We start from the raw sequence: 236,495 nt of genomic DNA on the forward strand, positions 1-236,495 counted from the left end.
CATTTTGGGTAAATAGCCATTTTATTAGTCAGGAAACACACTAAAATAATTATAAAATAAAATTCTACACATAAATTATCATTTAATTACATCAATCATCATAATATCATTCATATCACACCAAATTGCATCGCACAGGCATGTATTTTAAAATGTAAATATTCCTTGAGGAAAGTAGCCCCGCTCCGTATGCCACTTTTTACTATTCAAGCAAATTTGTTGTTTCTGTTTTTCTCACTAAACTAGTCGACCCGCCACGCCAGGCTTACAGGCTAGAGCCCTGTCAGACCCCCTTTGTGAGGGCATGGGTAGAATAATAAGGTGTTTTTATAAAGAATTAGAAAAATAGTCAAATTGAATCATGACCAATGAATTATCAGCGGACCAGGCGATAAATTGACATACTTTACTGATATACCTACATTGATTTTATTGATTTATCCCATTCGGCGCTAGTTTATGTTCAATATTTTTTTTGAAATACCTGTGCATTGCGTATAATATAGTTGTGGTCATAATTATTATAGTCCGTCTAGGGCTGATGTCGATTTAAATGTAGAATAAAACTATGTTTTTTTCTCGCCATTATCCTCATGAGTTACATTATTATTATTTATAATAATATATTTTAATAAATAACCTATCAATCGTATGTAACGGAACACGTAAATTATTTTTATGTATTGTTAGGTTGACGTATTAATTTGTGTACGTTAAATTGCCTACATCAGGCGTAAAAATATTCTTGCATCAATTTCAGCCCAAAATAAAGAATTCGACGTACCTACCTATATTAATGCGAGCTAATCCTGAACAATCTGTAGATTTTCTAAGAAGGATGTATATGTCATTATGTAACCTCTTGTTTTCTCATCTTATAATTTCATATTTGATGACCACAAAATATAATTTGAAAAAGTGCTATAACCACGGACATCTGATTTACCAAATATTATTTATTCTTCATTTTAACATAACTATGTTTACAACAATAGTTCTTTATGTTTAGAATAATAAATATTAATGCCAACAGACAGCGCCATCTCTAGTATTGCACTAGAGATGGACTAGCAATAGGTGATAGCCCTCATAGTCCAGTGCGTAAGGCACTGGCTTTTATATCAGAGGTTTCGATTTCCGGTGAGGTCATACATTTATGTGATTTACTCAAATTCTGCATGTTTATGATTGTTACACTCCTATTACTAACTACACTACTGTCATTCGTTTATAGTCTTAGTTCAATGTAAACAAATACGTATGACAGACAAAGTTTATTATGCACTATTTATGTTAGATCTTAACAACCTACATCCACCCTTCGCTATTGCCGACTCCAAATGTAGACGCCCTTACAAACAGCTCCCAAAGCATGCTGTCGAAGTGCTTCTGATGTTGAGTCTATTAAATAACTTCAGAATTAGAAATAATATGCCTTGTATCAACCATGGACCATCTATGGACGATACTAGGTTAAACCCTGTGTACAAACTTGTCCACTGTATCTTGATCTCGGAGTGAAGGATAGGAGGTTGGCTTGAACAATACCCACTATATATTATAAACATAATAATATGTAAAAAATATATTATTGTTTCACTTCAACTACAATATTGAATTAGCAGTTAACAGGTATAATTATTATAAAATAATAGATATAATTTAGAATTTTTATTACTAACATTGATTTTCCAAAGAAATCAAATTAATTGAAAATAAACAGTATTGTATTTTAGCACAATAAATTACTACTTACATATTTATGAACATAAACTTGCTTGGTATAATATTATATTATAAGTAATTGGAAAAACAGCTATTCCTAGAAATAAAACTTTGAATCAATAAAACTATTCACAATCCCATACATAGCTGATAATATTATAATAATTAAAATTTATTATTCCATTGTTAGCTGATGTTTTAACAACCTTTTCATTCATAAATAATGTAATGAATCTTAAGTTATCTGTATAATGACAGGTCATATAGAGCAGTAGTCCCTAAACTTTTTCAAACCACGGCCCCCGAAATCTAAAAAAAAATTATCCTAAAAGTATTAACTGTACACAATTTGTAATACCAGTATATTCATCGAGCTGATTTGCAAAGAAGGCGCTCTGTTTAATCTGAAACATTAATTGGCTTTTCATATTGTCTCCCATGCATTCAATTCTTCTTTTGATAGTATTATCTTCGGTCAACATAAATTATTATTTTAATGAAAATTTTGTACAGCGTGTTCTTATCTGACCAATTTAAATGTATGGATAGATTTTTTTTCCAAAATACATAGCTATACATATGGTGCATTCTGGAGTATAGATTATATAAAAACAATAAACACCCTTATTATTTGCTCTAAATAAATCGGTCACTGACTCCTCAATCATCAGTCATACACCCCAGTCATCCTCAGATATCAATGTTAGAAACAGCGTATTGATTGAAATCTCATGATCTTCTGGAGTCTGACAGCATCCATTCTAACTCCATTTATGCAAAAAAAAAAATGAGAAATTTTAACTTTAAGAGGGGGCTGAAGAGCTGATGTTCAATTATAATTTAGTATAAAAAGGACCTCGGCGTCATTAGCACGTTAATTTAAATCTATCTTTTCGCAAAAATCACTAATCATCGGAGATTTTTTTTCAAGAAACATTATTATTATTATTGATATTGTCGGCCGCCGAACATTATTATTTTGATAAACACCTGCACGTTGTCCGCCGATCAGAAAACAGGGCTGTCAAAATAATATATGTATTATTTTTTAAATGTTAATTTCATCATAGTTTTTAATCAAATCTGTGCAAGTACATACTGATAACTTGCGTGGATTTCGTAGCAAACATACTATTGATATATCTACGAGTATATTATTATTATAACCAAATTCAAATTGAACATAGGTTGATACTCAAGTACTATTAATTATAGTATGTTTATGATTTCGAGAAAATAATACAGTGGTATATAATCCATATCAATTATTTGAAAAGAATACATTCGCATGTACATATTTTAGTGTAAAGAACAGATAACTGTTTACTTTGCAAGATAACATCAAAATGTGTATTTACTTATCTAAATGACAAATGACATTCATGAGTGAGCACGGCTGAAAGCTTGGAAATGTGTTTTTTTCTATTTCAAAATCTTTTAATTGTGTATTATTTTATTTAAGATTCAAGGTCAACTTCATATAACTAGTAGAAAATACTGTTTGTTTCTACGAATAAAAAAAGACAGGAAGGAAGATGTGTACAAATCACGGCAATCAGAAAGGCCGGCAAATATGGCCAAAAATGCGTGATACACAAACATAAAATACACAAAATTACAAACACATTCGAAGTTTGCCGCACACGTACAGACCACGTGATATTTGTTAACGCAAAATCGTCGCTTTTCAAAATGGCGAATTTGATTGCCAGATTTTACTGCGATGAATCAGTATGTTCCTTCTTGTATTTTTTTATTCGTAGGTTTGTTTACTATGTACACCGAGAAATTTCCATTTACAAAATCGGAAAGGATTTTTACAGAAGAGTTTCGGAATATAATGCAACCAAAACTGGAAAAAAATCTATCATAGGTGTTGACTTCCTGAATTAGTTAACCCCAGATCCATGCCACTACGTGAACCACAATGGATATTATGCCATTTCCACACTGGTAACAAGTTGCTGGCAACCTCATTAAATTTTACGATACTTACCATAATTGCTTAAGAAATTTTACGATAATCTCCTATATACTAGCTGAGCCAGCTGGCTCTCGCCAGTCTGTCTGGCTAGGTCTTGCAGACAGCTTTTCGTCATAGTGACTTGGTGTTGGATTTTAATATAATAATTGTTCGGGATGGATTTTCATTCACGTCAGACAGTTGAAAATTTAGCTGATTTGTCAGTTTTACGATCTGCATGTCGTCACTGCCAATACAAATTTGGAGTCATGTGCGTGTTCTGTTCTGGAGTCTGGCCTTCTCAATATCGTCTGACACCATTTCAGGCTGCTAGGTTTAGCAGAACAGCTGGCAATCGCCGATTGCTACCACTGTTATTTTAATTTTAATACAATATATGTGTAGGTATGTGCATTTAAATATGATAAATAATTATACATCTCAATTGTGATTATCATAAATAGCGATCCAATATAACGCGAATATTAATCTCTTACGGGTCCCATGTACATAATAAAAAAAGGTTAGCAGCATAAAAAATAAATTTAAACATTATTTTGTTTCATTGTCTATAAAAAATAAATGCTTGGAGTCATAGAATAATATTTTAAAAATCATATTTTTATTTAAAAATTAACCTTAAACAATATAGTTTCCCGGTGCGGGACATTCATATCGACATAAATGTTGATAAACAATGAAGCAATACATATTATATCTGATAAGAATAGGAATTTATAAGACCTAAAGATGTGGAATCAGCTTAAAGAGGCCTTCATCCAGCAGTGGATTGATACAGGTTGATGACGATAATGACGATATAAATGGGTAGGTATATAAAATCACAAATTAAAAAAAATATTGCAGTTTATATGACCATGAAGAGTAGAATTAGGTTGGGATAACCTTCATCCAGCAGTGGATTAATCTCGGTTGATGATGATAATGACGATATTATGAATGGGTAAATATATTATCAGTAATTTTGATAAATATAGCAATTCATATGACCGACAGAAATTCAAACAACTTAAGAGAGGCCTTCATCCACAGATGGATTGATTCAGGCTCATAATGATAATGGAAATATAAATAGATATAATATAATATCACTGATTTTGATAAATACAGCAATTCAAATGACAGAAAGGAGTAGAATCAGGCATGGGAGGCCTTTATCCAGCAGTAGATGGGTTCAGGTCAATGATGATAAGGAAGATAGAAATAGGTATAATATAGTAGTAGAATCAGGTTGCGGAACCCTCCATCCAGCAGTGGATTGATTCTGGTTGATGATGATGACGATATGAATATGTAGATAAATGTAATATCACCGATTTTGATAAATACAGAAATTCATATCACAGAAAGGAGTAGAATCAGGCTAAGGAGGTCTTTATTAAGCAGTAAATTGGTTCAGGTCGATGATGATGATGATGACGATATGAATATGTAAATAAATATAATATCACCGATTTTGATAAATACAGAAATTCATATGACAGAAAGGAGTAGAATCAGGCTAGCGAGGTCTTTATTAAGCAGTGGATTGGTTCAGGTCGATGATGATGATGATGACGATATGAATATGTAGATAAATATAATATCACCGATTTTGATAAATACAGAAATTCATTTGACAGAAAGGAGTAGAATCAGGCTAGGGAGGTCTTTATTAAGCAGTGGATTAATCCTGGTTGATGATGATGATGATGTTATGAATATGCTGATAAATATAATATCACCGATTTTTATAAATACAGGGATTCATATGACAGAACGGAGTAAAATCAGGCTAGGGAGGTCTTTATTAAGCAGTGTATTGGTTCAGGTCGGTGTGATGATGATGATGATGATGACGATATGAATATGTAGATAAATATAATTTAACTGATACAGAAATTCATATGACAAAAAGGAGTAGAATCAGTCTATGGAGGTCTTTATTAAGCAGAGGATTGATCCTGGTTGATGATGATAACAATATGAATTTGTAGATAAATATAGTATCACTGATTTTGATAAATACAGCAATTCATATGACAGAAAGGAGTAGATTCGGGCTAGGGAGGCCATTATCCAGCAGTGGATTGGTTCAAGTCGATGATGATAAGATGGATAGAAATATGTATAATATCACAAATTCGTTAAACCAATAGTAGTAGAATCAGGTTGCGGAACTCTTCATCCAGCAGTGGATTGATCCTGGTTGATGATGATGATGATTATGATGACGATATGAATATGTAGATAAATAGCATTAGAAATTCAATACTGTCAAGAATACAATCAACGTAGAGAGGCCTTCATCCAGCAGTGGATTTATTGAGGCTCGTGATAATAATGGCATTATATATAGGTAGGTAGATAATAATATAATATCACTGATTTTGATAAATATAAATATTCATGTGTAAGTAAGGAGTAGAATAAGGCTGAGGAGGCCTTCATCCAGCAATAGATAGGTCAAGATTGATGATGATAGGGACGATAAAAATAGGTAGATATTATACAATATCACACATTTTGATGACTATAACAATTCGTATTAATTTCTTTTATTGTTTGCAATGGCAACTTTGTTAGTTTAATATGACTATCTGATCTATGGAAATTAGTAGCCTAGGTAATTATTCAATAAAAAAAAATTGAGTGAACAGCCACAAAGTATTTTAAAAAAATCAAATTTGGAATATCACGTTATCTATGAAATGGCCGTCAGTGGCGTACCCCGCTGTCAAAAGATATTATACGTAGTAAATTGTACCAAGAGTATGGCTTTTTCACCGGAAAAAAGTGCGCCAATGCCTACATTACGATATTTGAATAAAAATAATCGAATCCGTTTGTCAAATAAAGGATTAGAAGGTCTTAATCGACAAAGACGTCATTCTGTGAGGCGTAAACAGTAAATATGGCGATTGTATACGGTGTGTAAGAAAATATTGGATATAAACGTCACGTACATGTAAAATCATGGAAAATTTCTGAAATGTTTTCAATTCAATTGGTAGATGCATCGGTAGCGCACATTTCGAAGTGAAGATGTAAAAATAACAATAAAATGTCGCTTAAATGAGCTGTTGGTGTATTTTCCAAAATCTCTTAGGATAATAATATATAGGAGATGCTAATGTTATTTATCTACATATTCATATTGTCATCATAATCATCATCATCATCATCATCATCATCAACCAGGATCAATCCACTGCTGGATGAAGGGTTTCACAACCTGATTCTACTACTAACGGTTAAACGATTGCTATGTTTATCAAAATTGTTGATATTATATTTACCCATTCATAATATCGTTTTTATCATCATCAACCAGAATCAATCCACTGCTGGATGAAGGTTATCCCAACCTAATTCTACTCTACTTGGTCATATAAATTGCTATATTTTTTTTAATTTGTGATTTTATATACCTACCTATTTATAATACCCAAACCCCACCCAAAATAAATTTTGTTTCGATATGAATGTCCCGCACCGGAAGACTATGTTATTTAAGGTTAAATTTTAATTCAAAATTTGATTTTTTAAATACTATTCAACGGCTGCAAGCATTTATTATTTATATACTGCTAACCTTTTATTATCTAAATGGGTCCCGTGGCAGATTAATATTCATGTTATATTGGATCGCCATTTATAATAATCACATACATTGCTTTATATTCGAATTTATGAGATGTATAATTATTTATCATATTTAAATGCACGTGTTTTAATGAAACATTTATATAACTACACATATTTTATTCTATTAAAATGTCAGTGGTCGCAATCGGCGATTGCAAGCTGTTCTATTTGGCCTATTAGCCTGAGGTGGTGTCGGACGATATTGTGAAGGCCAGACTCCAGAATAGACTATGCATATGACCCCAAATTTATATTGACAGTGACGACTTGAAAATCGTAAAACTGACAAATCAGCAAAATGTCAAACTGTCTTGAGGTGAATGAAAATCAATTCCGAAGGGAAAACTCTATGCATACTTCACAATTATATTAAAATCCAACACCGCCAAGCCGTCTGCAAGACCTAGCGAGACAGACTGGCGACCGCCAGCTGGCTCAGCTAGTTATCATAATTATCGTAAAATCTAACGAGGTTGCCAGTGTGGACCCTGAATTAGATGCACAAAACTTAAATAATATATATTATAAATAAAATTTTAAAAGTATAAATATTAATGATTTATGTCTTCGACAGCCCTGACGAAATAAATATGAAGTATGAGTTGATCGAGTCATGGAGCAAATTTATTGACACAAACAAAAATTTATTGACACAAACAACTTTGACGCGACCTTTTTATATTAACTAGTAGACCAGATATTATGGACCACATGTAAAAAAATCAAATTTTCAATTCTCAAGGCCAATTCTGTAGAATGTCCCCTTAATTGTTTTTTTATCAGGAACTTTAATTTTTTCCTTTATACTGCATTTATTTTTTGATTCATTTTGTCCCTTCAAAAATGACAGATCAAGAATTCATTTTATTCGCTTTACCCAGACATCTCCTAATACTATTCATAGACATATCTTTCAAAATGAATCATATTTTTATTAATCATTCCCTACAAAAACAATGCTCATGAAATTCTGCGATTTTTTTCCCTTCTACTATAGCTTTCTCTAAAACGGGTTGTCCAATGCGGCATCACGGGATAGATTGTTCGATCACACCATGGGTTCATAAGAATTGAGTCATGAAAATGTAAAAAGCATGTACCTAGATAAGTTCAGGTGTAATATAATATGATTTCATTGAGATTTTGATGGGGAAGTATTAACAGTTACTGTCGAACAAGAACTTCTTGTACACATGTTAAAACTGTGAACTAACAGTCCCGTCCAGTGCAGCTAATTGCACTTCCGTTTTCAAATGAGGAACGCCCCCAAATTTATCATTTCATTTTATGCTCCCGTGGTGTACGGATCCATCAATTTACATATTTTGAAGTTTTTTATAATAAAAATATATCTAAAATGATTAGGAGTGATGTTAGATATATTATTAATAATTTTTTTTGTTAAGAAGAAAATGAGTCGCACCTAAAAATAGAGCCGATACATTATTTAAACATGCATCTAGCACGTGTTGCCGCCATGACAGGTATGTCACTGAGAAGTCTTCTATATGCGACTAAGCGACTTCCTGTTATCGCCGATTTCTTGTTGTCGGACAGTAGTTACACAGATGTAAACAATATTCCCTCTTCAGTGGGATTAAAAAGTTACATTGATAGCAACTAATCGTGACATAGTAGGTACGCCTAATATAGGAATGAGTGATATTTTTACTTACTACTACTACTTCACCACGTTTGGGCTCGCACATCACAACTCGCCTTGTGTGCCTGACGGCCATAAATCAAAACTTCCGAGACCCGCCGGTCAGTGTTGCATGATACAACCTCGCACATCTACCTAGCGACATCGACATTCGGGCGTTATCTCCCGAAACGTCAAAATATACTCTAGCTAGAAGACGCCATTGTGCAAATATGTCATCAGACGCGGAAACAGCGATCATTATGTATTGGTACCGCAGACATTTAAAAAGAAGGCTCTCGTCTGCCATTTTTGTTTATGTGTTGATTGTATGGACAAACGTCAAACGTGGAGACCAGCGATGAGTGAGCAATGACAGTCTAGACAGAAATGGCCGATTGTGCGGATGTGCGCATGCGCGGAGTCGATGTCGACATGCAGGTTCTGGCACAATGCAACTCGACGCATGCGGCAATAACATATTTTTTTCAAGCGTCTCTATTGCATCAGCCAATCTGCGAAGCTCCATTTGATAACGTTTGTTTCTTGGTTTACGATGACGTCACATCGACGAATTCGATATGCGACGCATGCGGCAAGTTCTGATGTGCGAGCCCACTTACAGCCACTTGCTCAACCTATAAGGTCCATACTTTGACTCCAAACACAAATTTAAAAACAATATAATATGTATTTGCCTGACTCAGGATTTGAACCTGCGACCCACGATATTATAAGCCGACGCTTAAGCTGCTCAGCCATCGTGGGCCTGTACCTACTACGTCATAATAAAATCATGCCAATAAACGTGACAAATTCCTCCAATCTTCGCCACTGATACTGATTTATAGTACAATGGTGTAATATTATGAAAAAAAATATAGTACAGGATCATCGTTTTCAATCCTACAAAATTATATTTTTTTTGGCATATTTGGCGCCAAAATATAGTATTTTTCATGTTTCGTGAATTCAATTTGCTATTACGGTATTGTACTTAAATAAATTATGGTATGGTTGGCATCACTGTTTCAATTGCATCACGCATGGCCTGCTGCATAAGTGAAGGATAGAGAAGAAGTGAATTCCCGCACTTTCAACAGAGGCGAAGTTTCCACCAACCGTCGCTGAATAGGCTCTTTGCACTGTAATAGAATAGATTGAAGCAAACCAAAACTTTTCATGACAAATGGGAAATTGAGTATTTCTTTTGATGTGGAGAAGATACCTTCATAGATGGAAGTCTTAAACATCTTTGGACGAAACCAATAAAATACTTCTTTCAAATTATTCACCTCCAAAGTTACAAATTGTCATTTACTGCATTTTAGCATAGAAAAGTCTATAAGGAATGTCTTGTTAATGAAACACCTGAAATTAATACAATAATTTATTAACACAAACTAAACCTATACAGATTTCAATAATGCAGAACATTACAAGACTGTAAAAAGAGCAATATAATAATTTATTGTATTTTTAATTGTTTTATTTTAGATAAACGAAAATAATCATGAAATAAATAAATTAAAAATACAATACGTAAACTATGCTTTTTTCATATTTAATATACAAATTAATTAAATGTTAAAAAGGGATGAGAATTAGAACTGAAATTTATCACTGTATTTATTTATAATTCGCTAAATTGATTTTTAATTAGAGCCGGTGAAGAATTTGGAAAGGAAATCAGTTGGTTTTTCCTCCTGGGTATCGTTCCAGTATGTCATAACATGTCCTTTCTGCTTCCAGAGGAGTACAACCTCCTTCAGCTCCATTTGACCCTGGAAATAAAAAGGCGGCAATTAGTATGGATTGATGAAAACACTAGGACACAAGAGTAAAAGTGAGAAATCAAAGATCAAAATTAAGTGAAGAATTGAGCCGGGAGAGAAATGTTAATTCAGTCTACGTCAAGGTGCTACGTTCCAAGGCATTAAACTGACACTTGAAAAGCATCTTTTACGAAATACAAGGTAAATAATGAAAGTTACATTCCAATGTAAATTTGTCTCTTCAGGAAAATAATGATAAAAAACAATAGCGGATTATGGATCATTTCGTGACTAGCCTTAAATGGAAAAATGTAGTATGTTCTGCATTGGACATCGGACGTTTCATTATTTCTATCCTATACTAATGGAGAAATTTTACTAATGACATGTCTAATATGAAATATAATTTGTTAATATTGGAATCAAATATTAGTAGCAGGATCAAGTATTGATGTTATGTAGGCCATGGCCCCCACATCCTGAAGCGGCCCCCCAGGCTAGGATGATTGGCGGGCCCCCCTACCTATCTCTAAAGTCAGTGTGACGCGCTTCAGTAGCGTTATCCAAATATTGTATTTCAAGCGATTTTTCTATATTTTTTATATGTACGAGTACATCCATTTGAATTATGGAGTTGTCGAGTATCAGCATGCAGTAAAAAATTGCATCGTATAACCAAATAGTTTTATTATTAATATCATTCAAGTAAAATAGCGACTTTTTTTTACTATTAGAGCAAATTTGTGATTATCTCACTTATCTGGTCGGCTCGTCACGCCAGGCCCTTTCTGAGCCCGGGCCCCAAGGCTAGAGCCCTGTCAGCCCCCCCCCTAGTGGGAGCCATGATGTAGGCGCTCCAGTGGCAAGCCAAAAGTCCTAGGATAATAAATCGTCCAATTTGTCTATGCTCTGCTACTGACAATAGACAATCAACGAACAAGTAAAAAAGTCGGGCTGTCAAAAGTTGCGATTATCGTAATGTCTTCTGATAATCCTGAAATTTTGTGTTATTTACATATAGATTTACATAAAATAATATAGTGGTTAAAACAACACAAGTTTTACGTTTTCTTTTCTGAATTTGATAAAGATAAATTCAAATAAAACATTAACTGTGAAAACTCTCATTTTCTAATATGTACCCTAAATTGAGAAATTAATCAATAAAAACGTTAAGAACAATTACAGGTTTTTTTCGATCCGAATGATTGTGTATTAATGTCAAATCGAATTTAAGTAGTGATTGACGGACGAAATCTGGCAACTCGGAGTGTAAAATATCAAACATATTTGAAATCTAACAAACCTGGTCTGCGGTGTTAAAAGTCCGCAGATGTGGGGTGCTCCATGTGAAAAAAAACTCCGAACACTGAAAATCGTCTGTCTTGCGTGCCAATGGAGCACAGGCATTCGAGATTTTCAACATATTTAGATAAGACAAATTTGTGTGTGAGATGTCAGTTATCGCAGTCGCTGGAATAACAACTATTATGGATCATATTAGCTTTTTACCTTGATGACAAGCATGTCGATAACTCTGACGTCGGTAACATTTCGATTCTTCAGAAACAACTCCTTCAGTTTATCTCTGCATTTTTCCTCGCTCTTTGGTATATCGTAGTCCATAACTGTAAGTAGAATGAAACAAGGGTCAACATGTTGAAGGAAAGCCTTCTACCATGCATTTACATAATAGCACTGTATGAAAAATGGTAATGAATGAATGATACACTATCTTACAGAAGAGCAGCAATGAAAATAAGATCATAATCTATTTTTGTATCACCATACTATGCTAGCTTGAAAAATTTCTATGAGATAGAGATACAATTTATAGAGGAAAATTACTGCTGGCAAGTATTCTTCAAACAACTTCTGTCAAAATTTCAATCAAATCTGAGGCGTAGCATATATATATATATTTTTTTATTAAACATATTTAGGTCAACCAACAGGTTCAACCATAGAAGAATACAATAATATGATTAGTGTGAGATAAAAAATTAAAGACAGAAAGCATAATTAAGTCGAACAGAACAGTTATGAAAAATACAGTAGAGAGATATTAAAAATTAATTAAAAGAAGAAAACATAATTGAACGTAGTTATGCAGAATGTAGCCAGTCCACAATAATGTCGAGCTGAGATAATGGGACTTTAGTAACAACGTGATTCAAAAAAATGTATGTAAAATGTCAAATTGTAAATAGTATTTTATTTCAAGAATAATTTTTTTGCGGCTTGGCTATTTTCAGTAGAATGTAGAGAAAACCTTCTCGCATCTAATCTATATCATATCTAATTTTTTTATTTTTTGTGGACTGGCTACTTTCTGCATAACTATGTCCAATTATAGTACCTAAAAATGAAAAATAAAATACACTAAAAAACTTAAAAAAGAGGAATATAAGAAACATTTAAAAGAGGCAAGAGAACAAAAAAGTTCCACTCAAACACTGTGAAGGTTCATAGTCCTGCAAAGTCGATCCACGGGACAATATTACTCTAGATTGGTTTTATGTGTTTGAATGTGTAGAAGTGAAAAGATGTGATTATAAAAATAGAAATAAAGGATTAGAAACATATAAACATACAAACCATCGTACGTTCTTTGTCCATTGTAATTAACATTTATAAAATACTTTACGCAGTGAACTAGTACTTCTCTCGTGTTTTACAAAATAAATTCAATAAAACACTTTATAAAAGATCTTTTATTGGCTAATACTATTATGAGGCGTTACTGGATCGTTTGTGCTTCCCAAACTCATGGGTTCGAGGCCCCAGCTGCAGGGCTTCTGCGGGGGACCGCAATCTTTTTCAGTAGAACTACTAGGTATAAGATATATAATATTTATTTATGAATATGTTTTACAATAATTATATTCTTCTTCTTCTTCCACCCTGTCACGTCCCAACATTGGGGCATAGGGCAAGCATAAGTTGGTGCCACTTCCCTCGGTACATCGCCAACTCCTGCGCCTCCCGCCATGTCTGACCTGCAGCACGTAGGTCGCTTTTGTAGCACCGCTGCAGGGTGAGGGAGGGCCGGCCACGGCGACGGAACCCTTGAGGCTGTGCCACAAGGGTACGAAGTGCCGCACTCTTTGGCGGCATCCGGAATACGTGTCCCAGCCACGTAAATCGTCTCTTCGTGATAACTTCAATCACCGAAGGCTGTTGTTTATTATATACTTAAATGTATATATTTAAAACAGAACTGATCAAAAATTAAGCACAGATCATGCCTTTTAACGAAGACTTTGGAAGATCCCCTACTAATTACCATTTCTAACATTGAATCTAATATTGATTTATTATGTAAAAGCTTGGCCTGATCAGGATGTCATTGCCGCAGTCAATAACTATTATGCAGAGTTCAAGAATCAACTATAACTTATATCACATTCCAATTAATTTATAGCAAAATTCACACTTATGACTTATTTTATTGCAAGAATGCCTTGCATTAACACTCCTGCAGCCCTATGTTGTAACTTGTGACATGAAGTCACCAGACGACATGACGTAATTGTGACGTATGCTCAATACACGCATAGATATTATTATGCTGAAACACCTATTCGTGTATGGGGACAATGAATAACGCCAGTATTAGAGTAGCGTCAATTTCTCGAAGACTATTGACTCACTCCGGTTGTACGTCACAATGATGTCATGTCGCCGGGTGACTTCAACTCACAAGTTACAACATAAGGCCCCTGTTACTGTAATGTCACCTTGTGTAGTCACGTTAGGTAATGAGTCCGGGTTCGATCTCAGTGGTATGACAATACATTTGTTATTTTCTCAAAGCCTGGGTGTTTTGTTATTGTTTTACTGCTACTACTATACTACTGTTTCACTACTATACTCTACCTACTAAACAGTCATCGAGCCTTATGGCCTGTCTAATATATAAAGGCTTTTGAATTAATGATTTTATTCTCGATATATCGGCATAACCTACAATATTATGCGAACTACACTACTTAAGATTGCTGATCGAAACCGAAATATTATTACATAAATAAGCTGATGTTGGTTTAAGAATTACTAATTAGTGTAACAATGATCATATGTAGTTAGTAATAATAAAACAAAATAGTAGGAATGATGTTTTTCTTGTCGAAGTATTTTGTTTTGATGACATAACTACGGCAGACGTCAGATGATACGAAAATATGTTGTCAACTCACCAATATATGGAATTTGCCGATACCATGCTTTGTATAGATTTAAAACACGGCGACGGGCCTCGCCGGAATCGACAGATAGAATAGGTCTTACAAATTTAACGTAAGCTTTGACGGCTTCACGGGTAGCCATTTTTCGTTTTTTGTTCGATGGCCTTCAGAGTTGCCGCGCGTCAACTATTATCTGAAAAATCACATTTCCCTAATATTGCCATAATATTTCCCCATAAACTATTATCGGATGACATTGGGAGGTATTATACCAGTACACGGCTACCTCTAATACAGGCTGACTGTGACTTTAATAATTACACTGTCATTATTGGATTATTGGAAATTCGCGTCAGTTTTTTTATATACCTATTCAACTAAGGTATCCTCTGTAAATTTGAGATTTTTTATATCAGTTATGAGTTTTTTTAAATATTTTGTCACATGTTCTCTCAGATTGGCTGTGTAGATTCCACTTACGCTGACCAAGTCAGTAGAGCAGCCGTCCATGAAGCAGTGGGTCTCTTGATTCCGTGGCTGGACAATAAAAAATCATGTTGTTTTTAGCTATTACATAATATAAATGATTGTTATATAACAGACTACGCAAATGCGGCTCTTCTTTGGGTTAAGTGCGGCTTCCAATATCTCTTGGTAAAAATATAGGTATTTTATTTCCCCCCTTATACCTACTTGTATTTTCGCGAGTTTTCGTTGACCTCATGTTTGCTCATCCTTGTTATATAATAATATTATTCGCCCTATGGAGATTCATTATGCACCGTGTAGGAGCGAACATGATAGTTACATTAACAGCACTTGTCTTTATATATGATAACACGCCCCCTCGTTGGAACCAGAGTTTATGATTTCTTACTTTTTTCATTTCTCGAGAATCGAGAATTTTTAAAATCAAGATTTTTTTCTGGATAACTCTCGAAACCTCTCTCAGCCGGATATTCGTTTTCAATGGCATATTTGTTTACCTCTATCGGACGAAGACATTTATCATCAGTGACAAATTTTTTAAATTGCCTTCCAAGTCACGGTCGACAGAACATTCGAATCGTTTGTATTATGCAGCATCATATATTTAAAGCGTTTCTTCAGCACGATTAAAATTGTTCGGAGCATTAAAAAACATCTGAACAAAACGCCGTTTTATACTGGACGCGTTTTTTATTATTTTATAGTTATTTATTTACCGAGAAATCAAAATTTCTTCAGAAATGTCGCTGTTTTATAAAATTCCCGTTACAGTCGACAGCTTAGCCCTGTGACAATTTCTCGAGATTCTCATTCATGGTTTCTCGAGAAATGAAAATTTTCAAAATTTCGAAAAATTATTTTCTCGAGACTCGGGATTGGCCTTGTCTGATTTATTTTTCGTGGATAGCTCGTTGCTAAGTAGGGACATTAGCAAAGTATTATATTATACGCATTTCATCGGCAAATGGTCGCCTCCTCCTCACTCCCTTCTGTCTTGCCATATAATATATAGTTTTTATAATGTCCTCAGCATGGCCCCCACATCTTGAAGCGGGCCCCCAGGCTAGAATCTTCGGCAGACCCCCCTGCCTATCGCTAAGGTTAAAATCAGTGTGACGCTCTACAGTTGTGTAATACAAATACTCGTAGTATAATTTAGTGTAGTTTATAGCGATTTTTTGTATTTTAATGCAATGCACCCACTTGAATTGTGGAGTTGTCGAATATCGATAAACAATAATCAATGTTAGTATAGTCGTGAAATAGCACCGCAGGCGACATTTTTTACTATTAGTGTAATTTTGTGATGTGTGATCGGTCCGCCCCCCCCGGCTAGAGCCCTGTCAGCCCCTCCCTTGTGGGGGTCATGGTCCTCAGCCTCAGAGTTGCTGCATTTCTTTCTACCTAGTCCAACCGAACCAATCAAGATCTCTCAATCCTAGTTTTCCCAATTACACATTATAGAGTATAGATGAGCCTTTTTGAGTGGTCGGGTGTCTTCCATCCTTGATTTGGGACAGAACGTTGAGGAATCACTGTATTATAATAATATGCAAATGGTAAAAAATAAATAATCCACTGATAATATATTTTTTGAAAATATTTTATTCAACAATTAATACAAACAATATTATTTATGTTCATTGTTCAAATTGTAAAATTAATCTTATTAAAATTACATTATACTTTATGTTTAGACTATTCATTTTATTGTTTGCTACATACATAATATAATATTCATAATATTATTATATCATAATAAAAAATAGTTAATACACATAACACAATATTATTATTGTATAAGTATTTATTTTACCTTAAACATCTTATAATTTCTATTGACTAGCAAATTTCTCAAAAATAATATTTTCTCATTATGCAAAAATGAAAACAATATACAGACATTTGAAGTTAATATCAAAATTATGTTTTATTATTATTGTCAACAAGAAATAAACAATGCATCAAATAACAACACCAAAATATTATTCAACGATTTTCCATAGGTAGGTATTTTTGGCTGCAGTAAATTATAGAAAAAAAAATGATAATATTTTTCATAGCACTATTGAAAGTTATATTGTGAAATCTTTATATCAAATATCCAAATAAATTTCATTCAATAAATAGTAATCAATAAATTAATATTTAAAAACATCTATAACATAACATATTTCCTGGAGAGCGTTTATAAAAAAATATATATTTAAACATTGTTATCAAAACAGCACTACAAAATATATTATATTTCACATTTATCTTAGATATCTATCAAATTAGATGATAGTGATAAACACCATTATCGTCAAAGATTAATATTAAATATGTATGTTATAATATATGTTATATATAATGTATAATATATACCTAATAATATGTAGCTTCTGATTTTGTTTACGGTCGTGTCCAGAAATTATTACAGAAATATTTCTGACCTAATATCGTCTTCTTTTTAACTCATAAACGATTTAATTGATATTTTTAAATTCTTTCAATTTAAATTAAGAAATGTAGGCAAAAAATACATTACACTCTTTTCTGAGTAAGGTTTAGAATAGGAGAATCATGATAAATTTAGTAATTATTTGCGATATGCATTGCGTAATTTCGGCGAAGGAATAATAATAAAATATCATCAACGTGCCTTCATAAATGTTTTCTTTTAAAAAATAACGTAAACATATTAATTTTTGATGTCTACATTTTTTTATATATTTTTTTCTTTCTGTACAACAGCGATAACTTATATGTGGCGGGCTTTTACGGAAGCTCGTATCATTATTTTATTTGTGTCATAACGTCGCTATAGGATTGGTTTCCCGAATATCCGTTTTTGTCGAAATCGACCTCTTAATGCAGAATGTTTTTTTGTATCTAATTGGACTAGAACCATCCCTTTCTTTAAATTATTTTGTAATGGTAATGCATACATCATTCATATGCTGTAAAAGTAACAATTTAAATATCTCCATGTATTTAAATATAGGATTATGAAATTTGTTTTTCGTCTCCTGAACATTTGGTCTATTCGGGAAACCAATCCTACAGCGACGATAAATTAAAATTTACATTTAAGAGATATTCTACAAAATGTACATAAATATCTATGGTAGGTAGGTAGGTATCTTATAGAAACGTTAAATTCCGTCTTCTTCGTTTTATCGCTACAGATATTTCTTCATTAAGATGTTAATGCTTTTCCGATAAATTTACAGCAGCAACCTTACGAACTCTGGAAATATAAAACAGAACATAAAATTAGACATTGACCATAGACATATTATTTTTTAATCGACAACTTATACAGAATTCAAGAATACAAAAGTAATTAGATCATAATTTTTAACACATACAGAGATTGCAATTCGATGACATGGTATTCTTTATTGATTGCCTGGAATACAGGTCGGAAAGTTTGTTGGGATAATTACTCAAAAATATATTTATTATCAATTGATTTATTTTTCATAAATTCTACAGAATTCGGAAAATTTACTTCTATTTAAATTCAAAATAGTTTATTGATTCGAAAATGAAAACTATACGATAAACAATCAAATAAAATAATATCTTATAAACTGCATTAAAATAGTAGAATGTAGACAACAATTATTACAAAAATCTCACTGGGAAACTGAAAAATTTGATTTTTAAACATTTTGATTCCAGCGCATCTATTCTATACACAAGACTGCTATCGGCCGCTATCAGCGGCTATCGAGGGTAGTCATTCATATTTTTGTATTGCCGTATTATAATTTTTACAATAAGTGAGTTGTAATTTTTACAATAAGTGCTATGTTTTAACAGCACGTTTCTTGGCTGTGCTAACTTTTAAAGCGAGATAGACAGTTTTGACTGTTTAGAAGGCTAACCTATTGTAACAATTATAATACTCAATACAAAAATATGATTAACTACCCTCGACAGCGGCCGATAGAGCAGTCTTGTGCAGGTTTTGGAGATATGTCATTTTTACATACAAATTGGGGGGCTTAGATGTCAGGTCAATTTCGATACCATCTTCAGGGTTAAACCGATTTCTCTAATCTATTTATATGTCCATATCACAACCAAACAGGCATCAATTATATTTATTAATATTTTATAAATATTTATTAATATTTATTAATATTTATATTAATATTATTATTTAAAATATAATATTATTTCAGATTACAATAGAGTTCCTTTACTTAAATACTTGTTTAGAAAAAATACATCAGCATTTATTAGCTTATTTTTCTATTTATTCAATACATAAAAGAAGATAATATGATACATTATAGTTCTGACACAATGATAATAATAAACAAACAAGTTTTCATAATACCAACATTATACTTAAACAAACCCAAGCGCCAGAAATAAGAAAGATATTGGAATAAGAGTTACAATTGGTCATTGAATCAATATATACAATTACGTTTCCAAAATAATATGTTAAATAAATAATAAATAAATATATCATTGTTATAGATATGAGAATTTTGTTGTGTATTGTATCAGTGTCAACTTTGCCATAATATGAGGCTGTGGTATTTTTATTTAATTCAGAATTTATCACAACTTCCCAACTTCCCAACTTCCCATTATGAATGTGACATGGTTAGTAGAGCACCCGTCTTTGAAACCGTAGATCTTGGGTTCGATCCTACTTCTAGGCACAATAAATGCATTTTGTTTTCGATCTATTATAACGGTGTCACCGAGTTAAGCGAATTGTTGACCAACATTCAAAAATATGTTAAATTCACTTTTAGAGTTTGAATAATTATATAAAAAATATTAATCTATCACCTTCATAGTTGATCTTTCCATCCTTGTCGACGTCTCCGAGCGCCAGGACCTGATTGAGCTGGGCATCCGTGACAGGTTCTCCGATCATCTCCAGTGCACTGCGGAGTTCGTCCCGCGTGATGTATCCATTGCAGTCTCGGTCAAAGACCCTGAAAAATGTCACAGAAACAAAATTAAATAATGCAAGACTAAGCTCTATTATTTTTTCAAAACCTGGGTTGACTACGCTACGCCATTGGACGTCATGGCTTGTGATATTTTGTATTTATAAAATATTTGTTTTTTTGTTGACGATAATTATATTTCTATTAAGGGGGGACATGCTCGTCGAAGGTCAAAATTGAGTTTTTATTGTATTTTCAAACCATGATCCTGGACACTCCTTAAACGTTGTAGATGATCTATTTATATAATTTTGAAGCCTTATTGTCCTTTATAGTTATTTTAAACATTTGATGACTGCATAAAGTATTTTTGTTACATAAAATAGTATTCTTTTAAACCTCTCGCTCTAATGTTTTAGAATATAGTCATATTTCGGTACAGAACTGTGCAGTGGTGTTAAGATTTTTTACATTTATTAATTTTTAAACGCATTTATAAAACCATTAGTATAATTTATTACGAGATAATTTTTGTAAAATATTCACGATAAAAAAATATTTTGATAATTTCTGTGATCCCAAATTTGACAAGAATTAGGCATTTTATTATTCAAAAAATCGGCAAGATTAACACATTTGAAGATGATTCTAAAGATATTTATTATAAGCTATGTCTTTGACCATTCAAGTGTGATAAAAATCTTATGAATAATGATTGCCTTATAATAATTATTGACCTAAGAAGAAGGTAGTGTTTTTTTAAAATACGCCATTTCTTTTGTCATTCCCTAGTAGTTAAGCTACAACATACGGCCGTAGCCATAAAATGACAAACTATAATTAAAGTAGGGAGTAAAATTATGTTAACGCGCGTGTTTGAACATGTACCTAACCGAATTTTTTTTTATTTTTTTTTTAACGGTACATGTTCAAATACGCGCGTCAATATCATTTTACTCCCTATTTCAATTATAGTTTGTCAATTTATGGCTACGGCCGTATGTTGTAGCTTAACCACTAGGGAATGACAAAAGAAATGGCGTATTTCAAAAAAACACTACCTTATTCTTAGGTCAATAATTATTATAAAGCAATCATTATTCATAAGATGTTTATCACACTTGAATGGTCAAAGACTTAGCTTATAATAAATATCTTTAGAATCATCTTGAAATGTGTTAATCTTGCCAATTTTTTGAATAATACAATGCCTAATTCTTGTCAAATTTGGGATCACAGAGATTATCAATATAATTTTTTATCGTGAATATTTTACAAAAATTATCTCGTAATAAATTATGCTAATGGTTTTATAAATGCGTTTAAAAATTAATAAATGTAAAAAATCTTAACACCACTGCACAGTTATGTACCGAAATATGACTATATTCTAAAACATTAGAGCGAGAGGTTTAAAAGAATACTATTTTATGTAACAAAAATACTTCATGCAGTCATCAAATGTTTAAAATAACTATAAAGGACAATAAGGCTTCAAAATTATATAAATAGATCATCTACAACGTTTAAGGAGTGTCCAGGATCATGGTTTGAATATACAATAAAAACTCAATTTTGACCTTCGACGAGCATGTCCCCCCTTAAGTAGATAGCATTGTTGTTAGGCTCATATAATATAATATAGTATGATGAGTAGGTATTAAAATTGACCAGTAGTTAAAGTTTGTCGCAATTAGTATGTCACCTCGTAGCATAGTGGTAATGCAACGGATCAGGGCGTAAACCTGGGAGATACGGAGTTCGATTCCCCGTCGGGTTGGCTTACTTTTTTTCAAAAAAGATTTTTTCTATTGGTTATAATAATAATATATGCTCTCAGAAAGTGTTTTTCTAAATTATATATGTTCAAACTTGTTTTAGGTTTGTAACATAAATTTAAGGCGAATTTTCTGTCTTTGACAAATACCTACTAATGTCAAAGTACATACAAGTGAGATATTTGCTACAAATGTATGTATCTGCAATGCGAAGTGACTTACAGCTATTGTATCGTTCGCATTAGAAATCTTTTGTTCTGCGTTATTTACATAATTATAAAAAGGATGCCTTCAACTATTTGATATAGACGTAGGCATGTCATTCAATGTCCAAATATAACGGATGGTAACATTGGTAACTATTATACTCATTCCTTGAGACTGTTCAATACTTGCTAAATGATCAATAATATAATAAATTAAGCAATCGTTGTGATTACTTTTATGAACACACGGGCGTGAATCTCGCTGGGTTCTAGTGGTTAGGTGCATAATATTTATCTGAAGTATTTTCAAATTATGTACCTATCTTCAATAAAGCATGCTATATTCGTAAATCTTGTGAATTATTCCTTGAATAAAAAAAGATTAGTGTTTTATTTTTATTGATTATATGTTTCAAACTATTTTTTTTATTTATGTTTGCCAAACCTTTTTTAAAAATTAAAATCTAAATTGGATAATCGTCCCTCTGGAGTAATAAAATGTCTGGAACCTGCACGAGATTGGAAGAGTTTTTTTTTAATTTTAACGAATACTGGTTGTTTTAATTATTTACCTAAACGCAGCCAGCAAGTCTCTCGTGATCTCGTCCTCTGAATCTCCTGATTCTCCTGTTAGCGTCCCTTGTAAGGCTTGTATCTTGGTAACCCATTGCAAGAATTCTGCTTCAGTTATTAATCCGTTGCCTGAAACAAATAAAAAGTATACATTGTATAAACCATTGTTCATAAACACATTTTTACTTAAATTCTAATGGATTTAAGTTTTGTACTATTCCATTTAAGTCGTTTTTTGTGACCCGGGCTTCGCCTTTCGGCATCTTCAGGCGCACCAAAGGTAAACACATTAAAATAAATCCATTAGAATTTAAATTCAAATTCCATCAAGTACCTTCAGTCGATAGTATTAATACATTTTTATTTATCGACAATTTAAGCCTTTTGGTTTTCCGAATCCGTCATCCAAGATAACTTGGCATCCATTACATTAATTACTGTATCTCCAATTTTCCACAAACATCAGTTATCACAGATCTGTCATTGCGGCGTCTGAAAATGTAGCTATATCGGATCAACTGCTTGATTAGTTCGAACATTTATCGGCCGGCGTCGAATACAGGTCATTATTTAATTTGTCTATGATATATTATTGAATTACGATATATTTACATTCATACAATTTTTGGAAAATAAGTCACGTTTGTGGGACAAACGTAGTACAAACAATTAATAGGGTACAAACGATCTTGAGGAAAAATACAAGGTGGGAATTTAACGACAAATATGACAAAAATACAATAATTATGAAGGATTTAAAACTATATACATACTATAGTTTTTCACAAATGCTGCGATTTTACCGCGTTTTTCTTAGCTCGTATTCTTGTTTGTCCGGTGGTTGTTTATCCAGTACAAATCTTGCAATTGATTTTTAACTAACTTCCCGACTAACTAGACATTTGAAACTTTTGGGATATATCAGAACACGATGTCAATGCATTATCTTAATACTTTTAGCCATCTTTAATGCTACTTTAATAACTCTATGCAACTCAGTTAATGTTTGATGATTTTTTTTAGAAATGAAAACATACCTAATTTTAATTAAACTGCCAAGTATGTACGTAAGATAATTATTTTAATGCAAGTGAATTTTATTAAGAATTAGATGGATAGTGGACGAAAGAAAATTAGCATGTTGATTAAAATTTTAAACCTAAATACTAAGTTCATTTCTTAAAGCTAGTATAATTTTAATCGTCCTAAACCTTTTAGGTGGGTAAATACTAGGGCTACCCAAGTATTTTTGTATTTTAAAATCTCGGAAACACTTGTGCACCAAAAACATGCATTATTACTTTAGATTTTTGAAAGCCATTCGCGAAGAAAAATCGCGGTCGCTGAAATATTATAATTACATTCAAAATTAAGCTCTTAACTTTACTTGGAGAACAAAAGCTTGAAATTCTCATAATGAAAGAGTCCTTTTAGTAATACAGGAACTGAAAAGATTCTAGAGTTCTCAAATAGAAAAATACAAGGAGAGCTTTTAACGTCTGGATACCTACGCCGAATATCCTCATATATACGGGTTATTCATTTCATATTGTGACGGTAATAAAGTAAGTGAAGTCTCGCGGGGGTAGTCAGGTTATGCATTTCTTAGTTATGGAAAATAAACGAAATAATACAATATTAGTGCCACGAAGTAGACAATGCGATCGCTTCGTTAGAAAGTACCGACAAAAATGTGTTTCAAAAATAATCACAACATAAAAAGTTCTGGCATTGTTGTATTAACACGGAGGCGTACAGTACTATCAGGGTCTCGAACTTTCACCTACCAAAAACCACTGTGGAAATGCTCTAATCGTAGATGATGTTTATATCATGTTTATGTGTAGGTACTAGATAGATAGATACTTATCATCTTTGCATACTGTTTGAGACAAACAATGAAAGGGGACAGCATTCTATGTCTACCTAAGGGCGGCACTTTGCCTAGAGACGTCGCTGATTTAACGCCACAAGAGTATTTCAGAATTTTTAAAGCCAATCTGCTATCTAACTACAATCTAACCCAACTCAATGCATGTATATTTTCTATCAAAACCATCCTTAGTATTTCCATATATCACATTGCAGTGATGATACAACTAAAATTATCCGTTATATATTTTTATCGATTTGTAATGCAACGGGAGGAAGCAGTTTAACAAAATCTAATCAAGTGTTAATTATTCTTTATCTATTTTAACAAAAATAGATTGTGCGTCTGTCTGTTTCCGTTAATTTGGTTATAACTTAAAAACTAATAAAACGATATTAATAAAAAATTTCACAGCTTATAAAATACATCGTCGGTACTAACTAGTATATTAATATCATCTCGATATTTTTGTTCCTAAGTTAGATCATAAATCTTCTCGAAACTAGCGTTAAAGTGGTTAGATAGCTACGGTGAAGTGGTCAGGTGAGGTACGAGTATAGCGCTCATGGCTCCCACATCCTGAAATGGGCCCCCAGGTCAGGATCTTTGGCTAACCCCCTATCTATTACTAGGATTAAAACTAGTGTGTTTACAGTGGTGTTTTGCAAATGTTGTTCCATGTAAAATGAATGGTACATATTCAGTGTATTTTTAACGATTTTTTGTATTCTTAATAAATCCACTACAAGTTGTCGAGTATTGACACACAATCAAAAATTGCATTGTACAACCACGTGTCGTAAGTAAAATAGCGCTGCATAGGTTTTTTTTACTATTAGAGCACATTATTTGTGAAATGTTTTTATCTCACTTGTTTGGTCGATCCGCCACACCGGACTTTCCATGGCCCCCAGGCTAAAGCCCTGTCGGCACCCCTCCTTGTGGGGGCCATGAGAGCAACTTTTGGATAGATCTAACACCCGTATGTCTCATTGATTTAAAAAAATCAGATTAATGTGTTTCTACATTCTATTTCTGGCCTTATTTCATGCTAATGAAACCGCGGACTATCGCAATATAAGTAAATTTATTTATAATACTATTTAAATTAGTTTATAGTTATTATATCCATCATGATCATTTTAATTCTATTGATTATAATATCATTACTTCACAAAGAGACATCCAAATATTTACATCAGAGTTTTCATAAATTTTCTTTGAACTGGAGTAATAAATCATCTTATACTATAAAAAATGGCATCGTTTCAAACGATTTAAAGATACATTTTTTATATTTATTTTAACATTGTCTCAATACAAAAACGAATGTATTTTTAAACGTTTTCCAGAAAAATGTATTTCCAAGAATCTAATGTTCGTGGGAAAGAAAACGTTTATTTATGTAAGAATACATTCCGAAAAAAAACATTCATAACTATCTAAATTAGTCAAAATTATGAAAATATAAGAAGCTATATACTTAATATACTATATATATATTTACAAATCCAGTAACCTGATTAGGACACAAATGTATACTTTGTCAATCTTGCCTCCATTACTAAAGATGGTGATGACTTAAATCACTTAAAATCCTGCGTTGGTCTTGTTGCTTTAGTCAAAACTTTGTTAATGCCCCAGACTAAAAAAAAATCATGCTCACAAACCTATTGTCTAAAATCTTTCCTCAGAATGTGTCGCCCCTAAGCAGCGCATGGCCTGATTACCCCCACGGGATGGGAAAGCAACACCAACAGTAGGCAAACGGTAAGCACGTGGTATTTAATTCTGACCGCAATTTTCAGACATTCCCCATTGGGTTGAATGTTGCTCTAGCCTTTCCGATTCGGATGTGCAATTTTATTATGTGAAATATCATATTCCTTGAAGTAGGTACATTGTGCATCCCTGATTGTAACAGTGCCCCCCAAAAAAGAAAACTTAGCTAAAAATTGCCGAGTAACCGATTAAATTAGATGTATATAATATAATGTACTATATATTATAATATAAACCAAAAACTAAATTATTCTGGTGTAATATTTTTCCTATCTTATCCAATTACCTACACCTGAATAATGGTTATGTGTAACCACCATGGCCCTCACACCCTGAAGCGGATCTTTGGCGGACCCCCCTACCTATCGCTAATGTTAAATGCAGTGTGACGCTAAGGCAGGTGTAACAGCGTCTTGCAGTGCGATGCGTGCAGCGTGCATATTGTGTGCACTCGTTTAAGCTATACAGTATCGTTTTCCAAATGGTGTTCGAAGTAAAATCGAAAGGTCTATAATGTATTTTTAGCGATTTTTTGTAATTTTTAACACATCCACTTGAATTATTGAGTTAATAATATACGCACAATAATTAAAAACTGCATCGCACACCCACATTTATTTTAAAAGTATTTGTGAGCAATCTTGATGGGGAATAGCTCCGCATGTGACTTTTGTATGCGTTTATCACACTTATCTGGTCGAACCGCCACGCCGAGCCCCCTCATGAGCACGATTACTCAGGCTAGAACCCTGTCAGACTGTCCATGCGGGAGCCATTACAACAACCAATTATTACACTGTAGTTTTTAATGATTCCAACGCTCGTACTAAGAAAAATAATTAGTAGGTATATCTCACGATTGTACTAGTAGGTAACTATATATTTTGAAAAAAGTTTCTTCGTTTGAATTTAATCTACATACAAATATACTATCCACTATATAAATAATTGAAGGGTTTTAGGCCGGATATCCGCAAGCTTTTTATAAAGTATAATTTAGTATATTATAATACATAGGTATATTACGACATTGCAATACACGACACAGCCTTCGAAGCTCGGTACTCTGTAGTATTTATGATAATGATCTCCGGCGAATTCACAATTGTAATCTGTACTCTCATTTCATCTGGAAAGCCACAAAAGGAAAATTTTCATGGACGTAAATATTAAATATATAGCTACGGCTGCTGCGATGTACTTTGGAAAAGCGATAAAGACCGTGAAAGTTTCCGATAAAGGCTACGTCGTTAAGAAAAGCGCAGACATGATATAAGTGCCTACATAATATATATGTATTAATCTTCTGAAACAGAAAAAATAATAATGCTTTTATCTGCTAATCACCTAATAAGACGTATATTATTTAAATGATTAGTAGAGAAGTAGTTTTAAAATTAATTTGTTACAAAATGCTCACTTTTCTGCAAAGGCTAGTACCTAAATAGGGATTGCAATACCGAATGAATATATCAATACCGGTATTAGTCAAAACATATTAAAGAAAATAAGTGCATATTAATAATTATAGCTATTAAAATATGATTAAAACACTATTTTATAGCAACTTAAAGTACTCACCTACATTTATGAATAGATCATAGTATTTTAGAACTGCTAATTTTTACAAAAACTATAAGTCTGGGTACAGGAAAAATTCTCTCAAATTTAATATTTTGTTGAATTTACTATCAACGTTGGCTCAATAATTTGCCACGAATGTTTTCTTTTTCGAAATGTAATAAACTATAAGACACAAGATTTGAGAATTTAACTATATACTGAATATAATAATTTGAAAATATCTCGTGCAATTGAAAATATACACACTAGAAAAAATCATTTTGTAGAAAAAAAATAAACGACACCCGACGGGACTTGAACCTGTATCTGCTTCATTCGCGCCAGTATGCTTGCTATATACCCCAACTCTGAAGCGTCACTGGATGAATAATTACCTATTAGGTAAGTAAGTAAGAAACTTTTAACGCATTCGCTGCTGAGTAGATAATGATTTTTTAATTAGCACCTTTAAAATGCACGTTAATTACATCGATCGGCCGCCTGGTCATTACGCGCATGTGCGTCTTCAGCGTCCAATGTATTAAATATCAGATTTCTTAGACCCGTTTAATTTTCTTAAAACTTGTGTGTACTAACAACACAAGAGGCTCAAATTTTTCTATTTGTTTTTATTCTATTGACTCTTATGTAAGTACAATATTATTTTATAAGAAAAAAAACTGTGTATATAGCAGTATATTATAAAATTATGGCGTCTTAACAATATTATGACCGTCACTTGCCTAAATATGCATTATTACCGACCCTGAGTAGTGTAATCGCGATGTGGTCCCACATTACGAAGTGGCGCTGCAATCGAGGTCCAAACTATACAAAGGATGGAAGATTGCCAAGGCGCGCTTGATTTATTCCCGGAATGACCTTTTCTATACACCCCGTTTGCGTTGGTGGGGTCAGCCATTAAATTTTATCTACTTATGGTGACTCAAAATGGCGCTTGCACGGTGCCAGCTGATACTAATATTTAATGTCCGGTATATTCTTAAAAAAAAGTTAATCAAAAAATTAGCGGAAACTATCAGACCGATTCACAAATAGCAAAAAATCACCTCAACCGATCGTCGAATTTGCATCGATCAGTTTTTACCGACGCGGGAATTTGTACGAATTTAAAAAATACGGGCGGTCATTTCAATGAAATTACTTTTCCAAAACAAATATTTGATAATAGGTAGTGCTCAATAGTTTGGACAGGAAATAAAAAAAAAATAGGAAGCCAAGATGAGATAGAGCGATACAAGAGCCGTGATCTTATTAAAGTCCATAATAACAGCAACCATAAACAATAAACCAGGCAATTTTCTGCTCATGGAAATTAAATGATTAAAATTACACTTCATCTTTGCATTTTAATGGTAATCCGGTGTATGTACCTGCTTATATTTTATTATGATTTTATAAGCACACAATATGACAGAAGTGAAACTTTGTGTATTGTTTTTCATCATAGTACATAAACGAATTTTTTATTGAGCCGAGGTCACCCCAAAACCATGAAAAATCGTGATATTATAATATTATACTATGATGTATTTAAGTAGGCATACTGATAACTGAGGTTTATTCTAAAAAAAAGACTTCGGTCACAAAAATTGACTTTGATAGATATGTATGTTGTAACACAATAATTATCAAGAATCATCCAAAATAGCAATCATGTACTAGATTCACGCATTTGATTAAACATTGTTTGTAATAAATTATACCTCTAATGGATTTAAATCTTGTACTACCTATTCCATTTGGAATATGACTCAAATGGATTAGTATAACAGTTAAATCCATTAGAATATAAATTCAAATTCCATCAAGTACCATTAATATTATAATAAATTAAACTTTCATAAAATGTAACTCAATGACTCAAATTCTATCTAAATTTATGGTAAATAATATACTTTAATGATTTTTCTACCTGTCGTAATTTACGTAGGTATATTCCAAATTCGTACATGAAGTATATTATGTTCGCAAGGAACTGATCGATGAAAATTCTATTAAGTTTGAATACTTTTTACCTTTTGTAAATCGACCTAATAATGTCGTCCAATTTACTTTCTTACAGTTATTTTCGTACAAAATACATATAGCATTTGATCTGTATCTGTCAATATATCTTATATATTTTTCCTTTAACGATTTTCAATAGCTCTCCAATTATATTCATTGCAGCTGTACATAAAATTTTATCTAACTTAATTTGATTTATTATGCTTTTTGTATCCGCCTGTTATTGGGATCATAACATATTATTTTTTTCTAAATTATATTTATCAGTAGTGAAGGGCGGAGATAAGCTGTTAAGATCCGCCATAAATAGTGCACACTAAACTTTGTCAGTCATGCGTATTTGTTTACATTGAAATAAGAGTACACTTTACAAATGGTATTAGTTAGTTTTTAAAATTCAATTAAACCCCATAGTAGCCATAGTAGATAATAGTCAAAAAATACTCGTCTATCTATAAAATATTTAAAATTATGTAATTAAAACTATTTTTTAGATAGAATAATATTTTTTTATCTATAATAGTTTGGTTCAGGCAGGGCTTAATGAATTTTAAAAAAAATGAGCCAACAGACAACAATATATGTGTAATGTGTATTCTTAATCCAACGAAAACAAATAAGAATGATTATAAAAGTGTGTACAATTTTGTCGTATCGCCAAAAATATACCAACACTGTTATTGTTTGGTTTAAGCAGAGTTTAATTGCGCCTTAAAATATAACTAATACTATCTGTAAATAATTGTAGTGTTTGTTATAAAAACAAATACGTATGACTAACAAAGTTTAATGTGCATTATTTATAGAGGATCTTAACAGCCTACTTCTACCCTTCGCTACTGATATTTATATTTATCCTCTGTGATTGATCCTATTGGTAGACCTAAATAAATTTAAATATATATATATATATCCGGGTAATTTTTCTCACGTTTTAATATTAATTATAGCGAAAGTATGTCACTTATCTTATTATCTAATATATATTATATATATTGCATAACGTTTACTTCTATTGTGGTGATTTATTTGAACTATCAAAAGAGGATATTTCTATCGCCTCAAAATGCCTCACGGATGGTTTTCATTCAAGCGAACTTTCATAAAAAAGAAAATACGAAATATGCGAGCTGTATTTTAATGATGGAACTCTTCATATAAAATATATATGAAGCTACAGAGTAATCAGACATTTTTGACACTTCTCTAACCTAGCCATACAATATTCTAATAATTATTTTAAAAAATAATATACGTAATCATTTTTAATTTTCCGTTCTCATTCTCCAAAACTTTTTTCCATCCAGAACGATTCTGCACTGCTTTCCAGTTTCTAGAACCAAAAGTCCATAAGTCCACTTTGACCGTAGTCTAGTCATTTTAAGACCTTCTAGTAACTCCTCTGGCATCCCATACACATCTCTACACTTTCATAATATGTTAAATTATATTTTTGCAACCGTAACGTGTGTACAACTCCTCGATATACAAAAACCGTTTTTTCAAAAGATGTTTTTCAGAACTTTCCTGTCAAAAATATCAATCTTTCTCTCACCTGTTATTATAGGCTGAGTGCCCAGTGCTCTGATTCATACTTTAACATCAGGTGCATGCAGGTGACTTTTATATAATGAATTAATCAAAATACTTATTTCAGAATATTACTGCTATTGACTGAATATACTAATCCTAATAAGAGGGTCTAAAGATAAGGGCTGGATCAACATGTACATGTGTCAAGCGATCCTAAATACTACCAGTCTTCAATTTGTTTAATCAGCTTGAAAATACAGCCTTTGGGCGATGATTTATATAAAATCTGCGCACATATTCTATACTTAAGGCTGCTATCGGCCGCTATCGGCGGCTATCGAGGGTGGTTTATGACAGTTATGTATTGGGGTATTATAATTGTTACAATAAGTGACATGTTTTACCAGCACCTTGCTTGGCTGTGTTAACTTTTAAAGCTTTTATTTAACACTTATTATACCTCAATACATAAATAATATGATAAACTACCCTCGATAGGTCGGCTGATAGCAGCCTTGTATATAGAATAGATGCGCAGACCTTAATTATCGCAGTACTACCGTCGAAGATTTGCCATTTTCATAGTATGAATGTAGGTACGATTTTTATGTGGTATGTAATAGAAGAATGGTCCATATAATATTGAATGGTAGACTTAAACGATACGTCAAAAAATACGCGCAAAATATTTCACACGTAACAAACGACAGCACTGTGAAATCCGTACCACGAGCCGGATAATAGTCGAATTTACTATTGTGATTGGTGTAGTATTTCTCGTAAATTTGTTTTTTTTCAACTTTTCTTTAATAATTATTATTGAATATCATAGCAATATGACAATGTACCTATCGCACGCTATTATATTTTCACAAATATTTTCTGTGGTATGAGGTACATAATATTATGGACATTAAATAAAGAAATATCACAGAGATCTTTAAAATGTGGCTGTATATGTATCCCCAACATGCATTTTACCGCGAAATAAATTTTTGTGTGTAATCAACACCAGAAATCTACAGTACCTACCTGAGCCATATTATGAGAGGCTGGAAGTACGGCATTTTACAACTCCGTTATTCAAGGAAATATCAACGGAATACGTGACAAAGAAAGACGCCATGATTCATATTATTTTAATTATATCCCTGATCTGTACGTATAGATCTTCGCCGAGCTGTTCCAGGTAACATATGATAAAACTAAGATCACCCTGATGTTGGCCAACTTCCGATAGGGAATGGTACAAAAATAAAAATAAACTATTAAATAAAAAATAAATTCAAAAAAAATTGATTCTTATTAATTAAATTTGTTCCAAATGCCATCAGAATGATTCGGTATATTTCGGACGCCATTTTTTTAAAATATCCTAAATATTTTCATTATTTCAATGAAAGACAACAATTATTCTAATTGAGCGTAATGGATTGAAGCCCTTAATTATTGGAAAGCGTTTAAACGAAATATTTCGGAATTCTCCACGAATAGGATCGAGAAATAGTAATTTAAGGAAAATTCTTTGCATCAGTAAACAAGCCTTTTTATTTTCTCTCTTTTGTTAATGTAATTATTGTTTAATGTAATCAGGATTTATTATAAATTTTAAAAAGTGGTTTACATAATTATTTCAGGCATTATACATAGAAATTATTATAATAATCATTATTCATTTCTTAACAATACACGATCCACTGTTGGATGAATTCCACTCTCATGTCGATAGTGTTTTTTGTTTTTAAAATTCAATTTAACCTTGCCTAAAGCCGCGTTGACATGATCCAAGTACACTTGGACCGAGCGCCATCCTAGCACACTCGTTCGGGACATCTTCATACAAATTACTCCTATCCAAGCTACTTGGACCTAGCTTGGATAGGTATAATTAGTATGAAGATGTCTCATACGAGTGCGCTCGGTTCAAGTCAACTTGGATCGTACTTGGATTGTGTCAACGAGGCTTAATCCAAGCCATAGTAGTTAATCAAAAATATTCTTCTGTCCATAAAATATTTAAAATTATGGCATTTTACTTATACATAATTTTATATGTTTTATCGATAGAAGAATATTTTTATCGATTATGGTTTTGTTTATGATGGTCCATGATATTACATCGCATTACCCATGTATATTAGTATATTATTACTCTATGGTTTTATCCACAAACGACTCCTTTTCCTATTCCGCTTTCTCTCGATGAAATTTCTGCATTCATACAGGTAACAAACAATCACAAATTGTTTGAATTCCAACCTGCAGCGTAATTTCACTTGACGCCATTTTGGATGAATTGTGTATTTCACTTTCAGTGACACGTGTAAATAAAAAATGAACGCCTGCATTCAATTCACTGCAGATGATTATCCGCGGTGACTCTTCTAAATGAGCCTTAAGAAGCCGAACTAAACTGGCGGACACAATATCATGGGTCATGATCTTAAACCAATTTGTATGATTATTTTATTTAATGGAAGTTTAATAATGATTTCAAAACGTCAGTATTGTTAATGAACTCCCTGTAGATAATATTTAGGACACCCCACTAGCTAGAAGAGTAGGCTTGTGGTTTTGACACGTGGGATTAGATTGAATACGTGTTGGGTGATATTGATAATAATTTTCGTGTAAATGGCGCCTGAATTTTATTCGCCCGATCGTATTTACTCGTTTTACGTCGCGTGTTATTGTGGGTAGGCGGCTGACCTTTCTCCCGTCTCTTATCAATATTCTGCAAAATCGTTATCGCCCCCTGTACGACCTTCAAGTCTTCTACTAATATTCTAAAATTTAAATTCTCCCGGGTACCCGCAAAACCATACATACGTATCGTGGACATAAAGGTATTTTGAAAGTCTTAATTAATACCTACTCTGTTGTCAACAAGTGTTCAATCTATATTCAAGTAGCATGAAAAGGAGAGTGAAAATAACACAGTTAACGATACCCAAGATTTAAATACGCCTGTTCCTATTATTGCAATTTTTTCTTTTTACACGGTCCAAGAAAACACACCAATTCGTTCTTTTTATCCGGATATTTTTTTGCATTAAGGGAAGAAATGTCTAACAAGTAAGAAAACAAACCAAAGCGATAAAAATTTCTTTGAAAACCAAGATTAAAAATTTAGATCATAATAAAAAGAGGGAAATAAATGAAAGAAGTACCTATTGCAAAAGGCATTGTGAAGATCTTCAAGAAAATAACGCGCTTGCAAAAAATTATAACGAGTTTGTAAAGTAATCAGATAGCAGCGATTGAGTGGTGAGGTTAGGTTAAAATGGCGGATGCCTAAATTCAACTTTTTCGATAGCCAGAGTTGATTTGAGTGTGATACTGACGTACGTGTGTCAGTGTGGTACTGGGTGGACGCCTAGACCTAACCATTCATTGATTTGAAAGTAAAAAAACATCAAATTAAATTCTACATTCTGTATATCTGTCTACTATTTATTCTCGCATTTATAGTTTCAAATAAACTACTGCACTTGAATGTCATTATTTTTTTATTTAATTAATTTAATTATTAATTAAATATTTTGTTATTATTATTGCCTGTCATAAAACATTTTACTCGCTCATAATTCATCTTTATTAAATTTAATTAAGGTGCTGTAAATTAATTATTGATAATATCAAGATCAGACACCCTCTAGTTCCCCACATTGCCATTAGAGCAGTGAGCAAAAGCTCTCTCATTTCGAAATGAACTTGACCGCTAAATTTCCTCTACAACTGCAATGGTCTATTATTAATATTATTTTATTACTACAATCAATCTTGTTTTATAAACTGAAGCACAATGTTGCAAAGTACTATCAGTAAGTAATTGAAATCAATGTATTTTAAGTCCAAATATAACACTTTCGGGAAAATGCAATTTTAAGATGTCATAAAAGCTTTATTATTTAAAAAAATCGAGTTTAAGTTATAATTATACTCAGAGAACGGTGAATTGTCTCCGAAAGATATTAATTGTTAATTAATCAAGAAAAATGTATTAAAATCAGACTTGTGGCATACTGGCTCTTATGTACCTACATATTATTATATGGGTATTCATAATAATATGTATTATTAGAGTATGCAGCGGCATATACAGACTTTTAGGGCAAAACGGCAAAAGGCAAATTATTTCAAATGTCCATCACGTACCAATGAAGAGAGGGAACAGATATAATATTAATATGATGGTTTGTGACGATAGGGTTAAGGGGGAGGGGGTGGTACAAAATGACTTCACAAAACAACGAAATTATAAATTGTTTTCTTCTGAAAATAAAATATCCTGTAAGAAATTATACTAAAATAAATAATTTTCAATGAATTAATTTTTTAACCAGAACGTGATTTAGGTAATTTAGACAAGGGGATAGATGACGCGATGAAATGTAACAATGTAGAAAGGGAGGGTTAGAAATACCTACAATTGTGTGACGTCATTTATAGGTGACCCATTTGTTTAAATTTTGTATGAGTATAGTAGGCTGCCATAATCGTGAGGTTTCTATGATTCCGAGATATGTTACCGCGTAATTTAAATAAGCACATGAATAGATATTATTTCTTCTACCATTTTACATTTTAGTGTCACGATAAACGTTATTTTTTTTTCAAATTCAAATTCAATTAAAAAACCAATGGTATGTATGGTATATTTAGCAACATATATCATAAGATCATCAGAAGGAAGCAGACAGGAGTACACGATGTGATAAAGGTCGTTAAGCAGACGAAATAACGACGGGCTCGACATGTCGCTTGGCCAGTGAACAATTGATGGACAAATGCCGTCATACAGTGGTACCCAAGAGGCACTAAACGTCTACAGCAGGGGGGGGCAAACTTTTTGGATGGAGGGCCAAATTCAAGAATTCAAAATGAGCGGCGGGCCGCAAGTAAAATACCATTTTTAGATATACACTATTTATTATCACGAAAAATAAACATTGCAAAAAAAAATAATGAGAAGAATGAAACTGTTGTACATTTTTGAACATTTTTTTAAAATTCAGGTGTTAATTTTGTAGTTGATATTCTCAAAACTGCTTGTAAATGGTCATCGGAGATATTTGATCGTAAAGAATTTTTATTGAGGTTCATGATTGAAAATGTTTGTTCACATATATAGGTTGATCATCCAAAAATAACGAACATTTTTCTCGCATAATCTTTAAGTTGGTCGAATTTGTCTGAATTAAGGGCATTGTAAAATTTGGAGATTTCTTCACGACAATGCAATTATCTTAAATCAGTGTCACACTGCAGATCAATAATCTCAAGTTATAGCTCTGTTGGCACACTATCAATATCTATTTAAATCGATGTTCAACGTATAAAATAGTAGTTACATAGTGTGAGACGAGACGCAAGGAAGACGTACTGAGATAATACATTTACGAAACAACAAATTCTTCAAATTTTAATCTATCGTCAATATTTTTTTAAAAATTATTCATAATCAGAAGTACAATTAATGATCGCGGGCCGCAAAAAAATACCCGGCGGGCCGCAGTTTCCCCCCCCCCCCCTGGTCTACAGGGACACCCTAAAACCCGCCGGATAGACGAACTCATAATGTTCGGTGGATGTACGTGACAGAAAAGAACTAAGGACCAAGAAGAGTAGAGGAAGCTAGAGGAGGTTTTCACCCATCAGTGGATTGACTCCGGCTGTTGATGATGATATCATTTTAATCTTGTATACTGTAAAGGTACATGCTATTATTGCGTTTACCCATATGCAGAAAACGCTTGGAATATATAATACATACTCGTAAAACTATATATCTGGTCTACAAGGGCATCTTAAGATCATTTCTATATAACGTTGCCTTTTTTCAGTGAGTTTTTATTTTAAAAATTCAGTTTGTTTTATTTAGTTGACATTACGGTCTGGGTGGAATTGAATTTTCTAATAAAACTGCTTCATACGTTACGCTATACGAGCAAAGCACTTTATTTGTCTCATGGTATTATTATTAAGACTTTCTTTTTGAAGATAGGTATACTTTCTTTTTTAAATTAAATTGAAATTGATTAATACATTTGATACATTTATTTTGCGACTCTCGTGGTGCGTAACGCGCTGGCCTTTCATCCCGGAGTTACGGGCTCGATCCAGTGAAGTCACAATATATTTACATAATCTAATACCCCGTATACGCGTGCATGAATTTATTACTAACTGATAAAAAAATCGGTGTGTGTACTTATGTACGCGCATCAGAAGTTATACTTATTTGGCGTAACAAAACAAAAACAAAACTTGTGATAAACTAGATTCTTCGACTAGCTCTTAATTATCTTGTTAAATTACACACTCAAGAAAAATGACCACTTATTGGAACGCCGTTGGTTTATTTCTATACACTTTAACTTATATTACTAAATTATATAATTATTTATCGTTGTTTTTATTTTGAAAGTAACAACTGCCACTATGATGTTTAATAGTTTGTTTACGTAAGGAATTGCAAATGGCCGACAATAATAAATTCGCTGCCTAGCAACGGAACAATTCTAAACTATATATCGTATAATCGTCACCATTGCAGTATCATTCTGTGGCGTAATGGTTGTGCGTTCGGCTGATAACCGAACAATCGTTGGTTCGAATCCAATCGAGTGTGTTTTTTTGTGTGAAAAAATAAATTATGTGTTACATGCCACACGCCAAAAATACACTCTGATCTGATTTTCCAAACGCGCCTAAAGAAGTATAACTTCAAAAATGACCTATAAAGCTACTTTGGAATGAGTCAATGATCAATTTTCTTCAAAACTAATATTTTTTTATTACAGTATCAAATTTTACGTTCACCCATCGAAACAAATAACTTGACGTCGAAAAATATAAGTAAAAAGGAACTGGCAATATCATTATTTATATTAGTTATTTAAAATATGTTATATAATGGAAGTTAAAAATATACTTATTTTAATTGAAAACTATATTTTTAATATTATACGGTTCAAATTATTGCGATGAAAATTTAATTTTCACCTATTGAATGGTTTATTTTGATATTTCGCGCAAATGTCTTTAGTAGGATTTAGTGTATTGTATAGGCACACTCATAAAAAAGAACATTTTTATGGCATAACACCATCATGCGTCGTGATTTTCCAAAGGGTAAGGTTAATGAGTTCAAAGATTCTTATACTGTGGGTCGTAGAACAGTATGGCACAGTTTGTTTACGTATTTATGGTGTTCTTTTTAATTTAGGTAAACTATACTGTCCCCATAAGTAGAAAAGCAGCTTTTCAACAAAAATCACAAATTAAGTTAGTGTACGGATGCTCTACGTGAAATTCTGAACCATTAGATATAAAATCAAAAGCATTATAAAATTTATTTCAGTATAAAAATTGACGTATTGTTTTTATTTTTTTCGCGTAAACGGTAGTTATTCTAAACATAAAGACAGTATAAAAAAATATAAGCAAAAATACAGCATGAACTAAAAATATACTGTTTTTTTTCTTATACCATAAATCAAAAGATTCATCCAGATCATTGAAAATTTTCTTAAGAAAAGTTGAAAAAACGTGAATGTCTCATTATCTCAAAATATGACTTTGGCAAATAGCTGACTTCGTGCTCGTTGGGGCAGAATACCTAAGTATATTATAGACCAATTAATCTCAAGAGTGATAGTGCAATGGTGCTGGCATATGCCTGAAGACAACCTTCTAAAATAACCTTTTAATGTAGCCAGTTAGGACAAGTCACGTGAGCACACGTGAACCAATTGTAAGATTGCGCCACGGTTAAAATGTGTACAATGTCAATTTATTAGATAGATGGTTCTTGCAGATCGTAAGGCACTGGCTTTCCATCCGGGAGGTCATGGTTCGATTTCCGGAGAGGACACAATATATTTATCTGATTTTCTGAAAGCCTGGGTCTGGGTGTATGTGATTGTTCAAAATTACTAACACCCACCTTGTACGAAAAGCAAGGATATGGTTATTAATAATTTAAAAACATAAAATACTAGGCAATTCAAATAATATAGACAGATACCCCACCTCGTAGCATAATTTATTTTGAGCGAAAAATTAATAGTGTCAGTTCGTCAAAATTTATCAGGTTTTTTGTGGTTTAGAAGGCGGCTATAAATGTTTTTGTACGTTGTCAGTTTTTATTATGGTGGTTCTAGCATTTGACCTCATGTGATGTGATGCTAATGTGTTTCTATCATTTGGAATACCGTTTGCTAAACATTTCTTCAATTGGGAAACGATAAGAAGATAACCAAACTGTATACTTTATGTGTCTACTAGTAGCGTCAATACTTGATGATCAGAAGTGATAGTTACTGTAATATTCCAGATAATTTTATTGACAGTGTAGTTTTTGATCGCCTTCGCTCTTAATTTCAATGATTCTTCATTCAACTACACACGACATTTTTTTTGATAATGTCGAAATAGCAAACCGATTAGATATATTTTCTTCCAATATTGGTAGCGGTACTATCAGATACAAGGGAGGTAATTTAATTGATGGATTACAAGACAAAAAAGTTGATAGAGCTCGGACACGGGTCTACAAAACGTAAATCTTTTATACGGCACTTGTATTTTACGTTGTTTGCGATATATAAAGTTTATGGCCGCTCGGCAATCTTTCGAGTCGGCAAAATCCAAGATGGCCGTGAACTGTCGCCAATTTGCAGCCGCGACCCATGCAAATCCAGCCTGTCACAGTGCCTACCAAATGTTTACTTTTGGCGATAAACCACCCGGAAAATATTCTGCAGTTTCCGATATTAAACTATTAAATTTCTCCCTAAGCTTTTTAAGACCGATGGTCTCAGTTTTTAGGAATCGTAAACATTGTAATGAATTATATTCCGGTTTTTATACGACTATAATCAAATACGTCGAAGAAAAACTTATCTATATATACTTACACATTAAATGAAAATGAAGCTGCAAAAAGGTTTAAGGATTGAAAATGTATATATGTTACACCGAATGCGTGAAATTGCGTATTACATGAAATCGGTAATTTTTTGCCTAATTCATGAAAAATGCTAGCCCGTTGCCTTATTCGTGAATTAGGCAAATTATATGCCGAGTGCGTGAATTAGGCAGGGTATGGAATTCTTAAATTGTCAACATGACAGTAGAAAAAGTAAATTTAAAACGGATGGTTTTATTAGTTATAATTATTGGACATAATATAAGGTTAGGTTTTGTAATTCTGAATTCAACTGAATGTCCATTTTGAGGTTAGCTAACAACTGTCAACAAACTATCAAATCATACTATCATCAACAAACAATCGACCATTGCACAATTGATACCCAAGCACGAATCAAATCGCTAAAATACCTTTTAATAAAATTCTTCCGTTATCATATTATAGTTCTAGATTTTTTTTGGGCATAGTAAATGGAAATGAACGTCATTGTAGTTATTGATTGGTATATTTTTATATAATCAATGACATTTGACACATTTGGTTTAGTTGCATAATTTTGCCGATTTCATGTAATACACATTCGGCGTAACATATTATATACTGCACACAGTAGTTGTCGCTCGCTTATGAAGCGTTCCCACGTGGCATTTTTTCTCGTTCAACTGTATGTTGAATGACAGCTGAAAACTAATTGATAAGTGGAAACCATGTTCAATAAAGTTGAATTGAAGTTCTACTTTTGTCAATTCACCAGGAATCATCATCCTAGCTCGAGTAACCAAGGTGATAACAACTCGCATTGGCACGTCAAACTTGTTTGGATCACTTATCGCCATCTTGATTACAAGTATCGGTTCAACTTAAATCGATACATGGGAACTTTTCTTTTAATTTAATGTTGAACATTCAGTAGACGACTGAACTACAAAAATCACCATGTATTAACATAACAATGCATAAAAAATAGATTCCATCAATTAGTTATTTCTATAATTTTCCATAACCATCATTGTTTAGAGTATGATAAAAAAAATAACATGCCATCATTTTTCAATGCACCAACGCGCTGAATATATTTTTTTCTATACGACGAATTAACCACACTAAAATCGATCTAGAGTCGCAAGTGTTGTAATATAAAAGATTTTTATAAAATTCAAGGTATATGTCTACACCAGTGATATTTTTTATTAAAACAACAGAATGAATTGTAATCCTGTGCATCATTTTCAAACTCACGATTAGAGAAAAAAATTGAAATCTTTAAATATATATTTTTTAAACTGTCTAACACTGAGTACAATACGATTTTTTACTAATAAATAAACATACAGGAAATTTCACATTTAGTTTCAAATTCTTAAGGCAGTGCAGGTGACTCATTTAGGTGTTGGTATTGTTACTTTGGTTCAAGTCTCCAATGTTTGTATTGGTTTAATTAGTTTTATTTACTTTTTACGCATTGACACGAATTGAGTATACTGTTTTATACAATAGCAACAGCAGTCCGCCCCCCCCCCCCCCCCCCGCTCTACTATTTTTTATTTTTATTTTTATTTTATTGTTACTTTAAAATGACACTAAAACCGTTTCAAAGTGATTTCATCGTGGCTGCGATGTCAGAAGAATTGATTCTTTCTCTACTATAATATACGACGTTTTATAATAATTTTGAATATTTTTCGCTATTCCATAATCCCATAGCAAAATGAAAGGGGTACTGTTATTTTTCTGAAATTTAAATATTTTCTATTTTAACATTTTTTCAGTACTACCAGCAATATCTAGTGTAGACGAAGCACTACACTATACAAGCAGTCAATAAAGGCTTTCATTTTATTATTACTTATTATTTAGAAGTATTTTCAAAGTTAAAATATAGTTTAATAAGTTCTATTAAATGATAGAGACTTTTAAAATGAATCATATATCTTTTACTCTAGAATATTTTAGAATCAATACTGAAATTTATTGTATACCTTACTACCTACAGTATCAATGAAAACTTTCGGTTTGGTCAGCTTTAAATTCACTTAGGATCGTCATAATGCACGAGATATTTGTGCATTTTTCTATCTGAAGATTATATTAAATGTTTCTGAAAAATCAATGCAATTCTGTTTGGTCTCCTTGTTCTTGTCCTTGTCCCCAGTTAAGTGCTACAAATATAAGCACTCTCACCGGCTTTGCACAACCATCCTTTGTCTATGTGAAAAATAATCGTCGTAACTCGTAACCATCTACACCTGCACACCTTGAATATTTAGCGACAAAACGCAGAACCAGTACTAGTGTCATGACCATAGCGAAAAAGCCCAAAAAAAGCTCAAACAAGATTTTTGTTTTTTAGATAAATATTATTTTAATTAAACATAAAATGTGTCAACACTGTGAATTGAATGAAGTTCTGAAGATTAAATGCGTACAAGAGACATAATTAAAAAATAAAATATAAGCTATTTTTATTTAATCACATAAACCACAAAAAGCAAATTAGCATTATACCTAATTTGAGATGGCTTATCAAACTTTCAAATAGTAATTACTCCCATAATTAATAACATGATTTAGAGACTTACAAACTTTTGGCAGTAACCCACGATATTATCTATGCATGAAACAGAATTCAAATAAATATGTAAGTACCTACCCAAATAGTTTGTGTGAAAAGATATACTTAAACGTTTTATTTCTAATATTTAAAAAAAAATATTACGAACCATGCCCTTGTTTTTCCGTACAAGATATTTATTTTATTCTTCTACTTTTTCGATCATGTTCAATCCTTATAAAATCATAATAATCGATCATAATAAAACCACGGAGTGGAGGTTTGTATTAACAGATTTTGTTTTTACAAGAAATGGATGTCAGCCACTTGCTTAACCTATTATGTCCATGCTCTGACTCATACACAAATTGAAAAACAATATGTGTACTTGCCAGACCCAGCATTCGAACCTGGAACCCACAACGCTATAGGCCGATGCTTAAGTTAGGTTACGAGGTTATTACAGAAAGTTAAATACGTATTTACATATTTTGTGAGAAGTTAAGATATTAAAAATTTACTATTTATATAGATTTCACTAAAATGCTATCGTACGTAATATAAAATTATTTAATTATTCATACTGTAATGTACAATTGAATGATAGACATTTATTAATTAATTTCATCGATTTTCATAAAAAAACAACACGCGTAGTAGTCACTATCAACGCCATCTGCATGCTAATAATTGAGGCCAAGGCACGTGCACGATTCGCCCTACAGCCGTTGCGACCCTGTAAGCGACCACCCGGCCATATAATACGTCTCTCATTACTTTGCAGTTCAGTATCGGCCGATCGGCGTCGTAAAGAACCAACTGCGAACTTACACGCGACATCTAATAGCTTTATACACCTACTACAGTGTTTCCGACGCTCTTTCCGAGCGACTGGGCGATCGTAGTAAAGTGAAGCGATGGAATAAAGCGACTATTTTGACACGAGAAGCGATGAGTATAGTATCCTCCGCGTACATTTGCATTTGTACACAGTGACAAGATTTGTGTGTCATACGCACTGCGTATTCGTGTATTAGTAAATCCCAGGCGCTTGATTGGCTGATCTTATCAAATAATTCAAAAAAATGTATTCCAAATTGCAAGGTTACATGGAGGGTGGTCTACCAAGTCTTTTCAATAGAAGAACTCACGTTAATGTGTTGTGACTAAAGTATATTTCCATACAAAATCGTATCACACCGTAAAACTAATTTATTAGATACCATCTTAAACACTAATTATTCTAGTTTGAGCTTTATTTTATACTATTTTAGTCCTCTTGCAAATTATATTGGCCTTGGTGGGGGGGGGGGGTTATATTAATAGACTTTTTATGAGTCACGAATTCCCGAAAAGAACAAGGGTTTACGATAACAAATCATTCATCCAATGCAATGGTTGTTGTTCTATAGTAGGCTTGAAAGACATGTGCTCTGCCCCTAGTCTACTACGGCGCTAATATGATAATCTTAAAAAAAATATTCAAAAGTTTACGCGATATTTGTTTTATCATTTCAAATATCACCATCATCGTCTTTAGATGGGCTTGATCCACTACTTTGTGAAGTTCTTCCCTAACCCTTTCCACTCTTTTCGGTCCCAAGTTTTTCGCTGCCATATACTTCAACCGAGCGAAGTCCATCATTAAATACAATAATACACGTTCATAAAATTCTAATATAACTGATATTTTGATGATAATTATATCTCTTAAATCTATTAAAATACAAAATCTCTACCTTTGGACAAAAATATAGTAGTACTTATATCAGAATTTTATTAAAAAAAAAAAAATTAAGCTAACGGATATAAATTTAATAACGCTAATATTTTTCGTGTCTGAAATACTGAAAATAATAAAAAATATTGACATATTTATCTTTCAACAGATATTAAGAATTCTTGATTACCATGACAACGAACGCAAACGCTCAGAAACGGCTTGCAGCGTACGACTGTCGCAATACATGCTAACTCCTTCATGGCTGTCACATTTCGCACCGCTTGACTCGGTCCACACCATAACGCCACTTTCCGTAGCAGTTCTGACCGTGGCCTTCTACGCCGCGTAGAAGGGTTACGGCGTAGTAGATTCCAATATTGCCGATCTCGATATTATGTATTTTATATAAATTTAATATTTGCATATCTGAACTGGATACCCTATTGTAGTGTCGTATTTGAAATTGAAACAGTTTCAATAGAAAATAATATAATAATACCGACAATGGAAATTTAGAATTCTCTGTTTTATGCCCAGTATATTGCTTGCTAGAATTTATATCAGTATTTCCCAAACGCATAATATATTCAAATCCATATATTATATATATATATAGATTTTTATGTGTTCCACTTTTGACAAAAAATAATTACCTAATGATAATAAGGGTGTTCTTTTAGGCGAATTCTCTACCTACTAAAGGCATCTAGCGGAAAAATACGAAGAATAAATAAAAAGGATTTCAAGTTATACACATTTATATTTTTATTAAAATCGATGTTTTTTTTTTAAATAAATATTAAAAATATTAAAACGATAAATTAGTCTACACGATGAAAAATTGAAAACTTAATAAACTAAATTTTAATAATAAATATGATCATAAAATAAAATTTAATAAGATGGGATCGTTTAACAACTTCACATTTTTTTGAAATTGTAAATTTATCTTTGACTCAAAATAAAAAATATTTTTCTTTTTAATGTTTTCGGATACATATTTATTAATGTAGGTATATAGTTTAAATTCTAAATTATCAAAAAAATGTCTCAAATTGCAAGCTTCGTATTTTTCCGCTAGGTGCCTTTGGTAGGCAGAGGATTCGCCTTAACTGTTATCTAACTGTTATTAATCGGTTTAAAAATTATCACAAAAGTGTAGACCCATCATGTCGGAAAATGGGTAAAGCAACGATTTTTACGACGAAAAATTTAGATACGCGTACCACAATTTGAGAAGCGGTACAAATTTTGACACCCACGTTATCTTAATGCATAGAGCGGTGGCCTTTTTGTATAAATACGAAACCATAGGTTGCGGGTTCAAACCCACGCTAGTCAAATAAATGCATGTTGTTCAAATAATTTTGTATAATAAATGGATTTATCAAACAGCTAACCACTATTTCCCCTAAAATAGTCGGTTAACACAACATCCACTCCATTGAAACACAGAGCTCAGCTTGGGATTGAACATGGTAAATATCTAACAATTTTAACCCCATTGTGGTTTTGCTCTGTAATAAAACATCCGTTATTGAAGTCAAGAGTTTCGGGTTGAAGTCCCGGGCCTGAAAAAATCACGTATTATTTTATTACAACGTTTTTATTAGGTCGTATTCTTATTTTTCCGGTGGTTGTTTATCCAGTACAAATCTTACAATCGATTTTAACTAGCTTCCCGACTAGCTAGACATTTGAAACTTTTAGAATGTGTCAGAACACGATGCCAATGCATTTTTTAATACTTTTAGCTATCTTTAAGTAGAATTGAATTCATTTTCAGTTAATTCTGTTTTGTATGAAAAGTTATTTCGGAAGAAATCCGTAATCCAATCTACTATTATTGGCTGCTAGGAGTCTGGGGTCCTAGCAACTAAATTATTAATATATACGTGCATTACTATGGAAATCAATATGAAATGTCAAAATGTCATTTCAGTATTATTTCTATCAAGTACAATTTTTTTTGATCGTTTAAGCTAGTCAAGTCAAGTTTATATGATTCAACAGAAAATTTAAAAACATTGTATATAAAAAGTTCTTTTTATCTTGTAATTATTTCAATGTTTGTTTGGGCTTAATAATATATTGAGCAAATGACTGTCATCCATTTCTCGAAAAAAAAAACTATTCAGAAACCTATTCGTGAGGCGGCCAAGATTGCAAGACAAAAAATGATTTATATTTCACAAAGTTATATCTTAATTATTAATCTTAATTACAAAAAATATGCAAAATTTTAATTGAATAATGCCTCAAAACACCTAATTATTTTTGGTATTTTTTTTTTTCATTTACTTGCCGTTTTCTAATGAAAAATCCACCCCCATAGCTTTACGCATTAGTCAAATATTAGCAGATTGCGACAAATAAAAAAAAAATTAGGTTAAATTCTACACTACGCGTAGATCGTTTTTGTACCACTGCAGGGTGAGCAAGGGTTGGTCACGACGCCGGAACCCTTGAGGACGTGCCACAAAGGTACGTAGTGTCGCACTCTCTGGCGGCATCCGGAACACATGTCCCAACCCGTGAAGCATCTCTTCGTGATTAAAAACCCGAGTATTTGTAACGCGGTCGTACATTAATACGTACCCTTAATATTCTCAAACTTAAAAGCCGAGACCTTTGAAGCTTGATAAGATACCATGCCATACAGCCATATTGCTGTACTTCCAATTATGATTAAATAAAGTGTTTAATGCAAGGATGTTATTGTAATAGTTAAAAAGAAGAGAGTATGTTGGTATAGAATAAAAAGTAAAGCAGATAATTATATTGATCAGAGCGTGCAATCGCGCTGTCACGTGGATATAACTATCAAAACAAAAGAAAAAATATAGACAAGGTATTAACTAACAATCGAGACTCGTGATCAATATTTGCGAAGACAGAGAAACTATAAAAACATTATAATATATATATAGATACTCATCTGTTCGTCCGTAGATATTCACAGATTCTATATATAAAAAAGTTCACATGAAGCTACTTGTAAAACTGAATTTAACGTTGGTTACCGGCCGAGCGGCAACCGTCAAAGTAAACTGATTATTAAGAAGATCCCTCCATCTGTACCGCCAAGGTTAAAGTACCCGAGTCCAAGGAAAATAAAGCCTTTCTCTTCTGCCGCAGCGTTGCAGTTGGTAAAAAAGAGAAAACCAATCTTGAGACCTTTTCTACTTGCTCATCCCAATACCTATTTTGAGATAAGGTATATTTGCAACGTGACATTACAGCTACAATATTACATTATAAATCCTGTTGAGAAACACTGTAAAGTTAGCTCGATTAAGGACATACCTTCAGATGTAATAAGTAATATAAGTCTCACTTACTTAAAAAACGTACTAAGAAAAAATAACGTATCGCGCACAACGCAATGTTGTGATCGAGAGTCGACACGCAACTCTAGCATTCAATAAACCGAGGAGGGTTTTAATACGAGAGAAGACATCACGCACATTTCCAAGCCCGTTGCGTTTTTTTTCTTTTTATTATATTTCTTTATTATGAGTTTTTTATCCAGATTTCGAAAAAGCGATTAGCCGTTTTTTTTTCAGTTAACTTGTAATGTAAAAAGGTGTTTTCTTTTTTAACAAAGCGCGGCTTGTTTAACATATGTAAGCACCTGCACACACTATAGCTAGTTTGTATATTATAATGATGTTGTACCTATGTTTTTTTAGGTTATAATCCATCAATAAGCCTTATCGAATTCACGATGCGAAAGAAAATTCATCAACGATAAAAAAGTCTTTTGTAACTTTCAACTTATTTTATTCGACAAATTTGAAAATATGTTTTACATACGACAATTTAAGTTGTTAGTACTTTATAAAAGTATGTAAAAAATAAGTAATCCAGTATCCTCTATATACTATTTACCATATTATTAATATTATTAATATTATCAATCAACGCTACATTTTTCAGATACTATTTTATGCTGAACACAAAACAATTTATATTAAACTTTTAGTTTTAAAGTTTTTACATTGAATAAAATGGTGTCGTCTTCAATGTCGCATCACAAACCGATTGGAAGCGGATATTAATAATGCCTTCGATAAACTGGCATACAAGGTAGAAAATTTTAGCCTTAAAATTAATTCCTCAAAGACTATATACTTATCGTAACCAAAGCCGTAAATCCATTACAACCACATAAAAATAACACCATTCGCAATGACTTATTCGAGAAAACGACTAATTCGCATATTATCTAAGTTCCATTGTGACCACTAACAACGGTAAAGAAAGAAAAATCAGAAGAATAATACATATATCCAACAAGTGTTACTTAATCCAAAGTGCGAGTTACTTATAATGTTGGGTCATCAGCAACAAGTCATAAAATAGTATTTTTATTTTAGAACGAAAGATTTTGAGAGCTATATTAGTATAAGATGAATACGTCATTTTGGGAATACAGCATAATCCGACCCAGTAAAATTTCTCAGCTAAAATGGGCTGGCCATGTTCAACGAATGGACTCGATTACAGAGATGATGTATCTACAGATATTGAAAAAAATAAGCCTTGGATATTTAAATTCATCGGATTGGATAGCATATAATTAAATTATACTTTTTACGCCTCTCACATATTGCCTTATCAAATCAGACATTTTAATATACAATTTAGCTGTAAATACTTGTGGAAAAATACTTTTTCGTCAATTTTATATAGATACCCAAAACCAATACATTGATAATTATTTTTAATCACGTAAAATACGGATAAATGCGTAATTAGGTTATGTAAATAAAGAGGCAGAATTTAAATCAGAACACAACCGCCATTTTGTTTTCGCGGCTGTCAATAGAAGAATACCTCATTACCAATACACCCATACCCAATCGTTCGATTCTAAATACGAATTGCCTTAAAAAAACGGAATGGGTGTAAAACTCATTTTATTTAAATTTCAAATTCATTAGTTTTGTAAACACTACCTGGTAGTTAAATTTAAACTATATCCCAAATTACGTATCAAAATGGGGTCTTAATAGGGTTTGCGAGAATTGTGAGTAGGTATAAATTAGTTAATCTTCTTCGACGAAAGATACAACATAAAACAATGAATACGAAAAATAAATTACAAGATCATAATGTAATAATCAACGTATAATCAATAATTACAACAACATTGTTTATGAGATAACAAGACTAAAAAGCTATTTTGTAAGGGAAAACATTTCTCAGAAGTGACCTTCGTTTACAGAACTTTTCAGACGCTAACTGCGGGGGGGGGGTGGAAGTCGCATAAAGAATGCCACAATCGTGAAAAGAGTTAATAGTCTGGTCGGCCGCGAGGTGGGGAGGCTTTTTTAAAGGCTGTGGGGTAAAGTAAAGCTTTGCTAAACACTTCGTCGGTTGAATACAGAAACATTCTTTAGTCGAAATTTAGACTTTTTTAATATTAGTTTTGTGGATGCGATACTTTAACAATTAAAAACGTGATTTTTTTTTAGCATGCATGGAGCTCATTTAATTTGAAAAAAATGGTGCTTTAAAATTGGGAAATATTTACCTAGGTACTTAATAAATTTAACCATCAATTCATTGTCTGACAGAAAAATTCACTTAAATTGTTTTGAATATTCTATTTTATAATTTTTAAATATTTTTTATTTTTCGTATTCGTTTACCTCAGAAATACATATCTATTTGCATAATAATCATTATTTGAAAATATTACGTTAGTTTTAATATTAGTTTAAATATTAGTTTTAGAAAAAAAATGGAATAAGAGCGCCTGTACACGTGCGTGGTTTTACTTGCACCGTTAGTGTGTATTTTAAACTATCGCGATAATAACTGTTTACACATCAAAGTGCTGACTGTCTCGCCAACCTCATTCTTCAAGAGTAAGCGAGACACGATGATGTCATTTAATGGTACTATTTGACAGGTCGTGAAAATCAGTTAATTTCAAAATGAGTCTCTGCGCGGTGTAGTTCGTTTTTTTTACCGGCAGGTTCGCTACTATATTTGCATATATTGCACGGTCCAATTGTCGTGTGAAAATTCGGAAGCTTCTGAACTTGTTTGATACATGCATGCAATCTTCCAATGCGTATAATAATACACGTTTTCACGTGGTTTTTTTTTTTGTTATGGCCGCGATAATACGTGCTGTCAGCAGTAAATACATGCACATGTAAACGGTGTATAAGGCGTATAAAAAGTAAACCATCGACGTTTGATAATATATTGATTGGCTTCCTTTACAAAGCTTCCTTAAATTAGTATCAATAGGTGTGCATTTATCACGCGTAAGAAAGCTTGCCGCGATGTCTGTAAAAAGCTCTAGTATCAATAGCACCGGAAGCTTTGGTTGGATCGTACTTTTTCCAATGTAGATAGTAACGGTCCGTTTTCCGCGTTTCGTTTTACTTGAAATCAATATTTCTACGCCTTCGCAACGACTAACTATATCCATATATATATGTAGGCAAAGACAAGGCGTTACAATATATTTCAGTATTATTTTTACCATACCAATAATTGAGATTACAACTTTACTATTATCATAATTTATATTAGAACCACATGGGATATTTAAAATATTATTTTGTATTTCTTGTAAGCCAAATTCCATTTTTTTAAATACATTGTGTCAATATTTATTTCTATTCGATTACCTACAGATAATTTTTAAAACAAATAACTATAGTATTTTATTTATTTAAGAAAACAAAACATTGTGGACATAACAAATCAAAATGCAGGACGTTCACAGCATGAGATTTAGATTATATCAAATATTACTCTCACAAGAGAAAAGAAGTATAAGAATAATAATAATAATAACATCAATAATAATAATAAAAAACATTAATAATTTTATACAATAAAATAAAGTTTCAAAAACAAAATGGAAAGTAGGTACATCATTGACAATGTCAATGTCTTTAGGGAGCGCATTGACTAGGTATAGGTATATAGTCTTGCACCCTTCTCTAATGGTGCCTGATAGGCTTGACTCGAGGAAACAGTTCTGACCCAGAATAGGCCATGGCTGCGACCACGTAGGTGACAGGCGCATATAAATTTTAATTCTTTCGCATTACAAAATGCGTAAACAATAAGTTTAATAACATTTTAACACCTCTCGGCCGATTAATAACAACAATGTATCCAAAAGGGCGCACTATAGACATTTTTTATATGTAACCACATGCTTCTCTACCTTTACCTCACTTTTTCACATTTTTCTACTTTACCTCCTCGTGGTGAAATATTGCAATTGCATTATTTTATCTTAAAACATCGGAACTTTTTGATATATCGAAAAGTCTACTAATAATGTGTGTTCTCCTAACCGTTAAAATATACTTACATTTAAATTTAAAACTATATTTCACGTTTAGGGATCATGGAAATAGTCAAAGTGCTAAATAGAAGAAAAACCATTTGGAAATTACAAGCATACATTCAATTTTATTATTATTATAGATAATAATATGTTAATAACTTTTGCACATTAAACGTTGCAATAGGACAGGTGAGATCGTCAGCACGGCTCGGCGTAGAGGTAACGATTTCCCGTAGCACCTTATCGAGGGTGCTACGCGATAAACTAATAATTCGTAGGCAAACTGGCGGGGCATTTACGAGACGTAGATAAGCGCTACGGCTCGACTCGCGTAAACTTAATGTGCTACTTCCGTTTCCGCATTACTAACACGCTGATGATTTGTCCGTAAAGACTGCCGCTAGAGTGATAATGTAACGTTTATGTACATATTATATAAAATATACTGGAGAAAATTTTCTGTTGTTACGAAGTGAACTGAAATACCTAATGGGTGTGGAGAAACAGGCAACCGATCTCGAGTGTTGATAAATATGGGATAAACTTAAACACGTGTCAAGAATACGCTTGCATTTCATTTTGACAACTGCTCTCGGTTTATGCATTGATGCTCATTACATATTGGTATATTTGAAGGTTGCAACACACTATTGCACTTCTATAATGTGTGGTTCATTTTCGAAGGACACTCATACATTCAAAACTCTGCGTCAAAATTTAGTGTATTTGGTTATAGCCTAACGGAATTATATTTATTAATCTATTCTGTGAAGTAAACGATGGGTAACCGAGAAGAATACGTTCCTTAAATTGACAGTTATATTAATTATTATATAGCAATGGATAACAAAAAAAAATGTGTACGTGTACTGGGCATGCGTGGTAGAAGTGAAACATATTTAATATAGATAGTGACAATATGAACATAATATTATTTTCTTAATTTTGATTAAAAAAACATACTTTTTAATTGACATACTTACATGCAATGATGAATGCATGAAAAGGTTTTTATCAAGGTAAGCACCTACCAATAATAGATACTTACATTATTTATACACAAAAAATATTTGGATTCTGAACTATTAGCCAATTAATACGTATACGTGCATTAAAAATTCTACTTAGAATTATTATACTTTTGTGTATTTTCCTTGAAAATTACATAAACAAATCCAACTCGACAAAAAGCTGCTACTTATTTTAATAACCTTTTAATATATTTTACGCTCACTCACTAGCTAGGAGCCGTAGAAAAAGGTTGTATTTATCACGCTAGTCATAATACCAAATCGAAATATTTCGGTATTAAACTAAAAACTGCGCTACAAAAATATTCTAATTAATGAATTGAAATATGGGAACATAAAAAAGCTTTTAAATCCACATTATTTTTTAATTTCGTTTAAACTTATTATTTTTACTCGAAAGTGATATGATTTCTGTTATTAACTTTGGTTTAATTGCAAAGACACTTTTAATTCAATAACTAAATGCTAATTAAACTAAAAAGTCATTTAATTTTAACTCTATAATATATTAACAACATAATTTCAATAGGTACCCATGAAAATAGTGTATATTATATTACACATAATTATAATACTATATGCACCCTTACTCTAAAAAATCATAAATTTAAAATCCTGTAATGTGCCTTGAAAATATTCATATTACGCATGATTCAAAAGTAATACAGAAGAAACCAATGAATAAATAGGCAGACAATTAAAAGCCCGTGAGTGACGTGAAAGAGGTTACCAATTTAATGACATAGTAATAGGCTGGACTTGTCAGTGGCGAGTAGGTAACCACTGGGAAAACGCAGTCTAAACTACAGGGAGCACTAATCGACCACAGGGCCGCTCTAAAGCCTGCTGTATCTACGAACTCGTTTAATTTGGTGAAAGTACGAAGCAGCAAATAACTAGGACCCGTAAATAGTAATATGAGCTAGGAGATGATGATGATGATGATGATAATGATGATGATGTTATATTTATATTAATACAAGAAAGTTTACCGAGTGAGCTCTATAACCATAATTCAATTTTCAGTACCTAATTATATTAGAGACCTTATTTAACACAAAACCTTAAGGAAATTGCAGATTTTAGCACATTTTTTTTACGTTATAAAGTAGATAGATATAATATAGCAATGCCCACAATGGATGGTTTGTAACGTGTTTGCTATCTTGGGTCTAAATCCCGTTTCTAGAATATTTTTGATTAATTAGCTAACATCCATTTTCTATAAAAACTAACATATTAAAAAAAACTTTTCGTGAGGTAGTCAAGATTAGGCATTCCAATCCCGGGATCCCGGGATCCCGAGCTATTTTCGATACATATGAATCCCGGGATTGATAAACATAATCCCGAAACTTTCGGGATTGATTTTTTTATCAATTTTTATGGAAAATAAAATAAAAACGAAAACAATAACAGAAAAAAAAAAATTTTATAACAAATATAAGTACATTAGAAATAAACTGAGTTTGAATGAACTTTGATTTATACCCATGTGTAAGTTGCCGATTCATTTTATTTTTTTACATAAATTAATAAAAATGAGAAAGATTGGACAAAAACAATGCTTAGCACTATTATCAAAGTAATTCCACCATGATCTCATATGTTTTTCGGCAGTTTCATATTTTGCTGACTAATTAGATTTATGAAGTGGAAAGGCCATAAGTACACCATGATTTTCTTTACTATTTTAAATCTCGCTAACCCATTCATTAAGTCTTTACTATCAGAAACAGCAATCTCATATTAAATTCCATTATTATTTATATTACAATATTATTTACTCCATTAAACTTATATATTTCCAAGATTGAACGTATACAATATTGCCAATAAATGTCTTAAATAGTATAAATTATACTAGATTTATTTTTCACAGATTTTATCAATGTTATTTGTAAATATAAAAAAATTATACTAACAATGGAAAAAAATGTCAATCCCGGGACCAGTCCCGGGATTCCGGGATTTTGAAATTGTAATCCTGAAATCCCGGGATCAGAATTTTGGCTCGGGATTGGATTCCCTAGTCAAGATCCACATTGTATAGTAGAGCCAATTTTAAAAAAAATGTGTATATTATATTATTTATGATAATCACGATGGCCGAGTAGAAACGTATGAGTAGTTATAATTCCACATGCTATTTTTGAATGTGTGTTTGGACACATTGTATGGACCTAATAAGTTGAGTAAATAGCTAACATCGTAAATAATCGTAAGAAAAAATCTGTTACGAAACCTCTCCGGGACGCGGCATAGATCCACATCGGATTTTAGAGCCAAAGAATAAAAAGAAAACATATATTAAATATAACAATGACCATTTAAACTTCTACTTACATAAGTGGCATACATATTGAATGGTGTTAATGCTTACTCGATCCACTAGATTGTAAATACAGCTATGTTTAGAATATAACATTTCGTTTGAATTGGATTAAATCGCTTATTGGTACAACTAAAGAATCAATATTTCCCATTGAGAGCTCCCTTAGAAAATGAAAACCATTATCGGCGGTGGTAATCACCACACTTAAACCAAAAGCCTTTTGCCCTTCTGGTTTCTTCGATATAGTTTAGCCTCAACGATTAGTGTAATAACACTGAGGGCTGTTTGTATATTGGACCGACCCTTTCAAAGAACAGGAAATAACCTATGTTAATTGGATACCGTTTTCGATGTCATATATTATAATACGTGCGTGAGCTATCAAAAAATGGGCCGTATTGAAATTTATACAGAGTGTAATATAACTTTAAATAAATTTAAATATATACCTAATTGAATATATGCCGCGTTCTCAACAGTGTGTTTATGGACAGTTGAACGTCAATTAATAAGTGGAAATCGCAAGTTGAATTGAACGAAGTTGAGATCCTTTCTACTTTTAGTCGTTCAACATTCGAGTCATTTCGTTACCTAGGCAAGTAACCAAGGTGATAACCATTTTAAATTTGACATCTACTTGTCTTGACTTACACACATTTTTTGACACTGTTTTAGTTTATGAATTATTAAATGTATGCTTTTCAGCAATGCTTTTTTTAGTTCATCCCTTAAGGGCGGACGTGCTCAGCGTGGGTCAAAATGGAGCTTTTATTCTATTTTCAAAGCATGATCCTGGACATTCCTTAAACGTTGTAGATAATTTATTTATATAATTTGAAGCCTTATTATCCTTTATATTTATTTTAAACATTTGATGAGTGCATCAAGTATTTTTATTACATAAAATAGTATTCATTTAAACCTCTCGCTCTAATGTTTTAGAATATAGTCATATTTCAGTACATAAATGTGCAGTGGTGTTACAATTTTTTACATTTATTAATTTTTAAACGCATTTATAAAACCATCCGTATAATTTATGTCAACGATAAAAAAATATATTGGTAATCTCTGTGATCCCAAATTTGACAAGAATTAGGCATTTTATTATTCAAAAAATGGGCAAGATTAACACATTTGAAGATAATTCTAAAGATACCGATTATAAGCTATGTTTTTGACCATTCAAGTGTGATAAACATCCTATGAATAATGATTGCTTCATAATAATTATTGACCTAAGAGTAAGGTAGTGTTTTTTTGAAATACGCCATTTCTTTTGGCATTCCCCAGTAGTTAAGCTACAACATACGGCCGTAGCCATAAATTGACAAACTATAATTGAAGTAGGGAGTAAAATGATGTTAACTTGCGTGTTTGAACATGATCTTTTGTATTATGAAAAAAAATATTAATCTACGCTAAAATCAATTAGCTCAGTATCTTTATTTTTCTAATATATATACATATATGCGGTCATACAGTGGTATCCAAGGGGCACTATACACCCACAGGGATGCCTGTTACCTGATCGCTGGGTAGACGAGCTCGTAGACTACGTACGTGGCAGCAAACAACTAGGGACCGAGATGAGTGGAGAAAGTTAGGGGAGGCCTTCATCCAGCAGTGGATCGACCCCGGCTAATGATGATGATATTGCTTTATCTCATATTGATCAAAAAGTGTGGATACTACTTCTCTAAAACTATAATTATATTTTTAAACAGTATTGGCCGGATTCTAAAACAGCCTATTCCGCCTATTGGGAAATATTACATAGTTTAATTTAAAATTATTTCTGAAAGAATTATATTTATAAATTTTGAAAAAGTGTTTAATTTAGTGTCAATTTAAATCGTGCTTAGAAGAAAGCCGTATCCGTCAATACACCGAACAAAAGAACAATCCCCTCAACCACTATCAAATCGTTTTCCGATGCGCATTTTCATTTAATACCGCCCTAAATCTATATTTCCTTCCACTTGTATCCATTATTACCATAATTAGGGGGCATAAATTGCCATTGGGGGAGTTTTTCATTTTCGTGATTAATATAATAATGTAAGTGCCACATTACATTTTTTATTATAATTTTGACCTCTGAGGTCGCACGCAGCCAAGGAAACTCGCAAATTGACCAGCCACATTAGATTTTTATTACAAGAAAATTTTCATATAACTCAAGAAAATATTTTGCGGCCACTAACTTATTTATACATTATAATAATACGTTAAATAAATTAATAGCATGTTCCGGTAGTATATTTTATTACTTACTTAACCTAAAAACACAGCTACATTTATTATTATAATGTACGTAAAGATTTGCTTTAATATTATTAATTTCGCCGTTTATAAATAAACAAATAACTAAATTATAGTATCAAACAAATTTACATTAAGTATTAATGAATTAAATGAAAAATATTGATACCTCATAGTATACATATTTTATAATGTAGGTATCATCACAAAATATTACCTCGTGGGCTGTCATATTTTGAATCCTAAAATGCACAATGGATCTTCTACAATCTACACAATTCCAATTTTAAAAACATTATTTTGAAGGCGATGCTAAATGAACAAACAAATGAAAACGCAGTACGTACTAAATAGCGCGTGTACACGTGCATGGATTTACTAGCGGCAATAATGCTTATTCTAAACCATCGTGACAATAACTGTCTGTCCAATTCATTCGTGAGTGAGACACGATGTTGTCATTTTATGGTAATATTTCGTACTATTTGACATTTTACTTGACATTTTATCTGATATACAATTGATAGTGAAAATCGGTCAACCTCGATTTTTTCTCGGAAGGTTCGCCACTATCGTTCTACTGCGCAGGTGCAGATCGAAAATATCTTACTGTCACATGAAAATTCAGAAGCTTCCAAACTTGTTTGATTCATGCATGCAATCTTGCCAACTGCACGATAATACATGTTTACCCATAGGTACATTTTCTTACTGTCAATAGTAAATCCATGCACGTGTAAACGGGGTATTATTTATTAAATTATACGTGCATATTATAATATTCTATTGTAGTGATTGTTTAAGTGGAAAACTTTACAACGCTTGAAAATGATTTATTGTGCAATTAACAGACATTCTGGCTATTTGGATGACTTCATTGATTATTAATTGTGGAAATAATATTTTAATATAAGCAAGACATTTCCAGTGATAAAAAATATGGTGAGATTTGGTACAAACTTCACAGTAATACATCAACTAAATTTTATTTTGTCATTTTACGTGGGGAACTTCTTAAATTATTGATCCTAATAATTCATTAACGTCGTGTGAGCTCATGCGTTATTCGTGAACGAGTGAAAGTCTGACAGACCCACTGTTCATTGATTTGCATTGTTTAAAAGACAATAATATTAGTAACGCCTATATTAGCTCGTCAATGAAAATTGGGATAGCGTTATCATAAAGTGAATTCAGTCAGCCGACACCTTTATTTCATTTGACATTCAAAACATCACATTTATGGTTTTAACTGTCAAATATTTATGGGAAAACATTTATATTAAATAAAATAAAACAACAATAAAACATTGTGTGTGACCTCGACCTACAGCAGAAATAAAACGCAAATTCACCATTTGAAACGTATTAAAATACGAAGAAAATCCTAAAGTAACAATAAATATTATTTTTTTAGAAAATTGTGGTTTTTAGGACTAATAAATATTTATATACCTACTAATAATAATAGATTTTGTTTCTATACCCAACATTTTTTTGACAGGAGAATTCATTTCAATTGTTTTTAATATTATATATTTAAAATTTGTTATTATTTTTTTTAGACTCAATGACTTCATAACCGAACAGCTATTGCACACAGGGAAACATTCAAAACCACAAAATATCCACAAAAATAGAGGACAAACAAAAACAACATACTTACATTTAAAAATGAGATGCTTACTTGGCAATCAAGATCTTGACCAAGATATGAGACTGCGTATGGTTCGCTGTTATTGTCTCTCAATCCGTTTCTACGGTACGGAGGTATGGACATAGGACGCTAAACCAGAAGATATTATTAGAGAGTTGAGCTGTAGAGATGTGGCTGTATAGACATATCCTCAAATTCCTTGGACTGACCTGTTGACGTTTTCAATAAGAAGGACCGAGAAATTCTGAGTGGTTACTAAACCAGAAAACTACAGTACCTAAGATAAAATTACAGCATTCCCCAACTTGTCATCCATGAAAAAAATCAATGATAAACGTAGCAGAGGATGTCGTATTTCATGGCTTAAGAACCTTCGTGAATGGTACGAGTTCAGCTCTACTGAATTGCTCCGGGTAGCAGATGAAGATCAACTTGATGGTGGTCGACCAAGAAGTGAGAAATGACACGACAAGAAGATTACCTACTCACTGCTATTTTTAAGTACTTATATAAATTTATATGTTTAAATATATTGCCGAGCTTCGATCCGTATTTTTTTTTTTCGTTTTGGTTTTCGATCCGGTTTAAGTTAAAAAATATATCGGTTCGGTTCCGGTTTTCAGTTCAGTTCCGAGTGATTAATCTTTAGGCCTACGATATATATAAAAAAACGATATTTTTTTCGGTCCGGTTCCGGTTCAAAGCCTTGGTATATTGGCCACATTTTTCATAAAAAAATAAATAATTGGAATATCTATATAATAATGCAAGGGTTTCCTTTTTTATTATATTTTCATAATGCACCAAATCATATTAATTATTAAACACAGTTAAAGAGATAGAAGAGTCCCTAATGAATATGTATAAAGTCTAATGTACCTAATGAGTTTTAACGACGATCTGATGGAAATGATAATGTTGAATATTGGATAATACAGAAGCGTAAAGAATTTAAAACTCCTTAGTAAGTATCGCGTAGTTTATTTTTATTGACCTCACAAGTGTAAATTATCCCAAACGAGCGCCCGAGAAACAATCCGCCATGCTTTTTTTTTATTCGCCGAGTTGATTTTTTTCTTTTTTGGAAAATCACGCCGATAAGAAGGTACGAAGGGAAATAATTCTGTTTTATTTCGCGTTCTGTCACTCGCGCGAGTTTCTTTCGGGGCACGAACCAATTTAAATATTCCTTTGATAAAGCTCCGCACGCCACTGGATAGGCGTCGGAAAACTGCGGTTAGCGAGCCACGCGTGAATATTTCCTAGGGCGCGTGTGTCTAATGTATGCAGGTCTTCTTTTTATAATGCCATACCCTAATAGAGATCGGCCAACATAGGGGGCGATATTCGTTTTATTAGCGGCTCTCGTGGTGTAGTGCGTAAGGCGCAGGCCTTTTATCCGAGAACTCCGGGTTCGATTCCCAGTGAGGACACAGTATATTTATCAAAGTCTAGGTGTTTGTGATTGTTTCACTTCTATAAGGTACTTAATACACTACTGTTAAGCTAAACTACTATCGTTAGGCCTCTAGGCATGTTGTAGTGTTAAAAACAATATATTATGTGAATGTATATATATTTTTTATGTAAATATAAAATATGTGGATATATAATATATATGCATATATATATATATATATATATATCCAGTGGAGCTGCGCTCATATAAATCACTGAGATTTGTATGCCACAAAACGCGGTGTCGTCCTTTACTATGCTTACTGTTGATCTTTCCTTGGGTATGTAGGTACTATAGAAATATTGTATGTAAAAATAAAAATGCCCAATAAGAAATACGCCTCAACATGTTCAATGGCTTATCTCCGATGTGTGTCATTTTATGTGTTTTTAATGTTGATGTGTTTACCTTGTATAAATAATATTTACATTTTTGACTGACTTTATGGTGGCCGCTTGTGAAATATTATGTACTCTAAAAGGGGTAGTAATCTGAACAAGTTTGAGAAAATTTTATATTTAATGTTGAAATACAAGAAAGAAATCAGTTGAATATTTTTGACGTAAAATTTGAAAAAAAGAGACTTTAAAATCGGTTCCGTATTGGGTGCCTTCTTTGGAGTTTGGGTGTTACGAAATTAGTAGGAATTTTTAACAGATATAACTCAGTATCTAATCAGCAGATAATTACAAGTAATGACACGTTGGAAAGTCTTCGTAAAGTGTCAATTGCGCGAAGCGCGCGGGAAGGGGAGGGGGTTGATAGATAAGCCCAAATTGCAGTAACCTGTAATCTTGAGCCGCCGTACGTATCTTGATTCAAACCATAAAACCCAGCCAATATTAACGATATGTATGAAGCCCTTCAGCTAAATGGCTATGAGTTAATTTCATCATAATCAGGTAAGGAGTGGATTGCTAAATTTATTGATAATGCACATTGGCTGGCACCATATATTTTAAGATTTTTTCTAATAAGTATGTTTCTGATGTATTTCTAAATTATGAGTGTTAAAAATATGTTACATTTTTAAATCTTATTTATTGAATAAAATAATATACTTAGTTTATTATGTACTTTATTTGGATTTTTTAATAATAGTATATTATAAAAAGTAGGCTTATAATATCTTATTTCCTAATATCTTAATTGACTACTTATAATATCTTAATTCACTTTAATTAAAAATATTTATAGCTTATTAACAAATTCAAAATCGTTGTCCTATTAATATTTGGCTTTTCTGACTCAAAACTCTGCAGACCCCTGCACTAGACGAATATATTAAACGTCACCTAATAGGCAATAACGGCTTTTAACTTTATCCGTACCTAATATTGTCATTAATTTTTTTTCACTTAAATTTTGATAGAAACTCTAAAATCTGTTCTAGTTTTTATTGCTGAATCACTCTACATTTCTGTATAAAACAATATCAAATATTCAAATCCAGCATTATAATAGTATGTATGTTGTAAAACAAAGTACTTATACTTGTATTGGTTTGCACTTTGCACCATTAAAATAATATAAATTACTAGCTGACCCGGCAAACGTTGTTCTGCCATATAAATTATTTCTAGTGAATATTTTGGTTGTTAAATAAAAAATAACGAATGTATCGTAAGTGTGTGGGGATGGGATCTATGACAGAAAGAGGAATAGAGCGCTGTAGACGATGACCGCCGATAAAAACAAAAAAACATCAACCATTCATTTTCTCAATTCAAAATGAGTAATGATGTTCATAATGAATGAATTACCTGTGACAGGATCTCGTTGTTTAATGTTTATGCAATATCCGTCTTGTCACTTCCAGAAAATTAGCGGATATTGGAGAGCGTCCTATGAACGGTGTGTGTCAGCGATAAACTCCAGATTATTGTTTCTTCTTAGAATCACGATTTCTCGCGTCGATGTGCGGTCGCCAACCATGATTCCAGCAATGTCGTCAACAACAGTCGCATTGAATCGACGTACGTGCTCTCCAGCTGGTGTTTTATCAGGATTGATGACAATAGCGTGATTGTCACTTTGCAATTCGTGCATGTGTGCTTTGAAAAATTTCAATAATTCATTGTGCTCATTCAACAGGGCGTCCAGTTTGCCGACGATGCGCCTGGCATTAGGCAAATTGAGGCTATTGTAGCCGCAACGTGCATCCACATGATTGATGCCCGTTGAGTAGATTTGTAAAAATGTATGTGGTTCGTTTGGCATTGGCAGCAATGAGCCTACTTTGTGGTATACTTGACCTTTGATTTTGAACGTAGAATGGAATTGTTGACTATTTGCCGCAGTATTGTGAACTATTTCTGTTGCTCCGGACGAAGTCATTTGGAAGCATGAATTGAATGTGCGAATGGACTTCAGGAACAGGTTTGAATCTGGAACCGTGCCGATGAGCAAGCCGTTCAATGGTTCTGGTGGTATCTCAATTTCTGGTAGTTGCACTTTTCCTGATGCGCAACACATCCCGGCTGACTCATGTTTGAATTTGAGCGCATGACAATGGGGACATTCTTTGTCCATAGCACCAATCAGCACTTTCGGATGAGCAGAATATTCAATATCTGGCTCGTACTCGAATGCGAGACGAAGGAACGAAGCGGATGTAAATGTTCGATGTACTTGTTGGCGTTGTCGGTCATTTGTTCTGCGTGTGTTAACTACGAACCGGCGCGCTTGGCTCCGTTCCAATTGTCGTTGTTGATTTCGTTCAGCTCGTGCCTCTTGTGATTGAGATGCACGCAATTGCGACATGCTTACACGCATGTTTTTGTTATCTTGTTGGATTTGTTCGTCTGTTCTTTCTGCTCTACTATTTCGCATGTTTGTTGCTTTATTCGTTCGACGACCCAAATGGCCCCCCTTGCGTCTTGCTGGCATTGTGCACTGTAATACACGCACATAAAAATAGATAAATTAAAATAAATCGTACAAAATTTTGCACGCACTTCGTTGTGATATGCCGAATGAAATGTCAAAATGACGCGACGCTTCTCTTGAATTCTTCTCGGACGTAGCGCCATCTGTCATTCAACAACATAAATAATTTCGTTCTGTTTGAAATACGAACGACGGTTAAATTTGTTCATACAAAAATAATAAAATCGCGATTAAAAAACGGGAGGGTGGGGGTAGGAAAGTGAAAATTTGGAATTATAGGTATTTTTTATGGCAAATAATAAAAAAAATACAAAAAAAAATTGTCAAAAAAAATAAAAGAAAATTTTTCTGGATAGAGATACCCTAATCACCTAGCGGTGTGAAATATACTTGTTGACCTATTCTCATACCTATCAAATATACATAAAAAAATTCATAAAAATCGGTCGAGCCATTTCGGAGGAGTTCGACCACAAACATCGTGAGATTTTTATATATATAGATATTAAATATGTATCACATGAAATCTGTTAAATGCTTTTTAGATTATGTTCTCGATATGGTCGATATAGAAAAGCATCGATTTGATCAAAATTAATTTTATGATTAAATTTCTTAATTAGATTATTATTGAATTTCCTTGGAATAACACGTTATCTATATACGAGTACACAATATACAATTGTTATAAAATTTGAGTCGTGGTTTATCGTATTTTGGGTGGAATCAGACTTCTTTTTTTTTATGCATTTTATTAAATATTTTTAATTTCTAGAGGTGTTTAATAAATTCGGGTTGGATTTTGAGTCGCGGTTGAATTAGTTCCTTTTTACAACGTTTTTATTAGGTCGTATTCTTGTTTGTCTGGTGGATGTTTATCCAGTACAAATCTTGCAATCGATTTTTAACTAACTTCCCGACTAGTTAGACATTTGAAACTTTTAGAATATATCAGAACACGATGCCAATGCATTCTTTTAATACTTTTAGCCATCTTTAAGTAGAATTGAATTCATTTTCAGTTAATTCTGCTTTGTATGAAAAGTTATTTTGGAAGAAATCCGTAAAAAGTATAACACTATTATTGGTTGCTAGGGATCTGGAGTCCTAGCAACTAAATTATTAATATATACGTGTGTTACTATGGAAATCAATATGTATTCTATATTTATTCAGTATTTCTATCAAGTATAATTATTTTGATCGTTTAAGCTAGTCAAGTCAAGTTTATATGATTCAACAGAAAATTTAAAAACGTTGTATATGAAAAGTTCTTTTTATCTTGTAATTATTTTAAATTACTCTACAGCCCTAGCATTCTTACGTGCGGTTAAATTAATAAGCTTATTCAAAACAAATATTACTTATTCACCAAGATATTGAATAAATTTAGTATAGACAAAAACATTATAGACAAACTAATTTATTTCACCATAAATAACATTTAAAAATACAGAGATGAGTATATATATTAGAAATTTTAATGACTTAAGTATACATCTATCATAATACTAGTATTTTGAAACAAATGAGTCACTTTTTCATTTGTTTTTTTTTTGTGATTAAACATGAATAATTAAAATAGTTTTGTGTTTTTATTATTTGCGAATATTATTCCACACAATAAAAGTTTTAATTAGTAGTAACTAAAGAACACTACAATTAAATATAATAGCTCGCTTGTTTCTGACATGGGTTATAGATCAAGCAAAGGTAATGTACTAAACTAGGCAAGCTAGATATTAGACTGAGCCTCAATGATAACTGAAGGTTAATCAGTGCTTTATATAAGTATAACTGAAAGGGCGACCCCGTATCTGTTACTCGGGTGGTGATGTGTGCGACGTCCAAACTAGAGATGGGAAAACTGGTCGCTTTTGAAGACTAAGTATACTTACTACCAGTATAAAAAAATACTTAGTATATAAACTTGTGACAAAATACTTACTAGTATTTGGAATACTATAAAGATCGTTTGGTGTGCGTATGCGACAAAAGTTTCATACTCAACTTAAACTGAAACCAACTCCATATTTTTAGTATTTTAAAATACGTATCGGCTCAGGGAACTCAGACTATGTATCGGCTTCAATATAATCGCTAAAAATACGCTGAGCTCTGTTTGTCGAAAAGTCCCATTTATTATAAAATTTTAAATTTATGAGTTGTTTTTCTGTTAGGTTACAATATTATTGCTAACAAAAATGAATTACAGTGATTTTTTTAATTTTAAACATGTTTTGATCGGTATATAACAAGCCTAAGCCTGTGCGTCATCTCACCACTCTGCTACCATACAAAATTTATGACCTATTATTATTCATACATTCGAACGCAATAGACTAATAAATTAAAATAGACCTATATTCAACTGATATTTCGTTCGTGCGCATTTAATGTCAATAGTGTTGAACGTTTGCCAACTGGCGAGTGCACAGAATAGCGACTCGCTATGATATCATCACAAGTTTTTTGGAATAAGTTTATTGGGCCACAAATACTTAGTATGGGTAGTTTCATCCGAAACTTGAGTACACAAACTGGTGACTGACAGTATTTCCAACTCACCTCTAGTCCAAACGAGTGTTATAAAAGTCATAACTTATAACTGTCATCAAATAACAATATGTAATTATATACGATCTGTAAGTAGAGGTAATATTTTTTTGGATATTTCAAAAATAATAAAACAGTTATTAAACAAATATTATAAAATATTTAATCTTTTAAACTTTGGTTTACAACTTTTACTCGGCCACAAATCTCTATAATATTATTTGCCATCGAAAGGTTAAATATTTTCATTACTAAAGTAATACCTACCACGCGAAACATTTGACATTTTAATCCAACAACCCCCCTGGCTTTGTTATATAAATCAATGTTTTATTCGACTCGGCTGAATGTAATCCCATTTCATTGGATTATCACAAGTACGCCAGTGGTGTTAGCCTCGCGCTAATCAGCTCATACCGCAGTCGATACATATATAGTAAAATAAATCGAAAGGTATTAATTGCAATCTATTATGCGCGGTAGCCTTTGGTGAAGGGTGTAGGTAAGCTGTGGAGATCTGAGAAATATTGTGCATACTAATCTTTGTCAGTTATACTTGTTTGATTTCATTGCACTAAGAATACAAATTGAAGATGGTTTTGGTTAGTTTTTTTAAATTTCATTAAACCCTACCTAAACCAAATCATAATAGGTAAAATATAAAAAAATCTTCTATATTTAAGATGGAAAAGGCTATTCCGGATTGATCGCGATCCACAGCCACGAACGAGGGTTGCGACGTGTGTGTTATCTAGTGCAAGGACCCAATGGGTTGATCAAATGGTTAACAATCATTAATATATAAAAAATATATTGTTATATAAAATCCTCTCAATTGGCCCACATTTTAATCATGAAATTGATATAGCTAAACAACTCATGTGTAAGTTACTTTCTAGTCTTTATAGAATGGACTATCATTATTTAGATGGAAAATCGCAAATAACAGTAGGTACATAAATAATTAACCTAAGTTAAATGACAAAACAAGCAGTCATCTTGTTTATTTAGAAACAATTCAATGTTGAGGACGCGTAGAATATTTTCTAGGATCATCATTTTTTCAACCACACTAAAACTTTCTGGACGTCTCAACTGTGTTGTAACACAAACAGTTATTTCATAACCGGGTCTACATGTATGTTATTTTTAAAGTATTATATTATTGTGTATTACTGTGTGAATAGATACGGCGTACAATTTTAAATTACTTTCATTTTCTTTACTCAATTCCAACAATTCAAAATAATCTCTTTGGTTCATTTATTTTTTATGATATTTGACACAATAATTGTATGTTTGTAAAAATAAATCTTTCACGGAAAAGCAGGATCAAATTCAGCAATCAAACTTATAAAGCTTAAAAAATGTGATAAAATAAATCCCCTTTATGATCTGATAAACTTGTTCTAACAATAAAAGTTTTACAAAATAAATCTAAACATGCAATAATAATACTTTGTATGTAAGCTTGTTTTTGACGGATGTTTTGTATTTGTTGTGTTGCCAAGCAAACATGAAATACATATTTTTATCGTTATTGCTTTAATTTCATTTAAATTTATTACATGATATTGTATTTATTAAAGATACACTATTCACAGATGGGTTCATACGTATTAGGACTTTTTTATGATTTGACCGAGGCTTTGACTGCGACTCGCTGTCATATCGCCTCTTCTCTTTTAGAAGGGGATCCGCCGATCAGGTCTTCGCTCATATTCTGTTAAAGAACTTTACAATTTTGCCAAGTTCTTCCGTCTTACCGACCGCCAGGGCACCTTTCAATTCGTCGACATTCTAAAAGATATTATATCAATATATTTATTGCAAAACCTAGCCTCTTCTCGTCAGTTTTTTTAATACATTTTTGTTTTGTTACGAGAAATACTCAGTTTATGCTCTCTGTCCAAACACATAAGTATAGAAAAATAACATGTATCGTATATCACAGGCGATTGAATGAAACCCTTCATGATAATTATTTAATTATGACTTGAGATGAGTTCCAGCAACGTAATGAACGAGAATTTAATTAAAATGAACACTAATTTAAATGTTTAATTTTTATTTATTTGTAGGTATAATTATGTCTCTGTGGCGAATACTGTTAAATAATTAAATGAACAAAATAATTATGTAAATATGTTAATGTGGGCTACTACTCGACACATCCTAGATCTGTAATATTTTAAACAGCTGACAAACCTGCTCGACTCGCGTCCTTCATGAGATCTTGGAGAAGTTCATCCTTGACTTCGATGCCGAGGTTCCTCAGCATGAACTGCAGCTCAGTCACCGTCACGTGACCATCACTGTCTCGGTCTAATAACCCGAATGCCGTTCTTAGATCTGAAACAAACAAAACGTCGCTATAAATAATAAGAACCAAATTCGCACAGTTTGTGTAGATATTTTAGCATTCGTTGATACCTGTTGATTATTAAAATCAATCAAATGAATTAAAATGCTCGCAGAAACGTTATGGTTTAACTTAACCCTTAACCACAAAATATAGTTTTATGATTATCACTTCTACCAGTCTGTTTATTTCGTTACGATTCAAAAACCACTTAAACAACATTTACGAAACTTGCCTATAAATGACATTATTGGTAAAAGTATCATTTTGATATCTCAAAAGGTTCTGAAATTGAGATGAAACTTTTTGAGAAAAACATATTTACAACAATTCATCACAACTAGATAAACTCGTCAGATAGTAGCGACGGAGTGGCAAGGTGAGGTGTGGGTAGTAAATCGCACGTCAACATCCAACCGTCGTTTATCTCGTTGATTCGGTGGGGGAAAACAAACCAAAACAATATATTCATTCTGTATATCTGTCTACTTTATATTTCTGTGTTTCACTCGGAAAAAGTCTATAAATAACATCAATATGCAATAGATAATATTTACTGTATCACAGACTTAAAATTAATCAAAATGTATCATTTGAATTCAAAATAAACAATCGTCACGTCTTAATCGTGAGATGTTTATAGCTCAGCCAAACATCAAAAGGCTTTCTTAATATTTCCGAGAGAATATAACTTGCAAGTACAAACTATAATGCTAACATATAATATTATGTACATTATGCATTATTTCATTGTATTTTAACTATTACTATATAATATAATATTATAATTATCTATTTTATATAATATATATATAATAAAATAAGTTCGTAATACAAAAACATTGAGTAGGTTGAATAGTTTGTTTTCATCAAGATTCCTAGACTTTCTGCGTGCCTTTAAAAGTATCTACCTCAAGGAAGACACATAATATTATGTAGAACTTTTTGCTATGTTTTTTTAACATTGTAACCTAACATATTAATTATATCTGTATGCAGGAACTCCGCTAGAATATTAACAATATTAATAAAAACACCAATGTAATTAATCAACTAAACACAGACATTGTCACGTAGGTAACACTATTTTTGTTTCCCTCTCAGAGACAATACACGCATTAATTGAAAATCTAATGAATACGTACTCAAACCAGTGAAGTGGATAATCTGTTTTCGTTTAGCATGCATTCATAGTGTTTATTCGCCAACCGACAGAGTATTCTGTTTTGTATAGTCTGTGGATCACTTCAGCACATATTATGCGAAGGTCTTGATACATTGTGTACGATTTGTAGCACGAGGCAAAGAGAAACTTTAGATTGATTTGTAAATCAACATGAAAAAATTCACAACTCTTTTGCAAAATGTAAATAATATTTTGTTAATTCAAATTATGTTATCCTTATAATTCAATTCTACTAACTGATTTGACAATGTATAGTGTAGAAGAGGGAGCTTTAAGCGTGAAATATATTGAGGTGCACGTGACGTCACAGTAAGTTGTCGCTATGGGAAAAAGTGTGTAATGTCGTTTTTCTTCGTGTTTAAAATGTTATCAGACTGATGCTCCCATCCCGTAGCACATTTTAAACCTTTCAACGAACGTTGTCAGTTAGCAAAATCTGCCGAAATCACCAAAACAACAATGAGGTCACCTTACGTTGCACCGCACTGCATCGACACCTGCATGACTCAATGTACGTTTATTATCATTTTTTACATGCCCACACATTTTTTAAGCGTGTCAAAATCAGGTGTTTTTTGTTTTTAGCGGTTGTTAGAGACTAACAGAGACTCGTTATTAGGTTACTCCATCATTGAATTTATAGAAATCGTGTTCGTTCAAAATATTCTGCAAAATGACGAAAATATAGATTAAATTTGTCACCGTGACAGCGTGACAGTACGCGGCATGAATCTCAATTTAATCACAACTTTAGATACCCCATCTTGACTGTGAGTACAGGCTGATATCGTCTTGCTGAGGTCTCCTTCAGCGACATATCGACAACAACGGATGTTTGCAGAGAAAAGCGGTGTATTTTTTTCCAAAATACTTGAGTACAGTTTACAGCATATAAAACAATAGACAAACATTCCGGAATTTGAAAAGATGCAGTGAAATTCAACACTAATGGTTTGGTTCAACGTATACACTATGTAAATTTTCATTTTAATATCCTAAATTTAAAGTTTTTAACTTAAACCTTACAACATGATAAATTTAATAAACGTCTTCAGAATTCCATGAAGCGAAGACGATGGAGGTAATCGGTTATTTTTAAATACCTACATATTATATTATGTTGATAATGAATTCTTGCACGTTTTTTATAAGAAACTATCATTTGTTATTATTTTAATTTAATACGTATGTTTAAATTGAAGAATGCCAATTAAAATGTTGTAAATCACTACCAGTTTTGATACTGAATAATACATACATGACAGCCTATTTTAAATGCCTGGTAAATATTGTATTCATGTTTAATACATTTAAAAAATAGATATCCTATTTAATACAATAATAGTAATCTATCTCAAATGCAGTTTATCCTTTATTAACGTGAACAATACAAAAGCTGCTGAAAATAATTAATTGTTGGTGAATTTAATGTAAAATAATAATAATTATATACATGTTGCTATCATTATATAAAAAGTTATATACATACAGAAATATGGGTCCTTCGTGCCATTTGCACCAGATGTTGATGAACATGGTTTCATTATAGGTAAGTATTATGAAACTAGTATTTTTGTCTTCACTTTCAAAACTGTTCTATTTTTAAATTATCCAGCACAAAATAATCGAGACACAACGCTTAAAGAAGCGACTGATACTGTCACATTTTTACACTTTTAAAATATGAAAAACAAATTCTAAACAAAAAAATAATCGAAAATGATACAACATAAAACGGTGCCATCCTTTTGACTTTATTGAATCATAAAAATAGCTATGGTCTCAGTAGCTACATAGGAATCCACTTAGGAAAGAGACCGTTTAAAACGAAAAGTTTATCAGAAAGAGTATATTTTTTTCTATCGTAAAATGTGCTGTTGCTACTTTTCGTTTCAAAGGAAATAAAATTGTAGACATTTTCAAATAAGGCGGGGAAAATGCACGACTTGATTCCATCACATTTTTGACGCGGAAACTCTACATCTTAGCAAATCCTCATTACCGAGTAAAGTGTTTACTGGGAATCTACTGATATCGAAGCAATATCCGATAATCAGGCGTTTGACTTATTACATCGCAGCCACTATAAAACATATATATTTTTGTAAACTCGCCTCATTTGTCAGTATAATTGTATAAAAATATTATATATAAATGTAAAGCTCAAATCTCACGCCTGGGTCAAACTCAAACACCTGTATTTAATACGTTTGTTTACTGACTACTTATATGAATCGATTCACAATATAAACCTGAAATCCAAATTATGGCCAATTTGATTTTCTCACAGTACCTCTAATACCATCTAATAGCTTGACAAAATGGTTAATAACTACATAAGTACTATGAAGGAACAAATGCTTTCCCATGAAGCGAATACAATTAATCCCAATATTTAGTAAATTTTCTTCTTATTCTTTCGACCATGTCCGGTCCTAATAGGATCACATGGGCCTCCACAGAGTAGAGGTTTGTACTAATATAATTTTTTTTGGTAAGTACACATATTGTTTTTCAATTTGTGTCTGTCAGGGTATGGACCTAATAAGTTGAGCAAGTGGCTGACATCCATTTCTCATAAAAACAAATTGTTAGTCAATTTTACCGTTGAAATAAGCGTGAATCAACAATATGTTTTATCAATCTTACTTAAAAATGGTTATATTATGAATGTAGCCATTTGCTTATTTTATTGAATTTTTATTTATAATAAAAAGGATGAAGGTTCAAATCGCACAAGTATTCCTCATAAAAAATATCTAATAATATAACCTATAATTAATAACTTATGAAAATTGAAATTGCACTACATATTAACAGCCCAATCTAAACGTCAGTTGATATGTCAAATGATAGTATTATCAAGTATTTATCAAATGTATATTATGATAACACAAAACTCAATTAAGAATATATATCTTACTGTCGACTACGTAATAAGGATTATTATATGTATTGTGAAATAATTATTATTTTCACTGATTCTAATTTCAAATATTTAAAACACAATTCGAATTAAAACACAATTCAAAAATAGAACACCTGCGACTTATTAGAACACAACTGAATATTATTGTGTTATTTCAGTCAATTTTACTTCCACTGACAATCTTATCAAATTATGTGATGTAGAAAAACATCGAGATACAAATATTTGAAGAGATAAATATTTCAATGATAAGAGTCGTGTCTATCAGCATATAAACATTTACATTATTTAATAACAGGTAATGAGTGATTGAAGATTTTCAGTATTATATTATAGGGGATTATGTTTTTACAATCATATTTACATGACATCAATGTCATTTTGATATAATATTGCCGTTATGTACCGAAGACGTAATTTACCTAAGTATTAATGGCGTGCCGTGTTTTTAGATATATTTTTATGTATGTCCAGCATGCGCTTCTAAATCATATTATATTATCGTCTTTTTAGAAAAATTTTCAGGAGTGCATACAAACTGAATAAATTCGGTTGTAAGCAATATTTTATAATGAATTTCACATTTGCTATGTAAAAAATGATTTTTATTGATTTGACATTCAAGATTTAACAATAATTTTAACTGTTATTTCTTTTATTTTGTTAACTGTCAATTCATGGTGGAACTGCATTGTATTGTTGTTTTAATTTGATAAAGCGCATTTTTGGCATTTTCCCTCTGAGGCGGACAAAACCGGTCCTAATTTATTGATTAAAAGTGGAATAAGTACTACAAAAAAATTGCGTTTTATTAAATTAAAACAACAATTTTAACTGTAAGTACCTCAAAACAGTTCGGATACGAATTATTCTATCTGCTGCCAACATGAAGTTTGGAGATAAGCAATTTGCAAGTTAAGCCGATGATATGAAAATTATAAGGGATATTTTTATTTATCATTTTTGTCATGCCGATTTTTCCAATCTTGAAATACATAATATTTCATGAACACTCGATGACAGATTTTCAAAATAAATAAATTAATTTAATTTCATTGTTCCTTAATTCAAATATACGTTTCTATCTGTTTGCAAAGGACGAGTGAGATACTATCAAATTCCCACATCCTCTCTCATAGGGAGCAGTACCGAGCAGCTAGTATATCATTTTATTTATTTATTGGTTATACTATCATATAAATAGCTTAAAATATTTATTAAGGCATGCTCCGCATCTACAGCATCTATGGACTGTACGCCACTGATAAGTATGAAATATTATTATCACACAAACTTTCAGATATACATTTTAATAGTACATATTTTTAAAAAGATATTTAAAACAGAATATAACGATAATTAATGACATGGGGATTGGACGATCGCAAGTGCACTGTTTTAATCTTTTAGAAATGTTTTTAACATTATATAAATGAAAAATCCGTTATTATTATTTCAAGAAAAATATAAGTAATTATTTATTTGTGTTTATTAATAATTAATTAAGGAATAAACTGCTAATAACTTTTATACAATAGCAGTTACATACTTACCAGTGGGGTGCGGTTCATAGATGCTGTGGATGCGGCGCATCCCTTAATTATTCAAAAATATAGATTAAATATTAGTTGATTGATACTGCTCACTATGAAAGAAAATGTGCTGTAGCAGACACCGCAGGCTATTGATACTTATATATGAGGCCTATTTTATACATACACAGTTAATTATTATTATTTTTTAAATTATATACCACTTGCACTCATTTAATCTTCACGATCTTATTTATTAACTAATAAATGTATAATTTAAATTACCTTTTTACAGCTCACATCATGTAAAACCGTTTATTCATTCATGAGTTCGTGACATATATTGTAATATTATTACATTTTTCAAATGAACAATTTTAAACACCACACGGTAAATAATATTTCCTTTACTAAATACATTAAACACATAAATGAGTGGGTACTTCAACAGTTATACAACGACAATATTTGACATATTCACACAATTCTGTTCTCAACATAATGCATTTATCTTTACTGTAAATAAAATGAAATATAAAATAGATACTAAATACACATAATTTAATAACGATTGTGACATTTAAATAACAAAATTTGGTACTGTTCGGTTATCAGGAATACAGCGGAAAGCACATTTTGAAAATAGCCGATAAACTGGATTATTTGTTAGGTTAACCTAACCAAACCTAACCTAACCTAAACTAACCCAAACTAACACATAATCCAGTATATCGGGTATTTTCAAAATGTGTTTTTCGCTGAATTGCTGATAACCGAACAGTACCTCAAATTTTAATGCTTCAAAACATACTTATAACATCATTAAAAGTTTGGTAATGTCCATCTAAATTCTTGGCGGATGAAATCACACATAATTATTCAAAGTAGGTTTCTGCTATTTGTTTTGTCATAATATATTAGTAATAGTACATATATATATATATAACATGGACAGATGAGCTCTTCGTATGATATTTTGAAAAATATCACAAATGCCGTCTGAAGGTTGATGATGATGATTTTTTTTGTAGTTTAGAGCTAAGACTGAATAATCCTAACACTTTCATCCTAAAATCCACAACCCCGATTTTATAATATAAATTTATATTTTATTTTTATCATTTATTGAATGGGAAATAATGATATAAGTAGGTAAATTGAGAAATATATTCGATTAACTTTCCATTGGAGTTTGCAATTTTTGATACATTGTAATATTTATCGTTTTGTGTATGCATTTGGCTAGACATATAGCTAGACAAAACTAGTCATCCAGTGGTACCCAAGAGGTACAAAATGTCCGCAGGGTAGACCTACAGGCTGCTGGATCGATGAAATGGTTAAGTTATGCAGAAGTACGTAGCAACGCAACGCACAGGACCAAGAGAAGTGGAATCAGCTTGGAAAGGCCTTCATCTAGCAGTGGATAGATCCAGGTTTACTATGATGGTGATAATATGCCATGATATCGTCTCTGTTCTGGCAGAACACACTAACTGGAGAATACTAGTTTTGAGTAATTTGATTTGGAAGTTGTTAAAATGTTTGAAATGGTATATCATGTGCGTTTATTAAGTAATCGTAAAAAGGATGACTTTAAAATAAAGACTGTTTATTTATAAAGAAGGTTTCCAGACGGTAGAGTTTGAAATAAGGAATATTTTGGTATAACTAACTCAATATGTCATTTTTTCGAATTAGTTTCTTCTGCCAGAACAGTGACGATATATAATACCTACTAATGTTATTTAGCTGAAATTCATTCGCCGTTTTGACAAAATACTATAACCACGAACTAACCTAAGTATGGCGGTATTTTAAATTTTAACACGACCACATTTACAATCATTATCTTTTATTGTATTTAAATATATATATGAGTATGACGCATGATATTGGACCTTAATCTAGTGTATTCCTAGGCACATAATGTGAAGATGTGAGGATCTACGCTTGTATACGTCTTAAAATGTCTCAAGAGACACTATCTAACACTTCGGTTGCCACCTACTCAAATGTAACATAATTTGCAAGAGCCTCAGAAACATAATATATAACAGAAAGATTCTAAGGTTGTTTATGCATTTTCAGTAATATGTAGTAGGTACGTAATGACATATAATACATACACGTAAAATAACCGTTTTACCTGTTATTTTAGTCGTTCAAAGACAAATTATTTTCTGCGGTAAATAATATCAACACCTGAGATACCTCGACATAGTACGTTGGTACCTAATGAATTTGATACATAAACAATATCACGTAACCTCACTGAGTATTAGCAGTGGCGTATCTGGGTGTATATTTTATATAGTGTTTTCTCGAAACAATATGCTGAAAGACTTAGCGATACCTTTGACAATGAAACACAATACACCACAACAGATAATTCTACGGTGATTTGCAGAATTTGTAAGTATATTTATTTTCATAATGACTAATGATAGTTAGTTTTCTGTGAAGGGCATCCAACGACAGGCTGCGGATATGAAAACATACCTGAAAATCAATGCTAATATATTGACGTCAAGCCGCGACGTAAAATTTTGTGGTTTGATCATGGTAGTTATTGCTTATATTTACTTAAATCCCGATATGTTCAGGAGCAGCAATCAATTTAGTTTTTACGAAGGACAATATAATATTGGTGGCGCTTTTTGCAGTGAACTGTATACTTTGAAGGATTATGTGGATCTAGGGGGGGGGGTGATTTAACAGGATGCCAGACACTGGCCTTCTATATGTTGATGATGGTTCCGTAATCTGATTGTATTATCACTAGCGCGGTATTGTTTGTATGGCTTACCCGGTGCGCGGCACTTGACGGTACACTGTTTATGGATGATAATGAGGTTGATCAATGATAATAATTGATTATATGAATGATGAGAGCCGGCATCACGGCTTGGCAGGTATTCAGAAGTATCGCTTGAACGACGGTCACACTATATCAAGCTGACCCGGCCGGGGTCCACGAACTTCTGAATCAGTCTGTATAATGCAATGCGGCAACACGCACTCGTTTGTTCACTTAAGCTGACTACGCGCAACGGCTGTCTTGAAGTCACTAACTGTTATTTGCATCACAGTTTCTCATGACCCGTGACTGCTCATTGTCTGATCTTGTGACAATAATACTGGGATTTGAGGGATGTGGGAAGTAAGGATTAATGCAAATATAAATGGCCCAACCAATAATATATATAGAGATTTCAAGAAATGCATCATAATAGATAAAATAAGAATATAAACATACATGCTGTAGTTCATGGTAACCAATTTCTTAAGAGTTGGCTCTTTTATATAGTATTTAACTATTGTTAAGAGGGTAAACAAGTGTAACATAAATATCAGGAAGTTTTTCAAGAAACTTGTTTTCATAACATGAATAAACCAATATAGTATTATGATTCTTTCGAAAGATAGATAATATGTTTATGTAATAGCCAATTTTTAGAGGATCTTTTATAATAACCTAACACAAACGAAACACTAAAAGTTTGCGTCAAAATATCTAATAAAAAAATGCCCCAGAAGTGCTCACATGTGGAATCATCTTATTCGTATTTTCATATAATATAATATGTTACCAAAACTTAAGTAAATACATGGTTGTTTTCTGCATAAATAGTTTCACAGATTATTCTGGCTGATATTTGAAATGACAACTCGGACGCCACTCGTGTGAAAGTAATGAGTCGCATCTCTGCCAACTTTAGCATTTAGCAGTGTCACTGCGACATGAAAGGATCATGGATGACGGCTATAGTCGCAGACCTGGCCATTGTCTGAACGTGAAAGGTGTTAGTTTCAAGTTTCAGATGGAGAATACAAAATTTCATTTATGCTCCCGTCCCCGTCCGCCCACACCTGAGAGATTATAAATGTATCCTTGCGTAGATGCGGCGTAGCTTATCTACGGTTAGATAGTATAATTGAAAAGTATATCATATATGTATATATATATCATTAGCTGGGGTCGATCCACTTCTCTACGAAGGCCTCCCCAAGCTCATTGAATTGAATCGTGCTTTGTTTTACTTGTTAAGCAACGCATGATCCGTGTGTGGGGAAATTCGTTTCCCGCCCGAATTTATATCTGTTCTAATTAACTATTTCTTTTATTCAACGAATAATTCACAAAATTTAAGAAAGTACCATTCTAATTATTGAACATACATCATTCTCACCTTACTTTTTTCGAAAAAGATTTGTTTCTGTTGGCTATATTGTGTGTTTTCAGAATTATGTACGTTCAATAATTAGAATGTTACATTATTAAATCTTGTGAATTATTCGTTGAATAAAAGAGATAGTTAATTAAAATTATTAGCAAGTTCAAGTAAGTTACAACAGAAAATATTGGAGTGATCCGCGACGTCGGTTAGTAATAATTAAAGAAAGAAATACTTTAATTTAGAATACAAAAATCGATCGCCTAGCATAACTCAATTTGGAGAGCACTTATGAGAAGGTATTAATAAGGCCAATAGTTAAAATTTGTCGCAATTAAGCATGGCAGTTGTAGCATAGTGGTAATGCACAGGGTGTGGTACCCAAGAGATGCAGGTTTGATTCCTGCCGGGTGTCTTACTTTTTTCGAAAAAGATTTTTTCTATTAGCTATATTTTCTCATGAGTGTTTTCAGAATTATATATGATATCTATTCCATGTACAGCGAATTTTAAACTCAAAGAATAGTATTCAAATTTCAGATGGCATGTATTTAATCATTATCATCAACCGGGGTCTATCCACTGTTGAATAGCATTCCCTAGCTTCTTCCACTTTTCTCGGTCTATAGGAAAGTTATTCACTGTCATATACATCCACCAAATGTTATGAGTGCGTTTATCCAGTGGGTTTTTCTTTAAGAGTCGATTATCGACTCGAATAGAGTTACAGGATGTTCAAAATAATAATTTTATTCTGCTATTTTGCACTGCATGTTACAAAATGATATATTACAAGACTGTTTATTGAATATAAACGAAAAATATTAATTATCAGTAAAACATTAAATTTTATTCTGTTTCCCTATTATTAATATAACTACTATTTCATCTTTAACGGCTCATTTAATGACAACACGAGTAAATATTATTATTTCAGTAAACATACCCTGGATTAAAACCTTATGATATGTTCACGGGCATATTGCCGTATTCCAGCTAATACTACAACAAATACCACATAAGCCTTAACATACGGGTATCCAACCGGTCGATCGCGGAGCCATTTGCGGTCACTTACATAATATTATACAATAACACAATTTATATATATATGGCTTATTTTATTTTAATACAAATTGAGCCCCAGAGAGAGTTGATGATTTACATGATTTTACTTATTTATCATCCATCATTTTGACTAGAGTATTCATCTTCAAGTACACTGTGATCTACTATCCAATATTTAAAATGGTAGAAATCTAGCACACTCTCCTATGCCAATTCTTCAATCTCTGTGCAACGACGGTAAGATGAACTATGTCTCCATTTAAAGTACGTGGATTAACATCTGCTCTATCTTTCACTCCTGGGGCAGGCTATGAGTAATGCAATACGAATGAAGCGATGGTAAATTTAAAAATGACTTTCACGAACGATGGTTAAGACGATACTTCAGTGAAACGGCAAATAATTTTCAACTTTAGGTGCGACGAAATTTTGGACTCGCTGGCAATCGGAGAGCGAACGTTGACCTGTGAACACGTCAATCTGTTTCGTGATGGCGACGGGGGTATTAATTCTTAAATCGTGTAAAGATGACTAAAAAATATTACCCATTTACTTTAAAAATAAAACATATCAATGAATATATTATTATTTTTACTAATAGAACAATAAACAGAACATTAAATGGATGCATGTTGGATTTATATGACAAATTACATTTCGTTCGGCATGCGTCATTTGCACAATCCGCGCATCGCCTAGCCACGATCTTTTTAGACCATGGCTCAACTGAGGCATAGCCTTAAGGAAATAAAAATTGTAATGGTTAATGCTTTGCTTTCAAAATCACAATTAAATCATATTATATTACAACTGTAGGTATGTGCTTTTTACATTTTCATAATTTAATATAAGCTATATTTTTGTTCTCTCATAATGTGGTGAAAGTACTGTAGTTGTCTGGTTTTGATATTACACAGAACATGTAATGCTTTTGTATTCGATTGAGAATGTCAACATTTGTGACCTGGTCAGTCCAAGGTATTGTGAGGATATGATACGTCTATACAGCCACATTTCGAAAACCTTAATTCTCAGTGATATTTCCTGATTTAACGTCCATACCTTTCATACCATAGACAAATATTAACAGATCGAACCATATGCAGTCTTAAATCAAGGCATTAGTCTCAACTGCTAATTAGGTGTCTCATTTTGAAAAAAGCACTCGTTGACTCGTTGCTTTGTCAATTATTGTTTTTATTTCCTAAGACATATTATTAAATATTTATAGTGGGTCACGCGTTTAATAGGTTCGCTGTTAATAACAAAACTTATGTTAGTGTTTGGTCTTGTTCAAATGCATCGATTCAATGTTGACCAAAATTCATCACCGGATTGACGCGCTGGACATGCCTGGACTAGAGTATTGATCGATGGCGGAAGCAATACCTCAACTTGTACCGTTTTAGTTGTGTAATAACTCAGCTTAACTTTTAGCATCGACATCTTGTGGCCTTTGATCATGTCATATGAAGTTATTTTTGAGTTGTCAAGCCACGTGAATAAACAAAACTTTCGCTACGATTATGATAAAAATCGAAGAATCAACTTCCTTTTCAAAGTAAAAAAAGTGACTAGTACGAATTGGAGCAGTATGTAGTAATTGGCCCTTATTTTTTTTAATATGATGAACGCGCAGCTGTTATGATTACATCAAACTGCCACGTGGAAATATTATATAATTTCTTGGAACCACAGTCATGTTGTTTACAAATTTACATGGTTAGGACGATTGATATAATGTAGCAAGAATTTTAGTAGTTATTTTGGGTCAACTATTTTAATAAATTGAATAAAGATAGTTGGACGGTATCAAACATATTGACAATAAACTCCAACACAAATTTTGTAATTAACAGCGAATCGATTAATCGTGTGGCCCACTATACATATTTAGAAACATGGCTCAATAAATCTCAGGAAATAAAAATAAGAATTGAGATATCAAGAAGTGCTTTTCTCAGACAAAGACGCATTCTTAGTAATCGAGACCTTAACCTAGATTTGAGACTACGTATTGTTTGCTTTCACGTTAATTCAACCCTTTTCTATAGTATCGAGATATGGATGCTAAATCAGGAGATGTCACGGAAAGTGTATGTTTATGTGTAGCTGTCTAGATGTATCCTCACAATTCCTTAGTCTGACCGTTTGAAAAATGTTAAAGTTGTCAATCGAATGTAAAATGACAGAGATGTTCTGTTTTGTATTAAAACCAGAAAACTGCAGTACCTCTGCCACATTATGAGAGAACAAAAGTACCCAATTTTTCATCCAAGAAATATCAATGGTAAACGTAGCAGAAACCACATCGCATGTTGTGGTTTAATAACACCAATGGTTGGTTATATTTCAACTGCAACCAAGTATTCCATGTAGCATAGCAGATGATATTACAAAGATTTCTCTGATGGCGACCGACCATAGTTAGGGGATGGTGTAATACGAATAAGTAGGAGAGAATTCGACTAAAACTAGAACTTAACCCGAGCTATCGCACTCCTGATGAGAATGACGTGAAGTATTTGCTATTTTTCTGTCGCATACTCGCCGCATAGCCATAAATCAAACCTTCTAGAAACGTCGCTCCAATGTTGCATATGAAAACCGTGCACATCTACCTAGCGACAGTGGCACGTAACCTCTCGAAACGTATATATATTATGTGGATGCAGCGACCGGCGAGCTGGTATAGGATTGACCGATTCAGAGGTGTGCGTATGCGTTCTGGCATCTTCTAGTCACACCCCAAGACGCAGCCGCGTGCGATTTGTTGCTAATCGCACTAGATGTTTTTTTTTTCAAACTAAAAAGTCGCATTCGATCAATTTGCAGAGCTCCATTTGGCAACGTGTGTTTTGTGAATAACGATGACGTCACATATACGTATTCAACACGTTGCAGGCAGGCGAGTTTTGATATTCGAGCCGGCTTATTCATCTGAATGTTGCAATTGATTTTATAAGCTATGTTCATAATACAAATTTAATAATAAAGAGAAAGTGAATAAAAATCTATCTTCATTTTAAATAGACACCTAGTTAAAATTATATGTAATTAATTTGAAACATGCGTACAACAACAAGATAAACTCAATACAATCGATATTAAAATCATTTAGCTTCATATGATATTATAAATCATCACCTCAACACTACAACTAGATAACTTGATTTTCACTGTTTTTGAGATAGCTATTAACTATAATTCAATTAAAGAGATATTATTTCTCTACAAAATGATAAAACTAGATAAGTCAGAAGTTAATGAGAACTGTACTAATTTTGTGTTTGAAAGTATTAGATAACTTTAAAACCATAAATGCATTAAATAAATAAAATATTACATATAAGTACAATATTTTTTCATACAATTGAACATTATTTAATTGTTTCCAATTAAACAAGCACAATTTTCCATTTTTATTTTAAATAATAATTATAGCCTAGATTTATGTTAACCAAGTAAAGTTTACATTTCATTTTCCCAATAATGACGAAATCAGAATTATCTAGTTGTAGTATTCAGGTGACGAAATGATTAAATCAGCTTTTTGGTTCTACTGTGAAGTTGATAAATTTGTAGATTAATCGTATTGCTAAAATGCTTACGATAAGAATCATGACAATAATTATGATAATATTAAACAGCTGTCCTTGACAATGTGTAATTGATATAACCCTGCTCAACATAATTATACATAAATGAATGCTACATAATAATATAAATAATACAATCAAACGCATTGCCATATATTTGAGCCGAAATATTCATTTACGTCATATTTTAATGGTTTTAATTGTTTTACAATTTGTATTCAGGACTGAGATGCACATTAAAAAACAATTGAATCTCATTATAAATTCAAATAAAGAATAATCCTTTCAAGTAATTCAGCGTTTACGTTTTGGTAATTCATCCTAATTATTTTGTCACTTGGTAAACTATTTATTTTACTCAACGAACAATTCATATGATTTAAGAATGAAATATTTTTTTTTATTAAACAGACATTATTTAAAAATACATCAGAAACATACTTATTAGAAAAAGTCTGGAAAAAAATATGATACTGGATAGGATACAAACTTGCATTCATCGGATCCATATGCACCTCATCTAATTACGACGAAATCAACCAATGGTCCTCTCCGCACCATATTATTTTATCAAATTTTTTTTTCAAATTATGTAGGTATTTTCAATTGGTATTTACCACACATAAGGATTATTTTAAGATTTGCACACATGATGAGCTTTATCATGCATAATTAGATACTTACCAATACTTACGATTGTGAAATCAAGTTCGTTCAAAATGTACGTTACTGGACAAGTGCTTTTTTTTGATCGTTCAGTATTTTTTTCTGTTTTCCATTCTCCCGAGATTACTATTAATTATGTGTTTTTCTCTTTTAATAATGTAATCTCTCTCCCATATATTCTTTATAATTGTATTTAATATTTTATTTTATTATGCTTTATATGTCCGCCTGTTATTGGGACCATTACAATATATTATTTTATGTCATATTATTATTGTACTCATTCTTCTGTGATTGATCTTCTTGGTTGACTTAAATGAATTTAAAAAATGTAATGCTTTAATGATTATTGTAATGTGCATCTAAATTTGCAATTTTTAAGCCATTTTAGTCGAAAATGAATGAATGAAATGAATAACTTTTTTAAGGATACATATTAATATTAAAATCATTCGTCACTTGAATAAAGTATTTTTAAAAATTAATAGTTTAGAATTCCTACAAATAAATAAAAGCATTAACAACAATAATTATTACACATTAATTAATAATACTATAAACCCTGATTGCTTTTCACTCATCCCGATTCCCCATTTCCACCCCTTCTACTCAATTATGATTATAATATTCCATAAACTCAAACGTATATTTCGGTACCAAATGATATTCAAACACAATTTCAATATATGTCGTAAGACGTAAAGTAATCATTATATGCGATAAATACCAAAATGTTAACTCATCTGGTAAAGTACCTCTCAAATTCAAAAAGGTTGGACACCCATGTTTGACAACAGAATGATTCTAGGGATTGCAATACCGAATGAATATATAAATACCGGTATTACGCTATTTCTTATTGAATACCGGTATTAATACCGGTATTTGTCAAAACATAGTATAGAAACAACGAGTAAATAGAACTGTTAAAATCTTTAAAAATATAACTTTTAAAATAGATTTAAAACACTATTTTATAAATTAACTTGAAGTACCTACCTACATTTATTGTATTGAGCAAATATGTATATATCATAATATTATATAACTGCTAATTTTTACAAAAGTCCGGGTACAAAAAAATCTTTCTGAAATTCAACGTCTGCTGGATGTACTACCAACGTTGGATCATAACTATATATCAACAATATTTATAGGTTAATTGGAAATATTCGCCATAAATGTTTTCTTTTTCGAAATATGTTAATTCACAGCGACACTTCTAATATATTAATTATTTATTATAATATTATATTAATAATGTATTTGCGTTTTGGCAGCATAAAACTTATACAATAAATTTAATAAACGATTTAAATTCATTTAAGAAAAAACATATAGGTAGAGTCTGTCTTCTATAAGCTGGCGTGTGGTTCCCCCCCCCCCCCCCGATTCAGCATTCAGCACTGCATTCCCTCTCACTCCCTCCCATTGATAACTTGCAACAGTCGAACGCGATGGCACAATGCTTTCCGTGTGACGTGAACGCCAGTTTATAGAATACAGACTCTACGTGTATGCTTTTTTAATACTGAAAATACAGGTATTTTGGATTTTTGAAACCGGTATTTCGGTATCGATAAATATTTAAATACCGGTTTGAAATACCGGTATTGCAATCCCTAACCATAACATATATTAGATATCTATCCATTTGTGTGTACATCGAAGCATAGATATAATGATGAGTTATTTGATAATACCTATCCATTGCTGGAGAATAGTTGAAAGGATAGAAACTATCCATGTGTGTCAGTAGGGAATAATTCCTACTCACGAATGTTATTCGTATCCTGTATTTTATAAGAAACAGGTGAGAAACTTAAACTGCCATAATGAACGATATAGCACCTACACACCTGCTCCGTGACCCGGTATTCTTATGTAATTAAGATTGGAATATTTTCATCATATTCTCGTCTGACAAAAAAGATGGTTTAGTTCAAAGACCTTGAAGAAAACCTTTACATAATTAACTTTACTTTACTTAACACAATTTATTATTTAAATCAGCTGCAAATCAGCCCCTTGAAAAAAATTGAGAATATACCACAAAAAACAACGATTCCACAAATTTTCAATTTTTCAGAATTTTCCAAATCTGGGGAAACAGGCGCGCACACAAGGGGAGGAGTTTATGGGTCCAGAACCCCCTCCAGAACCGGAAAAAAATACAAATTATTATGGTAAATGGAATATTACCTCTTCTTATCCTTCGCCATGACCTCACGAGTTTCATGAAGATTTGAGAGAAATATTGGTACCTGTGATTTGGGTACGTAGGTACATCATGCGTTAATTGGGGCAGTAAATTATTAAAGGACTGCGAATAATAAAACTCAGAGTTGATTCTTTGCAGTAGATATTGCTTTGTATTAAGGGCGCCATATTAAAATGTTTGAAAATCACTGATTTATTATTGATCTCTTTTAAAAAGAGGTCAATATTAAATTGTATATAATATATATTGTATATTGTACATATATATATACTGGAGGTACGTATTTACCAAAAAAACTTCAGTAGTATATTCTCAAAATATATTATTTAATCTGTTCATTTTTATTAAATAGTAACTAAGTTGGTGTAAGTTGTTTATTGGAAATTTCTGAAGTCTGGATAAACTTTGAACCTAATAAAATGGTTAACTAATATCAAGCACGCGTGTAATAAATTTGTGCTGGTGAAATATTATTAATTGCACTATTCTCAATTAAAATTACACAAAACATATTATTTCAGTAAAGATAACGTTGAGATAATGTTGATATCTCGTTTGAGGTAGCTCTCACATACAAAGTCGTGCGACTGCAACTCGTCGACTAATTTAGTTACGATTTACAAAAGACTTATACTAACATACACAGAGTCAACTAACTTATCATTGTTCGTTGAATAGACACCTGTTGGCGTTTGCAATAAAGTTGGAAGGTATGTCGCTGAAGTAGGTATGTAGTTCAAAACTCACCACCATAACAGACAGAAAGTATTGTCACTGTTCTGGCAGAAGACACTAATTCGAAAAAATGACATATTGAGTTAGTTATACCAAAATGTTCCTTATTTCAAACTTTACCGTCTGGTAACCTTCTTAATAAATAAACAGTCTTTATTTTAAAGTCATCCTTTTTACGATTAATTAATAAACTCACATGATAGACCATTTCAAACATTTTAACAACTTCAAAGTCAAACTACTCAAAACTAGTATTCTCCAGTTAGTGTGTTCTGCCAGAACAGAGTCGGTATAGTAGCCACGCGCCGGAATGTAAAATATCACAGTGCATTAAAATGGATTAAATTTTACATTAAAATTTACAGATAATTCGTAATATTATTCTTAGGCTTCACTAGAAAATCAATGTAAAATTACGTTTATTCTATTTGAACATATTGAAGTTAAGTTTTCTTGTCAGTTTCTACTATGTCGATTAAGGTGTGAGCAAGGTAAATATTGATATTTCTAAAATCAGAGTAAAACAGTGTCGAGTACATGGGCAGTGTGCCTTACTTTATATTCGATACGGATGTGAGATATTAATCATTATAAGATTTGAGACTGCTCTGTTCGAGATTAAAATCTTTATGGTTTGTGATAATTATCTATGTATTATTGCGCATTAATAAAAAACACAGTACCTACCATTTATTTTTCGTTGCGTGTAGGTTATGGAATCGATCTAATTGAGACAAATCCGTATTAAAACTATGCAGATCAGTGACGTCCCTAGACAAAATACCGCTCCTGGGCAGCGCCATAATGTCGCCCCATTATTTTATATAATATTTTTTAACGTCCGTGCTCGTGTCGTTTCTGGTCACCAAGGACGTCAATGTCAACGGAAGTAAACTAGACATCGCGAACCCGACAAAAATTACTGTCATGTTTAACCTTTTATGTTAATTAATACATTTTGTTTCCAACCAGTGAGCTGAATTTTTTAAAGGAAAAATATTTTCGTTATTAAGTACCCAGTTTAGGTAGCTATTTCTATATATACCAAATGATTCTCCTCGATTTGCCGCCCTTACTCTAACTGCCGCCCTCAAGCGACGCTCTATCTGCCTACCCCCACGGGACGTCACTGATGCAGATCCCTATGCTACAAGCGCGATAAGCAGTTCCCCAGTAACAATAAAAAAAGGGAAAAGGAAGTAAAGATTATTTAAAATAAAATTCAAACATTTGTTTTGTGCAATACCTTGAAAAGAAATTCCTACAAAACATCAGTACGTACATATAGAATTGTTCATACTGAAAAGTTCTCGACAAAACCCTTGTCCGGTGTTCATTGAAATATATTCATTACCGAATTTGATAATTAATATAGCCTGTATATTTTTTTTAAATGTTAATGCACAACATCACTGCAGTTCAGTACAATATAGAAATTTGGAAGCACACCGTCAAAATAAGGTTTTTCCAAAAAACCGCAATCCTCACTTAATTACAGGTAAATACTTTATAATGGACTTGCTTATCTACTTGTCAGCTCAAGTAGTGACATACATATTGTGTTTTGATTCATTTTTGCAACACCCAGATATCCGCCATCCAGTTGTCCCATCGTCAAGCTGTCCGCCGTCCAGTTGGCGCCGTGTCGTCGCGTCTTTTTGATTGCCACGTCAGCAATAATTACTAGTAATTCGTTTATTTTCCACAGACTGCTTACATTCTTTAGATATTTGATCTTAGAGAAACTTTCATTTCCAAAAGTATTAATTACCATTAGTAAACTCATAGTGATACTTTCACGATGGCTTATACAACACGTAATCCTATGGAATAAAATCATAACATGGAGTCGTATTTAAGAAGGCCTTTAGTTTGTTTTATCTTATATTTGATGAAATAATTCGAGCTCTATTTATTGATGGCTGATTAAAATTTGCAACACAATATTTTGTTAACCCTCCAGCTGTAGAGGTATAGTCACATCTATCGGGTATAAAACCAACTGTTTCTGTATAATAAATTATAGTTTAGAATTGTTCCGTTGCCTAGGCAGCGAATTTATTATTGTCGGCCATTTGCAATTCCTTACGTAAACAAACTATTAAACGTCATAGTGGCGTTTTGACAATTGAGCGTAGTTATGCACAAAGCAGCCGAGCCACACAAACTTCAAACAGAGATAGAAGCACTTTTATGTAAATTGTGTTTTTTAAATCAGCAAAGCCTCTGTATACTGTTTATACTTTTTGAATGATAGATATTATATATATATATATATGATTTTGTATAACTTTTGAAGAGATAAAAGCACTATGAAATTTTGGTGTTTTAGCAGTCCAGGGTGTTTTGTGTAAAACGACTTTTTTTATTATTTTAATGGGAATTATTATGGGAATTGCAAAATTCTGAAAATAATTCGAAAAACTTGTAAATTATACATTAATATTTAGCTGCCTGGCACTATTTTTTATATGAAAAATCTGTATATTATATTACGAGGGTGGGTCAATAAGTCCTTAGAAAAGCCAACAGGTGGCGCTACTAGTACTGTAAGCGGTTTGTTTTCATGCAGCGGCACTACCGATTCAGTATGCTGCGAAGTTTCAATCAGATTGGTCGGGTTGTTGTGTGTTTCTCGTACATTTAAAAAAAAAATTTGCTTGTGGAAAATGGAAAATGGAGAAAATTGAGTTTAGAGCTGTTATTAAACATTTTAATATAAAAGGGTTAACAGCAAACGAAATAAAAAATGAGTTGGATTTAGTTCACGGCATATCTGCTCCTTCACTTGCAACTATTTATAACTGGTTAAATGAATTTAAACGTGGTCGTACATCAACAAAGGATAAACCACGCTCAGGACGTCCTGTAGAGGTGACTACACCAGAAATGATCAATAAAATCCACGATATGGTGTTAAGTGACCGAAGATTAAAGTTGAGTGAGATAATTGAGGTTACAGGGATCTCAAAAGGTAGCGTCATTTCTATTTTACATGACAAATTGGGCATGAAAAATATTTCTGCAAGATGGGTGCCGCGTTTGCTCACAGTCGACAATAAACGCAATAGGGTGGTGGCCTCTAAAGCCCTGTTGTCGCTCATGCAACGCAATCCGGATGAATTTTTTCGTCGCTTTGTGACTGTAGATGAAACATGGATACACCACTATACTCCCGAGACGAAAGAACAGTCAAAGCAGTGGATTGCGAAGGCAAACCATGTCCACAGAAGGCGAAAACCGTAAAATCAGCTGGTAAGGTTATGGCTACTGTATTTTGGGATGCACGTGAAATTATTTTCGTTGACTATTTGGAAAAAGGAAAAACAATAACAGGGGATTATTATGCATCTTTATTGGACCAGCTAAAAAACAAAATTGAAGAAAAACGGCCTCATTTAAACAGGAAAAAAATCCTCTTTCATCAGGACAATGCCCGTGTTCACACATGTTTACGATCAATGGCTAAAATTGAAGAATTTAAGTTCGAATTGGTCGACCACCCACCGTATTCGCCAGATTTAGCCCCCAGTGACTTTTTCCTTTTCCCAAATTTAAAAAAATGGCTAAGTGGACAACGTTTTTTTTCAAATGAAGAAGTCATCGATCGGACAAATGCTTATTTTGAGGATCTTCCGAAAACTTATTTTTCTGACGGTTTAAAAAAAATTGAGAAACGTCTAACCAAGTGTATTGAGCTCCAAGGAGATTATGTTGAGAAATAAAAAAAAAATACAAAAATAAAAACTGTTTTAATGCTTTTTTCTAAGGAATTATTGACCCACCCTCGTATATATAATAAAATGAAAAACAAATAATATAATTGAGAAAATAATGTTTATTAATTTAATGTAGAAAAACCCACCTTACAGTCACGATTTTAAAAATTAGGTAAGTACATAATATTATCATTTGGCTGCTTTTTGCAGAACGAATATGACATATTTTTAGAACGCATTTTTATGACATTTTTGTATGACAGCAGCTTGGTTGCTTTATGCAAATCGAAAATGTCATATTCTGCGATTTGCAAAATCTTTAAAACGCATTTAAATGAGATTTTTGTATGACAGCAGCTTGGCTGATTTGTGCAGAACGTAAAACAAACGTGTGAGATTATGGAAATCACAATAACTCATTTTTTTTTCAAAATTGCGGCTTGGCTGCTTTGTGCATAACTACGCTCAATTATATAATTTAGTAATATAAGTTAAAGTGTATAGAAATAAACCAACGGCGTTCCAATAAGCGGTCCCTTTTCTTGAGTGTGTAATTTAACAAGATAATTAATAGCTAGTCTAAGAATCTAGGTTATCACAAGTTTTGTTTTTGTTTTGTTACGCCAAATAAGTATAACTTCTAATGCGCGTACATAAGTACACACACCGATTTTTTTTTTAATTTTTGGTTGTACGCTGTACCTAACTACAGATAGAAAAACTACAGAGGCCCCTGGCTTCTAAAGCTCATGCTTTAATGCAACCATGAGTTTAGATCCTGAATCATACCAGCTTTTAAATAAACCATCCGGGAACCAATGGTGTCATTAAAAATCTCTATTGCACTAGTTATATAGCTATTATTAATCGAGGTGATTAGGATTGTTTGTTTGTAGGGAAAACGTGCACTAGGAAGACTTTGTGCGGTAATCGCTCTGCAATGAGGTTGCGGCTTCCCAGCACATCCATGGGCCTTGCACGCTATTATCGAAATTGCTAAACCGTACAAATGAGCTTAATCGAAAGCTCATCATGTTCGAGAATCCTTGGATGTACAGCGATTTACTGCAAAACATTTCTGCCTGCTAATCCTTGCACGCGAAATACGTGACTATATTGAAATTTTCTCATTTCGATTGTATCGCTGTGGACATAGATTTTGATGTTATCGTAAATGTTTACAACAATAATAACATTTTTTTAACATATTATGCAAAATAATGAAGCACACAGTGAAATTCATACGGGTCTTTTACGCAATTCGAATTTTAAAAACATTATTTTTATGACGGTGACAGATGCATAAAACAAATGAAAAACATTACTGTCATTCGCATTACACACTGAAAAAATAGTTATTAATTATTAAATAATACGTGCGTATTATAATAATATATTGTGGTGGTTCCTCAAAATAATGTGGGAAATTGTGTAAATCATGAAATGAGGGTTTTAGAAGACATTCTGGCCATTTGGACGACTCAAGTATTAATTGTGAAAATAATACTTTTAGATGCAAGACATTTTATTTGGCATTGGAAAATAAATGACCTTTACGCATTCTTTTTCTGTTATTTTATATGAAATATGCTCCATAATTATGAATGCCAGCATCATTTTCCTGATAATTAATAATACATTTTTCGAGTGTTGAATGTTGTAAATAATAAAAACAACGAATTGATTAACATAATGTTTGCTATTAGATAAAATAGCCGGACACTGCCATATTAAAACCCAATGCTTACGGGCCCTTTTAATTAATTTTGTAATTAACGTGTTAATTTGCATTTGAAAAGCAATTAGCAAAAACACAATTTTATGCGGCCCGTATGCATTGGGTTAAATGGTGTATGTTGGAATTGGAAATAAAAAGCTTACTTTCGTCTTAATAGTCGGTTATTCCATTGGGTGTATATCTTTTTAAATTGACATATTGTTCATACTTGCCATCTGCTAAAATTACACGTGGCTTGATTCTTCTTTCGACCATGTCCGATCCTAATTGGATCATATGGGCCTCCACAGAGTGGATGTTTGTATTGACAGATTTTGTTTTTACGAGAAATGGATATCAGCCACTTGCTCAACTTGATTCTTCCAATGCTTTATTATAAAAGTGCTGTTTATTTTCTTTAATAACTGTACACATCGGAATATGCATTTATAATTAATATCAACCTATATTTCTTCATAAAATGGGATAAATAAACTTACGCCAAGCCCGATCATGTTTTTCCAAACCAGAAAGCAAGGCAGACGCAATTTTTGCACCTACATCGATGTAGCTTTTGGCGGCCGCTTTTCAATATCTCCCAGTATATCGCAACTCAGCATATGACAGTCGCCTTTAGCGTCAGCGTTCCCACGTGATAATAGTAGATATTTATAAGTCAGAACAATGCGTACTCCAGTGAGAGATGCAGTAGGTACCTACTACCTACCCACAAAATAGTTTTTTTAAATAAAAAAATGCTACTTTGGCCTGTCAAGACATTTTAAGTCTTGCATACTATCTCGCTGAACTAAAAGCACTCTTTACAAGACATTTGTAAAGCCAGTGCTCACCTACGCATCGGAAACCTGGACATTAACTCTGCGAAATGAACGAGCTCTGAACATCTTTGAAATAAAAATTCTCCGCCGTATATATGGACCGATCAGGGATGGCACCAATTGGAGGAGAAGATATAATGCTGAGCTCTACGGGCTGTACGAAGATTGCAGCTCAGTTCAATCAACTAAGATTGGGAGACTGCGATGGCTAGGTCATGTGCACCGTATGAATGACAATGAACCGGCAAAGAGAGTGATGTCCAACAATCCAATAGGACGTAGAAGAAGAGGGAGGCCAAAGATTCGCTGGTTGGATGGAGCTGCCAGTGACTGCCGTATTCTGAGGGTACCAAATTGGAAAGCGGCCACACTGGATAGGACAGGTGGAGGAAGCTGTTGGAGGAGGCCAGAACCCACACCGGGTGGTTGCGCCCCTGATGATGATGATGAGGTAAATAAAAAAAGTCGGGTAGTTCGCTTCCATTCTAAGCAACAAATAAAAACTATTCGAAATGTGTCTGATGGAATATTAGTAAAGCCATTGCTGAACTGTTTACAGTTTTTAGAGGGGAACATAATATTTTGTTTCTGATACCTAGGGCCTCAAACACATGCTCCAATCGAGCTTTGCATTTGCATAGAACCGACCATGAGTGCCGTTTTCACCTATTGCAGGTTAGTGACAAAATTTCAGTCAGTAGTCATAGGGTTGGCTATGTAAAACGCTTCGTGGTAATAGAGTTTGTTTTGAAGGATGTTTTACGTTTAAAAGCCTTAAATTGTAAATATAAAATTTTGAAATCGAAAAATAATTTTTATTAATTGCCAAGTTTACTATCGTCATTCATTTTTAAAATGACCTCGACAATTTACGCGTTGAGAGGTCGTTTGATTTACAGTGAGAATTTCTACAATGACAGCCACTGCCTTAATTACATAAATCTTAACTAATCTCATTGGAAAATTACTTTTGAAAATTTTCCTCAAGTTGGCTGTGCTTGATGCGTACAACGTGACCACGTTTCGAAAATAATGTGATTGTACCCACAAGCGACAGACGAACGAACGGAAAACACTTCTATACAAACCTTCTTGCTACGTTATCACTTGAGAAATCGCCCTTAGAGCCTATGTAACGAGTACAAAATTTTGAAAAATGGCGAAAAAGAGAAACACACAGTAATTACCCAAATATCAATATAAACCAGTAAATGTATGTAATATTAAAATATATAAGTCGTAGGTATATAATGTCCTCACTCTTGAGCAACATAATACATCAGAAATATGTAGTATAAAAATCTTGTTTTTAATACAACACCCGATGGGACTTCCGGGAATCCGTATTCACTGGATTCGCGCCACTGTGCTATATGAATCAAGCCACCGGCGTCCGATCTAATTACGACGAAATTAATTAATAGTTTTTACATGAAATGTTGAATTTAAAAAATATTTTATCTATATAATAATAGATATAGCTTCAAAATAGAATCAAAATATTACATGATATAATAAACATTTTTTTTTATTTATCAGATTTGAAAGCTTTCTTTATTGAATGATCCTGATTTTTTAATATGTTTGTACTTTTCCAAATTTTTCATGTTTCATAAAGAATGTTCTCAAACCTTGTAAATTATTCGTTAAATAAAATAATAGTAAATGCAAGTACATACGTTAAGTGTAAAATTTTGAGATATCCTGACGTCGGGTAGGAATCAAGGTACCTATTATTAGTATCTACCTTTATTCAAATCACAAAGCCAGTAGCTATGATTACCGAGGTTTGTAAAACCTTCTGTTGCGTAACTATTTGATAATTTCGTCGTAATTAGATAGAACACAGATGGCTAAATTGGTACAGCATATTATTTTCCAAAACCCGATTGATGAAGTTCGAGTGCTGTGCGGCTTATCATATTATAAGGCGTAGGGCGGACTTTTTCTTAATATTATTCAAAAAACCATTAAATTTGTTATTTTTTTTTGGTCCGTAATTTCTGCGACACAATGTACGAAGTCGCATTGAAAAATAAATTATCGTTTTCAGTCGGGTGATTCTCAATAATATAATATTATTTGACTTTTCTCCCGAGGGGTTACAATAGAAATTCGATGCCTGTCTTTATTTTTCCGGGTCATTTCATTTCTTTGATATACGCATTTAGCGTGTCTCCATTTGTAACAATAATACGATTCAAAGCCAATGACAAACAATAATTCACAGTTTTCGCACATGAAAATAGTTTCATAGAAAATATGATATATTATTATACAAAGGCAGACAGTTGTATTTACTTATAAAATATCATATTTGTATGTGAATTTCATTTTTTTCTCATTGAATCTCATTGTTGTCTAAGAATATGATACGTCACACACCGTGTATGATTTATTGATAGGCGTACCGTGTGTCCCGATTAAGCCGGGATTGTCCCGGTTTGGCGATGGTTCCTACGTAGCTATTCAATACACAAGGCAGCTATCGACGGTAGTTTTTCATATTTACGTATTGGGCCGGTTAATTGTTACAATAAGTTAACTGTCTAAACTGTCAAAAAGTGCTTTATTTTAATAGTCTCTCTCTCGGATGTGTTAACTTTGTAGAGCAAGATAGACAGTTTTGACAGTCTAGCTAGACGGTTAACTTATTGTAACATAACTGTTTAAATATTATTCCATATTATAATACTATTCAATATTAATATGATAAAGTGATCATATTTATCACTTTAGCCGTCAATAGTCACCCTAAAATTAAAATTAAAATTAAAATCATTATTAAAACAACACCCCTTGCCATATAGAGGACCTAAAAAACCTCACCCGAGTCTCCTCAAGACCCGAACGGGTTTCTTCAAGACCCCGAAATAAACGGGTCTCCTCAAGACCCGGAGTAAAATCGCACACGTAAATTCAGAGAAACCTTCACCAGCGACCAAAAAATAGAGACGAAGGGGATAATGCTTAACGTATGTGAGCCCCATAACCACTGAAGGATAATCCAAAGTCAAGTTGTGTATAGAATAGACCAGGGGTGGACATACATGAGGTCAACGAGAGCCCCATTCTGGATTTCTGTAAAGGTATATAAAGAACCGCACCATAGTCACGTTCTCACGTAGTATTAAATACAAAAATTCAAATTTAATTAAATTAAAGGAAAAATTTTGGTTATTAATTAATTAATATAAAAGAAAACTCGCTAAAATACAAGTAATACGAAAATACATAATGGGGAAATAAAATACCTATATTTTTATCAAGAGATATTGGGAGCCGCACTTAACCCAACGAAGAGCTGCATTTGCCCACGCCTGGAATAGACCCACTGTAATCACTACTGATTTGTCATTTAATTCTGGTTTATAATGTTAAGTATAATTACGTATGTCCTGATACACACTTCTGATTATTCCGCTGTATGTATACAAGATTACCTAATCCTCCTTAGGTATGTGATATTTTGATTGACCTTTTCTGTCCGTTACAACTTTCACGTTGTTAGATGATTCTACCAGTCTTTATAAATAATTAGAAAAAAACTTTTATAATATTACTAGTTTTCGTTTATCTATGTCCACCTTTAAATAACGATTAAGCGAACTGTCTACAATCAATTCACGTAAATCCAAAAATCTCCGTGATTAACATCAAATTGTCTGGGCAGAAGTCAATGGAGAACAAATCACCTTCTAGTCACCAGCCGCTATTTTTTATTGAAACGTGCTCAACAACGTATTTTGTAATCAGACTCTGAAAATGGTAATATAATTGTCTTGTTTCATAAGCTTCATGCAAGCTTCCAGTTTTGTGACGTCACGGGTGACACTGACTTGGGTTTTAATGAGGGTTTTAAAAGGGACAGTGGGTACATCCGAGCTTCATTAGGATAAACGTCAGTCGTTGTCAACTCGCTAATCCATAAAAGTATATCTGACCATATAAAATTGTATTATGAGTAATATCCAAGCTTCGTAAATTTGACTTTGGTACTTCATCTCTTTTAGCTTTTTTACAATTATGGTTTTATTTTCATCCACGTCAACAATATATGAAATATTATTTTTTGTTTTACTCTAAATTCAACAAAACAAGAATATCTTACCGATATTTTCTAATGTTCTTTACATTGAAGTTAATAGCCCCACCAAACCACACCTGTCTTAATCGGGCATATCACGGGACCCTACGTTTGATGTGATTTATGACTGGGAATGTCTCAGTAGCAGTTATCCAAGTCTTGGGATCCAAGTCGCCATGCACTCAAACGTGCTTTGACTGAATTTAAATGACTTTAAGTTAAGGGGGGACATGCTCAGCGTAGGTCAAAATGGAGATTATTTACAACGTTTAAGGTATGTCCAGGATCATGCTTTGAAAATAGAAAAAAGCTCCATTTTGACCCACGCTGAGCACGTCCGCCCTTAAGGTACCCATGGGAGAGATGAGGACGTAGAGGCAATATTAAAAATAGTAGTAAGTAAAAAATTAAAGCTTATATAAAACTGACGAACATTCTAAATGAAGAGTTCTTCACGTTGGCAGTATGACGCCGCAAATTTTCTAAATTCACAATAGTCCGTCAAGACGAATATACGCGATCACCGTTGTTGTCACGTGTTGTGTGACCCATGGCCGGCAAATGGTCGCCATACTTTGACACAGTGTCGCTGTTTCAACATTTTCAATATTCGCCATGCTTGGCCCATTGAGTAGGGGAGCATTATAATACTAACTACACATATTATTGTTACCATATTTGATGGATAAACTATCATAATTCGAATTATAACTCAAATCTGTATCGCCTACATGTGTAGTCAATAGCAGTAACACGTTTGCAATGTAACACGAATGATGGTGTAAACCCAGATGCCAAAAATATTATTAACGATGAAAATGAAGAGTTTAAGACAACTTGAAAAAACAAAAAAGCGTGACTGGGTGAATAGAGACGACACCATAATGGGTCTTTAAAACTGGAGAGAGCTATGCTGAAGACCAAGGTCCATACCGGATGAGGATAATGAAATAATGAAATAATTTAAAACTGGGAAGATGACAATATACTCTGACCACACCGTGCGGCATCACGAAAGATATTAATTTCTGTATCTTATCATTCAAGGGAAGATTTCCGGTAAATAAAGCCCTCCGAGACGAAAACCGTCCCAATTCAAGAAACGTAGAGACCAGTTTCAGATCAACTCCACCTCTGTTTCTGAGCAGCAACAGACATGGAAAAGATGGACGGAATTTGTTGACGGTTTGTGAACATAGTTTCATTAACTCTACTAATACTTTTTTAGAAGAAATTGAGAATCAATAAAAACTATTATAATGGAGTTTTAGCATATAAACATAGACTCATGTAAGTAGAGTTATTAAACAATATAACTTTATATTATTATCGTAACAAGTTTCAAACGTAAAATATAAAATGCACTTATTTTACACTCGAGATACGAAATGTGCCATACATTCGACATCACTGGAAGAAAGAGTATGAGGGTCTTGTTTCTGTAATACAGGAAAAAATCTGAAACTTTATAAAACTCGTTTATTTGGATTATATTTTTATGACTTGGTATTATGTTTCACTTCAAGATTAATTATTAAATGATCCTCTTTACCGCGAATTTTTTTAAATGTAGGTATATTTTGTTTAAAATTACGCCGTCAAGTTTGTCCCAATTTTCTATATTAATTATAATAATAATATTACAAAGACTTTACGTATACTGGTGGCGTTGGTTTTTTTCTGTATAAAATAATTTGTAATAGGTACTTGAAGCCTTTATGTCAAGTAGAAACATTATATAAATATTATATTATACTTTCTCCCTCAATCAAAAAGAAATGAAGGACCTATAATGAGACCTTCGTCCAGCAGTGAATCGGCCTGGGCTAGTGATCATGATATACTTTTTAATAAGTTATAATAATAATAAAAAAATACAAATGCAATTTTTGTTTTGGTGTCTTTTTCGTCCACGAATAAAACATTAAATAAATCAATTCCATCGGTTAGAAATTTCTCACCTCTTTTTAAACTGCAAAACCAATAGCTACCATTTTTTTTTTAATAAAACGTTATCAAATATGGTTAGTCATGGTGTGTTTGAATTTTTCATCATCAATATATTTGATTTTGGTATGTTTGTATTTTTATTACAACGTTTTTATTAGGTCGTATTGTTGTTTGTCCGGTGGTTGTTTGTGCAGTACAAATCTTCCCGACTAGCTAGACATTTGAAACTTTTAGAATATATCAGAACACGATGCCAATGCATTCTTTTAATACTTTTGGCCATATTTAAGCAGAATTGAATTCATTTTCAGTTAATTCTGTTTTGTATGGAAAGTTATTTCAGAAAAATCCGTAAAAAGCAAAAGAGTATTATTGGTTGCTAAGGGGGTAGTCCTAGCAACTAAATTATTAATATATACGTGCGTTACTATGGAAATCAAAATGAAATGTCAAAATGACATTTCAGTATTCTATATTTGTTTGTTTTTTATTTACTTCATATCAAGTACAAGTTTGAGAATATTGAGCATAATAATTCAACAGAAAATTTAAAAACGTTGTATATATGAAGTTATTTTTATCTTGTAATTATTTTAAGTGCATTTTACAGAATCTTGTCGTATTCCATTTCAGGCAGTAATTTTATTGTTTAGTTCACCAAGAAAATGCAGCTTTAAAAAAATCATAATCGTTTAATTTGATTCCAGACTCTCAAGAATTACTTCAATCAAAATGTTTGTAAGTACCTACTATCTCCAAATGAAGACATCAGAGTGCCGACAGTGGCGTATCTTCTTCAAAGGGATATCTGGTGACACGCTTTCACCCCCCAGGAGACCTACGGTATTCGGTCGAGTATCCCTTACTACGCGGTTTGGATTGGACATATACATCCGCCAGCGAGGATAATAATTTGTCATAATCTGTTTACCTGCCGCCAAATATAGTGTTTTCATTATATTGTGTTCTCTAAATTTTTGCTAACCGGCTTGACAATTAGGTACCATTACTCCTTCTTCTTTAGGAGTGTCGGGGCTGAGAGGTATCACTACATATTATGACTTCACTTTAAATACATGTGAAATCTACATTGTATAACTTACCATTTAAACTGGCATCGGAGGGATCTGGCACCCGAATTAGCTCTTCTGGTTCGGGCTGTGATGTACTGCTAGATGTTTTTCTTTTTGTTTTCTTGTCATCTTCCTGAAAAGAAGAAAAATACCATTGTTAAGTTTATTCAGAATATATTGTTTTATCTTAGTGACAACTGACATTGTGTCTCAAGTCCGTTTCGAACTTGATTACATAACAAAAATCACATTGTACTAACTCCAAAGGGTTGAATTTCACGTGCAGTTAATTGATATCTAAATGTATATCTTCTTTAAATTTTGTGAAGAATTCGAATGAAAAAATATTTCGGTATTTTATTCTCATCTCCAGCACCGTATCCAAAAATTTTACATATGCAGTTAGTCGTATCATAGTTCACCGTGAGATGTGAGATCGATAATAGATAGCCGAATAGTATCGAAATCAATAATTAATGTCTAAATATTTTTTTTAACTTAATAAAATTACCCGAATACAAAGGAAAGAGAGAAGAAAATATGTAGGTAAGTAAATTATAAATACAATAATTTCGTATAATTTATATAAAATTCTGGTAGGTGCTCGTAAGTTTCAAGTCATGCCTATCATATATTTGATAATAATGACAAAGTTACTATCATATATTTGATAAAAAAATCAAATTCATGTTCTTGTTGAATCCAATAATGTTGGAACACGACTGTCTGCAGCTTCACAAACACGGCGTCATTTTTTTTATCTCAATTCTGTACGGTCAACTCTTCCGCGGCGAAATTTTATACGTACAATTTACAATATATAACCATTCAGCATACACATCGTATTATAATATGCAATGTAACCAACAGTAGCGTACAAATTACACGTATATAACATGGATAATAAAAAATCCCATTACACGTGAGAAGTATCCATTCCAGACGAAAGTTACAATAATAACAATTTTTGATGATAACAAGCAACTGTTAGATACTTCAGAAGGCTTTTATTCACACTTTACATTTCAAATGATATGCAAATTGTCATAATTTCTGTAGACGCTTCTTTTATTATGTAAATTTTCAATCGTTTGAATAAGTTTATCTTATGCATATTTACAAACTTGGAATTATTGTTTTTTTTGTAATTTTTTAATTATGGAAGTTTTTATTTCATAATTCAAAGGTAAAATATACACTATAGATAATTTACATTTAAAATAATACCGAATTATATGAGATAATTTCGGTGACATATTTTTGAAAATGGTATCATTTGAGATACAATATCTGTACCTAGCTACCAGTATGTTTTATATAACATTTTATAGATAAATGATGAAGTAAAAGTTTTGTACTTAAAGTAGGTTTCATTTTATATTTCAGAACCGATTCACTTTTACGTATAGTCATACTCATAACAGAAACCTAAAATTATTAATGAAACCAAAAATCCGAAACCCCATAGACCGTAATCGAACGTGTTCTTTTTGGACATTGGCTCTCTGATACAGTTATGGTGATGATCGTTGTTTATGATTGTTTATGATTATCCAGCATTTTAACTAACATATTATTTATTACATATAACTTTTGTACTACATGATATTATTGTTATGATGGATTTCAGATAAGTAAATGTAGTAAGTATGTATTTGAGTAGACTTGTAATATGTGAAAATAATTCTTATGTCAATTTTTTTACATAACGTTCTTTTAGAACTAGTTTAATAGTTCATGCAGGCAGACATGTTTTTGTTCGTAATAAGTAAATAAAGATTACTTGTTATGTACAGTAGTATGTATTTCCTAATACGCATAGATACGTGATAACAGCTGATAATAAGAGGTATATTCAAGTATGAAAATCTTAAACTAGTCCTAGCCAGTTTGCTATTTCTTAGAATGCATGCCCAAATTCAAACCAGTTTATTATATACCATCTGAAGTATGTAATTTATAGATTAGTATTTTACCTTAAAAAATAAAAAAGCGTTCATTAAAGACAGCGCTTAAAATTTTAGCATCTACTGTACTATCGGATGGCAACATTAATACAAAACGCAGTTCAGGTCAAACATAAGCCAATCTCTGATATTTTTTTTTGGTATTGACTTCAAGATATAGCATTTATAATTCAAAAATGGAACTGAGCATTGCGTGCGTTTTAAGCTCATAAATCTAGTATTTATAATTTCAATAAAAATGAGGAAATTTAGCGTCATAAACACCCAACATACCTATTGATCATAAATCATTTGCTCTAACTATCTATATGTTCATTACGTATATCTAAGTACATATAAATATTTTGGGCGAAAGCTGTTTCCTAATGTCAGGCTCACCAGGCACCAATAGCGAGGGCTGTACAGCTGGTCAATGCACTCCCTAGACATATTATAGACATTTTTAGCGATGCATTATGTGTTCTAAAATTCTATTTTATTGTTTAATTTGTATTTTTTTTTAATTATTGTGGTTTATTTGTTTCTTTTCTATAAAAATATTTTTTACTTTGTTTTTTTTCTCTACCTTGTTTTTTCTCTAGTTGATTTACTCTTACTTATTATTCTAAATGTCATGTTGTGAACGTCTTTAATTAATAATTTGTTATGTGCTCAACGTGACTTTTTTTAAATAAATAAATATATTCTGCCCCTGATTCATTAATATTATGTTTTAATATTAATAATATGCACTCTTTCCACTCTATATTTTAGCTGTTATGAATTATGAACAAAACAAACACTATAATATTGTCAATTCATATTTACCTAATACAATATGTTGATGAAGCAGTCATTTTCATTTTAAAATACTGTCTTATTTTGCGAACGGTAACGCGATGTGATGGCATAAGAAAGTAATATCACAGTAAAATAAAGGTTAACAAACGACATTTAAATTTAACCCATTCGTGAGATTCGATCCTGTCAACCACCATGACTACGAAGCGAGCACAGGTGTTATTTATTACAAATACTTCTACTCGACAACTTGTCATACCAAATAATAATTAATAATATGCACCGATGTCTGTTTGGCCAGCGATCAGAAAATGAGCTTGCATAACAGCGAAGAATTTCGACAGATATCAAAATCTTTCAAATATTTGACAAGCGGCTGGCAAGTAACACATCAAATCCGGCAAAGTGTACTAAAATAAATTCATAATTATTTATGACGATTCAACCACTTTATGAAATATTGGTCGTTGACAGGTTGAAAATATTTGCTCCAATGTGTTATTGACTTTCACAACGACTATGTATTTGACATGAACATTGATACAGTACGCAACATAATATATTATAAGTACTAACTTACAACATTTGGCAAAGTCTTGCACCAATTATTATTGAAACGAGTAAATATCGTAATATTGCCCCGTTAAAACTTTAAAGCGTAAATCGAAAGCTTCATTACATCTTCAATTCGAAATATTGTCAACAGGTTAATAATGTGTATCTCGGATTAAAATATGTGATTTTTGTTTTTAAGCTAATAAATAAATACTCTAAAATCGTAATAGGGAGTAGGCGACAAGATTTTTAAAAATCCACAAATAACGTAGGCGTAAAAATACTTTGTGAATCACGATTTTTTTGCTATTTTTTATTTGCGATAAGACAGCGTACAGAACTAGTCACAAAAGTTAACTTATCATTCTACAGTTATCTAATATATGTGATAAAATAGATATTAAAATATTTTTTTAAGAAATGAAATCCGCAAATAGACTAGATCTATAAATTTGGTCTCATTATAATGACTGTGAGTAAAAATACAAATAAAAACATATAAATGAATACGAATTAATTACCAAGTGGAGCAAAATGAAAGACTTGAAAATCAAATGAGAAAGCACAAAATCTTGTCTAAACGAAATCTTTTCTCGATGTATCGATAGGCTTACGGTTTCAAAAGTTAATTTGAGTATTTTTGTGTCAAGTTAAAAAATAATAATTCATGTATGTATTTGAAAAAATTAAATGTAATTCATTGATAAAATATGCATCATAAACTGAGGACTTTTCTTTGTGCCACGCCACTATCAACTAACTAAATCTAGTTTTATAATACCCCGTTTACACGTACATGGATTTACTGCTGACAGAACGTTTTATCGCGGCCATAACAAAAAAAAGCACGTTGAAAGCGTTTGGAAGATTGCATGTGATGATCAAAAAAGTTCGAAAGATTTCTGAACTTTCACGCGACAATTGCACCGTGCAATATCTTCGCCTGCGCAGTAGAACGATATTGGCGATCCTGTCGGTAAAAAAACGAACTACACCGCGCAGAGACTCATTGGCGCTATATTCTTTATCAATTCTCAGCTCTATATAAATCTTACGTTTTGGAAGTAACAATAAAATAAAATTGACAGTAGCGTTAAATTATATTAAATAAAGTATTAAATATATTTACAATAATACTTAGTGGTGAAATTGTAAATTTTCAGCTGGAAGGATTTGGCGTAGCGGGACATTGGACAGTCCAAAATATATATTGGTTTGCTATAAAATTGAATTGAAAATCATGTACAATATAAATATATAATTTGTATATATTATATCCAGGGGCGGTCGACAGATGCGATATATGCAGCGCATTCCTTATAATTTTATAATAAAAGGCTTTTTCTCATGTGTATCGTTATTAAAGTTCGAATTTATGCAACCTTTAAGCTCCAGATTCACCAGTCATATTCGAAAATGTTGTTTGTGTTTCCCCTTTTACAGGATACATTGTTTCAAAAGTCACCGCACGCCACTGATATAAATAAGTAGGTATGATAAATAAGAAGAATTCGTCAATCTTATCTCGAGAATTGGCGTATAATATTCTTTGAGACGAAGGGAAGTTCGTCAAGAGCATCCTCACTCTCTGAAAATGTGATTTTTAAGCAAGCCGAAACATTATACATTTGTCAAAATGTCTGGCCTCCAAAAGAAACCATAAAAACATAAGAAAAGACAAGTAAACAACTTTTTTATCTTTCAAACGCGTTCCTAAAATTTAATTTATAATTTATGTGCCTCACAGAAGAGATCTCTAAATCATTGTGTCATCTTTTGCCAAATATTGAAAGCTTTCGCGTTCCGGTATGCTTTTATTGATATTATTTTTAAAATCTGGATATAAAAACATTAAATTCATTGAGGAAAATTATTAATGTAGATATTTTAACACGCCAATGTAAATACACTGTCTTATATAATATATACCAGAAAAAAATTACAATGCGTCTCATTTTGCATTTATAATTCTTTTAATAGTTTCATAATAACAACAATATATTGGGTTAAATAATGTGAAAATCAGTCAATCTTAGGATAGTTTATAGTAATATCAATAATATGAATCGCATTACTATTACTCTGCCCAGCTAAGTAAAAACACAGTATTTTTATTTTAGTGATATGAGATCCCAAGTTTTAAACTACCTTTTCTTTTATATTATGTACAATTGTTGGATTTTTTCGACATAATCTATAAGTAGACTTTGGCTATTATTAACTAATAGATAAACTAGACAATGTCTATTTATAGATTATGTCAAAACAATCCAACAATTTTTCATAATATAAGAGAAAATGTGGGTAGTTTAAAACTTGAGTTCTCATTTCACTAAAACCAAAAACACTGTATTTTACTTAGCAAAGCAGTACTGCTGGTGCCGTATTCAGTTTGAGTCTATAGGTATATGAAATATGAAAATTTTATAATCAATATTTAAAACGGATTTTCGAATATTTCTACTAAAGAAAAAGCCATACTTATAATATCGTTTTAATGTGTAACGAATCACAAATCAGCATTCCTGGTGGTGTCGAAGTATGGAGATTATGTTGGCACCGTTTAGATGGAGCGGCTGAATGAAAATCATCCCAGAATATCTGAGAAAAACTGTAAAAGCTGACTTTCATTCTGAAGGAAAATTTAAAAAAATCTTAAATAATTTCAACCTAATAATTAAAAGATTCGCAGCCTCTGACATTGTTAAATAATAATACCGTTTTCCTGAAGCACCCATGATCCAGTGATAATGAATAGTAAGGTAATGGTATTTTAAATAATCAATATTAGGATACTACTATAATTTAAGGATACTACGAGTTTGTCATTCAAGCTATTATAATATTAAGTAGCTCTACTTTGCATTCACGGTTCCGTGAATTCAAATGTATGTATTTATATATTATACCACATCTGGAGCGTTTTATGACAGTTCCATAACATGTGTAAACCTAACGCGCAATTTCCTAATGTACCTATTACGTATGATAAGCTGGCAGAAATTTCAAAAGACAAAATGGCGATAGGCATTAAGTATTTATTCAAAAACAGGAAACAACTCGGAGCGCCACGAAGCGCCGAAATTAGGAAATTATTTTCTCGTATCAGTAATTGAATCGTGCTTTGTTTTACTTGCTAAACAACGAAAGATCCGGTTGTGTTGAAATTCGTTTCCCGCCCGAATTGACATTCGATGCCTAGACGGCGAATTTTAAACTCAAACCAAACTTTTAATTCAGATACCATATTATATTTTATCAAGCGGCGTCAATTCATTGCTGAGTGAAGGCATCCCCTACCGTATTCTACTCTTATCGGTCCCTAATTCTTTACTGCGACGTACATTTACCAACCATTATAGGTTCATCTATCCAGTGAGTTTTAGGGCATCATTCTTGTGGTCTTTTAGTGACCCTTGGGTATCACTGTGTGACTACATTTATCCAGCGGTTGTTCACTCGCCGAGCGATATGTCCAGCCATCATATTTTTATCACAATTAATGCTGATATCAATTAGGTTAATCTCACGATACACTGCGTCATGAAACATCATATCCGTCCTGCAACGGGGTATCAAGAAGACCGCAGAATTACAGAATGATATTGGCGGAACATGAAAATTAATAGTATAGACGAATCGTAAATCAACCCACGAATGAATAAAAAAGCAGTCACTCTTTGTGGTGGAAAAGGATTGCATTGATAGCATACACAGAGAAAATACCTTTGATTGTCATTGTCATTATATATTCTTGTTGAGTATAATAATAATAATGACAATCGGTTACATATACAATAATTCTCTTTTTTTTTTTTAAATCTTACCTTGACAGGAATAATGTTCAGCTGTTTAATTTCTCTGGATATTTTAAAAAGAAAAAAAAAATACAACTGATTGGTATGTAGGCCAACAATTTAGATTAATTAAAATAAACAATTCTCATCAATGCTGGTTGGTTGAATTGAGGTAAACTAAATCCATCTATAAATCTGAATAGTATTCCGGATTAATTTTCCGCAATATATTCATTTTATATTTCAAAAATATTGGATGCTTTAGGTCTTTGTAAATTCTTTTATTCATGAAAAATTAATTAACCAACAATAAACATTTATAAACTCCTAAAAAGTTATGAATGACAAACACTGGAGGTGTGGTTAATAAGGAAGATTCAGAATTTTCGACACTACAAAATCTCTAAATTAAACTTGAACACCATTAGTTTTTGGAGGAAAATAAACCTGTCAAAGAGCGTATAGACTCATATGGGTCAACACGTTGTTAGATGCAATGGATCTAGAGCTCTCCATGAGATTTATGAAGGAACTTCAGTGGGTATTCGACCCCTGGGCTATATCCATAGAAGACGGATAGACAACCAATGACCAGGTGACCAATTGGAAAGATGTTGGGATAGAAATTCCTGGAAGACGGTTATACAATCGGCCATGCACCTGAATAGTTTGTAGAATAACATTAAGAACGTATTGCTATCTTTCAATAAAAACCATTATATTTCTGCTATTTTGACGTTAAAATTAGGATAATATTATCAGTGGGATAAATCTATCTATCTATAATATGAGGATTATGAGTATTATTATTAATTCTTCTTTTACGGGACGTCATAGCCGTTACCGCTGTGCAACAGGTAAAAAATTGTCTTTGCCACTTCCGTGTATCCATTATAGATAGACCGTGGCACGTTACTGTAATCTTCGATGCTAATGCTAGTTATCTTTCATACTTCGAATGCAATACAGTAAACTGTAGGCAGAAAATAACTATTGATGTATAGATATTGAAATAAATGCCTGGCAAAAATTGTATCTTTTTTTAATTCATTTAGTGTGAACAGGTTACTACATTGCATTCGAAGAGAATCGAAAACAATTTACTAGTACTACCATCATAAATCGCAATTTAGTTACACGGCCTGAATATAAACAATAAAAAAATTGTAAACCAAGTTTTTGACAAAGTCTACCGTTGATATTCGTAGTTGGTTGCCAACAATATTTTAGACGAAATATATTATAAATAAAACATAATATCACAAGCCGTCCATTGCTCTTCTATTGGAGTATTTACGAGACAAGCGTTATTCTGGGCCGATTCGCGGCTATTTCGCATTATTTTTCGAAAATAAATAACGCGAAACCGCCGAAACGACTTGGTCAGGGGCTATTTCCGACTCGGCACGAGTTATTCGGATTATTTTTAAATTTACTTTGTTGGCGCCGTGAAGAAAGGATTCTTATCGCGTATGTCGGACTGTCGAATCAGTGCTATTGTGATGCCACATTACCATTGGCTTGCTAATGAACACAACACGTGAAAAAAGGGTCCAGAAACTCAATGTAACACAACGTGGTTACAGAAGCTGGAAGGCAGAAGACAAACAACTAAATAATTTGATATTGAAATAAACAAGAATATATAAATATTGAAAATGGTGTTACAATCCACTAAAAATAATACTCTCACGACGAGATCATACTTAAACTATTTATAATAGCATTTAAAGTAAGTAATTTTTAATCACAAACAAATTTATTTATCATAACTTTGCTGTGAGAAACCATTCAGAATATTATTTTTGAAGGTAAACATCTTCTGTGTGATAATCACAACAAATCTTTGAAACTCTTAGTACCTATCTCGCGAATCCTTATAAAATGTGCCACGCCTAAGCGAGTGACACCAAAATGTTTGTAAACAAATGTTTCAGTATATAAACCCAGCCTAAAGATGTAATAATCATATTTATATTATAGTCTGACCAACATACGAGTACTACGGATTATTTCGTTGGTTCTTCGTTGTCGATTAATTCTCTTTTTTTTATATACATTTATAGTTATTATTTTTTTCATCGCATTGTAATCAAACTAATAATCATATTAAACGTAACAGTAGCTTAAATAAAAGATAAACTCTGGATAATACCCCGTTCACATGTACATGGATTAACTGCTGACAGTACGTATTATCGCGATCATAAGAAAAAAGTATTAGGTATCATCCGAGTTGCAAGATTGCATGCATGATTCAAAAAAGTTTGAATGTTCTGAATTTTCACGCGACAGTTGGATTTGTTCGATATCTGCCTGCGCAGTAAAACGATAGTGTCGAACCTGGTGGTAAAAAAATGAGCTACATCGCTCAGAGACTCGTTTTGAGATTAACCGATTTTGACGACCTGTCAAATAGTACTATAAAATAACAATATCGCATCTCGCTTACTCTTGAAGAATGAGATTGGCGAAACAGTCAGCACTTTTAGGTGTAAACAGTTATTATTGTGATCGTTTAAAATACACACTATTGCTGCAAGTAAATCCATGCACGTGTACAGGCGTTATTAATCTAATAATCCAGTGATACTAAAAAGGTATATTACGTCCGAACGGTATAACTTAAGGTTGCTAGCTTGAAGAAATATTTAAGTTCTACGTAAGTAAGTGGTTATAATTCAAAAGAGCAAGACACATGGAATCGGCATGGAGAGGTCTGTATCCAGCAGTGGAGTCCAGGGTGATGACGATTATGATATTATTTATATTCTTTTATTTATTGGTTACATTTTATACATTATTACTTTCATTAAAATTTGCATAATGGTCCACATATTCCTACTCATACTAGTTAGTACTGTGTTATCATAATAATACACCGAAAAGACGTGTGAACCAATATAATATTATTGTAACTGTAATAATTAAATAACCAAAGCAGAGCCCGTTTGATTTTTGTTTGAAAATTGCACCCCGTGCCCCGGCTGTCAGCATTTTTAGAGGACCAGCAGTCATTATACCATTTTAATAAACATCCGATTCAAAATACAACTTTTTCAAAATTGCTTATCTGGCAAGGGAGCGTGTTGTAATTTCGGGCCCCTTTCAATACGTTAAAATTAATTCCATAATAACTATTAGATACGTAGGCTGAGCACTGTGTAAATAATTAGTATAAAAATAATGTATGTTTGTGTCGGATAAGACCGTAAATGAAGTACATACCTATTATCAAGTCCATACCACTCCACCTCCTCGAAACAAAATTATTACTGGTTTTCAGCTGTTCATCGTACAGTGCCATAAATTGTTGTGTGACTATACTTATGATAGATAGAAAATAAGATGGGATGCTACAATCAGCCAAATACCTATAAGATTGGAGCATCATTAGGTATGTGGAAGCCAGATGATAATAACAAAACTAAGAGTTGACGTAGAAGAATTATGAAGAAATCTTATATTATATCGCTGGAAAGAATAAGGTACATATACTAACACCAACATAAAATACCGTTTAAATATCTATGATAATATAATATATATTTGATGGCCCAAACATTGTCACCTAATCTTTACCCCGGCGGCTTTATAAAACACGTAACTAAAATCCCTTGGAAAATCGTCAAACTATCTTTCTATTTCAGTTTAAGTCTTCGCTCTGTGTATGCACTGGTGTACACTAGGCGGGAAGAAATTGAAACAAGTATGCGAGGTGACGAATGGAGTCAATAGATTAAGTAAATATTTAAATTGTTTAATTATGTTTTCCAATAATATGGTATGTACCTAGCACGTAAGTTTTAAATAAAGAAATATCTTAATAATAAATATGTATACTGGTATGTGAGGAAGATGTAAAATTGTTATACTATAAAGGAGATGAATGCCGGAGTAAATGAGAATTGAGATAAATAAATGTAAGCGAGGATTAAAATATAATAATATGTATAGCAAAATTACCGAAGAGGGTTACTATTAAACTCAGTAGTTTTGTTTTGTATAATTAAATTCAGTAGCTGCATTTTATAATTTAAAATAAATAACGTGTTTAAATAAAATCTGTATAATTTAAAATAATACACGCACTGCACTGCGTATTCTGTCAATCACTCGATATGCGTGAATCGGGACTATTTTGATAGTGTGTGTGCACCGCTCACACCGATTCTAAACAAAGAGACAATTTTCGGCGGGAGATATGTTTTTATAATTTGGAAATTGAAATAACTTCTTAAATACTTAACTTTCTACATAGCTTTCTTCCGTAATTATGCTTTAAATAATTTTACCTAATTGTTTATAGATTAGAATAAGAGTTTATAACAAATTAAATGTTAAGGAATAATACGCGCGATCGCACTGCTAATTAGGTGGTGCCTCTGAAGGGGGACAGGCTTTAAAAAAATAAGGCCTCTCCCGAGATCGAGTGCGTCAATTCAAAAGTATATTAGTCTAAGATCAGTTCGATTTCGCTCTTCTGATAGGATAGTTGAGTTCGATTCGGCTCCTCTAGGAATATAGTATAAAACCCACGCTCCTTTATGGCGTGCCAGTTAATAACTAAATAAGTAAAAATTATCAATTGAATATTAAAAAATAAGTTCCTAAATAAATAATCCTTTTTATATAAAGTTAAAAATTAGATGTATAAACCCTGAAATGTTTTAAATGATAAAAACCGTGTTATCACAAAACAAATAAATAAACAGATTTTAATACTTTCTTTAAGACTTTAATTCACATTGTATACATTTCCAAAAAAAACTATAAACATTTAATAACCACCCTATGGTACGTGCACTAACAAGTGAGCTAGCCAGATTTGTGTCGTGCTATTGAGGGTGTGTTAATACATATAAACTATTATCCGTGAAACATTGTTTTATTTTATGAATTTAAATATTATGTTTACATTTATTAGTAATAATATAACCAAATTGAAATATTTCTTTCAGTGTTAATAGTAGTAGAAGATAAATAATTGTTTTAGGTAGGTGGGAAGTTTTATTTTAGACTTGCAACACGTGTTTATTGCTGTAGTATCGTTAAATAAATATTTTAGCAAATATGTGTCAGCTCAAAAAAAACATCGAGCTTCTTTAAAATTTATCGGCGTTATCTGTCAACCAGCTGAACTTGAGTGGAAATTATGACATGTAAATATAACTCGAAGAAAAGGCTATTTAGAAGAATAAGAAAATCTGGACTAAGATGTAAAAGAGTTGTGAGGAAAAACAGGCGACCATATTATCCAAGATACAATAATAGACCAGTGGTTTTCAAACTTTTTCACTACGCGGCGCCCTTGGTGTACAAATATTCTTTTACGCCCTAAAACTATTTGTTTTTTTAGCTTTCCAGCGAAGTTATTCTATACTTACACAAGGCGACTATCGACGTTAGTTTATCATATTTATCTATTGAGGCGGTTAATTGTTACAATAAGTTAACCGTCTAAACTGTCACAAAGTGCTATGTTTTAACAGTCCCTCTCTTGACTGTGTTAACTTTTAGAGCGAGACAGATAGACCGCAGTGCACAGTTTCAATTCCACTACCATATCCATAGGATAGCTGTAAAGCTATAGTGAATTACAATTTTTGATTTCGATTCTAAAATTATCCTATATATATTATAAGGCAGTGGAATTTAAACCGCGCGTCGCGGCGCTCTGGGGCGCCATTCATTTATATGACATCATATGGTTACTTAAACAAGAAATATGGCAGAGAGTTTAAGCATTCGAGATGACTATATTGAAATACATTATAAACCGACAGTGGGCATATGCAGTCTCATAAGTGCATTAGCCGTTTATAAATAAATAAATACATAATTTTCTCATGATTTTTCCTGGTACTTACCCAGGAAAATATATATGGTAGGTACTTCATATGAATTTGATCGTATGAGTGAACCACAGATTAACAATTCTAATTAAACACTTTGAATAAGTTAACTATTCCTACTTAATTTCTATATCATAATAAATTTATTTATATTATCCAATGACATTATTAATGGACGACGCACTCAATACAGTAGCTAGCAAGTAAATTCGCGCATTCGCATGTATAGGTAGACGTCACGCAATTTCCATTATGCGATATCACGCATCGGGAATTTATAGCAGTATGACCTTTATTGTAATGGCGTTAGAGCAGTGTTTCTAATGTCAATGTTCATTTGAGCGAACCCGTTCGAACCGAACCATTCGGCAGACCCAACAAAAAGCATCAGGAATTTATAGCAATATCACCTTTATTGTAATGGCGTTAGAACAGATTATACCATTCGGCAGACCCGACAATAAAGTGAGTGTCATTTTCTTTTCCAGATGATTCGTCCATATTAATGTCATTGATATTATCTTATTCATTGAACTGTTTGTATTAAGTTATAAGTTATAACATAACATACAATGTTGTAATGATGAAAACTCATTAATTCTGTTTAATTTGTGTAAACTGTTTATGAACAAAAATTTCATCCATTTACAGATAGAGTTCCATATTATTACTTTAGTGTACATGTATTAATGTATTATATAATAATTCTCCGAAATTCCGTGTTACCCACCGATTGATAATATCTCTGTTAACGATACTGTTACTAAATTATTAAACTCCCTTAGTTAAATAACCTTCAACATACGTTTAATACAATAGTATTTGAAAAGGTCCCTGTAAATTCAGACACGTGTTTATATCAAGTGATCAAAGAAAATATGTAATACCAAGCTAGAAGATAAATAAAAGTAAATAATAATACATTTTAGTTGGCTCTCAAAGGACGCGTGTTCACTATCGCATTTTTCGTGGATGACTAATAATTTGAATACTCGAGTCTAAAGACATATTTCAAAATGTCACCTATATGTTTTAAAGATTAAATTTATGCTGTTGTTTTAAACTGTTGCTTAGAATCAACTATAAACAAACCGAAATTGATAACTTCATTTTAAATTTGAATAATTAATTTAAGATAAAAATAATGTACCAAGCTTTGCTGCAATTAATAGTTAAATTAAAACACATTATATTGTAATCAATTCTTATAATGTTATATCAAATCTGATTTTGATAATTAATTAAATGGTATATATATATATTATAGTAATTACTATATAATATTATATTATATCTGACATTAATTAATGTAGACTGTACGTACAGTCAATACGATTAAACTTCGTGTACAGTAGAACCTCGATTATTCGGACTAATTGGAGATGGAGGTAGCCCGGATAATGAGAAATCCGGATAATCGAAAAAAACCATACATAGAGAAAGTACATTTTGCTTATTTTAGAATATTATAAATCATCACCCAGACGAATACAAAAGGAAAACGACTGAAAACCCTCGCTGAATAATTCATGAAATATTTAAGTTTTCCTGCAATACAGGGGGAAAAACGATAAATGAATATCTTTGAGAGGAGATTTTTGAGAAGAATCTTTAGGGCTGTTCAAGAAAGTGGCATTTGGAGATTTAAAAATGCTCAGCCAAAACAGTAGAGTGTCGGCGCTGGATCGTCCAGGATGGAGAAAGTTTTTGAAGGAGGCCAAGACCCGTCAAGGGTTATAGTGCCATAAATGATGATGACATGGAAAAGAACGATAAAGAACCGCGATGAACTTCGTAAAACCGTAGAGGCCTGCATTCATGCATAGTTTCTAACTCAAAATAGCAGACAAACGTCAATCAATACATTATCTAATATATTCCGTAATCTGTGAATTCATCAATCACTAGTGTAGTAAACCCAAATATATTTTCTGTAACACTAAATTTACAGGCAGTTTCTATTCTTCTTTTGTCAGAATATCAAATTTCCTTTCAACTAAAGAAATTCAATATTGATAAGTCTGTTAATTTATATTATTAAGATCAGGCAGGTCAATTAGTGTAGAGAAAGATACAATGCCGAACTTTGCAGTATGTACGAAAATTCTGATCAGATGCAGAAGAGGTAAACGAAAAAAAATCTGGCTGGTACTGAAGTGTACTTGGAGTTTTTTTTTCTCGTGCCATCTCCTATCTAACATCACAAAGTTTATTAAGCACGAAATGTAGCGTCGTTCTTTGCTTCGTTTAGCGTTGATCTTTCCTTGGATAACGAGTTACTGTACTTTCTTGGTTTTGATATTATGCTGAATTTCTAGGTCCTTTGATACTTAGAGTACTAGGTACCTATACTGAAAAGCATCCATTCTGCATAAAGATGGCTTTAAATAGATGTTGAGGAAAAGCAGCATTCACCCCAGTTCGGTGCACTTATTATTTTAAAATGTTAGTATGCCTAAGTGAAATAGCACCGCAGGCGACATTTTTTTAACTATTAGTACAAATTTGTTGTTTGTATTTATCTCACTTGGCTATTCGATCCGTCAAGCCGGGCCCGCCTTGTGGGGCCCATGATACATTTATACAATATCTTGTATATAATTGGTAAAGCTCACGGTATGAACGAAACATGTTTGATCAAAAAGATATGTGCGGAATAATAAGTTTTTGTTTACTGATTTATTACGATGGGAAGCATGTGTGACATAAAAACCAATCACACGTCACGCTAAAAAATAATCTCCAATGTGCCGCTGTGAAGAATGCGGCGAGTTTAATAGCCACAGTGAAATCCCACCCTAGCAAGAGACTTAATGACATGTCCCGTGACACTAGACATCAAGCACGAGAAGTGTTTCAAATAATAACACGGCGACCGAGAAGTGTCCTTAACCTATTTCAATGGCCAATTTTCCGAGACATTATTCTCTCTAATGTTGACATCTCAAAAGCTGTCAACTATATTTGAAGTTTCACGGAACAGTTGTCGCGAATGCAAGAGAAAAAATCTTTTGAAATTCGAACTACTTTATCAATTGGGTTAATCGAGTAGGAAGTACTTTCACGTATTTTCTAAATGTTTTTTTTTCGTAAATTTAGACTCATACAATTGAGAGTAATTGTCATGGATTCATGTGGTACCTATCTAAAATTCTACCATTATTTCTTGAAACATTGTAATTTATCAATTTTACAATAACATTATTTTTCAGACCAGTAGGTAAGTAGTTGTCGGCCAAATCACAATTTTTGAATATTATTTTGTACATAATTATATATTTAGGACCTACCCACTTTCGATTTGGCTTCATTTTTTAGTTCACGAAAATCAAATAGGTAGATTATGAAAACAAATCCCTTAATCCCGGGATTTCAATTGCAGGATTGATAAATCGACCGAAATTCCAGAATTGAAAATTTTATCCGGCGTGGGCAGCCGACGTTTAGACGAAGCTTTTTGAGAATTGTTTGCCAAATATTTTAATTGGTTATAAAATTTTCCACTTAAGTGAGGATGAGTCATATGGCCAATTTAACTTATTCAGTATACTTACTTATTTTTATATCTTTCACTCTATATGTGTATACATATAATAATATTATTCGAGCAAAGTACCGTACCTAGCGTTTCTCGGGTGTGATATTATTTGGTACTTATTTAATATTTTCCACGAACATGTATTTGGTTCCACTTGATATGTATTTATTTATTTAGAAAAAAAAGTATTATGGCATACAGAGATTGGCCAATGCGCTATAATACTTCAATTTCAATTCAATTTCAATTTATTTATTTTTACATATTGTGGACATTACAAATTATAAGTTTAAGACGTTCACAACATGACATAAAAAAAGAGATAGATAATATGTTATTAAACAAATATGTACATACAAAAATATTAATTATATAGGTACATGGAAATACACCGGATGAGTTAAGCAGACCCTATTTTAAAAATTTATAAAATAACGTCCACCTATACTCATCCTCACGTAGGTGGAATATATCAACACCCGAAGCAATTTCGTTGAACATAGTTATCGCCCTCCCAATTTGCATTACCAGTGGCAGGTTGGTTCTGCACCTTGGGAGAATAAACAACTGATGTTCTCTATTTCTAAGATAGTTATCAGGGACACACAGGTCAACACTGTCCAGAATGGCAGAGTTCTCATTTATACCTCGTATAAGTCGAAAAAAATACATAGCTAAATAAAGATTTCTTCTAAATTGCAAACTGCAGTATGTAAGCATGCCTAAGAGAAAGTCAGTTGGATAAAGCCACGGATAGTATCCGTACAACCTCAAATAAAGGAGTCTCAAGAATTTCTTCTGAACCCTCTCCACCATAAGGCCATACTTCAACTGATGCGGTGCCCAAACAATAGACCGACTCTCAAGTCTGCTTCGAACTAAAGAATTAAATAAAAGTTTTAATACCGTAACATCCGAAAAGACCCGGGAAGTACGCATGACGAAGCCCAACATTTTAAGCGCCTTGTTACAAATGGTAACTATATGGCTAATAAATGTCAGTTTACTCTCAAACGTAATGCCAAGATCCCTTACAGATGATATTCGTGACAGAACTCTGCCATGCATCGAGTATTGGAAAAACAACACTTTTGAGGCTCTCGTAAACGACAAAAGATTGCATTTATCAATATTGAATTCTAGTTTGTTACGCCTGCCCCAATCTAATATATTATCTATATCAAGTTGGAGCTGACGACAATCGTCCAAGGTGACAACTTCCAAAAAGAGTTTCAAGTCATCAGCGAACAACAAAAACATAGCATTTTTTATTACCAATGCTATGTCATTTATAAAAATCGTGAACAGCAACGGCCCTAAGTTTGAGCCCTGAGGGACACCAGAAAATGTGTTAAAGGTCTGTGACTGATAAAGGCCGTACGATACGTATTGTTGACGGTTCCTAAAATAACTCCCGAATAGCTTCAAAAATCGATCAGACAATCCAATAAGTTGGAGTTTTTCCATCAGGACATCATGATCGACTTTGTCAAATGCTTTCGAGAAGTCATTGTAAGAACAGTCAACCTGGTGACCTCTATCCAGGGCCAATGACACATAATTGGTAAATACCATCAGGTTAGTTTCCGTTGATCGGCCTGCTCTAAATCCATGCTGTTCATTTATTATAAATGACTCAATTTTTGGAGAAATCATGTTGTGCATGATCATCTCAAGAACTTTTGCTGGTGCAGAGAGAACAGCTACTGGCCTGTAATTTTCCACTGATGACTCTGTACCACTCTTATGGATTGGAGTAACCTTCGACATCTTCCACGTTTCCGGAAAGATACCTGTCTCCATTGTAAGATTAGTAACTTAGTAACCTTAGTAACTCAGTAACCTATTTAACGCATCCACGATTATTATAATATAGTTTTAAAAAAATCAACCTTTATATTAACCAAACAAGCATCATGAAACATCACATCCGTCCTGCGATGGATATATGAACACCGGTAAGTAACTATATAAGATAGGTAATCAAATAGACGACACCCATTTTTTTGCATTTCCATCATTAAATCATCCATGGCGATCGTTGGTACCATTGATGGTATCATATTGATCATCATAAACAAAAAAATTTGGAGAAGATTGTATGAAGACCACATATTTGGAGCACCAAAAATGATGAAACAACTACAAATATCTACTAGTGCTAAATTAGTACCAACGATTTAGTTCATAACATGTGAAAATTAAATGAAATTTTTTCAAGTACTTTTTACGTTATAACATAACAATGGTTTGAGTTTCCCCATCTCCACCCGCCATGTAGGTATATCCAGAACAGAAACAAATAGACAGACAGTAAAATTGGATTATTTAGTAGGTATTGGATGGCGTGTCCGGAAATTTGTACGTATGCAGTTCTCCATATCACACTTCACCGTGAAATGTTGTATCGGAAATATATGGTCTTATGTTAAAGAACCTCCCACCTCTTTGGGCCGTATAGTACTGAGATAAAATTTATGTCTAAATAAAACATGGTTCTTATCGGTTTACAGGAAGCCAGCGGCAAACAAAGTTTGAAAATAGCCGATAAACTGGATTATTTGTTAGTTTAAGTTAGGTTAAGGTAGATTAGGTTAGGTTTTCATTCTTGAATTCATGAATGATGCCAAAATCGGCCATGAAAATTGAATTAATGTTCATATTGAATGTAATAAAATTGGAGACCGCATAGTATACGGTCTTCTCTTTCCGATAAAAAGCTCACGGCGAACTGTGCTACGGTGAAATGTGTTACGTACAATTTACATGTAACCATTGGATGGATACCTATTATATCACTATAATTTATTGTTCTTGGATTAAACTGTTTCAAAGTATTTAAAATAATTAGTAATCCGCTACGTCAACAATAACAAATATCCTAAAATAAAAAACAAATTCTGACTTTCTGAATAGATCAGTACAAAAAAATATATTATTATGTTAATTGTCTAAAATCAACAAGTTAAAAATACAGTAGGAAGAATAGTGTGTTCTATTTCAGTGCCTCTGCAACATTAATTTGTTTATTTTGTCTAAAAATAGTCCCACGAAGAGTTCAAATAAAATTATTAAGCTCATGCGTGGAAAATAGAAGTCGGCTTATTTTCGAAAGCAGTCGATCTTCTGGCGAATAGTTTTGTGAAATATTGTGCAAGGATCATAAAAATGTTAAATGAATCGTAAAGTATGTGGCTGCTTTGAAATGTCTGCCAGAAATCGCGATGTATCGTAATATAACAGGCACCAATTTTCGTAAATAAATACATAACACCGCAAAAAGTTTGGACTCTATCTAGAGGGGTTAATTTTTTATTTTTTTTTAATATGCAGTAATGTAATGTCAAAATTAAAATGTCAATGATTTTTTGACTTAACATAATTTAGCAAACAGAAAAAGTTCAACAAAATGGTACTAGAACCAGCGTTCATCATAATACGACGATAAATGGTTTGATTGTCATTAAAATTAACCTACTAATAATATTGTAGTTTTTTTCTTCTTCTTTTTATTGTGCCATTCCCTTGTGAAGGTCGGCTACCATCAAGGCGATCTCCAGCCATGATGATTACTAGGGATATAGTTAGTGTGGTAATTTCCCATTGCTTTCCACATCGCAGTGTCAAAGCCATTAAAGCCGTTGCGACCATGCCTTCAGTTATCTAAATGTATGCTGTACCGAAGTCAATCCTCTCCGCGTTACATGAGTACTGGTAATTGCTGCTGCCCAATACCAGGGATATTTATTGACTTCACCTCTAGGAGGATGTGGTGCTGGCACTACGCACAAACGGTCTCGGTAAGGGAGAGGCTAATGATCCGTTTTAGATCTATCCTATCTTGCCTTGTAGAACAGTGAGAACCAGTGTCAGATTTACCCAGAACAAAAGTACTACCTGTGCAGTTTCACTTAACCCTATTTTTTTTAACTTTTAATAAAAATGCATCAGTATTGCGCCCAAGTAACCTATATTATAATATCATTTTAAAAGATAAAAAATTGATGTTTAAAGCATCAAATAGTTTGGACTATCTGGAGTCGGCCCGCGAGCCACCGGTGGCTCTTTGATACGCGCGCGCAGTCTTTATAAATATTATATAACAATATGAAAATACACTAACTTGTGCAACTAACTACCCATGTATGCTTTTGGTGACCTGAGAAAAAAATTATAGTTGCTGTAACAAGAGAGATGCATATGAATTGAGTAGATAAGAAGCAAAGGGGATTTGTTTTCTGTGGTATTTCAAATTTACCTATTTATTTTGAATAAGAAGAATTTAATATTTTTAAATCTTGTCTCTATTCAATATTGAACTAAAAATATACTTATTTCAATTACTGCATATTTTCATAACTTGTTTTTTTTATTTATTTATTATACACAAGCGAGCCAGGGATGTTGCAAGATTATAATCTGCTCTATAGCAATTAATTATTATTACAATAATTGTTTTCCTGTTGAACATTTTATTAGTAGCTTGGTTTCAGAACTGTAATATAATTGAAAGTACATTTTTTTATTTTGTTAGTCTTTATTTTTTATCTGCTTCAGTTTTAGCTATTTTCATAACTTGGAACACACACATATTTACATCATCGATGTTGCAAAATTGATGTTCTCAAAATATTATAGATAATAATAATTGTATGAATTATATTTTTTGTGGATAATCCAGAAGATACTGTACATTTAGGTGTCCCGACAACTTTTATCGGGACAACGGGATTTAAGTTATGAATATATTACGCTGCACGTCACGTACTATCACATGACGTCACAGTAAGCTGCTGCTGCGGGAAAAAGTGTGTAATGTCGTTTTGCTTGGTGTTTTAATGTTATCAGACTGATGCTCCCACCCCGTAGCATATTTTGAACCTTTAAACGAACATTGTCAGTTAGCAAAATCTGCCGAAATCACCAGAACAACAATAAAGTCGCCTCACGTTGTACCGCACTACATCGACACCTGCATGACTCAATGAAGGTTTTTATATTGTCTACATGCCTACACACTTTCGACTCATGTCAAAATCGCATGTTTTTTGTTTTTAGCGGTTGGCACTATTTATTTTCTATAAAAATGTTGTCTATTATCTATGGTCTGCGGGTTGGGTTCTGTTCAAAATATTATTGAATGTACAGAGACTCGTTACTAGGTTACTCCATCATTGAATTTACAGTGATCGTGTTCGTTCAAAATATTCTGCAAAATCACGAAACCATCGACTAAATTTGTCACCGTGACAGCGTGATAGTACGCAACGTATATCTCAATATAATCACAACTTTAGTATTAAAAATGGAATATGAACCATAAATACGGGACGTCTTTCGACCTTATAAAACATCATATATTACGAAAAATGTAAAACAAAACAATAAAAACGTTCTAAATACAATAGTTATGTACGACTTTTACCTATTATGTAGGATAAATTGTCAGATATGTACTAAATTAAGTTTTACTTCATAATATCCCATGGCACCTCTTGTTTCTGTTTCCGGAGATGTAATGAATGAATGATTAAGTAAGAATCATTTTCCGTAACGTTGCACAATATTTACCTACCTATTCCAAATTATTTTTTGTTTTATGTACCAGTGTTCTAGGCGGACAACACTGGTTGGAAGTTTCAGATTTATATTTAGCGCGGGAATTTTTGAGAATTATAAATAGCACAGCGTCGTCATATTATTTAATTGGCTTGTTTTATGTTGGTAAACAGACATGATTTTGATGGTGTTTATGTTCGTATTAAAACGTTTGAAGAATCATCACTTAACGGAATCGAATTTCCCATTTGAAACGCGTAAATATATACAGTTTATATTAAATTATTTTAATTACGTATGCTATAATATAGCGGAATAATGAAGCGTGAAGATTGATCGACTATTAAAATAATAATTGTTTGAATTCCGAATTTAACGTAAATTTTCTGTTTTATAGCACGATATTTTATGGCCGTTGATACGTATACAAATAATCAAAGATTAAAGTCTCTCTTTGTCTATGGTTGAATAACCGTTTTCATTATTGTTTTAGCTTTATACTCTTAAATTTTCATTTAAATGCACAATATAAATCAGAGTACCAACATAAAAATGACAATAAAATTAAACCACGCCACCATCTGGATAGATAAATAGGCGCCTACCTACATCGCTTGTATAAACTTATATGACATGACGTAGTCAAGGCACTATTATTGTCAGTACGCCAACTCACACATAAAATACCATGGTTTTTAATTATCTCCATAAGAGAAAACTTGTGAAAATGTATAAAAGAGAGCAAGACATGGGGAAGATGTGTTAAACACACACGCATAAACGCAAACTCTAAATTTGAAAAATCGGTGAAAACATTTATTTTAGTCGGATCGTGAAAGAAAACAAATGATACTTTCATAACAGTTTGTCAGATACTTACAGTGGATGTAATAGCATATCGAATGATTAGAGTACCTAGGTATCAAATACTAATGTATTGTAAATTAATTTCTTTATCAAGCTCTGCTAATAAAATTTCAAAATCCTGACAATTATTGTCTTCACTTTAAAAAATAAAAAAAAATAAGAAACAAGTGAACTAGACGCTCTATCCCACCATTGTGGTAAGTGCGTATATGGGATGTAATACTGTATTCTGTTCTCTATGGTAAGTTTCTTTCAAATTTTATGAAAATATTTGACGTGACATTTAAAAATGTTCTCTAATAACAAGGAAATGCGGCGCACAATTGAGAAAAACTGAATATGGGCTAAGTACGTCATATAAATGGTAATCAGGGGTACCTATAAATAAGTAAAACAAAAGCGTAATGTAAATAAGAATTATCGGGGATATTTCATTAATGTCGACTGATCTTATATTTTACGAAATTTCAGTAAGTAAAAAAATATAATAAGTATTGTAGTAACATAATATTATATCATGAAAATAAAAATACTATAATTAATAATTATTCACAATTTTGCAACTTGTTAAATATAATTGAGAATAGATATCTACATAAGAAAAAAATATTGCGGAAATACTGAAAATAACAAGTTGGAGTTTTTCTGCACCGCCGAGGATATCTGTTCATGTCGGCAGACAGTAAGTTGAGGAGTCAGAGATCTTTAGGAGCAGTCATAACATAACACAAGACGTGGGAAAAACATTTTACTTTTAAAAAATACCTGTCATATGTCACGTAGACAATTATTACTAGAAGTGTATAATTATGTTATTGTACGTGTCAAGAAAATTTATTTGTATTTAAAAATAAATACATTGTGTGTTAGAGAGTGATATTATTTACTTTGACTACTTCGTAGCACTTATTAATCATTTTTACAAAATAGCAAAATCGTGTAATATACTGTAGATTATAAATGTTTAGCCACCCGTTAGAAACTAAATATACATCACAAAAGAATACTAGGGCATACAGCAACTGTTCAATTTCGGGATTAGTATTTTTAATGCCGATCCCGGTATTCTAGGATTGGTGATACATAATATGAAATTTTATTCATAAATAAAATTAAGTTTGTAATGCGATTATGAATGACAATCTTTAAACTATCGTCCTAATGATTGTGCCATTAATTAATATGGGTCCATTATCTGGATTCCTTATGAGGATTCCTATAAGCTTATTTTAGATCGTGTCCAGAAGAAATTCTTCGTCATTTTTATTGCAATGTTCTTATATAACTATTTTCCTTTTGATAATTTCTCAAACGAGTATTTTCCGACTAGCTTTTTTCAAGGCATGCTCGCCTTTCATTATCTTGAAGCTCATGGGTCACTTCTGCTTTTAAAGCATTTTTCCCTGCTCTCACGTAGGTTTTTAATTCTGATATTCTACAAAACTTTATATTTAATTTATATAAAAGTATCGTTCAATGTAGTTTTTAATTTTATTTTTTTACTATAAGATTATTATTTGGCTTGTTTTTCTATTAACCTGATTTAGCCGCTCCTTTCATTTTAAATGTCATTCTGTGAACGTCTTATATATAATATGTTGTTATGGTATGGTTGCAATAGGTTGTTATGTACTCAATATGTTTTTTTTAATAAATAAATAAATAAAATAATTATTGAAAAATTAATACCTGTAAAATATTTATTAAATAAAGTCATTCATTAAAACAAGCGACTCTGAAACCAATAACAACAACTATACCATACGGGTTCCCAACCCATAGATCCCCAGGAGGGTCGTAAAGTATGTTCTATGAGTTCACCAACTACTAAATTGCAATAATGGTATGATGGAAAAACATTTTTATTTAGTGTCTCGGACTATCCAATATGGACCTTCTTCAGACAGAATTTCATATTTTCATTAATTTACTTTGTGTATTATTTATTTAAGTATTTGTAAGTAAGTATATATATATTTATGTAACACACACTGAAATAAAATATGATTATGAAAAAAGCAAAGTGAAAAAAAGGTGATGATTGCTAATTAACACGTGGAAATAGACAAGGCGAGAGAAGACAGTGTGAAGGATTCTCTAGTTTGCAAATGTGGCGTTTGGAGGGTGGCAGTTTTAGTTGATTATTATAAAATGGGGTCGCGACTCGAAAAAGATTGAGAGCTCGTGAAACAATATGATATAGACACGATAGACTACTGTTTATTCACATAATTGTTTTCATTTACGCATTATTCGAAAGACAAATGAAAAATTCATAATTGCCGAAAACATTGAAATGTCAACTGAAAGTCCCGGAATTAAAGCATAATTTCGAAATGCCATTCAAATATTTGTAGGCATTATTTTACTATTTCCATCAGTAAAACGTCAAAATATTTATATATTTTACAAAACCAAACTCATTAATGGTTTCTTCGTACACATTTTCACATTTTTAACACATTCCCTTACATACACGAAATAAATTATAATTGGAAAATATTTTGTAATGGAAGCTTTTGTATTAAAAACTTTTCCCAAGAATTGCGTCTTTTATATCCCAGTTATTTATATCTCTCCAGTAATCTTCACATTCCATCATTTACATTAGAAGTCGTGATCAAATCCCATCTCAAGAATTCACGAGAAATACTAAAAAAGGTGAATTGCGATTTTCGAGAAATATCTTTTCTGAAATTCTGAGAACCTCGAGATTTTGAAAAATTGTTACTAGGAAAAAAATAATAAAGTAAATTTTAAACAGTTCTTTAAAACCGACGGTAATTATTTTTGGCACAAGAAAGTATAAAAGAATGCGTATTAAATTTGATCTAAGACTGATTCGGTTGGCCAAAAATTTGGGGCAGATGAGTTAAAAAAGGAAATAAATATATTTCTCGATAAATCAATAAACGAATAAACCAAACTAGAATTCTTAACTTCGAGAATTCTCGAATCTTGAGAAATCACAAGTTGTACGTTTTCAAAACTGAAGGCTTGTAGCGTTCTTCACTTGGTCGGACCAACGTGTATGCAACTTCTCTCTTCCTAGTCAATTTTATTCCCAATGTTTGTTTAAAAAGTAATGTTTCACTTTGAACTTCTCCATTTTACATTCCTGAACCTTTCTTTTAAACTATCTACTATGGTGAGATAGGTGGTTTTAAAAAAAACTATTTCATATCGTGGCAGGAACCATTGGAAGTCATAAAACGAGTGCAACAATGAGTTCCGTCAGCCGCATTTTATTAAGATTATCTGGAATTATTAAATTGTTCAGCTTGCGGTGCCCTATGACGCCACGACAGAAAGTTTTAATACCACCGATCTAGGGCATAGACGATTGCAATTTTCACATAATAGGTTAAAAGTTACAATCAATCCTTAAAAAGGGTACACCAATACCAACGTTGAGAACGTCATCATTTACAAATGTTAAATTGATTTTGTTTTCATAAGTTAGTTATAGATTTATTATAAATTTATTTAAGAGTGTTGATATTGAAACACTGTAGTTTGTAGTTTTAAGTTGTTTTATTGTATGCACTTGTATGCTGTATTCTATTTGAGGGGGTGTATATTTAGATAAATTTAATGTGAATTTAGTATTTAATAGTTTTACGCCATTCTTGGATAAATGAACACATTATGCGTGGAACAACTATTAAATTGAAATATTATTAATTGTCAACCACTTGATTGAAAGGTTGGATATCGACTATTCGATTCCTGTAGACTTACCCCCATTTCATACATAGGAGGCCTTTGTATTCGAATAAAGGGGCCTTTGTATTATGTTTATGAATTCCCCAGAGCTAATGAGTCAACGCATAATCTCACGTTATAAATTAGAACATAAAACTGGCTGCGGTAATAAAAATAAGTGTGCGGCGGCTTGAGAATGTAGCGGCCGACGGAAAAGTGTACCGAACACTCGTTGACTAATTAGCTCTGGGCATTCATACACATAATACAAAGGCCCCTTTATTCGAATACAAAGGCCTCATATGTTATAACGAGCGCGACATCGGTGTCCCGTCTGAAACGGGCCTTATTTGAGTGTGAGTATAATATATTATATTTTTCTCAACGCTGGTGTTGCTATACCACATTTTGAATTGAAATCTTTTAAAAAATGTAATTAATATATTTAAGTAGGTATTTTAAATTACAGCGAGTTTTCAGAGTTTGACTAACTTTATTATGACAATGCCGTCATAATTTAAAATTAAAGTACATAATGTTTGTCGTATTTTAATTCTTGTCAAAATCGTGAGGTTTGCAGTGTGTTTGAAGCATGGTATTTTCGAGTAACGCAAAACTCCATTTGTAAGGTAAACAAGTCCCTGAAATTGACAATCAAGTTGACATAGCTACTATATAATAACATAGCCACAACAGATGCCGGAAAATATGTCTTTCAAGACTGTATGTATTCAGTCGTCTTTCTGAACGCTGGTAGCATTTATTGTAAGAATATAAATTTGGCGTAAATCAGGAGGCAAGTGATATTCCACTATAATTATTAAAACACAGAATTGAAGAAGATTATCCATAAAATTGTTAAATATCGGTCTCTTACCTTGATCGAATATTTTTTGTATCTAGAATCCAAAAGCCTAGAAAATGAAATAAAATATGTTTTCTAGTAAATATCGATTAGTAAAAGTTCCAATACATATAACCGACATTTAAAATGAATTCTGTACGCCAAACTAATAAGACCAGTTGTCATATCATCATTTATGGCACTATAACCCTTGGCGGGTCTTGACTAGGGAATCCAATCCCGAGCCAAAATTCTGATCCCGGGATTTCGGGATTACAATTTGACAATCCCGGGATCCCGGGACTGGTCCCGGGATTGGCATTTTTTTCGATTGTTAATATAATTTTTTTATATTCACAAATAACGTTAATAAAATCGGTCAAAAATAAATCTAGTATAATTTATACTATTTAAGACATATTATATTGTTAATATTGTATACGTTCAATCTTGAAAATACATTGGAGTAAATAATATTGTAATATAAATAATAATGTGAATTTAATATGAGATTGATGTTTCTGATAGTAAAGACTAATCGAATGGATTAGCGAGATTTAAAATAGTAAAGCAAATAATCATGGCGTACTTATGGCCTTTCCGCTTCATAAATCTTATAAGTCAGCCAAATATGAAACTGCCGTAAAACGTATGAGATCATGGTGGAATTACTTTGTTAAAAGTGCGGAGCATTGTTTTTTCAATCTTTCTCATTTTTAATAATCTATGTGAAAAAATAAAATAAATCGGCAACTTACACATGGGTATAAATCAAACTTCACTTAAACTCAGTTTATTTCTAATGTAGTTATTTTTTATTATAAGTATTTTTTCTGTTATATTTTTGCTTTTATTTTATGTTCCATAAAAATTGATAAAAAAATTCAATCCCGAAATCCCGGGATTATGTTTATCAATCCCGGGATTCATAGGTATCGAAAATAGCTCAGGATCCCGGGATCCCGGGATTCGGGATCCCGGGATTGGAATCCCTAGTCTTGACATCCTTCAAAAACTTCCCCCATCCTGGACGATCCAGCGCCGACACCCTCCAGTTGCTTTGACCGAGGATTCTTAAATATCCTGTGGCGCAGTCCAGCCACCTCAATTTCGGCCGTCCAGGTCGTCTTTTACCCTCGGGGGTTCCGTACATATCCCACCTTACTTGTATCTCCTCCAGTATTCTATGCAGGTGGCCGATCCAGTGCAGTCTCTGCATTTTCATATATGGATAGAAAACCTGGCGCATGATCAAATGCATGAAAAAACTGCTGAGCTCATTTGAACGGACCATGCTGCATAGTAGTTTCGGTGGAAACAGAGATGCAACAATCGACCGTACGTTTTTTATAAGAGACCATGTAATATCGTATAGTCTATCAAATTGGGCTGCCATTATAATTCACTGTTCCATTTACAAGGTCTACATATTTAAAGAGATGTAGGTACATGCTAAAAACGATCAGAACAATCTCTAGAGGAGAGTTATCACTGGTAGGGTTGGCAGGGAGAGCGTGAGCCTTCCAGGTGGAGTGACAATATTAATTATTCTAAACTAACAATGTCGGAAGCAATCAAGTCAGCGTAAGATCTCCAAGATGGAAGAAGATCATCAGTAAATCTTATCATTTCATTAAAACAAAAAATATGAACAGAGCTTTTGGTGGACGTTTCTAAGCTCTCTATGGCGTTCACGATCTCCATTCCATGACACGTTCAGATCATATATTTCTTCGGCAACATCCTCCGTTTTAGTATTCAACTATTGTGATGATCTATGAGTAAATACATCTTGAAGAGATTTTTTAATACATTCGCTTAACATTTTAAGAACATGCTCTAGATTCAAACATAATTTGTATAAAACTATGTGAACTTTAGTAAATAATAGAAATAAAAGTACTCACTCCGAATCATAGACGATAATAATAGTAAATTCCCTATAATTATGTTGGGTCGCTACTGTGGTGTTCGATGTGTGGGTTGAGGATGATGATAATGAAGTCTACGATGTAGCACGGTGCGATTTATTAGCAGCATATCGGTACAATAGTATATATACAATGACAGTACATATAATCTACTGAGATAGTTACGAGCCAGGTACTTGGATTCGAGTGACATTTAGATAAATTATTCTTCGTTATTTATACAATAAAAAGTAATACATTAACATTAAATTCTGGTACATAATCATATTGGACTAATTATAAAGTCCGCGTTTTAAATCGAGTAGCTTGTGAAATATTATTTATTATTACCGTCGTAAGAAAATATGATACCATGAAAAATGATTATTCGGCTAATACACCGTAATGATATAATGTGCTGTGATATGTAGCTGTAATAATATACCGTATCTAATATCGCCAATCAACTTGCAGATTTGTTTACTGGAAATTGATTCGCTGGGAATATATTATTGCAGAATAATTTAATACATTAAACAATTTATATTTGATCGCTACTATACTACAGCTACAATTGGTGTTACAATTATACACCGATGTTTAATATAAGTAAATACTATAATCTTTCCAACAGTGCTATTATTCTTCAGTACACGATGCGTACAATAATAATGTAAAAAATAACCTATGCTCGTAAGCTGTGGAAATATACAGTTTCAAGTTGAGAGGGGAATGCGCCGATTTGGCGCCGGTGATTGGACGCCGCTAACTTGGCGACGCCATCTGAACACCAAGACAATTTCTAAGTGGATGATTACCATATTGGAGTGCCAAGATTAAGATTGTACATTGGTCAATAAAATATAATCCAGCGATGGAAACATACAGCGGTGAAATACACAAAATTATAAGATATCTTGATTATTCGTTAGATTCGTCTACTAAATTAAAATATATTGTAGTTTTCTGTTATTTTTTCGGCCCAAAATAAATATTCCTTGGATTATTTTATTTTTCAAATCTCTAAGTCATATTTTGAAATGTTTTGATTAAAATTACAATCACATATATGAAAATATATGCCGCGTAGTCAATGTTATGCCGTTTTACGTAACCCACTGACAATTAATCTGACAGACGATTGGGCAGATTTTTCGTGGAGTAATCTTTTAATTATTGTAAATACTCTTGATACAATAATGCAATGCAATATACAAAATACTGAAATGGAATAGTACAAAACATAAATCCATTCGAATTTAAATTAAAATTCCATCAAGTACTTTTGGTCGATAGTATTAATATAATATGCAATAATTTACGCATTGCTAATTTTTAAATAAACCTAAAAACCAAATTTGTAGGTATATAAATAGTTTAATAGTATTACGAAATAGGACAGAGCTCAAGTAAGTGGGTAACTAAATTATCTAATTATTTAAAGGGAGGTCATTAATAATATTAAACATACTTAACAGAATTAAAAAAAAATACATATTATACTACATTAAAGTCAACAACGTCTCTTTCAATATTTATGAGATCGTGTAGGTTATCCTAAATTAAGTCGGCTACTAACTTTTCCATGTCATAGCGTACATGTATTTCTTTATGTATTTTTTTCATCAATGTTTGTTTGCAAGCTAATATAGAACCGCACAATTGGCGTCGCCAAATCAGCGGAATCCAAATGGCGGCGTCATCTCTTTCTCGACCCGTTTAGAGATAGACAGTTCGGACATCTATCTAAAAACATCTTTCACTTACACGTGAGAGCTTTCCAATTAATTGTGTAGGCACGTACTTCCAATGTTTTGGTTATACATTTGTGGTACAGTTTCGGTGTAAATAAAAATCTCACGTGCTCTCACGAATGCCCCCGACCACTTCAGTTGTATTTTCGACCGCGAATAAAGAGGTAAGTACGGAGTAACACTCGCATATAAATAATAATACGAGGCGGCCGAACATTTCAAACTCTCGGCTATTTCAAGATGCTTTTGTTTTTGCCAAAATCTTCACGATCATAAAACAAACTAACCGTACAATCAGGTCGCGTCTTATCAAGATTAAACCTTTCATTCATTCAATATATTATTATTATGCCTGGGTGCCATTTAGCATTGCGTGGTTATTTGTTATTGTATTAAATTTGGTTGTTGGGCTGTCATATATGTATATTTCTGCCTTCTTTACACAGCATTTCGGTTTCATTATATCTTATAAACGTCTTTGCAATGCATCTTTATCACTCATTATTTCAAACTTTCATCTAACGAATATTTTTTAGTTTTATAGGTATCCAAATTTCTTATCAACCTAAATGTCTGATGCCATGCATAATAATATTATTATTTTTTGTATAATCAAAATAGTTTTTCAATTCAGTTTTTAATTCAGCCTTAAAGAAGGGTGCATCGACTGCATTCAATCACTGTATCAAATCTGACTGTTAACAAGTTATTGTCTAAAACATAATCTATTATATATATAATATCACCTTCTAATAAAGCCGGTTTAAATATTATAAAAGGTGTTTATATGAAGTTGATCCCGCCGTTTCATAACATTTTCATTTAACTTAATTGGCTCTATAACGTGTTGTGGTTATTGGCTGCATTCCGAATTGTATTGGTCTAAATATACAAAAAACAAGCTTTAACTGAGGCGGTACTCATTCTCGCAACCCACGTTTTCACTCAACCACTCAACCACAACCACAAATATTATAAAAGGTCATAGCATAATATGCACCAGCATTGTACATATATGTAGAAATCAAATATATTATAATTATAAAAAAACTTACCTTACTGCTAGTGTCCTCGGTTTCCATGTGTCCAAGTGACAATCTTTTCAAGAAATTCATGAACGCAGTTTTTATTTCAGTAAATTGTCACAAAATTAGTATTATATTATTAGATGTTAACAACACATTTTAAAACTGAACAGCTTCTATATTAATATAATATTGTATTAGTTAAGCATTTTTTTAGGGAACAACACAAACTGATGAACTGTTCAACAACTGATACAGAAACACATCTTAAAAAAAGTGCAGTCTAAAAATCTACTGGCATTAAATCAGTCATTTTAATTCAAAGCATTCGGAGCAATCTACGTACTCAAGATTAACGATTTTTATTCAGGGGTAGCTATGAGATGTCGAGAAAAGTTGTGAAAATCTACTTAAAGAAAAACATTTCCTCTTGTAAGTTTTTTCTTTTATCGTATCTATGTTTATACAACATTATTAAATTCCATTTGTGTTTACCACAACTGAGTATTTAACAGTGGAAATGTGAATATGAAATATATTTTAATTGTCTCTTAAGACATAATCTCACATTGAGTTAAATGAACAGATGGAGTGTTTCTGAGTAGGTATATAAAAACTTTGGACAAATCTAGTCATCTAGTGGTACCGAAGAGGTACGCAAGGTAGATCTAGAGACCGCTAAATCGATAAAATGGGTAAGTTCTGCGGAAGTACGTAGCAACGCAACACACATGACCGAGATAAGTTTAATCAGCTTGGAGAGGCCTTCATACAGCAGTGGATAGAGTCAGGCTGATGATGATATAAAAATGCTGCTAAATAATTTGCCACATAGTACCTATACCGGTTGACAATGCCCCTTAGAAGCAGACCACTGGCATGGTTAAATCGTTTTCTCGTACCGCGTTTCAATCAGGCACTCCGGTCATAGTTAAAGATTATTCAAGATCAAGTAATGCGTACTACTCATCAGAAACATCTTCTTGGCTACGTGTTAAAACTGTGAACTAACATGCACTACCCATTTTTAACCGCACTTCCATTATAAACTAACAAGCTCCTCCCATTTAGTAGACAACAGCGCCTAGAAGCGTAGCCAAGAAGATGTTGCAGAAGATTAGTCCAGTATACATTTATATAAAATGAATAATTCGTTACGTCATATTAAGGCGATACTTCAGTGAAACGGCAAATAATTTTCAACTATAGGTGCGACGAAATTTTGGACTCGCTGGCAGTCTGAGAGCGAACGTCGAGGTGTGAATATGTCAGTAATTTGTTTCGTGATGGCGACGGGGGTGTTAATTCTTAAATCGTGTAAAGATGACTAAAAACGTTACCCATTTACTTTAAAAAGAAAACTTGTCAATGAATATATTATTATTGTTACTAATAGAACAATAAACAGAACATTAAATGGACGCATGTTGGATTTATATGACAAATTATATTTCGGTCGGCATGCGTCATTTGCACCCGCGACCCGCAATCCACGTATCGCCTAGCCACGATCTTTTTAGACCACGCCTCAACTGAGGTATAACCTTAATGATCTACCTGTACATCGGTAACCTTCTTCTATGACTACTAAAACTAATAATTAAATTAGGTGTAGGTCATTTTGCATTGCCGATTTATTTATAGCAAGCTAAAAGTACTCTGAATCGTATGTGCCAATTGACATAATAACCCCATGCTTTAATATCACAAGCATAAATATATAAAAGCGACGCAAATAATATTAATTTATATTTAGTTGCCAATTCAATCACAGTAAAATTGTTCTCGAATCGCTAAACGAATGTGTAATATTATAACAAAATGTACTTAAATGATTTTCTCCCGATGTAATATTCGTCCATATTTTCTTTATATATGTCCGTACCCGATGTCCGATCCTAATTGGATCATGTGTGCCTACACAGAATGGACATTTATATTAACATATTTTTGTGTTTACGAGAAATGGATGTTAGCCACGTCTTACTCAACCTATTAGGTCAATACTCTGACTCCAAACACAAAATGAAAAACAATGTATTGTGTATTTTCCTGACTCAGGATTGGAACCTGGGACCCACGACATTATAAACCGCTTGGCCATATTATATTCTTTGAAAATACCACACATTTGAAATAGTAGCAGAATTAAACAACATAACCGTCCGATCAGATCATATGCACGGTAAAGTCAGCTCCACCGTGGAAATATTTTGAATACATTTAGATCAAATTTAATTTAAATGAGTAGGAAAGTCTTAATAAGGGGCTCGCTGGAACTGCTCATGGACCCGAAGTTCCCAGCACACCCCTGTCCATGTATCCACAAATCGTTCACGGTCGATGCGCATACTCACGGTGCTAATAATATATATGGATGCTATTCGTGATTCGTGGCCACTTGGCGTGTCGAATGCACCATGCCCCGAAATAGTATTTTATTGTTTGGCAAGGGCCGGCGCGAGAGTGAAGACATGCAGATCTACTACGTGCCAGGACGTTCACTCTTCCGAAACATAAACAAAAACAAAAAGAAAATAATGTCAACAAGACTTCATACTAATTATCCCATCTATACATGTTAACGTTTTTCTGGTGAACCCTGTATGAATTTACAAATTTAATAAACCTCTATAATATAATTATTATAGTGTATTAACAGGAAGGCTAGTCACTTCCTCGAGATATTAGGTTTATGCTTTGGAGCTAAATATATATACTACATTTTAGTAAATTGATAAAACAGTATATTACCAATTTTTATCCAGCCAACAAGACTTGAGTCAACGAATTAATAAAAAGTGCAGAGAACACCATGATGGTGCTCAAGTCACCACAACTCTCTACCGCAAGTCACTGCTATAATATATACGTAGGCCGTATTGTATAGTCGTTCCTTGCCCTATATTGAACAAAACTAATATTCCGCGAGACCACGTGTCGATTCTTCAGATGAAAGCGTGACAAAATCCGGCAAACGTAGCCGCACTTGCTTATTTGTCAGTTCGTCTGTATTTATGTTTTCTATTCGCGACAGAAAACGATCAAATATGGCCATTCAAAGTGTTTTATATAACTTTAATTTTTATTTGTTTGCGGGTAGATGTATTTCAGTCTGTATTGGTACTTTTTTCTTGGTTTGGTAGGGCCATTAATTTCTATGTACTAGTTTTTTGACTGGACATGGTGGATTTTCTGCAAACCACATCATCTGGTAATGTCCTGAAATGTATGCGGAAAGGGAAAAGATGCTCAAGTAAGTCCAACCTGCTGTTGGGCCCACTGGACCATCTGGCCGGTCGCCAAAAAGAACAATTTGATTGCTTTCAAAAAAATTGCGGCGTCTTACTTCGGACGTAAAGATTCCTTCACATAATATAATGTACGCCAGTTTTGAATAAGCTTTTTTCTATTATATAATATGTGTTTTATATATTTTTTTATTATTTTTGTTAGTTCTCCGTGTTCCGTTCTCCAATTTAAACTCAGTTAAAGTACACTTGAGTGCGTAGCGACCGTATTCTTGGATAACCGCTCCTGAGACATTTTCTGGCGTCAATAAACTGCTGATGGTTCAGGTCAAATGTAGGGTCTCGTGATACGTTTGATTAATATGCGGGGATCTGTATCTGCGTACTAGGTTTCAGACAGTGAATAAATACAGTATGCGATCATTATCTTGTAGCAACACCTATCAAATAATGTCATATTACATTATAACAGTGTAACTAATTAGACTTATTTACAAATGTCGAAGTTTACAGCGACATATTTGTATCGACGCCAAAATGCCTTGTTAACGATGCAAGATTTTGAAAGGTAATTAAGTCAGTGAGTCGTTCTAATTTCTTAGCTTTCAGCTCAATCTGAACACGGTTCATTCGTTCTGCTTTAATCAAAAGGTGAAGAACTAACTCTTCGTTGACATTTATTAGATAATTTTGGATAATATATTGGATTTATTGGATATTGGATATTGGATTTTAACATGGATAATGTGGGGATTTGGATTTAAGAGTATGAATATAATAGAATATAATAATATAAGACGAAATTTCAGGTGTACAGCGTGACCGTAAAACCTCAATTATGTATGGCTATGAAACCTGAAACATAACGAAAAAACGAAAAAGGCTATCCAAGTATTGTAAAATAAAATCATCCAAATAATACCTACTTGGACTAGTTAAATGAAACAAAATATTGTGCACCCGAAGGAATGCTGATTTTTTCAAGAAATTTAAGCCAATATAGTTAATACCTTGTGTGAACAAAGACTATGATGGACCGGCCACGTTAGATACAATGGGATCTAGAGCTTTTCATAAAGTATAATATGTAGGGCGAAGTATGAGGTGGGTGGACAACGTCAAAATAGACGCAAAACAGCTTAGTAAATCCGGCAAGAAAGAGAGAGATCAGGATACATACTTCTGAACCACGTGAAATACCTCAGCTGCCTTCTACAGGAAGACAGCCGAGATATACTTTTGAAAAATAAAACATCTCTTCTACAATCGGGACATAAGTCTTGATATTCGATTATGGGCGATCAGGTGCTACATTATATCCATACCTGAACGGTAAAGTAATGAAATATCAGAAGATTGGAGTCTTTTAGGATGTGGTTGTATCGAAGTATAATAAGGATTCTCAGGCTGATCACATTAATAATGTTTAGCTAATTACAGGATTAGCCAATAAACCAATACAACGTATTGCTATCATCAATTACAGAAAGACTGCATATTAATTTATTACAGCTTATAATATAGGAAAGGATGGAAAACAACAGACATTTACATAATCTCTATAAGTGACTCGAATGTCTAATGAGTTGGAATCTGATACGAATGGTCCATAATAGGTAGTACCTACTACAATTTTGACACAAACTTCGACAGGATATGTCACCAAAGGAAGGAAACTATAATATTATGCAGCATAAATATAAATAATAAAATACGTATATGTTGTGCAGAAAACCGTCAATCAACATTTTTTTATAATGTTGACGGTAACTAGTTTTGATAATTGGAAAACCGCGTCGTATGTTAGGAAATCTCAGGTCTCATCAATGCACAAATGACAATCGCAGATTTGTTGAAATAATACAACTTTATTATAATATTATAATAATTGCATTATTATAATTATTACCTACCATTTTATAACCACGTAAATATGTTATTATTATAATACTCATAAAGCCATATAATTATTGTATCATTGTCTATGGATGCCAGTCCTACCAACCGAATAAAATTACCTGTCATTATTCTCTCACAGACTAATCACTGCAAGCCACTTTTACTGGTCACCCACGATTCGTATGAATTTTTAAATAGTTTTTTCTCGTATGCGAAAGTTAGCAAATTAAAATATTTTGAGTTAGGTCGAAGTCGGTGTCTATTTACCATCTAGCTGGCCGACATACATACAAAGTTTCTTTGTCAACTGAGGGTAGGTACATTTCAATAGGCTTATATATATTCAGGTAAAGCTCAGTACCGCCTACACACAAGCAACAATGATTTATAGTAATATATAAAGGGGCAAACAGTTTACCAGCACCCAAGCGCGTGCTAAATTTTGCGTTAACACTAAACGTGTCTGCTGGAATAGGTACTTTGAAATTAATTTACACACTAAAGACAATACGACAGATGAAAAGTAACGTGAATTTTTAAAGTATGGATTGGATAATATTATTTGTTAGATTAGGAGAGATGAAGAGGCGTAACGCATAACTTCTACAGTTCATCCAATAATATCGACAAGTATCGTGTTTCATGACTGTGATTTCGTAGTGTTGTATGTAGTGTAAAAGCCGAAGGCAGGAGCCGGGTTCAATAATGTACATGAAATAATTTCGATTTTGGATCCGCAAATCGCCGATTTGACTTTCGCAGCCATCATTTTATTATGAAAAATGTATGGTTACTTCCATTCTAATTGACGATATATCTTTACTATTTAGTACCATTCACAGCTTATGCAACGTTTTTTTAGTTTGTCTAACTAATGTACCTAGCTGATTACATACCATATAGTTTGAATATACTATAGAAACACAGCTAAACCAGTGCTCGAAATGGAAAATTTTACAAAGCGGAGCGCTCGATACGTTTCTGAAAATATTAACATATTTATCTAATTGTATGTATATTTTATAAAAATTAACGTGTTATTTTGTGTCATATGGCCAAGCTAGTTCTTATTTTGTCCACGAGACAGAGCCAGAGATATAACGAACCGGAATTGCGCTCCGGTTCATTTCGAACCCTGAGCTAAACTGATTCCTATGGAATAGTAAGAAACTTTCATCAATTAAAAATTAAATTCAATTTTCATTGAGTAGCAACAATAGTTTCTAAGAAAAATCACTTAATGTTATTGTTTTTTAATAAAAATCTAACAAAATTACATGTTTATTATTTATTATTACCATACCTCTCATCTAAGAAAATATATCAGTAAAAAAAACAGGAATATACAACATAGTTAAGTAATTAGATTATTAGAAAGTCAGTCATAGGTATTGTTAAACGAGCCATTGTAGTAATTTTTCTATGTGGTGATTATAATTATTTTACAAAAGTATAATAATTACAGTATTTTTGAAAAAAACAACTATATATAGCACAAGGAACGTTTTTCCTGTTGAACCTTGAAAGCTATATAAACTATAACACCATATGAACACATATATATTAGTACCTACCGTGTAATTTAAACAACAATTTACTGACAACGATATTTCCCTTACTAAAGTCATTTCGTGGAACATATCCACTTTATTGCACAAGAAATTACTATGCATGTAATTAGAATGTCTTCACTAATTCTGATATATCTTTAACATGTCGTAAACATAATACATACATTTATATATTTGTCATTTTTAACATGTTCCAAGTCATTAATTTATTACATCCTTGTTAAAATCCAGAATGTAATTTGGTTTTATTACTGTTTATCGTGCTTTAAAGACAAATTTTATGACTCAAGTAATATTTAATGTTTTACGTTAAGAGTTTTGACTGCGTTATAATATTTTATATGAGATGATATATCTGAGCGCACCATCACATAGCAAACTCAGGATGCCGTGAATATAAAATTCGTTGATGTATCTATCCTACACACCAGGGATTGCATTCCTGGAATTACGTAAATCTAAAAAAACTCCATTACCGAAGTTGTTTATATAAAAATCGATAAATTGTCTTTATATTAAGGGCATAAAACAGAACAATACGTTTGTAAAAAAGATGTAAGTACAATTTGTAACAATAAGTAGCATATTTTTCTAACTTCGACTCATACATACTAATACAAGTAATAATGCTATGTTTTAACTCTAACTAGGTCGCCGATTTTGACATAATAAATTTATTAGACGCCTATCTTTTGGTTTTGTTTACAATTTTAAAGGCATTTTATTATTTTGTCGGTATGGAACTATACCTAAGAAACAAATTTTATAGTTGAAAAATATATACACTTGATTTAATGTTACGTTAGATAGTGACAGCATAAAAAATATCATTGGCATTGGTCATAGGCAGCATATTGTGCAATTTAGATAACCTTATTGTATACTTAATTGGTTCGAAAGTTATCTCGGATGTAGGAAAATAACGAAAATATGTTAAGGTGTTAACTGGTTGGAATAGCCGTGTAGCAGTATTATGAAATTGATTTGGTATTCTTTACACGGCATCAACATCTTAAAATTGATTATCAGAACATTACGTAGTATATCCAACATACAAATAAAGTATATTATATTTCTACTTATAATAAAATTGAGGCTATTGCTTTCAAATTTCAAAGTCGGTAATCTTAATTTTTAATGTTTTGATATGTTTCTTGATTCCAATTCTGTAGTACTATTCCTTAATAGTAGGTATGTATACCCTTTCCATAATATCATAAAATACCAAATCCAGGTTAGCTTGCTAGTTTCTAGTGAAATGGAATTAAACCGGAAAGTTGGTTGCAAAGTAGTTTAAATTCATCAGTCGCAAGTATTTATATTTAATGACTAACTTGAAGCATAATTTTGTATTAATTATACTGGCGTTAAGGACATCATATGTTACTATTTTTTTTATTTAATTGTTTATTAATATATTCATAAAAAGAAAATATTAAATGTGTAGTCCCAAATGTGTTTGATGGTTTTTTCAAAACGGTGGAATATGGAGGCTACCGACATTAAAACTAACTGCATCAATTCTCCTTGGTGTCTATTTACTCATCAATATAGTACAAAATAGAGCTTTTACATTTTAATACACCTTCCATATAACATTCAAATGCCAAAATTTAAAGGTATATGATTAGAAGTATATAAAATTAACTAAGCGGGGTTAAATTAACTTAGACATTTGCATAGAACAGGCGGAAATTAATTCCTGCCCATGGCTAAGCCGATTATATTTTGCGCGAATAAATAAAAACTGTTCTCTCTTTGTAATTTATTTTCTTTAAAGATATTCTTATATCACAAACCATACCTACATACTGTATACATTTATATGAATCCACTAAAATGATATCATTAATAATCACTTCATAATACACATAATTTTACAATACTGCTGAGAAATATTTAACCAATAGAAAAAATCTTTTTAAAAAAATACGACACCCAGCTGGACAATAGCGAAGGGTGGAAATAGGCTGTTAAGATCCTTAACAGCCTACCTCCGCCCTTCGCCACTGCTACATAGTGATTGATACATTTACATTAATTTACTAAAATGATATCATTAAAAATTACTTCATAATAATTTTAAAACACTAATGAGAAATTATAATATATAACCACTAGAAAAAGTCTTTTTGACAAATACGACACCCAACAGGATATAAAGAAAGCCCTTCAGAGAGTATTGTAAAAACTATTAGAAGAGTCGCAACTAGATAGGACATGTATAGCGAAGTCGTATTTTTTTCAAATATATTTTTTCTCGTGAGTATATATTTCTCAGGAGTTTTTTTAAATTATGTACGAGTATGTTCAATAAAAGAATGTTACATTTTAAAATGTTCGTTGAACAAAAAAGTGTATTAATTCATAATACATTACATAAAACAGGCTCAACTTTAAACTTTTGCAATGGAGAACCGATTTTTACATATAATTAAAACCGCGGGTTTCGAACCCGTCACCCGTAGTTTTTGGACGTGAGCTATCTCCTTCTAGTTCACTACAGAATATATTGTACAATATGTTTTACTGAAATGTTTAATAACCATGCATGTTTGAATACATAGTCCATGCCAAGATACATCCGTAATCCTATACGAATTCACGTGCTCACACATGTATTTAAAACTCGACAGATAATAATATCCAAACCTGCAAATTAACTTATGAAATTAAATGTAGTTTGGTCAATCCACATCGTAAAAAAAATCACGCTTTAATCAAAACAACATTCCACAATACCACGTGTCGCTACTTCCGATGAAATGATATTTTTTTTTCTTTAAAAATAATGATGCTTGCTTATTTTTCATCACGCTTTCTCACATTTACCATCGGCCGTCGAATACATAAAAAATGTGGCAATTTCAGAGTTTTTATACAATTTTTAATTATTTTTTATACAATGTTAATTTTTTACAACGTAATTATGTATATTGATCAAGACTAGGATCAATAAATAAATATTACATCATTGTTTTAATCTAAAATAGAACAAAAAGAATCAATGAGCTTTTACCAATAATCTATGTTATAATATTTGAGCGTATAATTTATAGATTAATATAAAAAAATATATATCCTTGAAAAAGTATTACATAATGGCAAGCAGATTTAAGAATACAAAAGGACCATCAGAAAAGTTTTCCATTTTCAAATCGGCGCAATTAAAACGTACAAATTGTTAATCCAACAGCAACTTGCTGAAATGTAAGTATGAAAGTTTTCATGTCGCGGAGCTTTTCAATTGGTGTCACGATCGACGCTTGTATTGTGTTAATATTTACTAATAGCCAATTTCACGGTCCACTGAACAAGCGAGCTGTGCACTATATTATAACTACACCAGGATATGGTACTCATGAATACAAGCACCAAGAAAATCGGGGAAACGGATTATCTAACCATGGTATATTGTTTTCCATACACTTCATAAATCTAACTAAAATTAATTTATTAGACTTGATTATCGGGAACACGGTGTACAAAACAAACAATTTTCGCTCCAAAAAAGGTCAAAAACAAACACGAGCGCATACCACAAAATATTGACACATTCATCGATTATTATTATTAATTATATATCTTGTATAAAGTCGGCTACAAACGTTACTGTATACTTAAACGATATACTTGCGCATTTCGCACAAGTATACAACACAAACACAGATCCTTCCAAACCAACCCGCCTCGCACCACACTCGGTCTCAATAATTGATCGTATCACGAAGCCCTATGCTTGGATGTGAAGCATCATCAGTTTTTCACGCTTATAATTTCTCAGGAGCAGATACCCAAGACTGAGGTCACCACGCTCTCAAGTGAGCTTTGACTGATTTTAATGATTTTATTCTAATACAAAGTAAGACTAAGATTCATATAGGTACGTAAGAAACTAAGTTGATTTAATCGACTACGTGCGGTTATAGATTCTACATAACTATTTACAACATTCAATTAATTATTCTCCAATATTAATATGGCTACTTTATTTACAAATTTGGTCAAAACGTTCAACCAATTTTATGTTGCTATAAAAATAATAAAGAAGAGAATATGAAAGAAATAAGATTAAAATAATAACATTTTTTTTTTCATATAATTTAGTCTAATGTTATGAATAAAATGCTTATAACTTTTCATACAAAACGATTACACAGTTAAATCTGTTTCATCCATAAATAAGTATCCCCCAAAGATGTTGCATCTTCTTCCAGATCTTTGTCATGAGCCTTTTTCATTGCTGGATGCAATAATAATGCCATTTTTGTAAGAAAAAAATTTAATTCTCTCTATCTTTTTTCAGAGTTTATATGAAAATTAGTGATCTTTTTTGTCATTACTTTCATACATTTAAGACGTTCAGGCTATACCTATATACAAGAAGGTTTTTTTTGACATAATATTTACATGTACCATTCCCTCAATCTCAGCGTTTCTCACCATCACTTAATTTTTTAAATTTCGAATTAATGTTTTTATTGCAAAAAAAAATAATTATTGTCTTCTAATTTTAAATAATTGTTTTTATTTCAAAAAATACAATGATATTTGAGCACAAATCTGTGTTGACCTAATATCATAGACTATAATATTATTATTTTCTCATCTGTCCAATTAAATAATAATTGCCATGTGACATAATGGACGATGATGACATCATTATTAGCCGCCGTTAACATCTCATCAATAATTAATTACTATATCTATGAGAAGGGCAATTTTGCCGTTATTGATTATTTACTGCCAAATTGTTTCGCATAATGTTGACAGAAACAAAGCGATTTTGGCAGGGGGCGCCATTTTGCACGCCAAAAACACAGATAATCGCAAATGGTGACTGTAATATCGGGAGAATTCTCTCACAGGAATGTCAACATCTCGAATGCTTAGAGATTTTTTTTTGTTTCTTATAAAGTTTTTCTCGGAAAAAAACAGTAACAAAAGAAAACAACTAGATAATTTTATGTTGCAATGAAGTCATTTTTACATATTAATATGATCATTGCCCAAAAAGAAAATTATTTAATGTTATAAACAGGTTGAAATTTACACTAGACGGGGATAATATATTGAGAGGCCCCAACACTTTCCTTTTATTTGTTTACAAAATCACTAATTCCATCACAATTTATCTTTAACTATTAACAAAAATAAAATTCATCGACATTGGCAAATGGTTTTATTATATTGTAATTTATAACAATCTGGAAAATGACCGTTCACCTTGGAAATTATTCAAATATATATACTGAGAAAAATTATCAAATTATCAGAGAAATTCGAATGTTTGTAATGGCGTTTAGAATAAGTTGAACTCTCATCTTTTATAAATTCGCACAATTGCACAATCTTGACTAAAAATTCCTCTTTATCATAAAAAGATAACTACATTTTATTAATAAATAATAAAATAAATTTATTCTACATACATACATATTTTATATGTTTTATTTTATATATGATAAATTTTAATGTATTTAGAAATCTACGCATTGATTGTATAAAATTAAAATAATCACTTGTTGCATTTTTTGTTACAGGCAATACAATCATCCTTAACCAAATATAAAGCATTTATCTATGCAATCTTAACGATGGTGTGACAACCAAAATATACCCAGCTGTAAACATTGATAAGGCGCTGGACTTCCACCCGAGAGTTCTGGGTTCGATTCCCACACAATATTTATGACACAGTATTTATGGCACAATATTTATGTGTTTTTCTCAAAGCCTGGATGATTGTGATTGTTCAAAATTACTAACAACCACCTTGTACGAAAAAACAAGGACATGGTTATTATTAATATATATAAATTATATTATCATTTTGATATGAACACTGATTTGCCACAATTTTACCAGACCATGTGAATTTATCTGTTAGCGAAATAATGAAATTAGTATGAGCTTATCCAATAAAATTGTCTATGAGCAAGGTCGTTTTCTTCACATGCTGCATCGATTAGTGAGTCAAGGATAGAATCGCATTCATGTATTAGCATTGCATTGAATCGGACACTGAAGAATTACGCCGAATTTCCAAGTATTGTGGGCGTAAAAGTATTAGCCGATATCGCGTGTTAGAAATTCGTGTCTCGCCTTGAAAGAGATTTGTAAAATAAAATTATAAAACTCCCCCTTCCGGCAAGTTTTGAACGGAGCTTAAAAGTTAACCAGACGAACGAATTGAGTCTTGAATGAAATCGATTTAGATTTGATTCAAGTGTAATTATTTGCTTCAAAGAGTCACGATTTGACTCGTAGTAAACTGTAACAGCCCAAATATTATGTAAACAGATTATGAAATTAGGTAAAGAACATAATATTGTCATGACTGCAAAATACTAGATAAAAGCAAAGTTTTTTATGAAATTTAAAACAATATTTACTACAACATTAAGGTTGTACCTCAGTTGAGGCACGGTCTAAAAAGATCGTGGCTAGGCGATGCGCGGATTGGGGGTCGCGGGTGCAAATGACGCATGCCAAACGAAATATAATTTGTCATATAAATCCAACATACGTCCATTTTATGTTCTGTTTATTGTTCTATTGGTAACAATAATAATATATTCATTGACATGTTTTCTTTTTAAAGTAAATGGGTAACGTTTTCATCATCTTTACACGATTTAAGAATTAATACGCCCGTCGCCGTCACGAAACAAACAGACGTGTTTCCAGATCGACGTTCTCTCTCAGAATGCGAGCGAGTCCTATAATTTGGAACACCTTAGAAACATATATATTGGACATTAAACAAAATTCATGATAATACTTAGGACAATTAGATTGTTAGCATATTAGGCGAAATGCGATGAATGCAGGTTCGAGCGCCTACCGCTCACTACAAATATCTTCTAATATGTATTATGTATGTTTCTGATGTGTTTTAAAGTGTGTATATTTAAGAACAGGTTACTTTTTTAAGTCTATTGTATTATCCATTGAAGATAAAATGGTTTATTTAATTATTTTCTACTTAGTTAAAATTAATATCTTGATATTCTGATTGGATTCTGGTGGATCACATAGGAATCAAGGCAAGTACTTCACTGTTATTAATATTTTGATTCAAAAACATAAAATATGGTTACATAATTGTTCAGAAATTTCAGCGTGATTATCATTGCACGGGTTACCTATTTACTATTAACCGGAATCCGATAAATGTAGGTTCAAGCTATGCTTGGTACCTACAGATAAATATGCTTTAATTATTTTCTCTAATATGTATGTTTCTGAGGTATACCACATTATGTATGATGTTACAGTTACATAATTAGTTTTTACCAATGTTCCCTATAAAATGGATATGCGTACACTTCTAGAAAATTGTCCGCACAACTAACATTTCCGACCTTCGCACATAGAAATGTTGTAAAAAGTAGTATGATTTATACCAACATCGGGTATTGCATTACTACTTTACTTTAATACTGTGAAATTTAGATAAAAATAATTATTTAATAATAAGGCATAGACCCACGGTGGCCGCATGGCTTAAGCGTTGGACTATCACGCCGTGGGTCCCAGGTTCGAATCCTGGGTCTGGCAAGTACACATATTGTTTTTCAATTTGTGTCTGTCAGGGTATGGACCTAATAGGTTGAGCAAGTGGCTGACATCCATTTATCGTAAAAATCAAAATCTGTTAATACAAACCTCTACTCTGTGGAGACCCATATGATCCTATTAGGATCGGACATGGTCGAAAGAAAAAAAGAATAAGGCATAATAACTACAGAAATTTCATCTACACTTTCATCTACATCTACACTACACAACTTTTATAATTTTTACGTATTTACCTACTTAATATATTTTACATTTTCATACTGTATTAAATGATAAATTAAGTATTATACTTGCTTATTATCGCAATATGAGACCATGGCACAACGTTCACGGTCACATTTTAGCTCAATTCATTTCGTTTAGCCTTGAAACAGACATGGAGACTTCACGATGTCAACAAAGCTTAAGACGACAAGCGAGCCTGCGTGACTTTTACTTCCCTCCCCATCCGCAATTTTATTCAACCCTGTGGCCTCAACGGGGGATGGGTATCGTTTCAGGAATTTTTCTACCACCCGCCAATTTCTATCTGTCTATTTCGTCCCTTCTTTGAGCCTTTACGCTGTCATCACATAGTTCGCAATGCTTTTGTGTTAATGGGTGGTTTACTGTTTAATCTAGCGACATGACTTTAATTATACGCAAAGAGATGAAACTACTGTACTAGAGCCTTAAACGTTTTCAATTACATGACTTGATGATAACTCCAGAACGTTTTAAATATGGTTGAATTAACAGGCGGCAGGAAAACAATATTACATAGTATGCTGGCAGCATTGCAGTGTTTCCAAATGAACAATATAATAACTTATTATAACATAATATTTTGGATACTTACTTACATACTAGGGCATGGCCCCCACAAGGAGTGGCTGACAAGGCTTTTGCCTGGGGGCCCGGGCTCTGGAGGGGCCCGGCGTTGCGGGTTGACCAGATAAATAAGATAAACATGTCATGAATTTGCCTTAATCGCAAAAAAAGCGCTATTATACTTCATGAAATTGTATGATGTGCAATGTAATTTTTGATTATTGTGTGTCGATACTCGATACCTCCACAATTAAAGTAGATGACGTATTAAAAATACAAAAAATTGCTAGTATTACACTGAATGTACCCTTAATTTGTCCTAAAACACAATTTGAAAAACACTAATGTAGTGCGTCATACTGCCTTTAACCTTAGCGATAGGTAAGGGCCCGCCAAAAATCCTAGCCTGAGGGACCGGTTCAGATTGTGGTGGCCATGTACTAGGATAATTTGTTTTTTTTTTTGTAATTATTAATTTAAATATTTCAAATTGTGACTCAACATTATAAACATATTTTTTTATGCTTTTAACATATTTCTATATCAATACAATCTTGAAATTTACACATCAAAGCGAAAATATACTAATCTTGCTGCAAATTAATTTACAATTCGAAATTACTTCACTGTAGTAATTTAGGCTCTTTCTCTGATATAAGAATCTCAACAATTTTTCCAATAAATTTATCAATGGTTTCCCAACATTTCCGGTTATAAACGGATTTCGTATATCAAAAAATGTTTCAAAGTAGGTACCTTAAAAACTGTCTTCTGAGCAGTCAGTTGAAAATTGGCGGCACGCATTTTAACACCACTGTATTTATAATATAATAAAAATACGAAATACCTACACATCAAATGCCTGAACAAAAAATTCATTAGTCACAAAATTGTGCTATTCACTTTCATTATATTATAAAATTCATTTTTATAATAAATTAATGAATAATATAATATGGAAGCCCGGATCCTTCTCAGATGACAGTTTAGAAAAACTCGTGGTATCTGTTAATATCAACGGAAGAAGAGGATGATAAAGAGCTTCCTCTAGATAGATGAACAGACCATATTAAGAATACCATGAGTTTTCCACTGCCAAAGGCCCAGCGTGCTTCTGAATACTGAGGCAGTTGGAGCTAGGGTGTGAAGAAGTTTATAATACGGCCAAATTATCCAGATCATGATCCTTAGTCATGTGGTGACGACGAAGAGAATACAGGTAAGATTAAATTCTAATATATTATGTAAAATGGAATAATAGTAATTCTGCAGTATTGTTATTTTTTTAATTATAAAAAATAGCTAACTAACTTAAACATTGTGGGTTTCTACGAAATGGAGGCTATATTCAACAGACTTTTTACCGTACGTTAACTTTTGTAGGTAATTAGGAAAACAATACAGTATACCCAATTTTGCATGAACCCACTCACATAAAGGGAAAATAAATATAAATAATTAATCTAACCCTCTTCAAATTTATTAGGTCAAACTTTGATGTATGGTAAAAAAAAAAGTCTCAAAGTGCCGACAATATAATATTGCTTGCTTTGTGTTCGTTTTTTTTTTTGTCAATTTTTTATTCCACCAAATGTGTGAACATTGTAGATAAATCATAAAGTTTTCCCCTTCACATTATTATGATCGTTCCCACTCAATATAATTCAGCTCAGCTTTTTATATTAGACTCCCAACTCGCGCCCACTAGAGGTCTCCAAAGTTGATACCCCAATGCCACCCTTCTGTGTTGAATGAATTGGGGTTGTGTATCATAGAATTCCGCCCTACCTCCCCCCGTCCCGCTACTCGTCACTCAACCGGAAGCACAAAGGTCAAATTCCCTTGCGATGGTTGGCGGCGATAAGCTTTTTGGGCCACTTCGTCAATCTGTTTTGTTCTAATTACAATATTTTGGACACTACTTATCAACTTAATAATGAGCGACTGTCCTTCAAATTTTAAATAAAATTTTCGTTATTTTTATATTCATTAGATAACCATTTAAAAGCTTAGATAGGTATATATATCTGGCGATTATAATACTTTTGTAATGAATATTCCATATTTATATAATTATATGCCATATACATCAAACGCCTCGATTGAAGGAAGGATAGAAATTGAATCGTGAACGAAAAGCGTATGTTACACAGTTTTAAAATAATAATATTTCATTGTGATTTTGAAGAAAATTAGTACATACTCATTTCAATTTTTTCCCCTATCACCTTAGATGATAGTTGTTTTCAAATTAATTATATGTTTTCCCAAGTGGCCTCGTCTTATTACTTGATTCATTTTTCATCATCTACGGCCTGCCGCAGGAGTGAGATGAAAAGACAATTTAAATTTCCCGAGTTTTAAACTGAGGCGTGGTTTCCCCTGACCGTCGCAGAGTAGGCTCTTTACAAAATAGTAGAATATTCTGACAATCAGGGTTATTAGTTCCCAAAATAAACCGAAACATACCTGATATATGGTGTCGAATAATAGATATATGCACAAAATAAAAGCTTCAGTAAAAATAAAAAAAATCGATAGATTAATGCACACATATTGTACGTTATTTTTTTAATTGAAATCAATAAAAAAAACGGCCAAATACATCACAGGTTCATGCTGCAAAAATATTGTACATATAAAATAGAGTGTAAAGATATGTCTCATTCGCCATCAGTTTTAAATCGATACGAATTTTTCAAATTCGATTTTCTCAAGACTTAAATATTGAATCCAATTTATATTTTTTTTCAGTTAATTAATAATCTTAATCAATGATTCTTATTCAAAATTTTAATACAAATCAGTTTAAATAAGCTTTAATAGGACACTTTTTAAATAAATGATGTGAAATAGGTAAATAGGTGTCTATCTCATTTATGTATTTATTAATACAATATCTTCTGATAAGTGACAATTTAAAAATATTAAAATAAATAAGAATACTCATTTAAAAGCTATGTACTTTTCCATAAATATCAGTTTTAGCTGTTCGAGTTTCGACTTTCGGTGGTTCCATACTCTATCTATGGAATATGTGTATATAACATAAAATTTTCTCATTTCCACTAAATTAAATTAGGTTCTCTAAAAAGTTGAAATAGTTTTATTCTTTCCCCAACTTGCTGCTCTTTAGAATGAATGATCCGCCCTTGCGCAGTATTTCACATGAAAATGAAAACATTTGATTTGAAAAGATAAATTTATTATTGAAAATTATTAACCAAGTTTATATCATGAAAGCATCGTGTTATTGTGTATAATATACATACATACATATATATAACTTTAATCAAAGCTATAGCACACAAAAACTTTTGTTAATAGTGGGTGTATATTCCATACAAATCAATATAAATTTCCGGTCTCATATTTGCATTATTACTGTTTCAATAAAAACGTTTGCTAGTTATATAATATATACATATAATACAATAGAGAAAATTAACCACATTGAATTAATTAAAACGTTAAGGGCGGACATGCTCAGCGTAGGTCAAACTAGAGCTTTTATTGTATTTTCAAAGCATGATCCTGGACATTCCTTAAACGTTGTAGATAATCTATTTATATAAATTTGAAGCCTTATTATCCTTTATATTTATTTTAAACATTTGATGACTGCATAAAGTATTTTTATTACATAAAATAGTATTCTTTGAAACCTCTCGCTCTAATGTCTTAGAATATAGTCATATTTCAGTACATGCATGTGCAGTGGTGTTAAGATTTTTTACATTTATTAATCTTTAAACGCATTGTTCAAACACGCGCGTTAACATGATAAAGGATAATAAGGCTTCAAAATTATATAAATAGATTATCTACAAGGTTTAAGGAATGTCCAGGATCATGCTTTGAAAATGCAATAAAAGCTCCATTTTGACCTACGTCCCCTTTTAATAGTACAATTTTATTTGTATATAATATACATATTTATACAACTCATACTTTGCAACGGTGAAAGCTCTAAGTAGGTATGCTAAATGATTACTTACTATTTTTGTAAATTATAATAATACAATATAATTATCACGAATAGTGCAAATCGGCGTGTTATTTATTTTAATACATATGTAACGAAATATCAACGGGACAATTTAACGACATCTTTGTATAGCATTAAATAATTAAAAGTCGCTAATCCTAACATTCGTTATATTATATTTACTTGGATTTTACTCTGTATGATAATTATTGTAACTATAGAATTCAATTTAAATGCCAGGTCGAGAAGGCCAACGTAGCTTTTACGCGACTAGAGAATATACTATTAATCCACGATCAAAACCTGGAAATCAGAGCGAAGATGGTAAGATTCTATGTCTTTTTGGCACTGCTATAATGGCATGGAGGCATGCGATACACCAGATAGAAAATTTTAAACTTTTGAAACGTGTGTGTAAGACGAATGATCTGTATCAGATGGATAGATAAAGTTACAATTGTTGAGGTGATGTCAAGAATAAAGAGGCTAAATAATAATCAAAGAAGTGATAACAAGACAGTTGGGATACTTTGGCCACATCATGAGACATACTGAGAGGTATCAATTTCTGAATCCGATGATGGCAGAAGAATGTATTCTCTCAAAAATCTCAGACGCTGGTTTGAGCTCAACACTGCATCCCTGTTCAGAGCAGTGACAATCAAGGAAAATATTATAATCCGAAGCCGATATCCAATAGTTGATATGGCACAGATAAAATAAATAATATATAGGGAAAAGGCTAAAATTTTAATTTAACTATTAGTTTTTTCATCTGTACCCAATTGTCCGACCGTTTTTAATACATAATTACTTCTTATCAATCCAAATAAACATTGAGCTTTTTCTTAAATTCTAATCGACACTCAAAACTGTTAAATTATGTGACTTGATTTAATCAACTTTATTATCAGTTCATGTGTAGTCATTTTTCCTAACCTAACACTTCAATTAACATGGTGGCTTGATTTCTTTATACATCAACATTATAAACATATTATAAATTTTGCTACAGGTGTGGGATATGAACTGAAAATTTTATGTTTTTAAACTGAAGTATTACAAGACGTGTATGTACTATGAAAACGATTTGCATATATTTGCATTCTAATATCACTTAATTAAAAAATCTATAAAAAAAATATTCATCGTATTCCGAGAGTTAATTATCCCGGGATATGAACTGTCAGGCGTGACGTTTTTTTACGCTGGTCATTTTGCGAGAACAAAAATTACATGTTGAAATGCGCTGATTTTGAAAATAAATATTAACATTGCGCCACCTGCGTCATCGCGCAACAAAGTTGGCGTATTACACGCTCGCTATCTATAAAATGTAATTGATTGAATTGAATAATTTCACCAAATCGTAAAGGCAATGTACCTTTTTACAATGTCTACAATGTAATGGCCGCTCTTCACAATGGTCCAAGTCAGGCAAATATTGCCGCCCTTTGATGCGTATTGACATACCGACACTATGTCGACAGACGGTAAATAATTACTGGCCAATGTGAAATGGAAATGGACAATGAAAAGCGAGCATAATATATAATATTATAAATACCATATAAAATACAACAATAAAACTACCCGAGATATCGCGCATACACAATTTCTGTTCTTTTTTAGGTCAAAGTGAAATAATATTAAAAAAATCAGTGGCGTAACACTTGTGCAACGGGTGTTACCCCCGTTTCAGACGAGACACCGGTGTCGCGCTCGTATATAATATGGAGGCCTTTGGATTCGAATAAAGGGGCCTTTGTATTATGTTTATGAACGCCCAGAGCTAATGAGTCAACGCATAATTTCGCGATATAAATTAGAACATAAAACTGGCTGCGGTCATAAAAACATATGTATCGGCGGCTTGAGAATGTAGCGGCCGATGAAAAAGTGTACCAGATACGCTTTTACCCATTATCTCGGGGCGTTCATAAACACAAAAGCCCTTTTATTCGAATGCAAAGGCCTCCTTATTATATACGAGCGCGACACCGGTGTCCCGTCTGAAACGGGCCTTAAGTCTTAACACGGGTATACAGACTTGATCCGAGCGATATCCGTGTTATTTCAATAAAAATAATGTAATAACGTGCTACAGTGTTAACTAGTTAAATAGATTTATCCGATTTGTATTATATTGATCGCCACAAGTTGCGAGCAACATGGCCGACTGATGAACATTATTGGAAACAAACAATATTTATTTAAAGTGAGTTTACGCACACGTCAGTTTACCTTCGATAATAATAATACAAGCTTCAAATCAATGTCGACCTGAATATTAAAATTTTCAAACAGTTTCAAAAAAATAAATAATGACACGCCTTACGATTGGAATCACGAGGTGGCGCGAACTCGTTGCCGCGGAATAATAAACAAATCAGACAACACTATTGGCTGAGACCCATTTTTCTACAATTTAATATAATATATATACATACCAAGATAAAAAAAAAAACAGAAAAACAAAAAGAATGAAAACATAGTGATTAATTATTTATACTATATTTTACATTGAATTAATTGAGCTGGCAGATAGTTGGTAGACTTCCATTTACAATAGTGAAAAAGATAAATAAATAATATCTTCATTTCACGTTAGTATATAATTAATGTTCTGTTATATATTTCATTTTCTTTGCAATTAAGTTTGGACCGTAGATGCCAGTGGTGAAGTGCAAAGGCTCTTTGGGTATTTTAACTCCTAATTACACACCCCCCCTCAACTCAAAATCAGTTTTTTCAATATTTTGATGATAATGTAGGTATCTTCAACCAGTTGTATTTAAATTTCATTGATCTCAGAAAAAGACAATACATTTTCTCATAATCATTTCGGAACTGGACTAAACCAAAGTTAAAAATAACAATCACATAATTTTCAGAATTCAAAATTATTGTATGTCGCAGAATATTACGAGGGCTTAGTGTCAAACAACACTATCTACAAAAGTGCAACTTTACAGGAGAGCCAAAAATCGTTATTTTAGATTCTTGTAACTCAACAAGGGAAATGTTTATTAAAACCTAATGTTAATATTTGTTAATTTATTGTGTATTGTACATTTATCTTGCTTATGATGATGTTAAAATTTATAGGGATAGTTTTTAAAAAATATGAAAACAAGGGTAACTGATGTAGTTAGCGTTAAACTTTACTGACGATTTAATAAGAAATTAGAAAAGATTGACATAACGTTGTTTGACTATCATGTAGCCGTAAATGTAAAATAACGTTATCTCAAAAAAAAAAAAAAACACTTTTTTGTAGATAACGTTGTCTGACTTTCCGACTCGGTACGCTCCGACCCACTGCACCACTGGTCTCAACTTATTTATAAGATACCACTCTGTATCTTAACTGACATTGATAAAAACATCTGAATATACCAGACGTGTAAGAGAGAGACATTCTACCGATACTCTGGTGTATTTTCCCAAAACAATCTGCTCAAAATAATATGAGAATTACTTATAATATATATAATTAATATATACCTCTCTTTGTGGTTTAAGTGGAAAGTGTTCAACCAATGTGTGTTATCAGTGTTCACGTATGGTTGTGAAACATGGACTCATTGTAGGAGACATTCAAAATTGACGAGTAGCGCAACGGTGGTATGGAAAGGTGCATGTTAGGCATAACGTGGAAAGACCACAACAGAAAACAGTCTATAAGAAAGCAGACATGATTAGGTACGCGATTTGATAGAAGTCATAAAGCAGATTAAATGCCAATAGGCTAGACATGTAAAAATGTTGTGTATATATATATATGTGTACATATGTGTGTGTGGAAGTACAAAAAGCTTATGTACAGGGAACTCGGAAATAATGGGAACAGAAATACCTAATGGGTGTGGAATAATATGGGATAAACTTAAACACGTGTCAATAATACGCTTGTTCTTAGTTTTCACAACTACTCTCGGTTTATGCACTGACGCACATTCAATATTGGTGTATTTTAAGGTTGCAACACACACTATTGCACGTCTATAATGTGTGGTTCATTTTCGTAGGACACTTATACATTCAAAACCCTGCGTCAAAATGTAGTGTATTGTAGGGTGACAATGTAGGATATCGACATTTTATTTATTAATCTGTTATGTGCTTCTGTATCTTCAATCTTGAGTGTCTGGAAAGATCGATTGTCAAGAAGAATTTGAAATAATTCCCGCCAGAAATATTGACCGATTTACAGGTGCTACGGGACTTCCTTTTCCAAATTTTATGCATGCTACTAAGTGTCAGACGGTTTAGTGCCAAGATTTGAAAAAGAAAATCACGTGAGTCGCAGTTCATAGTTGTGAGATAAGACGTAGAGATACGTTTATACTAAATGAAAAAAACCAGTGTGTTATTTAATGTGTGTTTAAATAATATCATTAATGCCATGTACCGAAATCATGCATAATTATTAGATGTCGATATAGGTAAATTATTGCTTATCTGTCGAAATCTCTCGTTTCCTACGAATCATCTATGCTGAATTAATAAAAGGTTGCTAATTATACCCGATAAACGAACAGGTCGTTGATAATATAATTCGTAGACTGCTCAGAGTAACATACAGTTGCGCGGGTTTTCAATTGGAATGCTTAATAAGTTTGACAAAGGCTTGTAAGCTGTCATCGCAGTGGCGAAGGGTGGAGGTAGGCTGTTAAGATCCGTCATAAATAATGCATACCAAACTTTGACAGTCATATGTATTTGTTTTCATTGAAATAAGACTACAATTAAAAGATGGTGTTGGTTAGTTTTTTTAAATTCAATTAAACCAAGCTATGATAGATAATTAATTGTCAAAAAATACGCGTCTATCTATAAAATATCTAAAGTTATGTAATTAAATTATACATAACTTTGGATATTTTATAGATGGAATAGTATTTTTATCTATTATAGTTTGATTTAGGTAGGGTTTAATTAATATTAAAAAATGAACCAACAATATATGTAATATCTATGCTTAATCCAACGAAAACAAATAAGAATGAATTAAAAGTGCGCACAAATATACCAAAACTATTATGGTTTGGTTAGGTAGGGCTTATTTAATTTTTTAAAACTAACCAATATCATCCATCTATAAATTGTAGCTTAGTGCAATAAAAACAAATACGTATGACTAACAAAGTTTAATGTGCACTATTTATGAAGGAACAGCCTACCTCCACCCTCCGCTACTGGCTGTTAGGTACTGGAGGTACTCACCTAAGTTATATATCACCAAAAACTTCATGAAAAATTTTAAATGTAGATATATATATTGAATTTGGTGTATACGTGGTAGGTATAACTGCATTATAATAGTTTTAAAACAAAGCGTTTGTTAGTTCTACAATACATGTCTAAGTAATTGATGTCAATAGCTCCTAAAAACAATCGAAATATAATAAATTAATCAAAATAATAAATAAATAAAAATAATATATAGTATTGCGCAATCACATTTTTTTAATGTGTGAATATATCCATCAAATAAAATTGCGCCGCAAGCGACTCTTTTGCTTTGCGTGTAAAATTATAAAAAACGAGTAAAAAATATACATTTTATCAGAATTTAGAAGATTTGAGGAACAAAATGAGAACTTATAATGAAATTTTAAGGTGTTGTAAAATTAAATAATTGTCTAAGAAACGTCTGTGTTACCTCAAACAATGGAATATTCGAGTCATCCTGAACGCATCTTTTGACAAGCTCATGAAATATGTTAATAAACTTATACTATATATATATACTATATTTTAATAGAATATTCTTTTTTAAGTTTAATATTTGTAAAAATAATGATTGCGTGGTCTTAAGGAATAATTTCGCCATTGGCTCTCGGTATTGTTAATTAATATGTGTGACTATTTTAGTGACCAAAATATTGCTTGCCATTAGATAGGATACGTCATACGTATTATCATTAACTGATATAATCGTATATTACATAATCTTCTTAGTCTTCAATTTATCGTTTACGCGTAAATGTTTCCAACTTTTTTATTACAATATCAGACTGGAAAACAACACGCATGTCACATTAGTTTAACCTTTTCAACGACATCGATTTACTGTCCTCGATTGACTAGAAACTGACGTGACAATATCTCATAAGTCAATCAATCAATTTGCAAAATCCTTAAATAATATTGTCTGTGGAGACATTATTTATGTTAAATCACAAGTCAAAGCACCCGAGTTTATTTTGACGTACGATTTTACATAATATAATATAATATTGGAAATGTGTCTCGATGTTTATTGTCAACATTCTTTGTCAAACGTGATATTGTGAAAAAGCATTGAGATTTATGATTTTGAGATTGTTTTTCTCGAGTAAAATTAGCAGAGGAACATAATTAATGTTTTAGAATAACTACAGATGATTGAGACGATATTAGTGAGTACAAGAAAGTTTTTTTTTTTTTTAAATATTGCTTCTATTTCAAATAAAATTTTCAAAACAAACTTTCTTCGCTACATTTACAAACACAGTTATACCATTATAGGAGTAAAGAGTGTATAATATTGAATAATGTGAGGTTATGTTTAAAAGGTCGCCAACATAATATAGAACTATACAATATACTATTTACCTAATATCCATAGCCTACATATTCAGACAAATAGGTGATAAGTTAGAAGACTTAATGACAATTCCTCGACTTTTTAATATATTGATTATGTGTTTCGTAGGTTTTGAATTTGAATTTAGTTCTTATAGGTCCAGATACAGCGGGTAATACAGTGGAAACGCTTGGTCTAAAAAATACGTTGATATATAATATGATAATAAACCATTTTTAAACTGTTTAGCAATTGGTACACCAGTCTGGCTTCGCGCTGGTGAGTGGTAATATGCTACGAGATATCAGTGTCCGTGCAAGGAGCCTGGACGGTAAAATAAAGCGCATAATAAATAGGTACTAAAAGCTTTTGAAATGTAGCTGCATCAAATAATTTCAAAGATTCTCTAATCGGCTTTAATTTGTCGCCACTAACTTAGAATAAATTTGCAAGATTACCGTTAATTGAAAGTAACTGTCAAAAAATGAATGTATATTATTATATTAGCAAGATGTGGTGTTGGTGCCCAATGCTTCGTATTTCTTGGACGGAGCACAGGACGAACCAGTCAATCATCCAGATACTGAAGATAAAGGAACGGCTCTCGACAATATGTCTGATAAGAATTCTACATTTTTTTAAGGAGAACCTGGAGAAACTGGTAGTTTTGGGTGGCCTCCAGGGAAGGCGAAGCAGAAGAAAAGCGTCTGCTACCATTCATTCTGTCCTTAGAGAAACGGAAGATCGAGAAGGATGGAAAGTCTTGGTCGTCGCTCAAAAAATGGCAAAATTAAAAAATAGTCGCGCTCCTCAGCCATGAGTGTACGACCAAGAAGAAGTGTTGACTGGTAGTTTAATATAATTATGACAAAGATTGCTACATTTGTTAAATTCAGTATTTTCTAAGAAATATTAAATAATATGTTTTTATTTAAATAAAACATTAAAAAAATAACACCTTCTACCATAATACGAAAAAAAAATATTCGTCAAGTGCATTCCAATAAAAGCTTTCTTTCTAGCACCACTTATGAATTTTAAAAAAAAAGTCGCGTATCCTTGAGAGATATATTTGCGACCGAATGATTCTCGCGCCTGAATTTTTGAGAAGATCTCGAGCAATTTTATAATGAGAAAACCGATTCGATTTTATGACCTCGAAGATCTGAATAATTTTTCCATTATACTCCCGTCCCCGACAATGGTTTTAATACTAATTCCAGTTTTCCCTCTAGGTTGCTTTTACGACAAATATTTTTCGGCTGACTGTCCTAAATATTTCTCCATTCTTACGCACACCTGTTAAAAACTTCATTGTGTGCTATAAAACTTATTCCTAAAAATATTATTTACCACTTTCATACAATATAAACAAATATTGTTTATTACTAATATACAATCTACATTTTATAGAGTATAATGCTTCATAACTTTGCACACCGGTCCTAGGATGAAAATGATGTAATATATTCTAAAAATATAGTTTTTACATTTGTTATCAATTTATTTTCTTATTACTACATATATTAATACAAGTTAATATCATTTTTGATCTAATTTTATGGGAGGTAATCAGGGAAAGAGGCGTATCAGTGCAGTAAAAGGTGCAAAAAAATCCAGTTATAAAACGTATACTCTACATTCTACATAATACTTTATATAGACAGATGCTAAATATATGTATATAAATTTAAAAGAAATACCAGTTATTATGCAAGTCATTTCACATTGCAGATTCATCTTTAACAAACTCCACACTATTGCCACCCGTATTTGTCAAAATCGTAAGCATTTTAATACAATAATTCTAGATACACTCAATCAGTTTTAATACATTATCAAATCAACTCACATTTCTATGACAAAGTCTGAAACTGGAATTGATGTTATCGTTCAATCAATCACTACATGCATTGAGTATTTCTAATACAAAAAAATGTTCGACTTGTACCGGATCTAAAGCATTCGAATTACGATACATTTGAATTGGTTTTTGTTTCCTAAATGTATTTTTTTATTGCATAATATTATGTATGTACATATATATTGTACACGTATGTGTACATATACATACTAAGTCTGTTATCCTTTTTTATAAAATAATGTATGTCATCTTGGCGTTAGCTGTTATTTTAGTATGTGTATTTTTTACTAACTTATAACTGTCTGCAAAACGACAGACCGCAGGAATACACCAAATCATTATTTTTTAAAATATTTAAAAGAACAATCATATAAAATCGCGTAGGTGTGTCATACGTTTGTAATAATGAAATGTCAAAATCCAAAAGGTTATATAAAAAACTTAAAACCATCATTTTTCAATCTGGCGATGTAATATGCCTCCTAATCATTCAACCAAACTGAAAACGACATGTTCAACAAAAGTTTATTAGTTTCTGTCTAGTTATGTTTCAAACTATTCTGATTATAAGTAGTTATTAATAACACTTGTTTATTTAAACACCTGTTACTTTATAATAATATGTCAGAACAATAAATTGTATACTGATAATAGTTTACCCCGCACAGGTAGGTAATGAAATAAACAACTAAATGCATCTGGGTATTTTCCCATCGAAAGGGTGGAATGAGCAATGCGGTGCGGAATCGCCTCTTTGAAATATTTCAAATGTTTTCGCGGCAAAGGAAGAAGGTTTGTATAAAATAAACTCACGATAATCGATCGATTCTACCCTTATCCGACACAATGGATGGTGAAGTAAATTGTTATCTAACATTCCTTAATCTCATTGATTAGTGATGTATAATACGTACCTAGTGAATGATTTTAAAAATATCGTCCTCTTCCGGTAAGAAAAGAAATTGTATGTATAAACAATAAAAATGCGCTATTTCTTCGCGTGGATTTTATTAAAATCATCTGTGTTATCATCAACGTTTGTTGAATAATCAGCCAACTAAGTAGGAATGATATCATGGTTATCACTTAATATATTTTTACAAATCTCATAACATCTATTCACAGTATATCGTCATATATGATAATAACAGCCTTATCATTGGCGGCGATGCCTTTTAATCTGTAGGGTTATTTTTATTATTTTGGATCAAAGATTAAACAAGTTGCGTGTATCAATATGCACTCTCAATATAACGTATTAATAAGATATAAATATGAAATCCAGTTGCCATAGAACAAGACATTGAAGCTGTTTTAGGTTTATGACACAATGACGGTCAGACCACAAAAAGCCCGATCAATGGTCCTCTAATATTACTAATGCGCTCATCGTTTTTTTTAATTCTTTACTAGACCGTCGTCATAGTAGTCGTAGTCGTCATAGACCAAGACTTTGTAGTCAGTTTTGGTTTATAATTTAATGATGGCCAGGATATAAACACAAGAAATATAAAGCCCGTTTAATGTCCAAAAGTATTACCAACCTTGAATGCACGTTCCATTTAAAGTTAATGTATATCATGATACAGACATAAATATTGAAAATTACATAGTTTTTAACGCGTATTCAAGATATTTTTCCGTTGTCGATAATTTTACATTCGTAAGGAGTTATCTATTATGATTATACTTATTGGTGAGATATAAAGGAGGCAATATCTGCTAACTGGAGTGTAATTCAATCAATTCCATGCATTCGTTCTGGAGTCTGTATTCTATAAACTGGCGTACACGTCACACGGAAACCATTGTGCCGTCGCGTTTAACTGTTGCAAGTTTTCAATGGGATGGAACGAGATGGATGCTGAAGCGGGGGGAAACCGGCACGCCAGCTTATAGAAGACAGGCTTCTATGTGTATAAAACTGTTGAACTAGATGAAAAACAGAAGGGAAACGACCGAAAATTTGTGCGTACTATCAAAATTCCTCACCTCTAAGATCTCTCTGCACCATTTCATCTACCCTCTACTACGTCTGGATTCTAGACACTGTAGTTGCTGTCTACATTTGGCACTTGTGAAAATTTGCTATCCATTCTAATTGTGTGTCCTGCGCAACAGAGGATTTGGATTTTTATAAATTTCGTGATATCGTGTCATCATAGATACTAAATAATGGTAACCGAAAAAAACAGAACATGAACAAACAGAACACGAAGAAACAGAACATGAAAAAACAGAACAGTGACAAAGCGAAACAGTCAGGAGAAAAACAAGATATTCGTTTTTGTAGTATTTATTTATTAATTAAATTCTTATAGAACTTAAGTTTATAAACGAAATATATATAAACACTGCATATTGGCCATCCGGTGTAAAAACCTCAATTTATCTGCTTGAATTTGATAATCATGCACAACTCCACAGAATTATTAAAATCATTATTTCATTGTACCTAGTCACCCAGGCATTTTGAACATATTTGATTGATTAAGACGAGATATGCCTAGCTTGTCGGCAACACCGAGTTGATTCCCGTTTAATTGAGGCTCTCCAGCGATTAGGAATGCAGAAGGTATATAATTTGATTTTTTACTGCGTATTGAAAATCTGTGTTATTAAAAATATATATACAACATTTTTATAGAGATACGACAATTTCAATAGTAATTGTTAAAAGGTTTTATTTATCGCTGCTCTGTTTTGTCACTGTTCTGTTTTTTCATGTTCTGTTTTGTCACCGTTCTGTTTCTTCATGTTCTGTTTTCCATTTCACAGATTAGGTTAAGAATCTTTCTAATACCCTGAGCTCATATACCGTTAGTTTCTACCAGTCAGTGAAGCACAAGATTAATATCTCAGCCTCTTATGACAACATCGTTCTCACCATACCTTTCTTTTCCTGTATTATTGTTTTAGTATATTATAGAATCACGTTTTAGGTATGATGACTTTGCGTTTATATTAATTGCTAACTTTATTGTTGTGTTAACATTTACTAATGACTCTTATTTTATACAATTCTTAGAATATTCTAATGAGTATTGTAGTTAACAGAACACTTGTTATCATATCTCCCTGACGGCCATATTCCGCAACCGATCGATGACATGCCAAAAACAATCTTTTCAAATTTCTAAACCGACCTTGGAATTATTTTATTAAAAGTTGGCATCACTTCTGAGACGCCCACCACCAGAAAGAGGTATACAAAGATTGGTAAAAATTACAAGAAATTTACTACAAACAGCTGCCATCCAGGGCACATCCCTATTTTAAAATTCTTACTCATATAGCAAACAAATGTTCCTTTATTATCCTGTTCAAAGCTTAGCTTTTCATTCAATGAATTATTGGCTATTAACTATTTATAAAGGTCACCATCATAATTTTAATATTATTTTTAAATCGCATTAAAATAATAGTCTGCGTGAGTTACGCAAAACAAAAACTAAACGAAGACACCATAGAGCTATGGAACCACAGATACACAACATCCGCCACAGGATCAATAACGCAGAAATTTATTCCAAACATAAACTATGCCATCACTCTTGCCAGGAACTTAAAAATATCACACGAACTCACACAGATACTAACAGGCCACGGAGCGGTGCGAGCTTATCTAAAAAGATTTAAATTGAGGGATGACGACTGTTGTCCATGTGACGACAACACATCTCAAACTGTGTGGCATGTCATCAACGACTGCCCTATACTAGAAAGGGAGCGATGGACTCTCAGGACTGGATGTAGACAACATAATCACGAAATTGACCTCCAAAAGCCTCACGAAGCACTAAGCAATAGAACAGCACAAGAACACTACACAAAATATTTAATCCTGGCCATAAAGAAAATTAAAGATATAAATGAAGGCACCTAATTAGCCCCACATCAATGCAGCTAACCCACCCAACCACCTTGTACGAAAAAGCAAGGGCATGGTTATTATTAAAAAAAAAAAATTGTCTGCGTATGTCAATAAGATCTGAGCTAGGGCTTAAAATGAGCCTTGAAAAAACGTAAAATATTACTACTTTGTTCAGCATTCAACATTATTATTATTTAATTAGTTTGAAAAATTATAATATTTATTTTTGAAAGAAGTTTTTTCAAGACCAAATTAAACTTGACATCAGGGAGATTTTCTTTTTCAAATATCGTGCCGGGTAGTTACATTGCAGAGGCATAATATAGCTACAACAATTAAAAGGAGTATCGATCCTCTACACTAGGGATTCCAAACCCTATCCTCGTAGGCGCAGGTGTGCCCGCGAACACTTTCACGGACTAATTTGTTCAGTTAAATATTATTTTTTACATAAATACAATTATTATATTTTAAATCGATAATTAAAAATAACATCAATAAATATTTTGTGTTGATTGATTGGATATATTAAATGTATTATCGATGTGTGGTTGAACGACCAACTTAATTTACTTACTTCAGAAATATAATATGTTAATGCATACTGAATCAGCAGTGCTGCCGCCTAGCGAGACAACGATGCAAATTTAGCCTATGTATGATGTACTGTTATACTGCTTTTTTGAACATGGATTTTTTTTTTCAAGACGTGCCCAAAAATAAATAATCTAAATAAAAAAAACAAAATGAAACCATAAATTAAAGTAGATTGGAAAGAAACATAATATGTTTATATTTAAATTAAGGATAATTAATGCATTTGCATGATATTCTAACTACGTTTTACATTTTATTTAATAATATTTTTAAATAAAATTTATTACTTCATCAATCGAAATATATAATTGTTTTAAAAAAATAGAACTACTATTTATTTGTCAAATATATATGACGTAGTATTACTTTCGTTGAAAAAATGTCCCGCCATTCCATTTTTGGCTATAAATATGTTCCTGATGAAAAGAAAATTGGAAAGTCCTCTACAGTTAGGGATATAGAAATGAAGAAATAATGAGTTTTTAAATTGGCCTGATATTCTTATCATTTAGTAATCGTTTTTAAGCTTAACTTAGCTAAACGCTCCAATATAAACATGGTAATAAAGTTAACCAAATATCGAATTAAATATAACGAACTTAGTTCCTTTAAAGCTTTTACGATTACATGTCGGTATAACGATAATGATTATATTTTTTTTTAGCAACTCGTATACTATAATATTATTTGAAAAATAAATAACATCTTGTAGTGAGTTTACAAGGATTTTAAAGATAGGACTTTGAGTAGATTAGTTTACGAATGGATTCTAAGAATTTAGAGCACACTTCCAACTTCCAACCAAGTGAATTCAATCTGTTTTTTGTACGTGCTGTCTGCCGTTTATTCCATATGACAGTTTCCTTTGAAGAACCGCTGCATTATTAGTACTGAAACTTGAAGCGCTCTATCTACTGCGAGGTTTATTTTGAGACTTTTGACTAAAGAGAATTTTATCAACCAATAAGAAGGTATTTGCAATGATCTGTTTACAATATGTTAACTGCTTCTTGGCATCAACAATTCATTAATACCATCAACGCATCAACTGAGGGTACTTGATGGAATATATAATTAAATTCTAATTGGTTTAAGTAAGTTTCAAATGGGTTTATAACCCGAAACAGCTGTCAACCTAAAAAATTCAATTAAAGTAGAATTAACAAAAATAAACGTTATTTCAAAACATTTCAGCACTTTTGTACCTTTCCATTTTTTCGTTTATTTCCTTTTAATCTATTTATTTGGAATATAAACGGTAGTTAGATATATTCTGTGTCAGTAATTGTACGTTTACCATTGATGAGTGTGAATAATACCTGAAGATGCCGAAAGACGAAACCCGGGTTGCAAAAAAACTACACGACTTAAATAAATTAGAATCAACAATAACTACTCAATTTACACTTTTCAAAATGATAAATAAGTATTTTTGTAGGTTAAAAATACTTATATCGATCCTAATTATCACACGTGTTCACAGAGCAGGTTTTTTACGACGATTTGTTTTTAGACATTTTGAGCCAATCTATCCTGATTGAAGTAAGTATATCAGTTAAAACGTAGTTATAAGAAATAAGTCGCATGAATCATAGACAGTTGCATAGCTTAAAGGCGAAAGCACTCACTTCACTTTAATTGATTGATTTGATTCTCAAGATTTTCGAGAAATCAAAAACCATCTCGAATTATCGTGAAAACTAATATTATTGATTTCAAATCTCGAGATTTGAAAAGGGTAGAGAAATCACGAGCTTTACTTTAAAGTATAGTGTAATTTAGCACGCAGCGTTCACATCCCCAAAACCATCGCACAGTGCCATCTAGAAAGCCCCCCCTTTTTTTATTCGATCGTCCAATTTCATTATTTGAGCTGTACGCTTCAATTAATTTTCTTTATTTTATCTCCTGAGGACTGACTTTCGTGCGTAATAAAACTAAATTCAATGACTTTTTCTACAGAGAAAGGAGATAGCAAAGTACTATACATATTGGCTAAATTTATCGATTCTTGTCCCTAATCTAATTGTAATGTCACGCCTTTACTTCTGTACTTGTGTACATAATTATAATATGGCTACAAATGTAGTACATACTAGGTACAGTTATTGAAAGCTCGTTCAATTCAATTGATCATTTCATTAATACACTTGACTGCATTTTATTTAGTTTTTTTAAATCTCAAAAAATAATATTGAACAAATTGAAATTAATTAAGTATTTTTTTATTCAACGAATAATTCACAATATTTAATAATGTGACATTCTAATTATTGAAATTGAAAACACTTCTGAAAAAATATATTATAACCAATAGAAAAAATCTTTTTTGAAATATGTAAGACGCCCAGCAGGAATCGGACCTGCATCTCTCGGGTTTCGCGCCCATGCACATAGACCAGTATGCTATTAGTAAAAATTTGTCGCAATTGTCTTACTTTTTTCTATACAACGAATAATTCACAAGATTTAAGAATGTAACATTCTAATTATTGAAATTGAAAACACTTCTGAAAAAATATATTATAACTAATAGAAAAAATCTTTTTTGAAAAATGTAAGACACCCAGCAGTAATCAAACCTGCATATCTCGGGTTTCGCGCCCATGCACATAGACCAGTATGCTATTAGTAAAAATTTGTCGCTGTTGTCTTACTTTTTTCAAAAGAGGTTTTTTCTATTGGTTGTAATATATTTTCTCAGTAGCTTATATTGATCTCATATCAAGGAATTGGCTGCAACGTTATATTTAAATATTGTTGTAAATATCCAAAACCAGGCATAGGGTTTGTAACAAACATTTTACCTGGTCCCACAATTCCAAATAAACATGCCTTACATGTATGACACCGTGATATAAAAGCTCGAACTGGGAATATAATTAATTATTGTCAAACGGGAGCTTCATGTAAAATGTAAACTGTACACTGTCTGTTTTGATCTTTAAAATAAAAATCGTTCTCCACTCAAATTGTTGATTATTGAATTCGCCACATAGCCTTAGAAATAGGTAACAGATTTATTTTAAAATGTTCAATCTCCTGATTTATACGCAATCTTAATATTTATCGCATAACAGTTAGTACATATATATTGTTAATAAAATAAATATTGGAATTATTTCACGGATTTTCAATCTGAAATGTCGCGTCTCTAAGCATATGAATGAATGAATGAAACTCATGCCATGTCGATGAAGCCGTGAGAATTTCTCTCCAGCGCCGCCATTGTTCTCCTATTTCCCTTTTTTCAATGACCAACTTTTATATTGCTCAGCTCCGGTTCCGCCATTGACAGCTCTTTCTTTATCGCTTTGTGCTTTATTGCGCGATTGATATATTTTTATTGGCGAAATGAAAATTTGAATAACAAAAGCACGTTCCGAATTTTCATCAGAAATTCGACATTATTTTATTCAATCATCTCTGAAATCGTTTGAATCGTGGATCATAGATATTACCATAAACCATTTAATAATAACTAATCTATTCGTTGAAAGATCGTTGATTTTATGAATATCAAATCTTGTTACAATAAAATTATGTAATACATTTTCTACGATGACGATTTTCAAATATCGATTACCTTGTCAGCGCTTCAATGGTTTGTTTTAAAGTTAATTTTGTTATATCGTATTCAATTTTCAAATACAAGCAAATTAATATTTGACATAATACATCGGTGTATTCATTGGTTTATTTATACGAATCATAATTTTTTTTATCGATATTCTAAACTGTCGTATATTATACAAACATCACATATCATTTGGATTCAATCTAAATCAACTAAATAATAATAAATCCCACCTACAACAACGTGTAGCTATACGTTTTGTGATGTTCTATATTTATTTATTGTGTTGTTTTTTGTATTTGTTATCCATATCTCACTTTTTTTACTAATGTTATTTGTCTATATATATATATATATATATATATAATTATATAAGTATATGTATTTAATATCAACATTTTAATGTTAACGTTTTGAACTTGTAATTTGAATTCATGAAAATAAATAAAATATTTTATAATATACATGAAACATTTCAGAGACTTTGCATTTCTTGCATTTCACGGTCTGGCCGTCGTTAAGTCGTAAACCAAATCTGTCTTATAATTCAAGGTCTATGGCGATTAGCTTCGCATATCTATCTTATGAATCCGTACTGTGCTCTGCAATTTCAGATCAACTTTATTATCTTCGATGACGTTTTGTAATTATGTTAATATATTATGCCGTCACTGTTCTGGCAGAAGACACTAATCCGAAAAAATGACATATTGAGTTATTTATACCAAAATGTTCCTTATTTCAAACTTTACCGTCCGGAAACCTTCTTAATAAATAAACAGTCTTTATTTTAAAGTCATCCTTTTTACGATTACTTAAGGTGACGCATCAGGGAAACGCCAAATAATTTTCAACTGTACGCGCGACGAAATTTTGTACTCACTTCCCATTCATTGAGAGAACGTCGAGTCAGACACACGTCACTTTGCTGCGTGATGGCGACGGGCCAATTAATTCTAAAATCGTGTAAAGATGACTAAAAACGTTACCCATTTACTTTAAAAAGAAAACATGTCAATGAATATATTATTATTGTTACTAATAGAATAATAAACAGAACATAAAATGGACGTATGTTGGATTTATATGAGAAATAATATTTCGTTTGACAGGCGTCATCTGCACCCGCGACCCGCAATCCGCACATCGCCTAGCAACGATCTTTTTAGACCGTGCCTCAACTAATGCTTAATAAACTCACATGATAGACAATTTCAAACATTTTAACAACTTCAAAGTCAAATTACTCAAAACTAGTATTCTTCAGTTAATGTGTTCTGCCAGAACAGAGACGATGTATGATGCTCAATAAAGAATGCTACTTTTTAAATGATGTGTATTATTCATTAAATAAAAAATAGTTTAATTTAAATAATATATATCGTGGGATATATATCGACTCAATTGTCCAACGCTCAAACCGGCTAAATGTTATCAGATGTCTGCCAAACTAACTATGTATCAAATTTAACTTATTTAGGAACGCACTAACCTGTGACTTACCAGTTTTCATTCTCACTTCAGCTGTTGAGCTGCCATGTTGATTTTTCCAAATGCTCAATACTGATTGGCTTTCTACAGTCTAATCTAATGGACTTGTAGACATTTAGAACAAACTTTATCAATGACTTAACGCCGCCTGGAATTCATTGTGATTTTAAAACTCTCTTTTCATACGAATTTAGGTCTGTTAGGAACTGTTCGAGAATATAATCGTGAGGTGACTGTCAAAAGTTGGTAAGTCTCGAAATCTAAAAACACCTAAATTATCGACTTACTTTTGGCAGCAACTCCACGATATTATATAAATATACTTATGTAATACGTAAGTTTTATGTGATGAAAATAATGAAAAGCTAATTAATTATAATCAACTTAAAACTAAAACAATTTTTTCAAACAAGAAAATATAATATTATGTTAGTCTATGCAATTAATTATGTCGGTGGATATAAACTAAAACTTCCTTTTCACCCATATGACTCACATATAATATATTTTGTTCTCAGTTCTCATTCCTTTGGCATACCTCATCATTAGCATCACCCATAGCATCGCCATCTTACCTCGAGAAGCAACCGGGAAATTTATATTTAAAATGTCTTTATGAAATCGCAAAATAAATGTGGGATGGCCATTATAATAATACCGCCTGCGGCGCCAAAATATGCAGCTCCATTTGACTTTCCTCCTACGACATGATAATTTAATGTCAAAAACCGCACGCTCTGAAGTTTAGTCTATGGTCGCAGTCGCCGCAAATTTAAGCTCTCTGGTGTTTTTGCATTGTTTTAATAAGCAAGTGGCAGTGGCGGGTTATGAAATCGATCAACGACGTTACAAGGGGTGCAGTAAAAAAGTTTCAATAGTTCATTAGCGAAGTAAACTTGAGAATTTATGGACATAGAACTAATTTTTGGCAAAATTAGCGAAAAGATTTTTTGAATGTGTTTTGTTTATTGATGAACGAATCGTTTGCAAAGTACAAAGAGAACGTCCAAATCGATTGATATGGCCGCCGGAATACAGTTATTAAGTCCCTTTTCCTCCACCTGTTTCACTGACCTTGAGAGTGAAGGCGGCCCTATTATAAACACACGAATTCGTGAGCTGACTTCCAATGACTTAGGCATATAGTATTAATACGGCCAGTGGGTGAAACTCTCCGCGCCCTTGTGGCACATCCACACGGATACTATCACCAATCGTACGCTCTACATGTCTCACATAGTCGGAGGCGCGGGAACTGGTGATATACCCAGGAAAATAGCGCGACGCCGCACTTGTCATGTGCTTGATAGAGTAAATTAAGTACATAGTAAACAAATAAGTAGGTACTACCCAATACAAAAAAAAAGTTTATTCTAACGGTTATATTAATGGTTGTTGTACATATACGATAGATATAGTCATCTTATATATAAAGCCTAAAGACACCGCAAGGTTAAACCAGGATAATAAAACCGTTTCCTTCGAAACTCTCACGATTTTGGAACTACCATCTGGAGAAATCACATGATATCTTTTCAATTTATGTTTAGGTCTGGATCATGAAATTTCTATGGAAGTGTAAAACTAATAATAATGGTACTCAATGCCATTTGATTTAGTAATTGTTTACTTAAAAAAAATTATAAGGATATATTTTGAGGTTACAAATTAACACATATCGATGACGTGCGTCAACATTTATGTTATATTTAAGATTGTCCACAGAATAGCTTAATTTCATTAAAATCATTTCATTAAACATAGACTTCATTATCAACAACTATACCATCTCAATTGTTTAGAATATTTTTTTCAAACAAAAATCGTTGTAACGTCCCTGGCCACATTCCCCATGCCGCAAAATGAGGAATGCGTTTCCAAACGCCCTTTTGATCCGCCGAGGAATTCCGTAGCGCCCCATCTAGCCACCATTCTCCAACTTTGACAACTCGTGCGGAAAAACCAGACGAGTTTGCGTGAAAAGTGTTCACATCGCACCCGCTCACTGGCGATGTCTCGTGTCAAGTATTATTGAGATCCTTACTTATAGAAGAAAAGGTTTTCGCACATAATTATTTCACACACATACAAAATTAATTATTTTCGTAATTACGCCCTATTAATAAATTCAAAGCAATGTATATGACACTAGCAATAGTAATACGAAATATAAACACAGAATGAAGAATTAAATGATTTGATTTGATTTATTTTTAAAAATGAATAAAGCATTTCCATTTATATATAATTATGAACATCAATTTTCAAATTTTATTTAATTTTTTTACATAAGTATAATGAACATCACAAATTATTAATTTAAGACGTTCACAACATTACATTTAGAAACAAAAATATTATTAAAACAGTATTATATAAAAAAAGAAATCGATCAGTATTAAGTTATTAAACAGTAGAAAGGTGTAAATACAAAAAAAATATTAATTAGATACAATGAAGTACACCGAATTAGCTAAGCAGACCCTATTTTAAAAATGTATAAAACAACGTCCACCTATACTGATTCTAACGTAGGTGGAATATATCAACATCCGAAGCAATTTGGTTGAACAGAGTTATTGCCCTCCCAATCGGCATCACCAATGGTAGGTTAGTTCTGCTCCTTGGGAGAACAAGCAAATGATGCTCCCTTTATCGATGCCTTTAGACACGTACGTCAATATCACACTCAACTGATAACTTGGGTGAGCCTACGCGATCAACGACGGTCGAATGAAGACACACCCCCTTCTACTCACACCTCACCTCACCACTCCATCACTACTATCTGCAAAATTTACCTACTCGTATTGAGTTGTTACAAGTGCGATGCTTTCGATAAATTTTAACCTAATTTTTAACTCTAAATGAAGCTTTATTAAATTGGTACAACCAATGTAGTTTGTAACGATATTTTCGATAAAATTTAACTTAACTTTTTGAGATGTCAAGATGAAGCTTTATTAAATTGGTACCAGCAATTCAGTCTGTAAGCTGTGAAGTTTCCATGGTACTGTCCACTATTTTTAGTTACAGCCAGAAATTAAAAAAAAATAACTATAGGTATATCATGGATAAATTCAAAAAGATGATCAAAAGGAATTTTTTATCGCTATGAATAATATCTATTATAATACTTATACAGTAAAAAATATTGCAAACAAACAGATAGTTAGTAATAGAATTGTTTTCGCAGCAGTTACTCCTTGGCGGATCACAATAAAATGAGAACAAATTAATTCAATCAATTGAACGATGCTACATAAATATTGTATGGATCATATACAGGTCGACAGGTCGTCAGGGAAATCATAGAGCGCTACCAGGAATACAAACTGCCATTATATCTTGGTTTTATAGACTATGAAAAGGCGTTTGATTCCATCAAAAAATTCTCAATTATAGACGCCCTTAGCAACCAAGGAATTTCCAGACGCTATATAAACATATTGAACAGTATATACAGTGATGCCACAGCATGCGTGAAACTCCACAAACGGTCGTGTTAATTCCCCATTAACAAAGGTGTCCGGCAAGGTGATACCATTTCACCTAAACTATTCACCGCTACTCTTGAGGACTTATTTAGGAAACTTGATTGGGAGGAAAAAGGTGTTCCAATTAATGGGGAGCACCTCAGTCACCTGCGCTTTGCAGATGATATTGTTATACTCTCACAAGACCCGAAAGACCTCCAAGGTAGAATGCAAGAACTCGCGGATGTCAGTCAAACGGTCGGTCTAAAGATAAATGTCTCAAAGACAAAAGTGATGAGGAACTGTTTTTCTGACCCTGCGATTATTTGTATTTCTGGCACCCAACTCGAGCAAGTCAGCAGCTACGTCTATCTCGGACAGCAGGTGTCCATAGACGGAAGCATGCACGATGAAATTGCTCGAAGAACAAAGCTGGGATGGAGTGCTTTCGGACGTCTGAATATTATCTTCAAGAGTGACCTACCATTATGTCTTAAGCGTAGGGTGTTCAACCAATGTGTTCTACCCGTGCTCACGTATGGCTGCGAGACGTGGACCCTCAACACGAGAGATGTCCAAAGGCTAAGAGTCACACAGCGAGGCATGGAGAGGTGCATGTTGGGCATCACGCGAAAGGACCGTAAGAGGAACGAATGGGTTAGGAAGCAGACAAGAGTACGCGATGTAATAGACGTTGCCAAACAGCTGAAATGGAGATGGGCGGGACACATTGCTCGCCAAAAGGACGGCCGCTGGACAAATGCCGTCATCCAATGGTACCCAATGGGTACGAAACGGCCACAGGGTCGTCCTAAAAGCCGCTGGATTGACGAACTGGTAAAGTTCGGCGGAAATACGTGGCAGCGAACGACACAGGACCGAGAGAGTTGGAGAAAGCTTGGGGAGGCCTTCATCCAGCAGTGGATTGACCCCGGCTGATGATGATGATGACATAAATATTGTAACTACATTTTTTATCATTTTAATGTTTAGTGTGGTGGCTGTATTATTTAGGAATGGACAAAAATAAAACGCAATTGGTGTCAGTCAGTCAATTGGCTGTAATGACAAATTATTGAAAATTCTAAAGAAGACACTCCAATCCGTATTATTAAACGTTATGTATTTTGAAACAGAGTGGCAATATTAATATTTTTAATATCATAGTTACCACATTGCACCGATTATAAGACGTACCCTAAATAATTTTGACTTTTACCTGTGTTTGTATTGGTATCAAGCTATTTTTTCTTTATTTCATTGGCAGATCCGAAAACAAAATGGCGGCTCGCATTATCTGTTCATAAGTCTATTGCTCTATTTGCATAACTTTCTTAGGTACATTTCTCGATGTTTTACGTGATAATTAATCTTAAAAATGATGGTCAATGTATTACTTTTGGCTGCCTACATTAAATTGACGAGACAGTATCTTTCCACAAGTATTTATAGCTAAATTTTATATTCAAACGTCTGCTTTGATACGACAATATGTGAGATGCGTGAACTGTCAAATTAAATTCGAATTTAAATATATACTGTCGAATGGTATCAATTTAAGTATTCAAGGCTTATTTCGGCAATATCTGCACATAGAATCATGTATGTAATTAACTAATTGGGTGAATCTGAAACTATAGTGAAATATTATCTAAATAGAAGTAGACCATGGGTCATTTTTTGCCTCATTCATCCACCAAAACCGTATACGGCTATAATCCACACGGCATATGGAACGGATGATTTGGGTTCATGGAAATTTTGTACATAAGCATCTGACCGTGGCCATACACCGAATGCCCCTCTACCATATTAAGTTGAACAAACCGATTGCCAAATTTGACAGATTGTAACTGACAAGCCCGCGTTTGTTGTTAATTGTCATACTTGCTTTCTTCCGTGTATCATTATAATTGAGTGAATTATTGTGATTATTGTCTAATAGTAATATCTATTTTATAATTATTGATCATATAATTGGTGCTTAATTTTATTCAATCGTGACTGGTTTAACGTATTAAGCATCCATAGACATCAAATTTATCAAAAAGTGACCATAGAGAAAACTATTATTATGTTTTTGTACAAGGAATGCTTGATCCAAGAATGTTCAAACACAGTTATTTGAATGGAACATAATTGAACATGTCGGCACCCGAGTATACAGACTCGCACGCAGTTGGGTGAACGCTCGACTAGTTTGTATATGGTAATAAACGGTTATGGTATAAGTTAGCACGGTAATAAACGGCATTCGACAGCTTATTTTGGTGGTTAAGGTCTAAGAAGGTTTTTTCAACATTTTTGAATTTTTAAATACCAACTTAATGTGAACCTACCCACACGTGTAACTACGGTAGATCTTATCTTGATTTTATTGTCTACTTAACTGGTGTCGACGGAGTGTTAAATATCCCATTTTACCTTGACAATGTGGAAGATCCAAAACAAACAGACCGCAATACAGGTCTATAACAATCGTGATTTGTAGCAGGTATCTGCAGGCAAGCCAGGCGCAACATTCAACTTGACAGTCTGACCTCCGGCTTGACAGTCGTTGTTTACAAAGAGACAATTGTATGGAAACCGATGGGCTCTCGCGTTTTACGGTGTTTGTTCGGGTCTTACGCATTGTCAACCCTTATTTTATTTATAGTTGCAATTAAAAACACATTTTATTGTATTATATTCAAACATATTAAATATCAAAATTTTATAACTGGATAGTTTTAACATTAGAAAGGATTACATAAACATTATTAATTATTTGAACGTTCTTATTATCGTTATTAAACTATTTTTACTCCTTATTTGAAAACACTTCCATAACACTACTATAAAAAGGAAAATAAATACCTGTGGATCTATTCTATACTTATCGACCGCTAAAGTGGTAAATATTATCACTTTATCATATTATTTATGTATTGAGTTAGGTATCATAATTGTTACAATAAGTTAGCCGTCTAAACAGTCAAAACTGTCTATCTCTCTAAAGTTAACACATCTAATAGAGGTGCTGTTAAAAAATAGCACTTATTGTAACAATTACAACTAATTTATTGTAATTGTTACAATAAATGCTAATATTTCGATACAAACCTATCCTAGATAGCTGCAGTAGAGGCTGAAAAGTAGTATTGTGTATATAATAGATGCGCTGAGTTGTTTTTGTATGTTGAATAAAATCTGTTACATGTATTATGAATCATTCGTTAATAAAAAAAATAGTTTATTTAATTACTAGCAAGTGCAAGTACGTTATAACTATAATTTTGAGTGATCCGGGTGTCGGTTAATAATTAGGGCTCTTAATATTAATACTTTGATTTAAAACGGTAAAAACCGATAGCCAAACTACTAGTTAATTTTGTCGTAATTAAACAGGACGCATATGGCTCAATTGGCACAGCACATTGGCGCGAATTCGGTAGATGCGAGTTCGTGTACTAAATGTATGTTTTCAATTAATGATAATATATGTATAGTTAGATTGAATGACATTCGCGGGAAATTGTATGTAACTCCATTTCTTCTTGCCTTTATTAAATAGTCAAAAAAATGTTCTTTCTACGAAGTTGCAAAAATTGTATAGCGCTGTTTTTTTTTTTTTGCGACCCCTAGCAGAACAGAAATGATTTTCCTACCACCACAGTACGTTATTCGTAACCTAACCTAATAATAACCAATAATATAGTTGAAGTAACAGTCATTGGCGATAAATATATTTGAGTAGTCCTTTTCAATGTGAAAAGTAACAAATTAATATCAGTGAGGTCCCTAGACAAAATGCCGCCCCTGGGCAACGGTAAAATAACGCCCCATTTTTTATACTTTCAGTATTTTTTTATCATCCGTGCACGTTTCATTTTTGGTCACCATGGACGTCGAAGGTCAACGGAAGTAAACTAGAGATCGCGAACCCGACAAAAAAAATACAGTCTTGTTAAACCTTTTATGTTAATTAATACATTTTGTTTTCAACGAGTGAGCTGCATTTTTTATGGAGAGATATTTTCGTTATTATGTACTAAGTTTAGGTAGCTATTTCTATTTAATGTAACTTTAAATACACTTTTTCAGAGTACAAAAATATTATTTGATTCAGAACATAAATTTATACAATAATTATTTTATTCTATGTTTTTGTTCTTTCTGTAATTCTGATTAACTTCGTTTTGATGATTTGGCAAAAATATTGACATATTTTATCCGCTACTAGCGCAAGCTACTGTAGGAAACACCACAACTTTTTTGAAAACTGAATGTATTAAAATATATTTGTACCCGGAAATATATTTTATCAGACAGGAAGTAGATCCCAGGATTACGACGAAATGTGATGACAGATGTTTATTTATTGTAATTATTATTTCGCCATCGCTCTTTTACCGTACTCAAGTGAAAACAACCTGAAGATCAGACGTCTACATGATAATCTACGAGGATATTCGACTATATTACTATCTAAGGCTTAATATATGACATGCAATATATTGCTCTGGTTAATCTATGTTGTCTTATAACATAAATATATGTTTTTAAACATTTTTTAAAAGATTATCTCAGATCATGTCCCCCACGACAGGGCTCTAGCCTGAGGTAGGTACCTACTCGGCGTGACGGATCGAGATAAACACACATCACAAATTTGCCCAAATAGTAAAAAAAAAAAGTCGCCTGAGGAGCTATTTCATGATTAGAATTTTGTTTTATAATTATTTTTAGTGTTTTTTCCGACTAATAAAATTGATTATTATTTATCCAATATGGCAAAAGGTGACTTGGCTATCACAAAAGGGTGTTGCGATCAGTGCTTAATAATATTATGATGCCAAGTGCCGACAATTCAAGTGGATTTATTTAAATATACCAAAAATCGCTAAATATATATACAGAATACCTTTTATTTCACACGGAACTTTTGAGTTTCGCAGAATACCATTTGGGGAACATTACACTGCCCTTAACCTGAGCGATAGGTTGGGAGGGCCGACAAAGAACGTAGCCGGGAGCCCCGCTTCAGGATGTGGGGGCCATGATATAAAATCTAGATAATATACTATATTTGTCACTCTCATCAACAATAATTATTGATTTAATAACCTTAATATTACCTATGTAGTTGCTTCTGTATACATATTATTTTTCTACTCAAAGATAAATAAAATACATCGTTTCGAAAAACCTCACAAACAATCTTAAGTATTAAGTTATACTGATTGGTATTCGAACTTACATCTTTCAACTGTCAGTTGGAGTTTTCTTTTCCTTTAAATCAGTGATGCGTGCAGGGTGCTCAGAGGGGTTTAAGTGGCCCTAGACCTATTTTTCGATGGCACTCTAAACTTTTCCGGAATTTCAAAAAACGTATATATAAAATTATTTACAATCTTTAATCCATTGCAGCTATGAATTTGTAAAACTAGTAGCGAGAATTGCTACCGTTAATTAAATAATATTATTCTCCAAATATACCAAGAATTTCCACGCGGAAAATAAGGACTTCTATAATGGGCAACACTATGTCCGTTAGCGGTGTAATGAATAAACATATTCGTGAGAAAGCATTAGATCACAATTCACCTGCTATTTAAGAAGTTTTGTAAAATGGATGATTGCCAGTAAAACGGCTACCAATCAAAATTTATTAATATCAGTGCTCGAATCCAACCGGATTACCAACCGGAGCGAAATGTGTTAGATTGTTCTGTTAAATAAGTATATAGGTAGGTACTTACTATGCGTTTCGTATTAAACTTTAAGAATAAAAATGGAATGGAAAAATGTCACATTTTGTTAGTAAATAAATCACAAACCAGAATTTAATTTACAAATTCTACACGAAACGGAGCGATAAACCCGAAGATCTGTCGTACCGTTCCGGTCCATTTCAAGCATTAATATGTTCTGATAAATCTATTGTTATATATAATAGTTTCCAGTTTCTAACTGAGTTAAAAACACTAAATAATTTGGTGCTGAACATAATCTGATGATACTTCAGAAAATTTAAATCTTTGCGTGTTAATATTATCCAACATACAAAATATTTTGGATAGGACAGACATTTTCTCTTCATAAAAAGGCCCTTCAATGAAACATGGTACGTTCCACTGCATTAATCTATCGACTCGTCTGTGATTCAAGCGAATTAATTCGCATAACCGCGTTATCCGATGATGACAAATTCTGCGGACGAAATGCAGCCAGCTTTGTTATTAAATCAAATGAACGATATAACTAACATTATTGTAGATGGCGTCCGATGTTAACCAAATTTATTAATTAGGTACAATGTTATCACTTAACACTTCTGTACATATTATGTTATATTGGTCATTACTTTTCTTATAAATTTATCTCCAAGACAACAAAGGAAACTAATTCTATTGAAAAAGGTTAGATTTAAATGAGAATATTTAGGATTCACGGCGAAGGAAATAGTAAATATACATACAAATAATATGTCTTCAAAAAAGATGCGAATGTAAAATTTAAAATATTTAAATTACTACTAATTACTAGTGGGTGCGTTATAATTATTGTTCATTTAACTGATCAACGTGGATCTGAATTATCTTGCCATCATTTTTACACCATGCATCGAATTTTCACATTAATTATTACTGATGATCAACAAACAGTGGTTGTAAAAAAAGCGGATAATTTGAGGTGATACTGAAGGCGACTCACGTTATGGTTTGAAAACTGTTGCTTTGTTTACATTACTTGCGTACGCATTTCTCGGTGTTTTATGTGATTATTTATATTTATGTATTGCTTTTGGCTGCCTACATACAATTGGCGAGGAAGTATCTTTCCACGTGAATTTATAGCTAAATTTTATATATAAACGTCTGCTTTGATATGACAATATATTAAATGCGTAAAAATAAATGTCAAATTGAAGTCGAATTTAATTATACACTATCCAATCCTATGAATTTAAGTATTAAAGGTTTATTTTAGCAATATCTGCAAGTAATCATAATCTTGCATGTAAAAATTAATTGGATGAATCTAAAATTATAGTGAAATGTCAAAATAAAAGTGTAAAGTTCTCTTCAAATGAACCTGCAATGCAGTCACTTGTAACTAACTTAATCAGTATACTATGGGTCCTTTTTGTTTCAATGTTATACATTTAGGCTCCATCTCTATCGAAGAATGTTTTTTTTTCAACATCGTTGTGAATGGTAAACAAAAATTAACAATCCCGATAAATTTTCAATAGTCAGGGTTTTTTAATGAAAAACTTATAACCAAACTTCACTAGAAGTTGAAATCTGAAGGAGATGAATAATTTTATAGTGAGCATATAACAGGATGTAGGTAGCATGATTAAACATCGTGCCAAATACTACTTGTCAACAGACATACAAATTTATCATTTGATATAAAATTTATATCCCATTAACGAATTATTTTCATAAATACTTCAAGCCGAAGAGTAAATTTCATCGTGTTATATTTTATGGACCAATCGCCATTTTCAAGTTTTCCTATATTAATTATTTCCCCGTGTTTTTAACGTGACTCTTAATACGCCGAGACTTTGAAAACATTTCAACTTTTCACAATTTACGACCACTTTGACCGTCATGGAAGAGAATTATTTTTATGAATTCCGATGTCACTTTTATGAGGAGTTTTTTAACACAATTTGTTCAAATAACAAAAACATATTTAAAGCCGGGTCTAGCACTAACTGTCATCAAAATATGATTAGACACCAAAGAAAATTAAATCATTTTAAAAACATAATACAGAAGATCTTTAAAACAATATTAAATGGTCATTTTAATAGCAAACCGTGTTATTATATAAAATATAATATTCTAAAACACCTCAGCGAAACTATATACAACGTAACTATCACACTTATGTATTGAGGTGGTTAATTGTTACAATAAGTTAACTGTCTGAACTGTCAAAAAGTGCTATGTTTTAACAGCACCTCTCTTGGTTGTGTTAACTGTTAGAGCAAGATAGACAATTTTGACAGTTGAGATGGCAAACGTATTGTAACAATTATAATACCTCAATACATAAACTACTCTTGATAGCCGCCGATGGCATCCTTGGGTATAGAATTGATGCGCAGAAACCTAATCTAACGAAACACATTTTTTGACGAGAATCTGAGGTAAGCCATTTATTCTAACCAGATTTAGAGGATGGTAATAGATGAAACGTCTCTCGACAATATGTCTGCATTTTTCAGTTGGACATATTATTCGGCGTATACCGGATTACCTGGAGAGACTGATGGTTTTGGGTAGCCTCCAGGGAAGGCGAAGCAGAGGAAGAGCGTTGAAGCGATCAAGTGAAGGAGCTGTCTGGGTGCAGCATTCACTCTACCGTAAGAGAAGCACCGAATTGTGAGGCGTGGAATATCTCAGTCGCTCAAAAGATGACAAAATTCCAAGGTGGTCAAGATCCTCAGCCTTGAGTAAACGACCAATAATAGTAGAGGAAAGAAAATTGATAACCGTACAAATATCCAAATATATAGACCCAGATTTGAATATAAACTTCGGATATTTTAACCAAACCACTTTGGTGGGCTTCTTCTTATAACTATTGTTAATACTTACAACGATATACATAATTATAGAGATGTAAATTTAATCTGTGTAATCAAATATTGTTAAGAGAAATCTTCACCTAATTTTAGGTTAGAATTCTCAGCAATACGTACTCATTTCGATGTACAACTTTCTTCTACAGAGACAGAAGAGAGTCGGGTAAGTCTGGTGCTTTGTGCTGATTGTTAAAAAAAATATCTACTGACCTTCCGCCTACTCCTCGACGTAGTAGCCATCCCCTGAAAATGATCACATGTTTATATTTTTTTATTTTCCCGCTCTTTCATTTTAAAAATATCCCAATGAAAAATGACGCAGTTTCCAATACGACGTAAATGTATAATATTGTGTGACACGTTTTCTATAATATGTTTTTCTTTTAAATATAATTTTCAACTAGTCGTGCGATTATTTCCTGGACAATAAAATCGACCGCCTCAGTCGCACAACAAATACGTTTGTTAATTATTTTTACACACTACACAGTAGAGTGAATTATTCCGGTAACGTGTGAGGAAAATAGCCATGATTTACTTATACATATAATACCGGTAGCAGTCGGTATTGAATCCGTGACCATTTGATTATCAGACATGTACACTGCTAATTACGCTATTCCGGCCATCGCTTGTTTGACAATTGTTACGAATGATATTTTCTTTTTTTTGTTTCATTTGTTGCCGAAATAATAATAAATATACGTACATTAAACTATTTTTTTATTCAAGGAATAATTCACAAGATTCGAGAATGTAACATTCGTTATTGAATGTCTAGAATGTATTAATCTCCAAAAATAGTTATATAAATTATTAGCAAGTGCAAGGACGTTATAATTAAAGTTTGGAGGTCGTGTGACACCGGATAGTAATTAAGTTAATCGATACTTTGGTTTAAAATACAAAATCCGACTTCCAAAATTAACGCAATCTGTGAAGCGCTTTAAAAATGTAAAAAATTCTAGTTAATTTTGTCGTCACTAGATAGGACGTACATAGCTTAGTGGGTAGAGCACATTGGAGCGAATTGAGTGAACGTGGGTTCGAGTCTTTCTGGGCGTCTAATTTTTTTTCAAAAAATATTTTTTCTAGTAGATTTATATTCTCTGATATATATTAAATAAAATCCCAAAATTCGAACACATTATTTAACTTATCTATAAACTCGAATTAAGTATCTGAAATTCTTAAGTAGACACTCAAAAGAATCGAATTTCATTCATGGTGAAATATAACACAATGATTATTTTTGTACAGTGTTATAGTAATTTTCAATAAATTGTCTTCGATGTCGCATTGATTAGAATGTAGATAATGCTTTTGAATTAGCTTTGTAACCTACGCGTGTAAGTGTCTTTGGCGGTCAATTGTCTTGATACGCATCTCATTGTGTGTGGTATGTCAAATAAACAGTGTACATATAATAGTATATTACTATTTTCTGAATAACTTCTTCTTATATTACGGATTATTATTTTTATAGACAATATTTTAATGAACGAACTAGTAATAATTCCAGTGTCAATAAAGAATTTGTCCTTAAAAAGTTAATATTACATTAAAATTGATTTATGATATTTCTCTTGTTTACATATTTTTCACCAGTTGCCTTTGAAAATAGATTGAGCTTATTTTGGGTTAAGAAAATGACCAACAGAAAATTACCGTATCCACTCCGAACGAGCTTTTCACTGACTTCTCATATACCATATTCATTAAATATTGTAATGAGATGGTATACAATGATGGGTTGCCGTACGTGAATTGACAAATTCGAAATACAATAAAAACTCGACAGTGATAATATTATGCGTGTACGTGACGTACTCACGATGAATTACTCTTAATAGGTACCTACGTATTTGTTTTCATTATTTCGTGATTCAACAAGCTTCTTTTACTCTTAATTTAACATATTTCTATTATCTGACAATGTTATGATCTGTTTATAAAGTTGGTCCTTTGAAACCATGTTTTTATTTTATTTTTTTACCAGTCTGATATTGATTCAAGGTGGTAAGAAGGGATTGAAAAAAAATAACATCACAAACACTTATATTATAATCTGTATGTCTATGAATATACTTTTCGATATAAAAGACAACTTTCACATGACATATAGTTACTCCTTGCTGGCTTTTGTTTAAAATACCAGAATTTTAGTTTATAATAGAAACCAGTGGTGCACCCAGGGGGGGGCAAGGGGCCCTGGCACCCCCCAAAATTATCAGAATGATTTTAAACACTGAAATTGAAAGCCGATAAACTATAATTTTCAAAAAAATGATTTGTTATTCTCCAGCACCCTTTTTAGAAAACACAAAAATTTCGAAACACTAATATCAGGTTTTTTTAGAAACCCAATCCCTAATGGAACTGTCAAAAAATTTTCGGTGTCCACCCGAATTCCGGAGTGGTCTAGGTAATGGCTGGGGAGGGCTGACAGGGCTCTAGCCTGGGGGCCCGGGCTGTGGGGGGCCCGGCGTGTCGGGTTGACCAGATAAGTGTGATAAACACACATCATACATTAGCTTTAATAGTAAAAAAGTCGCCTGCGGCGCTATTATACTTCATGACCATGAACATTTTCAATTATATAATTGTGCAATATATTTTTTGATTATTATGTGTCGATACTCGACAGCTCCATTATTAAAGTAGATGTATTAAAAATCGCCATTAATTCACTGGTATGAGTACCCTTAATTTGATCTAAAACACAATTTGAAAAACGTTAATGTAGTGTTTCACACTGCCTTTAATCTTCGCGGTAGGTAGGGGGCCCGCCAAATATCCTAGCGTTTCAGGATGTGGGGACCATGGTGAAGGTACACCGAGTGCAATAAACAAAAGGTCGATAAACGAGAAATTAGGCTGTGAAGAAAAAGATCCTATGGGACTAATTTACATTATCCTCCTTGGGCCCCCCCCCAATATAAAATCCTGGGTGCGCCACTGATAGAAACCACATAATAATATAATGTATTGTTTATAAGTGCTGGAAGTTTAGACCGTTTGTCAAATGTCCAATTCGAACGTCCGACATTTGTGATCCGAAATGACGTTCCGATCTGGTAACCATAATATTTATATATACCGCTCATCCACAGAATATCCGTCATCGAAATATAATAAATGTGAAAGCTGCCACATCGGACCGTTATTTCGGAACACGGATTGGACATTTGGATTGGACAGGATAAAAACTGTATAAAAAGCTGGAGAAAAAATTAAACAGATAATAAACCAGGGTTGCCTATTAATTATCTTCGATAAAAAATACACCAGATTCGATGAAAAAACAAAAAAAATATAGCTCTTGTTCCTCAAAAATCCTTTCAAAAACAAACTTTAGACCTTGTTTATAGACATGCCTAAAAATATAATCTTCCTTGCCAGACTCAAAAAATACTTTCACTATCAAAGCCATGAGTTTTTAGAGTCCAACTTAAAAATAAAAACTGTCTTTTAAATTGATGATGATGAAATGAACCATTTGCGATATCATAAAATGATAAAGTTAATGCCTGTGTGACTTAAATCTACAGATGCATTTTTTATAACTAGATATTACGTCATCAAAAAATCCAGACCTAGCAATAAAAACGCTAAATTGATAACACTGTAATAAGCAGCCCAAGATTGAGAATAATTCTCAATATTAGGCCACTCGTTGCATAATAAATTATTATCATGGAGGAATTGAATCCCTTCAAACTGATATTGGCAGTAGCTATTCGAAGAGATGACATTATATAATCGACTAATCATGTATCACCCTTATTGCTGTAAAATCATAACGTGTTTACACATCGCAATAAGCATCGAGATTACATACTTTAAACGGCAAGAAACTGTGGTGATTTGAAACCAAAGCGTCATGTTTTTGAGACGCTAAAGATTGCGTGTGGGAAATCAGAGGAAGCGAAACGTTGATTACGTAATAAAAGAAAACCGACGCACATCAAGAAATGTGCCTTCGATCGTGGAGAAGTAGGCATTCTTCAATCTCGTGCTTACTATTTACATGCAAATAATCTCATATGAACGGCGTATCCTTGAATAAAAGCTTTCGTACGTATGGAAATTCGCAGCCCCTAACTGGAAATTTCTTTTTAAAAAAACCAATATGTTTGATTTACTACGTCATTTAGTGGAAATGAAATATTTTAAAAGGGTCTTTGCTCCACAATAAGGTCATGGCAATAAGATATCCAATCAATGGCATTTTAATTAATGTTTGCATCAAAATGTGGCAACTGTTTCAATTACATATAATACTTTCGATTATTGTTTTGGTAGTAGATGATAAAGTAGAGGAGAGAAGGCGTTGTTGGTCGGAGTTTCGAGGTGCGAATTGATTTGTCATTTACATGAATACAATAATAAAGATCATGAGATTATAATCGCGGGTAATGATATACTAATGAGACCGATGTGATTAAGAGATTGATTATATTAATGAACAGAGAGTCTTTTTTATTCGAGTGGTATGATGGTTGACTATGTTGAGTGAAGGACTCGTAACAATAGTAGTACGTCGTCGTGATGGACTCGATGAGTGAGTGAGGATTCATAGACTATCCTTCTAATTTATAGAAATTCAGTAAATATATTACAAGAGATATTTTCGCAATTAATAAATCATAACAGACCCTACTGATCTAGTTATGATTGAGGAAATGCTGACGATCATTATCGCACTATTGTTTTGTTTTAACCACAAAACATACATATTAAAGTGTGTCACTCATTTAATGCTGAGTGGTATGATTGCTACATTTTCATTAATGATCAATTTAATTTATTTAATGAATAATTAAATCCGTTTAAGAAAGCTGTATTAACTATTTAATAAACTAAAATTGAAATCATTAACTATTCAAAAATATTTCCTACACATTCGGGACAACTTACCAAGTTTGTCACATTACATTTCAATCATTAAAGTTGATAATACTCTGAAGACTTTCGTCTAATTTCATGATAAATATTAATAAACCAAAACACTTTTTAATGTAGATGACATTTTCCGTAGATTCTATTAAATTACATGATTCGCAATACTGTCAGTAGATGCCCCTAGCAGCACTTAATTTAATCTTAAATAAAAATTTAAACTTGACAAAATACTGTCCTGAATATCAATTTTATTCTATTTCATCAAGTGATTGTACATTTTGATGTTAACTTTTATTCTGCTATATTTTCCATAAACAATAACTTTACTATTGGGTACATAATTTGTATTTATTATACATACATATTTTGTGATTATTCCAGTTGTAATAAAATAACATTCATATTTCAGATTATAATATTATCGTATTGAGATATGAATGTCAAATTCCTCATATAAAATAGGTTTTATTGCTGTAATAAAACCTTATCGACGATGATAAATGACATACAATCTGAATATGAATTAAAATTATTTTAATGAGTTCAATAGAACCAATGTTCACGAGAGTAGATTTAAACCTCTTGAAACAAATACGTAACTCAAAAATGAAGGAGATCATAATATTACAATGCAATAACTTTTACTATTGTTTCAAGTTCTGTATGTTCAATATATGGAATGTTACATTCTCAAAATCTTGTGAATTATTAGTTGAATAAAAGAAATGGTTTATTAAAAATTGTTAGTAAGTTCAAGTAGACGTTATAACTAAAATAAAATATTTGGCGAGAGCCGGGTAATTAATTAATTAATATTCCTTAAGTAATTAAGGTAATTAATATTCCTTGATTTAATACACAAAAACTGATAGTCAATAATAACGCAATTTGATAAGCATTTCATGTATAACCTACTAGTTTAAATTGTCGCAATTATATAGGAGGCTCGTAGTGTCAATTATGATTGGTTAATGCACAGTTGGCGCGATACCAGTGGTTATACGGGTTCAAATCCCGTCGAGCATCGTATTTTTTTAAAATTATGATTTTTTCTAGTGGGTATCCGTGGTGTTGCCAAGTTATGTGTATTCAATATATGGAATGTTACATTCTCAAAATCTTGTGAATAATTAATTATTCGTTGAATAAAAGAAATTGTTTATTATATAATATTATATTCCAATCGAGCCACATTCCTGTATTGATCATTCATAAAAATCCACGTCAAAGATATTAAACAATATAATATTAAGTATGTATAAAATTTCAAATCTGTAATGCAATCACGTGGAAGATTTTTGCCTATCATATTTCCCGAGTAGGTACTTGTTTCGTAAAGAGCCAATCTCGTCGATAAACGAAGTGAATTTGCCTTCGTATTATTATTACGTGTAATACTCTGCGAAAGATAAACAAGCAATATGTATGGAGGAAATTAGATTATGGCAGTCGACAGAATTGGAAAACTCACGAGAATTTTTAAAACGTTGGTAGGTATGCTTTGTTATCGGAAAATACGCAGAATGACGACTTCATCGGAGCGCTATGCGTGGCATTCTTAAGATGTTTCCGCAGATTCGATTTAATTTTATATTCATTGACTACTGCATATTATATTTTATAACAAAGAATTATTACTTCAATAATATCGACTACATATTATTAAATGTTTGTGGAAATCTACTATAATATTAAATGAACGAATTTGTATTATACCTACTTTTCCTATAATATTAATAATAATTTGGCAGTGGCGAAGACTCAATACTAGGCGATTACTTAAAGCCTACCTTCTTAATAAAGATAAATTTAAATAACCTAAAGGCATTTCATAATATGTTAAAACTACCAACAATGTACAGATATATGTATTTTTATTCTTTAATCAGCATAGCTATTGTCTCTAATAGGATTCATATACGCATATATATATTGCCCTGCTAAAAGAAAATGTTTTTGGTTTTAGTGAAATGAGAATCCAAGTTTTAAACTACCTTTCATTCTTATACTATGTAAAATTATTGAATTATTTTGACATCATCTCTAAATATACGCTGTCTATTTAGAGAATATGTCCAACAATCCAATAATTTTATATAGTATAGGAGAAAGGGTAGTCTAAAACTTGGGATCTCATTTCACCAAAACTAAAAACACTGTCTTTTACTTTACAGTAATTACAGTTTAGCATTGCAGTACAGTGTATCCGAGTTACTAATACATTCAAACAAAGGCTTGTTATAATTATGTTGTTTTTTACAACGTTTTTATTAGGTCGTATTCTTATTTGTCCGGTGGTTGTTTATCCGGTACAAATCTTGCGATCGATTTTTAACTAACTTCCCGACTAGCTAGACATTTGCAACTTTTAGAATATATTAGAACACGATACCAATACATTTTTTTATACTTTTAGCCATCTTTAAGTAGAATAGAATTCATTTTCAGTTAATTCTGTTTTCTATGAAAAGTTATTTCGGAAGAAATCCGTAATCCAATCCACTATTATTGGTTGCTAGGGGTCTGGGGTCCTAGCAACTAAATTATTAATATATACGTGCGTTACTATGGAAATCAATATGAATGTCAAAATGACATTTCAATATTATTTCTATCAAGTACAAATTTTTTTGATCGTCACTGTTGCTAGTCAAGACAAGTTTATATGATTAAACAGAAAATTTAAAAACGTTGTATATAAAAGGTTCTTTTTATCTTGTAATTATTTCTTTTGAACTTTGAGACCTGACAACCGTTTACTTCAATATATTAAACGGGTAATGCTTCTACGATAAAGGCTACCTACATTTGCTTGTTTTATATGGTATTTTGTGCACTGCAGGCAACCCTGGCTGATTTAGCGTATCGGTAGTCCAACTAGCGAAGCCGTAGAAAATGTTAGCATAAGTTAGATTCTCGTTTCAGCATTACTTATGTGTAGAATATCTAAAATATCAGTTTTTGGCTCATTTTCTCACAAGCATTCGTGAACTTCTTCAAAGCTGAAAATTTTGTTTCCAATAAGAAATCCTTTGACGCGCTACCCACTATCACAAATATTTTTTTAGTTTCTGAGTATAAAAAGGTTCATTACAATTATTATTGTCCTAGGTTAAATTCCCAGCTAGGTAAAATATATTTCAATTAGCATTTCGACTACTTAATCTGCAAACCGGCTAACTCCATTTGGACAAATTGTTCAGGAAGGAGAAAAAGCTTAATAATGTAACTGTCGAGCGGAATTTAATTCCAAAAGTACACTTGGATTTTTTTTACAAATAAGCTGCACTATGAGTTAAGCCTCAATTACATTGAGCTTCTTTACGAGCTGTTTGTTGGCGAATTTATTATCTGCCTGTAAATTCGCCAATAAACAGCTCGTAAAGAAGCTCAATGTAATTGAGGCTTTAGTACACTATTTTAGCTACCTTTTTACATATAAAGAAAATTTATGATATTGGAAATTTAGCACCTGCAAAATTTGCTGTTTTGTGTGAAGAACGATAATGCATTTATTTATAGATTTAGAAATTTTAAAATTAGCGTGAGCATATAAAACATGCTTTATAACAAAATGCCATCAAAATCTTATTTTTGGTAAAAAGTGCAGTTAGCTGGTTTTCAAATTAAGCAGTTGATTTATTAGATCGTTGGATTTTTTGGTTGCCCTTTTCATTTTCTCTTGGTTCCCCCATCTTCCGAATAAAGATTGAGATAATAGCTATTCATGAATGTAATTAGCTGAATGGACTATGCTTTATATTATATTACTCGTAGTATATCTTCACATAGGATATAAGGTTTTTCTACTCATTACTAGGTACATAGTTAACAGGCATACGTATTGTAGCTTAAATGCTTGATCAATAATTTGTCACGTTATATATATTTTAAAAATTCAAAACTCGTTCGCTTTTCCACCAAAAAAAATGTAAAATTCCCCAAATTGAATTTACATTTTAATACCCAGGATAATATTTATATTGAAATCGACTTGCAAAGTGCTTACTAAACGAAGGCCGAAATTTGTAAAGAGGCCGTAATAATTCGCATGTAGCAACTTTGTTTGACATTTCCGTACAGGGTGACCTATGAATTTTCTTTAGGTACGCCTCGATACACACAGACCATAATATATTATAACTAAGTGATACATTGTTATAAAAGGCGTTATACCAATGAAAATATGTATCGACTACCTATAATAATATACGACAAAAAGAACTTCTACGATGTATCGCTCGACAAATGTGAAGTGGATTTATAATACTCGCAGTGTGAGTGTATTTATACGTGTCTATATATGTGTGTCGCCCACCTAACGACTGGAAAGTTCACTAGTATAAAATAATAAAAAACGTTTCAAAAAAATATATCTTTCTCACACTTTATAATATAAAGATAATAATTTTCGAGGAATGCGTCGCAATTACATACTTTACAAGAGAGATTATGTCGGCGGTGAATTTATTCTAAAATAAAACTACGGCCCTGTCTGCGACATAAACAATTTGCGCATTTTCTGTAAATTCCCAAATTTATGTCATTGTTTGTTTATTTTAGTATAATAATCTTTTTTTAAACCTGGCTAATGTTTTAGTTGTTTGTTTTTAAAACATATCGAAAGGTAAGTACAGTGTTTCCCAAAAAAAATGCGATACTTTCAAATTATATTTTTTTTTCATACGTCCATCGGCGCCAATTTGCGACGCTGTTACAAGATGCAAGACATGGTGAAAATCAGTCAATTTTAATCATATTTTGTTTTTTTAGATTAAATAACTTAATAATAGATGTAGCTATTATTTTATGATGTTAATCATATACAGTCCAATATATTTTTTAAAAATTATTTGATTTATAAAATCTATTTTTATTTAAATTTGTCAAAATCAGTTTTGGTAGGTATGAGGTGTTTAAGAAAGTAAAAAATATATAATGGCCCTCAATTTTCTAAATATCTTGAAAAGTATTATATGTAGGTCCAGTTTTAGGATATTATCTTTCTTTTATCATTTTACTTCTATCATGTACTTTTTATCTATGTCATTTTGTATAAAAAACGGCTATACAATCCAAAAAACTATATTTTACATGTTTTCTTGATTCCACTGATACACAAAGTTAGATTAAAATATAAATAAACAATGGAAGAATTCAGTACCTATAAATATTTAAAAGATTTATTTGAATTATTAAATGAATAATAATAATATCAATTTTAGTAATCAGCGTGCATTTTTAAGTGCTCCTGAAGAGTTCACCCTGTCTCCAATGGATTAATTACTATTTTTGCGTTTAAACTTTTCGGTCAATACATGAAGCGCCTAGTTTCAAAAGCCCCTAAAACGGGTTTACGTAGTTCTGAGAAAAATGAGAAAAAGGATTTTAGGTAGTTTTGAGAAAAATGAGAAAAACTCAAACATATCTATTAAATCTGTGAACTTTATGTATTTATTTTTTTATTCGTTACATTCCAAAGAGTATTTTGGCTTTGCATTTTAGGGGTATTTGAAAGGCACACCCACCCATTTTAGCGGGTTTTGAAATTTAACCTAATTTTTGATCATACGTATTAACGGTTTTTGGCGTTTTATCAAGTTCGATCTTTGGCCATAATATAGGTAACAAAAATATCCATCTAAATACATATCTAACTCAAAAATGTTCAAAAACCGTTTTAGGGGCTTTTGAAACTAGGCGCTACACATTACGTCCTTAAACTAGATCAAATACTGCTTTTAAAATCGATATTTTTTTCCAAACGAGATACAAAACTTCTACCAAATACGCTACCGTGAGTCAAGAAGTCTATAATTATATTAAATGGCAAACCAAAGACGTTGTGGTTAGCCACAAACAATATTATAGAAAGGCGTTGCATAATCAAGTTTGCATGTCGGCAATTAAGTACGTAGCTGGGTTTGCTCTAAATTATCCGATTTCCGGTTCGAAGCGACCTTGATTTCCGCATCCGGCGGGAATCTACCGGAAAAACGGCGGGCTGACGGGTCGCCGCGCCCCCAACGGGGTATCATTAATATTCGCGGAAAGTCAATGTTGAAATACTGATTGCCATTTGTGTTGATTTAGCCACCTACATAAAATGGCGGTGTAAAACGCGGTGCTTATTAATGCTCAGCTGTCTGGGCGATTTTGTTTTTACGCTCCCCTTTTAGGACGGTCGGTTCCAATTTCTAATAGACGATTAATCATATACTATAGCTATATAGATAGATATACTAAGTCGTATATAATAGTAAGTATACTCCGTTTCCACTACATAAGGCTTCATAAGCTGATAAATCAATGGGATATATTTTTAAGCTATTAAAATTGCAATGTGTGATATCACGTGTTTGAAACGTTCGATTACAAGGATATTCTGAACAATTCTAATATTTAATAAAGATTCATATATTTTACTATCAATCAATACTCAATTTATTTGATTATACTACATAAATTGTTTATAAGCTCAATAATAATAATTGTATAACTAAAACCGATGGACAACATTATAAGGCAATTTGATAAGCATTTCATGTACTAACTTAAAAACTACTAGTTTAAATCGTCGTAATTTAGTGACATGCCCGTAGCTTAATTGGAAAAGCACACTGGCGCGAATCCAGCAGATACTGGTTCAAGTCCAATCGGGTGTCGTATTTTTTTTTACAAAATGATTTCTTCTAGTGTGTATATGCATGATATGTTTTCAAATTACGTATGTTGAATATGTAGAATGTTACATTCTCAAATCAAATAAAAATAACTGGCTTCAGAAGTCATATAAAAAACTTTGATAATATAATGTAATATATATGTTTGTTATTCTGTAGTTAAAACGTCAGATTGAGTTTGGTTTGTTACGTCGTCAATGAGACGTTCGCTAGCAGTGGCAGTCACCAACCGATAATGAATTGAAAGTGACTAGTGACAAATTCTTTCAGTGGGAGAGCTTCTAATTCGAAAGCTCGTTTGGCAATATAACTTGCCATAGTGGTTATGTTTAGAATCAGAAAACTTATTTGTGTGGCCATAGACACCAGCCCACACCCAATATAAAATAAGATGCGACTATACTAATAATAAATTCGGCGAGTAATTTCATTGAGACATCTCGAGAGATTGACACCCTCGATGATTGATAAGGGATACATATGCCTCATATATTCACTAATACTTATATAAAATTGTTGTACTACACATGGATACTTTAAAATTGTTGTTACGTAATATAACTTTACTGTATTATAATGATGAGCTTTTTTTCTCGATATAAGTAAAATATAAGTTTCTTTTTAATTACGTTAACTCAATTTCTACTGAAAGAGAAATCATTTGTAATATATTGTGTCCATATCGTGATAGTGCATTCGCACAATCTTTTCGAAATATTCTCTGTATACAAATACATTGGTTTAATAAACAAACTATAGAGATTTTTCAGCCAATTGTGCTCGATCTTGTAACCACCAATCAAAAGTGGAAGGTGCCAATCTTGCCTCTACAATGTACGCCCCCTTTCTCATAAATTAAGTAAAATATATTTTTACTAGATAGATAAAGATAATGATCTAGTAGATGGAAAAACACAAGATGAATTAATAAAAGGAAGGAACCACGCCTCCAAAATATATCATTTCAATATCTTCAACTACTCAGATGACGGAATACATCCTTGGAGAGATATAAAGATGACTTTCCAAAGTTGTCATAATCCTCAACAGTAAGTAACATGAAAAGAAAGCAATAGATCAAAAACAGTTTTAAAACTTTTTATTGCGTATTTTTCTCGGTTACTCCAAGAATAAATTATTGTTGTGATATTATTTTTAATGCCAAATTTTATTATTTTAGTAGTATCATTCACAATATTTCTGTAAAACATAAATTTGCCAAAAAATACTCATAGATTACAAAGCAAAATAATTCAAGGAAGCTAAAAAAATCAGCTTAAACAAAATACCAGCATAGCTTTTTTAAATTATATCAACCGGCTCATTTTAAGTAGGCAACTACGTAACAACGGCAAATAATAGCAGCATTCTAATATTATACGAATAGGTATACTTAAAAAAAATGTCAAGTAATAGTCATTAAGAAAGAATAAAGACTACAACAATTTATTAAACCTAAATAAAGCAGCTGTTTGTAATCGATTCCACTTTTAATATAATAATATTTTTCAACGTCGAAATTATTTATTAATCATTTCTAGAAAATTTATTAGTCCGATTTAACGGAATAAAGGTTTTTTTTCATTAATTATTATTAAAGTCAAACTTTGCAGACATAATAAATATTGATTCGTATAATATATGTCTATTAGCCAAACTAAAATTGTTAAAAGTTAACTTATTAAAGTTCTTTTAAGATCATTATAAGTTTTTAAAACTTGTATAACATTCCAATGATAATAAACAAGTTTTACAGCTGTACAATAATAATTTAAAATCATTTTAGATTAATATATTGAAATTGGTTTGTGTTCTACGTGTAGATAAAGATACTTTCGCGCCAATTTTATGAAATGACAATAGACAAGTCTATGTGTCTTTTATTTTTTTATTACTATCTAGTATTATCATTACTATTCGATACATTACTGTATATCACCGAAATAAAGTTTATGAAACAATAAATAGTTTGTTTTCCTCGTAATTCCGTGTTACATTTGTGTATTGGAAACTGTTCATTTTTCATATTATATTAAAAATTCTAAATCTAAGTAAAAATATTTATCAAATAATATTGTGGCCTACATTAAATTTTTAGAATGTGCAAATTATATTATAATATGTAATTTAAATTAAAAATCAACTGAACATAAGAAATTAATGCAAAATCTATTCAAAGTTAATCTCATTACATGTTTAGTGCACATAAATGGTTTATGTTTATTTCAAATGATAAGTTTTATTTGCTGCTCAAAAAATAATAAAACAATGTCATTGTACTCACGTTTGTACTAATTTGTAACTTTTTATTTAAAAACAACAAAAATCCTTTACGTGTACACTGAGCTTTAAACGTTACAATGTAAACACTGCATAAATAATTGGCCACTGAAAAGTTTTCTCTTTGGTCAGAAAGCTTTATCTTAATTCAGTGTTGCCAACTAAATCACCTTCGAACTTTACGATTTTGAAACAGAGCGTAACGCAGCGGGAGAAATAACACTCCGGCGCAAAATTTTCAGCGAGACCTACTGAAAACCAAATCGCAAAACGAAATAGCTAACGGCCGCGAAGCCCCCACCCCATCCCTGCTGAGCCGTCCCACCCCGGCGTGCAGCGGCTCTAGCGGAAAATCTCGAAACTATTCTCAAGATGGACGCGCGATTACAAATCATATATTTTGTTTTTTTTCACACTGATAACAATATTGTAAAGTTACACAATAGATTATATACTTCTTCATTGTTTTTTTTGCGTGTCTTTGTGGTAAAAATCATGACTTTTAATTGTACAATTGGCAATTACTTCCATATTATATATATATTCCATAGCATACATTAAAACCTACGAAATACTTTAATAAAAATTGGCAAGATATATTCATCTAAAATTTTGCAATAATATGTTTATTTTAGATTACTTTTAATGAAATTTTGTAATTGTGTTATAGATAGATAAGCATAAATAATACGAATGGAAACATAAGGTCACCTTACTATTAAAACATTCTATGTCTTTTTGAGAAGAATATTGAGGGGAAGGAAAAAATGTAATAAAAACAATATTTTGAAAGACAAAAATATAAGAAAAGTATGTTTCTCATTCTTATAGAATTGTCGGAATTCTCCTAGTGTGATTTTTTTTAAATACCGTTAGTTATGCTGTTATGTTTTAATTTTTTTTGAACAAACTTCATTTTTCCATAATATCGGACTTACGAGGTCTTAATAGTAAGGTGACATACTTACAGTATTTCCCTAACGTGGTTCTGGTTGTACGCGCCAGATTTAAGCGAATACGGGGTTGAACTTTTTTGAAATTCTTATTATTTTCGTCAAAAATGGGTACCGATAGTAAAATCTATGTTTTCATTAGTGATCATGGTAATAATAAAATGGATTAAAAAATATGCGACTCTATAATATATATACATATTATGAAGAATGTTTGAAGTTGGAAAAAAAATACACAATAATAGACAAATACTAAACTTATTTTTGTAATATTGTCATTTCACGTTTTCATAAAATTATAATTTACATAAACGACGACAAAATTATGGGTTAAATGACTAAATAATTTTGTGTAATCCATAGTTTCTCAACAACGTGCCAACGACCCGTTTGTGTCTTGGTACTTGACAATGACGTGGCCGCGCGGCATAAGCGTTGGACTATCATGCCGTGGGTCCCAGGTTCGAATCCTGGGTCTGGCAAGTACACATATTGTTTTTCAATATGTGTGTGGATCAGGGTATGGACCTAATAGGTTGAGCAAGTGGCTGACATCCATTTCTCGTAAAAACAAAATCTATTAATACAAACCTCTACTCTGTGGAGGCCCATATGATCCGATTAGGATCGGACATGGTCGAAGAGAAGGTTTGACAATACATAATATGTATATTATACCTATTACGGGTGTTACAGTGTCTGGGTACAAAGTGTCCGAATTAATGCATTGCATTTGATGGTTTATTTTTAATTGTTTTAGTGATGCCAAATCATGGGAGCTTTTACCTTTCATAGGAAATTATTGTGTATATGTTTATGTTGTATGATTTTTTGATATGCGAGTGACGATTCCTATGGTATGTAGGTAATCATTTTTTTGAGTGTGAAACTATTGCTTTGAGACTCGGGTCATGATGTTATGTGTGTTATATAATAAATAAACATTAAATATATTATTTACTTAAGATCATTATTAAAATTTATTTGAATTGATGGATTCTAGTATCATAATGATGAAAATAATATAATATAATATATCATTGGCGAAGGGTGAAAGTAGGCTGTTACCTAATCCAAGGTAGAATAAATAATAGTAAAAAAATATTTTACAGCTGATAAAGGAATATTTTTTATCAATTATAGTTTGGTTAACCAGGGCTAATGAATTTTACAAAACTAGCACCATCTGTAATATGTGTTCTTAGTTCAATTAAAACAAATAAATATGACTAAAAAAGATGTGCACAATTTTTTTCAGCATATCAGCTAAACTATTATGGTTTGGTTTAAGCAGGGTTTAATTAAATTTTAAAAACTAACCAGCACCATCTGCAAATTGTATTATTAGATCAATGAAAACAAATAAATAAGACTGTCAAAGTTTAGTGTGCACTATTTATGTCTAATCTTAACAGCTTACCTCCAACCCTCGCCTTTGACATATACCTATATTATATTAGGTATGTATCTATTTAATTAAATAACGGCAGTGAAATGCTAAAACGAAATACAATTGATTTCCGTAAGTATGTGCGTTTTATTCGATTATCCATCGCTTCCTCGTCCAACAAACACTCTTCGCCACTAGAAGAAAGCAGTGGCAAAGGGTGGAGGTAGTCAGTCAAATAAGACTACAATTTACAGATGGTGTTGGTTAGTTTTTAAATTAAATTAAACCCTGCGATTATTAAGCCATAATAGATAATAGTCAAAAAATACTCGTCTATCTATAGAATATCTAAAATAATGCAATTCAATCATACATAACTTTGAATATTTTATAGATAGAGTAATATTTTTTATCTATATTATAGTTTGGTTTAGGCAGCACTTAATGAATTAAAAAGAAATGAACCAACAATAGGTGTAATATGTATTCTTAATCCAACGAAAACAAATAAGTGTGAATGAAAAAGTCTGCACAATTTGGTCGTATCGCCCAAAATATACCAAAACTATTATGGTTTGGTTAAAGCAGGGTTTAATTTATTTTTAAAAACTAACCAATACCATATGTAAATTGTATGTAGCCTAGTTCAATAAAAACGAATTATGACTAACAAAGTGTAATAAATGTGGACTATTTATGGCGGATCTTAACAGCCTACCTCGACCCTTCGCTACTGGTAGAAAGATATGTAAAATAATATAATTACCTACGCCCTACATAGTAGATAGGTAGATGATGTATTTTCTTACACAATGGATACCGTGTACCACTCAGTCCAAATAAAAAATGACCCCTTCGTGTTTATTCCGCGATAATCAATCTAGCCAACACGCGCACTTGATTTTGGAAAACCTCTTTAGAGGGAATAGTAATAAGGCTTAGAGAAGCGGTTGACAGAGAATATTCGGCCATCGCCGTTGCCGACATGACCAAAATATTATAATGACAACACTAACGACCTCTCGCGTTTTTACGTTCGGGCGGGAAAATTGATTGTGTTGATTATATCGTTATTTACGTGCAATCTAATAACATTTTGAAATATTTATAATCAGTAGCGGGTTTTTAGTTTTTTTTTCTTATTGTACCCTTCTCCTTCTATTCAATACTAAATTTACCTTGAGAAGATAATTTACATTGTTTTATTAATAAATACGTATGTATTTATAAAAATGATAAATGAATATAACGGCCCACATGCTCAGCGTAGATCAAAATGGAGCTTTTATGGTATTTTCAGAGCATAACCCTGGACATTCCATAAACGTTGTGGATAATCTATTTATATAATTTTTAAGCCTTATTATCCTTTATAGTTATTTTAAACATTTGATGACTGCATAAAGTATTTTTATTACATAAAATAGTATTTTTTTAAACCTCTCGATCTAATGTTTTAGAATATAGTCATATTTCAGTACGTTCGTGTGCAGTGGTGTTAAGATTTTTCATATTTATGAATTTTTAAAAGCAATTATAAAACCATTAGTAAAATTTATCTCGACATTATTATAGTGAAATATTTACGATAAAAAATTATATTTATTTGAAAGTATCTGAAAACATTAAAAAGAAAAATATTTTTATTTTTTTTATTTATTTCAAGTCAAAGATAAACTTACAATTATTAATAAGACGTTATAAAATGTGAATTCGTTATAGGATACCATATTATTATTACACACTATTTTATGATAATGTGTATCTTTTATATTTAAATAAGATGAATAAAACATCAACGGATGAAACCAATTTAAATTTATTTTTGAATAATTAATTTATTGTTAAAAACAAAATGTAGAAAAATTACAAAATATTATTTATTATATTTTATTATTCGTTCGTCATAATATTTGTACCATATATAGGCACTGGCGCAACTGGACGCCAGGACAAGTGGGCGCTGCACTGACGAATGAAATAACATTCATTAATGAAATAAATAGACGTTCGTTACGATTGGATACAGAAAGTAGACGAGAAAGTTTAATAAGTTTCCATCTACTACTTAGTAGTTTTAATTGATTTTGCACAACATAATGTTTTTATTACTGATTGAGAATTATTATGCCTTACGCTTTATATAAAAATAAAAGAATTCTCTTGTCGTCGGAACTCGCTTCAGATATTGATATATTCCACCTACGTGAGGGTGAATTTAGGTGGACGTTGTTTTATAAGTTTTTAAGATAGGGTCTATTAATAGTTCACTCTGTGTGCTTCCATCTACATTTATTTTTGTTGATTTATTTTATTTCTTATTTTATTACTTATAGTATTATTAAGTCACATTTCTCTGTATTTTTATTTTAAAAATTGTTAACACTTATTTTATGTCATGTCGTGAACGCTTTGAATTTGTAATTTGTAATGTTCATTTGGTATATGTAAAATAAATAAATTAGATTTCAATATATAATATATCGAATATATATTTTTTAAGTACTTATAATTCACGAATGACTATTTATTTTAGAATTTCATTCGATTGAGTAGGGCCCAGTTGTCCCGGTGCCGAATCGTCCTAAACCCTATATAATATAATATATATTATAACTACGCTAAATTCAGAAAATTCATTGACCAAAGTTCGTAGGAAAAAAAACAATTACACAGTAAAATATTGGAAAAAACATACCGTGGAAAATATCCACCTCATTGGACAGGTAAAAATCTAGTAAATTTGAATTTTATAAGTTAACTCGCTAACCAAAATTGATAGTATGTCATGTGCCGGATCTATGAAAATAATTAAATTGTGTTAACTCGTAGCACCTGTTTATATCAGCGGATTCGTAGCAGGTATAAACCTTTTGTATTACGACACTTGATGGCGATTTTTAAAAGTTTTCAGTGTGGTTGGATTAGTAACCATAGTAAAAATATTCTGTACATAGGCACATGGAAAACGGCGGCTATAACCAAAGTGTTGGTTTGTTTTGACGTTTGGTTAAAATATACCTACATGTTACATTGCGTTTGAAATGTAGTGTTGGCGTCGAATGGTTCGTATTTCTTGGATAGAGCACAGGACGAAGCAGTCTATTATCCAGAGACTGCAGATAAAGGAACGGCTCTCCACAATATGTCTGAGACGCATTCTGCATTTTTTTTTACATATTGACCGGATACCTTGGAGACGCTTATAATTTTGGGTAGCCTTCAGGCAAAGCGAACCAGATGAAGAGAGTTGGCGCGCTGGAGCGATCAAATCGACCATCAGAGGGTCGAGTGTGGTGGAAAGTCTTGGCCTCTCAGAAGATGACTATATTTAAATGTGGTCACGATACTCAGCCATGAGGGAACGACCAAGATGAGAAACATAATTTGTAATTGTTTTGTGTTTTTTCATTGCGATAACTTATTTCACGGTGTTATTTTCTACCTCGGTGCAAGCCCCCTGATAATCATAATCTACAATTCGAAATTACTTACAGCTAACTTAATCATAGCCTTCATTATATATTTTGTGCTCGGTTTTCCACAACGTCTTTGGTGCATATAATTTAATATACCTACATATTGCTTGCCTATTTACTTGATTAAAAATCACAAATATATTAGATATATTCCTACACACCTGTACAAACATTAGCTTCGCCACATAGCTACAAGTAAATATTAAAATAATCTATAGTGGTAGTTGTCCAGTAATATTTCGAAATACATCAAAATTATTATTTAAATTAGGAACCTATATAGATATCAAATAAGACGTTTGGTAAAAAATAGTAGTCAAAGTAAATATTTCCACCAATTCGATTCAATAAAGGTTCAGTGCTGGTATAATATGTTGTCCTCTATTTTACACACTATCTTGTGACAAGGCTTATCGAAGATCGTGTATAAAAGAAATATTTTAATGTATCACCATATAATTGTAAAGTGTTAAGAAATTACGGTCTGGATACATATAGTTTTATATTTTAGGAGCAGGAGCAACACTTTTCACTGCACATTAATTACCACATAACACAAATACCAAAAAGGGACACACCGCTAACAATTTGTATTAAATATTTATCGTACTGTCCGAAAGCCGCTGCGATACTAAACCATTTGACATTTTGCCGATATTTTACCAGACGATACACCGGTAAAATGTTTGTGAATTTAGATTGCCGAAAAATGGTAGAAACTAGTTATTTGTATAATGCATGTTAATGTACCTTTAACCTTGTAGCTCGGTCAGCTATCAAACGACAGAATAACAATGTTGCATCACAATAGTTCAACTTCAACTGAAAAATCTCCATATTAATTATCTCGTCCAATATTTAAAATCATTACATAACAAAACGGATACATACTTCTCATAATATAATATTATTCTTTAAAAATTACACAACACTTTTATAATTACTTATCGATTCAAAAAAACAGGTGATGTGTGACCTTTTGAAACCGTATTTATATTGAAAACCAATTTTCGTTTATTGTTCAAGAGTCCCAGAAGAATTTAAATATTTTTATTCAGCGCGTTTCGATTCGTTGCGGGTCATATAATAATGTACCTGTCTGATTCCCAACAGAATTTTCATATTTTATTTTTCATGAATAGGTAGGTAAATAAAATGTTTCTTGTTTAGGTAATAAACTTTTTTTTTAAATTTGGCCAAATCACAAAAGTTTTATAAATAATACATACATATGTGAAAGCATTCAAAATATATATTTTGTTTGAAGTTAAAGATAAACTTACAATTTTTAAAAAATCGTGATTGTGAAAATCTGAATTCGTTAAAGCACGCCATTTTAATATTACGTATTAAATATTTATGATCATGTTTATTATTAAAATTAAATTTTCTGTAATGTATTGAAAAGATTATTTACAAATTCATACTTTTACTGTTTTTTTTTAATTTATACAAAAAATACTGTGTCTAATTTGAAATCCTTTTTATTTATATCAAATTGTGCTTCAATATTGTGATCATACCGGAATTAGTATTGATAGGTATACATTGAAAGGATTTCCGGATATACACAGTTTTGTTTTTTTTTTCTAGAAATCGATGTTTGTTTTAAATAATAAATTGTAAAAAACGTTAAAACTATGAATTAGTTAAAAATCTTCTAATGAAAATATAAAAAAATATTGAATTTTATGTTCACAGTTGGGATTGATTTTATTGTTTTTAGTTTTTCAAGCTTAATTCGTTCACGCGCTTTCTCACGAAAGACTATAATATTATCATCCTATTCATCGGTATATTTTGTAAATCTACACAAACAAAATAAGCATTATCTCATTTCATCTAATTGGCTACACGTTACAGACAGTTAAATGCGTTAATGATTGATTTTCTTTTAATGGTTTATCGAAGTCGGTTCAGTCATGTTCTGACATTATCGATGTCGACATAGCCAAAACCATTAAAAGTCAAACCCAAATCAATAATATAGTACAAAGCTTTGTGGTATTTTTGCATTACTGCGCGAATCGTATGTGTCGACATTTTCTCGTTATTTCTACATTTAAAAATGTAAATTTCGAGTCGTCTTCAAGCTGTTTTACGATATATAGCAGTTCTTCTCAAACTAGGGCCCTGGAGCTCCTGCCAGGGAGCCGCGAAATATTTCAGTATTTGATTTTTAAAAAAATCATACAAACGTGATCACTGGACGATAATATTTCCCAAACTTAAATGAAGACCAAAGTCAAATTGGATAAGAACACCATTTTTTGCTAAAACCTTAAAATATGATTATATATCTTGGGCAGCTCGAGAAAAATTGATTGATATTAGATCAGATAATTCCCTTGAAGTCGAATTTAATGAAAGAAGTCTTGCAGAATTTTGGATTAGGCGATAGCAAGAATATCCGACAATCGCAAAAGCAGCATTAATCATAATTCCTTTTGCCACAACATACCGTTGTGGCAAAACAGTATTTTCATCATTACAGGTAATAAAAAATAAACACATGTCATATCTTTCAACGGAAACTTTGGAGCAAACCCTGCGGATTAGCATTTCAATCATTGTACCGGATATTGATTTATTATATAAAAATATGCAAACACAACCCTCTCATTAAATTATTTTTATTTTGTTAATAAAAATGTACATATAATAATAATCAATGGTAAATAAAGTACTGTTGGTCACTAAAGACAAAAAAAATTGGGGAGGAGCCTTGGATTTTTTTTCTGATTTCGGCGGCCGTGGTATTAAAAAGTTTGAGAACCACTGATATAGAGTACTGCATATTTACCAAGTATCCACTGTCACATTATAGGGTTCCATTTATCGGTGACACGGGCATCTTTACAATTCTGAATTTAAAATATTGTAAAATGGCATTACATAAGAAATGTTGTTGTGTAGCTTTAATTACTGTATTAATGAAATTGGACATTTGCCAAAATATGTCATTAGAAACCTACCGATGTATTTAAAATACCTGTCATAATAATTGTAACAACGTATTAATAAATAATACAGAGCTTTTATTAAGTTGTAAATACTCCCAATATATTCACCGGTAACTAATGAAACACTGTAACATATAAATAGTTTTGGTTTAACACTCTTCACTGATATGTATCTAATAATGTTGTGTAGATACTTTTATAAAAATAAAAATAAATCATTATACTATATAGTTGTTTCTAAATTAATGATTTATGTTGATTTAAAAAGGTTTTAGGTACTTTCCTATTTCATAAACGTATTAAAATAAATCGACAGCTGTACTGTAAACGTGTAGGTAAATATTAATTTTTATTCTTGGACATTTTTATTTTAAGAAGTTGGCGAAGAATTATTTTTCTATCGTGAAAACAGTTTTATTTTGCTTATATTATGCTAGTTTCATCTGTTGAATGGATTAGTCATATTAAAATGGAAAAAAATAGTAATGACTAATACACATATACGTATTTATTGAATTCTCATCGAGGAGTACCACTAATTTTTCACTGGTACTATTATAACATTATAAGACTCAAATAATGCTGTTTAATATTTATGATGTAAGACTTTTGATCATAATTCATATAGGTAGGTATGCATCCACTGACATAACAAATTTCACTGATTTCGGCTTTCAAACAATAATGCTGCACCCTCTCTTCATCCCTCACTCTAACAAGTAGAATAACTAGTTAAAATGATAAAACAACTAATATTTTTTTTAAATGTCTTTCATTTTAGACAGAAAATGACAGAATGTCAGGTGAAATGTTGTCAAAAATGTGTCACGACGTCCGTGTCAGAGGCCGCTGCTAGTTACGCCACTATGTGAAAACGTAGTAGTATTTTACTGTTGAAAATCATAATGTTGTATTATTATTATTATTATACTTTGTCAATAATCACCAATACTATGCATAACGTTCGGAAAGGTGGACTCTCACCCAAGTGTAAACATTGATGCATATTATTTAAACAAAAATAATGACGCGAGAAAATACAATAGTGGAACTTGTGTAACGTACTAACTTCCGGGTCAAATTGGCGAATTATCAATAGATTCGTGTTATTTATTAAGAATAATTTTATTGTATATAAATTGTCGTAATGCAATTTAATGGTATTAGTGTTGAAATGTAGCAAAGCCTTACTTTCAGTTTCGATAGATGAAAACACCAACACACACACATGCTAGCCAATGAAGCACTAAACCAAAAACATATTTATTACACGTTTAGCGTGACTACAATAAAATTAGAAAACTACGTTTCTACGGTGTGTACGTACTTCAACTTCGAACGTGTTGAATAGCGCCGAGAATATCATTGGGAGAAAAACGCGGGACGCAAATAAGAAGAAAATAGAATGGGGGAACGGCGGCGAACCGATCTGGACTGGCCTACAAAATGCTTCATAAATCTGGACTTTCTGTTTGGCAACAACGTAGAAATAGCCCCCGCATTTGGGCTGCGACGCTGCACGGACGCCTCAGTCTGGCGTCTCTAGCAGCTAGCTGGTGCGTAGTCGCCGATCTTTTCCTTTTCAGTTTCCCATCTCGTCAACAATTATAACTAGCATCGTGCCGCGCGGTCGTCATGTGATTGCTCGCTTGTCTATTTTAAATATCAACAGTAATGATATTGTGGTGGCGAGCGTGGTGTTAATGTGCGCCCATTATGCGCCGAAATTTAAGAGACACTAACTAGAGAAATGTGCAAATAAATTGTGGTTGTTTTGTTTATAAAGTATGCAAAACAAAACCTTGCCAAATTAATGCATTATTGATGCACATCGTCATTTATGGCGCTACAACCCTTGACGGGTTTTGGCGTCCTTTAAAAACTTCCTCCGGCTTGGACGATCCAGTATATAAATTCTCCAGTTGCTTTGACGGAGCATTCTTAAATCTCATGTGGCATGGTTCAGCCATACAGGTCTTCTCTTGCCCTCAGGGGTTGTCTACATACAGTCACGTCCCGTGGGGGTAGGCTGATTGAGCGTCGCTTGGGGCCGGCAAATCGATGAGAATTTTTTGGAATATATAGAAATAGCTACCTAAACTTAATAATAACTAAATTATCTTCCCATTGAAAAATTCAGCTCACTGGTTTTGTCGGGTTCGCGATGTCTAGTTTACTTCCGTTGCCCTTCGATGTCCTTGGTGACCAGAAATGGCACGTGCAGATTTGCGAATAATTACAGTCTGCTATATTGTTAGTAATGTATCCATACAACACATTTCTTAGATATTGGACTCATGAAAAGATGATAAAAATACTGTATAAAAACATGGAGCGGCATTTTGGGCTGCCTAGGGGCGGCATTTTATCTAGGGACGTGACTGTCTACATAGCCCGCCTTGCTGGTATATCCTCCGGAATTCTATGCACGTGGCCAACAGTGCAATCTCTGCATTATCATAATATGTCACGTGATCTGATTAATGCACATAATATATTTCAGTCTACCAACGTTTTTTCAGTAAATTGGAATATAAAAAAATAACTCTTCTTCTTCCTGGCACTATAGTCCTATATGAGTATCGGCTTCATCCATCATCTGCCTCTGTCGAAAGACTTCCCTCCAGTTTAGGACGCCCTGGACGCCCAATGTCTTTAAATCATCCAACTCGACACTATCCCTCCATCTTCGTATTTGAGTTTCTTTGTCACGCATGACTCTTCCATCCTGTATATAATATAGAATATAGCGTATCCACCTAAAGCGGTTCATATTATATCATTATGACATTTTACTGAATTTAGAAAATTAATACTATCTACCGAGGGTACTTGGTGGAATTTGAGTTAAAATTCTAAATGATTTGAGTATTATACTATTTCATTTGAATCATTTTTTGCGACCCGGGATTCGCCTTTCGGCATCTTCTTCAATTCCTTGTAAATGGCATCTTTGCCGTTTCTCACAAAGAATAGTTTTTTTTAACATACTTAATTATTAATAAATAATAGTTCAATGAACCTGACTGAGTATTATCAAAAAAACTTCATTCAGGCTGGCAGAATGTTGGGAAGTCGTGGAGTTTTTATGCCTGAGACCAGTGGCGCACCCAGGATTTAATATTGGGGGGAACCCAAGGAGGAGCATGTAAATTAGTCCCATAGGCTCTTTTTCTTCTTCACAGCCTAATTTCTCGTTTATCGGTCTTTTATCTATTGCACTTGGTGTACCTATACCATGGTCCCTACATCCTGAAACCGGGGCTCTCGGCTAGGATATTTGGCAGGCCCCCTACCTACCGCTAAGATTAAAGGCAATGTGAAACACTTCATGAACGTTTTTCAAATTGTGTTTTAGTTCAAATTAAGGGTACTTATACAGTGAATTATTGGCGATTTTTAATACATCTACTTTAATAATGGAGCTGTTGAGTATCGACACATTATAATCAAAAAATATATTGCACAATTATATAAGTAATTGAAAATGTTCATGGCCATGAAGTAAAATAGCGCCGCAGGCGACTATTTTACTATTAAAGCTAATTTGTGATGTGTGTTTATCTCACTTATCTGGTCAACCCGACACGCCGGGACCCCCACAGCCCGGGCCCCCAGGCTAGAGCCCTGTCAGCCCTCCCCAGCCATGACCTACACCTCTCCGGAATTCGGGTGGACACCGAGAATTTTTTGAAAGTTCCATTAGGGATTGGGTTTCTAAAAAAACCTGACATTAGTGTTTCGAAATTTTTGTGTTAGAAATTAAAATCTAAGAAATTTTTCTAAAAAGGGTGCTGGAGAATTATTACAAATCATATTTTTGCCGTGTTTTTATTTGTCTAAGCCCGAAGGTATAGTATATTGGCTTTCAATAAATTTCAATGTTTAAAATCATTCTGATAATTTTCATGTTTGGGGGATGCCAGGCCTAGAATCCTAGAAATCAATAAACCAAACTCTAATACTCGAGATTACTCATTTATTTTCTCGAGAAACGAAAAATCTCGAGAAATCACAAGCCCAAAGTTATACCATCAAGAATAACAACAAACTTCTTGGTCACTTTTATATACCTACCAAAATCATTTTAAACTAATTTTTCCCATTGATACCCTAGATAATGATACTGAACATCTTTATAAGAAACATGTTTTCATGTCAAGATATTTTTGAAAAATGAGTTCCAATTTTTCCCCTATAATTCTATAATTATAATGTACTAGCCACACGATTGAAATATTTTTCAATCAAATATTCGATTTATTCGACTGCTAGATTTATCCAGGCCGCGAAACCCCTAGTACAGTGGTCGGCAAACTCATTAGTCAATAGAGCCAAATATCAACAGTACATCGATTGAGATTTCTTTTGAGAGCCAAATTTCTTAAACTTAAACTACATTGGTAGGTACACTGTTTATCAACTAAATAAACTTTAATGAAAGTTTTAAGTCTTAATTAAACTATAGGTACACTGATATCATACGTAATAATGATATAATTTATTGTTAAAAATTAAATTGTAAGTATGGTATCCATAAAATTAAATCATGACAATGACTGACAAACGCAATGTGAATAATGACGTTGCATCTCCGTGGAAAGTTTGGTTAAGTCAGGTTTGTATGTTGTTGTTTTTAATTTTTAGCACGATTCCAGGTTCTCATCAATAAGACGACTTCTCAATTTACTCTTGATATCATCTCTTAGAAATCTCTTTACTAACTACAAAACTTGCAATATTAACATTGTTGGAAGATTGTATTCAGTAATTAAATATAGAACTTGATTTTACTTGACTCTTCTAAAGATCCTAAACTGCTTTCTTCTTGCATCACCAACAGGATATTTAGTGCTAAATGATGTGACAGGACGTGTTTAGTTGTTGTGTCTCCAAATTTGACTTCTTGCTATGCGCCACTTCTTCCCGTCAAATAATACAGGTCGGTAGAAAATGCGAAAGTCTCGGTGCATTCAACTTTAAATTGGTTTTCGTCTTCCGTTTTTCTTTCCTTCTTCTTTGTAGCCATGTCAAATAGGGCAAAGGGCATTTGTGACAGAGTCGCACTCAAGGGGCCAAAGAGCCGCATGTGGCTCGCGAGCCGCGGTTTGCCAACCACTGTCCTAGTAGGTACATGGCTTGGATTGGGCCAAATCGGTCGAATTACTCTAATACCAGGCCTGATCAGAATATTCCAATAATATTTCTTCCATGCCACTGATACTTTAGGAAAGACCGCCTTTATCCAAATATTTTTATTTTATATTTTGCAAACTTTACATAATAAAAATAAATAAAAAACAATATAAGTAAATTGCCTCAAGAAAAATTTATTGCAATCTCATTATGTAACAGTCCATTTTACATTCTCAATGAAAAATACTCAAAAAATAGCATAAGACATTAATATTCAATATTATCACATTGTCATTTTACGCTCTTGAAAATGCTACAAATAAAATGTTCTTATTCTAAGGTGTCAGCTAAACACTTTCACTTCCTTTAATATATTTTTTTCGCACTTTGGCCCCAGTTTCGACACATTCTTTTACTAAGCATGTAAAAAAACATCACACCGTTCAAAATAGGCGATAATCCAATTCAAGCTGACAATGTACTATTATGTAATGTAATACTTTCTAATACAGATTCTTCCATTTACGCTACTGTGACTATGACTAAAATAATATGGGCTTGGAGGCAGGCTCTAGCAATGTGAATACAAAATAAATAATACTCGAGTGCAGACTGTCATATCTTAAATTCTGATGGGAGTGAGATCTAAAAATGAAAAACAACCCTTCTCTAACGCAAATGGTTTCAGCTATAAAGATAGATGTTTTAAAAAAATATTAAATGAAAATAATATGTAGTTATCTTAAATGAAAATGAATCTAAATTACAATGTAGACCTAAATATAAGGTGACTGAATAGTAATTAAAATAAACACAATATCTTAGTATTTAATCCACACGGATCGAGACGGCTTACGTCCACTTAGAGGGATATTGTCAACTGATTCAATAATACATACCTACAGCTATGTACATAGACAAACAATTAATGTGTTGTGGATTAAACAAATGCAAGTGACATATATAATTTAAAAAATAATTAAGAGCAGTTTTCACATCACCACATACATATTTATACCTATACCCTAACAGCCTGGGCAAACTTTTTGGATGAAGGGCCACATTAGGAATATAAAATTAATGGCGGGCCGCGAGTAAAATAATATTTTTAGACATATATTATCATGAAAAACGAATTTCAACAGAAAAAAAATAAATGATTCTCTAATAGCCAACAATTTAATGAAAAAGGTGAAACTGTTATACAATTTTTTTAATTTCAAGTGTTAATTTCGTAGTTGAGATTCTTAAAACTGCTTGTAAATCTTCATCGGTGATGTTTGATCGTAGAGTTTTTATTGACATTCATAATTGAAATTGTTTGTTCATATAATATGTAGGTTGATCCAATAATAACCAACACTTTTCGAGCAGAATCTTCAAGTCGTTTGAATTTGTCTGAATTAACGGTGTTGTAAAATTTGCAGATTTCTTCTTGACAGTGCAATTTCATGTACTTATATTCAAATTTCATTTAAAAAAAAACGTTAAAATATAGAAAAAAGGATACTTTCTTCAAAAATAAGATAAGCTTGCGGGCCCCACAGAAATACTTGGTGGGATTAGATTAGGCGGGCCGTAGATTGCCGAGGCCTGCACTAACAGGATTTAAAATTGTAACCGCTTGAATGAAACGATATAACCATTTTATTTCCAACATTGGATTATATACAATGGGCATGGTGTGTAAAATGTCATTATTATTTTATTTGAATATTTTGGCTTGACTCGACCTCCTTCAGACACGTGACATTGTGAGAGTAATAAAGAATCATTCGGGAACATGGTGTCATTTCAGAATTATTGTGAAAACAATTATGTAGAATTTGCAATCTCATATTTAAATGTGATATAGATTTACTCAACTCGGGCACCAATGCAATTGTATTAGTTCAATTCTCAGCATCTCAAATACATGTAATTATATGGATGAAGTGCTATACATTATCATTTATTTTAACTTTTACAATCTCTTTAAGTGGCGGCTCTCAATATGACTTCTAATACCTGGGGTTCTGGGTTCAATGAGGTCACAATACATCAATGTAATTTTCTCATGCCTTGGGGGTTCTGTGATGTGTTTCGATTTGGGTTGCCTGTTGTAGTGTTAAAAAAAAAAAGTAAAAAGGGTGACTACTTATTTTGCCAAAAACAAAAATGGAGACATCTGAAATAACCACACACTTTATTGTCATCCTTTTATTTGGCTAAAAGCTTGATGCGTTCATAACTAAGTACATTGAAATATGATTAAGTATATAAAATAATACCATATTATTAAATAAATAATTAATTGTTACACTCTGCAACCAACTTTAATGGACTTATGTATGTAATCAGTATAAGTTTGACATCCTTCATCAATAGATACCTGCAACTTTACTCCACATACTCACCGTGAGTTGAACGCATCGCGAGTGGTTATCACTTTAGATATTCAACGTAAATCTAATCCATGCCAGAAGATCCCAGATTGTGCACCAGGATAAATTAGTTGCGCAATTTCTCTCATGCTTGCAAATTATAACAAATTATTTAGGTTTTTTTGGGATGCATGCGCACTAGAGAATACGAGATGTCATTGTGTAATTTCAGTATTACGAATATGTATAACCTATTTATTTCAAATTGTAAAATGACAGTGGATTTGCAGATGATAGATGATTTAATACGGTAATAATATTATCTCCACATATTTCCCACCATGGGATGTCAGTCGGAAGAGATATTTGTATAATCAAAATGATACTTACTGTTATTGTATGAAAATCAAAGAACTCGCTTGAACCTTTTGAAATTTGACATTACAAAATCATTGTCCATTTTAAAATGAACGAAAAATAACCTAAACTACGCAATTCTGGACGAAGCAAAGTCTTCGTGAAACGAATTTTATAGAATCGTAAGAATGTTTTAGACATATTCATAATGTAATTAATACGATTTCTATATATTATTCGACAGTATGACATCTACAAAATTAATGATTTAGCACCGTACAGAGGCCACGGAAAATACTTACGACAAACATGTTTCTCGCAGAATCATTCACGGCAATTCGAACATGGATGGAATAAAGATATCATTTCTTGGAACGCTCACGGCAAGTTTTCATAAAGCTTCTAATGTTAATTAAACAATATACAAGATCATTGATAAGTGGTTCATACTTTTCTATGAGAAATCTATAAAAAGTTCAATCTTTCTAGCCTTTCCAGCAGGCAATCACAACTTATAATATCGATGCTCATAAGTTGATACCTCGTATCTGACATTCAATATCTTCGATAGGGAGGATTAAAATGTTATAAAAAATCAGGTAATCATTAAACAAAAATACGGTTAGATACCTTAAAAAAACTCATTTAATAGTTTTTCTAAACCATTTTAACTCCCCCTTTCAATAATTTTAATGTTTGAAAGTTGAATGTCGGATACTAGGTGTCAACCTATTGAGCATTGATATGCCATATTAGCCGGAATACAATGCAATAGTTTTAATCTAAAATATTTTATTTGTAAAAAGTTTACGCATTATATTCAAGCGTTAGTGAAAAATATTAGGTAGGTAGGTATATGTTTTATACCCGTCTTGTCTGTATTCTATTTATAGAAATGCGGCTGAGGGTTTTATGCGCTTGGGTGGTGTAACTACTTACAGTTGCATTTTTGTTAACATTGGAGTTTATTGTTTTACTGTACCGTTTGCGGCTATAACGAAATTGGTGATAAAATATATTGATCATATAGAAATGAAATCAACGAAAATTCACATGTATAAAGGCATATAAAAAAGTTATGATATAAGCTCCAAAATAATGGTTGCTCTAGAATCTCAATAAAGGAACAATTTGCAAACATGAAAAATGTTAATATTTATCTTTTACATAGAAATTTCTGAATTTTTGTAAATAAAATTTTATTTCCCTATTAATTTGTATTTTATTTTTCCTTTCAACCGCAGTTCAAAATATACAGTCGTGTTATATTCGAAGCCACATTACATTCAGGCTAATATGATATTTTCAAACATCACCTCATCCGTCAGATGAATACGGCATCTATATATTTTTATAATGTATGTAATATGATTTTGTTCATAAATTAAAATTAGCAAAAACAGCAATTCTATGTTACACAAATACAGGTTAATATTCCAGTCTTGATTTAAGTTTTCACCAAACTCACAAAATGATTAAGCATTTCACAATAAAATATTGACAGTGACGACAAAACCCTCCATAAATATATATTACGCACGATACATTTTATATATTCTGATTATTGATTCTTGCTATCGTCGTCGTCGGCCTTTCTCTTGCTGGCGCCCGATTTTCTTTCTCTGGTGGACATGGGCGGCTGATACTTCTCCCAAGACTTGTGATTCAAATCATCAAAATCGTCGCAGTACAAGGCGATGTCTTTTAAATATGAAGCAAGATATAAGAGTTCGCGATCTTTCTCCCTGTTCACGTGCGCCTGACGAAATGGCCTTATTTTTAGGCCTGTCTTCGGATTCATAATGAAATTTCTTCTGATATCGTCAAACATAATAGTATTTTTTGAACTATACTGATCGAATTTGCCCCATATCACTCCGAGCGGTTTTACCTGGAAAACATATAAATACAAATAATTAATTATTCGTAGAACATTGAAACTGTATACTAGTTTGACATGCGACTTGATGAAATCGGGATTTTAGAAGATAATCAAATAAAATTAATTTTGGTGCATGTAAATGATTAGGTTAATATTTATGGAGCTGGGGGCACCATGTTCCCTTATTTAATCGAGCTAAAATACATAAATTAATTTTTTATTAAATGGAACCAATCTGGGAGGTACCCATAGAGGTATATACCCCAAAAAAAATTTTAACTTCAAAATATTGGTCACCCTAAATTTTTTCTTCAAAAAGTTGCATGAAATGTAAATCATTTTTAATGTTAGTCAATTTTTCATTATATTAAAATATCGATTTTTTTAAATATCTCTTTCAGTACTCTTTTATTTCATCAGACATTCTTTTGTTTCAAAAATTCAACAAACCATTTTTTGGTGTCATTAATTTTTCGTATTCCTACTGTTTTATGAACGAGTTTTATTCTCAGCAAATACTATCTACAGCTACCCACAACATAAGTATATTCTTTAGTGATTTTTTAATATTGGTTAATAGAAGACAGAAGAAGTTATGGGAGGCCTTCATCCAGAGGTGGATTGACCCCGGCTAATGATTAAAAGGTATTTATGTGTGATGGAAGCAATACTTGTTCTGTCTCTACAAATTCTCTATTAATTGATATAAGGAATCCAAGATAATGAAACTAAATTAGCTACCACTACTCACATCTATTATGCCATATTTAGGAGTGTGAACAGTTATCATCGCTAAGTAATCCAAGTAAAACATGATCTTGTAGTCTTGATGAGTGGATATTCCCAATAGCTTCATTTTCTCCTCTATCCACTTCATTCCGGTAGCGGACCAAATGACAATATCGTAATGGTGATATGCCGATGTTAGAAATTCGTGTAAGAAAGGTCTCATCAATTCATAGCCTAAAAAACAAAAAAAAAAAAAAAACATTATTATATTGTAGTAGATGTGTTTTTAATCTATTTCTTTCAGATATCAAACACACTTCATTCCTCAATGAAGGAAATTTAATGTAATAAAGTCAACTCCAAAAAAAAATATTACTGGCAATGCTAGATCACTCTCTAAAACTAATAAATTTCAGACAGTGTCAAATTCATTTCAACCAATCACGTCATCGAGATGATGAAAGATACTACGTGCCTGTTTTGTTGCTGATAAACACAAACCTTCAAAGATGGACTAATGGAAATATCACATTTTCTCACTTTGTCAAAAAGTGGATTTTATTTAATATTTCTATTTTGGTACTACTTCCTGAAATGTAAATATTTATTGAACATTTATATGTTTTCCATCCGTGGGGGCATACAAAAAACTATGTTCATACATTAAATTTTTTTTTGATAAACTTACAGAGAACATTTTTTGAACACTACACTACAGGTCAAGAGCCCCAATAACGATAGTGTAATAGCAATCATAATAATTTTTTTATTTTTTTTTCGACCATGTCCAATCCTAATCATAGATCATATGGGCCTCCACTGAGTGGAGGTTTGTATTGACAGATTTTGTTTTTACAAGAAATGGATATCAGCAACTTGCTCAACCTACTAATTCCATACTCTGACTCGTACACAAATTTAAAAACAATACGTGTACTTGCCAGACCCAGGATTCGAACCTGGGACCCACGACGCTATAGGCCGACGCTTAAGCCATGCGGCCATTGCCATATCCAGATTTTAATAAAATCATATAAATGTAATCGAACCAGGAGCTCCCGGATGAGAAGACAGTGTCTTACGCATTGGACTACGAGACCTATCTTTGAATAATGGCAGAATATTAATAACAATATCCATAAACAAAACTTACCTGATTCCGCAGCTGATCTATGATCAAATAGTGTGTAGTCAATATCTAATACAAGCAGTTTTTTATTTGCTCTCGGTTCATTCAGCATAGTAATTTTATATTCCTTAATTCTTTTTTCGATTTTCTGTAAGTAAACCTGAAAGCAAAAATATAATTGAGCCATAAGTCACAAAAACTGCTCAGACGACTTTTCCGACTTAACTAACTCTCAAAAAACGGTTTTCACTTCACACCTACTATGTAAATATATATAATTTTATTTTCTCATGGCATTTACCGACAAAACGGTGATGACAAATACCCCAATTGAAATGTAATGACGTGTAATTTATAATAATGAGTCTTTTAAATTTCCAGGGCAGGTTTTGCAACTCAACGAATCAATTACTATATTTATATATTGCATCATACATTAGTAGCAATTTCATATCATGTAGACGGAACATCAGTATGAATTGTAGCCAGTCAGGTTTAAAATAATAACTCATGATTTATGCTCCTACCTAAGGTGGGCGCTACTTATATGTATGGTAAACAGGGTATTTTTGAATTTGAATGCGTAAATACGTCTTTACTACAATATATATTTGATTTGGATTGATCTAAAACAGTGGTGCACAAAATATTTGAAAGGGCCAATTTATGCAATTTCTAATTTTTGACACATTTTATTCTTTTTAATTTAATAGTTACATTATCGATGATGAAGTACTTGTTATTGTGGGCCGCATGCGCTCCACTGTCCAGGTTTGGGCATCACTAGTCTAAAACTACTAACTGATAATTTTTCCTTGGCTTTACAGTGAACTTGTAACCATTGGTCTTTATTATAAGCAATCTGCATTTATTTTCAAAATTCGGCTTCATTTCATTACATTATAATGACGCCACACTCCCACTCAAATCTTTCATCATTCTCTATGATTTTATTAAGAATGAATCACTTAAATTAAATTTACTTGGTAGAGCGTCGACATATTACAGCAAAATTTCATCTATACAAAAAAAAAACAAGGAATTCTTCGTTATTATGACGCTGATAGCTTCAGTTTGGGGTCACTCATATTCTAAATAGACAAACTACTAAAATATTGTATTGTTTGAACTATTACATCAGCGTTTTCAATGGCAACTTCTTCATCTTCAATATCCAAATCGTTAATGACATCTTCAGATCCAGTCGGTTTGCTGCACGCTTCCTGAATGGCTTCCTCTAAAGACCCCATCATCATAATCTTAAAGTTTGGCTTAAAATTCAAATCTCCCAGTCTACACCCATCTTCAGCCGACTTTCCTGGAAGGATGCAAAATTGTGTGTTAGCTAGTTTTAAATTAGGAAACAAATCAATTCTCATTAGCAAAGGATAATACATTTTTTTTATGATAACGAAATCGAATAAAAACCATTCGAATACCTTTGAATTTTAAGTTTAGTAATTTTTGTCGTTCTGGCCTCACAGCTGTCTCTTTTTCGATACATTGTTTTAGTTTGGTGACTGTATCATCATCCGATAATCCTTTGATTGCATACTCTTTTCCACTCCACTTAACTACTATATTAACTTCATTTTCGCTCATTTCAAAGGCTTTTTTGAGAAAATATAATAGTTTTCACCGGCTGTCAATCTGGGTGACGGTATGTTTTGTTGTGCAAATAATACCAACAAAAGAATAATAAATATTCGATTGTTGGAATTAATTACTGGCAACTCTGGCACACTTTCGTGTGTTGTTTCCTTTGGTTGTTTCTGATTTCTGCCTATGAAGCATAGACAAACCATAATATATTATTATCTTCCACATTATGGCAGACAGTGACAGGCCTGTCAGTGAAAAGCGAGATTTTCCAACTAAAAAGAATCAAAAGCCAGGATCCCAACAATTCAATTTAAAAAAAAGAGTCCCACCTCGAACTCTAACTAGAGAAAATGATATATACGTCACTAAGAAAACTAACTTTAAGGTAGGTACGTTTTTATTCAGCACATTCATTGTTGACATCGATGAAAGCTTATGAATAATTTATCAAATATACGGATTCCATCTTTTAGGCACAGTTGGAGAAATGTTCGAAACTTCTGTTAAATGGCGAGAAAGAAATCATCTTACATGCTCTAGGCGCTGCCATTTGCCGTTGTATCAATTTGGCATTGCAGCTTGAGACCACCTTCCATGGGACTTGTAAAATTGAAGTCAATACTTCTACAGTCGATCTTATCGGTAAGGATATCTAATTTTCTTTGAAGACCATTCCATTAATTAATACAGTGAAATAAACCATAATATTGTTTTTTAGATGACCTGGAACCAAATACTGATGAGGGAGAATTTGGCACACAAGTGAGACAAAATTCCTCTGTCCACATAAGAGTCTATCGTATCGCAGCTTTAGGTGCCCAGTGAACCACGTGCGAAAATGTTCTTTACTTTGAATGAAATTGTGTCGTGGATTGGTTTAACAGTTTTTGAAATATGGATAAATCTCGTGTCGGTAACAATTTTTTCTATGCTACTCGCCCTGAAAATAGAAGGCGCGCTTACGGACTCATGGTGGATAATCTTTTCACCTCTTTTCATTAGTGATGGAATGAATGCTTATCTCTGTGTTATAATTTTCATTCGCATGAATATGGATACATCTCTGAAAGTCTCCCTGTTTCGCGCATCTTGGAGTACAATATTTCTAGGATTGACATTTGTATTTAAATTTTTACTCTGTAAAAAATTGACCGGCCAATCGGCAATTGAATACAGTGAAGTATTTGCTCCGCTGTTTATTTTACTACAGCTAATTGCCGTGAGAGCGTGTCAACTCCACCAATAACTCGGCAAGTAGGGAATTAACCGAATGATATTTGTTGTCGTATATGAAAAATATATTCATTAATTAATTATCTCCGAAGCCTTCAAAAAAACTTCATTGGACATTTTGTGAATATTTATTGTTATAAGCATTACATGTTTAACTTAGGTATTTTTTTATAATTAGTTTAATATCAATAAAATGTGTAAACTGATGTTGTATTGTTTTTATTTCTTGCTTCTATTTGTCTGCTTTATATAAAGTTTTCAAATACCTCGACATCCAAAGAGTTTGGGCATAAAGAAGTTTTTCTAACAGTATCTTTGTCAATATGGAAATACAACACTCGCCTACACTTTGTTGATAATTTCAAGATATAGGAAGAATAGACAGGATAATAATTATTATATTCTTACTTTATTGCAACTTAATATCAGTTTACTTCTTATGCATAGTCGTATAAATACATGGGATTATGCATTGCATGGAATGAGAATTATTGTGTAATAGCGCCTGTACACGTGCATGGATTTACTGTAGGCAATACAGTGAAACCCCGAACCTACGATTTTCAAGGGACCCTAAATAAACGAAAAATCGGGGAACGGTTAATGCGGGATTATTTAACATTGTTCTTGTGGGTGTTTGGCGGGAATGATTTATGCGAGAACGGTAGGTTGGGTTCCACTGTAGTGCTTATTTTAAACTATCATGGCAATAACTGTTTACACGTAAAAGTGCTGACTGTCTCTCCAATCTCATTCTTCAAGAGTAAGCGAGATGCGATGTTGTCATTTTATAGTACTATTTTGACAGGACGTATTGAAAATCGGTTAACCTCAAAATGAATCGTTGGTTTTTTTACCGGCAGGTTCGCCATTATCATTCTACAGCGCAGGTGCAGATCTTACTTGGGCATAAAAAATCAGAACAATTCAGAAGCTTCCAAACTTGTTTGATACATGCACGCAATCTTGCCAACTGCAGGATAATACATGTTTCCCCATACATTTTCTTACTGTGCACAGTAAATCTATGCACGTGTAAACGGGGTATAATGCCAGTGAGACGTATTTCCATTTCAAGTAAGCTTAACCCCATTTATATGCATAAGTATGATGCATTGGGCACTAAATGGTAATTTTCTTTCTAAACCCCACAACTACATAAATTATTGATTCATAAAAGTACAATCATTGTGAAATAAAACTGTACTTATTCCATATTAATTATTAAGTCGCTGCTATTGACAAAATGTAAATTTTACTGTTACATAGATTCTAATATTTGCGGTTTCATATTCAAAATTGTCTTGACTTCCATACCTGTCGATCAAATAAAACATTCTACTATTTATGCATTAACAAAACAATCTTAAAACCATAATTATCTATAAGTACAAATAAATGCCTACTTACACTCAATAAACCAAATTAATTTATCAAATTGAAGAGCTTCATAGTGAATGGGTGTGTGTTAAACGCATTTTAATTTTTTTCAGTATGTTTATATTATGACCATTAGCAACACCTGCAATTGCCAGATTTAGATATAGAATACTAAAAACACCATAGGCAGAAAGCCCTCACTTTATTTAGGCGTCTGTTATATCCAGCTTCTTAATTGTAATTAGCCAATGAACTTATTATAAACTAAGATAAGGAATAAATGATTTGGTGTTACATACTAATTACATAATGTTTAATATTGTGATGCAATTTACATATTTTAAATAAACAATTTGTAATACAATGTAAGTGTGATCCCTAGGGCTGTCAAAAAAGTATCGATATGATACCAGGTATCGATAGTTTTTCTTTCGATATGACAGTGATTCCACACAAAATTAAAAATATACATATATAAGGTCTAGGTCATTGGTAATGCGTATATACAACCCATAAGTACTTCATACAACGAGTTTCATTGGATTGATTATTTATTAAATAACATTTAAATTCTAACAATGCCCAAATCTGTACGAAGTATTTTATTACAACAATTAGTTAATGATAAAATGATAATTAAAACGTTTTACATGAGTCTGTAAATATTTTAACTTTCTGAGATTAAAAAAAGGGGTAAACTGAATAATTAGTACTTCTAATTAGATCTAAATAAAACTTATAATAATATTACAGATAGGAATTACGAGAGTGTGAAATTATTCCCTATTTCCAGAAAGAATGCAACAAACAAAATGTTCATGAAGTCAACCCAAATTATTTTCGGTGTTACTAAACTTGCATTCCATCATCATCGCTAGAACCGGTCAATTTATTATTAACCATAGAAGTAGCCGGGCAATTCTTGTAGTTTATACCATCTTAAGACCGAGACACAGGTCGCATCCAAAAATGTATACTAATATTACTTTTATAAAATAACAAATTAGTTCCGAGCCCAGTCTATGTATGCATTTCTAAAATATTACATATCTACTGAACAAAAAAAATATTTGAAGAAAATAGTCAAGAAATAAAAAAAATAGCTTATTTCAGAAAATTGAAAAAGCTGCTAGTCTTCGCTTTTTCGCCTCTGCTGAATAGAAAGTTTAACGGTGTGTCAGACTCCTTTGCTTGTGTGTCGTTACTTTTCGCACGCCCTCCATCATCAGTGAACAACTTAAACGGGTTGCTCTTGAATGCACCCATCCCTGAAAATAAAAGCAAAAGTAATTATGCGCTGTTGTTTTAATTGATAATGAAAACACCCCTTCCTCTGTCGGTGTTACGTATTAGCAATCCAACTCTTTTTCGGTTAACACATTGTGTACATATATTGTTAGATTAAGAACATGGATGTTTGTGATGACACACCGGCATCAAATTCACATAACAAAATTCCATTCTTATATTATGTCATACATTGAAAGTGGACATTATAAAATATGTACATATAAAAAACAGCTACGAACCGAATCCCAATGTAGATTTGTTTTCTTTTGCTTTTTCGTCTGCTTGGTCATCCTTCTGTGTAATGGCAGACGCATCAATTTCTATGGATCTCGTGTATTGATGAACTGGATCTATAAAATGAAAAATAAAAATATAAAGAAAGTAACGATGTTTTGGTAATATATAACACTTACTTACTGAAACCTAGTAGTAAAACTACAATATTAAGATTTTATGACATTAATCTCTCTTCACTATTATTTCTTGGTGGAAATACATGGTATTTGACCATGTTCGATCCTAAGATCATAAATGCGCCTCCACAGAGTGGAGGTTGTTTTAACGGATATTTTTTTGTTTTTTACAAGAAATGAATTGTAGCCACATGCTCAACCTATTAGCTCCATACTCTGAACACACATATCCATCTTCTGACTCATACACAAATTGAAAAATAAGATGTGTATTTGCAAGATCCAGGATTCGAACCTGGGACCCACGACATTATCAGCTGATGCGTTATTCGCTCGACCCTTGTGGGTGTTTTTATTTTTAATATTTTATTAGTTTCACCCGATTGCCTGCCAATTTAATATGACTGAAAAACAAAATTGTCTTGGAGTACATACAAAATTGTAGACATAGTACACAAAATAAAATACATATATCTGACGAAATCTATTCATAAAATTCTTCACACATATAGCTTTTACAGTAAAATGATAATTAGTTTTTCAGCAATCAGTTGCAAAACTACTACATACATAGGGTTAAAGGTCAATTTTTTGTGAAATTGAAGTGTGTTGAAAAAAATACATAGATTCATTACATACAAGTGAAGTCTTAAATCATTATTTTCCTATATAAAATTGTCTTTTGAATTTACTTTATGTAGGTGAATATTCAATACTTTTACTGTACCTAGTTTAGAAGAGTTCCAAACAACCAAGTAAATTTAATGCTCAATTAATAATAAATGAAAAAGTATTTTATGTACATAATAATTTTTATCGATCTTACTCATTAAAGCAGAATAATCTTGTAGACTGCCTTCCCCGTATTCTGAAGAAGGACTCCAATAATTGGGGCTTGACATTATTTCAGCATTAGAGTAGTAATTTGTTGAATAATAATTGCTCTTCGGAGTCAAAGGAGTTTGTGTTGAGTGAATACTTTCATTTAAAGTCTTCTGAAATGAAAATACAATAAGTATATGATTAAAAAATGAAAATCCACTGTATTCCAAAAATTCAGAAAAGAATCTGTCAGAACTTTCATAAAATAAATGTAAACTGGGAAAAGCAGTCATTTTGAGTTATTTATGGGGTGGGGTCATCTTCAACGTCCTAAAAATGTGTCAGCAAGAATTATTCTGTGACTGATTTTTGGTAAGCTAGTGTCATGAACTCATGTACTACTGCTAAAGTCTGTAAGTAATTCACGAAACCAAAACCGACATCCTTTAAAAAAATGAAAGAAACTTGTAAGGGAAATTATAATATGTAGGTAACGATTATTAAAAATGTTAACATGAAAATAAAATACTATGCACGTGTTCGCACAATTTGTATGGAAATTTCCTTTGATCTGTGTCACCACACAGTAGATTAAATAAGCGATGGAGCACTGGGTAAAAGTAAATTAACCTCTGACGAGTAACTTTGAAATAAAACACATGCGTAACATTCACTCGAAACCCCCGCTAAAAAGGAAACTATGACGATGTCGGCTTCCGCAGACGGAGGACAGAAAGATTAAAAAATGCTATTACTCAGATAAAGTAGAATTTCCCAAGGAGCGGTAAGGCAATAGATTTTTTACGTGACACTTGCGTAGCTCTTTTTAGTTATAAACATACCTACCACATATGCCGCCTTTGATAGATTTGACAGAAAATATAACAAAGTTGGAGCGAGGGAAGATGATGCAATAGACTTTATGTAAGCGCAGTCAAAAATAGTATCAGTAGCAATAATTAAATTTGCTCTGTGTAATTCGTGCGCACTAGAAGAAATCACAATCAGTGCAAGTTCAAGGTTAAATTATTGTTCCACTAATAGTGACAAATTTAATATAATGAAATCAAAAAAATCTTATTTAAATTGATGTCCTGTAAACTTGGAGATTATCACTTAGAGACCTACAAACTTATCTGAAATATGGGATGGAGGAGCCACTGTCAAAAACTACCCAATCAAGACTCATAACTGGACAAAATCTGACATTCGAATGATATTTTCAAAATGGCGTCCTATGGTAATGCCATTCTTTAGATAAGTTTGTAGGTCTGTACACTCTTTTGGCTAAACAAACTCGAAAAATTTATTTATTTAAAAAGAACTTTTGTGAGATGCTTTTAAAAAAAAATCCAGAATACTTACTTTTTCGGATTCATTTATGCTTGTGTGTGATAATTTGATACTTGTATCCGGTACTGATGCTGGGGGTTTTTCATTTACCACTGAGATTTCTCTCTCTGTATGTTTCTTCAAAATCTCTTCTTCAGGCGCCTTATCAGCCGTGTTCACGTTGGCAGACACATATTTTGCTCTAGTATTTAGGTCTACTTCATGTGTATTATCTTTTTGTTTGGAAACGTGTTTAGGTACCGCCAATTTGTCGGTCATTTTGTAACAATTATCAGTCATGTTCTGAGCAGTGTCATTTCTAGAGCACTTTACTGTCTCATCTTTTGCAAAAAATATGGATTGTCCATTTACGTTATCAAGTTTTCGCTGAAAGAAAGGGTTGTCGAGATTACAGTAACACACATATTACACACTTTTATACATGCAAACGAGTTAGTTTTTTCAATACACCGGATCCTCTTTTTGCACGGTTTCGAAATAACACGGTTTAAACAAGTAGCGATTATTTTCTATTTACACTGATTTTTTTGCTTTAACACGGTTTAAAAAAACTAAAAAGAAAAAAAGTATGTATGTATGTACATATTTATCAAAAAAATGCGTTGCAATGGACTGCACGCCACTAGTGCATACATATGTTGTCACCGGATGCCGCCCAGATATAGGTAGGTACATACGTGCTTACATGGCGCCACTAGTCAGTCACTTCGGCTTCGACACGAGAGACGCGCCGCATGCTTCGGCGTCAGCGTCATTAAATATTTCCAGCGATGAGAGTGATTTTTCACCGGTGAAAAACAGCAGTAAACGGGCACGTTTATTGTCTAGTAGCGACACTGAATGAATATTTTTCTCTATACTAAATTTTATTTAAATCGAAAACTATGTATTTTTATGTATACATACACATTTTTATGTATAAATAATAAATTAATTTGATTTATTTTCGAGAATATCGTATTTTGAGTTGATTTTAAGTAACGGAACCTATCTACTATTTTTGTATGGGCTCCTTATCTTTTTTTACACGGTAGTCTTTGGAACGTATCCCCCGTGCAAAAAGAGGATCGGGTGTACGTTGTAAAGCTGCATTTAGACCTGGCGAGCAAATGTTTATTCTTCCCCCACTCCAGTGAAATTCTCTTGCTTTTTGTTGAGCGGGCATAAGAATTTCGTTGGAGTGGGGGAAGAACAAACATTTATTTTACTCGATGTGTCTAAATGCGGCATAACTGTTTTTCATGAAGCAGATGAGCTGTCATTGTTAATTTGAAAATCTTATAGAGATGTATATTTTTCATAGTTTCAGTGTAAAAAGGTTCAATCAAAGCATAAAAAAGTCAATCAAAATGCAAACAAATCGTACTCTCCTATATAACAAAATAATGTACTAAATCCAACTATTACTGTACAGTATAATAATTACACTCTAGCTGTTTTTCGGATAGGCAAAATCTTTCTAATGCAATTTCCATAAGTAAATAAAAAAAGACATTATCCACTGGAGAATGAGGCAAGACAGTCAGCACTTTTGCGTGTAAACAGTTATTGTCGCGATAGTTTAATTTATACGATATTGCTGGTGGAAAATCCATGCACGTGTACAGGTGCTATCAGTATGTATGTATTATCACCGGCCTTCTGCGTATCTGAAGCGGAGATGGCAGGCCGTGATAACGTCAAGGTCAAAGCGGGGGTGGGGGACAGAAACGCACGGGGTATTCGGTCAAGGCTGGTTTATTTCATCGTATTGCAGGGTAGTCGTTACAGATACAGGTTATTGTCGTCGTTGGCGGTCGGTTGGTAATTGGCGGGCTGCAACGTGGTGTCGCGGGCTTGGCTGCTGGGGCTTCGCATCCGAGGCGATGCTCGCTGTCCGATGGGAGGTAGGGTCGGGGCTTGCGGCTTGGCGTGCTGCCGATGTCAGATGTGGTCTTTTCGGCGGGCTGTCCGGAATGCTGGCTTGGCTTCGCGTCCGAGGCGAGCGAAGGCGAGAAGAGATTTTGCGGTTGATGCTGTTGGTTCGGCGGTTGATGTAAGAGAGATGCTGGCTGGTCGACGTATCAGGCAAGAGAGAGCTTTCGCGCCCATCCAGATCCAACTGCCAGATTCGCGGCGTCCTGTTTTATCCGTCGGTCGGGAAGCTCCCTGTTTTACCGACGGATTGACTAGTGGCGGCGCGAGCAGCCGTTTTTGATAGACCGCGTCTGTTTTGGCGGGATTTTGACGAATTTGAATTTCAAGGAGACGGGTTCCGCTCGGCCGAGGGTTGCGATCACCGCGAAGAGTGGACGTAGGCTGTGGTGTTTTGGGAAATATGATGGTTCGGTCCGCCCTTTGAGGTAGTCTCCTGTGGGAGATTTCCATCTGGTATCAGTATGAATTAACCAACAAGATTATTTATTTCTGAATCTGATTTTCAGGTTAGCAGAATGTGCTATGTTAATATATCATAGTATGATTCTTTTAACAATTCCATGATGGCCGAGCAGTTACGCGTCAGGCCTTTAATTTCAGGCTTGAACCTAGGTCTGGCAAATTCACATGTTGTTTTTCGATGTCTGTTTTGACCCAGAGTATGGACTCAATAGATTGAGCACGCGACTAACATCGATTTCTTGTAAAAAAAAAAAAATCCGTGAATACAACACAACCTTCACCCTGTGGAGATCCATATGATCTTCTTAGGATCGGACATGGATTAAAAAAAATGATTCTTTTACTTTACAAAGGTGCACCCACACTTTGCTAAGCAGGATGTGCAGTAGCAAAATTCAAAAGAAAATTATTGCTCTGCACACGAGGTCAGCGGATGTGCCTTCGAGAGGTGAAAGATTATTGATACGAAGAATATACAATAATACTGAAGAACAAAAATTAATTACGAAAAAATAAATAGATAGTATGATGATATAATATATTCACTAAGCTCATCTATAAAAGTAATCTGCAAACCCCCTGCCACATTAGCAGCATATAAGACATTTTAATGAATGCAGTTAATATAGGTACTGAGATCCTTGAATTCATATAATCAAATGGTAGCCACTACAAACAATCATTATCGTATCTAGGTACATGAGGCATCTTCATACTTGGCGGACAAAATGTATCGCATCCAAATGTATACTAAGTACATGTTAAAACTTTCTATAGCCAATCAGGGTCGAGATTAACACTATTTCATCATATTCCTGCACACTCTTACACTATTTTACAATTGTAGGTACAGTAAAAACGAAACAATGATGCGGTTCGTCGATTGTATATGTACGTATACGTACGAATACGCGGTCATCGGCTGCTAGGCATTTATTACGGCTCCCCATACGCACGCACACTATCGACCGACCGCATTATTGTTTCGTTTTTACTGTACCTACATCAAAGATCAGGCCATTACCAAATTTCAAGTGATTTATCCTCTCCATGCAATATACTAATTAACACAATCTAACTTTTTAATTACCACATTTAAATAACACGTTAATTATATCTAATGGCCAACAACTCCAAATGCGCCAGTAGCGGTGTTAGCACTAAATGAGTGAATCCATTCCAATTACAATTCAGCGCTGTCATAATTATTGAAACTAAGGTACACATACCAGTGGCAAGTTTTTATTTTGTGCATACACGAAAACAGGAGACTTATTCATTGTATATCTTGTCATAAAATGTTCATGGAGTTCATCCCTAGATTTAGTTTCATCTCGGTGACCCTGAGTCGGTATATTATGATCATCTCGAGCTTTTTGTGCGTCTGAAATGCTTATCATGGGTGAAGCAAACAATTGTTCTTGTTGGAGATTTTCCATATCCTGAAAAAAAATGATTCCTTCTTCAAAAAACATCAACACTCTGCCTAACTAACTCACAATAATTGCAACACTACTTGTCTTCATACTTCAACATAGTATAACAATTTATTGACTTTATCACAAGAAACATGTATGATTAATTCAAAGGTATTGAAGATGACAACATATTCTACTAGACGGAGCATGAATATTTGAAAGTGAAACTGAAAAGAAGGACCCTCGGTCTACTGTTTAAATTAGCTGCAATTCATTTCTACCTAATTGATAAAGTTGTCGAATGCGTGAGGTTTTTACTTTAAATGGCATAATATGACAAAACAGAGTGATGATAAATGAACATGAGAAACAGGCTATCCTGAAATGATTGGGTAAAATATGAATCATCAAAATAAATGGCTTCTCAATATGGAATCGAAACATAATTATGTTCAGATTCAGCAGAACATGTGCACATATTGATAACTTATTTAGATGAACAATCAGAAATATGTCAAACGTGTATAGTATTCGACATTGCCATGTTTCAATTAATTTTGCTCTCGCTAACAAATCTACCTCAATATAAATTTTCCAGAAATAGATACAATGCGACTTTCATATTGAGTCTTCTACGTCACCACAGTCCTTCCTGAAACTAAAACCCTTCCCGCGCATTAATTTTACCGTTACTACATTCCCCGCGCTCGTATTTCAGTGCATGTTCAATATCGTGTGGAGTTTTATTAAAATTAAAATGCCTAAATCTTCGCAGAAGCAGATGAAGAGCATTATTTTAAATGTAGAAGATTGTGAGGAGGAGAAACGGAAAAGAAAGCTTTTAATTCCTCTCTTCTACTATATTGATCTTTTTTTATGGTGTTAACTGTCAATTATTGGTGGAAATACATTGTATTAATTAAGATATAAATACAATATGTAATACTAGTAATCCACTTAGTTTCAACTGGGACATGGTCAATCTTCCTACCTTAGATCCTTTGAAGCGGACGAATACGGTTCTGATCAATATTAAAATGAGTGGAATTAATACTACATATTGTGTTTTATTTTAATTAATATATACCTTTTTACAAAATTTATGAATGAGGTTTGACGTTTCATCGGGTTTAAGGATAATATCTTCAAGAATCTTAACTTGTTTTTCTGTCTGCCCATTAGTTTTTGACTTTTCTTCACCATCATTTTGTCGGCATCTGGTTGTAGTCTGATCAGTATCGTTGGCCTCGGCAGAAGTCAGTTTAGGCAGCGGCTCTTCATTGTTCTCCTTTTGGGCCGTTTCATTTTGTTTGTGAATCAATACTGTATTTTCACATCTCTTTTCGTTGTCACAAATTGCCTCTTGAACAATTGTTTGATGTTTGGCATTACTATTTTTCCTATGCAACATGCTTATTTTACTATTATCATCAATAGTTTTTGCCTGTTTTGTATGGCTCAAATAAGAAATGGGCATTTCAATATTTTTCATTGATTTTTCAAACTCAATTACGGCCATTCGCCTACTTTCGCCTGGCAACTATAAAAAACAACAAATTTCAATAAAAATAACTCATAATGGCAATAATGATTTGTAAGGAAACACACAAAAGCATATCACGTGAGAGCAGTTGCACAAACAATAAATTATTGATACTGATGGAATGAACGTATCATTTGACGAGTGGACGATTGCTTTCAAATGTACCGAGCGAGATAAACTGACACAATATTTTTTCTAGTCCAATGCATAAAGCACTGGCTTCCCGTATTGGGACATGGAGTTTAATTCCCAGTAAGGTAACAATACATTTATGTGATTTTCTCAAAGCCTATCTACATTTATGATTGCTTCACTGCTATTACTACACTTTTGTCATTGGGCCTGATAACCTGCTATAATGTTAATATAAAAATTAAAAAAAAACCAGAGCAATGTACCTATGTAAATACTATAGGACATAGGTGATAGTGACCATAGACAATATGCAAATTAACCCCACCTAGGATACACACTTTCATCCAAAACCTAAATATTAAAGTAGATACGACAGCAGAATAAGCCAATGATACGAATGTAAATTTTCAATAATCACTCTCATCAAAATATAGGTAGAGTTAATTTCTCAATCACATTCAAATGCATCTTATGTAGACGTGGCAATATTTAATCATACATACACAATGCTGTAATAACATTAACGCAGATTTTCAATAATGACCTTGCAATGTAGGTTGAGTACATTTGTTTGCACCATACATTTTCTGTGGCGTCACTATCACAAGTTTGATCAAACAATTACAAGAGTTGAAGATCGGTGGAAATAAATGGCATCAAATAGTAGATAGTAGGAGAGAAAGAAGTAGTACTAAGGGTCTTTAAAACCACCAGTGTACCAACTCCGGATGATAATTCCAATTGAACTGTATTAATTATATTCAGAGTCATAACGATAATTGTATCTATCAGCGATTTTAATCCCAAATGATCCCAATATTTTGCTTTTGTATATTTTGGGGATTACGTATAAAAATATTTTGTTTAAATTTATCAATCTAGAGCAGGAATGACGAACCTATGGCACGATGTCTAGTCTATGTCGATGTATATCTAGACATCAAATGATTTTGCACAGCACGCGAATGTTTTATTTTGAAGAGAAAAAAATTACCTATTAAACAATACAAAAGAGTTTTACAAATAAACATACATAATAGGTAGGTACATAATATTAAAAAATAATGATGACATAGCTATGCGTACTTTCTTCGGTTTTTAATATTATTTTTACGAATAATATTTACCAATTGATGCACAAACGGAAACGACGAAATGCATAAATGACAGATCGCATTGTATAAAAAATAGCAAGCAAATATTAAAAAAAATCAAGAATAAGCATTACATTTGTACAACTAATGTAAATATATAATTTTATAGGTCGGTCCTTAGGTTTTTGTGCATCACAGTATTGCTCTGACTTCGTCAGGTGGCGGAAGAAGTCACGTCATCAACCTCTGATTTTGATCGATTTACAAATGCTTGAGACCAATCAGGAATTACAAATAAAAATATTCAATCAACAAACCTGATGAAATTTATCGGCAATCATTTAAATAATATAATTATAATAATATAATATTATTTGATTTATTTATCAGCTGAGTTATTTTGCCTCAAACATAATCTATAGAATAAAATTAAGAGTAATTATATTATATTATAGTAAATTAAAAAGAAGTAAAGAAGAATATATGAAAGAAGCATGGTTAAAATGCTCCCATGATCTCTTTGAACATGGAAAAAAATTATTCAAAGAATAAAAGATATAGAAAGGCTAGAAACACGGCGAAAGATATAATCTCAAGAACTCAATTGTAATTTTCAAACTTTTTAAATAGGATTTTAAAAAAAATATTTTTTCATTTTTCCCCATGAAAAACTGCTTGGCACGTCAGACAGTCGAAAAATAATAATTGGGAATGTTTGGCACGCGTACGTAAAAAGGTTTGCCAACCCTGGTCTAGAGGGAGATAGATGTTTTTGTATATTTTTTTGTTAGGTACTATAAATAATATATAGGAACCAGACACAAAAAAAAACACTTGTATTTCTTTTAATACCTGCGGATTTTGAAAAATCCATCCGGGATTGCAATCCTTAATCGTAACGTAAGAAAAAATATGTATTGATAGTTTACCTGAAGCACCGGAATACTTAAAGATCCTAAGCTCAAAACTGGAAGATTTGATACTCCTGGATGTTGGAGATGCAAGGAAATATTTTCTGAATCGAGCGAATGTTTATACAAGTATTTGGTCGCATGAAGGCTGGTAATATAGTGGAGAACTTTGATCTTCTCAGCTTCCAATTGCTGGTTCTTTTTCTTTAAGCTTTTAATATTATTTTTGAGTGTGAATATCATTTTTGATCTCAAACTGTTATTTACCATGTGTTGGGCAAAGCTTACAATTACACGGTGCATTTTCATATTTTGAATCTCCTTCAGTCTATAAAAAGCATTATTCAAGTACTCTTCATCAGATTTACTTTTCATCAGATTAAATTCGCTGACCAACAGCCTAGATTTCAATTTACTCCGCTGAATTGCCAACGGTGTGTTTTCATACATAATATGAAATTCTTCCCATTTATTCCGGTAAATTTCTACAGTCGTATCACTGGATTTTTTCAATTCCTCATTCTGTTGTTTTTTCTCTAACATCGTTTTTTTCAGATGTACTTTATTGGTATCTAGGCTCATCTTAAGAGCTTGTATTCTGCAAATATCATTTTCATAAATAACACAAATCATAATAATAATATAAAAACTTTCCCTCTACATAGGGCTTAAGCGGCCAATGATTCCCACCTCTTTTGTTTGGTGAAACATCTTTTTTTAAATCTAACAGAACCGCTATTTAGCTGACACACAGGGTGACTCCAGGGTGTTAAATAACAAAATACCCAAGCTAAGCGTAGGCAGTAATATACTTACGCAGACTCGAAATTCCAATTATTTCCATTTTAATCTCAAATATTATCTAAATTCATTATCTATTTCAATTTCTGTGTTGATATCTTAAACAGATATATGCATGGAACATCTTTAAATTTATGATTAACACTTAAACATTTACAAGACATAGCGTCTCAGGCGATAATTTTGTAATCTTTATGTAATCCACTTTCAAAAGTTGTATTAATCGTATTCCTTCCTTAATCAGCCGCCCTCTTATAATGTCTTGCCCTAAGCAACACACAACCTCACTACCAGCACGGTATGTCACTGTCGGTAAGGTTAGTAAACAATAATTTTATTAGTAACGTAAACGTAGGTAGGTATCTACCTACGTTTTAAAAAATATATATATTTAAATATATAATTTTTAATCCAATGCATTCCTTAATTTTTGTACCTTATAGTATATGTACGTTTAGTTAGAAAAATTCTTTCCCTAGAAGAATTCGCTCAAGTTCAATAATAAGAGCGCCTGTACGCGTGCATGGATTTACTTGCACCAATAGTGTGTATTTTAAACTATCACGATGACAACTGTTTACACATAAAAGCGCCAATCTCATACCCCGTTTATATGTGCATGGATTTACTGTTGACAGTAAGTATTACCGCGGCCATAACAAGAATATGCATGGGTAAACATGTATTATCCTGCAGTTGCAAGCTTGCATGGATGAATCAAAAAAGTTTGGAAGCTTCTGAATTTTCATGTGACAGTAGGATCTTTTCGATCTGCGCCTGCGCAATTGTACGATGGCGGCGAACCTGCCGGTAAAAAAACCAACTACGAACGAATTTTCAGGTCGACCGATTTTCACACCCTGTCAAATAGTACGAAATAGTACTATAAAATGACATCGCGTCTCGCTCACTCTTAAAAAATGAGATTGGAGAGACAGTCAGCACTTTTACGTGTAAACAGGTGTCACGATAGTTTAAAATACGCACTATTGCTGCCAGTAAATCCATGCACGTGTACAGGCGCTATCATTCTTCAAGGGTAAGTGAGACGCGATGTTGTTATTGTACGGTGCTATTTGACAGGTTGTGATGATTGGTAAATGTCAAAAATGTTTACAAGTGCATATTCTTGACATGTCAGCAGTACGTATTATCGCAGCCATAATAAGAAAAGACACATGTAAACATGTATATTATCCTGCAAGTTGCAAGATTACATGCATGAATCAAAAAAGTTCGGAAGCTTATGAATTTTCACATGACAGTTGGAATTTGTTCGATATCTGCGCCTGTGCAGTGAAACGATAGTAACGATAGAACGTAACCACACCGCACAGACTCATTTTGAGGTTAACCGATTTTCACGACTGTCGAATAGTACCATAAAATGACAACATCGCGCCTTGCTTACTCTTGAAAGAATGAGATTGGCGACACAGTCAGCAATTTTACGTGTAAGCAGTTATTATCGTGATAGTTTAAAATACACACCATTGGTGCAAGTAAGTCCATGCATGTCTACAGGCGCTATATAACTATGATTCAATATCAAAACCTAAACTTTCCTACACTCCGTTGCTTAAATGCAGGTCACATACGACTGTCAAATAGTACCATAAAATGACAACATCGCGCCTTGCTTACTCTTGAAAGAATAAGATTGGCGACACAGTCAGCAATTTTACATGTAAACAGTTATTATCGTGATAGTTTAAAATACACACCATTGGTGCAAGTAAGTCCATGCATGTCTACAGGCGCTATATAACTATGATTCAATATCAAAACCTAAACTTTCCTGCACTCCGTTGCTTAAATGCAGGTCATATACTTACTTTTAGCATATTAGCAATAAAGGTTTCATGATGTACAAAGCTTTTGGGTGAGTTTTTCCGGATTTTTGCGGAGTCCCAGTGTTCTACAGCCCAGTTGGGAATCACTGGTTTAAGCAAATGATTATAAACATACCGCATTATAAATGTGTTGCTGAGTTTCAAAACCCGCTATAACACTTTTTCATTATGTTGAGAAAATCAATAAAAACTTTTTGAACTAAAAAGGTTTTTGAATGTTTCAGTAGTGTTATAGCGGGAATTGATAGACGCATTGATTTTGTTTCATAAATGACAGTTAATCGTAGCGGATTTTGAAAGAGGGGACAAAATTTTCATGTACAGATTTTAATAACGAATCCATCGATATATATATCTTAATTATTTCAAAAAAGTGTTATAGCGGGTTTTCAAATTTAGTGACACAAATAAGCTTTTTTTCTTGAATTTTCTTAACTGTCCATTAATGGTAGTGTTAAGTAAAATAAGCTTCAATAGTTTGGGTAAGTAACAAGAGATCGCGGTAAGGAGGCTGATTGGGACAAGCCATTGCCGACTAAAGTAGAAAGCCGATACATTCACAACGACTGGTCCTACTTTTTCCGCCCTTCCCGTTGTTGTCTATGTATGAACTGTCATTGTTCTATAGAGTGCTCATACTGACGCGTCTGTCATGTTCACACAGGGAATGGTTTGATTTGAATAGATAAGTTATATGATAAATAATACACTAGCATTAACACACCTTCTACAAATGTAATGCATAGATAAATGTTACATATTTTTTCGATATCGATCGATATTACCACTGGTTTTTGTGTGAAGAACTAGTCTGACTTTGACAGCTGATGAATAACAGGAATGTATATTATTTATAAATGACACTGATAGTTAATAAAATATATTTTATTTGAGAATTTTTTATAATTCAATTTGAAACGAGAATCAAGCAATCAGGGATCTGATTTTGACAGCTGAAAAGTGGACTACTCGTTGCTTGTGTAAAATGTTAAGCTCAGACTTAATTAAGGCTATACTTAAGGTATAAGGCGCGGATTGTGCAAATGACACGTGCCGAATGAAATATAATTTGTCATAAAAATCCAACATGCGTCCATTTAATATTTTGTTTATTGTTATATTACTAATAATAATAGTATATTCATTGACATGTTTTCTTTTTTAAGTACATATGTAAATTTTTTCGTCATCTTTACACGATTTAAGAATATTTTCATCCAACGCCATGACAAAACAAATCGACGTGCGGACACCTCGACTCTCCGTCTCCGATTGGCGACTAGTGAGAAATTTCGTCGCACCTATTGTTGAAAATTATTTGCCGTTTCACTGAAGTACGCTATTAATCTAAAGATGGCGGTGGACAAGCTGATATGGCAGGATAGAAGTAAACACTATCGGCGATAGCAATAGATAATTATACAAATTAGCCTTCTTCTACAAATTCTTGGACACCAGAAGAAAAATGTTATCTCAAAAAGTTTGTTTAGAAACCTTCCATATTGTGGGAGACCACAATATGCCATGTCTAGAGCGAAAATGTTGAATTATTACAAAGGTAGGTACCTAACTATTTATTAAAACAGATTGACATTTAACATTTTCTGTTCACATTGCGAACATACCTACATATCTATTGTAACATAAAAATTCTACATGAAATCATTATTAGGTATTGTAAATGAAAAATTTCCTACATAAATCTTTATGATATTAAGTAGGTAGCTAAGTAAATATGTTATAAATTAGATAAAAATAAATGTGGTAAGAAGAAAGTTTTCCAAACACTTACCTTTTTAAATTGGACCTCAAACCAGTGTTTCGCTTCTGTATCACTTCAACGTCATTTTTTAATACCAAATTATCCTTAAGAAGACTGTTATAGATTTTATAGTATTTAACAATGATAGCTCGTTTCACTAAAATCAAATTATTGTTGTTAAAGATCTTGGAGGCTTTCTTATTAGAGGCAAAACACAGCAGCCATAATACAGTAGGTACACTATTGCTACTTACTATTATTAGACACAAACAATTTTACACTCACCTTTGCATGATGCTTGAACAAAAATAATTCTGTGGGCTGATGTAACTACTTCATCAGATATATTTTTAATTGCACTGACCTCAGGAATAGCATCCATCTTGGTGAGCTTCTTGCCCTCCTTGCCTTCTATCTGGATTCAATTTCCCACAATAAACTTTTTCAGCAGAGCCACCAACCATAACATAAAAAATTTGAATTAGGAACATTTTCCTAATCATTTGACTTGGATACCTGAACAGATCAGCTATTCAGTGAATAATTCATAGTAAAATGATAATGGGAATGATTTAATCATCAATCATATATATTTTTGGTGATATTTTATTTAGGGGCTTTATTGATTAATAATTAATAAGGTAAGATTGATAATATCTTGGTGAGCTTCTGGACCTGCTGGATTCAATTTTCT

At 32.4% G+C, this 236,495-nt stretch overlaps 6 protein-coding genes across 13 annotated transcripts; 2 read left to right on the top strand and 4 right to left on the bottom strand.

Moving 5' to 3' along the window:
• Positions 1–10,354: 10,354 nt before the first annotated feature.
• ND-B14 (NADH dehydrogenase (ubiquinone) B14 subunit) lies at positions 10,355–15,101 on the bottom strand. The gene is made up of 3 exons (XM_085944270.1): positions 14,953–15,101; positions 12,266–12,381; positions 10,355–10,762 (listed from the first exon to the last, which is right to left on the bottom strand). Exons 1-3 carry the CDS (start codon positions 15,080–15,082, stop codon positions 10,634–10,636), a joined length of 375 nt encoding a protein of 124 aa, XP_085800396.1. The 5' UTR covers positions 15,083–15,101; the 3' UTR covers positions 10,355–10,633.
• A 3,381-nt stretch (positions 15,102–18,482) lies between these two features.
• On the bottom strand, positions 18,483–205,652 carry Eip63F-1 (Ecdysone-induced protein 63F 1). 7 transcript variants are annotated; one of them, XM_085944752.1, is made up of 7 exons: positions 205,544–205,652; positions 181,774–181,806; positions 100,295–100,397; positions 68,612–68,755; positions 22,890–23,019; positions 20,230–20,378; positions 18,483–18,661 (listed from the first exon to the last, which is right to left on the bottom strand). In XM_085944752.1, exons 1-7 carry the CDS (start codon positions 205,580–205,582, stop codon positions 18,639–18,641), a joined length of 621 nt encoding a protein of 206 aa, XP_085800878.1. In that variant the 5' UTR covers positions 205,583–205,652; the 3' UTR covers positions 18,483–18,638. The 7 variants fall into 7 exon arrangements, with proteins under 7 accessions (XP_085800878.1, XP_085800877.1, XP_085800881.1 ...); XM_085944751.1 differs by having other exon boundaries at positions 205,408–205,652; XM_085944755.1 differs by lacking the exon at positions 205,544–205,652 and adding an exon at positions 195,436–195,684.
• Positions 205,653–211,899: 6,247 nt separating this feature from the next.
• On the bottom strand, positions 211,900–217,488 carry Ublcp1 (Ubiquitin-like domain-containing C-terminal domain phosphatase 1). The gene is made up of 5 exons (XM_085944762.1): positions 217,252–217,488; positions 216,949–217,130; positions 215,837–215,972; positions 214,706–214,917; positions 211,900–213,963 (listed from the first exon to the last, which is right to left on the bottom strand). Exons 1-5 carry the CDS (start codon positions 217,412–217,414, stop codon positions 213,634–213,636), a joined length of 1,023 nt encoding a protein of 340 aa, XP_085800888.1. The 5' UTR covers positions 217,415–217,488; the 3' UTR covers positions 211,900–213,633.
• A 146-nt stretch (positions 217,489–217,634) lies between these two features.
• Rpp20 (ribonuclease P protein subunit p20) lies at positions 217,635–218,853 on the top strand. Its single transcript, XM_085944763.1, has 3 exons — positions 217,635–217,799; positions 217,888–218,056; positions 218,133–218,853. The coding sequence occupies exons 1-3, from the start codon at positions 217,641–217,643 to the stop codon at positions 218,237–218,239; spliced, it is 435 nt and encodes a 144-aa protein (XP_085800889.1). The 5' UTR covers positions 217,635–217,640; the 3' UTR covers positions 218,240–218,853.
• Positions 218,253–218,853, top strand: LOC147073733 (transmembrane protein 203). The gene has a single exon (XM_085944764.1). The coding sequence runs from the start codon at positions 218,253–218,255 to the stop codon at positions 218,658–218,660; it is 408 nt and encodes a 135-aa protein (XP_085800890.1). The 3' UTR covers positions 218,661–218,853.
• LOC147073734 (uncharacterized) lies at positions 218,760–231,979 on the bottom strand. Of its 2 annotated transcripts, none has more exons than XM_085944761.1 (7): positions 231,404–231,979; positions 228,862–229,242; positions 227,514–227,726; positions 223,918–224,271; positions 222,557–222,725; positions 221,557–221,667; positions 218,760–221,295 (listed from the first exon to the last, which is right to left on the bottom strand). In XM_085944761.1, the coding sequence occupies exons 1-7, from the start codon at positions 231,965–231,967 to the stop codon at positions 221,132–221,134; spliced, it is 1,956 nt and encodes a 651-aa protein (XP_085800887.1). In that variant the 5' UTR covers positions 231,968–231,979; the 3' UTR covers positions 218,760–221,131. The 2 variants fall into 2 exon arrangements, with proteins under 2 accessions (XP_085800887.1, XP_085800886.1); XM_085944760.1 differs by having other exon boundaries at positions 228,790–229,242.
• Positions 231,980–236,495: the final 4,516 nt, after the last annotated feature.

The sequence above is a fragment of the Rhyacophila brunnea genome, unplaced genomic scaffold (assembly GCF_057557595.1).
Source record: "Rhyacophila brunnea isolate RB1 unplaced genomic scaffold, BYU_Rbru_1.0 scaffold_17, whole genome shotgun sequence".
In the NCBI taxonomy this organism is placed as follows: domain Eukaryota; kingdom Metazoa; phylum Arthropoda; class Insecta; order Trichoptera; family Rhyacophilidae; genus Rhyacophila; species Rhyacophila brunnea.

Excerpts from the sequence above, each read along its gene's own strand:
- LOC147073733 (XM_085944764.1), top strand. The coding sequence starts at position 218,253 with ATGTTCTTTACTTTGAATGAAATTGTGTCGTGGATTGGTTTAACAGTT.
- ND-B14 (XM_085944270.1), bottom strand. The coding sequence starts at position 15,082 with ATGGCTACCCGTGAAGCCGTCAAAGCTTACGTTAAATTTGTAAGACCT. Across the intron at positions 12,382-14,952 it reads TCGGCAAATTCCATATATTG|TTATGGACTACGATATACCA; the intron begins GTGAGTTGACAA and ends TTCTACTTACAG. Across the intron at positions 10,763-12,265 it reads TCGACATGCTTGTCATCAAG|GGTCAAATGGAGCTGAAGGA; the intron begins GTAAAAAGCTAA and ends TTTTATTTCCAG.
- Eip63F-1 (XM_085944752.1), bottom strand. The coding sequence starts at position 205,582 with ATGATATTCTCGGCGCTATTCAACACGTTCGAAGTTGAA. Across the intron at positions 181,807-205,543 it reads TCAACACGTTCGAAGTTGAA|GGGATGGCTACTACGTCGAG; the intron begins GTACGTACACAC and ends GATCATTTTCAG. Across the intron at positions 20,379-22,889 it reads GACTTGCTGGCTGCGTTTAG|GGTCTTTGACCGAGACTGCA; the intron begins GTAAATAATTAA and ends GACATTTTTCAG.
- Ublcp1 (XM_085944762.1), bottom strand. The coding sequence starts at position 217,414 with ATGAGCGAAAATGAAGTTAATATAGTAGTTAAGTGGAGTGGAAAAGAG. Across the intron at positions 215,973-216,948 it reads TTGCCATTGAAAACGCTGAT|GTTTACTTACAGAAAATCGA; the intron begins GTAATAGTTCAA and ends TTTTGCTTTCAG. Across the intron at positions 214,918-215,836 it reads TAGATCAGCTGCGGAATCAG|GCTATGAATTGATGAGACCT; the intron begins GTAAGTTTTGTT and ends TTTGTTTTTTAG.
- LOC147073734 (XM_085944760.1), bottom strand. The coding sequence starts at position 231,967 with ATGAGCCTAGATACCAATAAAGTACATCTGAAAAAAACGATGTTAGAG. Across the intron at positions 222,726-223,917 it reads GCATAAATGAATCCGAAAAA|AAGACTTTAAATGAAAGTAT; the intron begins GTAAGTATTCTG and ends TTTTCATTTCAG. Across the intron at positions 221,668-222,556 it reads AGATTATTCTGCTTTAATGA|ATCCAGTTCATCAATACACG; the intron begins GTAAGATCGATA and ends TTCATTTTATAG.
- Rpp20 (XM_085944763.1), top strand. The coding sequence starts at position 217,641 with ATGGCAGACAGTGACAGGCCTGTCAGTGAAAAGCGAGATTTTCCAACT. Across the intron at positions 217,800-217,887 it reads CTAAGAAAACTAACTTTAAG|GCACAGTTGGAGAAATGTTC; the intron begins GTAGGTACGTTT and ends TCCATCTTTTAG. Across the intron at positions 218,057-218,132 it reads TTCTACAGTCGATCTTATCG|ATGACCTGGAACCAAATACT; the intron begins GTAAGGATATCT and ends ATTGTTTTTTAG.